Source organism: Leptonotus elevatus, chromosome 10 (assembly GCF_054856555.1).
Source record: "Leptonotus elevatus isolate MCC_2025b chromosome 10, RoL_Lele_1.0, whole genome shotgun sequence".
Lineage (NCBI taxonomy): Eukaryota > Metazoa > Chordata > Actinopteri > Syngnathiformes > Syngnathidae > Leptonotus > Leptonotus elevatus.
Window position 1 is genome coordinate 6619379 of NC_141248.1, and position 288358 is coordinate 6907736.

The following is a 288358-nucleotide window of genomic DNA, read 5'->3' on the forward strand; positions in this document are numbered from 1 at the left end:
TTTTTGTTAACAAGAGTATGAAAACCTAGACATCTTTTTTTTTAAGATTATTAAAATTTAGGGGCGTCAGGCGATTAAAATTAATAGCATGACTTCAATAGTATATATCACAAATTTGATATCTGTTCTAAATGTACAATAAAAAAAATCTAGGTTTTCATACTCTTGTTAACAAAAGTGGAAAAAAATGTTAAATTAATAAAAATAGTTCAAATGATTTTTTGACGTCTATAGCCGTCAATGGCAGTGAATGAGTTAAGCAGCAAAATCCAACCGTTTTTACCCATCTCAGGTGGCGGCCATGTTGCCACTTGCTGTCAACTTCAGATGACATCACAGCTGCTCAGTGCTCGGGCAACGACCAATCAAAGCTCACCTGTTTTCTGAAGCTGAGCTGTGATTGGTTGTTACTTGAGACCTGAGAAAAGTGTGATGTCTTTTTCACTTGCCAGCAAGTGGCAAAATGGCCGCCCCCTTGAGATGGATAAAAACTGCTGGATTTTGCTGCTTAACTCATATTCCACTAACGCAATATTAACCAAATTACCATATTTAGACCAGCATAGAACATATTATTCTTAGTATAAAAAAAAATGTGTGTGTGGGGGGGGGGGGTTGACTTCCCCTTTAAAGTACCATTCACTGTATTTTTAACAATGCCTTATAGAAGACATATGTTTGTTTGTTTTTACATTATGTATTTTGTACCTTAAAACAGTTCTAATGTGTCTTAATAACATTTGTGATGTGCTTTATTCAGAGTGCCCCGAGGATCAGGAATTATAACACACCAGTAGGTCTGGACTGCTGGCAGGCCAGTCTAGGACTTGCACACTTTTACGAGGAAACTACGCTGCTGGGACACGTGCAGAATGTGTGTTGCTGAAATAATCAGCGACATCCCAGAAATAGACGTTGCTTAAATGGCAGCATACGTTGCTCCAAAACCTGTTTGTAACTTTCAGCATTCTTGGTGCCTTCACAAATGTGCAATTAAGCTACCCAAGCCATGGGCACTGTCGCACCCCTAAACCATCACAGATGCTGGATTTTGGACTTTGTGCTAATAACAATCTAGTGGTCCAGTGGTTCCTCTCGAGCCCGTTGGATACGACGGCCATGATTTCCAAAAATGTTTCAAATGTGGACTCGTCAGACCATGATATCATGGACAATAAATGATTAAATTCCTTGCAAATTGTATGTTGAGAAACTGTTGGACTATTTGTTTATGAACAATTTTTTTAAGCTGTTCACCTGAGGAATGTTTGAAACAGGTGGGGGTTTTTTTTTAGCCTGACTGCTGTGTGTATTTTCAGTTCCTGGTGGTAAGTCCATTTTTTGTTCAACTGAACAGGCCCAGATTTCACACAGAATACATTTAGTGAGTAATATTAGACGAGATCATCAATATTTCAGTATACAGTCCGATATTCCTGTTGACATTTTTGTTTAATGATATGCCACGAGAGAAAAATATGTGCCCCGGCGCGATAAAGGGTGGGAAAGACCATGCTAGGTAATTGTAGCACAAAGCCACAATTGATCTATGCAGCATCAGCAAGATGAAAGCAGGCAGCCGGCTGCCGTGCTTGTCCTCCTCCCTTCATAATATCATCTTTCTCAGGCTGTTTATGCTATGATGTCGACAAGTGTGGACTGAAATATGGAGTTTGGCTCGAGTCCCAGGAGGGCACATGCTGTCGGAGTGATTTGCAAAGCATATAAGCAGCCTGTATCTTGTTGGGCTCCATAGACAAGGAACATATGTGCTTGTCAAGGCTCTTGTAATCGAACACATGGGCTGCAGGATGAACGGAGCTTCTCTCTGTGGCAGCAAGGATTTGTATTAAAACCCCTGTACCAATATTGGATATGCACACATATACTCATAATAGAATTCACAGTTCTTTTGCTGTTCTGTTTTCATGAAGACTGATGTACAGTGTTCGGTTGGCACTTCGTGGTCTAGTTATTGCAGATTCACTCGATCGCGGGTTTTCATTTGTGCCATTTATAACCCGGTTTCTAGTTGAGGTAAGCCATTTTAACATTATAAAGATAAGATTGAACCTGATTATTAAGCCGACGTTTTGTCGTGGTCCTCGTGCTGCCTGGGTGCGAAGCCCGCATCTGCTCACAGTTTATGCACGCAGCCTATAATCAGCAGCTTGGTATTTAGCCTACATTTTGTGTTTTTTTTAATGAAATGTATTAATTTGGGTGCAGTGATCATTTTGTCATAATTTTTGTCACAAAAACATTTTTTCAGACAAAAATTAAAGGAAAACTAAAATAGAAGCCATTCATTGAGACGATAACGATAACTAAAACTGACTGACAATTTCATCGATGCCTAAAACGAAAATGAAAACAACACAGTGATGAAAATTCGCACAATCCAATCAGAAGGAATGAAACGCAGGTGGGAGAAAATAACCACTCAGAAACTGTTCAGTGTTCACTGCACTTTATTTAATGGTCCAACATGTTTACATTCATTGTGCAGCTTTAAGATGAATCTTTAATTATTTTTTTATTTAGGTGAAAACTAAGTTATATTATTGTCAGCTCAACATGTTTCATTGAAACAATTAATAAATACACCGTTGTATTAAACGTGTCTTGCGTGTTAAACTACAGTTACAAATTGGTGTTATAATTTTCTATATAAAGGTTGAAATGTATGCTGAAAGAAAATATCGACTAAACTGTCAATTTAGTCAACTAAAATTGCTCTTTATTTTTCGTCTATTTTATGACTAAAACTTTCATTAATTTTAGTCAAAAGATTTTAACTTAAACTAAATAAAAATTTCTTGTCAAAATTAACCCTAGTTGGGTGCCGTGTAGGAGGGTTTGGAATGGCTTAATAGAGGTGTAAATATCCCCGCCCTCCCCCAAAAAATAAAATAAATTCTAAAAAAAATAATAATTTGGGCTTGGAACGTATCACCAGCAAAAAGTGAGGGAACACTGTGCATTGTGTAATTCATAGCTAACGTGCGCCTCTTACCTGGACCAAATGGTAACTATAGGGGTGTTAAAAAAAAAAAAAAAGTGTACACCGGAACATTTTTTTGATTTAAAAGATGTGATTGCATTGAATCAAACCGAATCGAATCGTTCTACTTTGAACTATAGCTATCGATACGCATTCAATCGTCTTTTATTGGAGAGATATCCTGGAAGTTCATTCAGAAGTAGGCCTATGTAAAGAAAAGAAAAAAAAGAAAAAGTAGTTACATCATACCCTCTCGAACTGAGCCGTAGCACAACAAATCCTGAATCGAACCGAATCAAGTCGTTCCACTTCTTGAGCGTTTATGTATCGAAAACTGTATCGAATCATCTTTTGCAGAGAGATGCGCATCCCTGGTAACTAGTTCATATTATTACAGTAGTAGTGATTTATTTTGTAATTTTTTTGTTTTTTTTAAATAAATAAATATCCAAAAATCCTATTTTATTCATCTTTGGAGAATGTGTCTATGTTACTATATATAAAATAGTCCATGCCATTCAAACATTTCTGTCTTTCCTACAAAATTTACAGCCCAGTCAAGTGGTCATCTTGTGAAGATATAATATAAAATCACAGTGTGCAACATGAACGATCTTACATGAAGTGGAGGAAATCTTCGAAATGGGATTGTCAGATCTGAGCTTTAAGCAACTGGAGCGGTCGCATCACAGTGGAAGACGCTGGCTTTGACTTCCTGCAAATTCTCTCATCAGCGCACGGCATCGATTTCATTAGTACCGCCTCCTCCTGGATCAATGACTCCCCGCTGTCCTGAGTGCTGCTAAACACGCTGGATTTCACCGCGCACACCTCATCATCGACATGCTTTTAATCTGCTGTTTGTCTCAATCATGGATGGATTGGACTCTGAATATGAGACAAGTGGAAGCACTGGCGACAGTACCACTAAAAACACACCAAAAATTTGCTTGGCTGGTCCAAGGTGTACTCCGCCTCTTACCTGCAGTCAAATGGGATTGATTGGATGGATGGATGCCCCATAGACACCTTTCATAGGGTTGGGGATTGAAGTAAATAATTGATTAGATAGGTAAAAACAGAAAGAAAAGAAAAAGTTCTGTCTACCTGTAAGATGTCTGGATATGACATTTGGCACCGACTGGCTGCAGGGATCATTTTCTGACCTTGATTTGCCCTTCATCTCCAAACGCAGCAACCCAATCACATCTTTTCTTATCCTCCCTTCTTTATCTGTCGACTTCCTGTCATTGTCCCGCTCACCTTCTGGCACTGCTGGCATGAGCGCTGTGCCCCCCCCCCCTCCCACCTCCAACTCCTACAAATTCATTAATACGATTTACATAAAGCCAACGTTCTCTCTTGCGCCAAGGAGGCCGCTCTAAAATAAGCAGCGTTGGTGACAGAGCCAATGCGTTATGTGTGGCAGAGAGCCGGGGGTGCTGGCGGGGCTGCCGGGTGGGGAGCGCCGAGGGTCCCCGGGGGCCCGCTGGCCTGGAAATGACACGGAGTGAGGGAAGAGCCCCCGTGGCCCAGAATCACTCATCTCATCTGCCGGGGAAGGGGAGGAAGGACAAAGACGCGATGGCCCACCGCAGGGCACAAACACAACCTCACTAGAATAGAACATTTAGTGGGTGATTTTTAAATACTGTATAGCTTTAGAGGGATTATGCTGGGCTGATATGGGTTTAGTGCCGTTTCAGGACCTTGAGGCTGCTTGATCCCTTTAGGGGTGCGGTGCCTTTATTCTTAGCTATCGCTACTGTCCAATGACAAGCACTTTATGCCATTTTAACTCATTCACTGCCATTGACGCCTATAAACGTCAAAAATTTGTTTGAACTATTTCTATTAGTTTAACATTTTTTTCCACTTTTGTTAACAACAGTATGAAAACCAAACCAACCAACCAAAAGATTACAAAAAATTAAGGACGTCAGGCGATTACATTTTTTTATTGTAATTAACGCATGACTTCAATAGTTAACTCACAATTAATCACAAATTGTATATCTGTTCTAAATGTACAATAATTTTTTTTCTAGGTTTCCATACTCTTGTTAACAAAGTGGAAAAAAATTAAATAAATACAAAAACTAATATGAATAAAAAAATTACGTCTATAGCCGTCAATGGCATTGAATGAGTTAACTATGATCGGATGCTGAATGGTGTTGAATGTACTCCTAAAACTGTTTACTTTTATGCTTACATTACATTTTATTTTGTTTGTTAAACTGCATGCTGGCCTTTGAACTGACAATTTTACAATCGTTGTTATTTCTCTGAGCCTCGTCTTGTTGAAGAAATAAGGTTGCTAAATTGGCCATAAGTCATTTAATTGTGCTTGTCTGTGTGAAAATATTCATGTTATTTCGCCTTGATACATATACACTGTCAAGTTTTAGGGAACCTACAAAAAAACAAAAATCTTACTATACATTCTCTATTCAAGACCAAAAAGACTGCTGAGAAAAATTATTGGCTTTTCCAGCGTCTAAGTTCAAAACGAAGGGTGATCGAGCCTTTTCAGTTTTAAGGCTTCTAAACTCTCAACAAGCCTCACAAACAATATTAGAAATGTGCAGTCTTTAACATCTTTTAAGTGGTTTTTAAAAACTCATTTTTTAAACTTGCTTTTACAGATTTTCCATTCCATTCATTTTATTGTATTATATTTTCATACATGTTTTCCTTTATTATATTAATCTTTCCTTTTCTATGTCCAATTTCCTTATGACTGTTCGATTGCTGTTACGTGTATATATATATTTTTTTGTAAACAAAACCAAACTTTGTGCTATATTGCTTGAAAGGTGCTATATAAATACATTTATTATTATTATTATTATTGTTATTATTATTATTATTGGGAGTACATCTATCCAGAAAGTTTCTATAACACAAGGTGTATAGTCTATATACGCTTTATTAAATAAATGTAAACGTTAAGGGGGGGGGGGGGGGGTTAACCAATCGTGTCAAAGCTTTACATCAAACATAGTGATCTAAATGAAAAGATCTAAAATTTTCACATTTATAAGAGACATTTTTCAATTGAAATTTAGTTTTGTTCATCTGTGAATAGTGCTTCGGTTGGGTTTTAATAGAATGCCAAGAAAAATAGTAGGGATGGGCGAGTACCTACCGTACCAGGCATCGGAATCGGTCCGATTCCAAGGCCTTATTTCAAGGTATTGGTTCTCGCAGCTGATCTCGCAGTATCGTTTTACAAGCACAGATATTAGAAAAATTGCCATTAATTTCATGCAGTTTTAAGGAAAAAATACTATAAATGAGTATGAGGCTATGAGCAACTGAACATGTAAAAAAGCAGAGCATTGCTTAATGACAAAAAATATATATATATCTATAAATTGTCACCAAAATTCACATGTTCATCTTGACTCATGTCCACTTTCAAACCTCTGAAAATATCAATATCATTTCCACACTGTGTTGGATTTAATGGGCATTAATCATTTCTCTCACCATATACTTGTGCTCATAAATTTACATGCTCTAGGGGGGGATTTATGTATACAAAAGTACTAGAGGTATTGATATTTGGTGACGGTATCGGTGACTACTCAAGTACTATTACTGGTGGTGGTCAAAAAAATAAAAATGGTATTGAATATTCAGAAAAATTAAAAAGTGAAGCTGATCAATGCATATTGAAAATTAAAATATTTAATAGCAGGATTCCCATCTGATTCCCATCTAGTGCAAATAAATCCCAATAATTATGATTTTGTTTCCCAAGGAACGTTAGATCATTCTAATAATATTCTAAATATAGATGTAAAACTGTAATTGGCCTGATATGGTTGTCATCAAACACCAACAATATGTACAATATTTTTTTTATTGTTGTTTCAGCATTTAAAAGATTAGCAATCAGAATGTCAAATTGCACACAAACTAATTATTGATTTTATTCCACCAGATCAAACTATTTTATCTTGCTGTATTTTGTACATACACTATATAGGCACAAAGCATGGTTGGTTACCTGGCCTCTGCATAAACAGGTGAACATTTACAGCCATAGAACATTTCACTTTTCTAGGAAGATTTTCTGTTAGTATGGTTTTTCTAGAAATCACCATACAAAAATACAGTCCAGTGTCAGACTGGACAAGGAAGGTATAAAAAGAGTCAAATATTTATATATTATCATTTTTTGATGTTGAAGTTTGTGTCGTTTGTTACCACCGGCCATTTGCCGAGCCGTGACATCACCCGCATCATGCGTACACTCCCAGCTACAGAAATGCCAAAACGTCAACATTTAAACACCCTGTGAACGTTTAAGCAAAGTGTGACCAAATATGTCCACAGTGGGAGAATTAGCTTGAAACATGCATGTAACGCCGCCCTCCCATTGTTTCGTCCTAATTACCGCCATGCAAATCAGATTGGCCGTTTATGCCAGGAATTTCATAACCTTACAGCAAGCAGTATTAATGACTCCTGTAAGATTGGTGTTGTAGCCTATTTAATATGCAAAAGGCATCCGGGCCATTACCAGCCTTGTGTTTCAGCTTCAGCGGTAATCAAATCTAAACGTTGACAATAACGCATTCCCTAATCAATATGGCATGGGAGGGATGCTTTGATGGTGGGATTTTAAATTAATCTGTCCCCCCTCGTGTGTGTCTTAATCTGTGTCAATATCTTGTTAGTGTCCCTCCCAAGCAACTCTATTAATTTATTTTTTTCTAATATGCTCATTGGCTCTCCTTTTTCAAAGCCCATCTTTTGTGTTGCACTTGTGGGATCAACAGTCATTATTATTATTAATATTCAAATTGTTGGCTTTATATTCTGTTTTTGTAATTATTACAAACATGCTGCCAAATTTGTGTCGGGCATACAGGAAGTTGTGTTAATAGTTTTAGTGAGGAGATACATAGAAAACTATGCAGGCAGGTCAAGGCAGCTCGTGGGTCCTAGTCAGACTTTCGTGTGGCACGGACTTTTTTCACGGTACTTTAAGCCCTTCCACACTTAACTATAGGTATGATTTGATCTTACCTTTGACACAGTTGCGATGTAGTTTCTTATAATATGAGTTATTTCAGTCGCTATATTTCTAACCCGGGAGTAAAATGCCTGGTTCAATCAAACTCCGCCTCTCCCTGTGGCAAGCTAGCAATAACTCTTTCATGCCCATTTAGAACAGTTAAGGTCGGCCGTAACCATGCCAAAACCACAACAACACACTAACGCTGCATAGTTTATGAAAAGTCTCTTGTTGCCTTCACGGTCCTTCCAGACCACGGGAAACCACTGAACCTGCGAATCACACGTAAGGATTGTGGGGCCTCATGTCCTCGAAACAAAGTTTTTATACAACAAAATACGTCTGACATATGACAATGAAGCTAACATTAGCTAAATCACCATTTAGCTAGCGGTTTGAATGACTTACATCTTTTGCCTCTCACTTTGGCTGTGTTTTTAGGAAAGCATTTTTCTATGGCTAACAAAAGTTAATTTGCATGATATAGGATACGTGCATGTGACCCATTAAAGACAACAAAATTTCACTCGAAAGTGTCTTCATCCATTAGATTAAGTGGAGTCAATTCCAATTCCAGCACAAGGTTGTTGAGTGAGTAAGTATGTACTACTTGAAGAGAGAATGTTGATGTTGCTTTACAAAGGAAGTCGGACTGCAACACCTCAAGTGTGATCCCAAAGAGGCTGAAGAGTGAGAAAGAAGGACGTGAAGTGAGAGATAGCGGATGGGATGATCGACAGCGTTAAAAAAAAATAAAAAAATAAAAACTTCACTTCATCAGTGGAGCAACACTGACCTCTTCTGGCGTTTTGCGTCATTCTCCTGCTGGCGAGAGAAGTTCAACTCACTGCCAGTGGCTTTCAAACGGCTTTCTTAAATCATTCGCCATTTGAGTGAGGGGGAATATCAATCAAACACGCTGAGGACTAGAAATAATGAGAAAAAAGAAACACAAAGCGCCGTGCCAATTACTGGCTCTGGTTCTACATTGCTTTTGTAAAAATGTAATCAATCACTTGCTCCTACTTAGACCACCCGCAATGTAGTGTACAGTTTAACACCCCACTGCCGAGGCTACTGAGTAAGGTCAGCAAAGACGAGGTCACACTGTTCTTAATGAAGTCGCTTCTGAGCACAATTTGGAAATGCAGAGAGAGATGACAGCAGGATTTTACTCATCCATATCCATAAAGACATTTGTCTTTCATTTCAGGACCCCCCCGGAGGAACTCCATTCTCTTCGAAAACCTTTCAGACAGGCACTGGGGATGCCACCCCACGCTAAGAAGTGTGCCCCAGGGATCCGAGCAGGCCGAGGCGAGCTTATTAATGCCTGCCGGCGGGCAGCGAGCGCGACGACAGCAAGTGCCAGAAAAGTGTGGGTATGTGTATGAGGATCATACATGCATGACAATTGCTGCAGGATGCAGTCAAATTGTGAATGTTTGCTTGCAAACATAAGCAAGGAAATGACTTGAAATGACAAAATGGTGACTCAAGCCTCTCAATTAGGGACCACAATACACAGAGGACTTGACTCTATTTGAGGTTGCCTGAATTCATTAAAAAAATATTTAAAAAAATAACACCATGCAGGTTTCCAAATGTTATGGACGAATATTCAAATCATAATTAAAATTTGGCTCACAGCTGCTGTAATAATAAACAGCAGGAGGCCAAATGGACGTTGATGCTAATGAATCTTTAACAAGATGCGAGGCCAACGTTAGATTTTACACAGATCTGATTGGCGGGGTCGGTATATATTTTGCATTTAATGCAAAATTGACGATTGGTTGTCATGTCATAATTTGCCGATCGATCAATGAGAAATTGATCGGATACGCAAAATTAGACATTACAGCAAACACAATCTCGTTCACTTCAGGAAAGTTCTGTGCTGCCATTTCTGAGGATACATTTGGATTTTGTCTTTTCTCCAATATTTTGTAATCTTTTTGTTCAGGTGTGTCCAGGTATCCCCCGCCCACCCCCTTTTTTTGTGTGTTTTGAATGTTTATCAGTATTTTAAGGATACATTTTAGTAGTATGAGTATTTTTCCCCACAATGCATTTCAGTGGATGTCATTTACAGTATATTGTTGCTGCTATGTGAAAAACACTTGTGTTAATTTTTTTCCTCCATTTTTTTTTTTAGGTTTTTGGGATGTCTGCATTCAGTTTCACCCCAAAAACATAAAAAAGAAAAAAAAGGACATAAGTGTTTTTCACATAGCAGCGACAATATGCACATTTTGCTATTCATGGTTCCTCAGATAGATTGATCCATCTCTCCGTATATTTGTGACTGTCTTTCTTTTAACCGGTTGATCGGCTCCAAAATCCTGATCATGTAAAGCCTAAACTACAACATTTGAAGTCAAGATGACTCCCTTCAGCAACATGGACTGGAAACATTTGTTTTGACTCCGGATTGAATTTACCTAGAGGAGATGCCATGCCAATGATCCTCCCATACCTTTGAACAATGCATTCTCTTGTTCAGTGTTTGTTGGCCTAGATAAAACTTACTTAATTCTTTTTTTACTAACCCCCTTGTTGTAGTGTGTCTTTGCACGGTTAATGTGGCAGCGTGCATCACATATGACCACCAAGGTAAAAGGCAACAATGATTCGTAGTTTAATGTCGGTGACCCACAGTTTGTAACTGCAATCAAAAATAATGACAAATCCAAACAGCTACCCGAGACTATTCCATGTGCGTGTTTGTGTGTGTTGATGTCTCAGTCATGCTCTGCTGTGGCTAAATGACGTCCTGGCATGCATGATGTTGCAGTGCAGTCATTCCTAGTTGCTGGCGTGAGTTAATGGCCTTGGCGCCCCACGCACACGGTTAAGTGATACACCCAGCTGGCTTAATGGTGCCCGCAGACCGGATCCAACAGATGCCACTCACTTGTGTTGGCCAAAGTCACCCAGCAATCAGCTGTCTAAGCACCTCCAAATCTCAACAAGCCAGCAAGGAGAGGAATGAACGCTCCTCTGGGTCAGGCCGGCACCACAGTGGCCACTTTTTGCTGCTCTTCCCAAGTCAATCATCTTTCTACCCTGCCCTCGAACTGGGAAACACTGGTGTGTGTCTGTGAACATGGGCGTGTGTGTGTGTGTGTGGTGCAGGCTGATGAACTCTGTGACATGACACCTCCGATGCGACCTTATTGCAGGCATTGCCATAGAGTTAGCTGCACGTGCCCTGCAACAGCTTCTTCTTTTTTTTTGCCTGCCAGAATCACAGAAACTAGAGAAAGGGGGAGAATGTGGAAAGAAAGAGAAGTTGCAAGGTCATTGTTTCAGATACCCAATTATACTGTTGTGTACAGAGAATAATTGACTTGCATGCAAAAAGGAAGATTAAAATGCAGCGCACAGTGTCGGTGATCTACAACAGTTACTATGACAATCAGAGAACAAAATAGTCTTGATGGGCTCATTTGAAAAGGAGGAGGTTGTTCTGGGTCGTTTCTCAATGTCACACTTAGCAAATGATCAATTCTCATTAAATGAAGCTACAATTTCATAAATTTTATATATATATATATATATAGGGGTGTCGGGCTGACTTTAATAATTTACTTATGATTAATCGTAAAAATCTGATATCTGTTCTAAATGTACAATAAAATATTTTTTCCCAAGTTATCATACTCTCGTTAACATGAAAGTGACAATAATATTCAACTAATAGAAATATGGCTGCATCTTTTAGTCATTGATACAGTAATTTCATAATTCATAAAATGTAGTTAAAATGAATGGTCATTTTTCTGCCACAAGATAGCATAATTGCATTTGTAAGACATTGGTTAAAACTCAGTGCATTTTTCTTTTCAAATTAAGAGCTATCTAATCTTTAACATGAAGTAACTTATGAAATTCTGCACATTTTTAAAATCATACAATACAACTTGACCCTGCAGTCTCCACAAATATATGCATTATTATTCAATTTATTAGTGCCCAGTACAGGTTTTCCAAGTAAGGGGCGCTCATTAATCGCACTTTTGTGGCGTTAGAGGAACTATAAATTAACTCAAAATTGTCCGCTCTGGTGTGAGGGTCAGCAGGACACGCGAGTCAGCACCTGTCCCTCTCATCTGTCTCATCCTCCATATGCTGGCCATTAAAATGAGGCACATGGACAGCAGTCTGGCACACCTAAGTCACCCTCGCCACATCTGTTGACAAAACCTTAAAGAGGGCGAGTATGACACGGGCAAGATAGTCAATGGGGAGAAGAAAGAGAAGGAGCAACTTCATTTACATACACTGAAAGCTCACTTGTCTCATTTCCCCGGAAACCACTCAGTTACATCCAGTCCTTGAAAATGTTAATTTTGGTAGTGCAATAAAATATGGACAAGAAGCTTACTTGGGATGATTTGCTTTATATAGTGCGAGTGGCGATTGTATGTGCATTTGTGATGAATGGGATTGAAAACTTTTTTTTTTAAGGGTGACATTTATTTCTGATATTTATCATTGTGGAATGCTCATATCACTGAGATGAAGACGAGACAAATATGCACTGACGGCATGCAAATTTAACGTGGGTGTGATTGCGCTGAATGAGTCTTTGACTGGTGTGTGACGTCCGTATTTTCTCTAGACGTCAGTAGTCTTTCCCTTCAAAAACATCGCTTATGTCAAAATGTAATTGTATTTAAGGTGCAGACGTGAAATGTTGGAAAGCCATCAGTTTTGATCTAGCAAGATGTAACGTCAGTCATGATTATGATAGCAGTCTAAAACTTGTTTCGAGTAAAGAAAACTGCCCACTTTTACCAACTGTATCTGCACATGCAGGGGCTTGTCTTTCCATGACAGCCCATCTGGCTCCTTCTCCTTACTGAGCTTCTGTTACCTGTGGTGGTCAGGAGGCAAAATATATATAGTTTATCAAGAAAAACTGCATTGCACTGCAATGTGTTTTTTGTTATACTGGTTGTATTAAAGCAAGTTTATAATAGCTAGCGGAATTTATTTGTCGAGACGCCATGACGGCTAATCAGCACAGCTGTACTTGACTGCAAGAAGCGGAGCTGTGACGTACATACATAAATAACCGAGTCTGGATGACAGATTTACATCCATAGGCGAGTGATCTGACATATTATTCAATAGCAACTGGTAGGTGCAAGGGACGTCACATCCGTCCTAACAGAAACCTCAGTGGAAGATGGCCACAGTATGGCCTGCTCTCACCTGTGTTCTGCAATAAACTAAATATTAACTAAAAATATTCCAAAATACTGCTTTTGATAGTATATTTTTTAGATGTTCAAATAATACTTTTTAAATCAACATCAGATTTTCAAAAAACAAACAAAAACACAAAAATTATCTTATTCATGTTTGCTCTCTGGTTTGGCAAGAGAGTGAAAGAATGGCGGAGAAAAATAAAGGGATTACAAAAAGAAAAATGACAAAGGAGAGGACTCATACAGTGCAGCGAATGAACAGGCCCGAGGCGTCAAACCCACTGAGCCAGTGTCTCACCTTACTTCAGGACTCTTGGAGAGGAAGTAAATGATGAGAGGGGGCATAATATTGTACTGCCCCGATGGGAGCGTGGAAGCATGCGGTGGCCCAGATTGCTGCAGAAATCTGACCTCAGCGCGGCGGGAGTGAGACTCAGTGAATTACCATGTCAGCTGCCCGATGCCCTGTCATGCCAGACCCCACGCATACACATAATAAACACACTCCATCACCTCGCTCGGCCCACTCACACTGCCCAAAGATAGCATATTAATTATAGATGTATGTTAAATTACTTTCATTACCTCCACTGCTCAGTGGTTGGGACAGTGACAGCGATGATGGATGGACAAGGATTTGCTACGCATCCCCCAAGTAGGAAACGTTCTCAATTACTTTCCCAAAACCCTTTGTTCTTTATTGTGTGTCAAATGTTAAGTGTAGCAACACTCACACCATTTGATAAGCGAAAGATCAGCATGTACAAAATTGGTAGTATGCGTGGAAGTTAGCCACAAAAACTGCGCTCAAACACTGTCATGCAAGACTTCATTAAGACAAGACATTAAGAATAGGTGTGTCCTTTTTCAACGCAAAACCCTTAACATCTATATGTGGTTAGTTACTAGCATTCCGAAGATATATGGCTCATTGATGGATAAGTTTGTCCGATGATGCCCATTTTATGAATGATCATGGAGTGCAACCAAAAAGAAAAGAAAAAAACGATTTGTGACTTTGATTTTTAAATACATTTACAGTCAGAAGTTTGTATCATCCACAAGATAGTCAAGAACCAAAGGGAGCAGCTAATCAGGTTTGTACTGTCTAACAACTATGTAAAATGTTTACCCTTTTAGCAACTGGTGGTCATCATGAGGTATGACCTGATCTCCCCCCTACAAATCTTTCATTATAATTTCACTTGTGTAGCTAGCTAGCTTGTTTTGCTTAGATGGCTAATTGCTAGCCTCATAACTTTGATTTAAGTTAACAATATGTCTTGCGAACAACCATCCTCTGGTGTGACCATATATATGTCCTAAATTGTAGAGAACAGTGTGTGTAGTTTTTTTTTTTTCTTTTTTTACATATTTGACCAATAACGCTGATTTTGAACCCCCAAAACGAAAAACACCCACATAATGCTTGTATCACACATGTAGGCCTAAAACAGTTGGGTCAAAAATAACCCAATTATGAGTCAAAAAATGGACAGATCCTCTACTTGGGTCAATTTGACCCAGCTTTGGGTCAACAATTGGGTGACCCAATTTTCTGGGGTAATTTATACCAAAAAAAAAAGTTAATTTTGTATAAATAAACTGAGGAAGTTCGATCAAGAAGAGGTTCTTGTGTCGATTTTAACCCAACTTTGGGTCCAAAATTGGGTCATTTTGTGTAGAACAACCCATAAAGTTCGGTCAGATCCTCTTTATGGGTCAATTTGACCGAACTTTTTGGGTTGATTTGTACCTTACAAAAAAAAAAAAAGGGGGGATATTTTTTTATACAACCCATAAAGTTGGGAGATCCTCTAATTGGGTTATTTTGACCCAACTTTCGGTCCAACTTTGGGTCATTTTGTATAAAACAACCCATAGAATTGAGTCAATTTGACCCATAAAATGGACTGGTCCATTTTTTATCCATAATTGCGTTACATTTGTGCTTGAAAGTTTACATAGTATGTAAACTGATGAGTGCACTGTATGGCAATGGTCATAAAATACTGTGGCAATTGTTTTTGATATTCTCAGAGGTTGAAGTTGACATGTGTAGAGACGTACAAGATGTACATTTTGGTGTGAGTCATTAAGCGACGTTTAGCTTTTGTACATTTACAGTTGTGCTCATTAGTTGACATACCACAAACAACTGTACTTTGGAGTGCGTCCAAAGTGAATTGTCAATTCCTAACGGGAAAAAAAAAAGATTGGTCAAAAATATATTTTTGATGAAACCAATGTAACAACACACGTACGCAGTTCGAGTATTTTTGTGTGTGTTATCACTCGGTGTGCTCCACAAGCAAACAAAAACGTCAAATCTTGACTTCAGCCCCAAAGGCCACGTAAGCGCGAGCGCATGTGTCACCGTGTGCCTGTAAGTTTGATCTCATCCCATCGAGGGGAAGCATTACATCGGCCGGTGCGTCTCGTGCTTGCTCAACACTCGAGGCCTATCTAATCTCTGTTGCTCTCCAAATCCCATTCAATTTCTTCTCCTGATAGATGCCAGTGCACTTTGAGCCCTGCGGGAGCACATTCCTTCTCTCGCTGCTTGTCTCAGACTAGCCGCTCGTGTAAAACCGCTCCCGATTCATCAGATCAGCCAGCAATTGTAAACAAGCCAGATTTGATTCTTGGAGATGCAAAGGTCAGGAGAAAGGCAGATGATCAACCTCTCGATGTGGTTTCACATCTCACAACACTGTTTGGCTTCAACAGAGGTTTATTTTAAAGCGGAAGTCAATTCAAAAAATGATTTGCCGCCACTAGCTTAAACACAGCATTCTGATTAATATTGCCTTCAGAGGTGTCATGTAACGAAGTAAAAATATTTTGTTACCTTACTTAAGTAGAAATTTTGAGTATCTCGTAGTGGTGCATTTTCTTCCTACTTTATACTTCTAACTGCTTACATTTTTACACAAATACTGTACTTGTCCTGTGTAGACTTTATGCCCACTGTACGTAATGGTAGTGGATAACGCTGTACTTTAGTGGGCCGCTAATATGCTGATTTGTGTGAGGCTCAACACAACTTGGCGCACCAGCCCAAAACATCCAGGCCTTGCTTCATTAGCTGCTCATGCCCTTAAGCTGCTGACATTTTCAAACTTGTTCCCAAGCCTCATAATTATGAAAAATTGGGCAAAGTCACTTGTACTGCAAAACTGGCGTTGATTTGAAGGCATTTTCATATACTTCACCCTTTGAAGATATGAACGTGGCTTCGTCTGGCGCAATTATATAGTGATGAGAGATAAGGGGAAAAAACAAGGTCCGCTATTTTTAGATGTTTCGTCAAGAAAATCGTCATCATGAACAAACCGTTTCAGAGGCAATCATTAGATACAGTATTTGAAACACTCAATGTCTGTAAAGACTCATTTTAATGTTGCCGCTTTGCAACCCGGTACATGCATTTAGTCAAATCCTTTTGGACGTACTGAAGGAATAATTCATTCAGTCTGGTTGTGAACAGAAACAAAAACGACAGTTACAACGTAGTGATTAAATGGCTTGATAATACAGAAGAATGCATTTGGCCAAAGAAAAGTCATCTACAAAAAAACATAATCGCAAATGACATGACTACACAATACGCCATATCTCCTGCTAGGTTTGGGTAACCTCAGACAATTGTTGATCATTCATCGTGATCCGCTCACACTTTTGTGCCACCAAAGCAGGACTAACACTATAAGAGCATGTATAAAATAAACATGTAAAGCAATTTGGACAACAATGAATTAGTAAATATTTCAAATACCCGTCACTTTCTTGTCAAGTAGATGGAACTCAACCTATAATAAATACATAGACATTTCTTATTAAATGAGATGTCAACCTTAAACATTTCTTGACAATAATATGTTATACGTGACCTCACTAGTCAAAACATCACATTCTGATTAATATCACATTTGTGGAATATGAGTTATGCCGCAAAATCCAACCGTTTTTATCCATCTCAGGGGACTTCCCCTTTAATGTACAGTATACAAAATTATGATCTAGTGTTGTTAAAAGCATTAAAACTATTAATCCAACATTCATTCATCAAAAAGACACGCTTGTAACAAAATAGCTTACTTGGCAAATACCGGCTAAATTGCGCCAGTTAGGAAGATTCTACACTTTAACAACCAAAGGTTTACATGCGTGTTGCTCAGGACCGTTAAAAAAAACCGTCATCAAGAGTGTGTGTTTTTTGGATTAGACTAGTGTGTTGTACCGATCACAACATCCAGCAGTTACGGTATATGACAAAGCACAGTACCTTTTAGCAGTATAAAGGAAAGCCACACATACAGTAGGTGAAAGGTAAAAACAAGAAAAGTTTGACCTATGAGCTGTTTCAAGTTATTCAATCTAAGCAGTACATTGGTCCACAAAAAATAAAAAATATTCTAGGCTTACCGAGCCTAGCACTGTAATAATGAGGTACAGCATTACATTGAAACAGAAAGCCTCAATTTACATCCCCGCTGTCTTTTACCTGTATTGGTACTTGAAAAAAAAAAAAAATTATTATGACTATTAGCTTTCATTGAAAATTCTTTTTTTTTTTAAATTGGGAAACGTAAACATAATTATGCCATTATTATGATTATGGCTGCCTACCAATTGCACAAACAGTGCAGTGGTATCGGCAAACTTGTGTTACAAGTGTAAACATTTGACTTCAATGATGCTTCACAGAAGCACAAGCATGGCCAGGTACCTGCAGCTAATTAAAAACAGTGGTAAGATTCATAACATTTTCACTTGTCTGACTCAATGGCCAAATGGCTCAGCAGATGTGACTGACGCACACATCCTCGTGTGCATCAAAGAGATGCAGACCAGAGAACTAAAAATGAATTGGAATTAATTGTATCCTTCAACACGTCGTTGGCTCATCTTTGCTCTCTTTTGTGCCAAAACTGCGATTGAGTGTATTTAGCATCTCAGCCTGGTCCTGCCCTACTACTTGTATGTTATTCGAGTTTGGTTGTGTACCCCTCTCTTTTTCCAGCATGTGATAGTTGTAAATGTTCATGATGAAAAGGAAAATCCCACCAGTGACAATCACGGCACCACACAGGAAGAAGAGGTACTTGTAGTCACCAAATTTATCCACCAGCGACCCTGTAAGGAGATAAGAAGGTGAGTGTTGAAATCATCATAACACACATTTTGAACGAACACACGAGCAGCACAACGCTAGATCTACCTGTATGAATTGATCAAAGTATGTGGCTGTACATATGCGTGTGTGTTTTTGAGAGAGAGACAGACAGACAGAGAGAGAGACAGACAGGGGCCACATAGGAAAAAACCCGTGGCAAACCTTGTCTGAGAAGGCAATTTTGTCAGCTGCCAGCAAAACGAATCAGAAAAGAGGCCCTAACAGCCACTCAGATCAAGGCCAAGTCTACAGGAAAAAGGACAAATGTGCTTTGGATTAGATTGAAGCCTCCAGATGTCCACAACTCCCTCACCTTCACACACGGCTCAATCGGCAGGTGTTTATCGTACTCACTTTCAGTGTGGACGGTGGTCGATCACGCTTTCCATGCCACCACATTGCAATCTTTCACTATTTCTAATAAATTATTGGTCGAAGACGTATAAATATGTTCCATTTTAAATATTACCATGCTTTTAGAGACTGATTTATACATTTATGTTTTGTATGCTACAGCATACAGAAGGCTTTGATTCAGCCTTCGAACTGAAGAGAACGCATGAGGCAATGGTAGTGATTACAAAAACAGCCAGCAGGTGCAGCAGAGTATAAGAAATCAGCCAGGGCCATGATGCCAAAAGCTGTTTCCCCCACCATTTTAAACAGATTTGTGAAAATGATGACACTTATCTATATTCTAATGCTAAACAGATACAAATGAAAGGGAGCGAAGGGGGTTGCTTCAGTGAAAATGGCTGGGATTGAATGAGTTAATTACAAAGTATATTGTGCGAGAGCATGTTTATGCTCCAAAAACTGTAGACCTCTCAACCACAGACCTGTACAAAACCCGAAACAAAAATGAATATATAACCTCAGACTCCTAGATTTACTCTTTATTACAACATCGATTAAGCGACATAACTGCTTTAAAAATCCAATGATTTCCGCCACCCTGACTGCCTGGTGGAAGGCACTAGAAATGACAAAAACCCAAGTGGAGCCCAGCGGGCTTTCTCCCCTATGGCATAACCCCGACTTTCAAATTAACAACCAATCGTTGTATTTGAATGTGTGGGAGCAGAAAGGAATTACACATCTCCGCCATCTCTTCTCAGATAATATGTTTATATCATATGCATCCTTGCTCCAAAAATATAAAATAAAAAACGGAAACTTTTTACATTATTTGCAAGTTAAAAGTATGATAAAGAAACAAATTCCAACACTCCAGGGTACGCTCCAACCGCCTGTTTTAGCTAAAGATATTACCAAGCTTTCTCCGACAACAACAAAAAATCCTCAAAAATATATAAGTTACTTTCATATACTGATAAAACGTCTTTACCCATCTCAAAATGGGAAACAGACTTGTCTATAGCTCCGGAATCTGTCTTTTGGATTCAAGTTTGTGAAAACGTTTTTAAAATGACAAAACACACAAATTTACAACTTATCCAATATAAAATTATTCACAGAACATACATTACTCAATATATGATGAAGAAAATGGGACTCTCAGACTCCGACATTTGTCTCCAGTGTTTACAAAACACTACAGACACTTATTTTCATGCTTTATGGTTATGTACTCCGGTTATGTGTTTCTGGACTAAAGTCTTAGAAAAACTTTCCGCTGTCTTGGACTGTAGGATACCGTTCTCTCCAAACTTGTGTTTGCTAGGTGACTTAACAACAATTGACTTACCACATAAACAATTTCAATCGATACTTGTAGCCCTTACTATCGCAAAAAAAACTATTCTTGTTAACTGGAAAAATAAACAAACTTTGAATATCGACCAATGGTCTAACCTCCTCATAAATCATATTTTAATGGAAAAAATATCTGCCTCAAATAAAAACCAAATGTCAAAATTGAAAGAAACATGGTCTACGTATATAGAATTTTTTAACCTAAACTTGGATTTTAATTCTGCCTGTTAGCGAGAGCCACAGCAGCGTTATAACTTGCATTGATGTTTCTGTATTAGGCAATTTGTAACTAATGGTTGTGTTTCTATAGTCAGGAACCCGGCTGCTGCCAGCGGGATCGAGCGGATTCACCTCCGATGGGCACCAGGGGTTGATATTCGGATTCACGGCATGCCAGTGGGTTAATTCTGTGGGTGCTGTCCACCCTGGCTGGGCGTGGGCGGGTCTGCCCCTCTGTTGGCTGCTGGGTGGCGGCTGCGTCTTGGCCGTTCCCTGGGTCTCTTGGGGGGTGCTGCGTTGCGGGGCTTTCCCTGGTGTCGGGGGCGGCGCCGTTCCGGCGCGGTCCGTCGCTCTGGGCCCGGCAACGCGGTTCGGGGCCTGTGGGCCGCCGGGGTGCCCGGTGGTTCCCTCTCCCCTCCCCCTTCCTCCCCCTTGCTGCCTCTCCCTCCTCGCCTCTCCCCGCCCGTCCTCCGCCTCCCTGTCCCCTCTCCCTCGTCACCCTTCCTCCTCCTCTCCCCCTCTCCTTGCGTCCCTGCCGCTGCCCCCTGCCCTTCTTGTCGTCCCCTTCCCCCCTCCCTTCCCCCTCCCCGGTACGCCTTCCTTCCCCTCCCTTCCCCCTCCCCGGTACGCCTTCCTTCCCCTCCCCTGGGCCGGGGGCTCCATCCATGGCCCGGGTCTCGGTGCTACGGGGGCCGGCGGGGGTGGCTGGGGTTTGGTGTCGTGCCCGCCCCGCTCCAGTGGGCGTCCTGGCACCTCGGGCGGGACCCAGTATCCGGGGGGCGAGCCCTATCGCCCCGCCGGACGGGTCCCATATGCCCGCCGGGGTCCTGGTGGTGTGGGTGGGGGCTTGGTGGGCCGGTGCGCCTCCTGCCCCCGCCCGGTTGGGGAGGGCCCCGCTGGTCACTCCTCTTAACTCACTACACTAGGTTTGCACAATACACTTTTATAGACATATAGGGCACATAACACACTTTGGGGGGTGGGGTAGGGTGGAAACACCGTCTTCACCCTACAACTCCCCTCCAATTTTAATACACCACACAACTTGTGGGGGGGGGGGGCTTGTGGGGGTGCCATCGGTTGGGGGCCGCAGTATAGAGCAGTGCTGCGGTCCCCTGTCCGTGTCCCCGCCCCCTATCTATTTTTTTTAATGCACCACATACACTCAGTAACATGCTTGGGTGGCGGGTGGATCGGAGCGTGGGAATATCATTTCCATCGGCTCCGGTTCACCTGCTCCTAATTTTAATGCACCACACACACACACTTGTATATACACTGGGTGGGGTCACATTCACGGTTTAGGGGTAGAGTTCGCCAGTCGGCGAGCTGGGTTAATTTTCACAAAGAACGCTGGGGTGACGACCGGGGCCTTCCCCCGCTGGGCCTGGGGTTCGGGGGTGTCGGCCGCCCTCCGGTGCCCCCATCTCCCCCTACTGCCCCCGGTGTTCCGTCCTTCCACACGGCGGGGGGTGGGGTGGGCGCGGCTGCCCTCTCCGCTCCGCTGTCCGGCCCCTCTTCGGCGCCGGTGCCTGGGTGCGGGTGGTCCCCGGGGGCTGGGGGTCGGGGGTTGGGGGGCTGCCGGTTGGTCGGGGTGGGGTCGGGGGGGGGGGGGGGGGGGCGGCTTTGTTGGGGGGGGCGGTGGTGTCTGGGGGATTGGGGGCGGCTGGGGCTGGGTGGCGGGGGTGGGGGGTCGTGGGGGGTGCGGGGGTTGGGGGCCGGTGGGGTGCCTGGTGGGCCTGCAGTGCCCCGTCCTGCTGCATTGGGCCGGGGGCGCGGGCCGTGTTGGGGCGGGGGGCGCTCCTGCTCCTGGGTTTGCTCTCCGGCCGGTGGCCCTGGCGGGGCCCGGGGGTCGTCCTTTGGCGCTGCCGCGGCCTGGGGGGCCCTGAGGTGTTGCGCTTGCTCTGTTCCGGCGGGGGTCGACGGCTCCCCTCTTTGGTGGAGATTTTCATGCATGCCAGATCCACCACACCAGCATCTACCGAAACTCAGACACAATCTGTTTCCTCCTCAGGTTATTGAATCGGTGGAGGCTGGTGTCTGCGTGTCTCACGCGGCTTCGTCTGTCCTTCCTTCCTTTTCTCGGTCTCTCCTTTGGTCTCTTGAGGCCTCCCTGATTTTATGTTTTTTGGATTTGTTGGGGTCTGGATGTTTCTTGGGCTGGGGAGGAGTTCTGGTGGGGGGTGTCTGGTCGGTGCTGGATTTCACCTTCCTTGGTTTTCTTTGGTCCCCTCGGGTCTCCTGGTGTTCGGTTTAGGTGAACGGTATGAGATTTTTTCTAATAGGTTTTCTGGTGAGCTAACAAATACACGCACGCACGCACATACACATACTCACCCACACACACACAAAAATATATATATATATATATAAAAAAAATAATAAAATAAAAAAATAATAAAAGAGCAATGATGATGACATTTCCGAATGAACAATACTGAGCTCTAAAAAAAAGAAAGAAAAAAAATGAATATATATTACGGGTATCCTAAAAATAAATAAATAAATAAATCGATGCGGGAATACATCGTTGCGTACCTCTTTACAATGGTGTCAGAATCGATATTGCTTTCCTTTAATTTTACTAACTTTTATTGTACAAAGATGCATTTTGTACAGTATATTTTTCTATAAATAGAATAGAAAACAAAGCACTTTATTGTCATTATACAGTGTACAACGGGATTGAGGTAAGCTACTTTTCAGTGCCATAAGTAGAAAAAAATATATAAAATAAAAATTTTAAACAAGGAATTAGGAGTATGTGCAATTGCAGAATTCACTATGTACAAGGTATTGCACAGGCCAGTAAATTGATTTGAAAAGGGAGTATCTTTCCAGGATAATAATTATGGGAATATACAGATACAGATATTGCACGAGGTAGAAAAGATTGACTATGTACAAGATATTGCACAGGCCGGTGAATACATTTGAAAGTATTTAACAAGTAACTCTACATTTGGAGCACCTTCAACCACCCGAAGGGAGGTTGTGCCATGTGATTGATAACTGTCATATGGTGGATGTACGCAAATGACCACCCTCATTAAAACGGGCTTTGTTTGGCAAGGCATTAATGGGGTCCATCTGGCATAGTCACCTTTAAACCTCCAGTTTAAATATGGCATAGGTACACTGACTTACAAGAGACTGAAAGGAGCATCATTAAACAGCTAAAGTTAATTAAACAGAATTACCTCACTAATACCTAATTGGATTGACCCAAAGGTTTGTGGGAACTGTAACAAGAAGAGTAGTTAGGGTAGCTGTAATGATTGTGCCCTCTGGAGGAGAAAAAAAGATCTGCAGCGAGGCACTTATTTACTCTTTTAAATGAGCGCCTCAGAACAGGGTCGCACCAGACAAACCCGGGGCCTGTAAATTTCCACCTCATTAAAACTCGCGTTGCCAGCAGAGTAGGTTTGTCAGCGGGCTGGCGTGTGCAGCTGATTAAGTTATGCAGCGTCAGTGCTTCTTCAAAGCCTTTTGTTTTGAATACCTCGCACAGAAATCTCTCATCAGTGGAGCCGACACCAACCAGTGCACTATGAGAGCATCAATTCATTATTAAGAGGTGTCAAAGGGAACAAAATTGCCTTATTTACATCATTGACGTTGCAGTAACAACTCCTGGGTTACCATGCAAATATCCCCTATGGGTTGAGAGCAGGACAGTTGAAATTATGCATTTGTTTACTAATGGAACAAATGGTTGGCAGCTGAACTGTCCCAAATAAGAAGTGCATTGTATTGTTTGATTTACAAACCCAATTCCCAAAAAGTTGGGACACTATACAAATTGTGAATAAACACTTAATGCAATTGTTGGAAGTGCCAAATTTCAATATTTTTTTTCAGAATAGAACATAGAGAACAGGCCAAAAGTTTAAACTGAGAAAATGTATCATTTTAAGGGAAAACTATGTTGATTTTAAATTCCATGGTGTCAACAAATCTCAAAAAAGTTGTGGCAAGGCCATTTTCACCACTGTGAGGCATTTCCTCTTCTTCTTACAACAGTCTGCAAACGTCTGGGGATCGAGGAGACAAGTTTCTCAAGTTTCGAAATAGGAATGCTGTTTCTTGTCTAACACGCGTCTCTCTAACTGTTCAACTGTCATGTTGTTCTCCAATCTGAATATACCTTTCTGCATTGACGATGCCTTTCCAGATGTGGAAGCTGCCCATGTCACACACACACACACACACACTCATGCAATTCTATACCATCACAGATGCAGACTTATAAACTGAGTGCTGATAACAACTTGGGTTGTCCTTGTCCTCTTTAGTCAGTATGATATAGCGCCCCAGTTTTCCACAAAGAACTTTGAATTGTGATTCGTCTGACCACAAAACAAGTTTCCACTTTGCCACACTATTTGAAATAACCCCTGGCCCAGAGAAACGCCTGCGCTTCTTGGTCTGCTTTAGAAATGGCTTCTTTGTACTGTCGAGTTTCATCTGGCAACGGCGGATTGTGTTCACCCACAATGTTTTCTGGAAGTATTGCTGAGCGCTTTCTGTGATTTCCCTTACAGTAAGCATTCCTGTTTGCGGTGCAGTGCCGTTTAAGGGCCCGAAGATCATGGGCATCCAGTATGATTTTTCGGCCTTGACCCTTACACACAGAGATTGTTCCAGATTCTCTGAATCTTTGGATGATGTTATGCACTGTAGATGATGATGACTTCAACCTTTTTGCAATTTTTCGCTGGTAAACACCTTTCTGATATTTCTCCACAACATTGGAGGAATTGGTGATTCTCTACCCATATTCGCTTCTGAGAGACACTGCCACTCCGAGGAGCTCTTTTTATACTCCAATCAAGTTGCCAATGGACCTCATTAGTGGTAACTGGTCTTCCAGCTGTTTTCTTTTTTTTTTTTTTATAAGTGCAATTGACTTTTCCAGCCTCTAACCTGTCCCAACTTTTTTGAGATTTGTTGGCACCATGAAATTTACAATCACATATTTTCCCCTTAAAATAATCCATTTTCTCAGTTTAAACTTTTGACCTGTCATCTATGTTCTATTCTGAACAAAATTTTGAAATTTGGCACATAATTGCATTCAGTTTTTATTCACAATTAGTATCCCAACTTTTTGGGAATTGGGTTTGTAGTTTAAATTTGTAATTATGTCGAAGAGACATGTTATATATACATTCTGTAAGTCGGCCACTCAGGATTTGAATTTCTTATTTGGAAAATATAGATTTTTTTTTTCCCATTCAACTTTGCTTCTGGGAGAGGGGCGGCTTGTTAGCATAAACTCACTAAGAGTCGCTATAACATACATATAGCAGTCACTGCCAAGTTAATTTCCCTTGAATAACATGAACCCGAGCATAATACGGCCCAGCTAGTGGCAAATGCTGGAACAGGCGTCAAATTCCACACTGTCAGTGTGATTAATGTGTTGTTGTTTTTTAACATCCTTAATTAGCGATCGAACATGATGATGTTGGTGACAACAGTTTGTGGTGGCAATTTAAACAAACTGGGCTTAAACTATCCAATTTGCAGTCGGAAAGACGAGTCAAGTCAGCCGCCATGACACCATGCGCTGCCACTAACAACTTCAAAATACAAGCTTACCAAGGCACTGGTGTCTGTGGATTTTTGTATTTGGGAAGATTTTATTTTTATTATTAAGTTGGCCTCATAATCAATGCACATGCGAGCTTTATTTTATTTTTTTTATCAAGGTATTACATAAATGTGTAACATCTGACATTAAATTGTAAATTGTTAGAATGAGTTACTTTTTTCTTTTTCACATTTAGGTATTGTTAAACGTCTATAAAATGTATATTATATGTGTAATGTTTATGAATCCATGTATACAGTACTGCGGGACAATTTTGGATTTTTCTAAATTTTAGATTTTAAATGACGGTATTCCACAGCACGTATGTTTTGAGAGATCACAGAGAATGATACAACTTATTATAAAATAACAATTAATCTTCTTCTTTTTTACTACAACTAATTGATCAGTGTTCATCTATTTATGTTATTGACGTATCCACCACATGACAGAAAGTATTTAATGGTACTTTTGTATTCAGCAGTTGCCATTCATATTATAATGAATAAGTCATGCCTTCTAAGGAGGAGATCAGCAGACCCAGATTTCATACCAAGTATAGTATATTTGTCAGTAGAATGAGGTGAGGTCATCATTGTTTTAGTACAGTTTAATACTGTATATGTTTTGTGATTTTTTTTTTTCTTTAATGGTTTGTCATGAGATTTAGAAGTGCAAAATGCAGTATGTGCCTTGATTCAATAAAGGTTGGGAAACACTGCAGGTTTACAAAACTGAGCCGTCTGAGGTTCTCAGGTCATCCAATTCCATGTTTGTTTGTCTGTTTGTTTGTTTGTTTGTTTGTTTGGGTTGTCGCATCACTCTCAAGGCACACATGAAACTGTGCCATCGTGTGAGAGATATGAACACAATTGTGTAACTTGAACCATGTAATTTATGTCCATCTTAACAGCAAGAGCCATGCGCATGCGCTTTGTTTTTTCTACACACCCGTATACAGAGGTGGCAACTCCAGGTCCAGAAAGTAAAAATCCTGCCACCGTTTGGCTTTAGCCCCATTTGTCAGCTAGCTAGCACAAGGGGCAAAAGCCAAACTTAGAGGTGGCAACTCCAGGTCCAAAAAGTAAAAACCCTGCCACATTTAGCTTTAGCCCCAGTTGTTAGCTAGCTGGCAGGGTATTTACTTTCTGGACCTAGATTTGCCACCTCTGCCCGTTTACAAACACATACACCTGGTAATGTCAATAATTATATCATGACTGTAAGCAGTATATTGTTACCTGCAATTGGTGGGCCCAGCAGCATGGGGACGCACTCAATGATGGTGACCAGTCCAACAGCACTCGGGAAGCGTTGATTTCCCATCAGATCCATCAGGCACTCAAAGATGAGGGCAAAAACCATGCCAAAGCCCACACCAAAAAATACAGCATAGACCACTAAGAAGGTGTAGTTTTGGATCAGAGGGCATAGTAAATGGCAGGTGCCGTTGAACACCATGGCAAAGCTGAAGAAGTACTGGACTCTCGGTCGGATCCACTTGGTGTTGGCAATCAGGCCGGTGCCAGGGCGAACAAACATGTCCACAAAACCCATAATGGAGAGCAGATACGCTGCTGAGTATTCGTCAACGCCGTGACTAACGGCGTAGGCTGAAAGGAACACAATGGGTGCGTAGGCACCAAAAATGAACATTATGTTCCCAACGAGGTAAATAAGAAAACCTCGATCTTTGAAAAAAGACCAATCTAAGATTTTCTTGACACGACTGCCAACGCTTTGCTTCAACTGCTTCACGTCACCGTTATTTGACTTCTCCTCCAAATGTTTCTGTAGTGCAGGAATTGAAGATTTACATGAAGCAATAGGTCTCATCAAGGCTCCAGCAACACAACAGTTGAGCATCAGAGCCCCAAGGATGAGAAGACTTCCTCTCCAGCCAAACTTGTCCAGTAGATATTGATTAAAAGGGGCCAAGAAGCACAAAAAAACGGGACTTCCTGCCATTGCTAGACCATTGGCTAAAGGACGCTTGGCCAGAAAATACTTGCTGATGATGGTAAGAGATGCATTCAGGTTGAAGGCAAGTCCACAGCCTGTGTGGAGACAAAGGGGGGAAATTCAACATTCTTCACCTGGAATCCAAAACATCATTCAAAACATTCTCATTGCTGCAACACCTAAGAAAGAATGTTTATAAATGTACTGGGTAAGTATGTAGAAACTACATTGATTCCGTAGGAAATTCAAGATTATTCTTAACCCCTTCAGACTCATAGATGGTTAGAGTGAACAATTGGACATGACATATTCGCGTGTCTAAGCCAATAAAACGCACAATTTGGATGATGTCAACACTTCTGGTTCATGATTGGATCTTAACTAACCAATCACAATCGCAAGTTGATTTGCATGATCTTCATGTTAAAAATGTTACATATAAGCTTGGTAAGTTTACAACACGTTACAACCAAATTATCCTGGCGTCCACAATAACAACGAAAAACATTAGATACCCCCCCCCCCAAAAAATAAATTAATGTTAAAATCAGCACACACAAAAAAATTGCCCAGCAGAAAAAAATGCGAGATTGAAGGGGCTTAAGAGAAAGTCAAAGTCAACCCAAAAATATTGTTTAAATAATGTTATTTTGTCAAAACATGGCATTCTGATTAATATTGCATTTGTGGAGTATGAATTAAGCAGCAAAACTTCTCAGGGGACGGTCAATTTTGCCACTTGCTGTGGAGTGAAAATGACATCATAGTTGCTAAGGGCTCAGGTAACAACCAATCACGGCTCAGCTTCAGAGCTCTGAGCAACTGTGATGTCATTTTCAGTCGAACATATTATTGTAAACACAGTATACACAGTTGTATGTATATCCGCATATAGTTAAAAGTGCCCCATTGCGTTTGTGTATGAGTAGAGGACGCATGTGCCCACTGGTATTAAACGCGGGACCAATTGCTTACACAGTTGTCCTTGCCAGGCTAATGAGCCACTAAAAGTGGTGGGAAGCCCCATGTGACAATCTTGGTCTGAGGTTGATTAGCAGAACAGTGGGCCGCTGTATGCCATGCTCTCCAGGACCTACGTGTAAAAAAAAATTTGTGCTTATTTACCATTCTGGTCCTGCTCCACTTTGAGCACATAACTTCCCCCTTGGTAGCTGCAACGGGCACTCTGAAGCCGCTCATAAACAAAAAGCTACCCAGTCAGAGGAAAACGATTAGGGAATGAGGTGAAACGATGTCAAGTACTTCAACAAACTTGAGAATGACCATCATGAAAGTCCCTAATATGAATAAATATGAAAAAATAAATACAATTTAAAAAGGACCAGAATACTGCACCTGCAATGACGCCGATGAATAAGTAGAGGTAAATGATGGAGTTCCCAAAGGAAGCAGCTACCATGGAGGCCGCACACATCAGGCCCCCCAGTATGACTATTGGGCGGCTTCCATAGCGATTGACCAACGCACTGCTCACTGGTCCTGTGAAATTATGAGAAGACAAAATTCCACTCAATGTCAACATGATCATCTTATTGATTAATGTAGCGCACTAGGTTAATAACAGAATATTTAACCATTAGAACAAATGGAATAGAAATTCTTCATTGTTGTACGGTGCAGAATGATACAACAAAATGAGGTTGCTAGCTACTACAGGTTTGTTTCAAAAATAAAAAGAACACCTTCCAAATTTAGGAACTATTTAAATTTGTGGAGAAATTGCATATGTCATTCAAGATTCAGGTCAGTGCAAAACCTCGCAATCTGTACAAAATTACTCTAAGGCTTAAAGGCTCAACTTCAAGATGTGAATTCCTATTGCCACTTGTATGAGAATATTACCATGCAGGTTTTGACGACTCCTGGAATAGATTCATTCATTTCCATTATGAGTATTTTCTCAGTGAAAAAAAGTTTGTCAAATACAAACAAATTGGAGGCGGACCTGTGGACTTTAACTGTGAAGTTTATGGTTGTCAAACCAGAAAAACTGGAAAACTGGAAAAATGCCATTTCCACAGTCACATTATAACTTCACTTATCATTTGACTCCCTGAGTCAGAGTTTTTCGGAAAAGGCTGTCAAGTTTCTCCCATGGGGGCGTTGATGAGAGACCGCAGTTTGCGGGACCTTCCGCTGATATATTTGCGCTGTCGCTTTCCGCCACTTGGTGACATTGTGAAGCCTTGCCAAGGACAATATGATGAAGCCCATTGCCTGAGCCTCAGATGAGGCAAATATTTCACCAGGTTGGCCTCTTTGAGTTGAGGTCGGGTATGGCAAAGACCTTTTCATTGGCTAACCTTGAACAAAGCTCCATGAATTCATGAAAAACCCGCGGAGTACACTTCAATTGTGACTTTAATTTTGCCATGTAATGAACTCCTATCAACACAAGGGGAGTATGAAAACAAAAAGTACTACTTTGCAAGTTTTTGCAGTTTGCCCATTTCACAACATCTTCTACATGCAAATGCATTGTTGTTTCAGTTGATTGTCAAAGAAAAATAGGGCCAAGAATAGTGAATGCGGATAGGTTCTGCGCTATACAATATTTAATTTGTATTACACTCATAATTTTTAAAACATATTTTCAGAGTTTCAGTAAAAAAAAAAAAAAGCAGTAAAGAAAAAAATCAATGGTTGGATGGATGGATGGATAGATAAGAGAGTCTCATTATTTTAAAGCAAATGGATGCAGTCAGTCATGTGAAGTCACTTATTGTATCAATTTGCTATGTCCCGAGGAGTTCACACGACAACCATTCCTTTCATTGTGGATAATTTTCACGTGACGAGTATGGTTAGTGGCCAGTTAAGGAAAGCAAAATAAATTATTTTCCTCATTCACTTTATTTTTTTGCTTCAGATAGGATTTAATTTCCCTTTCAGGGCTAAAGGACTATTTTTACTTTTAGTGATTGACTTCTTATTCGACTGCTTGTGGCAGTTTCGAGACACTAAGCAACAAAATGTTATGTTAAAAAAATGAGAGGCGTGAATTATGTGATGTGACTCATTACACAATACACTGTGCCTTTGTCATAAAAGTTCAAACTTGTTACTTACTCAGCGAGTTTAAGCTAGTGCAGTATGACTCTTAGCACAATGATAAAATGATAGCAATAGTTTTACTATGGCAACGGTTGACCGTGAAATAGATTTCTAGCTCTATTGTGAATTTTTTTTGCCAATGAAGGTCACTGAGCATCCTCAAATGGATCGTGTTACTTTGACATTAGAGTGTCCACTGTAAAGTAAACATCTTTTGGTTGACACTTAACAACTCAGTGTCAGTCATTTCACTGGACGCTTCACTTTAGCACTCTCTTGTTCGAAAGGATCACCAAAACAAACTGTATGAGATCATTAAAATCTGTTCAGCATAAATGATGTGTATGTGTATGTATGAATAATGATATCGGTAAGAAAAACCACAAGCATTAGGAGAGTACAGTTGAACCACAGTGTGGATGATATAATGCAATGGTTTGGTCATTCCTCTGGGGAAGCAAAGTCTGACAGGGTCAACTCACCTCCAGCATACATGGCTGCTAACATGATAGATGAGATCCATGCTATATCACTAAAGCTGGCTTCCAAGTCTGACTGGATATCCTTGAAGAAAATGGAGAGAGCTTTGGGCGTAGCGTAGGCAAAGCCGATGGAAATATGAGCCCCAATCACGACCATCCAACCCCAGCCACCATCTGGCGGTTTGAAGCCCTGCTCATTGGTTGGTGCAGGGGACATGTTCCTAATGAGAGTGGGAAAGCGCATGTTGTTCATTTCTAAATGTATGACAACTATTATTGTTTACAGTTTGTAGACTGTTGTAGAACTTTAGCATACTAACAAGACAGCTACCTGTTACTATTGTGTTGATGCCAAACAGTTCACAAGTTGATAAATGTGTGCTACTAGGACTACTAGAGAGTAGAGACATAAAAATACAAGTTAACATCTATTGTTTCACTAGTACGGGCTGTACAGACTCGTTGACTGACTCAGTTGATCGATCGACTTCACTACTTTGAAATAATGTTTAGAGCGTCACTCATCGACTAGTGACTGATTTCTACTGGTAGTTACTGTATGTGTATTTCGCTCCTATAATGGACCCAAGACGAGGACATGGCTAAGTTATGTAAACATTACCTGGCTGATGTCCCTGCAGCAATATCGCCAAGGAGAGGATTTTTTATTTTCGTAGGATCATGGTCTTGGGGTCTAAATGTTCAGTACTTGAGCGAGACAAAGTTCTGCAAACTGTTTCTCCTCCTGCGACTTTTTTTTTTTATAACTGAAAAAAGACATCAGTGACTAGTCGACGTTGATCGCATTTTTGCGATCACAAATATCATCTTAGGTGGCTTTTCATATGCCATATGTAAATGGCTCTTATGTTCCACACCATTTATGTGTGAACATAACCCACTTTGGGTACAGAAGTATATTTGACATAATTAGTCAGCATGTGACAGTGAAGTGACCAATCAATGGGAACTGTTACGTATCGTATTAATAGCACATGCAGGGGAACGATCTTGTCAGACTGAGCCTAGTTTAAACCGTACCAATTGTATAATGTATTAGTACTGTCGGTAGTTTTTTAAAAGTGTTTCCCAAAGCCCGAATTGATCATCAACGATTATCGCATCATCTCAGGAGAGTAAATATTTAACACTTAGTCTTATCGTAGTGGTAGAAAGCAAGGTAAAGAGAAATTTGCACTTTTAGACTGTTTTAGACAGCATTTTCGAGTAAAGAAAAAAAAAAGACGTCGGTTCGTGAGAAGCTTACCTTTTGTTAAGAGCCTTCACGACAGCCAAACCGAGTTAGCCAAACTTTCTTTATGCGGTCCTGCTCTGCTGGTCAGGTGTCACCCGGCGTGTAGTAGGCAGGCTTCCAGCTACCACGTGCTCCGCCTTTTTTCTTTTTCCAACCTCGGTGGATGACTACAGAACTCACTACTGTACACTGTAGTGTACACACACACGACGTACACATGTTAATAGAGATGTGCGGTGCCTTTGCAGTCCAGAGTACAAAATGAATTGACTTCTCTTCACTTTTAATTGTTTTATTTTCAAGTTATGTGCAACGCGAATTTCACAGTTGAGCTCAACCACCACTATAAACCATAACCCCAAGAGACAAACCAGCAAAGTGGAGAAAAGAAAAGTAAGAGGAATATAGTAAAGTAGCACCCGAATGCACACACACAGGTGATGAGATGAGCTTTGTATTGCAGCCCAGAGCCATGAACTCAACATACAATAGCATTCTTAGCTTGTTGTACTGTATAACTCATGACTGGCGTTTAAAATGTAGTTTATTGACCTGTGACGCTTATATTTGGTGAGACTGTACTGTACTACAGTGTGGGGGAGATCAATTCAAACGTCTTACTCGTGCAGGCAATCTCAGAGCAGGATTAATCTACCATAACTAAATAGCAAATAACATAAACAGGGAAAAGCCACTGAAGACAACAAAAAACATCTACTTTTCAAGTTATAAAAGAAACTGAAGTTTAAAAACTGTGCAAGTACGGCAAACCTATAGTACAGTATATTACACATAACAAAAACAATTGAAAATACAGTACTGTTTCAGTAGAAATCCTGAGAGTTCCCCATTGCTCGCTTACCAACTGTAAATTGCATGAATGAAGCTTTAACATCAACTCTGAACTGAGCCGCAAAAGTCAGCGCCTCAGGTATTAATTTCATGGTGTTTAATTTATATATGAATGCTTATTTGCATGTAATTTTATTTAGGATGATTGTAATAATGTAAGCTGAAGCTCTTTCAAAATATGGGCCACACTTGTGTAGTAGTGCAAAGATGACACAGAAACCAGCATGACAAAATTGGCAGTAATGTACTGAACATGTCACACGGGCTGAGAAACGCCACTTAATTATCACTTCTGTAAAAGATTGTCAAAAAAACAAAGAAACTAAAGCAGCACCAACTGTCAGTCCACTGGTGGTGGCATGTAAAAGACAAGTTCATGGCCTTTTTCAGAATGAGTCTGCATTTCAGGTCTGTTGAAGTGAGAGCGATTCAGTGCAATGCTGAGTTAAGACTTTTCAGATATTGTTCATCAGGAGGGAACCCTTTGAGTCTGACGCCTTTCCTTGTAGCCACAGGCACGTCGGCATCTCGAGTGATCTGCACTAAATTACACGTCACTTCAAGCCTGCACCCATACTCCAGTGGACGTAATGTGATTTCAATACCAGACAAGCACACAAAAATAATCAACGCACTTTCAATTAAGTCATATAAAGACATGTAGCCTAATCACAGTTCCAAGAATTATTGCTACAACAAAACTCTTTCCAACATCCAGATCAGTTATTACAAGACCTCAAATGCATGTTAGCATTTTTGGGGAAGGCTGTTTTAACCTTTTAAAACTGGTTTGAATGACACTCCAGATTAACCCATACAGAGCTCAATGCTGTTGCTTCAATAACACAAAATGTCCAGAAATGTCCTTCTTGTTCTCCTCCTATTGGAATAGCTCTGAAGTCTCTGAGGTAAGTCTGGTAGTCTGAACTTCCCACTTAGTGTTGACACAAAGTTCACTCTTGTCATTTCTCCAATGTGGAGAGGGAATATTTCAACATTACACATCACAAGTTGTCTTCATGTGTGACATAAAATGGACACCAACTGAAAATGGGCGGGAGGCGCGAGCCCCCCGTGCAACTGGAATCAAACAACAAAACGTGAAAATTGCTCAGAAGCCACACAGTGCAATGTTTGACACACTGACGCTTGTGGAGGATAGAGCAGGGGACACACAAATATCATATAAGTTTCAAAAACTACTACAAATCACAACTACACTTCAAAATAAGTCATCTATAAAAGGAGCGTCAGAGATTTGACTTAGAGGGAGGTGAGGGGGACGCACACAAACCTCAGAGCCAGCAAACTAATAATGAGCAATGCTATTCATATTACCCGTATGAATATATAGTTTATATATATATATATAAATATATATATATATATATATATATATAATTTTTACTTAATGCTGAGATGTAGCATTCATATCTCCAGAGTGCACACCATGTATACATGCTTTTGTAGAACCTCACTTATGTTTCGAAAACAAGTAACAGCATGGCTCAACAATAAGCAAAACAAGTTGAATAATTGCACTTATGATTCATTGTACGGTTTCCTAGAGCAAGCATCAGTGTGTGTAGTGGGTGGGGGGGGGGGAAAAAAATACTGCAATCTTTTAAAAGCACCCCGGTCTTGATCTTGTCAAACCAAAAAGTTCAACGGCTTTAAGACGTATCAAAAATGGTCTTTGTGGTGCAAACCCGAGGTAACACCAGGCACAAGGCAGGCAGGACCACACCACTCCTTCTGCCTCACAGATTCGGTTCATACAACAAGCCAAGCTGCATCAGAGGACCCTCTGGAGACACTGTGGATAGAGTTTGGCCACCACGCATTCAAAATGGCGACCCAAATCCCAGAGGCGGTCGGGCGTCTCGTAGACTTTGGTCCATGCGTCAGCCTCGTCGTCATACTGGTAAAGGGAGTTCTTGCGGCTGGTGCGAAACACGTGCTCTTCCACCATGACCTGCGTGGCCCGTACAAACAGGTGCAGTTTGCCTTGCAGCAACATGGCCTTGATGTACGGACTTGTGGCTTGGTCAAAGGGCAGATCCTTCTTACGGCTCCAGCTGTTCCTTTCTATGTCGTAGACTTCCACAGTGAATGTGCGCTGGTGATTCTTGCAGATGCCGGCGATGTAGTAAATGCAGTTCTTATAGAGGGCGGCCAGACCTTGGCTCCGAGGGACGCTCATCGGGGAAAGATGACTCCAGTAGTCCTTGCGAGGGTCAAAGCAGAAGAAATATTCACCTGTGGACAACCAAATGCAATTTTGAGTCTTTAGTTGTTTTGGTGGTCCCCGATTGTTAACCCACATTTGTTCAGTTCCACGTTATGACAACGTTTAATTTGTAAGATTTTTCATGTTCTGTTCATGTCTTATCATTAGCAAAAAAATATCTACAGTATACTTATTCTTTAACGCTTCAAATTTTTGTTTGCACTTCAAAAAATGAAATGTTGTTATCGTCAGTACCACCTAGTGTTCTTTTGTTGTTCATATTATAATCACTCCACAGCCAAAAGCGAGAGCTTAAAATTCTGAAATTAAAATGTAATTATTCTGTAGGGTCAGAATAAGGATCTCTACTTCATAAATTCAAATTTGCATTATTCATCTGCTCCATAAGAGTGCAGTAAACCACTAAACACGTCTTTTAGAAACTAAGATTACATGAAATTGTTACCTTGTCCAGAAAAAATTAGAAAGTAGAAAACATAACCACCCCCACCCCCCCCCCCCACCCCCAAAAAACGATATTTCAAGCCAATACTCATTTGCAGTAAAACAGCCACTTTGTTGAAATGCTACTAAGCATGTTTATTAAAACAACTTTTCAAATGTTCAACACTGAGGGTTTTTCTTTTAATTTAAAATATAAAGAATAGACAGCTTTGTTTAAAAATGAAAAAAAATTCCGGGCCGCTTCCCGGGCCATCACCATGTGTTGAACTAAATTAAAAACTAAGCAAATAATGTTTTCCAAATTATCAATATATATATTTTTTAAATAAAAATTGCAGGGAGTTCCCAGTGTCAGCATCATCTTTTATAAAGTGGACATTTAAATAAATACATAAATAAAAAGCTCCCTGTATCTGACTGAGTGACAAATGCATGCGAAATTGCGACGGTAGTGAATTTAGGGTTTTCGTCAGGGTTCCCAGACAGTGAAAAATTGTCTGAACATGTTCAAAATTTCTTTGCAACAAGTAAAAACTCAACTTCTTACAAATCCTAATGAAAAACTGAAATTCGCTATGTTCGCACATTTTGCCCTTCAGATTTGTAAAAAGACAGATGCAAATATTTGTGAAAAAGCCAAATATTGGCGCCGATAATCGGTCTATCCCTGACATTTGACAAGCTGAATAAGGAAGTTACTATTCAGACAAAATCCCCACTCTTACAGTTTCCTAACATTTGCATTGATACAGCTATAAAGGTTAAGAAAAACAGAAGTAGTAGTAGTGAGGTGGCCAGCACAGAGTCGAAGGCTAATGGTTTTGATTTGCTTCCCTTACATTAGCCGTTTGTGACTCTGTATTGTTTTTGCCATAAACTTCTTTACAGCAATGTTATATAAATAAAATTTACTTAATAATTTCTAATATCCATAATCCATTAAGAAATGCATGAAAATTGTCAGAATGTACTGTATACTGTATTCAGATTTATATGTAACTCTGTTGAGCAAGTCAATAAAGAGGAAATACAAAAAAATGTAGCAATAAGAAGTGTAAAGTTACATTTTCTCCACCCTCTCTTACATCGGAAGTGTGTTATTTAAAAGCAAGTCCAGGCAAGAGCAAATGTAAAATGTGACCAATGCTGCATTTTGAGTGTTGTGTACACAAAAAAGCCTTCCACTAAAACGGATTAACATACCTTGGAGGACATAAATTCGATCTCTGTACTCTACAGCGCTATGGAACTCCATGGCCATTGGCATTGCACTCACAGCCGACCAGCAGTTGTCCCTGGCATCATAGCACTCCACAGACTTTAATGCATTTCGACCATCGCCTTCATACACTCTGCCACCCAATGCATAGAGCTTCCCACAGCAGTGTACCAGCCGACAGCCAATTCTGGCTCGCAAAAGAGGTGCATGTGGTAGCCATCGATTTCCCGCATGTTCGTACTGCCAGAAGTCGCTTTCTGCACGATGGTCTATGGACACCTCACTGTTGCTTGGTCGGTAGCCCCCCGCGATGTAGATGTCATTTTCTGAGGACACCAGGATACCAACCTCTCGGAGATCGTTGGGTGGTTTGCACAGCTTGAACACTCTCCCTGTGGCTGTGTCTAAGCAAGGTACCGTCTGCTTCTTCCCTGAGTGTTTGTGAGCGGCATCGAAGCAGATGACCATCTCGGAAGCGGTCATTCCCAGGCGCTGGGGGCAACCATTGGTGCCAGTGAGGCGGGCTTTGGCCTCGACGGGGTCTTTAGACAGGGACAGGGCGCAAGCAAAGGGTGCAGGTATCCGACTGATGAAGGTATCATCCAGCAAAGGCAGACGAATGCACTGGGAAAACACCTCCGCCAGATGGGCCTCGCGGCCACTCAGATCGTGCTCCAGCCAGCGGATTATGCTCTCATAGACATGCTCTTCTTTCTCCACATTGAGGTCATCATTGTTCAAAATGCTGACCAGCTGCTCCTTGGTCATCTGGAGGAACTCTTGCTCTCTTGATACACACAGGAACTACCACAAACAAACAAAAATAACACAATTCAAAGCAGTTAACACTTGTCAGTTTCCAAAATTGTGATGGCGGACATGGTGGAACGGGATGGTGCATGAACAACAAAATAGATTACCTTAAGTTTTATTACAATTGTATAAAATAAAATGACACCATAGCCATGTTAAAAAATTAACATAGATACAGACGATGAGCAAACATTTTTCAAGCTACGACAAAAATGCGGACAGTGAGAGCCAAATGCAGCATTGGCATAGTGAATAAATAACAGCACTACATCTATAATTCACAGGCCAATCAGCGAGGTTAAACTGACCTTTTTGCGGATGTAGTCTTGTGAGCGTTCCTTCAGCTCCTGGTGCCCGTAGGCATCTGCAAACATGAAAACCCCTATACAGTTCTGGGGGTCCAGCCTGCTGATCATAAACTGGGCACACTGGTCCTGCAGGGCAGGTATCTGGAAAATGCTGGCAGCGGTGAACAGGGCCTGGACATTGGACTCGGAGAGCGTGACCCTGGACGTGTAGGCATAGTCTAAGACAAGGTGCATAGATTCCGATTCCACCCCAACAATTCGGACTTCCCGTTGGCTGCTCTCTGTAAGGCCACTCGTGAACATGGACCTAGTAAGCATGGGATGGGGAAGAGAGAAAAATCATCAATTGTCATATGCAAAGAGAACACTAAAATTCAAGCTCAACCTCGACTTTTATTGCTGCATACACTGGACTGCATCAAAAGAAAAACACGATTGTGGATACAAAGTAGCCAACATTTTAGCACAGTTTCGAACATAGAATTGAAACAGGATGATTCTTGCAAGACTTTGAAATCCGATGTTGAACTGCAACAGCAAATACCTGATTGCTATTTTGATTAAATAAAGCTGGAAAAAAAAATCGCGTTAGTGGCCGCATTTTTAACCAAGAATGCTTGACCACTACTAATATGTCTTAAACTCGCAACTTAAGCTAGGATGCATTTAACAGATTGTACACTGAGGCTACAACCCGTAGAGGATAAGTTAACCTTTAGCTGGTCCTCAAAAGCTCCTGATAAATGTTCACCTGTTTCAAATCCACTGGCTGAGGAGAGAAGCGAAGTCTAACAGAAAACAGTATGTTATATGAAACCTTTGGAGGTTCAGGTATTGTTCTTGGAATCTAGCTTAAAAGTTAGTAGTGTGCCGTGTTCCCTTTAAGTTGCAAGGCTGGGCCAGTGCGCTACCTAGTAGCCTGCTTTATTGTTTATTTGTTTATGCAGACCAGTGTTATCGATTACCTTACCCATACCTTACCTAAAATAGGGGCTAATTGCGGCAAGAACATTCCGGTGACATGAGAAGGTCTTGCCATGATCCACTTCTACGACAATGTCTGTGAGCTGAGCTTCATCATACAAAGCTTTGAGCTGCTGAAGGATATTGCAGGCATGTATGGCATCTACCCCGTTGTAGTTGCTTGGAGGTGTCCCATTCTGAACTTGTAACAGCTTCCCTACCTCTAAACACAGAAGAAGAAGAAACGTGAAAGATCAGCAGAACATCTTGTCAGAAATAAAACTTGAAATAATTCAATAGGTCAAATGTGAACTTCCAAAGCCAAGGATTGACAAAAGTTTATTTCAACTCACAAGATCGGGACCCAAACATCCTGATCATGTAAATCCTAGTTATAAACCTCGGTTTTAAACGATGGAAATATTAACATAAAAAGCACAGCAACAGATATAGTCAACTAAAACCCTCACAGGCATACATTCTTTATGAAAGACAAACAATGACTAAGAGTCAGTTGTAAAACTCTTCTTCGTGTGTCTGCCTGTCTGTGATATAGAGCCATCTGGTGGCCAACGTACGCACACCAGAGAAAATGTCATGTTGGGCTAGTATAAATCAATGATTTCTTCAAATGACGAAAAACAAAGTTTAATTTTGTATACTTAAAGTGCGTTATCTTGGAGAACATTGTGCATTACTCTTTGTCATTCACTCTTAGTTTGTCCAAACATACTTGTAGATTTCATAGCCAAAGGTAATAACTCCTGCACCCCTACGTGACATGACAATGTCGTCTGTCCAATTTTCGAGGGCATCCTTCTCTATAGCGAGTTTTTTGATAGGTGACTTGTCCAAACATGACAGTGAAATTAATTTCCTGTGTGCACTCACATACTGACATTAAAATAAAATATATCAATATCATAGAAAATCAACACCAATCAAGTCAGCATGCCTCGAATCAAAATAAGTCACGAGTTGTTAACTCCTAATTTCGGTGTTGTGAAGTCACAAGTGATCAACTAATGTCTTATGATAGTGGCATTTTTAAACAAACAAATGTACATTATTTCCTCAGGGATTGGGAAGAATTACTTTGAAATTAACATGATGGAAGAGACTGCACTCAACTTTAATCCATCTATCTGATTATAGAGGTTAACGCGAGTAACATATTTACTAATGCTCATTATCAAACTTCTGGGTCATGTAAGCCCAACCAATTAAGTATTAACTTTTAAATACAGTCTTTCCGCCCATTTTCTATTGTGTAGTTTTGATCATATCCTAAATTTGAAAAGTGAAAAATATTGCATATTTTATTGTTAGATTAAAAACAAAAGAGATAAAATGTCACTTTGTTTTTTGTCTGCCAATTGAAAATGGGGGGAAAGGAAAGGATACATGGGGATCAACTTTGGAAGTCCCATAAAACTAATCACATAGAACACTAACACATTCAAGTAAGCAATGTTAGAGTCTGCCTTATTGATTAAAAAAGTGACTGCAGAATTAAAGGAACTTATATATATATCCTGAAAAACAATCTTCACGTGTTTTGTAAAAGTAACCTTGATCTATTTAGGTTCTTATAGAAAAACACATTTTTAAATTCATAAGGAAAAAATCTTTTTGTATATGTTTTTTGCTAGTCATTTTTTGTCAGTCTTTTTGTAAAACGTTTCCAGATTGAAGACAACTAATTCGATGTATCAGCCAATAAACTATGGTTGGAGAGTTTTCCCTGCGGTAAGTCCCTCTGTAAACAAATTTGTTTCTTGTCACACGTGTAAAGGCACGTTGTCGAAATCCAAAGGGAAAACACTCTTATGATCTTTATGGAGGGGAATAAAACTTTCACAACAAACACCTCGTGTTGAGCAACGCTAGCTACTTGACAGGACAAAGAAAGAGTTGAAATGAGGGGATTGCAAAACACACAGCCGCAGACGGTAGCTAGCTCGCTAACTGAATTCACCGATGCCCTCAGCCGGTAGGAAGGAGGCTACCTAGGCTCAACTACAACTTTCCACATTGCCAATACACGTCACGTCGCGGGTGGTCTCAACCGCAAAGCTGTTGATTAAAAGGCATGCAAACGTTACCTGCTAAACTTTTAGCGGACGGCTACTCACGAAGCTAATGTTTAGCAAGCCATCCTCTCAAGCATTACCAGATCAAATTCGGTGATTAAAAACAAAAAAAACTTCAGGGGCTTTTAGTCCTAACCTAACTTTCTCTTCTACATAACAACATACGACGTGGTGTATCTGTCATTAGTAGTGATAAACGACACGACGGCCTAAACTTGCAAACCTTTGTCTGTGGTCACGAACAAGTGTTTACACAATCAGCTGTAGGTAGCAAGCTAACCGGCCGAAAGTTAGCCTCTGCTAACGTTAGCCGCAAAGCCAAGCTAGCGACAGCCAAACACTTTTGAGCAGTCATTTAGAGCTCGGCCTCCTTCAACAAGCACACAACATGTCACGTATAGCTACAATGTCAATGACAATGTGGCATACAAACATAAAACCACACAATCCGTCACTTCAACCGTGTTATTTACGTCTAGTTAGTACACAAAACGATGAAGATTTTTGCTAACCTGCACTGGCAGCCATTCTCTCCAGTCTGTCTCAGGGCAGACCGAAAAAAACGTCAGAGTGCACAGTGGAGCCACGGAAACAAGGAGGAGCCAATCAGAGGACGAAGCACCAATCTAACAGCCAATCATAATCTTTCTATCTAAAATAGGGCAAAAAAGTTTATTGGCTTAATGAGAACATGATATACATTGGTGCATTCGCCGGTGACAGTAAATTATTTATTATAAATCAAGAAGGTCAGTGCAACAGGGATTTAATTTGAAATTAATGAAACTAGTAACAAAAGTCATTTCATTTATTTTGACATTTAAGAGAAATCAAAGCATCAGCTTAACATTGAAACTATTATTCAGGCCTTTCATTGCAAAGGCGCTCACCAATGACAATTGACAATGATGTGTTGTACATCAAACCTATGTGATGTCTTTAAAAAAATACTTTCAAAATGTACATAAATAATCCACCCCATCCATCTTCTTTGTCTCTTATTCCTATTCCGGTCGCACCCTATGCCACCCCGCTGACTTTGGGCGAGGTACATTCTTGACTGGTTTGTTTGATTTCGGGGTTGGCTTGAGATGGTGGTTTGACAAAAAAAAAGTTTCATGACTATTTCCTTTGGGAGGCATGTTCATCAAAAAAGCAACAAGGTTAGAGATTTCCTTGCTGCGGCATGTCCAAAAGATTTGTTTCTATTTCACCGGCACTCATTTAAATTGGCTTGTGTGTAGGATTTGTTTATTTTTGCGCAGATTATTTGATATCACTGACAGTTTGAAACAATTGATCTCATTTGCAATTTACTGCAACGGCCAAGGATAATACAAATACTGATAGTACAGGCCTAAACAGTAAACAATATTCCAGAATATACATACAGCCTCTAAATCTATATATGTATCTATAGATGAACAAGACAAATAGTATATAGTTTAGATGCTGATGAGTAAAGTTGTGTCATTCATCTCTGTTTTCTGTTTCAGTGACGTAACATTCGCTCTGGGGCACAGACATTCTTACCCAAAATGACTCGTTGAATATTTGCAGTAGCTCCTGTGCAATACAAGATAGGACCAAAGTGGGGTGTGACATTCCAACGCCCTAACTCCAGGACGTCAACTGTCAACAGGTTGTTTCCTTTAAATGTCTCTGCACTATGTCTCTGAATATATATATTTTTAGTATGTACTGTCTCTCTATGCATGGAGCATTTCCACATTCTGTTCTGAATTCCTAATTCACTTGCTGTCTGCTGTAAATGCTATTTATTTATTTCAAATTTAAAAATACAGGATCTTAAAAGTATGGGAGTGGCTGGATAGAGGACAGATTAGGAACATGGAAAACCAGAAATGAAACGAATGGAAATTTGGTAATTGTTGGTTGACAGGGCAGTTTTCAGTTATCTTGACATGACACTAGCTTCACCGGTAACACCCTTTTGGTTACACCTCTTTGACAACACCTCTTCTTCTTCTTTGTCGTCGTCGTCACAGATTCCTTCATTATCACAAACACAATATCTTAATAATGAAATTATTTAAATAACGTAGATTAGTAATTTATTAACATTTAACAAATGAAAGTGTCCATGATAATCACAGTTGAAGTATATTGTATTTTTATACTATTATCATATTAATGCAAGATAAATTTTTCTTAATCTGATCATCATAAATTTGGTTGTAATAGGACATCTACAATATTTTCAGGTGAGAAGAGTGTGAACCTGCAGATAGCACCCTACACAAGTGTCCTTATCTGTGCTGTGCAGACTGAAAATGCACTAACGTCAAATGACAAAGAGAGAGACAAATAAAACTACAACTGCAATGTAAGCAAGCAATTTCACATTTTTCCCCTCCCTGATTTCTTCTCATTCCGCCACAGTGCAGCCTGTGAAATTGGGACCAACCTCTGCTGAATGAGACAGAGGGGCTTCCTTTGCTCGCATTTATTTGATGATAGATCTGCTTTCTGTCGCTCGGTGATACATCGAAACTGATCACCTGATACATTCTACCTGTCTGGCACAGAATTTTCTGGTCACAGCAATATGAGCAAGAGATTTATTGTTACAGTGTGCAATCCCAATGTACTGTTCAGTCTGCAATAGTGCAGGTATGGCGAACGCAAGTGGAATTAAAAAGAGGTGTCTCTTGAGAGCATACACCCACTGAGCAAGTAATGGGCATACGTAGAAAAGACGTCACATTTGGGTGCAGATCGCAATATCAGATTACGTAATTTCGTCAACGTCATTTAACGTAGATTAGTGACATACAGTATATATGTATATACCACACGCAGGATACTAACTCATTTCCACATATGCGTCGAAACGTAAACTTTCCAGTCCCCAAAAATAACAATGAAATACAAATTTGTATATATTTTTTTATTAACTAAAAAAAATTATTTAAAAAACACACAAATAATGGCGGTCATATGGACATAGGAATACGGTCCACGACCGGCCGACACGATATGGACATGATGTGGAGAGCCATTAGAAATCAGACGTTTAATGGGCATGAATTGGTGAGTGTGTGCTTTTTGCTTACACCAGGTCCAAGAGAGAAAACAGCTGCTCTGTTTTCCCCAAGGAAAATCTGCCATCATTCAGTTGGAGCAAAAGTTAAGGTGTCTATTTTGAAAAAAACAAATGCCTTTGTACCCAATTTAATTGGATTGTTTCATGTTTGATAAACAAAAGGGACAATATTCCTAATGTTTGTTTTACAAATATTTTGTCCCACTTTACCTGGACCCTCTTTTACAGTCTGAGAGTGAGACAACGGCAGAGGTTAAATGGGTTGTCCCAGCTTAGCAATGATGCAATGTATTGCAGAACCGAAGAAGACAAGACACCAAGATGAGATGCATGAAGAAGAGGAAGAAGGGGGTGTAATTGGAGTTTAAATGTGTGTTTTTGTCAGAGATGGAGGTAATGGGCTATTATATACCTCAAGGGACTTGGACAAGTATTCCTGCATATGTTATAAAAAGCCATTGGTTTCCCCATCCCGCCACTCACAAGGGGACAAATATGAGCATTACAGGAGGCTGCTTGTAATTACAGATTTGGAGGCCATCCCAATGTTTTATCCTAATCTTTAGCTCCGATGTTCTCTCACCATGGCCTTGCCTAAGGAGCTCAGGAGCAGATGGTATGAGTTCTCCCCACAGGAAACGTAATTTCCACACATTTCAGCATAGGAATTCAAAAGTGGCTAGCCTGAGCAACACACCTGTACTTGCGGATGGTTTCTGGTTTTGGATTGGAAGAAGAAATGGGAGCAGAAGAAGAACTAGAAAAAATAAGAACTGCAGTCATGACAACTATTGTGTGACGTAACTCTGCTGCCGCTGCTAGCATGAGAAATCTGTCACAACAAGGATTTACTATATAAAGCACTGAAACGCGCATTGACTGTCCAGGATTCTACTTTTGACCACAATGTGATGCGGAATTCTAGTTAAGGGAAGACATTTTAAACTAAAAAGGAAGACATTTCCATAGTTAGGGATGGATGTTTCATCCAACCAAAATCGTTAGCTGCTGTCAACAGGAACATTAGGATCTGATGTCTGAGAAGTTCCATTAATTTCCAAACGCAGCCTGTTTTAAAGCAATAGCACTATAGCAGCTTGTGTTTGAACTGTTTCCTTACCTGACTCACTGAGCTCTAGCACTCCATTTATGGGCCAATTAACCGAACGGCGCATTTGAGCAACCCTCCTAGTTTTCGAACATTGTGTGAGTGAAGCCATGGATAGGAGTAGGAGTGTATTTCCGAACACACCCATGATGAGGGAACGAGTCCAAGCTCTACTGTTCTTGATCTTGTTTTTGGTTTAAAAAAAATAAAAATAAAAAATAAAATAAAATAAAAAACATTTTCCTCAAAATTGTGACTTATACTTTATTTTTTTGTTCTTCATAATGTTGTTTTTTAAAAACTGGTACGTCTTATACTCCGGAGCAATGTGTAGTCCAAAAATTACGGTAGTCCTTATGATCAGTTAGTCAACCATAAACATTTCTTGACAACAACATGCTATATGTGACCTCACTAGTCTAAACATGTCTAAACATGACATTCTAATTAATATTACATTTGTGAAATGTGAGTTATGCAGGAAAATCCAGCCGTTTTTATGCATCTCAGGGGGCGGCCATTTTGCCACTTACTCTTGACTGAAGATGACATCACAATTGCTCAGGCTCAGGCAACGACCAATCACAGCTCACCTGTTTTTTGAAGCTGAGTTGTGATTGGTTGCCACCCGAAACCTGAGCAACTGTGATGTAATTTTCACTCAACACCAAGTGGCAAATTGGCCGCATTCTGATATTGATAAAAACGGCTGGATTTTTCTGCTTAACTCGGATTCCACTCAAGTAATATTAACCAAAATACTGTATTAGTTTTAGTGGGGCTGCATAGAACATATTATTGTCAATATTTTTTTGGGTTGGGTTGACTTCCCCTTTAAAATTGGTAGTAAGGAAACTGTTAACATAACTATTCGGGAGAAATGCTAGAAGTTTTATGTTTCTCCTGCCCTTCAAATTACAAAATCAAACAAACAAACAAGCAAGGTTGTACACCACCCGCTGTGTGCATTACTCATTTGCTCCCCATGTCCAGCTGATGGATTTTGTTGAATAAAATCTGCCCTTTTTTTAGGCTCCCACTAATTACTTAAGAGAGACAAAAAATGTGCACATACAGAGTTTTTCAATATCAAATCAACCTTCCGGATGCTTGCGCGCATGGATGAGCTTCTCGCTGCAGCAGGGTGATACAAGGAGATCGGGGGTATGAGCTGGGGAGGGGTCACAGCAGGAAGGTATTGGTTGCTAATGGTAAGACTGGATTAGAAGACTCCCCTGTTGTGTGCTAGCATGCAGCCATGTATGAATCCTCTCCGCCTGTCATCACTATTGAGGCAGTGGCGCAGGGAGATCTATCAGCAAATCTGAGTGCATGCAGAGAATTCTGGGGTCCCACCAAAAAGCACTGGGGTGGACTTCTTTTCTCCCCTCCTAGCCACTTTCCTTTTACATTATGTCATGCCCCAGGAGAGTATGCTCCATCTTGCCGATGCAATGTAACACACAGAGGCAATCATGCAGCCTCTTTGGCCTCGAGGGCTGCCTGCTAGGAGGAGCAAATGCAACTTTAGCACTTAATCAGCTCAGTCATACAGTCGATGCCACACCAGTCTACGGGTAGGACTTCTCACAATATGAAACAAGATATTTCACGGTATATATGCAGCCGTGTGCACATGTGCTCGGTTGAGGCCTTTTGCTCCATTTCTGCCCCATTTCATACCTTTCTGATTGAAGCCCATTAAATACGCTGCCTGTGCTTGCACGGCTATTCATCGCAGACAGGGAAAGAAAGATCCCAGTTGGACGCAGTGCTGCCCGCTGCCACCTGCTGAAACGATCGCATTCATGAATCCTATCTCCTTGCTGAGGAGTGAGCCATAATCAGAGGCATTGTCTTGCAAACAGCGCCGCATCTCAGAGGGAGATCATCCTGGATTTTGTGGATGCTTATTGATATTGTGTAGCACACATTAATGTTTCATGTTACACAGGCAAAGAGTTCATGGTTGATAGAAAGCAGATACAATACAGGCCTAATGTGTGCCCAAGGTAAGATGAATAAGGGAGAGAAAAACTGCGCCTGTGTGTGTGCATTATCAGAAGATCGATTGGCTGCGTGCATAGTCTCAGGGGAAGACATAGGAAGAGGACAAACAAGACCGCTCCCAATGGACCTGTCGGAACCAGCCTCAGGGAGGCCAAACTGCTTGGACGAGAGTAAAACTCTTTTCGACTGCAAGTGCCCTCACTTCACTGTGCTCGGACTCGACAAGCACATGTATTATTCACGGGTCCCACTGGGTGATTAATGGGAGGCCTCATTGGAAAAGTGTTGGAATATTCACTAGTGCTTATCTCTCTTAATCCGATGACCGCTGGCCAAGTCACTCAATAAGTGGGCAGGCTATAATAGCGCTCCTCAAACTGTAGGAGCAAGGTTGTTCAACCAATTTACAATCAATAAGGTACTTGATTTAATATTGGTGGTGATAGATGATGGCCTTTGAAATCACATTATTATCCCAAGTATTAAAATCAGTTTTTGTTTGGACACATTCAGAATTGAGTTTGGCAATGTGCATGTGTATGACGTGTAGTAGTGTACATGCTTTTATCAAGTTTTCACTGGTGTTCGGGTTTTTTCCCTACTCTGGGCCAAGATTATAATAATAAATTATAATTCAGTTAGTTTTAATTCATTTTCAGAGCAGGTTTTTATTTACTTTCAAAAAAATTTGTTTTTTGTTTCGCGTTGGTTAGTTTGAGTTTTGGGATTTTTTATGTTTTTTATTTATTTTATTTTTATAAATAGAGTAGTGGTCCACTGTAAGAAAAAAATAGGCCACTAAATATTGTGTGATAAAGTAAACTTAATTTTTTCAAACAAATATATATATATATATATTACATTCCATTGGGGCGAGTGGTGGGGTTAATGCAAGCAGACAGTGGGAGAATAAGGCTAGAACATTTTTGCTGACTAGTTTCACAAATGCCAGGGTAACCTTTTTTGTATCAGTGCAAATGGTATTTGGCAAGAGTGACAATATGGTGGCAGACAGTCGGTCAAAACTGAATTTGATCGGTGCACAGGCACAGATTCTACGCTCTGCAGTGGATGTCAGATGTATTTCATTTAAAAGTATGCGAACAGCGGGCACATACTCTCTGAATCTCATTTAATTATATTTTTTAAATCCTCCCACAGCTATGTTATCACAGAAATGATCGGGGGTGGAGAGACGGTCTCCAAATGCTTCCGCCATGTCAAGACTCTAGTGTGTGACTAGCGCAGTGCATTAGAAGGGGAAGTAGAGTCAAAAAATTGTCTTTGCAATATGTTTTATGTGCACCTACTAGTTAAACACGATATTCTGATTAATATTGTGTTTGTAGAACATGAATTAAACAGAAAAATCGACCTGTTTTTAATCTATCTCAAGGGCGGCCATTTTGTCTCGTGCATGCTGGCAACTGAAAATGACATCACAGTGCCAAAGGGCTCAACTTGCAAATATCACATGAACAGATGAGCCTTGGTGGCTGTTACCTTACATCTTAGGCTGTACAAGCAAAAATGGCTGAATTAAATGAAAACTAAAAATAAAAAATAAAAAAATATATAAAACTAAATTAATTTTTTAAAAAAATTGATATTTTTTTTCCTGCCTATTTCACATTCTAATCATCAGAATACTTCCTCTTGCTGAAGATTTTAAATGTCTATTCATTTCTGTCTATGGTATTGCGTGCAAAATAACTAAATAGAGTGTCCTGAAGTCCACATCTCCCAGCCTATTATCGCCATCCTCGCTCATCTTCTCCTCTACACGACACGTGTCTCCTATCTTCTTGTTTCATTTTGATCCTGATTATGTGTCATGTGTGCCCAACTCTCATTTTCTCTGCCCATCGTCTCACAGGCTCCCAACTTTTCCAACAACAGTACATTTTAATTCTCACCCTCCACACCATCTCCCCCTGTCTGACAGCAGGTGGCAAGGCCAAGATTGAAAACATACGCACACTCTCTCTCTCTCTCACACACACACACACACACAAAGAAATAAAACGACGGAATCATCTCACTTCTATGCTGGTCATGCCCATGTGTGTAGAAGTGGTTAAGCTTGTCAGGCAATTAATGTAGCTCCTTGTGGCGATGAGGAGCCTCTCTATTATAAACAAAGCCTATTCATGAGCTGGGAGATAACCCCTGTGCCTTCATTTGTATCAGGGGAAGAATAATTACCCCCGTGCAACTAATTTATCTCTGCAGCTACTGTGTGGTCGTGTGCTCTATCTGTTTAAGGAGCTAGCACTGCAATAGTTGCCATTCGCTAATACACGTTTCATTTCACTGCAAGCGCATAGATTGCAGTGAGAATTCCTCAATTTCCAAGAATATATTGTACTTTTGTATCACAAAGAGCATGACCCTTGGCTGTCGCCATCTCTTGGTGATGTTGCTAACGTTACAAAAAGTAACAATTACTAGCACATGTGTTTTGATCAAGAAGGGTTTTAAACAAACAAACAACATGGAGAGTGAAAACATTACTTGTAGTGGTTGTGGCAATTGGGAAGTTTAGAGATGTAATATGGAAATGTCTTTTGTTCATGTAGCAGGCATAATCATACATTAGCAGTGCTAATACGCTAATACACCCTAGATGTTTTGGATGTGTTCTCTCATTCAATTCTATCTGTAATAGGATATTAGTTAACAAGTCACGTGTTTAAATAGAACAAGTCAGTGGTAACGCGGTAGCAGCAGAGCTTCTTGGGAAGAGCAGCATTGCCATCTACCATCTGGAAAAAGAAATGCATGCACCCACAGGGGAAAACATATAAATCTCTAAAACAATGGAAAAACTGAGGGTAAATAAAAGATTAAAAATATGTTTCTGTGTGTTAGCTACTTAATGGAAAGTGATAAACAGAAGCGCATTAAGGTATCCCAAATCCAGGTGGGATTCTTGTGACTATTTGTGACACTCCCAAGATAATTGTTATGACAATTACTTGTCACACACGCTAACATATTAGTGGGGTTTGTGTCACATTTCTGGACACACCCAAACTTTTCCCTGAATCATCCATATTCTTGTTGGTTAGTGATATTCCGCTCCAAATTGTTTGCTTAATTTGTTCAAATTGATGATTTATTTTTAACCTCCACTCTTCTTCTATATTTGAAGAAAATATGAGGTTACAGAACAAAAGGCAGAATATATGATACATACATTGTACAGTTTATGTTCACTATAATCCTTTTTCCAAGTCCATAGCTGTTGATTTTCCTTTTTTTTCTAGTCCTGACTAGTTCTCCTGCTCTCACTTCCCTCCCTCCATCCTTTACTCTTCAGGGCTAACAGCCCTTGACAGCTGAAGATGAAATAGAAATTTTGATATCAAACACCTACAGAAAGGAGGGTTGACCTTTGATCAATGCGCCGTTTGATGTCGTGACATGAAATTTGCATTACAGGAGCCCGAGCAGCGAACGCTACCACAATGGACTAATGTCAGAAGGCTGTCAGGGAGCTGCGAAGGTCAAGGATCTATTAGAAAGGAACAAGCCCTCCAATCCCACACAAGAGCCCGCTACAGCATTTGATGTCCAGTACACAGGAATAAAATAGAAATTTGATCTCCACTTACAAAGCAGTCACACTGGAGCAATCGTTCAGTATTAGTCAATGTATGGCGGTGGATGGTGGAAGACAGGAGTGTTAGCAAAGTATAAATTAGGTCTAATATTGAATGGTTAACAGAAAGGAATTCACTCTAATGCTGTTGTTTCTACTGCAAATGTTTTTATTGCACTTAATGGAAGCACACTAAGGCCAAATGACTATTTAAATACAGTAGAACCTCTATGGTCAAACATGAACGGTTCACAGTGACAGTCTTAGGAAAGCTAGTTGGAACAAGTAGTGAGCTAATCTACTAGTTGCGGTATTACGGTATTCTACACTAAATTAAACTTCACTATATTGAAGATACTCACCAGAGAGACCCTTACGAAAAAGTAGTATACTTTAAGTACATATTATAGAATATACTTAAGTATTGACCTTTTGCAAGTGTGGTCACAGACCTCATGGGAACGCCCCCTACAGGACGCTGGACGGCAAAAGAGCCACTTGCTTGTATTGTAACCATTGAATCTCGTACAGCGTGAAGTCCTTTATCTAATCGATTATCTTATAAAACGGTCATATCTTGCTGTGCGGTCGTTTGTACAGACAGACAAAGGAGTAAACCAAATGTTGCTTTTTATCGCATACCAACTAATGAAGACAAATGACGTCGATTGATAGCAGCAATCAACAGAAAGGACTGGCAGCCCACAAAGTATTCACGGATTTGCAGCGATCATTTTTTGCGAGGTTAGTAGATAAATGTTTTAATTAGTAGATAAATGTTCGTGCATGCGGCACGACTGGTTAGCACGTCCGCCTCCCAGTGCAGAGGACGTGAGATCGAGTCCGGGCTTCGGCCTTCCTGGGCGGAGTTTGCATGTTCTCCCCGTGCTTGCGTGGGTTTTCTTCGGGTGCTCCGGTTTCCTCCCACATTCCAAAGACAAAGACATTGCGTGTTTCAAATCACATTAAGGAGCCAGATAGTTAGCGTCCACTTCAACTATACGCACACACATCTTAGTTTTAAAATGTACCTTCTTTTAAACTATTAAGTGCATTTGACTGTTTCATAATGGGGGATTTCGTCTTTGTACTTGGAGTTTAGTAACATAGTAACATAACATCATCATAGCGTTTCAATATAGAACGGACTGTGTAAAAATATGTCAATTAGCATGATAAACATGTTTTACCTTTGCATTACGAGGTATATTGTCCCCCGGTGTGATCGTACCATCTCGTCCCAGAGACCCAGCCAGCGACAAGCTTTTGAATCAGCCGGTGTAAGGAGAAGAGACGGCATTGACTACATAATGATATAGGTCGTGTGCTCTGAATTCCGTCAAAGTCGGCGATTTGATTAACTTGGTAAAAACAGCAGGCAACAGAAGGTAAGGGGTTGTTTTCAAACTAGCGATCTCCAACTAAAGTAAATATCGCGCTCTATGAGTCCCGACTAAATGTGCAACTTCGACCTACAGGCGAACTTCGGTTGAAGTAGTAGATTCCATGGCTCTATGGGCAATTATAACTTTTAATTTGTAAAATAGCAGTCGCTAAATCACTAAGTCGCTCCGGGTCCCGTCCTCTTCCATTCAACAATCATTTCCTTCCGCCATCCGTCATAGGGCAGTCACGTGGTCACGTGATGTCGGTGCAAATGGTCAATACCTACATTTATTTTTTGAGTGTACTTATTCTTGTATACTATAAGTAAACTCCTTGGGACTAAATTAGTCCTTTTTAGTACACTTAAAGGTATACTTAACTTAAGTATATTATAAAATACATTAATATTTATACTTAAGTATAATTTGTAGTATACTTATGTCCACAGTTTAGTTTACAGTAAAAAGTGCAGTGGTGAATTGACAGGGATCAAAACGGCAAACTCTAATACCAAATGTAGCAACCTAACCGCTAGGCTATCCAACCACATGGTGGCATGGGTTTTATAAATAAATTTAACCTATAATTTCGGTCCGTTACTCAAACAACGAGTGACTTCTAAGTATATACTCCAGTATGTAAACTTTTAGTATATGTTTCAGTATACTTACAAGTACACTTAACATTTACTTGGTACTTAAATATACTTCTTTTTGGTAAGGGGATGTAGCATGCTAAGCTACAATGAAATGTAATGAAGTAGCTAAACTACTTCAACACTACTTCAGTTGGGTTGGAACTTTTTTCAAAGGAAAATGAAATAATTAGGACATTTGGATACTTCTCCTTCTTTCCTGGAACTGCGGCTTAGACACTCTTTTTCTCTGGCAGTAAAAAAGGAAATCTAAACTCACCACCAGGTATGCTAACTTCCTCGCACACTATTCTCCAAGCCTTCTCTCTTCTGGCTCTCTCCCAATACTGATAGCTCGCTCTATCTGTATGTTGTCCATTGATCTGTGGACAGATGGATCAGTGGGTCGCTGAAGCTGTTTAATTATTCACACCGACACATCATTTTTCATACGACCAAAATAAACCAGTCACTCCGAGTGTCCATCTCTCATTCGGTCATCAGCTTGCAGCCTCATTACCTCCACAGAGTAGGAGAGGTGGGGTGGGGGAGAACAAATTGACAAAATGGGGGTGTGCATATTGGAATGCAAATGATCTCTTTTAACCATTGTGATGTGCATAAAATTATTTGAAATCATTTCAGCCAATATCATCATGTATTCAGTTCAAACATGTAAGACAGGCTCAACAGACAAGACAGTGGCTCTCGAGGACCAGGGTTCCCTACCCCTGGACTAAGCCCTGCTGGAAGCGGCTTTTCATCCATCAGTGTAATGGTCACTAACCGGGTCAAGTACCGACGGACCTCTCACTCCGTCACACTGCAAAAGGACAGAAAATTTAAGAAAAAAGTGAAGTCGTAAAAAAGTAAAATAAGAAAAATATTACTTCAAATAACCAAATTATTTGCCAACAGAACAAGAACATTCTCATTGAAACCATGACAACGTGTATCTAAACATTTGACTTGTGGGTCTACTCATAATTTTTTCTCACATTTTTCTGATTGCAGACAATAAAGATCCAAAACCGAGATGTCATTTTCTCTCACATTTCTGATTCAAGGCATATTAATGTATTCCAAACAATCTCCTGGGATGGAGAGTGGGAAAAAGAAAATATGTATCATATTACCTCACTCACCATATTTTCTGACAACTTTACGAGGCAAGGCTTAACAGGTCAGACGGTTTTAAGACTTTGCTGCCCTGATCGATAATTTTGTTCCTTGTAATTATCTCACCATTGCACTCATTAATTACACTTTCAAGGCTCATTTCTTGGCCACAGATGTCCATTCTGTGGGAGCGTCCAGCGGGTGAGAAGGTGGAGGGGGCTGATTAATACTCTGTCTCTCTGTCTAAAGTTGGCCACCATTCACAGAGGCTAAAATGCAAGAGTTCTGTCATATGAGACTACACCAAGTGAAATGAGCTGTTTGGTGGCCAAATCGATAAATTCCTCTGATGAGACAAGTTTGCGGAATGTGGAATAATTCACCAGAATGCAGGAGATCATGAACTCTACACAGGATTCAAAACCAAAATTTCAGAACTTTGAGGGAGATGTGCTCACCACATGTCTACCATATTTCATTATTTACAGTGCTAGGTCAGTCGTGATTACTAGGTACAGATCTGCAACAAATGAAATATCCTGAAACAACCTAAAAGGCAATGGAAGAAGGTACACGACAAAGAAAGTGTAGTCTGATGCCATCTGCTGTCTAGAAAATAATTTCAGACCATACAGTATTTGCTAAAGCTCTTCTCTCAGTAATTGAGGCAAATATTGCTGCATTTTGTAAACAACTCATGAGAGAACATGAAGAAGGTGATATCAAACTGTCACATGACAAATACGTCATTGTGGAAGGCTTAGAGATGCAGCTGCAATCTGTGATACAAACACAAGAGGTTAAGGCCAGGGAGACTGCCAATAAAAGGATTAGAGCTAATAAATTGAATTTAGGCAGATAATTTTCTGATTTTGTAGTGCTTGTTTTCATTATTATCCTTGTCGATGAATGCAGGTGTACATATTATAACATGAGTAAATTGTAAGTAATCTAATATATGTGCCTGCTTGATCATTACAAAAAAAATGGGCCTGCTTGAGATGTTCATTGTAATTTAAAAATATATATATTGTTATTATTTTGTGTGTGTGTGTGTGTGTGTGTGTGTGCGTGTGAGAAGGCAGATAAGCTTCTGCATTTCTCAAGTATTTATCACTTTTCAACAGCATTCTGTGGATTGTCTTGCTGAAGTACCATTTCTCTCCACAGGGGGGCAAACACTAACCATTATTTGCATACACGGTAATCTCTCGCTTGGAAGTACCGAACGATTGAATGTAAAATAAAAATATATAAAAAATATTATTAATAATAATAATAATAATAAAAGGCTACAATAGACACTGATTATGTGAAAGTTTAGTATACAAAATGTACGTTTTGGACGAGCAGTTTGAATATAATGCAGGCAAAAAAATAAATACTGTGATATCTGAGTGTAGCATTGTGAGTTCCACTAAAGAATTCATTGAATAACAATTGTGGCAGATTTATTTGTATGGCTTGAGTAAATTGAGCTGAGGCTTTAACTCATTTTCCCTCTCAAAAGCAAGCGTTTGCTTTTGCCTTGGAAATTAATTTTCCAGCCCAATAGACAAACTTGGCCGTTTCATTCCCCTTTCAGCCCTTTTTTCTTGCTTGAGGCAGGAAGCAAACACAGGAGGTTTTGTCCTTCACTGTGGTGCGGGCCCCCAGACCCCACCCCCCCCCACCCCCCCCCCCCCCCCTCCGCCTTCCCTCCACTTCTCCCGGCAAGTCAACTTGATGTTGGGAGATGAGACGGGAAACAGGTGTCACCCATGACCTTCAGTGTTCAAACGCCGCAGGCCTCACAGTGTGGGGTGCTCCAAAGAGGGTTGGCGGGCTGACCCCTCGCAAGCTACATTACCAGGGTCTTCTCTGCTCACCTTATCGCCATAGCAACATTGACAAATATTAAATAACCTCACACTCCCATTTTTGTCACTGGAGATTATTTCTGTCACAGCTGATTGTGTGTTTCACAGCAGTACTTCAATCGCAAGTTAGACTGCGTTTCTCTTGAGGTCACACCTCCACCTCACATAGATGACCCCAGGGACAAAGAAAGCAACACATAGTAATACTCTCTAAATCCCAGCCGGTGGCTTATGTGAAGCCGGAGACATTATGGAAGTCGGCTGCCGAGAGGGATAAACATGTCGGCGTCCTCAGAATGTCTCTCAGCGCCTCTGATGTCCTCATAAGAAAAAGATTAATTCCACAGATTATCAAGGTTGAATAGGCTAAATTACTTACTGTTAGTGATCGGAAGAAGTTGATGCCTTGTTCAAACGTGTTCAACGGGTGGCCAAATCGAGTTGAAGGACATGATGCACCTTTAAAAGATTAGGTGGAAGAGAGAACACTCTGCCAAAGTCAAACAACCAAATGCCAAGGTTAGAGTTACCTGACCTTCCATGCAGCATGAGACATACCGGAGTGTATCTTTTATATCAGATTGGATTTTATAAAGTTTGTCAGTTTTATGTAAAAAAATAAAAATAAATAAATAAAAAGTATCACTGTAAATGTCAATATATATAGGTCCATTATTGTATAACTATTTTAATTCAGGGATGGGCAACTGAATGCGGCCTATTACCACACTCTGAGTGGCCCATCGTTAATAATAAAAATGTTTTTTTTAAGTTTCAGAAAAAGCACTTTTTTTCTTTTTCTTTTTCCAAACCCAATGAATGACCTGGGAAAAATCATATCTGGGGGAAAAAAAGAAGAATAAATTATGTTGAAAGAAAAGAAAAAGATCTGCATATTGTTACTGTCCTGTGAAAAGCACTTATGTCCATAATTATTATTATTTTTTAAATACGTTTTGGGGATGTCTGCATTCTGTTTCATCCCATAAACGTAAAAATGTAAAAATAATACTACTAATAATAAATAAATGAATAAATTAATTATTATTATTTTTTTTTTAAAAGGACATAAGTGGGTTTTTTTCACAGGACAGCAACGATCTATGCAAATCTGCAGGTTCGGAACCTCGAGTATGCGACTGTAGGTTTAAGCTGTAATATCACCAAATACCACTGACATGTCTTGATTGCACTTACACTGGGTCTTATACTGCCTTAATTATACTACAACGTGAATCGGCCTAATATATATATTTTTTTTTCTCCCCCGCGGATTTGGAATGACCTGCAGGACAAACAAGTCACACATTATTAGAATTTTGAGTGTGTTGATTTTTGTGGGGGGGAAAATTGCACAAAAATTTCTTGTCCAGCAGTTTTGTGCCATCCTTGAATGGTAATCTTTAACTCTTTGTTGTTGGGTTAAAATAGTAGATCTTTTCTACATACATTTAAAAATGTATTATCAAAAATGAAATATATTAAGAGCATGTATTTTGTCCATACTTAAAATAGCATTTTTGTCATAAATCTGGTTAGGAAGTATATGGTCCTATGCGGGGGCCCCAGTAGCACTGCAGCCTCACAAGCCAGACTAATAATTGTGATTCACTCAGGAAAGTTCTTCCCATTATCAATCTGGAACTTCACTCTGCAGATGTGTTCGGGAAAGGCGGGGCATGCTGTACAATACTTTGAGCTGATTGGACGATGCGGCTTGTGCACGTTTCTTTTGACCAATCACGCCAATTCAATTGAGTAATGCTGTGAGAACAGAATTCATTGCAGCGCCACTTCCTGGTTTCGTTCCGCCCTAAACAACACCTGATTGGTGCGACCTAAGAAAGGTCGGTTGCCAACGTATCAGTGGGAGCAGTACAAGATGTATTCTCGTAGTATTTGTGAACAACTACCGCGAGAATTCAGCGTGCTGGCAAGATTAGCAGCACTGACGAAAAATTGTTGCACACTCTAGCATTTATTTTAATTTCTTCCGCAACTGTTTTTTATTTGCTATGTTTTAATATAGTGGGCCTTAAAATTTCTGTATTCCTTATTTATATAATAGTGTTTTGGCCATGAAACTAACTCTAACTTTGTTTAGTGTTACAATTAAATTTGATATTTATTACTTCCCTAAAACAAAAGTAGACATTCAAGAAAATTTGGTGACTCAGCCCTAATACTTCTAAAGGCAATACTGTGTTAGAGATTCCAAGTTATCCAAACAAGTGTAGGTCACAGCTCTGTAGTTTTAACTCTGCACATACTTTGCCCATACAACTCTTCAAGCATTTGTCTGGAAGTGTGCCTGTTTATGGACTAATGGTTATTTGGGTTGTGTGTCCACGGCATGACACTGAGAACCAACTGTTTGACACATGGAGGCCACAAAGACAGATGGTAACCAAATGCCTTTTATTGGTTGCCGTTACCACATGTGCGTCCCCATCACATCAGCTATCAATGTGCAAAGTCTCTCTCATTCTCTTTCGTGATCAGCTCTTGACCATTAACTTATCAGATCTAAATTGATGCTGTGATTCTTTCCAAGTGATGCATGACTTATGCATGTCATCTCTGTCAATACTGTATGCCCACACATGTACTCTCTACTGTATGTGTGCATGTATATACAGTCCAGCATTTCCGTGCATACATGCTGTGTGCACATACTGAAGATGGTTGCATGTGTGCGACCAAGTGTCATATTGCCTTACTATGAGCTGATACAGAGCCTGGAGCTACAAGTCACACCTGGTGTGTGAGAGCAGTTCACCAGCTGCTCATGACTGAGTATCAGATACACACACACACGCACGCACACACGCACACACGCGTGCGCGCGTTGCATGCTCACAACTGTATGTTTGTTCAGTTCATTCCTGACACATTTGCATGCACACTTAGGAGTTGTGCATTCACATTTGCCTGAGGGTGCCACGCGCAGCCTACAGCGCAGGAATGCATATTTGTAACACGGACAGAGGCACTGAATGCAGACAAAGTTGAGGAAATAAAGGACAAGAAGAGCCATTAATACATTAGGTGAACGTTTAACGAACGTTCAACGAACAATGACGAGAAATCAACATTCGCTAGCATTGCAAATGTTCGCTAGGGATGTAACGAGAACAGCAATATTGTGATATCGCGATATTAAAACTGCCGCACTATCGTTGCCGTCATGTCATGATATTAAAATTAGCACATCTATTTCAGCCCTTCTATATTTAAAATCCTAGCTAATGGGCAGATGAAGGGGAATGTAATATGCCTGTGAATCGAGTCAATATGTGGAGGAACTCAATGTGTGCATGCCTTAGCAAGTAAGTGCCACAAAATTAAGTGTTGTTGGATATTTTATGTTGTTTATGTGCATTGCTGTTATGTATAAAAGCACAATATTGTGTTTTTTTTCAGTAAGAGCTCTTTTTTTCTCTTTTTATTTTAGAAAATCGTGAGCTTTTTTAATATCGCCATCCTCCCCACAATATCGTGATAATTATCGTACCGTGAGGTTCATATCGTGATAATATTGTATTGCGCCATTTGGATATCGTTACATCCCTAATGTTCGCCCTGAAATTGGATACAGCCTTAAGCAACATATATAGCAACATGGTGAACTGCATTTTACATATCACAACTCACACCTGCACACCTTGCACACATACCAACTCGCTGCCTAGCTTTTTAGCCATACGTAGATATGAAATTACAAATAAAGCTACCGGTAATTATTATTGTAAGACAATACATTTCTATCGACATTAGTCACCAAATGACCGAGTCAACTCGAATGGGTTATTTAATGTACTTTTGCCCCAAAACACGTCATAGTTCAAAAATGAAAAATCCAGTTTGTGCCAAATGGTAAAAGGACTGCAATTATATAGCACGTTATTTTATCTCGATACTATGTTTACAAGGCCATTCATTCAAACGTATCAGAATGTAGCCTACATCGGCGCATTAACACAAAAAAAGGTCAACCTTTCTTTTTAGTTTAAAATAAGTTACTTTAACCTCCAGAATGCCTTAACGTACTCTGGCCAATGGCAGAACAAAGGAAGTTTTTTTCCTCTTTGGTGCAGTTTTGAATCCATCTACATTGCTAGTGTTACTAGCCTCAGCCTAGCTAGGCTAAACTAATTCATCTCTCTCTGACATCCCAAGTTTTCGTTTGTTGCTATCACGGCATTAGCCAGCCAAATATTCCCGTTCCTAGGACAGCGCGCGATGGTTTTGATGTATTTTCCTGATTGTCTCGACCAAAACGTACTGAACTGAGACCACTATGGAGAATTGAGTCACCGCTGTGGCTTGAAAGAGTGACCAGCACATTCTCCCAACACTGGCTAATCTAATCATTTGTATTACAGTAAAGGCAGGCAAGAGGTGAAGCTTAATGGATGCCAGAAGACTAACACTCAACAGATTAATTTGCCTTCAAACATGACAGCAGGCTTTCTCCTTTCATATAAACGTAAGTAATAATGAGATTAAGATACTGTATACCAGGGGTCATCTTAGGTAGCCCCCCCAAGGACCACATGAGTTGCCCGTATGCCTTTTCTAAAAATAGCTCATTGTGATTTTCACATAAATATCTTAATAATCACATATTGTAAAATGTGATTTGAGAAAGAAGTCTGTATCAAACTGGTAGCCCTTTACATTACCAGTACCCAAGAAGTAGCTCTCAGTTTCAAAAAGGCTGGTGACCACTGCTGTATACTATCAAGATGTTGTAGCAAATTACTGTAACATCATTAATCTTTCCAGATGTTGCAACAACCTTGACACGTGAAATGTCCTCCATGCTCTTACATAGTGACAAGTGATAGGAGGGTGAGGTAAAGGCAAGGAAACCATCATGCCTCCCTTCGGAGATGCACAAGACCCCATTATCCACCATCCTCCTTGTCTGGGTGGGGGCACATAATTGAACCTTTGTGCTGTGTGTGAATTCTTCGCCTGCACACTTTCCCAGAGTGCGTCCAGCTAGCAAACAGATGGGGTTTGTATGCAGAAAATGCACGCAGGCACATACAAACAAGCACTCAAAGTGCGTCCACGGGACATGTCACACACAACCCCCAGAAAAATTGCAGCACAATAACAAGAGAAGGACTTTCAAAGGGCCTTGCACCCGTGAACGCGTCGGTCTAAAACTCACAGGCTCTTGTGGTCAACTTGAATTGCGGGAAAAAAAACTGACACGAAAAGGAGAGAGCAACATTTGTTGTTTGGTTTTCTTCCAGCATTATTCAGATTATTCCTTAACATTGTGGCTAGTTGCATGGCAGGGAGGAAAGAACCGCATCTCCAAGGCAACCACAGGGCCTACAATTGTCTGATAGTCCTTTAGAGCTTGCAGCTGCAATGGCACTCGTCTGAAAGAGCCCTGTTTTGGCCATTGGCAATAATAGTGAAAAGTAGGGGCAAGAGGAGTGAGGAGCGGGCCTCCCTTTTCAAGCTTTTAAAAATAACAAAAGCATTTCTCCCCTTTTTGTCGTCTTCTCATCTCTGTTAAATTGGCAATCTTCCTGTGTCATTCACTATTTTTGCCTATTTTTTCCCTCAACTATTCAGCTTTGTAAGCCATATAAAATCAAAGACACATTGAGAAAGAGGCATTTATTTTCTCATTGACCCAGAATACAAATGGGAAAGTCTCATTCATCATTCTAGCATCTTATCTCATTCTCTCCAAACCAGGAAGTAGCCTGCTTCTAAATAACATACAGACAACAAAATAATTCTGAATAAATGCCATTAATTCCTATCTAATACCCCCACAATTTTAAAATAAGACAAATTGCTCAATCAAACTTGAAACTTTCAAGCTCTCCAACAAACACATTTCCCTCACTAAAAGGGATATGCCTCCTTTTTAGGCAGTACAAACTGGAGTGGAACAGAGCACTTTTGTAATTCAAAGCATACAAGTATGATGGGCTCTGGTAGGGGTTCCTTCCAAATCAATAGTCATGCTTTTTGGATGGAATGTAGCTGGAACATCTGCTGCCTGAGGTTGGACTAACAGGTGCCACAGAGCACCAAAGTGGCGTGAGAAAACGAAATCTTCCGGGGGCATGGCAGAGCCAGCTGCTCTTTGGCCATCTACGTGGGGGTGGTGGGTTGGTTGCACATTATTAAACCACCCAAAAAAAAATATGCATCAGACTTTTAAGCCTTGTTTTCTCCAAGCAGTTCACTTAAGCCCTGCAGAGTTGAGTTTTTGAAACCCTGATCTGGTTCGGGTTTCCACTGCGCAGTGGATAGCAAAGAGCATGATCATACAAGTGTTACCCAAACTCAACAAAGAAAACAAGGACGGCAATGGACAACATCCCTCATTTTATGCTCTATCTTCTCGGCATGTGTATGTTTCTGACAAGAAGAAGAGAAAAGTGTGCTTTGTTCCAAACCTCCTTATACGGGCTGTTCCGTCCTTGTACGACCGTTTCGTCGTCCCCATTGCTGGCAGTAAGTCAGATTTGTTTCCTTTATTGACAGAACTTCTGTAGGTGCAGCCGTGGCCATAAGGGTGTCGGGTTTTGTGACATAAATGAATCTCTGCTTTTTGCTCATAATGTGGTTCTGCTGTGTTCATCAAGCTCCAATTGTCAAACTCTAATTGGAGCAATTCCCAGTCAAGTGTGAAGCGGTTACGATGAGAATCAGCACCTCCAAATCGGAGGCAATGGTCCTCAGTGAAAAAAAGGTGGAGTGCTATTTGCAGATTGGGGATGAGATCCTACCCCAAGTGGAGGAGTTCAAACATCATCGGGTGTAGAGCTCATCCGCCTCTAGTTAGGATGCCTGCTGGAGGCCTCTCTGGTGAAGGCACGTGCTACCTGAAGAAAGCCCAGTGGACGACCCTGGACACGCTGGAGGAACTACATTAGGTTTGGTCTGGGAATGCCTCTGGATCTTTCCCATAAGAGCTGGATGAAGTGGCTGGTGAAAGGGAAGTCTGGACTTTCTTGCTAAAGCTGATGCCCCAAAAACCCCCAAACCTTTTTTTTTTGAGAGAGAGAGAGCTCAGTATTGTTTATTCGGTAATGTCATCATCATTGCTCTCTCTCTCTTTTCTTTTTCTTTTTTTGTATGTGCGTGAGTATATGCATGTGGGTGTGCATATGTACGTGTGTGTACTCATTAATTCACCTAAAACCTATTAAATATCCCATACCGTTGACCTAAACCGAATACTTCAGAATCCAGCTAGAGTTGTAAAGTTGTCAAGAGACCTGAGGAAGGATCAAAGAAAAGAAAGGAAAGTGAAATTCAGCACCGACCAGACATCACCTACTACCCACCGGGTTAACAACCAGAATCTTTCACCAACCCCAGAAACATCTCAATTCCAACAAATTAGGGAAACCTCAAGAGACTAACTAACTTCTAACTTTTTGAAGATTACAGATATTTTTCAAGGGGAACAAGTAATCAAAATTACACTTGACCCAGAATTGTTTGTTTCCAATTGGACTGTATTGACTGTCTGTTTAATTCTGCTGGTCCTGTCTATACGCAACTGCATGTTGAGAGTGCAACAGCCAGCGAACCTTATCATTTCAAGCCCTCACCACAGAAACCATCCATCCATCCATCCATTTTCGTAACCGCTTATCCTCACAAGGGTCGCGGGGGGCCCTAGAGCCTATCCCAGCTGGCTTTGGGTAGTAGGCAGGGTACACCCCGAACTGGGTGCCAGCCAATCGCAGGGCACACAGAGACCAACAACCATTCTCTTTCACAATCACACCTATGGACAATTTGGAGTGTTCAATTAACCTGCCATGCATGTCTTTGGAATGTGGGAGGAAACCGGAGTACCCGGAGGAAACCCACGCAAGCACAGGGAGAACATGCAAACTCCACCCAGGAAGGCCAAAGCCCGGACTCGATCTCACGTCCTCCGCACTGGGAGGCGGATGTGCTAACCAGTCATCCACCGTGCAGCCCCCACAGAAACCAGCCCTAAGGAATTAACGAATTTCCACACTTCAGTTCAAGTGGGCAGATTATCAAATCAAGAGACTGTGAGGTGTCTCTGAAATTAGACAGATTACAAAAATATAAAGTTCATATCAAGTTCTTAATAGCTGGATTTTCACATACATTACAATACTTTAGCAAGCTTAGACGTTTGAAAAGTGGTGTGATGTTTCACAGAGAGGGAATTGTAAAGTCCAGTTGTTGGCTTTGACAGCTTTAGGTAACAGCTGGTCTGTGCCCATGAGTGAGCGAGTGAGTGAGCGAGTGAGTGAGTGAGTGAGTGAGTGAGTGAGTGAGTGAGTGAGTGAGTGTATGGTTGATGCATACTTACCAAGTGTCCAAATCCCCATTATTTTATTTCTACCAACCTCTATCCATCAGTCATCTTTACCAAGACAGAGTACAACATTTGTCTTGTGTCTCAGAGATTGCAATAATAAGACATCACATTGACAGTTTTTTCCTCCTTTTTTCTCCATGTTGAGCTAAAATTTCTTACTGTTGTCACTCTGAAATCACTCCGCGAAGATATTGTCACATTGCTAATTGAAGACGAGCTGTGTTAAGTGCAGTGTGAAAAGGCCTTTAAGCAGCACATTGTGAAAATTGCTGCATTCTCCCTTCTACCAACATGCCAAAAAGGTTTTCTTATTACTTCACATCTGATCGGTTATCCAGTCACAACAATTAGCAAGGCTAATAAAAAATCAGACTCTATCCCTGCTGACCTTTTCCCTTTTTTGGTTATTCTGGCCCCCACAACAAGAAGAAATAATCAGTGAATTGAAAGGAGACTGTTAAAGCCTCTCTCAGGGTTGGGATATTATGTTACTGGCACATTTGGTTGTGAGTGGCCCATCTATGGAGAGAAAAAAGTGTTCTCTTTTATTGTGCGCTGCCAAGACAGATGACTTCTCACATTGAAAGTATCATGACCTGATGCCAGCACACTATCAGTACAGGCTGGTGACCTAAGTATGCCTGTGGGAGGTCAATCAGTGTTATCGTGTTTTCTGTCAACTCCTAGGTTAAAGAAGCAGTGAAAGCCTAGGATTTGATGATGCTATGTCCACCCAGATTATATTGCATTTAAAACTGATACATATCAGAGAGATGACTAAGGGGTGCTTTTCAGTATGGCTCAGAGTGTCACATCAATTGTTGACTTTGTAGCTTTATTTGTGTGCTGTAATCACCAAATCACTTGGAGTGAATGTTGACCATATAGTGTTACTGAATGTAGGCAGTGTTCACTTTGAAGAGGAGACCACTGTGTATCCTCCCTATTACCTTACCTCATCTATCACAGCACATAATCTGGACCTCTCCCGGGTGCTCACTTGCTGATAGCCAAAGGTTAAGACCATCAGCAACCTTAAATGGGGTCCTTAACAGCCAGGAGTCTATAGGGAGAAAAGACACAGTTGAGGAAGGAGAGACATTGGCACAATGCAATCAGTCCATTTCAGACCCCTGAGAAAACAGACTCCCTCTCTCCCATTGAATCTGTCCTAGGTGTAGACAATAATGCTACAGACTTCCCATATAGACACCTGGAGACACTGAGACCTTACTCATTCACACAATGTTTTGCTTTCTTTTAAGCTTACATTTCCTTACATAAAAAAAACGGATATGTTTAAAGGAGACCACCCTACTAGTTAGGCTGCATGAGTAGTTTGCATATGGGTGGGTGAAAGCCAGAAGACAGCTGGGGGGGAAAAAATGCCACACCTGTTTCTCACAGTCCCGCCATTAACCTTTGAGTAACAACCAGCGTGAGTTTTTTTTCTGTAGTGGTCCTTGGTCCTGAAGGGCGTGGACAGTGGTATTGTCACCCATTTAGAGGATGACAGGGACACGTGGCTCACCCTTTGGAATGCTTGTAGGGCTGAGTGTGAATGAAGGCACTGGGTTGGGTTGGGGTGGCAGGTGCTTTGACGGATGTGCTGCAGAGTGCCAAAGGAAAGAGTGAGGCAAGAATGACAAGAATGAAATTGATCAGTGCTGAATCTGATGCTATTGCTTTTCATGCTTACTAGTTGTTTTTTCTAGGCATAGGCAAAAAAATAAATATAGATGAATCGATATCAAATAAATTTTCCTTTTCATAGCCCGATATGTGTTCATAAATCCATAAATCAATTATTTGAGGAAATTTGATTCTAAGTGTTTTTTTTTGTATCTTGCTGTTTTCTTTAAATTTACTGTTTATGATATTTTAAAGTATTTTATTACATTTACGAAAGACATGACTTACTTTAAGAACATTCACAATTTTTTTTAATTTAGTTATAATTATTTAATTATGAAAACAATATTTTCATCTCATCCTTGCTGATGCCAATGTTTGTGTAACACATGCTACTTTAATGAACAAACAAACTAAATCATTTGACCAGTTACTCCCTCTGCATAATTTAAGTTTGCAATTTAATGTTTGTTGTGTTTTTATCATGTCCTTATATTATAAAATATATATATTTAAGAATAATTGTTGTTTCATAAATATATGTATGTCAATTGATAATGGGTTGAATCGAATCATATTGAACTCTTGTGAATTGAATTTGAATCGATTCAGGAAACTTATCGTATCAATAGCCAGACCTATTATCGGTGCCGCTACTGGTACTAGCGACGGTGGCCAACACCAGAATTGGCCACCCTCTTGTGGCAGTTTTATGACCAGGAACGAAAAATTAGAAGAACAGAAAATTGCCATTAATTACAGGCCATTTTAAATGTTATATTGGGACATATAAAGGTCTTTCTTTAAAATGATCTGTTACTTTTTTCTATATTATGTAGCAAAAGCACTAGTGGTATCAGTACTTGGTATTGGTGACTACTCTAGAGTTGTGTACTCGTGCTTGTATTGGTCTATCTCTATTTGTTTCCATCTTATAAAACGATCAAATCTCAATCAATCAAGATCTAAACCATCGGCGGCTTTGTCTCTCTCGAGTGTTTTTATATTGTTTTCACCACCTTAGGTTAAAAAAGTAACAAACCAATTTTGACAAAGTAAGGAATAGACAGAACAGATATCTGTTTTCAAAAATAAGCCGTCATCAGAAAAATAATTAAGTACAGATAACTTCAGAATTAACTCACAGTTACAAAGTATTTGTACTTAATTACTTCCTACCACTGAATGTGAGGGACAACCAAGCAAAATCAAAGACACAAAAACTGTCAAACTGTCCTTCGAGTGGCTGGTGACCAGTCCAGGGTGGACCCCATCTCTCACCCATTGTCAGCTGGGACTGGGATGCACTCTTCAACAACGTCAAAGTGCTGTCACTACTGCAGCAACAGGCATAAATATGACTGAGGTAGAATTTCACTTATTGCATGTAATTTATTGGCCCACCCAATCACTAGGATAGGAACCCTGTAGGTATTGCTGTTACACAGGAGAAACAGAATATTTTCTTGATTGATAACATTGGGTTGGGTCCATGTCCTGCCCTCTGTAGCTTACTTTTACTTAAACGTCCAACATTGCTTTGTGAATACAAATATACGTGTTATGTGTATCCGGGTCTTGTCAGCGTTTATTCGCAAAACCTGTTTCCATAGCCAAAATTTGCATTTTCCTTTTTTCGATACGCTTCAAAATCCACCCCCTCCAAGCGTAAAAACTATTTAGCAAATTTTGGGCCTTTTTTCAAATTTCTAGCGTTTCCATTCAGTTTTATTTTTGCATTTCTTGAAAATTTGAATAAAAATGGGTGGATGGAAACCCCACTAGTGTCGGTCTCGTCAAGTTTTATCACATCCACCTGTGCTTTTCGACTCTTTCCCTTGTATCATCCAATCAGCTTCCTCAGCCACGTGTGTCTTGTCCAGGTGTCCCTCGTCTCGTCAGTTGGCGTCTATTCATGTTGCATTCGAGGAAAGTGGGAAGTTGGACTTTACCGACATGGAACACCCCTTTGAACTTGTAGCTATAAGTAAATGGAAAAAGGACTCCCGACTTCATGACCAGCTTCAATCTGATGTCACTCGACAATGGCAAACCCTGTGGAGAAATAATACATAATTTTTTTAAGATTTTAAACAGATATTTATTTATATTCATGTATTCTTACTTTAATGTCATTGTTTTAAATAGGTTCACATAACTCAACGGGATTTGGACTGACTGTGTTAACCAGAACAACAAAAAATTTATCAGAAGCAGCCATCTTTTTTTATATTTGCCTCGAACGGTTTGAGGTCAGAAATGGGAGAATCCAAGTGGGATACTGTATATCCAACTTCCCACCGTCTTTGAATGCAGCATCAGTTCCCTGCTTTCGTTCTGTCTTTGTCATTTGTGTCAACAACCAATCACGGCTGAGCTTAAGAAAACAGTTGAGTTGTGATTGATTGTTACCTTAGCCCTGGCCTTAAAAAAAAAAAGAAACACTGGCAAAATTATATTTACTAACACCTTTGCATAGATTACATATGGTGCGACGTGCCGGATTTACACCAGTCACGAAGGCGGAGCCCCTCAACTCTACTCTGGTCGCACAGCGTGTTCCAAAACTAGAGCTGAGGTGAAGTAAGCACGACACAAGCAGTAAACATGAGCTGGGGAATGTCTGATAGAAGTTCAGAGGTTAGGAAGAAGCATGCCTTGGCAGGGACAGAGGGACATAGCCACCTGGTCATCTGGGTTAATTATAAATGAGGCGAGCCACAAGGGGGGAAGATGAGCTGGACAGCTGCCTCTTCAGACCCACATGTTAAAACACACACACACACACACACCCATACGCACCCCAGCACACACACACACCCACCCACACCCACCCACACACACACACACACACACCCACACACACCCACACACACACACACACACACACACACACACACACACACACACACCCCCACACACACACACACACACACACACACACACACACACACACACACACACACACACACCAGACTACAAACCATGTGCATTGTCCACTCCACTGAGCACCGGATCCCAGGGGCCCAACATGGCTGAAAAGTCCTTCAAAGCAGCCAGGTGGAACTAGGGAAAAGTTCAACAGAACAGACGCAAAACCCCTTAAAAATATTTTTCTTAGAACTTCCAACAGAAACAGAATATAGTGTTTCTTCCTTGGGTTAGTCTGCCGTAATTCTTCAGCATTCTTTCTGTCGATGAGGAAAAAAGCTTTGGTAAAATGTGCACAGGACATACAGTACGTAACAAATTCCATTTCTCACTAGTCCCAACACGATTGCAGTGATTATTTTGCAATGCATGTAGGGCAGTGTTTCTGAACCTGGGTTCGATTGAACCCCTAGGGGTTAGGTGAGTCAATCTCAGGGGTTCGGCAAAGGTCAAGACACACCGACTGATGCGCCCCGCTTCACCATCATTGACTGCAGGTGATCACACTGTAAGCTACTACAGGAAATTTCGAAGTCGTCTTTTGACTGTTGTGATTATACATCATTTGACTTCTTTATTATCGTGATTCCTTTATAGCCTAACTATGTCAAGCAAAAAAAGAAAATGGTCGGATGAATATGTGCAAAATTAATTCACATGAACAACGGAATATATTGGTGTTCCACAGGGTTCAATTCTGGGGGCTCTGCTGTTTTTATTGTATCTACTGCCACTGGGTTCCATCTTGAAAACAGCAGTGGTTGTTTTAAAGTGCTCTATAAATATATATATTGAGTTGAGTGACGGGAGTCAGCATCCTAACTGCATGATATGCCAAGTTGAACAATTCTAGTCCGGCACATCTAGCAAAACAAAAGAAACACCTCCTTAAGTTGCATAGAGATGGACAAGAACACCAAACTTTTTGCATTCAAGGTGAAGAAATCCAAATTCGATGAAAAAGCTACTCTCCCTGTTCATGTTGTTCACCAGTAAACCCTATACCAATGTCTTGAATTTGAAACTAATTAATTAAAATCACATTTGGGTTTCGTGAATGCGTATAGGAAACTGGTGGGGTTTAGTACCTCCAACAAGATTAAGAACCACTGATGTAGCGGAAGGACCGTTAATGCGGACATTAACAGTTTGTGTTCACTGCAGTACAATCAAAATTAAGCGTACAAATGTTCACAATTGGTTGTCCTCAAATCAAACAGCAATTTGTCATCACCTCCTTAGCGATGCCCTTGGGACTCTGACCTGAAAGATAGCGCTCTGTCTAATTGTGACATAAGCGTTTTTCCATGCACATGCAGAAATCTGAAACCCCACAGGTGGAACTGACGGAACCCCCCCCTCACCCCTCCACACAGATATTATATCATGACATACCTCACAGAAATTGACGTCAAATTGGCCCTAGCACATCCATAGAGAGTAAAAAGCAAAGCGACAAGAGTTTACAAATGGAGGTAAATGTCATGTTAAGCAACATGTTGAATTAAATTAGATTCCCAGAAAGTGAGATGGCAAGAAATTTGATCAGTTTGATCTGATACCACCAACTCTATGCCTCCCTCACAGGTTATGGAATGCGACATTGCACTGTTACACGAGTATCAGTCATATTCAGCACTCCCATTTAGACTTGATAATATTTCACTGGCTGAGTGGTGATGGGTGTAAAATGATGATGCAGGCTGATTATTTTGTGCTGATCCTGTCTAAAACTCAGCAGACTGTAGAATCACAGCAGCAAGCGACGTAAAATACTTCTCAGGTTTCCCTTCCAGATACAAGAGATCAGAACAGAACACATTTGACCTTTTGTAGAAGCATAGTCCAGAAGACAATGCTGACAAAAGGAAAACAGTTTCATGAAAGAACGTCCTTGTAGGTACTATAAGTGTCCTGTCACTGGAAAAGGCATTGTAGAAAAGGCGAATTTAATACTGCTAGAGATTCTTTTCGATTAGAAGAGCAATAAAGTTCTATATATTGTAGTCAAGGTTTCAAAAACTGGAGGATCAACAGAAAACATTCCCAAGGAACGAGGGATGTGCATCTCTGTAAAGTCACGTGAGGTATGGAATTTGGTTACAAATGCAGACACGACACGGGAGTTGGGAAACTAGTTGAGTCTTTATATACAAAATTACAAAGTAACAATAGCAAGCAGGGCTGGATTCAGATGGCCTCGAAGAAAATACTTGACTGAAAAACCTTGACTAAGAAATCTTGAGCTGGCTAGATGCAGAGAAAAACTCAGTTTAATCACCACGACCTACTGATGAAAGCATCATCCAGTATCGCTCACTAGGGCAATGCACAATTGTTTATGACAGAATAAATGCCTCTCGGATAAAATTAGAGACTAAGATAGCAACTGCATTGCAACAGACCACACTATTATCATAAGGAGAAAAGTAACTGCATAAAACCTGGCAAACTACAAGTGGCTAATACGGCTAAACACCATCATCACATTATCATCACAAGGGACATAATAACTGCATAAGCATAATGCACTAACATCGTAACACAATGATCCCATGACTCACCCCAAAACACAGTCACCTATGACCCTGTGAGTCTGACAACCCAAAACACAATCATTATATTCTCTCCACAAAAGACAATTTTATATGGTTTTCAATACGTGAATCAAAGACGGTTTGATTTGAAAGTGGAACGTTTTGATTCAGTTCGATCCAGTGGGATTATGATTTAATTCGATATGGTACAGCTCATTTCAAGCCAAACTATGGCATGACATGGGGACGCGACTGGATATAGCAGGCAGGATTTAGTTTATACTTGAGAAGTATAGCAACTGTTTGTAATCAGTAAATATAATTACTTTTTCACATTTGTTTACGCATTGTTTTTCGTATTTATATCCCGCCCCCGTAAAGGGGTTTTCGGTTGTCTTTGGAATTGACTACCGCTGCCAATGTTATGGAGGGGAATTATTTCTTGTGCATGCGCTAAAGGTACGAAATAGTCAAGGTCCGTGTGGTGTGTATTTACGTAATTTTTCTTCGCGACGTGCTGACGTCTGGGGCGACGCCACAGGGGGTAGGCGTCGGGCACATTTGACCGACGTCGGATTGGTGTATCTAGTTCCTTTTTTTTCATTTGAATGAACCTGTCAGTTTTACAAATTTTCCATTTACTTCTCTCCAATAAAAGACGAGTCAATACATATGTCAATATATTTCAAAGTGGAACGATGATTCTAATTGTTTTTTGTAACACTCTGCTTGGCATACATGTAGATGTTTGTTTCCTAAAATTATTAATATTTTATTTTTGCTCCTAATTTTGTATCATTTAGAATTCAACAATGAATTTTTTTAAAGAACAAGAAAATCAAGCAAAAGGATACACACCTAAATATCCAGACTTTGCTCAACTCCAAGGCTTTATGACGGCAGCAATTTTGAATACCCGTACCAATTGTGTGTGTTTTTGGCACTGGTTTTCATTTTATGTTTTACACAAGTTAGTTTGATTGTCAACGATCAGCTTTCGTGGGAGTTCTAGCCACAAAAAAGAGCACACTACACTCTGACACTTGTCATATCCCTTACCATTTCATTTCTAAACACACAATGACAGCTGCGAAAGAGCTGTCGTGAATCAGCCAGACAGCCATTTCCTCTCACAGGTATATCTGCCTTTGAGATATAGCAATGTCACCTGTCACTGAAGGAAGTCATTAGCCCTCCCTCAAGCACAAGACATTTGATTAGGAGAGTGTAGCATTTAAGCTCACAGAGAAAATGAAACGCTCTGCAGTTTCCCTGTCTTATTGTGGTTGGCACCCGCTGTCAGCAGCACACAGAAGCTGCCTTCACGTACAAGATGGATGCCAAATGTAAAAAGGAGGTCTTGAGAAATCTAGAAAAAAAAAATATCGATCGAGAAAATTTATATATATATATATATATATATATATATATATATATATATATATATATATATATATATATATATATATATATATATATATATATATATATATATATGGCGGCACGGTGGAGACTGGTTAGCACGTCCGCCTTTCAGTGCAAAGGACGTGAGATCGAGTCCGGGCTTCGGCCTTCCTGGGTGGAGTTTGCATGTTCTCCCCGTGCCTGTGTGGGTTTTCTCCGGGTACTACGGTTTCCTCCCACATTCCAAAGACATGCATGGCAGGTTAATTGAACACTCTAAAATTGTCCCTAGGTGTGATTGTGACTGAGGTTGTTCGTCCCTGTGTGCCCTGTGATTGTTTGTCAACCAGTTCAGGGTGTACCCCGCCTACTGCCCGAAGCTGGGATAGGCTCCAGCACCCTGCGACCCTAGTGAGGAATAAGCGGTAAAATAAAATGGATGGATGGATATGTGTGTGTGTGTATATATATATATATATATATATATATATATATATATATATATATATATATATATATATATATATATATATATATATAAATGGTTTTAGTTGTGCAGCATACAAAGTACTGCAAGGTGAACTAGTCCAATGAATGCCCTTTGACTCAGTTTATGTCCAAACCTTTGAATAGCCTCCTTCTTTGCAGCGCTCTTGCATAACTGACCCTGAACTTTAAAGACCCTGAGTTCAAAGTTGAAGTACCAGTTTGTACTACTCACAGTACATAGTATTTAATCATTCTATCATCAAACAACACAAAGATTTACTGCGTTTCTGTGTGAGACAAAGCCAACTGCTCTAAACTTGCTGTTTACAGCAGGTGGCTTCAGGCCCGTGTTGCCATCAGCATCCAGCCAAAGATAAATAAAGAAAAAGTGCCAATCAGCTGCAAGTTGAGACCATCTGTTGCTAGCAGCAATGGAGCAGAAACCAGGGTGGGTGACAACTACAAGTCCAGAGCAACGGAGGTGAAGTGGCAGCCGTGGGAGTGTTGAAGGAAGCACAGGGGATGAAATGGATCAGCACAACGTTGGATGCGGGATCGCATGGTGTTTGGCCAAGGCCTGAGGAAGTATCATATGTGACATATTCATATGTGACTTACTCGCGGGTGAGTCGGTGTGAGGCAATACTGACAGACACACAAAAGCAGGCCCGCACAGGGTCCAAAACACACATACCTAGGCTATGCTTGTTAAAAAAAATAAATAACAATACATTTCAAGTATTATTGCCTCATTATTGCATCCTCAAAAGTATTGATTGCGTATCCTTAACCTGTAGGAAAATATTAGTGGGCTACTAACCATTTGCAAACTACACTAAGGGCCCTATTTTTGTAGACATAAAAATGACACATCTTCATTTTTGCACTTGGGCAAGTCTAGTCTCCGGAAACTAATGATGGTAGCAGTGAAATTAATTCTGAAGTCTAACCAACCATTTTGTCCTCTGTAAAGAGCCTGATGCTACATTCACACCAAAACCGGAAAGACGATCTGGAACGCTTCCTTCGCTAGCGTTTCACCTCAGAGAGTTTTTTGGAACGATTGTCGCTCATTCATGCATTTGTGCACACCGGAGAGGAGGAGGCATGTCCCTTGGTGAACGACTGTAGAGCACTTTACGAGTCAACAAAAAGAGCACTGAAGACTACTTCCACTTCTTTCCTGGGCACTATTTTCTCCAGCAGCGAGAAGTTTTTGAGGTACGTGATAGCATTTCTGTTTTTTTAGTGGCAGCCGGCAGTTGCGCTAAATAACTTTGGCATGGATGATAAACAGTGCTGCTACCTCGGTACAGTTCAACAGAAAGTAAATACACTTACCAGCACTTGGTTGTCCGTGTTGTTGCGCTCGGGGTGACAACAGACAGGACGCTGTGTGTGACGTTGCCGGTGCTCGAAGCCGATTGGCTACCGTGAGGCGAAATGCGAAAAAAAAAGTTTAAAAAAAATTCAACTTTGGCGAGTGTGCGGATTTTCGTCACGAATGTGAGGATTTCGCTGTGCTGCACCGCGTCCCAGCGCTCCAAACGCTTCCTCCACGCCGCCCCACGCGATTGACTACAATGCAAACGCGCCACCGAAACGCCTCTCCCTGGTTTTGGTGCGAATGCAGCATTAGGGTGTGCTTCTGGTGGGAATTGTGGAATACATCGTGAGTATGCATTGTTTACATTTTTATATCCCGCCCCCGTAAGAGCGTTCCGGATGCCTTTTTCTAAAAATGAGAAATAGTGACTACCGCCGCTGATGGTATGGAGGGGATTAGTTCTGACTCAGCACACAAGGTACTTAATAATTGACCTTACCATGACACGCCCCTCCCCGCCCACTAACGACGACAAGAAGCCCCCTTTGACATTTACTGGTCAAGAGGAGCGAAAGTGCATACACAGTAATGGCAAAGTTATCAGATTTGTGATTTCTCGGTCAGGTATTTTCAGGACGCCGATATTTCTCTTCGAAGCAAGCAGAGGGTGCTTTAATTTCTTTAGTGAAAGTTATCTTCACTCCCTCACCATGCAATTTTACCCAAAAAACAAAGGAAATACACATCGCTGTCTGCTACTACATAAGTCAGAAAAAAACCTCACTCACTTCGACTGATTGTCAGCAAATCCTAAGTTTTGAATAAATGTATATTACCTCATAGTTTCAATGTTTTGTTGGCATTAATGGTAAATAGTAAGTCAACAAACGCGTGGACAGTTAGCTACTCGGAGCTATCGTTAGCCTTAGGCTAAAAACAATGGAGAACATTACCTTAGTGCAGACGTAATAGTTTCTGGTCCTTTTAGAGGGATTCAACTGGTCGTGTGCTCGTCCATAAAGTTTGATCCAGAGCAGACATTCTTCGTAATTGTTTGAGGGTTTAGGGAACGAAATAAACCGGACACGGTTATCTCTCTTACAAAAGCTGCGACTACAGTGTTTAACCATTTTTCTTGATTTTTTTCTTGCTTTTGGAAAACCACGCAATGCATCACCGGGAGCTAGATTGCTATGTTTGTCCACAGCAAAACTCACGTGCCGACGCAGACATGACCTCTTGCGTCTTGGTTTACTTGGTCATGCAGGCGTGGTTTACAGTAAAGTCAATTGCCATCGGTGCCTGTCTGTTGCAGTGTTTACCAAATATTAAATGTTATCTGCTTTAAATTAATTTAATAATGTGCACGTATCGAGTTGTTTAATACAATACCATGAAATAAAAGCGGGAATTCTGAACTCTTGTCTTATATTCATCCTTGGATCTGAGACCCAAATATCTTCAGTATACAACAAAAACAAAGGAACTGACTTTGTCATTCCAACACTTTTGGAGAACAAGTTTTTTTCATCATCGACGAATGTGTATGTGTATAACACAAACAGCAAACATTTGAGTGTTAAAACTGTAATGCTCCACCCAAATAAACCAAAGCATGTTAACTAATCTGCTGTTCCCATGCATGGAGCTGGGACCTCATAGTGTGCAAAACACAGTTTAATCCTTTTATCAAAACAAACCCATATGTTGGAAAGCGTAAGAGTTTAAAGCAAACTGATGATATGAAACAGACATCTTTTCGAAGACAACAAAAGCATTTGTCATAGAGTATTTTTCATTCTACACAGATAAAAGGATTTAATTAATCCCAAATGTCAGGCCATATGTATAAATCACCATCCAACTTCAGAAGAGATAAAAAGGCACCTTCTATTTTGCTGATATTTCTGTTCTTCCATCCTTCCATTTATCTTTCAGAGCCTGTTCTTCATATTAGTCCAATTAGCATGTGAAAATGTCACGGATGACACAAGTGAGATTTGCTCATGGCTCGTCGTTCTCCATTCCACTTTGAGCTGGCCCAACACTCATGACTGACAGCTCGACTCTCAATAATTCATCTGGCCTGGGCTGTGTGAAGGTCAGGAGATCATCTGTGAGGGATGTGGAGAAGAGGTAGAACTGTCATCAAATATTCATTAACAGGCTGTACTGTCAATACGCTCTCAAAATACCCAATCTCTTCCGCTAAACACACATTTGCTCTCAGGTTCTTCAACGGGATAACAATGCAATGTGGTAGAAGAAATGGATGGATGAGTTCAAAATCAGTGCAAATTGTTGTTATGAAATTTTACGGGAAGGTGTCTTGACTCTTTACCAACCCGGCCAAGCAGCTGGAGAGACTTTGCAATACCAATGACCTAATGCAAGTACACAGACATGCACGCACGCACACACGCGCGCGCGCACACCCACACCCACACGTACACACAGAGTAAATACACACGTCTTAATCCACAAAGTATTATGCTCAATTTACTGCTAGATATTAGCCAGGTGCTGCTGTTGTCTGCCGCAACATTAGTAATCGTAAACTGTAGCCTTTGGAAGCATCTGTATCAGCTTGATATGAGCAATGACTTATTGCCGTTGGTATGCCACAGACTTGACACAAATGGCCCAGCTGCTCCAATATAAAGCTTCTACGTGTAAATAAGGAATCTATTGATCTGTTAGATTGGTCAATTGGCTGTTCACAGCCCAGCGTTTCGTGTAATTGTGTGTGCATGTGTTGAATTAGTACTTTATCGCCAACAAAAATAGCGAAAGTCAGCAGAAAAAAAGTGATGATGTGTGGTTTATCGACAATAAATAAAAGTCCCCAACAAATTAATTTGCTTTCATAATGGGAGCTCAGGTGCACAACATAGGGGCTCCCATTAACTCCCATAGAACTTGAACCCTAAAAATACACTGAGAGAGAGAGAGAGTGAGAGAGAGAGAGAATCAGACAGAGACATAGACACAGAGAGAGAGAGACAGAGAGAGAGAGAGAGAGAAAGAGACAGAGACAGAGAGTGAGAGAGAGAGAAAGAGAGAGAGAGAGAGAGAGAGTTTGGAAATTCAAAGCATGTGTTTTTAACAATACAAAAGCAGTTGTAATATATTCATAATCGTTGTAATCGTCAGTGTTATCAAAACACTGATGTTGTGCATATGTTGCAGTTTGATCTTTGTTAAGGTATTTAGGTAATTGCTTGTGACAATTCTTACAGATTTTGTCCTGTATTTGATCAATATGTTACTTCTAAGAGACACTTCTAAAAATGCTTACAGTGACTATGTTCAGAAAAATGTTATGTAATTTTAAAAGATTTATTAATACAACAAAGTTTGTTAGCTGACCTGTCAGACCAATTGTTTTGCACTTTCATGTAGGGTGGACAGCAGATGTGTTTTCCATTATAGACATTACAACAATACAAACATTAATCTGCAAAAATGTCCAGTGATGGCTTAATTTGACATGCTGAACATTTTAGTCCATTTATGCATCTGGGAGAGACGAAATAGTCAACTTAACTAATCTGCTGCGGAATACAGCTTTGTTGTTTCATGTAACTACTGGGAGTAATTGCAAATGAGCTACTTTGACAGTGAAATTCTTACCAGGAACAGAATTCAACACCTGCTATGTTCAACCACTGATGTATCTCCAAGCAGAGGAGCTACAGTACATTTTGTTGATTGCAGACTCTTTGCACCAGCTAAAATAATTACAATATGAAGGTGATTTAAAGTATAGCAAGAACGTGCTTTGTAACATAAGTGATCCTGTACAAAAACTCTGGGCTTTTTCAAATAACGCTCTAAAGCACAGGTGTCAAACTCAAGGCCACTTCATTTTATGTGGCCTGCAGAAGCAAATATTGTGCTTACATGATTCTTGGTCAAATCTGCACCAAAATTTCAAAATGTTATATGGAGAAATAATAACTTTTGTTCTCAAGTTCCTTTTTCACAAAAACTTGAATAATAGTTGAACAAAGTAGGCCTATCAGTCGCATCATCCTTGGTCATCCATCTGTTGTTGTGTATATAATAATATGAGATTATGGTTTCACAGTCATAATGGCCCTCTGCGGGAAACCATAACTAGAATGTTGCCCGCGACAAAAATGACTTTGACACCATGACTGCTCTAAAGATTTGAGTGTATTTTTCCACAGGGCCGTGAAAATCAATATTTTAAAAGTATTAAAAGAATATTAAGGTATATTATGATAGCAGCGGTTAACATTTTGAAATATCAGGTTCAATTTAAAGTCACCAGTTCAGGTTTTATGCTCATATGCTGAAAATGTATTCAATGTGTGTCTTTTCACTATTAAAATCCAACTGTGGATTGGAGGCTTAGTTATTACTTCAGTTAGTAATACATTTAGTTTGCAAAAAATGTGATCTTAAAAGAGTTTATTATCTCATGAAATCTTGAAGCTCCATTCATGTGTCTAAAAGACGAAGCATGACAAATGACTGTGAGTTGTCTGAGGATATATGGAATATGTGAGCAGTTGTGTTGGAACTCAGGACGGAGCCACAGGTGTTAAACAGCTAAGCTCGAGCGGGGGACGATGTTATTGAACCAAGAAGGCTTCTCATACAACCCCCTCTGCAGAGCAACTCAAAGCTAAGAGGTCAAAGGCCACGGTGGGTGCAGTGGGAGGCAATGGAAGCCATTTGTATGGTTGTCCTGGCTCAACAGGTGAGCACTGGCTGGGGGGACCGGGCTTCTCAAAACATCTTAGCCGACAAAAACAAAACAACACCAACCATAGACTGAATACCAGGAATGTCCGCCACACACGGTCACTCACTCACCATACACGTCACAACAAGCCGTGTTTGCTGCTGTTCACACTACAATGTTTGTTTTGTAGCTTTGTGAGGGAAGATCGTCCAGTAAAAATGCTACAGCATGGGAGGAAAAGAAAGAGTGAAAAGCTTAATGTTTGTTTTCATTTGAATATCACAAGGTCAAAGTCCCCAACCCCCCGCCCCCTCCCCCTCCCCCTCCTCCTTTGTCTCTTCCAGAGCTACACCTGTGGAGGAATGGCCCACGACTGGTAGCATTGTGTTGAGTCCCGCCTGAGACTTCTCGTCACCTTCAACATGTTGCTGCACACATTCCTGCTCAATACAGACTTTTTGGATGTATTGCACGGTCACTAAAACTTTTTCTATAGATGCTCCACAGCTCATTCATATCATTTGAGTGAGCTCTTCAGTAAACTATTACTATTATGAAATGACTACAATATAGCATTTTTTTCCTTAAAATTACATGTAATTAATGGCAATTTTCTATTCTTCAAATTTTTCGTTTCTCGCTCCTGATTATATCCGATACCGATACCTGGTTTTGGTGCTCGCCCATCCCTAGATTTGATAATAGCACCAAGGAATGTATAGATCACCACTCCTAACCAAATAAATACCACTGGTTACTGTAATATTTGTGAAAAGCGACCCACAATGCTCTAAATAGCAGGTGCATGGTCAAGTGGGAATTTGTCACGTGTGGTGCCACTCCTTAGTATGGCTTGACCAATATAAAAAAATGTTTTAGGCCAAATGGCAGAAAAAAATACAACTCATCAGATCAATTTAAAATATATATATCGAATAAAATAACTACTTTTAATGCTTTCAACAACAATGACATAAATTACAGGCACAGCATAATTTTTAGCATAATGGTTGATTTAGGAACCTGCTTTGGACCCATGTCAAGTCAAGTCAACTTTATTTATATAGCACCTTATCATGTGAAGCAGGGGAAGAGGACCCTGGTCCTTGAGAGCCACTGCCCTGCCTGTCTTCCATGTCTCCCTCCACCAACACAGCTGAATTGATGAACAGGATTGTTATCAGGCTTCTACAGAGCTTGCTGATGAGCTGATAGTATGAGTCAGCTGTGTTGGAGGAGGTAGACATGGAAAACAGGCGGGACAGAGGCTCTCGAGGACCAGGGTTCCCTACCCCTGATGTAAAGAAACAACTCAAAGTGCTTTACACGTGAGGAAAAAAATAAAAAAACAAAAAACTCCCCACTCTCTCCACCACCCCCCCGACCTCTAGACACACAACTCAATAACATCTTACTCTCACACATAGTGTGTAAGTATAACAAACGGACTAATTGCCACACAAGTGAGGATGCGTCATCTTTGGGGGACGTCCACACCAGGAGCTATGCCCAGCCCCCAGCCGCAAGGACGCCACCCCAGGGAGGACTCCAGCCCAGGCAGAGGAAACCATCACCCTCCAAATATGGTGTCAACCCCACAGTGTGAACAGTCCCCAGTGAGAAACATTGGAGCTAAAACAGAGTAGGATAAAAAATAAATAACTCAGTTAAATAAAATTACCAAGTAAGAAATACATTTTAAAAAACGTAAAATCAGAATGAAAATAAAAATAAAACAATAAATGAGTGAAGTAAAATTAACAGGTAAAAAACGTGAAAAATATATATTAAAAACATGAGCCTGATTCAGATCCTGAAATGTCATTTAAGAAGCAATCATTTATAATGTTTCCTTTTAAAAATAAAAATAAAAGTGTTTGGTCAAGGTATTTTTGTGATCCTATGCTATTGTTATAATATTTCACATACAACAAGTATCTCCATCGATATTTATATTTTATTCTATCATTGTGGTAAGCAAATTTATGGTACTATTCATCACTACTATAGAGCTCAGCCAAGAACTATGGTGGCCTTTAAGGGTCTCGGCAAAAACAAAAAAAAGTTTATAATTACAATGATCAGACGGTATTCTGACAAACTGGGTTGATTTGAAAACGGTATGTAATAAATAATTGAGGTTTTGAGGAGTGAAAAATGGCTGAGTATGTTAAACAACATATCCTCTTGAGCTCTTTCTCAAAAAAGTGTTGTTGCTCTTAAGCGCATTGTACTGAATGTACTTTATAAACATCGCTAATTTTCACATTTGGCCCACAGTGTCTACCTAGCGGTGGCTTATTTATCTGTTTTGTGTGTGAGAGAGAGCAAGTAAGAATCTAATACAGCTAATTGGTTGGAAAGTTTTATATCGCACACATTTTCCAGGCTTAATGATACATGCACGTGAACCTGTATGAGCACATGTGCCATGGCCCCCATCCTGATGGGCCTGGTAAACAAGATAATTGATTAATTTAAAGATAAACGAGCAGCAGAAAGTAATGATGTCTTATTGAATGTCTGTGAATGGCTCTACAGCCTAGCCTTGTGAATGCACATCAGTGGTCTGAGTGTGCAAAAAGTGCATCTGAGCGGTAACTCGTGACATGATGGGGTAACATATGAAGCATAAGATTAAATAATCGATCCCAACATAACAGATAAAGATGAAGAGAAAGACAACTTGTTAATAACATTTGTGGCGCAAGATAGCTGGTGAGGGGAGAGAGTTGAAAGTGGCCTTAATGCTTTGCAGGTTGACAGCAAATAGAAAACAACTGACATGCACAAGTGTTGGCTAAATAAGAAAGCAACTGTGTTAAAAGAAAAAAGAGAGAGAATAAGACTGCAAAGAGATTTTCTAAAGATGCAAATTAAATATTTACAACTGAACTAGTTACATTTCTTTCATTACATAACACTGTGGTGAATAAAGATAATTATTTTTTACAATCAAAAATGGTTTCCTCCACCTTCTGCTATTCCGTGTCAAGGACAAATTGTGAACAAATTGTGACTGATTCCCATATAACTGCTTCAAAAATTATCGGCTTCTGACAGATTGCTTCTGTTTTGCTTCTGATTTACAAAGTAATAGTTCAACTAACTGTTTTGGTTCTGAACGGAGACATGGGATTCCACTGCTTTTCAGTGCAGGGGCAGATATTTTCTGGTGGGTCTTGACCACCCCAAAATCGTGTAAAATCTTAAACTATTTGCCTTATAGAAAACTGTCCAGGTAGCATTTTTTTTTTAAATCCCCTGTAATAAATAAACACAATGCAATTGCTTGATTGACTGATTTTGGATATATTGATGAATTAAAGTAAAAAAAAAAAAAAAAAAAAAAAAGGCCCTTGCATCCTTTGCTGTTTCTGCTTCCGCAGCAAAAAGTTTCAAAATTAACGTACTGAAAATTACCAACAATTGTTAATTGGCCTTTGCATGGTTTAAATGGAAAATGTGACGTAACATGTTCAGGTACTTTTATCTAACATCATTATCTGAGAGGGTTAATCAGATAAAATTATTATTTTTTTCAAAGTTATTTTTATTTGTTTATTTTTAAACCTGTTTTGTTCGGCTGCTAGGGAATGCAGAATGGATGATCTGTATCCCTTTGCTGTGTTGTATATTGCCGTTGTGGTCATTTGCATTATGATGGATATCTATTCAAACTTGCAGTCAGACAGTTTAAGAGTGGAGCTACATAAAAGAAGAAAAGAGAGGATAGGGAGAAGAAGTAAGTAAAGACAAGACACTAAAGTATACGAAAAAAGAAGTTTTTTATTAATACTACAATCAATGTCACATTGCATTGGAATTCTGTATGGGAAAGTAGTGCCAGACCCTGTGAGGGAAGGACAGGGCAATGTTTATGTGTCTTAACAACTACATTTCTCCTGATCCAGAAATTCTTATGACAATATGACAATTGGCAATAAAATGTTTTAAAAATTCCAATGCCACTATGGGCAACACAGACTTTAAAATATTCTGCTTATTAATCCCAACTAATCACGCAAACACAAGCATCCACACTCACAGAAATCAGATTGAAGGTGTGAGGGTTGTCAAAACAACTTAAACCTGGCACAAATCAAATGTGCTGCTGACGAAGGGCTGCTTTGCATTTCCACATTCCAGTCCAGCTGTAGGCCTACGCTCTGTTTCATTGTGATTGTTTAAAAAGTCATGTTGAAAGAAATATCTGAACATTTGATACATGATATGGAGACGCTGGGTTCTTGACAGGGTTAACATGTCTGTACAAGTTGTTTGGAAAATGTGGATTTTTTTTTTTTAAACTGGATTACATTACATGGATAATGCTTTTGGAGAGCAAGTGAGGTTTGCCTTTGTAAAACAGCTTACATGTATGTATAACAGGATTTTGTCTACTTAGTGCGGACTGCAATAATGAAAGAAATCCACAGTGAGTAGTATAATCTTCTTCAGGGCAATTAGATATATGACACAAAGTTGGCTATGTCACACTGACTCGTATTTGATGCCTCATATTACTGTCACCATAAAGTGAGTTTTTATTTTTAAGAAAAAAAAGAAGAAAAACAAAAAACAAAAAAAACACAAAAAAACAAAACAAAAAAAAGTGAGTTTTTATTTAACTCTGTAGAGTTATGAAATGGAAACAATATGTCTTATATAACGGTGGTCATCCCGCACAGACCAATCCTGTCCTCAAATATGTGTCAACCAGGACTGCTTGAGTGAGAGTTGAAAAGCTGAGGCCTCGACCACCGAGTGCAGCTCTGTAAAGGTGAATCTGCCCTTATTAGCTTCACTTCACTAATTAAACCGTCCATCACCCCTCGAGTCTGACCAAACCTGCGCTTCTCACTGACACGCACAAGTGATCCTCAAACATTGCATAAAACACTGACCAGATTCCATAAAATAGCCGTGCTCAAATTGACAATTCCGAGCTTACATCACAAGTCAAAATGGCGGTTTTACTCGGTGAAATGATGCTCTTCGCCCAATAAAAAACATTGGACTTTGGATCGTTGTAATTTGATTTGTGAGCATTATTTTTGATTTCAAAATGTGAATAAATATAATTTGACTGCTATAACAATCTGCCTGGTTTGTATGCTAGTCACAGGCAAAAGCAATACAATACGCCATTTGTTTTCACCGTGTAAATGGAGCAAATGTCAATGCTAAACTAGCATTAACACTGATTAGCACCGTTGGTAGCATTCATTCATAATCGAGTGTAACAATAGCACTAAATTTATTGGTTTTGATGAGTTATTAACATTGTTTTTCAGTTTCAATTTATATTTTAGCCGTTTTGGATTTAGTTATAGCTGTGTAGCTCAATGAATAGTATTGTATTCTTATCTGTCTCTTTCGCCTGAGAAGAAAAGGGCGACGGGTTTTTCTTCCACTGCTATCTAGAAGGGAGTATAGTCTAGTACCGGTCTCAGCCGGTCGGAAGAGACAGGCTGATGTATTATTGTTTTTCTCTAATCTGATTTGTATTCCTGGGAACTTGCTGAACTTGCTGATGGGAGGAGACTTTTCGTATTCACCCACTTTTCAATAAATAATGATGTGCAGCAGGAGGAGAGGACACACAATCTGAACAGAACACGGTTTGAGTGTCTTCAATTGTTGTCATCAGAAGCTTCTGTTATAATGATACCTTTGCAAAGGGACTTTTTCACCAGAATCTCACCATTCAGTTAATTGAACACGCAAAGAGTAGAATACAAATATTGTCGACTCTAACAAATGGTGATCCCGACGCTGAATTCTAACGGATGGTGGTATTTTGACGTAGAGCAAGCTGCGGCGTTCACGGACGGGCGGAACTTCTAGGCCTAAATAAATAAAGTACGGTAAGTGGAGACTTTTATCCACGTAGGGAGGTTCTGTCTGTTTGGGTCCGCTGCAACTGGTTTTCGTCTTCCAAATTGTCTAAATTTTAAATGAGATCTGTGTGAACAAGTTGTAGTTTGATGTCGTTATAGAGTTGGGATAATTCCTACGATATTGAACTAAACACGTCGTGGTGTGGTGCATTTTTAAGTGACGTAAATGCAGACCTAGAGAGATAAAGCTTTTTTTACACAGGATGAAGTAGTGTTTTTTTTGTTGTTGTTTTGTTTTGTTTTCGTCCCGCTACGAAGAATCCTTAGACCATAATATATATTGAATAAAAGGGTTGCCGGATGACGTAAGAAGTCTTTCTTCTGCTAAGGATCGCGAAGATTATGGTATGCGCTCTGCCTTTTTAGCAGTTTGGACGATTGGGGACTAGTATCATATTTGCTCATGACTCTTGGTGAGAACGTCCATTTACACGTAATATGTTTTTTGAAAAAGCGCCTGTTTGAAATTGAACAGTATTGAGGGGTCCAGGTTGATTACAGCGATAATTGGATTTTGTATCACTGTATTTGTAATCGAGAGATTACGTGAATTTATTTTAAATTTTGGCGCTCCTACTTTTGTAGTTTTGGGGTCAGGATTACCGTATGAATTCCTTTTGTTCTACGGTTTAATTCGATAGCGCGTGACAAGTTATTTTGAAAATGAGCGCCTTGCAAAAATTTTGCAATATATGGAGAACAGTTTAGCTCAGCGGGATTGGATAACCGCTGTGTATAAACGAGAGGTCACGTGATTCTTATGTGTGTCTATTGTGTGGCCATATGTGTTAACCTATTGAACTATTATACTAAAAGTGAGACGTCACTGTATTGATAAATATTAATACTACTTGCGTAGAATATAAACCGAAAGTAAAAAATAGCCTACAAACAAAATGGAGGGCGATTTCGACCCGGATACAGAATGGTTTGTATGAATGCGCTTCCGGTTCATAGTCGGGACTTGTACTTGGAGTCGTAGCCATGCGGAAATAAAAAACGTCGATGAAAAATGAAAAAACAAACTATGGATCGATTGTATGAAAAGCCGTCGCTGGACAAAATGGTACGAGGGACTTTTATATTTTCTTTGATAGATGCTGGTGCTAAAGTAACTTCCCCTTCGAAATAAGTTAACCCGTTTACTGAAATCACCGTACAAAACTGCGGTTCAAATGCCATAAGATTTGTAGACAACGAATTGATAGAATAAAACCGTTTATTATTTTATAATGACTAAAGGGTGTGTGCGTATGTATTTGAGTGTGTGACCTAGCTTCTAAAAGGTGGGGGCTATTATTGTGATTGTGAGTGAGAAATGTGCGTATATTGATTTTGTTTGTTTTTCTTCAATATCTTTAACTAAGTTTGGTGTTGTTTTTGTGTGAGATGAGACTGGTGTGATAGTGACGTTTGTTTTATTAATGGGAATGTGGTAAAATAGGTTTTGCGATGTATAGTGTTAAGATCCCCCCCCCCCCCCCCCCCTTTCTAGGTTAGAAGAAAAGGAGGGGGCTGTGGGTTAGAACATAATGTGTCCTCGTAATGGGACTTTTTCTTTTTTAGGTAAGAGAAGAATGATAAACAATAAAAAATAAGTAATAGTATTTGAAAGATATTGTTGAGTTTTTGTAGAAGAATATTAAATTAGTGTTTTATTTTTTTTTATTTTTTTTTTTAGTGACTGAGCCGGAAGTCTTTTACACTTTAATGATTGATGAAGATGGTTAATTTGTTAACTTTCCCTTTTCGGGACAAATGAATAAAGAATAATGATAAAATAATGGTATTTTGTTTGAGCTGTGTTGAGTTGACATAATTATGCCTACATCTGTACAGCTGTGGCTAGAAGTAAGATAGTTGAATAAGAAGTTATAAATGTTTTTGAAATTGACATAATGATAATGATTTTTAATATTTGTTTTTTCTCTGAGTGTGTCATTTCAGAAACTGATGTTTGAGTTCCAAGGCAGATGAGGGTTTGATGGCCTTCACTGATTACAAACTGCGAACGGGATGCGCCCCAGCTGCTGATACCTTGTATTTGCAAGTATTGGTAGTAGCTATTTTGAAGGGGTATTTAAAAAAAAAAAAAAAAAAAGGGCTGTTTTTTACGAAACATTTTTGAGAAAGCAGGAAGTGAACTGTCTTGCTATGATCCCATTTCCTCAGTCTGGCATTGTAGTGCATTGGATCAGCCGGGTGCATTCGTTGGTCGAGGTGAGTGCCTGGAAGGACCGAAAATGTATCATCGGGTCCACATTGCAGACAGCGTCTGAATGGATGTGGCAGAGATCAAAGGTCAAAAGCCGCAGAGCACAGTCTTCTCCTCCTGTGCCTAAAAAAACATGATGCTCAACTTCCACAATGCCCAGTGACTGTGTACAAGCCTCATTACAGAGATGTCTCCTCTCATTGCAAATACCTGATGAACTTTGTCTGACACAGCCCCGCCCTGAACATTGACTTTTGAAAGCTGGTGATCTGACCCTTCAATCGGTGAAATGCTGCACGGTATATGCAAGGCATTTTTAATGTGTTGAATGGGGAACTGTGATCTATAGCAAGGTATTTCAGGAAATTGAAAACGACATATGTGAATTTGAAATGAGGGATTGAGAACATTTATTTCAATCTATAGCCTACTAAATTTTTGCCTATATTTTTGGGAGAATCAGTTTCTGAATTGGTACAATGGGAATTTTATTAATATGATATGATACGATATACTTTTATTTTCCCCGTGAGGAACTTTTTTGGACTTCGTCCAGCTGCAGCTACAGTATAGAAAAATAATAGAATAAAATGAGTGGTAATAAGTAAAAAACTAACTAAGAAGTTTTCACAGTGGTATATATTATTAATATATATATTATCTAAGTATATGTTTTATATACATAATATTGAACCATGCATCTTATCGTACTGAGTTGATGCTATTTAATAAATAATAGCGAGTTTGATGGTTAATTTTAGATTTATTTTTATTTTTTTCACAGCACTGTGATTTATGAATCCCAGAAATATTTTTTTGTGCTGTGTTTTTTATGAGCCCCACTAATATGTAAAAGAGGTGAAGTTGATTAGCAGTTTAAATAATTTTTAGTTTGCTTAACTCTAGGAGAATTAGATTAATATGGTTACCTCTATTTTTTATGGCCCCAAAGTCATCATATATTAGTGTCTTACATTGTATCTGCTTGTGCTCATATTTCTTGTGTTTTGTAGCTCTTTCGTTTACCTCATAGCCTGATTTAGAGGGTTGTGTTATTTACGACGTCTTTTGAGTTATGAGGTCTCTATTTTATCCTCCCTTTATCTTGATGTGTTTGAAAAAATCAGTGGATCTTTGTCAAAATGAGGGAGTTTATGTTTAAGAAATTAACCAATGTAGACGAATTAGTAGATTAAAAAATGAAAAGGTTTTGAAGTGATAATCCACAGTTTGAATATGAAGAAATCTACCAGAGGAAATCGAGCGGAGCAAAGTAAGTGAAGCAAGCAAGGACAATAATGCATATTCGCCGGATGAAGGTAATTATATTATATTATATATTTTATTTTAGAAAAATGTAATGTTTGGAGCCCAGTGTTTGCAAAAGAGTATAGATAATATGAATATATGTGAGTTTTTTCCAGCATGTCACGATTCGATCGGTCGTGGGATTCTGGGAAGAGAATATATGATATGCTAGTAAAATGATTCCTTTCAGGATGGTGAAAGGCACAGTTATGCAAATTTAGAACAAATTTAGTCGTGGTAAAAAATTACCTATTATTGAACAAAACCTATTTGAAAAATAAATATTTACAAGCTCTGTCTTATATTAATGAATGAGCGAATGTCATTCAACTCAATCAAAGGCTGGGCTCTATTTTAATGTCACAAAAATAGATCTTTTCCTGTTCCAACAGCACAGGACCTACGGATCTTAACCAAATAACATTTATTAATCCCAACTAACAAAAACTATCAGGGTTTTTCCTCCAAATAAAATTTATGTGGGTTTATGAGAAGACTAAAAACATATTCCGCTCTCAGGTTGATAACGGAAAGGAGAGACGAAATTCCACAACTGGTCTACAAGGCTGCCGGCTATCTCATCAACTGATGATCATCAATCTTATCACCTCCGACCTGGGAGCCACGTCAGCTGACCCAGTGTTCGGTTCTGGAGCGGCCGTTTGGACATCGTTCTGACATCATTCAACGGATCAAGTCAAGTGCCTTTTCCTGGGCAATCATCACGAGAATCACATTTGCAGGCAATCTATTCTGGGGTTCTGCAAAAAGATGACAACGTCATCTTCTCATTCAACAAAGAACTTCATCACGAGATGGCTTCAAAGAACACATATTCGTCTGCCGATACATTGCGACACTTTTTAATGAACAACATTTTATGTTAAGCCTCACATATGCTATGCTTATTCCACTAAAAATCTTTTAAATGTATCAAATTGTTTTTTAATGTCATATGATTGCTAAACTACCTCCTCTCCTGCTAAAGGGATGTTTTAATGATAATTATTTCCACCACACAACCATTGAGAAAAAAACGTTTTAATGTGTTGAGCTCTCATGAGCTCAAATGAGGGAATGATGAGTTATTAACATTGTTTTTCAGTTTCAATTTATATTTTAGCCGTTTTGGATTTAGTTATAGCTGTGTAGCTCAATGAATAGTATTGTATTCTTATCTGTCTCTTTCGCCTGAGAAGAAAAGGGCGACGGGTTTTTCTTCCACTGCTATCTAGAAGGGAGTATAGTCTAGTACCGGTCTCAGCCAGTCGGAAGAGACAGGCTGATGTATTATTGTTTTTCTCTAATCTGATTTGTATTCCTGGGAACTTGCTGAACTTGCTGATGGGAGGAGACTTTTCGTATTCACCCACTTTTCAATAAATAATGATGTGCAGCAGGAGGAGAGGACACACAATCTGAACAGAACACGGTTTGAGTGTCTTCAATTGTTGTCATCAGAAGCTTCTGTTATAATGATACCTTTGCAAAGGGACTTTTTCACCAGAATCTCACCATTCAGTTAATTGAACACGCAAAGAGTAGAATACAAATATTGTCGACTCTAACAGTTTGAAGCTTTATTTTTGGGGAAATTACATTTCAAAGTAAAAAAGAAGTGATAAACGTACCTGTACAACAGAAATGTTGCTAATTCCGCATCGCTTCTGAATCTTAACATGTCTCAGCCTAGGTCTTTTCTCTCTGCTTCTGTTTGCTAGTATTATGCGCAGTTGTTAGCAAATGAGGGATGAGCTTTTATTTTTTATTTTTTCTCAAGAAAAGGAAATTCCAAAAATAGTTCCAAAAAAAGCTTTAAATTGTCAAGGAGTGAGGTTTACTTACTAGTTGGCATGCATTACATATAAACTGAAGATAAGAGTCATATCACCCCTACAGTAAATGTCCCATTAAAATCCATCCATCCAGTCGATGGATGATCCTCTTACATAATAAAACGGATGAAAAAGGTCGAGGGGAAAAGTTTAGTAGCACAACATTCCAGTGTATTTCATGCCTGCGGGTATTCTATGGCTACTGTAGGTTTAAGAGACAATATATTATAATCAGGCCATGGACCATAGAAACCTGCGAAACTAATACATTGCGCACTTCACCGGGATACTCTAATGGTCCTCTATGAGCTGAAGTTTGAGCAATTAAATCAAAATCAGTTTAATTCTGCAAAACTAAGTATGAAGTCTGACGTGCAAGGGTGCTCTGTACTGAAGTGGCACAAGACAAAATGTGAGATGATTAAGTTTTAGCCGAGGCAATCAATCTTCTCCCCTCACTAGTAGCCAGAATTTTGCACTCGACATCTCACTTCAACCCAGAGGTTAATTTCCTGCAATGCTCACGATTGAATCAACCTTGGTGCTTGACTTGGAACCTCCACACAGATGTTCAGACGCTAATCAGTGACACAAGTCAGATTTATTTATTTTTTAAATAAAGGGATACATGCAGCACATTCAAGGGTTTTTTGTATTATTTTGTTGATGTGTTTATGAAAAGTTTATTTTACTAAATGACAAAGTCTGTTGTCTATGTGGGATTAAAAAATGCCACTAAGAGAGAATTCTACTGTAGTTGCCTACCAAATTAGCATTACAATTTTTTTTAATGTAAAACTCTTACTATCACATAAAAAGATGACAAAAAAGACAAATACAAATTCAGAAATGTGACACACTGTTACGGCCCAAGTCTTCCTGATGTACCTGCAGGTAAAAAAAAAACAGCACAACAAATTGAGCACAGGTGTGCGTGTGTGTGGAGACGATCAAGCAGGTTTGACACGCAGAAGCACCCAACGGCAAAACTAATTGCCTTCTGCTGTCTGTGGTGCAAAAGGTTAAAGTGATCTGTCGGAATGAAACCATGACGGAGACGAAGAAGTACGACGTGAATGACAGTTTATCTCTGTCAATGGCTTTCATGACCTGAAATACATAACTTGGTGATGTTTACAACTAAGCTATCAGATGTAAAAATGGAGATGAACAAATCCGTTCATCTGTGCTTTGTTTATGCGAACAGTAAGTCACCTCAAAACCAGCAAGAAAGTTCACATTTCTGAGGGTTCTGTGACTTTTGCCAAATGCTACCAGATATATCATATGGAAGACATTGGCAATGTCTTGTGCAATACCAGATGTCAGAAATGTTGACTGCATGGCGAATGCCTGTCTAAATATGTTCTGTGTTGCTTTAAACATTTGTCAGGGTGCAAGGGAATGTTAATACAGCACACATGGTGGATTAATCTTTTGGGTGATAGTTTTAGTTTTAGTTTTAGTTTTATAGTGATGATGTGCCACTTCCTGCCTCTGATCAATTAATGCATGCTTCTAGTCATGGGTCAAGACATGATTTTGACATTAAATACTGTACATACTATGTGTCAAAGGCGAAGGTGCAATTTGACAAGTATATGTCTAATTGTTTTGTCTTAAATAAACATAGCGATCAATGGACTTTCAAAACGGAGTGATCCAACCATAGCTATTTGGAAATTACCGCTAAACAAACCGAGGAAAGCAGGCAGAAGCTGGGGGGAAAAAAGCTGCCTTTTAAGACAGACCGAAGCATTCTTGCCGTGTGTCTTGCTAATCGAGCTAAGTTAGAATAAACGGAAACACGCATGTTTCCTTTAGTCATTATACACAGTCAAAGAATGTTTGGCAATTTTGGATGATTAAAATATACTTAAAGTATCTTTTTGAAAGTTGGACAGTTTGTAAGGCACACACCATGCCACATTTTTGAAATACTAAATAATTAGTTATACACTACAGAAGCGTGGAACTGTCAATATGGACTTGATAAGAAGAACGCTGCAGACTGCCAGTCAACAATACGAAAGAAGGTTCAGGTATGTCAGCGAAGAGTGGCACTGCAACATGAGCAAGTGATACTCAACACTGTGGGATTGTCACAGGGAAAGTAAGAAGCCAAATGGCCGATATCTACCCATCCAAAAAATGGCAAGTCTCGCTCCAATATCTTAATATTGAGTAAGAGGAAACAGGCGATGAAAATATTTTTACTCGTCAACTACATTTCAGAGCCTGTACTTTTTACTTTTACTTGAGTAATTATTTGCGTGAATACTTTTACCAAAGTTATTTTTTACACAAGTAATTCTACTTTTATTCAAGTAACCTGTCAGTACTTTTCCCATCTTTGCCATCTCTGCCATAACATCGGAACGACATTACAAATACGTTCTTACGACTTTATAAATACGTTCAGATTACTTTACGCTTGAACATCTTTGCAGTATGTTTGCACAATATAGCCAATTCAAAACTGTTTACTCCACATTGGCAGTTCCACCGTTGTGTAATATACAGATATATCTTTGACTTATATTACTAGGATCTAGGGGTGTGAATTGCGTAGTAACTGGCGATTCGATCCATATCACGATTCATAGGTCACGATTCGATTCGATGCCGATTAATCCCGATACAAATCTATAAATTGATTATTGCTATTTTATTTCCTTTTTATTCAAATTTAGAAAATACTAATCAGTAAACTTGTACATGTACACTCTAAGATTTGTATGAAAATGTATTTATTTATCTGAAACTTCAGGCTCATAACTGAGCTACTGTGTTTAACAAACAGGTTGCCGTCTGTTTCATGTTTGAACAGCCCTGAAATAAAATATTAAGGCTTAATGTTCCATTAATAGAACATTCTCCCATGTTTAAAGTGTAAACCCTAACTAAAGTAAGATGTTTTGTTGAATATTTCCATCAAAAATTGCTGCTTAAAAATCTATTCGGCCACATTTCGAATCGATTCGAGAATTGTGCTTTGTAAGATCACGATATATTGCCGAATGGATTTTTTTTAACACCCCTACTAGGATCATTATAAAAACAGGATTAATATTACCGTACATCATTAACATCTAACAAGTAGAAGTTAATGTACACTTTTGGAAGCGATTGAGCGGAAGTGATCTGACAATTTCTTTGGTAACTTCAGTGATGGTAGCGGGACTGAATTCCTGTGCAATTGTAGCAAAGAATTTAACTTGTACTTTTAAACACATCCGGCATTCCAAGCAGTCCCTTGGGAAAAGATACACATATTCATACATCCACTCAGACCCCTCAGCACTCTTCTGTGGGTCTTAAGTGCGCATAACATGGCAGCCATTATCCTATTAGCAGCAGTAAAGACCTGAGGGCAAGAAGGGTGGGGGGTTAGAGGGGTGAAAAAGAAAACAAGGCATAAATACAAATGAAAAAAGGAACACTTCAGCACATCATATATTTAAGCGAAGATATAAAGTTTAGAGAAAATGATGTAGTCGAAAATGCTTTTGAAAAAAAAATATCAGCAATTTTTGAGCTTTTGCATTTGGACCTGCCACATGTATTTCAAGACTATTGTGCAAGGACAAGCGGCTATCGAAAGTGACACATCTGTTATCGTTACAGAATAAGCAGCGAAAGTATTAAAAAAACAGAACATTGTGTTCTATTTGAGAATGGGTGTCGGAGTCCCATGCAAAACAACAATGCACTTGTAACGCTGGCGGGCCGATCGGCCATGGATAGCGCAGCAGGTCAGCAAAAAAAAAAACGCAACAAAAGGATTGGCAGTCCATGATTTCACTTTATTAAGCCGAAAGAAAAACAATGGGCTCGGCGCCACCTCTCGTTACAATGACCGTAGCTTCCACGGCATCAAACGAAAACATTCACCACCCAAAAAAAAAGAAGTGCTACACATGCACACACAAAACAAAGAAGCGCCACCCTGTGGAGCGGTGCCACACTGCCGATTGTTACCAGCCAGTTTATTCGAAAGTTTGTTTCAGATTAAAGCAGTTGTGTTATTGCAGTCTGGCATGTACAGTAGGCTAGCTCTATTCACAGCATTTTCATTAGTTGTTAGGATCACTGTACCATTTTACAAACACGCAAAAAGTTGGTGTTTTTGTTGTTATGTAAATGAACCATAAAAAAACTTTCACTTTGAGCTTCAGCATGGCCTCATTGGCCCAAGGCTGCAAGTTCCCAGAGTCAATCTCGCCTTTGAACTGACCCAAACAATGGGCTCACCAACAGCTTCATTATAACATGCTAATTTCCATGATGATTGATTAAAGTAAGTTCCTTCTGTTCTCTGCCCCGCACCAACCCGTAAAGATGAATGCACAGTGAGGGCATAACAATATGTAATACTCTGGCTCCTTTGCTTCCCAGTACCTTGCCCATGCCCCGCATTTGTTTTTCTAACATTCCCTAAGTTCCGATCTTTGCTTACGCCCTCCTTATTCAGCTTTCCTGTTCAGGCTCTTTTCACAAGGTCTCTATTGAAGCCAGGGAAAAGGCTTAGCAGAAGCAGGTGGTCGCTCTTTTCTCCGAGGCAGGTATAGAGGGGGCCGGGATCTCTCTGCATGAGCGAGCCCCGCTCCTCCATCCCTCATTCAGCTCCGCTATAGCCTCCGCTATTCACAGACGCCCTATTTTGTCAGAAGCAAAGCAACACAGGGAAAAAGGAGGGATCGTCCATTCCCCCCTCCCAGCCCTTTGTATTGCACATCGCCATACAAGTGCTCCCAAAGCCTCTACTAACGAGCAAGCTTCAGTGAAGAGAGAAGCAGGTTTCTGGAAAAGAAGAGGTTTGATTAATATGGGCTCTTTTTTTCCCCACTGATGGAATGTCAGTCTTAGCCTGCTGTGTCGTTTTTTTTTGTACCTCCTTTAGACTATATAGCGGAGAAAATCCATGATTAAATAAAGCTTCCATTGAATGTGCCAGTGTGCATGCATCAAACTATGGTCTTATTCAATCATTGTAGTTATGAAAGTAAGCAAGGAAAGTAAGTGAATTAAACCTTCTTTTTTTTTTGTAATGTCTCAAATTTATAGTGTCTGGACGGCCATGGTCAGAACTCGCTATTTTCCTCACATTAACGAGTGAGTCCCGAATCAACTCGAATCAGTTCCCTGGTTAGATTTACATTGCAGGTCTTAATGCTCAATTCGTTTTTTTGTGTGTAATCGTTCACATTACATATTAATTGCGACCTCAGTCTATCTGCTGTGTGAACCATGTGCATTTGCAAAGTGACCCACATGCGCAGAAGAAGAGACGATGTCACTCATAACATTGTAATACGGAAGTAAATACGTATGGTCCAGCATGTCAGGGCCACGGACTTTTATAAGTCTGTCGTTGGGGCTCATCTTTTAATCATCTCATAGCTACATGTGGTGTGATGCGGGAGGAGGTAGAAATAATATTTTGGGAGAATGAGGTGAGTCTTTTCAATCTCCTCATTTCATGGAGACGTCTTCTAAAGATGACGTCACGTGATTGCCGTGAGCAATAAATGAAACGTCTGCGTGGCTAAATTACTAATATCCCCACAAATGTCAACTTCATGTTTCATATTTCAAGTGGGATTAAATCAAAAACAAATATAAAGTCACAACTGTTACTCAAAACAGCTTTGCAGAATCACGTAGGTCTCCAGAGTCTCCGTTTAGACTGACGTAAAAAACAACAACTGATACATTGCATTTGGGTAAAAAAAAAAAACAAGGTTGAATTTGCTTGCAGTGTCAATGTAGCTTTAGCGTACTTTTCCCAAAAAAACGCTTCATAGCCCAACAAATGAAAAATCGCATTTGATCCAAAATATTAAATGGTAATTCTAGTGCATTTATATAGCACTTTATCTTCTTTATCCGTTTACAAAGCCATATGCACTCACCTCATTCAAAAATAGCATGTTGACTACATAAACCGTTGACACAGCATTATCAACCCATAGTTTTCCAAGGTTTTCCTTTTCAGTTTAAAATAAGGATCTCATGCCATACCCTGGCAAACCCAGGATGTTGTTTTCTCTTTGGTCCCATTTTTAATCCATCCCCCTTATGTAATCCTAGCCTGTATCTTCGTCCTAGCTAGTGCTAAACTAGTTCATCTCTCAGGTCCAGCCAGCCTTCCATGTTTGCGAAACTTGCTTTCGCTTGTTGCTAGGACGTCATGAGAGGCAAACAGCAAGGCGTTAACTCTCCAACAGCGAGGCATTAATCAGCCAAATATTCCTGTTGCTTGGACGGCATTAGCCGGCCAAATATTCCCATGCACACACACAACTATTCCCGGGCGTCCGCTCAAATGTGGCGCATATATAGCTGCCGCACATGTGCAATCCCCACAAAGCAGGGAGACGGGACATCCTATCCAAACATTCTTTTCTTACGACAATATGCTAGCTTCTGACGCATTCTAACTCGAATGGGAACATTCTGAGTCAGATTTCGTTTCCAACAGCCAATGGGCTCTTTGCACAAATCCACTACTTCCTGAACTCGACAACTGAGGCCAGGCACACCTGGATTAACCAGTTTGTCCAATCATGAAAGGCAGGAAATGAAGGAGTGGTGCTGAGTTCAGGAAGTAGTGGATTTGTGCAGAGAGCCCATTCGATATTCAATTTGAGTCACCGCCGATTTGTGCGCAGCTCGAGGAAACAGACATGCACGTGTGCCATCAGTGAAGACAGTAATGTCTATGTAATATAGATAAAATTGCATATAATAAGTAATGTTGCGGGATAACATGCTAATAAAAATTCACAACACACTCCAGAATATGGCCCTCTGTGTGGTAAAAGGGTATCCAGTTACTTCAATTAAATGGAATTTTCCACCTGTGGCCTGCGGTGTGCTTTGGAGGTCTTAATTGAATTTGGACTAGCAAGCCACTCTGATTTAGCGGGGTAATAAAACCACACAGCAGATGTCTAAATGTGCTGTGACTTTGTGTAAACCAGGGGTCTACAACCTACCTGAAAGTGTTTTTTTTTTCTTTACAAAAAATACCTAAACATTTTCAAATATTGACCATATAATGTCCAAAAAGAAAGAGGAAAAGCAGAAAATTAACATAAAATTGCCAAAAATAGCAGAATGAAAATTTAAAAAGTTGCCGAAAAAAACAAAAAAAGCAATTATGAAAATTACCCTAAAATGTCAGAAAACTTTTTTTTTTTAAGGAAAGAAAAGAAAAGCAGAAAAGAAAATGTTTTAAAAGTAACTTTAAAATATCTAAAAACAAAAGACGAAATTCCCAAAATTACCATAAAGTGTCCACAAAATTGCCCCAAAAATAATAATAAAAAAATCTGCTAATTGATTTAAGAAAAGGCCGGAATGAAAATGTACAAAAAGTAGCCATGAAATGTCCAAAAACTAAAGAAGAAATCTTGAAAATTACCACAAAATGTCCACATCTCCCAAAATTTCAGAAAATTAATACCAATAAAGACTAGATAAAATGACAAAAATAGTTTTTTTTGTTATTTATTTGCCCTAAAATGGCTCTTTTGACAGTCAAGGCTGACCCCTGGTGTAAACCAACCATGTAATTTGAGGTCATAGGAACATCTAATTGTATTGAAGATCAATGTGAAACATTTGGAAATATAGTAGTTTGTTAATTGTAAGCATTCAGAATAAAACATCATGCTTGACTGGAATAATGAGAACTTGGGTGAGCGATTAGTCATTCATTTTATTATCAACATAAGTCCTACGTGAGCAAGTGAGAGAGACAAAGGCAGTGTGAGATCCTTTGGTAGTTCAAATGCATTTGCAGTAAAAACAGAGAAACAAAGCGTGCTGGCAGACAAAATGGTGTTTGGCTGCCACAGATGTACAACACAGAGGTCACCTTTTAAAGAGTGAAACAAGCACATTCCTCTCCTTACATGGAACAAAAACAGTTCCAGGCCATCGCTTCTTTTATGAAATATTCTATTGACAGGTCTTATTAAAACAAACACAGCCAAATACACAAAAGTTGCCCGTCCGTGTACAGCCTCACTGCTTCAACTTTGTCAGCACAGTGTTGATACAAGTAAACACCTGCTGAAAAGACATGGAAATTAACTGCCATTTTGGTCATACTTTCAACAATGCATACCTTCATTGCGGATGACACTGTGGCTTAAACTGTTAGCATAACAGACTGGGCGAACACCTCTACCCACACCCAACACGTGATAGAACAGGTCAGGTTAGGGATGTGGAATGGCGTGTCTCTCATCACTTGCCACCGGGCCACCGAGATACGAGTCTAACTTATGACAGAAACTTGGCACAGAGAAGCTTTCCTCATTCGACAAACACTGAGACGAAGGGCACATCTGAGCTCACACTTCCAGTTTTGAAAGACGTAAGATAATGACACTGTGAGAAGTCAAGCGAAAATGCGATGTTTAGACACCTGCAAATGCTACTGAGGTGTCAAACAGCCACAATAACAATCGTTTGTTGTAACTTCAAGACCATTTCTTGAAGCAAATCTGATGTGTTCAATGATCAGGAATCAATGGTTAGTTACGGTGTTTGCCTCAATGTACTTGCTTATGTGTGGAAAAAGTGGTTTTACGCAATATTATGAGCTCAATGTTAAATTCACCTTAGACCAGTGGTTCTTAACCTGGGTTCCATTGACCCTCGGGGGTTCGGTGAGTCAGTCTCAGGGGTTTGGCGGAGGTCAACTTGGTCAAGACGCACACCCGACTCAAATGGTTTATGAAGATACGCCCTCTTGTCCATAATTGGCCGCAGCTGATCACGCTACATTACTTGGCCTATTTGTCCTGCATTTGCAATTTGATACACTCAGTAGTTGACTTATGGTTGTTGTGATGGTGCATCGTGTGATTGATTTATTATTGTAATCCCTTGATACTAACTATGTCGAGCAAAAAAATAAAGTGGTGTGGTGTTCCACAGGGTTCAATTCTGGGGCCTCTGCTGTTTTCATTGTATATGCCAGCCATGGGTTCCATCTTAAGAAAACAGTAGTGGTTGTTTTAAAGTGCTCTATAAATATAGTGTTGAGTGACAGGAGTCAGCTTGAGCAGTTGACCAATCTAGTCCAGCACAACTAGCTATCTAGCAAAATTAAAGAAACACTTGCTGTGTTGAGATGGGGAATGCAAGAACACAAAACGTTCTGAGTTCAAGGTGAAGAGAGCCAAATTGGATGAAAAGGCTACTTGTATGGAGGTAAATATGGTGCAAAACTAACTTGTACAAAAAATTTGTACCTGTAGAAAAAAGTCTAAATTTGTATCTGTAAAAGTCGTGATTTGTATCTGTAAAAAAAATGTGTGCCTGTAAAAAAATTTTTTGTATCTGTAAAATAAATTTGTACCTGTAAAAAACAAATGTGTATGTGTAAAACAAATTTGTATCTGTAAAAGTCATGATTTGTATCTGTACAAAAAAATTTTTGTACCTGTACAAAAAGTACAAATTTGTATCTGTAAAAGTTGTGATTTGTACCTGTATAAATGACAACTTGTAGTCAAAGAATTCGCCACTAGGAGTCACAAGTGGTTTTTCTGCTGCTGTCCAGTGACGTGAGTTTTGCCCCATTTATCTCGCTACAAAAGGTGCAAAACTGATTCGTACTTGTAGAGCGCCGTGATTTGTACTCGTAGAAGAAGAGGGCGGGCTCTGGAGGATTTGGGCGGGCTAAAGCTCAACCTCATTGGTTGAGCGAACGATCGTGGGTTGAACTCAAATGACGCCCATAAATCCGCAATTCCAAACAGAGTAGCCACACTAGTTTACGCGTCATTTTGAAAGAAGAGGACGTCCCAGGCGTGAAAATTTCAACATGGTTCAATATACAAACACCGTGTGGAACAGTTTAAACGTTGGTTGACATGCAGAGCACTCCAAGTGGGCAGAAAGAAAGAAGTTTTAGTATGAAGGTAAGATTTATTGTACGAACATAGCTCGTAATCCGGTGCTAGCTAGCTAGCTCATCTCATGTTGTTGTCACGAAAACTGAACACATTGAAGTCACGATTTGTATTTCAAGATTTGAAGCCTACCAGTGTAAACATATGATCAATAGCTTGTACCTGTAAAAAAAAAAGAAAAGTGGACAGTACTCAGCTACTTGTATTTGACTAACATTATATTCAAGCATCTGTACTCTGTTAAGTTATTAACATTGTTTTTCAGTTTCAATTTATATTTTAGCCGTTTTGGATTTAGTTATAGCAGTATGGCTCAATGAATAGAATTGTATTATCTGTCTCACTCTCAGAAGAAGGGCAACGGGTTTTTACATTTGCTATCTTGAAGGGAGTCTGGTACCGGTCTCTGTCGGAAGAGGGGAGGCACAGGCTGATTATTGTTTTTCTCTAATCTGATTTATAGCTATGGGAACTTGCAGAAGGGAGGAGAGAGGAATTCTCTTGTATTTACTGAGTTGTAAACAAATGTATTGTGGGCTGATGGGAGGAGACTTTTCGTATTCACCCACTTTTCAATAAATAATGATGTGCCGGAGTAGACGACACACAATCTGACCAGAACACGATTTGAGTGTCGTCAGTTTTTGTCATCAGAAGCTTCTGTTTTAATGATACCTTTGCAAAGGGACTTCTTCACCAGAATCTCACCATTCAGTTAATTGAACACGCAAAGAGTACAATACTAATTATTGTTTACTCTAACAACTCTTACTATCATAATAAAATTAAAACAAAACGTTTTTACTGCGAGTGGATCTTTAAGCCGCTACAGGCATTTCAACCTCAACCCTTTATCCTCTGTATTTAATCATTTTATTTCAAATATTACAATTTATTGATAAATGTCAGTATTTTTGCAATGTATGCTTTGCAAACAGTTAAAATAAAAGGCTCTTACACTTTTAAACATACACATTTGCTTTCAACACTGAAGCCAAATAAAAAATAATGCAAATGGGAATGTTTATAAACAATGTCTGTGTCTATCAGTATTACCACTATTTCTGATATTAAGATGTGACAAAATCTTCGTTTTTTTTCTGGCTAACAAGATAAAGCTAAACATTTAACTGATTACGTATAATGTCAATGGCTGTGTTTTGATAATGACACAGCTAGGAAGCTATGATTATTTTTTATTGTATGAATGTGCTGACCCAACCATTCTATTCGCACAGATGCCAGCATGCAGTCAATCAAAACTACTTCTTGATCAATCGCTAGACGGTGGCACATGGTGTGACATCAAACCTGCTTCAAAGTGGCTGTGAAGTCCAACAAATGAGAATCCTTGATACACTGGTTACTGTTCTGAGAGAATTTGACTGCAAACACCTTTGGGAAAGTGAATAAATTATGCTTTCTAAATGTCTTCCAATTTTGAGTTTGAAATGTTGCAGGAGTACAATTTAATCCATATTGAGAGTTATTTGAAATAGTCAGATCAAATAACAACATGTATCATTCAATAAACAAGATTGTGCATCATTTGAAATGTTTTATTTGATGTCCAGAAGAGCCGTTTCTGCATCCATCCAAGACGAGAACAGTATTCTTCTCACAAACAGAACAAAAGTTATTGAAGGAGCTGTATGAGGAATTCAAGACTCACTAGATGTGTATTTCACATTAATCGTGTTATTAATTATTGATTTAATGTAAAGCACCTCGAATTGCCCTACATATTCATTCTTCACTGTTACATCTCAACAGTAGCCAAAAGCGATCATGACAGCAAGTCGGCAAGTAGCCTATAACAATATATATAAAAAATAAGACTAAATAGGTGTTGATATATGTTGCCCATTATTGTAGCCACCAGAAAAAAAGACTGACCACTGCCACAGGTGGGGGAGGGGACTACAGCCTGCTACATTCACATCAGCAGAAGATCTGCAAAATAATTTTCCATAATCCAGTTTGATGGAATACCCCCAGGTGTCATCTCCTGTCTCTTGGCTGCTTTCTGATGGAGTGGGTCATCCTTTTCACTGATGCTTCAGCAGTGTCTCCAGTAGTTGTCTCCACCCTTTGAGCAAACTTTTGAAATTTATGAGATTCTCATTTAATTAAAAATAAATAAACTAACATTTGACCTAGTTACTTTTATTAAAGTAGCTAGGTGACAGTGACACTGCTCACATCTTAGTGATACAGATAGACTAGCATTTCAAAAGCAGAATAGTCAATATTTAAATAAGAGTAATGTTACATTGGAAAATGTAACTCAAGTAGAAATTAAAAGCGCAGAAAAAATACTTGCACAAATATTTGAGTACTGTGAGTGATGAGTAAACTAAGAGTGTAAGAGCAAAATACTGACATTTATCAATAAATTGTAATATTTGAAATAAAATGATTAAATACAGAGGATAAAGGGTTGAGGTTGAAATACCTGTAGCGGCTTAAAGATCCACTCGCAGTAAAAACGTTTTGTTTTAATTTTATTATGATAGTAAGAGTACAGATGCTTGAATATAATGTTAGTCAAATACAAGTAGCTGAGTACTGTCCACTTTTCTTTCTTTTTTTTACAGGTACAAGCTATTGATCGTATGTTTACACTGGGAGGCTTCAAATCTTGAAATACAAATCGTGACTTCAATGTGTTCAGTTTTCGTGACAACAACATGAGATGAGCTAGCTAGCTAGTACCGGATTACGAGCTATGTTCGTACAATAAATCTTACCTTCATACTAAAACTTCTTTCTTTCTGCCCACTTGGAGTGCTCTGCATGTCAACCAACGTTTAAACTGTTCCACACGGTGTTTGTATATTGAACCATGTTGAAATTTTCACGCCTGGGACGTCCTCTTCTTTCAAAATGACGCGTAAACTAGTGTGGCTACTCTGTTTGGAATTGCGGGTTTATGGGCGTCATTTGAGTTCAACCCACGGTCGTTCGCTCAACCAATGAGGTTGAGCTTTAGCCCGCCCAAATCCTCCAGAGCCCGCCCTCTTCTTCTACGAGTACAAATCACGGCGCTCTACAAGTACAAATCAGTTTTGCACCTTTTGTAGCGAGATAAATGGGGCAAAACTTACGTCACTGGACAGCAGCAGAAAAACCACTTGTGACTCCTAGTGGCGACTTCTTTGACTACAAGTTGTCATTTCTACAGGTACAAATCACAACTTTTACAGATACAAATTTGTACTTTTTGTACAGGTACAAAAAAATTTTTGTACAGATACAAATCATAACTTTTACAGGTACAAATTTGTTTTTACAGATACAAATTTGTTTTACACATACACATTTTTTTTTTTACAGGTACAAATTTCTTTTACAGATACAATTTTTTTTTTACAGGCACACATTTTTTTTACAGATACAAATCACGACTTTTACAGATACAAATTTAGACTTTTTTCTACAGGTACAAATTTTTTGCACAAGTTAGTTTTGCACCATATTTACCTCCATATACTTGCCCTGTTCATTTTATATATCGGTATATATATGTCAATAAAGAAGGGTTTGGTAAATGTGCATAGAAAACTGGTGGGGTTCCGTACCTCCAACAAGGTTAAGATCCACTGCCTTGGACCTATAATACAGTGCAACCTCAGAGGTCTAACAGAAGCTATTTTGGGGCATTGCCCCAGGTGTTTTCTGGGAAGAAATTGATATAGAAGTAATAATAATATGACATAGGTGCAATATGCATGGGTATCCCATACTTTTAATTAGTTTTGTATAGTTTTGGATAGACTGCAGAGGCATATTTTCTGCTAGATTTTGGGCCCAACACCACATTCTACAACTTTATGAGTTATAGGTTCCGCTGTATAATTTCCCTCTTCCACCAAGTAAATGACTTCTAGTAATTATTGACATACTACGATTATTATTATTATTATCCATCCATCCATCTATTTTCTTAACCGCTTGTCCTCACAAGGGTCGCGGGGGGCGCTGGAGCCTATCCCAGCTGGCTTTGGGCAGGAGGCGGGGTACACCCTGAATTGGTTGCCAGCCAATCGCAGGACACACAGAGACAAACAACCATCCAGAATCAAAATCACACCTATGGACAACTTAGAGTGTTCAATTAACCTGCCATGCATGTCTTTGGAATGTGGGAGGAAACCAGAGTACCCGGTGAAAACCCACGCAAGCACGGGGAGAACATGCAAACTCCACCCAGGAAGGCCGAAGCCCGGACTCGATCTCACGTCCTCTGCACTGGGAGGCGGACGTGCTAACCAGTCAGTCACCGTGCCGCCTATTATTATTATTATTATTATTATTATTATTATTATTATTATTATTATTATTATTATTATTATTATTATTATTTGTGTATGAAATGAGAAAAAGAAGAAGAAAAAGAAGAAAGAAAGAAAGAAGGAGAATAGCCGAGATTCAAACCCAGAACGTCGAAGCTGTGTAGCAGACGTGCTCACCAGTTAGCACAAGTCACTGTGCTGTTTTGCATTGTATCCCAAAAGATTTTTTAGAAATGACATGGATACACTGTATGCGCTCTATACATTGTCCTTTTCGCTACATCTGCATTGCAGCTTAGCAGGGAGCGTGGTATTGCCTTTCTGCTTCCTATTAGCAAAGCATATCCACGCTCCTGCAACACCCGTTAGCCATGCAGGCCCAGTATGGCCAGTTGGCGGGCTTTCACGCCTCTCCATTTTATAGTTGATGAATCGCTGAAGCAGATGGTTTGTTATCTTTGAAGATTCCAGAAAGACAAGCATGATGAATCCCCCATAGGCCCCCGCGCACATCCATCAACCATCTACTCGACAATGTACACCTGAGTCGCATACACCCTTTTATGCCAGCTTTCCACTGGAGACTCGCCTGTGTTTAAGAATAGCATGTCTATTCCAGCTGTGAAAACACCAATATGGTTGGTGTCAAAAACTTCCAGAAAGAAAATGGACAAGGGCTCATCTGGTGCAGTCATTAACTCTTTTACAGGGCACTGTCATGGAAGACTCACATCCACTCGACTCATCAGTCACAATTTCACACAGCAACACAAAAGCCAGCGGAGTCCATGAGTGGAGAGGAACAAGTTATGGTAGCAGATGTTGTTAATGCATTCCTTTCCATGTAAATTCTTTGCAGGGCTCATGAAGGGTATACATCTGTAACAATCACTTCAAGACGGTGTCGTGTGAAATGTCGGAACTTTAAGGCAAATAAGTCACAATGTTGTATAATGCTACTGAATTATATAATGATTTTAAACTCAAAATTACTAAATGAGCAAGTTTTGTGGCACAGTTTGCATGGTCTATTTATGTATTTGTAGTACGTCGGCGAGCAGAGCTCTACAGTTGAAATACTGGTCAAATTTTTAACCTAGTGGCCTGCTAGATTAGTTTAGTTATTTGTGCGCTAAGATATTAAAAGCAGGTCACCCACCAAATAAATCACACTAACAGTTTCCTTAAAATAGGTCGCAAAGCACCTGATCCATCTGTTGTAAGTGCGTCAAAATATTGTGTCAAGCATATTTGGGACAACTGGGGTGGAGAGCTCATTGCGTGTTCCTTGCAAATGTGGAGGCAGTAGACAAGATATGTATTAAAAAAATAATACTTTTTTTTTAAACAATTAAAAAATTAAACAAATTTAAAAAATTTAAAAAAATTTAAAAAATGTAAAAAAATTAAAAAAAATTTAAAAATTTAAAAAAAACACCTTTGGTGTATTTATTTTAGTGCTCTAACATTAGAAACACATGAATGCATCATCACTTGTTTTCACAGTGCCTTTTATCACAAGCAATTTAGTTAAATGCACTGCAATTTGTTTTAGCTGCAGGGTTTTACACACTGTGTGAAAAACCTTACATCCTTAAACTGTGTTAGACAGACAGTATGTTGGAGTCACGTTCATTGTTTTAAGTTGTGAGTTTCAAAATTGGGCAGTAAATATCCAGACAATAAAGTTTCCAATTAATATAACTCACGAAAAAACGAAGAACTCACATCGTACAGGACCCAATTGGTGAAATAGTTTCCTCACTCTGCAATGTGGAATCTTGTCTTATTCTTTGGAAAAGGAACAAGGAACCATAGCACTGAAGGGCCTGCAGTGATGCAGGTGTGAATATCTGTGTGCCTGGCCTGCAAGAATGATTAATAGCAATGAAATGTGGGACTTCTACCAATACAAAACAATCACCCCGTCATTTATACAGTCAACCAACACAACATGTCAATGCCTGGTAAGAAGTTATGAAAAATATTTGTCGGAAAAGAGTCTAATAGGAAAACTGATTTATTGCAGATGTGCATTTCTGAGATGACATGATGGGGACAATTTGAAAATAAAAAATATGATTCTTGCTCAAATAGGAATTTGAATCCACTTTACTCACAAATACTTTCTTCATATTAAAACAAGACATCTTGCTATATGTTGGTATCTCAATACATAAGGACTGCCCCCCCCCCAAAAAAAAAACAGATGGTAAAAATAAGTGAGGGGGAAAAAAGTATGAATTAGGTGGACTGTGAACTAAAGCTAAAAGCTAAAAAGTAAAGAAAAATCTAAATAATAATCCAACATTATAATGGTGGCTCTGCTTTGTAGGTTTCTATAGCGAGTTTGTATGGAACTTCTAGATTTGTCAGAAGCATTTTTTCCCCTCTACTTTCTTTACAGATGGCTCCTCTTTTGTGGCAATGCCGAACCATAATGAATGATCACAGAAGTGATGTAGAACTGGATGTAGGGCTCCTTTGGCAGACCTTGATTTCTTGGTTGTCTCTTCTTTTCTTCAAATCTGTGGCGTTATCTTTGTTAGCGCTGCCTGGTTCATGTTCCTCCATGTCCAATACCTCTTTCTTTGTCTTTTTTTTTCACCTGCAGAGATCCAAAAAATGAACACCCTTATTATATTCCTGTATCTGTGTTTAAATGTGAATAATAGCAAAGGGTCCTAAGGAAAAACAAAAACAAACAAACAAGTACAGTTGCCAAAAAATCTTCAGCAAATTGAAGCGACAATGTGTAGAATTTAGTGCCAACTAATAGTAAATTAATAGAATGCAGCGACCTAAGTGCGAAGCGTATGCATTTTGAAGCATGTGCACCATGCTGCTTCAGAGAGACCGCACTTTGCAAGCCTACCACCAATGGATAATTCCGAGCATACATCACAAGTCAAAATGGCGGTCAATTTGGGGAAATTACACTCTCCAATCAATGAAAAGCTTTGGATCCTTGTAATTTGATTTGTGAGGATTATTTTGGTTTCAAAATGTGATGAAATTTCGTTTGACTACTGTAACAATCCGCCTGGTTTGTATGATAGTCACAGGCCAAGCAATACAATACGACGTTTGTTTTCAACATATAGAGGAAGCATTTGCATTGCGTTGCATTGGGGAAATATCAGAAATGCCTGGATGTTTGGAATAGTCAATTATGTTTGTAAAGTTCTTCTCCTTCAGGTACCTGTAGTAGAAAGATGACAGTGAAACATGTCAGTCTCCTTACCAATGTAGTATACTTAGCGATTACTCGACCTACGATTATATAAAAATTTGAGCAGTCAAACGATTATTTTTTTAATCAGATTAATCAAATCTTAGACTAATCATGATCATTAAAAAGGCTTTTTTATCAATATTTTAGCCCATCAACTTTGAAGAGCACCTGTTATGTGTTAATTATTTTTACATTTAACGTTATGAGGACGTCTTCAACATTTTTTGATACACTGCACATGCTCATAGTCTTTTTCTAATCAGTTAATTACTTGCGTAATTTAAAATGAATAAAATGGCCCCAATATTTTCATATGAACAAATATTCTGAATGTCATGTGCAAACATTGATAATGCTTTAATATAAACACATGCAATTATGTTTATTGCTAAAACACAACCTGTGCTACCTTTAAGGCAACCATCTAATGTCAAGATAAAGGTTCATCTGCGGTCAAAATTAATAGTGTGATTAATCTGCGTTGATACATGATTAATGCGATAATTTTTTGTGATTAATCAATGAGGTAACGCTTTAACTTTCACAGCACTAATTCAAATGCATGTTGATGTGATATAACTTATCTCTTTTTGTATATTATTGAAATTAGTAGTTGGTTTTCAAAATGATTGAATTATTAGTTCAAAACTAGGTGTTGCTAAATAATAATATACACTGTCACTTTAAGTACTTATATAGGATTGTTGTACCACCAAAGTGACATGATAAAACCACAGCTAACGTCCTCATTTTAAGCACTTGAGGATTTATTTATTTTACGGTCGCCTTAAATAAAAAAAAATGTAATCACATTTTAAACCGGTTTTGTGATTATGGCTTGTTGTAAACCGATTAGCTGGGCTGCGTTCGGCACTGGCGGCCCCTTTAAGAAAGAGCGAGAGTGAGTGCGAGGAGGCGGTATTTGAGGTTTCACACCCCGGGGTGGGAAACATGGGCGGGCCTTGACACCGCTGACTGACAGCAGCTCCAAACGCTGCAACTCGGCCGTGCATGGAGAACCGAAACTAACCAATGAGGGAAAGGTATTGCGCGTTCGTCATTTACAAACAGCCAATCGCAACGAGCCAAAGGAGGCTCCTGGAATCACTGTTGTGCTTCCAACGTGGGACTACACTAACCTACCAGAAAAAAAAAAGGAAAAGTAAGCCAGAGGACAAAACTCATGGTGGCGGTACACGGTCAAAAGGAGGGGGACTTTTTTTTATACGATTACTTGACTTGTTTAGGTTTTGTGACTACAGCCTGCAAATGATGTACCGCTAATCGGGTTCTCTATCGGAGTTTTAATGCCTTTTCAAAGTTGGATTTAAACAGTCGAGACTGAGATTGGAACGCTATGCTTCGCTCGTCTTGAAACCAACGCTGGAGTCATTTTACGGTGGAAAAAGTTTTTGGCTCACCTTTTACTCTGCGGTGGACATTAAACCACTTGGGGTGTAGGTCATTGTTAAAGCGACGTTAACTTTGCAACCTGTGTGGTTGCTTGTCATGTTTAGTGAACTGTGCCCTTTAAACGTCTTTTTGTTGTTGGACGTTTGCAAACATGTTGGATAAATTGGTGGGCATGCAGAGAATGTAGCGTGAAATGTTACACCAACGCTCAACAATTGTTGAATTGCGTCGAAAGTGCAATACTGTGACTTTTTTTTCTGACTGTGAATCACCTTTGATTCGAAGCGCGCGTCGGACACCGAGGAGAAAGTTGGACCTGTGTCCTAAATGACTTTACCCCCCATCTCACCACTTGTGGTTTTGGTGTCGAGTGGAATTTTTAAATGAAACTTTTATTATGCTTTAAAGTGCATCTGATCTTTTCGGGGCTGCACTAATATTCCAGTTTGCGGGTTCTTGGGGAGAACTCAGCAGCGGCGCTTTTTAAATCTGGATACAAAATGGCGGCGTCCCCAGGACGTTTTGGATATACTTCTCGTTGTGTTTTCTATTTATTTTTTACACTCGAACTTTTTATCAGTCATGGATTGAGTTCCGAGTTGCAGTGTGCCCAGAACTGTACCTGCAGTGAAGATTCAGTGGACTGCAGTAATCTGGAGCAGACTGCACCGCCTGTAGATCTGCCTGTCAGGACGGTTTCCTTGTAAGTGAATCACTTCATTCATCTTTTAGTGACTTAATTCCTCTCCAAATGTTTGATTATAACTTCTGTCTGATACTTGAAAAGCTTCCATTTTTTAAACCCTGTTTTATGCTTTCTGAGTGACTTTTGTATGAAGTTGCATGGTAAATTGAGGTTTCACCTGTGGCAAAGCACCTGTCACCCAAAACTAATTTATTAGACATCAGTACAACTTTACAAATTCTGCTGTCAACTTTTATTGTGTGAAGATGAATACGGTACAATAGTTTATTTCGTGTTTCATAAGAGGCAAAGGCAGTTAGGCCCATTGTCAGACCATATTTAGCACTGCTGGATTATTGTTCATTGCATCATCTCTAGATGTTGTTTTACATAGATCTTAAAGTGAACACGTCTGATAATGGCTGCAAATATCAGGGCATATACTGTAGTTTTTATATTGCATGGTCCACTCCTAACTACATACTTCACTGAGCAACCAGAGTAGCACTGTGCTCACGGGCTCTCATATTATTTTTTTGTATTACTTTTACTTATTAAATGTAACAGTGCCCATTCCTGTTTAACATTGGCGGTTATCACTCACAAGTTATTTTTTAACATTAAGCAGAATAACTTAAGGCATCTTTACCTTGTTGTTGTTGTAATTTACTCGTCAATTACCGTGATCATCAGGTGATAGATCAAAGACCTTATCCAGTGTTAGACACTTTGGGCTGGTGCAGCTGCGCTTGAGCGTTTATACTGGTGCATTGTGATTTATTTTTTTTGTCCATAGAAGCATCATCTTGCCTGTTTGGGAATTTGGCAGACTGCTCTGCAATAGGGTGGGCATTCTGGCATACCAAAGGCACTTGAGAATTTTGAACCATGTCTAAAAATTGGCGCAGGTAGTTTAAGATGATTCTGGTGAATTTGATCGGGGCACAGACAAACTGATTGTGCGCTATGCGGACATGTGTGTTGGATGTCATTGTATTTCGTTTATAAATATGACAATGGTGTGCATCAAACATTATTAGGGGGTGCGAGGGGTGTCCGGTTGTGGGTCACACACAGATGTGAACGATCAGGGTGCAGGGCGATCTCCAAGTGTCCACTTAACAGATCAGTGCTCTCCCTGGCCAACTTTACATCATCCGCCCGTGTAGGTCTGACAGCATCTTATAATTGTCTTTTGTGTTTTTCGACCTTTTGCATGGACTCCGGCAAATTTGTTTCCTCTTCCACCAGGCCAAGGACTGCACCTCTCACACGGCGATTTGATAGGGAATGGGAGGAGCCGCTGCGATTGGTGGCAAATTAAGTCGTCTGTGTTCACGCCCACAACGCTGCGCCAAGCTGCGTGCGTCTGTGAAAATACTAAAACCAAGTCAAGGCAGATTTAGACTGCATCTCGTGCTAGACTTTCATTAGGCATGAAAATAGAGCCCTATGCCCTCTTCGCACAGATGCAACTTTTTAAGTCCCCTTGAAAACGTGAATAACTGCAAATGTACTTTGGCCACTTCTACGCTCACACAGCCACTGCCACTAAAGAGCAATACTGCATGTGTTTATTGGTCATGTATGCAAACACTATCATGGTTGTCTTGGCAGAAGGTGCGCACTTTCTGTTGGGCAAGTGTCTCATCATAACAGCTGCGTTTGATTTGTGTAAAACTATGGTACTGATCCAGTTTAGGTGGTCTAACTTTTGCTAAGTTAATGCAAAATTAGTGTTTCAAAGCAGTAACTAAGCTGCATATTTTGCCACTTGAGAGTCAATCAGTTGTTGGCAGGCAACTCAGAGAACAACTCTGTTCCTGTAAGTCGTTGAACGAGGCCTCATTACACTAACTAACCACAAAAGGGTAATTTCAGGATTACAACAAGGAAGCATTTTTTATTTCCCAGAACATAGTCTCGGCAAATGACTGCAGGTTTTTTGTAGCATAGTAAAATGGGGGTATTACCATTATTACAATAATTATAGAGCCACATGTCACAATATCTGCAAAGTGCAAGACAAATTACTGTACTTGTAAGCTCAAACACGGTAAAAATAGTTGTTCTTTTACATATAGGTGGCTGATTAGACTAGAAATATTGCTAACATGTATGTTTGTTACACAAACAAGCTCATCAAATGTTTGCAAGCAACATGAAATAAACCAGCTCACTTCTTATAATAAATCAGTTAAGTTTAGTTACAGTAAACCCTACGAGACCAGTTTGATTCACCTTTGAATTGAATGCGCTAACAGTCATTGTACTCTTTTGTGTTGTGAGTTGATTCAGTTTGTGAATGCTATCGTATGACCTAATTTGTTATATATTGGACTATTTAACATTGTTATAGGATGATGGTGGATTAAGGAGAAACCAATCATCTTAAATATAGATTTCACAGTCTTTAGTGAGCAGAGTGAGTGAGTGAGTGTACGGTCCTGGAGATGTTGTGATTATGTTGATGCAGTCTCGTAAATTGGGACTACAGCAATTGTGGTGCGACAAAAGTGAGCTAAATGTTAATGGCTGTAAATTCAGAGGATCTGTGGTTATGTGGTGTGTGTACACGTCCACTTTTACAAGTGTGCATGGCTTCTAATGAACCAATATGTGGAGAAAAGGAGTCTTAATGCTGTGCAGTAGTCCAGATAATCTTGTTCTTTACAAAAAAAAGTGCATATCAAAAGAACGAAGGTCACTCCTCTGTCTTAAAATTCATCCATTCTTCTTTGTCACTTGTACTCTTTTTTGCCATCTTGAGGACTGCTCCCGGACATCTAACAAATGGCACAACCACTCTTGGTTGTTTGTTCGTTGCGTCCAGTTGATGCTGTAATGACATTCAAAGCAGGTTTCCTCTCACGGAGTCACATATTGTCTCCCAGGAGTGGTGCCTCATCTTATTTTCAGCCACAGTAATGTGCATAAAAAGCACTTTACCCACAACGCCACCAACATAATGGGATTTTTCAAATAAAAAAGAAAAAGCACAAGGATGATTAATTTTGACTGTGATTTTCTGTGATGGGCTAGCGATAAAGCAGATATGCAGTGTCTATCTGACTCGCCAGCATTTCAGGTCAGAAAGTACAGTCTTTTGTAGCATTTAATTGTACTTTTCAGTATTCACTACTACAGTATAGCAACAGCAGCTCAGAGAAAAGCTGGTCTAAAGCCAGCGGAAGCCGACCACTGAATGATCCTCTTTGTAAACCAGCATTTCCCAAGTGGTTTCCCAAGTTCCCTAATGTGCTTGGCATGCTATGCTGCTACTTGTCCCCTAACCATATCCCCAAACCTTACAGACTTATTGGTAAACAACGTCCTTAACAGTTGGCTTTGGCCTCTGGCCTCAGGAAATTGATTTGTGTTGGTGGTTTCCGGAGAGTGGCTGGTTGATGACTGTACGGCAGAGGGTGGAGCTCCAGATCACCTGCATGGTCTCTGGGAATATGAGGTGATAGTGGGGAGGACCGCGGGGACAGCTTTTTCAGCCTCCTGCATGCAAGTGTTTTGTCAACGTTGCGGTTCGCCACCAATCATGCCTTCAGGCTGGTCTCACTTGTTGGTGAAAGTCCTGCCAGTGGTTAGAAACCTCAGGTGATCTCATACATGTTGTGCTATTTGAATGCCATTTTGTCAGAAATGGCTTTGAACCCATCCCATCACATGCTTATTGGTTAACTTGGAACATTTGCTGTCAAGATCGGCAGACTGGACAACAGCTAAATGCAGACGTGCTTGATGAACATTTTAGCAGACACATAGCAACAACAGCAGCCCTCAGCAGGCTCATAACCCTTGTGGTTTCACGGCAATTTCACACTACGCCGCGTTGTAATCCTGTGGTATTGAGAGTGATTATATACCAAGTTTGTTTATTGCCATAGTTTCCCTTGCTGTGTGCCTTGCGTGTTCCCTGGCAGATATTTTAAAGTCACAGTTTGAACATCACAGAGGGTTCTGGGTGATGTTATACTTGGCATTGACTTTTATCAGCTGTTCTTCACTTTTTGTTTCCGTAGAGGTTATTTTGTGTGACGTTGCACTGTAAATCTAGTGGGCATTGCAATTATACTTATATGTAGAACACCAGCTTGGCGAAGGGTGGGGGCGGGGCTGTTAAGAGCAGCTATGGTACCGCTTGAGCGATACAGATAATGGCTAAAGCAAATATGAGAAAATGAATTGGACTCATCTGCAATGCACTTGTAAGGACAGTCAGACAGCTGCCGCCGCAAGTCATTCTGCAAGAATCTTGTCCATGGGATACACAGGCATTTTCTGAAGACACTTTTTTTTCCCCCTCTAGCCTAAAGTCTGTGTCTACATAGTAGATTGGTCACTGAATGATCTGTGAATTTCCTTCATGTGCTAGTTAGATGTTAGAAAAAAAATGTGACCTTGATTGACAGAGTTAAAGGTAATGTCAGAAATGTGCCTTCCTTTAGCCCAGAAATGTAAAAATGATATTGTCCAATGCCTTGGACGTTGAACACAAACTGAATACGAATGTAGTATGGCTAGCTTCAGTGTTATTCTCATCTAGATCTCGGATTGTTGAGGCCAGGCCACAAGGTCATGCTGTGCCTCTGGCTACTGCAGACCCTTTCACCCAAATTTCTCTGTTTGGACAGCATTGTCTATGTGCCAAAGCACCAGTGCACATGGCCGCAAGATGTGGCTCAACATCATGCCTGGGAAAACTTAAGAAACTAACTCGCTCTCCCAGTCTGAGTGATCTCAAAGGCTTGAGCAACTCATTTGCTGCGTTGTGTGGGGGCGAGGAGCATGTGTATTGCAAGTGGCTAACTATGCGCACCGTTTTAATACCATGTGTCTCAAAACAGAAAGCTCATTTCTTACTACCCCACACTGGACGGCTTATTCTGAAGAGGCACAATTAACTTCTCATCTTAAAAACTTCAGAGGAAAAGTAGTTCTTTACCCCTTCCAATTTGATGTCAAAAAAGATCAATATTTTCATGAATTAAAATCTTCATCTATTGTTAAGTGAGGAAGAAGTATTGGAAAATACTTAAATTAGCTTAAAGCTAATGTGCCCGACTCATTTGCTTGCAAAAACTTCCATCAAGCCTGTGAGCCCCTGACATCACCAAACCTTTGCGCCCTTCTTTTGTGCTTTTCCAGCCTATTTCAGTTGTTGTTAGTTAAGAGGAGGGCTACTCCACTTGTCTGCTTATCTGGACATTGTGTTTGTCAATCTAAAAGCTTATACTTCCTTTTTACCTTGATGAAATCTTTTGTTTTGCCATTTTCTTAAGGATCAGTATTTTTGTTCATGATGAAGGATTTCCTAATCACTTTTGTTGCAAATGATGGACAAAATGTTTCTGTGAATTTATGTGTTCATTTTGCTGTCACCATAATATGTTACATCAATAAGGATTAATGAACCTCGACTCAAGCATCTATATAAGACCAAGCTCTGACATTACCTCCACTGAGTTTCACAGATGGGCTTGTAGGTTAAGAATCTTCAGCAGATCGTTTTTATTTTTTCCCATCACTTCCATCAAGTTTAATGTTAGTCTCTTCAATCCATAAAATCTTGCCCTATGACTTTGGAGGCTTGAGTTTTTGCTTTTCGCAAATTCCAGCTTGGCGTTCATGATGTTCTTGCTAATGATCCTATGGTGTAGCCTCTTCTACTGGTGTGGCCTTTTTATTTTTTTATATATATTTTTTTACAGCTCTCGTAATGTTTCTCTCGTCAACTGCAGCTGTTTTCTTGCTCTACTCATTTAACATCTGTTACTTACAGTACAGGTCATTACAAAAGGTTTTATTTGCTGTGGACAATGTCTCTGATTGATTTTCCATCTTCTCTTAACTTCACAACTGCTAGTTTTTCTATCCATAGACAACTCACCGATTTTCATGTGGGGTACACCTCTGAGTACAGTACTTAAATTTTTTTCTTTAAAAAAAATAAAATTTAGTACAGTACTAATGCGGTCTTCATAGGTTTAACCCAAATCTTAAACTATTTATTGACATTCAGCATCATATCTTGTTAAAATAATCAATGTAATGCACCACACCTGGGCAACTAAACGCCTGCCATTTACATTTCTAACATCTTACATAAAAAGTGTTGATTGAAACAAAATCTATTTTATCTGTTTTTTCAATTGTCTATCAGAGTCAAATCTATATACAATACAAATATTGACTGTTCTTGCATATTTTGGCCTTTTAGGGGCAGTGTGGTGCCACACATCCATTGTGTATACACTAAAGAAGAACAGAAGAGTTGTGATTTAATTCTATTAAAATAAATAATTTTTCACAGATTAGGAAGAATTTGTGCCTTTGTGTAGTATTTATCTTACCCGTGGGTATGTGTTCCCACAGCATTTATGTGTGAATATTAGTTATTTCAAGGAAACACACACAGGAAGTCGATGTAAACTTCCCGTTAGCATTTGAATGGGATCCTCCATTAACTATAGCATTACCGCTAGGTTAGCAATGTTTTAAAAACAAAGCATGTTTTGTATTTAAATATACAGTGGATGTAATTATTATTGCTGCGTGTTTAGTTTTACAGTTAGCTCAAACTGGGGTGTCTGACACTTAAGGACAACAGAATAACATACACTACACACTTGCTCGTTGCCAATGCTACGCAAGCAAAACATTCAGGGTACTTTCACAGCGTCGGAAACTTTGTTTTTCTTCAATTACAATGTTTTAAGGGGAAAATAATCGGCCATTTGGCCCAATTGGCTGATTGTTTTGAACGATGTTTGAAGGGCAATAATCGGCTCATTATAATCGTTGGCCAATTAATCAGTCGGGCCCTAGTTTTGATTATACAAGTTGAAATCAAAGAGACTGTAATGCTGTCAGTGATGTTAAATCTGTAAATACGGTAGTTATAGCAGTTGAGCAGCTTTTCCGAAATGGTTCCCAAAATCCATGAGGGTGCCTATGTTATTTGAACGTGTTTTATTATGCTATACTCTGGTGGATATATTCATTTTAATGTATGAATTTTCCCATGTGTAGTTTGGACCCTACCATCCTGTTATGGTACTGTAATTGATTACGTCTTTGTATCCCCTTCCGTGAACACTGCTCAGTGTTTCAGAAATTCCCTAAATAATATTAAATATTTAATTTAATATCTAAAATATTTAAAATGTAAGAACCTTTATTAGTCCAGTTGGAGGAATTTGCATGGTTTGAGCAGCAACAGTTGATACCGTAAATATTGCACAAAATAGTAACCTGAAATATTGTATTATATTAACTATCCAACCAGCAATGTTATTTGTTATTTTTGCTGCTTGTTAATTTTGACGTTTGAGACCTGTTAAATTGAATAGACTTGCTTGCTTTACTACAGATTCAGTGTACTGTAATTTGTATGAAGTATAGAAAACTAAACTGAAACCCAGTTGTACTGCTACCTTTTGTGTACAACCTCACTGCAGTTGCCTGGCTATAAACCCGACCCAGATGACGGAGAGATTTGTGTGTGTTTGCTTGCTTTTGTAAGTATGGCTATCTGACACGCAGGTTATTATTTGATGAGTTTTATGATGCTATGAAATTGACCACATTTAAGGGCTTTTCTCTCCCTGTGGGGCTGAAAGAGGCTCCTCACTGATATCACTTAACACTCTGCATGAGCAAAGTTAAGACAGCATCTATGTATAATAGGAACAGGAAAAATAATGATGATGGATCGTTGTATGTCAAAAGCCTGTGCTCTTTTGCGTTCCTCCTCCCATACGCTGTCTGTGCTGACTTAACAAGCATCATGTCATGTTATGACATCATCCCTACACTCCCAGCTTTCCTCTAGTCCCTCAGCACCTATACATAGCACAGTTGTTAAAAAAAAAAGAAGCTTTTAAATGTGTTTTATATCTCAAATACAAATAAGCTACACAAGGTGCAGCCGCTGAGCTCCGTTTTTCTTTATTTTGGTTTATCAGACTGGCCTTCACTTCTTTTATCATTTTACTCTTGGAAAGATTTCTCAGTGGGCAAGTTTGACACTAATGTCTTCGATTAGCCACATATCCTTCCAGCCATTGGGCCACTTAAAATGACAAATTGTGACCTATACTGTGATATGAACTTGACTATAACTAACCGTCCGCACAAGTTATGAGTCACAAGTAATAACTTCAAGTTGTCTTCTGGCAGACTTATAGACATTAACTCCAAAGGTAGTCATAATCAATAAGCAGTTTTATTTATTTTTTTCTTTCATGTCCTTACAAGCTGCTGGAGTTTGTTGATGTGATTGTAATCACAAGATAAAGTTGCTGCAGTTTAAAGTTTAAAATTGAAACGAAACAGATGTATGTAAAATGTAAAAGACTTGAACGTATACATCTGATGTGTCAAAACTTGGTCATATGACAAAAATACTGAAATCTCTCAACAAATGGGACACTCTCCTATCTGCCTGTTTGTACAGGTAGTCCTCTAGTTACGAACATCCGAAGATATGAACAAAGGCTCACTGATGTGCATAAAAGCTGTAGTTTGCGTGCAAGTTAATATTTAAGTGCGCGCCACATCATACATTATGGTACAGTATTGTAATGTAGTGCCTCTCTCTGCCACAACCCCGCCGAGCAGCACCGCGCCATTTGCGCATTTCAACTACCTCTATGCGGCACAGCGTAGTAGCAAAAACGAACAATATCTCTTCAGCTTCGAAATCAATTTAATCTGACTCGGCGGTCGCCATCTTGACAATTCATGTGAACTACAGTTCGGAAATCATAATTTCCTGAGACCGTTACATCCAATACGTAATGCATTCCACTTTTAGCCTCACATGAACTCAACTCAATAACTCCTCCACCATCTATGTACAGTTACGCATATTTATTTTGTTTGTATTGCATTGTGCCGTGTAAACATGTAATGTACTGTGAGGAAAAGTGGTTCAGATAATGGATGATGTAATTAAATGTATGTTTTTTTCTAATTTATGTACTGTATAGAAAGGTCTATAATTTAATTTGTTTAATTTTTATTTTATTTTTTGCATTTTTTTTAATTTTATTTAAACAAATTGATCAAATATAATTTTGAAACAAAATTTAATGTGATTTGATTTACAAACAAATTTGACCTACAACCCATTGTGTTCGTAAGTTGAGGACTACCTGTATAAACTAGTCGTACCAAATAATTGACCAGTATTTGACGCACTCGAGAACCAAATTACTTTGCAGTCTGTGCTAGTCCCAGTATCTACTCCAGTCACAAATATGCATCCTTGCCCAGCTGGTTATATTGTATGGAACGACATGGAATCTCGTTTTCTCTCCCTTGAATCAGTCAGAAATTACTTCTAGGCATCTGAGCTCTGCACTGCAAATTCCTTAAGAAGCAATTGCTGGGCCACTATCTGGAAAGCATTAACCACGCTTAGTGCTGGATTCTCCCTTTTCACTCCTCAGTGGAGGAGGAAAAGAGGGAGGTAAACTACTGTTATCGCCATATTCTCATACAGTAGGTGTTAAATTGCCACAAACCTTATCTGATAGGCAAAATAATAAATCAGGCTGTATGAAGCAGAGATAAATACGCCTTGCTGAGTGAGTGTATGCCACAGTTGGCTGAGAAAAGGGTGCATGCTGGCATGCACACAAACAATGGGATGATTTTGTTTGTTTGTTACGGCCTTTAGCACGCGTGAAGCCACATTTTGTGTGTGTGTGTTTTCTAAATATTTACCTCAGAGGCAGCGGAAACCCCAAGCAAAGTTGGTGATTGTTTTTTTTTCTTTTTACACTTAGCTTCACCATAATGAGGTAATTGCCTCCTGTTGCAAGGGACGACAATTTCGAGATCTAAACCACAAAGGGAGCTGCTGCATTAAACAATCATAATAAAGACACACATGCACACCTCCCTGTCAGGCCTGTACCTCGAGGGTAGACACATGCTCAGCTATTACCTCGTCACCCTCTTAAACAAGTAGAAAGACACATGGAGGGAAGTGGTCATTATCTGTAAACAAGCCCAGGAGACATGAAAACAAAAATCTGTCAGAGAGAGAAAATAAATGCTTGATTTGTAATAAAAGATTGTTAAAAATCAAATGCACTGTATTGTTTGAAAAGAACAGTCAATACGTGTTTTTTTTTGGGGGGGGGGGGGTATTCAGGTTAAGATGAAAATTACTGTTTCTGAAACATTCAGGATAACACGTATACATGCATGAGCGAGTTACTTCCGTATGGTATTTGTTATCAATTGGAATTTTCCCAATCGGAACCGCGATGCATGAGACATCATTACGCATATGCAAGGTGGCACAAAAAAATGGGAACTTTTTAACAATCTAATCAAACTATGAGTGATGGAATAAAAATATTGCAGTCAAAGTAATTACAACCTTACAACATGCCATTTAAGAAACAATGGTGGAATTTTCATAAAAACAAAAACAAACGTCCTGTACATGGCGTCCTTCTGTACGAATGCATTCTTGAAATCTGCTGTTGAGATTCCTCATTGTTTGCTGCAACATTTCAGCTGGGATAGCTGAGATTCCACCATTGTTTCTTAAGTGGCATGTTTTAACTCTTTGACTGCCATAAACGTTATAAAACGTTTAGCATAAACCTAGGGAAGGGCGCCGAGGACGTTAAAAGACGTCCCCTATGTTTTTTTTTGTTTTTTTTCAAAAACGGGTGCAGGAAAGCCTTGGGCAGCTGTGCTGAAAGTATCAGGCAGATCTGATTAGTCAAAGACTCGTTTTGGCCCCTAGAGGGCAGCGATGACTCTCTTTGCACAAGGTTGGATGGGCCGCCCACCGTGGGCGTCAGTAGAAGACGTGAGGCGGAGCTAGAGTGTTGAGGAGATATGGCTGAATAAGCCCACAATGGCTGCCCAAGCAACCGGTTGCAAGCAGCTCACGCTTGAGCATTTTTTTCAAAGACGGAAAGCATCAATCAATACTAAAAAGCGCATTGATGTCAACGATGATGATGACAACGAGCTCTACGCCAAAGTTGGAAGCTTTGGCGTGACTGTTATGAACACGTAGTAAGCCTCACCGGCTTAGCGCGGCTAGCGCTGCTAAGGCCGGAAAACGCGGAGCTGCACAAGCGGACATTCGATCGGACAATGAAGAGTACCCCGAGTCCAATGCATATTCATCGGAGGAGCGGGTACAGTCTGATCACGGAGAAGACACTGTTTCTGGACTACGATGCCACCATGAATGGAGTGGATAAAATGGATCAGAACATCTCCTACCACCCGGTATAGCAACTGAAGGACACGGGGAAGCGAGACGTAACGAAACCGTAACGTAACCGTAGCATGATCCTGATATTAGACTTGATGACACACTGCAGTATATACTTGCTATTCCCCGGAAAAAAACGGCCTGCAAGAAAGTGGCGCACGCGAAGAGGCAATCTTGTGCAAATGCTGTTGCGTCTCTTTGCACGCAGGAGAGTGTTACAAAAAGAAAAACTGTCGTTGAAACATCCACATATTTGTAAATAGCACCACAGTTGCACACATTTGTAAATAGTTTGCCAAATTGTTGTCAAATTGTTACACTGTTGAATGTAAATAAACTTATTTTGCTATCAAAAAACACTTTTTCATTCTTGGTGGTAGTGTTTTATAGAAGTAAAGCACTATTTAGGTGTTTGTGGCATCATTCATGGACAAAAAGAAGTGTAAAATTCACTAGAATGCATGAAATAATATCGTTTCACTAAAAGCTTGATTTCTCCGTATTTTGGTCCAACACAGGCGAAATTGGGTCAAACTAACCATTTTCTATTGTTGATTACTAAAGAACGGAATAAGGTAGAAACAAACTCTTTTTTTCTGATGAAAGATGAAAGTCCAATCTTTCATTTGGTAGTACGTGTGTTTCCATAGTCCAAACAGAACATTTTCTGTGGACCTTGAAAATCAGTCAAAATGCTTAAATCGGCTGGCACTGGCGGCATCCCTTTTCTGAAAACGTCTGGCAGTCAAAGAGTTAAGGTTTCAATTACTATGAATAAAATATTTTTCTTCCATCACTCTTGGTTTTATTGGATTGTTTTTTTTGGGGGGGGAGGGTATCAACCTGTAGATTTCCGCTTCCTATTTCTTTCTTACTACCATCTATAAAAAACAAACAGTGGGGTGAAAAATCTAGGTGAGAGTAGTATCACATCTGTGAAATTATTTTAATTATTCTTTTAATTATTAGATTAGATTAGATTAATATATTTTTTCTAACGCACAATGACTATTGCACTTTTTATTTATTTATAACTACCTCCTTTTGCACCACCTCTATTAATGTCACAGACTCACCACACTACTAAATTAGTCTGCTTTCTCCACACTCCAAAAATGTGCTGCTGAGCTGCGTTTAAGTTTACCTCTGCTTGTGTATTTCCGGTGGGTTGCGTGCGTGTATATAGTATGTACACTGACATTTTCGCCATAGAGACAAAAAGTAACAAAACGCAGCGGAGAAATCAATGTATGCAAATTTGGCTTGTTTAGTGAGTGGTAAGGTAAGAGGGCTGCTACACATACAAGTAGTGCATGTACTCAAAAGACCAAGATTCCTTGGGAAGAGAACACGTGCAGAACACAAACCAAGTTTCCATTCAAAGGAGGTACATCAGTACATGTTAATATGACGACCAAATATTCACATTAGAAAAGGGGTAACCTAAGGGTCTAATTCATTGTTTGTGAATTTACATGGCCTTTCAAAACCTGAATATTGCAAATATTCGGGTTGTAAAAGTCTTATTGACTGTACTGGTATTTTCTATAAGAATTGAGTCACGTGCATTTAGTCTAATCCCAAATAACAGTAGAACATGTTTCCTATTTACCTCGTGGGACACGTTAAGGAATGTTGTGCATCAGGTAAAAGTGTCCCTGAACAAGAACTCATCTCGAAGCAAGCCTGCAAAACATTCCTGGTCAGTCTCTCACGTCTGGATAGAGGGATGGAGGTGGTGGGGGCTTGGGGAGTAGGCCGGGATCTGTGGATTCCCTTTGTCTCACCCAGCCTAACCCAACCAGCAAACACAAACATTGCTCTCACTCTCACTGCAGCCATCCCTCTGCCAACAGGCGGTGGGCCAGCAAAGCAGAAGTTGTGTGTGGCATACAGTATAAGTATAAATTGGACTTGCTTATGCGTGAAACTAATTAGATTAATTTGGCATGGGAAGCTTACTGTGAAATGCAGATGTTTGCCAGTAAATGCTCACATGACAGCTCCTCCTCCCCCTCTCATGTTGTCTGAGGTAACTATATTGCTGAACAAGTCACTCACCCACTGTATATCGAGTGCCACCTATTAAAAAAAATGTTTGACTCAAGTGCAAATTGATTGTGCATATAAGTGGCCTGATCGTTTTGTTGGCAGAGTGACCAAGGAGAGAGAGTTACTCTATTGATAGTATTGATTTTGACCTGCCGGATGATTTTACGCTTTGTTTTCAGTTTGAATTAACCATCGTAGCACATGGGGGTAGACTGAAAATGCCCTTGAATGAACCAAATAAAAATGCATCACTTGTTCGCCCTGGAAATGTAATTAAGCTTATTCTGCAAATTCATTATCACCTCCTGTTTTTCCAGAAATCTTGGCCACAGCAAGTTGACTGCCATCGGCGTAGAAGTCTTTGCCAACCTACCAAATTTACGAGAGTTGTAAGTATCCATACACATCAGACATTTGCAGTGTATATATGGAAAGCTGTTACAGCACAACTTATTTCTTGTGTTCACCTCAATGCTGCTTGAGTGCCTTGAAGAAATGTTCATGCCAAAAGTTTATTTGTTCCATACCTACTATAAGCACTAGCTGCTTTTGTCTCATCAACTTGTAACGTTTGTGGTTGGCACTTGGTAGCAGCTTCATCGTAGGTGTTACCTTGAACTAAGTCCGATTGAGAATAAGTGGTGGTTTTCTATATTAAGCCTCCCCTCTACCACCTGATACTGTAGCCAACGCTGGCCTTGTAAATATTTTATATGGCGAGAAGAGGACTTGGCTCAGTTTCACTCAGCGCCACAATACAAGACAAGTACACACTCATAGAAAATGGAAAGGCTTATACACATTCATGAGTGTGAGCCGATCACACGCTCCTCAACATATGCTGCTTCTGTTTTATTTTTAACTTCCCACATTTGAAATATTTTGATGATTTGATAGAATTTAATTTTAAAAAATCTACAGTAATTTCTGGACCATAAAGCGCACCTGACTATAAGCCGCGCTAGCTAAATTTGGGGACTACTCGTGTTTATTACACATATAAGCCGCACCCGACTGTAAGCCGCAGGTGTTTTAAGTTTACCAAACTGGGTTCCCACTGCTTTATTTTCCATAATGAGGGCGCAAATTGTCTTGCTCTCGTTTTGTCTCTCGTACTGTATTTGAGCTCACTTGGTTTGTTTTGCTCTGCCTGACGCTCTTGCGCTTCCTTTATAGTGCATCCCCTTGTGATCTGATGGATAAGCCGCACCTTTGTAATTGCAGCAGGGTCGAATGCAAGTGAAAAAAGTAGCGGCTTTATAGTTCAGAAATGACTGTTATGACAATTAGAATCTGGTTTTTCAAGTATTCTTCTCAATAACCTACTATTGTTATTTGTGACTTTTCAGGCGGCTGGACCATAATGAGCTGACCTCGATACCAGATTTAGGACAGGCAGCTTCCAAGATTGTAGCACTCTACCTGTGAGTATGGCCCCTCTTAAAACCTGTTGCCAGAATGATCTGCCTCTTCATTACTGTATTCTTAGGCCTCTGGCCTCTTTAAAATGCTCTTGAAATAGTGTCATGGCATCTGTCAAGGATGCAAATGCTTTTACATGTCCGTTTTAGAACAGTGTCAGTATCGGACAATCTGCAAAAGTAGAATGTTACAGGATCACAAAAAAATCAGTATGGTAACTAGATTTCCATTTGAGGTCTTTGGGTATCATTCTAAGATTTGAAAAATATCAGCCAGACATTTGTGTCATGTGAGCAGACCCCTTGCTTGGAACAAGTGTTGTGTAAAGTTCTAACTTGGTTCCCCCGAGTCGTGTATCTGTGCCTGTGGGGACTGCCTGCTTTGGCATCTCACTGGAGATTTGCTACCTTAAAAGGGAGGGGGAGAGTATGTGCTAATGCCTCACAGTCGATATGCAATTGAAATTACGATTGTAAAAAGGTTGTACTTTATATTTTACATTATGGGTTTTGGCAGTAGTTATTGCAAAATTCAGCCGGAATGCTTTGAAATGTAAAACTCACAGCCATGTTACAAAGGTCTAGAAGCATTGCGTAATAGTCTAATAACAGACATACTTTGCTAACTTGAGCCAGATTTGACTCAACTCTTACTATAATATGTTATTTAAATACACTTTCTTGAATTTCTACTTTTCAAGAATGCCCAATTGGTAAGGTTCGATTGAGGTTGCAACTAAACTGTTAACAGCCTTGACGCTGATATGATTAGCAGTAGTTCTAGCTGGATAGCAGACATAATCCATTTAGATTCACGGCAAACTTGCACTCTGAAACTAGTGATTGTTTTTCATTTGATGGGTTATCTGTCTTGTCTGACCATCGAACATTCCTATAACTCATTCAACCTGAAACAAAACCAATCCTTTTAGCTTGTCCTTTGCTAACAATGAGCCACACTTTTGATTTTCTTTACACCTTGCTAGAGTACGGGCCGCCTGCCTGATAGCCTGCAGCTGCTGGTTCCTGTAACAACTGGTGATTTGATCATCATATCGTTTCAGTGCTAAGCATTGCAAGAGTCACACCTTAGACTCTGTCTCTGTGCTTGCTTCTCAGAACTGATCCTGACACATTTTTGTGGTCAGTATTCTTGCAGAGATTTGAGGTTTGATCAAGCCCTCACAAGCAACAATTTGACGTTTTGTCAAAACTATTTTAAATGACATTTTTACACTTGTGCAGTTCCCCTCACAGATTTTGACGAGTTATTTGATGCACTTTGTTTTTTTTGTGATACAAAATATCTATCCATCCATCCCTCCATTCACTGCACCACTTATCCTCTCTGCAGAAAAACTTTATTTGCTCCACCCATTGAGTAACGCCCCTCCAAATAATCAGGGGGTCTTTTTTTGGCCTGCTTTAAAGCCTGTTGCCAGGGAAGGGCCCATGGGTCTGACAGGAGAAGAGGCTAGAGGGAGGGTTGAATATTTACAAAGCCACACAGCTGAAGTGAAGGCCCACTGAAGCACTTGCAGCTGCAGCTGTCCGTCATATAGCTTACAGTAAAATGGGTAACAGCGAGCCGGAGAGGAGGAGGATGAGGAAAGAATGGGGGTGGATGTGTCAGATCAGGATGACATCACCGTTAGGTGAAAAAGAAATAGTGTACCAATAGAGGACATTGTGAGAGGGTTTTGTTGGGAAACGGAAGTTTAAAAGAGAAATGAAAGTTGATGAAGTCTTCAGTTGCATCAAAGAGCCTTTGTACCGCTGTGCTATGTGGCGGACAGTGAGTTTCAGACCTGGGCCTTCAGTTGGCAAAGCGACTGAATCAGGTCTTAATAACACTATTACATTGCTAAATAATTTACAAAAATGTTATATAACTATGCTTGGCATTAAGGAGGAGACAGGCATTTCACATATTTTTACTTAAGCATATTTACCTTCTAATACATCATCCCTCAACCTCTACACCAGGGATAGACAACTGGCAGCCCCTGAGAGGTCTCTTGATTAATTAAAAAAATAAATATGTGGCCCTCTAGTAACGCTGAAGAAAAATTGGACCCCCTTCTATGATTTAAGTTGCCCATCCCCGCGGCACACTAAAATATAGCAGTCTCTAATGTAATAGTCATTAATTGTAGACTACATATGGCTCTGCAGAGGCCAAACATGACATTGGAATCTCTCTTCTAGCAGTGAAGGTGTCATTGACTTTGTAGCAACTGACCTTCTCCACTGCACACATCGTCTGCCATGTCAACCTCAAAAGGAGATTCTAATACAACTTGGGTGGGGAGATCATAATGGGCTGGTGGGTGATAAGATTTTCAATGGCCCTGGAAACTAAAGAATGGTCTTGTTAGTGTAAACTGCTGATGCGTTGCATGCATCAAAAGGAGTGTCAAAGAAACCTGGGCTCATGCTAATCAGATGGTTGATGGGCCATGTTGATGAGATTTGAAATTAAGAAGAATCAAGAGTGAATAAAGCTCCTCAACATCAAAGGCTCCAAGAGAGAACCAAGCACCTCTTTATCAGCCTTGTCACTGGCTGTATGATAATTATGGCCGCCAGTGTCGGCCAGTAAAGTTTTCATAAACGATGCTATTGTATGTCCCTACTTCAAACACGCAGAGCGCTCTCTCACGCACAGCTGGATTCTCGACCGTGGGAGGGATCAAGCTTGGGGTGGGGGCTTGAGTGGTGGAACTGGAACGAGCGAGAGAGGTCAATCTCTTCCACCAGTCTGAGGCTGATCTGTTTTTCCCAGTAGAGGTCACCAGCTGTTGACCCTCCCTCACTTCTTAACTATCCCCTATTTTTCTCCTCCCCCATTCCTTCCCCCATGCTCTGTGCTCAAAGTAGCCACTGTTTGTTACCCTGTCCTGTCCCATGTGTGTGTTGTGTTATTTGTGTTTGTGCGCTTGCACGGTTCATCCTTAACCATTTCTGCCTGTGTTTATTCAGGTGGGCTGGTGTGACCCCCTTATGCCCCCACCCCCATTCCCCAATAAATGACTGTGTGTGTCCATCTGCTAGCTAAAGGCTAGAAAGGAAGGAGGGACTGACCTTGTTTTGACAGTTAGACTGGTGGAACACCTGCTCTCTTTTGCTTTCTTTGGCTCTTTCAACACGTACAACCCTGCGAATATAACTAGTTGCAGACTACTGCTGAGCGTCGATCAAGTATGAAGATGGTTTGAATTAATGTCTCGCCTCTGGCCTTCCTGTGTGGAGTGTGCGGAGCCTCCCACGTTAGAAAATATGTGCGTTAGGTTAATTAGAGACAGTAGGTGTGACTGTGAATGGGTGCTATTTTATGTGCCCTGCGATTGGCTGGCGAACAGTCCAGGATGTACCCTGCCTCTCGCCTGAAGTCAGCTGTTACTGTGACCATAACAAGGCTGAAGATCTTAATTGAGTTTATTTCTATAGTCCAAGCGTGTCCTGGGTTTGAATACCAGATTATAGGTGCCAAATTGGTCAACTCAACATAACAGATTTGGAGTTCTCCGAAACAGTGCTTTTAAGGGGTGTAAATCTCTCCAATCAAGATGATTTGATACGCATCTCGATACATGGGGTGCGATCCAATACAAGAGCAATTCATTTTTCAAATGTAACGGTTCGATTCAGTAGGATTACGTTTCATTTTACTTCGATTCGGTGTAGCGGTGCAACGATTATTTGATTTCTCAACAACAATTAGTCAATTGTCAAATTAATTTACAATTATTTTGTTACTCCATTAATTGTTTGAATCCCTGTTTAATTTAAAATGATCTTAATCTCGTAATTTGCACATTTGCAAACATCTGCTATTATTTTGGCAAACAGTGAGCAACATTTTTGTATATGTAATGTTCCGACATGTTACAGACCAAATTAGTAACTATCTGTCTGTCATTTATAATGCTGTTTAACATGCTAATAAAATACTCCACTTGTAAATTATAACTACTAATGAATAGCTTTTTCAAAGTTCCATATATTGTACTAAATGTAAACTAATTATCTTTACATCTCAGTTACGTTTCATATATATTACGTTTACTCTTGTGAGACAGTGTCAGTTCCTGTATACTACCCATACATGCAGTGAATAAGTTGATGTATGCTTATTTTACAACTAAACATTTGTGCAGTGATTTCCATGAAAGCAAAATCATCCCGCATGGTTCAATTGGTGCAGTTAAAGTTTCAGTTTGTTAATTAAGATATCTGTTTTTGCATTTCCCAGACATCATAACAAAATCCGCAGTATTGAAGGCATACAAATCAGAAACTTTGTTTCCTTGGAAACCTTGGACCTGAGCAATAATGACATCACTGAACTCCGAGGACACTCCTTTCCTGCAGGCCTCCAGATTAGAGATTTGTAAGTATTTGTTGGATGTTGAAATACTCATTAAAATGCAGTTGTACAAGTAACATGTCGAGTTTCATTCTGTGGTAAGATAGCAGTTATTGTTTTTCAACCTATACAATGTTACGATATTCATAGTTCCTCCATTTGCAAGCATAATGGCAGTGTGCAATCTCACTGGAAAAATTAAATGTGGCCACTCTCGTATGTGTAGTGAGTGTGCAGCTGTGTTTGGTCGGTCTCAGGTACCTAAGCAACAACAGGATCAGCACATTAGAGCTGGGAGCGCTGGACCATCTCGGCTCCACTCTCCAGGTCCTGAGGTTGAGCAGAAACCGTGTCAGTCAGATTCCTGTGAGGGCCTTCCAGCTCCCGAGGCTCACCCAGCTGTGAGTACCTTTGGATTTACGTCAGTTTAAAAACACAATGTGTTTGTGCTCTGACATGGCTCTGTTTGGATCAGTCAGAACTATGGATGTCTCGGTTCGGTGAATACACTCAAGTGACAACCGATAGTAAAAAAACAACAACAAAAAACATGTTGACATCAAATAGAGATGATAGTTTTTTCAGACTCAATAAGTGTTCATTTGCATACACATTTGTTTCCACAGGTATTTAACATTCACACGCACTGCTTCTTGCCTCTCCTTTCAGCCAACTAGTTTCAGTCGACACTACGAGTCGAACAGCTTTTGAAAAACAGTTCAGTTCTACTGTTCCAGTTTCGTTAACCTTGTCGATTCATAGGCATGCACAAGTCTTTATCTCATGTTTTAGTGAGGTGGTGATGATAATAACGAACTTGCGATAAAGCTAACCACATAGTTAAGCTAACAGCTATTTCTACGGTGCTTTTCTGGTACTATATCATTGTTTTTGGTGAATGGGTGGATGCTTATGCAATATCGGTATCATTGCCAGGAATTTCAAGGGACTGGCAACCGGCACCAGATACTCGTTCTGAGCTCGACCAGCGTACTGAGTCTCTCAAGATCTCTTACAGCTCGTACATCAAATGCAATTTAATAAATAACATAGGCTCTTGTTTAGGAGAGTATTGATGAGATCACTTGGAAAACAGCCTTTGTTTAGTCCAGCTATCTCTTTTACATGAGAAAATCTCCAACACAAATATACGAAAAATAAAAGTAGGAAAAAATATAAAAATATGAATAATAAAACAATCTTCTTGTCCAATGCAGTTTGCAGTCCCAAAATGTACTTGGTGTGAAATCTGAGCTTGTTTAAAGGAACACAAAGCTGCTTATATTTGCAGGGAGCTATAATAATTTTTTTGCCTGTCACTATACAATGCTGGCATATATAAAAAGCAATATTTCTGATGATTACATTTAATATATAATAATAATAAAAACTGAGTAACAATAATAATGATGATGACAATGAGATGGGTGAACTTCTACTGAAAGCTTTTTTTTTTAGGAAAAACTTGAAAAATAAAACTTGAGTACTTTTAAGTGATGATCTACAAACTATTATTTGCATTGCTGTCTGCTAAAAATAAACGAAAATAAACTGCAAATTCTGCTTTTTGTACTTTTTGTTGTTACTTTTTTCTGTTATACCGAACCATGACCCCAAAACCGAGGTACGTACCGAAACGTGACTTCTGTAAACTGTTACACAGCCCTAGTCAGAATCAATGTCCAATATATTTTCTTTTCTTTTTTTACTACAGTTTTTGTAACTTTGAATTAATGTCTGATTTATGGGGTTTGGAGATATTCCAAAATGTTAGCCAAACTTCATTTTTTTGTCTCACTGAGGTTAAAGTATTGATCGTTAACGCCTCTAACCTAGACAGTAAAGGTGCTCTTGGAATTGAAGTCTAACCTGTTTTGGCTCCATCAGGTTCTACAGGTGCCTTTCGCAGGCAAGGAAATTGTGACAAAAAATATACACAAATAAATAGGCCAGGTTGTTTATAAATCCTTTTTTGTGAGAGCCCAGCCACACAGAAAACTGAAGGGGTGCTTCAGATATTGCATCCATAAAAGAGTGCAGAGCAATAAATGTTTGTTTGTTTGTTTTTTCTTCATAAAGCACTTTGCTTTTTTCTTGCTGAAGCCTAATGGTGGTTTTAGTGATTTAGTTATTTTGTTATTATTAAATTATTGTTAGTATCGTTAAAGGAATTCACTGGATGTGTTATGGTGTTTTTTCTTAATGGATGACATAGTCCATCTTTACATGCAGATGTGATTAAAACGATCTCTCTGTTTGGGGGATTTAAATAATATAAACTCGTTTCCCATACTTTCTGTTTGTGTGTGTCTGTCCAACCTGCAGTGAACTCAACAGGAATCGTATCCGTCAGGTTGAGGGTTTGACTTTCCAGGGCCTTTCCAGCCTGGAGGTGCTTAAGCTACAAAGGAATAGCATCAGCAAGTTGACTGATGGTGCTTTTTGGGATCTTGCCAAGATGAAAGTCCTGTACGTATGTGTGGGAAGACTTGAAACATAATCAATGCTTGAGTACCTAGCAAAATCTGAAATTTGTACTGTATGTAACCCAGAGTGACTTTTTCATACAAACACACGGGTAAACCTATCTCTCACTACTGTGAAAGTAAACATCTGATTGATAAATTTTGGAGCATTCCTCAATGTCTTTTGCAGGATTTTCAGGCTTACAATTGTGTCTTACCTATCATATTCTTTAGAATTGCAACCATATACAGTAGTTCACACTGCAACAGACATAACTGTCTTTTTACTCTTGAAATTTATAGTTATATATTTGCTGGCAGGATTCTGTTGTCATCAATCCACTTTGTCAAGATTGTTGAAATATCTGATTGATTGTTTCTAATCCAGACACCTGGACTACAACAGCCTGACTGAGGTGAACAGTGGCTCCTTGTATGGGCTGACTTCTCTTCAGCAGCTTTTCCTCAGTAACAACTCAATAACCCGCATCAATCCTGACGGGTGGAAGTTCTGCCAGAAGCTGAGGGAATTGTAAGTGCCAGCACTAAAATCAGTATGAAGTGCAGAATTAGAAAATACAATGATCAAATAATATTTATTAAAAAAAAAAAACGTATTGCTTAGTTTGTTTTTCTAATCATAATATTTCATTATTGTATTTTCCTATTCTGGCAGAAATTATTGCTTGAAATTATAGCTTGCATCTGACCCAAAATTAAGCAATTATTTATTATCAATACCACACAGTTACCTTCCAACGGAGCATATCTTTTTCTGCAAAGTGAATTTCTTCTACTTATTTTTTTCTTTTCATTTTTTTCTGGCAATCTACAGACCTTTATATTAGCCACACTCCACCAATATTATCTTCGTATTTTGTGTTAAATGAGATTGGGCTTTTATTCTCAATATGCTATACTATACCACAGATAATCCTGTTTATCCCATAATTAGACATGAGCTCAACAGCTTTGAAACGGTCTCATACAAGTTTTCTTGCTGTATTGTGCAGTGTGGGGGTGTTAGTTTTTTTCATTGCGTGTGTGTGTATGAGATCCGCTCGCTGTGTTGTGGTAATTACACTGAAGGATCACATTTGCCCCCATTGTCAACTGAAGGACAAGGTATTAGCTGAGAGCCTTCCCCTTTCTGTTGACATGACAGTCATTTCACTGTTGTAAAGTGCTTGGCTCAACTGAGGTGTTCCTAACTGCGAGGTAGCCCGGGGTTTCCGTGTTTGTTGATGTGTAACAGTTAGACAAGATTACGAGTTAGATGGCTTGGATGTAAGTTTGCTGTTCATATCTTAGGGCCATATCCTGTAAACATGTCTATGAATGATAGATTGCAACCTGGCTGTCCTCTTGGCGCTACACAAAACAGAAGTAACATAAGGTTTATTTGAGTTCTCGTCATCCTGTTGCTTGGTCTTTATCTGATATCTGTTATTGCATCCCTGATGGTGCATGCGGTGCTTTCAACAACAAGGCTCATAAGGGCCATAGGAAGGACAATAAAATGCTCAAACTTCCTTTGACAGCTATCAATACTAGGATGAGGTATATTTGTCTTTTATGTATTCAGCAATGTTCCCTTATGAGAGCTTTACAGATTCTACTTGAGACTTTTGCTTTACACTTTACCTGTGTGGCTAAAATAGGGGAAACATAGTGGATGGTTTGTTTAGGTTTTTACGTGAAAGACCATATAAACACCCTAAAAAATATATGCTCATATTCGGGTTTAAAAAAAATCTGAATAATACCCTGTGGGTTGCCCCCTTTTTAGCTTGAATATTGGGTCATATAAATGTTCATTGGGGTACCTTAATTAAAGGAAAGATTTGTTTGTGTTTGACGGACGCTCTATTCAAGGAATCTTGGTCTTTTGATAACAGGAACTACTTGAATGAGCGGCAGCCATCTTATGTCGTCACTCGCTAAGAAAGCCTATCTTGAAGACATTGCTTTCGCCATGTCTTTCACGTTATTTTCTGTCTATGGCGAAAATGCTACAGTGTGTGTTTATATACACACACGTATGCGTGTAGTGTACCGTATATAAGTCTGTGCGTCAAGCGCGCAACCCACCGGAAATACAAAGCAGAGGCAAGCACAGCAGCACACTTTTGAAGCAAGGACAAAATCGACTACTGTACTTTATTACTGTGATGACTGACTTGAATGTAATGTCTTTTATTGATCAAAGAAAGTAAGAAACGGAAATTATGTCTATATGTTTGATGACTTTGTCCCTACGTCGTGGTTTAGATGCGGTATTCAAATACATGTATGCGGTGATAACTGTATGCTGCTCACGCATGTTTGTAAACAAGTTGTCCCGAATGTTTCAGAAACCGTAATTATAGCCCGGATATTGACTGCATGTAAACGTATTGTTGTCTGTTATGGGAAAAGTTTCACAATGGAAGAACATAGGGTCAAGTAGGGCTGTGCAATGAATAAAAATTCAATTTAAATTATTACACTCCACAATTACAAAATAAGCGTAATATAAAATAAAAAAAAGAATATAAATACTAATTTTGAGTTGTTTAAATTTATACATGTGCATCTTTTTTAAATTTACTTTAAACAAATTACAAATACATTTTGTTTCATCCAAAGGGAACTGAACTTGCATAATAGTGTTTCCAAGAATTTATTATTTAATAATTTTATGTTTTGTACAACAACAAAAAAATCGTGATTTCAATTATTACCAAAATAATCGGGATTAATATTTTATTCATAATCGAGCAGCCCGAGGGTCAAGTAGCCAATAGACTGTCAGCGGGCCATGGAGCTTGAGTACAATAGTTGCCTTGCTACATGCTTTCTATCAGCTCCTTCCAGACTTTAAACAGAACATTTTTGGACCCCCTCCCCCAACCTTTCTTTTTGTAACTCGTCTGTCCTTGTTGTGCCTCACTCTTTCCCTCTCCAGGAATCTGTCGTATAACAACCTGACTCGTCTGGATGAAGGCAGTCTGGCTGTACTGGGGGATCTGCACACCCTCCGTCTGGGGCACAACTCAATAAGCCACATCGCTGAGGGAGCCTTCAGAGGCCTCAGGGCTGTACGCATCCTGTAAGTCTACCCCCCTCATCTGCCATTAGCAAGTTGAATTCACTCTCAACAACCCCCACATAACTGTGGTGCCCTCACGGATAATAAGGCTGTGATGTGCCGCAGGGGAGCAGTGAAAGCTGAGATGTTTTCATATTTGTTTAGCTCTGTGATTATGTGATGTTTAAGTTTGCAGTCCTCTACAGCTGATTTTAGGTGTTTGCATAATCAAAGTTTGCATTCAAGGGTTTCCGGACTCACCATTTGGCATGGTTTCCGCGGCAACTTTCTGGTCTTTCTTTCTTTGTTTCATTTGTCTGCTTTTGTTTTGGTTCTAAAGAACTCTTTGTCATTCACTTCCCTGCTTTTGGAACCCATGCAACAAGGTAGTTTTCCCTCGGATCCTTCTTTTGTTGAACACATTACAAATACAAAACAACACTTTACAGTGGTGACTAAACACAGTCTGGGTGTTAGAGCCAGGTATTGTTGTGCCCGTACATTCTCACTCTGCGCAATGGCATTTCTCTTTTTTTATTTTCATGCACACACATTTTATCTGTTCTTTTATCCTCCCTGTTCATCCCAGCTCTCTACTGTCTTTGAGGCAGACCTAATCTAATCAGTGGAGGGGAGAACGGCCATAGACTGAGCCCGAAAGTTAGCTGGGGGAGCTTTAATTGGGCCTGCTTTACTGGCTGAGCTGGCATTGCACCGGAGCCTGCAGTAGGGTGTGAAAGCTCCAAACAAGTCTGCATGTCCCCTTTTTTGGCCACGGGGGTTGTTGGCCCATCGTACAGCCTTCACCCGTCAACGCTCTACTCCCTCCTATCGTGGTCCCTTGCTCTTGAGCCCCCACCACCGGCCTTGCTTTAACAAGCCAACAACCATTCATATCCAGCCAGCCAGAAAGAGTAGGAAATTGGCAGCTCTAGTTTGACGGCCAGTGGGGGAGGAAAAGAACAAGGTGGGTGGAGTCTCAAAGCATGGGAAGGAGCAGTATTATGTTATTGTGAAGACGGTGATGGGTGGGTGTGGTTGTCCAGCAACCTCAAAGGGTCTTTCACCAGTTTGAAAGATGATTTAGTATAGAGGTGTTTGTTCCCTTGCCCTGACTGTATTGTGAGAGAAAGCAACTGAAAAACACTCAACAAGTGTTAAGGAACTCACCAAATCTACCCAAAAGAAGCTATTCTTCCACTAAATCTATTCTGCCTTTGCCTAGCCCTTGCTAAGCTTTGGTCTATAACCCCATCAAGACTTTTGGCTGTGGTGTACCTGCCGCTGACAGACAAACAGACCCAGTTGTCATGCCCAGTACAAAACACTCTGGTCTGGTTTCCAGACCCTGCGCACTGCCACGAATTATGCTTTACAAACGCCAACATGCACGCTCCTCTGCCTCGCTAAAGAAAGAATGCACTTGTTTGGCAGAGTAGAGCAGCAGAGGGGCTCTTTAGGCCAGGTGTGTGGGGGTGAGGCGGCAACCCATGACTTCAAAACTCTGCTTTGCCAAGGCTCTGAAAAGCTTCAGTGCTGGTGGACTCTGAACTTGTTCTCATCCTCCCTTTTTCCAATGTTTTCATCCTAACCCTCTTTTCTCTCATTCTCTGCAGGGAGCTGGACCATAACGACATCTCAGGCACAATAGAGGATACCAACGGGGCCTTCTCCGGATTGGATAGCCTCAGCAAGCTGTGAGTGTCTCTCATTTTTAATCCTCATTCTTCTCACTTATTTTTGTTAACAGTCCCCCTTGCCCTGGTACTCCCCAAAAAGTTGATAACAGCATTTACATTTTGCAATGCTTTCATCGCACACTTAAAATTGACAAGTTTGCCGTGGCACCCTGTCAGGACCTTACTTTTCACCTATTGAATCGGGCTTTCCTTTTTTCAAATACAATTGGCAAGAAGTTCAATGCGAAAAGTTGGGAAATTTGTTGAGAACTCCCCTGGGATTTAGAGTAGGTGGTGGCTTTAAGCAGTAATACCCAGTAATCAACCGACAGAATGAAAAGATGGTGTCCAGCCAAGATGGTTCCCAGTGTGTGAGCTGCTAAAGGAGAAAGAGCAAGAGAAAGGGCTTTTCTTCACACTGGCAGGGGTTCGCTCCCCAATAGGCTTAGTTCTATTTCTTCTCCATGCTTGCGCTCTACTTGCCCCTGCTTTCACGCTCTCTGTTGTTGGGAGCCGAGAGAGGGTGAAATTGTGGGCCGCATTCAGTCATCAAAATCAAACGCCTCACACGCCCCACACTCTGACCCCTACGTCTTTTGTCAAGTGTTGGCGTAAGTGGCTCACTGCATCCAAAGGCTGGTTGGTTAGCTGAGCCGTGGGAGGGAAAGGATGCAAAAAAAAGAGAAAGGCTTGGCGGCACATCAAAGTGTACGCACAGTCACGCCCAAACTTGCTGCATTATTTTATAATGCACTGCTAATTATAACTATACGTTCCTTCAAAATAATAGTTGCATGAATGACAAGTAGTTGACCTAATCTGGAGACAAGATGAGCTGTTTGTTTGTGGTGTGTGATTCTCTTCCTGCAAATTGAAGGCTGAGGAGTCAGAAGTAAAGGAAAGGTAAAGGAGGTGAAACTGCGGATTAGAACGCCAAATAAGAACAGCAACTGGCTCAGGCTCTCGACTGGTAGCTTGAATATACCCATGAACTCTGTGGGGTCACTGGCTCACTGCTAATATAATTCCAATAAAGATAAAAGTGAGTCTTTGAAGAGTAGGACAACACACTTTGACACACTCCCTCTCTCACCTTTCCTTTTGGCTAATCTCTAGACAGCTCACATTTCCAAATTTTCAATCCCCTGCCTCTTATCAGATTTAGCCTCGCTAATTGTGCTTCACTCTTCTTCCCAATCTCTCCCCAACCCTGCGCTCTTCATCTATTGACATCCTTCTTGTTTGGAATTGGCAGAACTCTATTTGGAAACAAGATCAAATCCGTGGCAAAGAAAGCCTTCGCTGGTTTAGACACCCTGGAACACCTGTGAGTATTCAACAAGGCTTTTTGTCTTCTTCACAATGAGGGGAGGTCATATAGTTTGGGAAGGGGGTGATTTTGCCTGCTGACTTCAATAGTTAAATGTATAGCAAGGATGTCTAACTCATTTTTGATGCTGGTCACATCGTAGTTATGGTTTCATCTTGGAGGGCTATGATGACTGTGCGACATTCAGAATTTCATAATTCAATTCATTGGATAAATTTGAAGTGGAATTAATTCCACAGCACAGTATATTGAATTGAATTTGAATCACAGGAAGTGGAATTGAATTCTATGCAATCACATATGTGACAAATGGGACTTGAACATATTTTTTTCTTCTAAAGGCAGTACAAAGCCTAAAATTAAGTTTACATTTTGTTAATAATGGAAAGCTTAGCAGCGTATCTTTAATTCAAAGTAATAAAATGAGACAATGTTTTTTGTAGTAATGATTTATTAAAGCATCTAATGGTCAACAGTTCCTCAAATGTTTTGTTTGTTTTTAAGGCAGCATCATTCTGTTCTAACGTCATGTCAAACAATTTCAAAGTTTTTACAGTTTTAATGATCTGTTTTATCTGAATAAGCTTTAAATGTTAATAAAAGCAATTACTACTGTACAATAAATTACTTACCGGTACTAATACTTACTATTTACTATAATTTATTGTGTACATTAAATCCTTACAATAGTATTTGTATGAAATTCATGTTGTAAAAAGGCTTTTATATTGAAAAGCTTCATTCTTAAATATGCTTTAATTTTGCCTGATGAATGTCTTTTGGATTTCAATTCTACTTCCTGCAATTTGAATTTAAATTGCAATGCTGCTTCATGTTTGCCACCCCAATTCAAATTCAATAATTTATTTTGAATTTATTTTCTCAAGTCATTTCTGAATTTCGTACAGTCCTGCTGTGAAATAATTGTATTGCCTAACCATATTATAAATACATAACAAATTGATAGTTTTGAATTCAGAAGCCATTGAAAATAGATTCTTCAACTTCTGTTCAATTTAAGAGGAGATTGGTAACAAAAAATTGCTTGCAGTATCTCCACATTTTCCAATATTTTGCCATTTTGGTGCAGTCTTAGCAAGAAACATGAAGTAGATGCACAAAATTAGCTTTAGCTGGCCCCTTAGAATGAGTGGTGGGCCAGTGCCATTGCAAGTACCCAGCTGCTTCTTTCTCGTTACACAACTTCAACTGTGACCTTTGGTTTCCTGCTAAACAGGAACAAAGTTGTAGAACATATGGCACGTTCAACGAGAGGATTGAGAATTCCCATAAGCTTTTTTCACAGCCATCTTCAGGCATACACACCTGGATTTGGTTGGATGTATCTTTTATGATGTGCATGATGACGATGAAGAATGTGTCTGAGAATTATTGTTGACTTGTTGCTCTATCCCCACAGGAACTTGGGTGCGAATGCTATCCGCTCTATCCAGCCTGATGCCTTAAGCAAGATGAAGAACCTTAAAACTCTGTGAGCACTTTGTCCACAAAAGATTTGAATGCATTTTACTTGCACACGCAATCAAATATCCCGTTCTTGCCGCTTCCCCGCAGTCTCATCCAGAGTGACAGCTTCTTGTGCGACTGCCAGCTCCGCTGGCTGCCCGAGTGGTTGGTGAGCCGCGGTGTACAGACTGATGTTAATGCCACATGTGCCCACCCTGACAGTCTTAAGGGTACCAGTGTATTTCAGGCTCCATCCAGCAGTTTTGTGTGCGGTGAGTAATATGTCTGTGTGCGTTCGTGCGTGTTTGTTAGCTCTGCAATAGCAGACATGCTCGAGGCTGTTTAACTTGTCTTTTTGAATTTGATATTCCTGTTTGCCCCGTGGCATTTGCTCCCAACACTTGGAAATATGTTTTTAGTTATCGTTTGAAAATGAAGAAGCTAAACTGTGTACCATATTTTCCGTACTATAACGCACACTTAAAATCATTTTAATTTTCTCAATTATCGACTGTGCCCATTATAATCTTGTGTGCCTTATGTATTCTGGTTGTGCGCACTGACCTTGAACCAATTTTTTATTTATTTTTGTGCAGTACTCCTAAAAAAATCTGTCAACTTTTTTTTTTGTATGTAGTAAATCCACATTTGTTCACGAAGAAAGTTAGGGATGTTGGCTTTTCAGTTTGTCGTCTTTCACCCTTTAAGGCCTGAAGCGCCTGGCAAAACGTGCCACTAAAATCTATGGGTGACTAGAATCACCCCAGTCAATGCCTATTTAATAATTGATATCTCAGTCCCCGTAGCAGATAGAAACATAATTCCCAAAACATTTGAGAGCTTACAGCTGTGGCTTTCACACAAAGCTTATTATTATAAACCTTCAATATATATTTTTTTAAATCAACAAACTTCACATAAAGAAATCCAATAAAACAGTGTGTTGGCTCGGGCCACGGTAATCATCGGTTTTAATAGGTGCGCCCAGAGTTCTATAGTAAAAATGTAACAACAGTGTAGCATCTGCGGATATATTTACCTTCAACACTGGGGCGCCGTTGTAATAAGCTCGGGGGAATCGAGTGGTTACTCGTCCTCCGTTCCGTTTCAAAGCTGTCAAAATCTTCAACATCATCATTATCTACAAATATATATTTTTACAATATATCACTGTCGACTGGTTCCACTGGTCTGAAGTCCTCGAGTGTCATCGTCTATCTCCGTCATTTTATTTTATAATTCCCGCAAATCTGCGTCAGCCATGAATGCTTGAATAAAATCTTAGGAAGTTCTATGAGCCCCACGTCACCCTCACGTGTATATTCTGATGCATTTCATTGGCTAAGAGACAGAGAATTTATCAAAACAAAACAAAATGAGGTATCCGTTTTCCCGGCTACATTTAATAGATTAAAAAAAATTTAAAAGAGCATTGTGGACTTGGTCACTTTTTTTACTCGCGACTACCACCTCTGGCCTAAAGCGTAACTGCAGGCTCTGTGTAGGGCTCTTGTACATTCCTCCCCTCACCCCCAAGAAAATTTGGCATATTTGGGGCGAACGAATGAAGGGAAATACAAGCTGATCGGCGCAGTCTTCGTTAAAAAAGTCATGGCTTTTTGTACTCATCTGGGCATTAGTGAATCATGCATGATGTAGAAAAAACTTTAATATGACCTTTTTGAACTGCACAAGGCACCTTTTAACATGAAATGTTTCACAAAGGTGTAACACACCTTATAATCCAGTGTGCATTATAGACGGAAACATACGGTAATACATTTGAGCAAAAAAGTTTCCACACCTTGCCAAATATGATCTCCCATGCCCTACATTAACATTTTTGCCTACATTTAACCTTGTTATATTCATTTGTAAACTCACTGTCCATTTGGTCTTCACTCTTCTGCCATCCTTCCTTCCGTTTCTCTTCATCTTTAGACGACTTTCCCAAACCCCAGATCACAGTTCAGCCAGAAACCAGTGTGGCGGTCCTTGGCAGCAACGTGCGTCTCACCTGCACGGCCGCCAGCAGCAGCTCCTCTCCTGTGACCTTCACGTGGCGTAAGGATCAGGAACTGCTTCAACACGCCGAGACGGAGAACTACGCCCACGTGCGCGCTCACCACCAAGACGCCACGGCCGATAGGACGAGTGGAGGCGGCAGCGGCGTGATGGAGTACACGACCATCCTGCACCTGCGGCATGTCACCTTTGCGCATGAGGGCCGTTACCAGTGCATCATCACCAACCACTTTGGCTCCACCTACTCCAGCAAAGCCCGACTCATTGTCAATGGTAAGGTTTTATTAGCGTGTTTGATAATACGGATGGAATTGTTTAGGGATGGACCAATTATCGATGGTGATATTTGGCATTTTGACAAATATTGGCATCTGCCTTTTTACGAATCTGAAAGCCGATAAATCTAGTATTTCACTGAGCGGTGAGGTGAATGTTTGCAGACCTAGCGAATTTAAGATTTTCATCAGGATTTCTAAAATGTTCACAGACAGTTTTTACTCGTTGCAAAGTCATTTTGAACATATTCAGACAATTTTTTACTCTCTGCGAAGATGTTTTGAAACCTTTTCCGAACCCTGACGAAAACCCCAAATTAGCACATTTGCATGCAATTGTCGCACATTGAGATAAAAAGAAATTTCATTTATGAATTTATTTAAATTTCTACTTTATCATGCTGACACTGGGGAACTCGCTACACTTTCTATTTTTGAAAATAAAATAAAGAAATTATGTTGAAATTTTAGAAAACTTTATTTACAGTAGAAAACTTCTGGCCACTATTTATTTGCTTAATTTTTAATTTAGCTTAACACATGCTCCCTGCAATTTTTGTTAGAATTTTTAAACAAAGTTGTCAATTCTTTATATGTTTAAAATTAAAAGAAAGTTTGTTCGTTTAATTTTTTACGCTAATATTTTCTCTTTTACTGCAAATGAATATTGCCTTGAAATATCGCCTATCAATCTCCTTGACTGCTAATAATCGGTATCGGCCTTGAAAAAAACCATATCGGTCTTATCACTAGAATTGTTGTTATTCTAATAGGATTTTTTTTAAACACATCAAGGCGGTGTAGCGAAAACATAGCCATTAGTTATCTGTTAATATGTGTGTGATCACATCACTTCCAGCAAATAAAACGCCTGTTGATGTTGCTCTTATCTGCTTTTCAATTGTTCCGGTTGACAGAGGCGCAATTGAGTTCAGTAGCCATGCTGAGTTTTTTTTCTCTTTCACCCAAACAAAAGCTTTCCCTCTCTTGGCTATTCATAACAAATTGATTTGACTCCATGACAGAAGCCATTTCTCTAACACTCCGCCACACTGTCTTCTAATAGAGAAGCTCCTTTTGGTGTCATGCGTTTGAAAGCTTCCATGCGTACGATGCCACCTCCATCCATTTTGACGGTCTGCTTTCTCCACAGTACTGCCATCTTTTGTGAAGACTCCCAGGGACAGCACCATCAGAACAGGCCACACCGCCAGGCTGGAGTGCGCCGCCGAGGGCCACCCGGCCCCGCAGATTGCCTGGCAGAAGGACGGCGGCACGGATTTCCCCGCCGCCCGCGAGCGCCGGATGCATGTCATGCCTGACGACGACGTGTTCTTCATCATGGACGTCAAGCCGGAAGACATGGGCGTGTACAGCTGCACGGCCAAAAACACGGCGGGGACCGTGTCTGCCAACGCTACACTCGCTGTACTAGGTACTGTAATTATCTCGACATTTGCTTCCGTTCATATATGCACAGCGAGGCTGTAAGTGAGTGTAAACCGATGTTGATCATTTTCCCACATCTCCAAAGGCAAGCGCTTGTAAATAACGCTGTTCTCTTGTGAAAGCTGTAGAATGGCCAGCTTTATATTTTTCTTTTCCTCAGCAGCTGTGGCCTTGCTGGGGGTCAGGGGCCAAAGGCCAGGGTTTGGGGTCAAAGGGGATTGTTGGGGGAGCAATAGCAACTCACAGAGGGATGTTTGTTAGACATTCCCAAACAACCCCCACCACTACACCTCCACGCTCTGTGGGAGCGAGCAGTCATGGCTGCTTCACTGCAGGCCTGATTGCGCGCACTTTATTGGCCGCTTTGCCTTGTTGCTTCAAACCAAACTCATCTTTGTCCTTAGTCTTCTCTTGTCGGGAACGAAACGAATAAACGCGGAATTGTTTTCATCAGGTTAAAAGAGGTCCGGGTGGTGCTTTTGCCGTTTGGAATGTACTTGAGGCCGTCGACTGAGGACTAAGCCGCACAACAAAGCGAAATATACAAGCGAGCGGCCAAGGAGCGGTGGGGGTCGGTGCTGAGGGGGTTCGGGCGGCCTTCCAGGGGCCCCTGTCTGGAAAGTTGTATCGGCGAGAAAAATGTGAGCCTCATATGAGCCTGGAAAGGAAAGGAGGAGCATGTGGGGCGGAGGGAAGGACGGTGGAGAAAATGAGCTGAAGTGGAGAGAGTGAGAGAAGATTGATAGTAGAGAGACGGACCACTGAAGTGGGTTAAGTGAGATCTCTTAATCTGTGTATGGCCCGCTGTGAGTGGAAGTTCTCAGTATGCGAACACACACACACACAGGTCAATGTGCTCCATTGACTGGTACGTATAGTTGCTGGGGAAACACTCAAATTATTGTTCTCCGGAGGCTTTTGTCCCTGGAGGAATCCTCTTAGTGCCAAATGAAAACGTATCCTTAACTAGGGATGATCGATACCACATTTGTTCAGACCGATACCGGTGCAAGTACTTCACTCTTAAGTAATCACTGATACCGAGTACCAATATATCATATATGCAATTGCAAAACGGGACAGAGGACTGAGTTTATTTTCATTATTTCACTGCCTTACATGACCCAGACGAATGTTAAAATATATCCGCTTGTTAGCCACTACAATCAGTCAGAACCATGGGGCAAATCATGTTTACAACACTGTTCTTTTCGTTCCTCTTTCAACCAGTGCACAACGACACTCGAGGAAATGTGTGTGTTTATCTCAGCGAAGGGGTGTGACCCCAGGTCGTCTGTACAGTGTCATGTCAATAGACCGAGTGAAAGGAAAACGTTCACAAACTGGTTCTGGCTGCAGCAAATGAATATCTTCCATTTTAGATGTAATGCATGCAGTGGCTTACAATGCATTTCAAACATGTTTGAAATAAGATAGTGTCAGGGTTACGGATGAGGGAGTAGTTAAATATAGTATTTATTTAGGGTGACCATATTCCCATTTCCCAAAACAAGAGGACACTTGCCCCAGCCTTGAAATTGTGGTACCAGTCGCAGTTACACAGTCGTCTTCACCTCCTTTAGTCACGCAATGCCAACCGGAAGTTTTCATGAATTTATAAAACCCCCGGACACCTGAATGTAAGAAAATAGTCTGTCCTCCCAAAAGAGAACATTTGGTCACCCTATTACACCCAATAGAGGTTGGAGAGTTTCTTTTGAGGAGAGAGTTAGTTTGTGGTGTGATGGGAAGCGGATTCCGGATAGCAGGGCGTGAACACAAGCAAGGTGGCACAGGCCAGATGACAAAATGCAAGTCAGGATAGATATTCGGAAAAAAATCTCTTGATCAAAAAAAGACTAGAGTGGCCGGATGTACAAACTTGTAGCGAAGCAGTGACAATCTGGCGGCGTGGTGGAGTCTGAGGCTGGCTTAAGTAGGGCTGTTGATTGAGATGGAAAACACCTGCCGGCCAAGGGACTCAGAAGTACACACACACACACACACACACACACACACACACACACACACACACACACACACACACACACACACACACACACACTCGGGGGCCCGAGGCCGTAGGCCTGACACTAGCATACCGTAAAATCCTTTGCGTAACACACACCTGTGTAAAATAAGCCGCCCTCCCCACATTCAACCTTAAACAGCCCTTTTTTTCCTCCTCTGTACTTGTGTACAATATGGTATATAAATATCTGATTTGCTTTATTATCAGAGAGAACAATATGAATGAATAAAAAAAAAAAGTCTAAATTCTTTTAAAACCAGGTTTAACCTATGCTCTTTTCGCATACCTATGATTCTCACAGTATTTGTAGTCATGCTTTCAAAAATCTTGTTCCTGTTTTTAGTTATTGTAGTAATCTTTTTTTATTCATTTATTTACTTTGTGTTAAAATCCCTTTAACTCTGTTTGTATCAGCTTTTAAACGTTGTACTTTTAATTTCAGCAGGAGCTCGGGGCCATTTGCGACCCGCCGTCCCATTTTTCAGCGGCCCCCGACATGACAAAAAATAAAATAAAATAATTGACACACCTTGCAAGGCAATAATTTGGTTTATATACTATAGAGGTTTTCTAAATATGCAAAGATGCAAATAAAGTATTAAACGCAATTACTCTTCAAAACAATGTAGTGGATAAAAGAAAATGGTTTCTTCCACTTTCTGACTAATTTATGACAATATCACATTGTGAAGTAAATGTTTCAAAATATTTCCATAATGTTTCAAAAATAGTCAGCTTACTTCATTATGCATATACATATATATATATTTTTTTTTATATATGGAGATGTGCTTCGACTGCTGTTCATTGCAATGGTCAAGTTGGGGACAGGGCTTCAAATTGTGTATTTAATTAATCAGAGTTGAATAATTTTATAAGTGGCGTTTTCATTCTTCCATTTTTCTGCATTCGGCCCGCAAACAGAAACGTTTGGTTGAGTTATGTAAAGTAGGGCTGTAATCGAAATTCAATTACAATTTCAATTATTACACTCCATAATTACAAAATTGACATAATTGTAAAAACAATTTTGGAGAGTTGTTTACATTTATATATTTGCACTTTTTTTTATTTTAAAATGACTCATTTAATAAATCTTGTTTGGACCAAAAGGAACTTGCATAATTATAGTGTTTCAAAGAAATGTATGTGTCTTAATATTTTTTTTACATGTTAAAACATTTTCTTCTTTTTGTACCAAAAACAAATTATTGTCCTAATCGTGATTTTAATTATCAAATTAATCGTGATTAATATTTTCTTCATAATTGAGCAGCCCTTATGTAGAGTATGAAATGCGCTACAAATCACTTTCTCATTAAGCCCCACGTTTACCTGTATGTTACCCCCAAACTTACATTTTGGGATCAGTGGACTTTACAGTAAATATTAAAGTCAAACTCCAGTCCTATACTTTTTTTTTCCCATTTCCAAAAAGATCGATTGGTCCACAGATTTCATCTGTCAAATTGTGACTACTAGACAGTTTGCAAAATGTGTTGGTGAACAAGTTAAGCATTCACACGATATTCCTTCCATCTTGCCTTGCAGAGACCCCCCACCTGGCGCAGGACCTTGAGGATCGCAACGTGGTCGTGGGGGACACGGTGGCCCTGCAGTGCAAAGCGCTGGGCAGCCCCCCGCCCCGCATCACGTGGCTGCACAACGACCAGCCGCTGCGGCCATCTGAGCGCCATCACTTCACCCCCGGCAACCAGCTGCTGGTCATCGGCGCCGCCACGCTGGAGGACGCCGGCCGCTACACCTGCCTCATGTCCAACACGCTGGGCACGGAGCGCGCCCACAGCCAGCTGCTGGTCACGCAGCGCCGCGGCCCCTGCGCCGCCGCCGCCGGCCTGAGCACGGTCACCGTCGGGATCGTCGTCATCGCCGTGGTGACGAGTATCGTCGTCACCTCTCTGGTGTGGGTGTGCATCATCTACCAGACCAGGAAAAAGAGCGAGGATTGCAGTGTCACCAACACGGGTGAGTTGGCGTCAACATTTCAAACTACATGAATGTGGTTCGACCCCCAGCCGTGTCTTTGTTGAGACCCCGCTGTGATGCTTGTGACTCGTTTTCCACCAGATGAGACGATTGTTCCGCCCGACGTGCCGAGCTACCTCTCCTCTCAGGGAACTTTGTCAGAGCGCCAGGATGTGTGCATCCGCGTAGAGGCCGCCAGTGGACCTCAGCCCAACGGACACATCGTCGACTCGACAGGTAGATGACTCGTCAGACCGCCATCTGACATTGTGGTGTGCAGTACTTACCATTAATAAGCCATGAAATGGATTTTTGACTAATATAGCTGTAAGTGGCATTACATGAGTGAAGCAATTCACTGCTATTACATTTCATTAGGGAGGTCAGAAAATTATTATTTTTTATTCGTAAATTAATCGCATGACTTCCATCATTAACTCACAATTAATCGCAAATTTGTTCTAAATGTACAATAAAATAATTTGTTTCTGTTTTCATACTAATGTTAACATAAAAGTGGGAAAAAAAATAATAGAAATATGGCAGCATCTTTTAGTCATTGATACCGTGGTTTTCTAATAATTCATAAAATTGAGTTGAAATTACAAAAATGTACTGTACTGTAAAAATTGAGTGTGATATTGATTTGTGTTGGTAATTTTTCTGCCACTAGATGGCATAATTGCATTTGTAAGACATTGGTGACAGCTCGGTGCATTTTTCTTTTCATATTAAGAGCTATCTAATCTTTAACATGAAGTAACTTGTGAAATTCTGCAAATTTTGTTAATTGTTAAATACAACTTGACTCTGCAGTCTCCATAAATATATGCATTATTATTCAATTTATTACGGCTAAACGTTGACATGCACATGTTTGCTGCGTTGTGACTGGAATTCCCCCAGGACCGGCTTTCCAAGTAAGAGGCCGTCATTAAAAATGAGTGGCGTTAAAGGAACTTTAAATGATCTAAAAAATAACGCCCTAATTTTGACATTTTTTATCAATTTCTTTTTATATTCATATTTTCCATTGTACATATTACATGCTATTCACCTCACCTTTAATTGAATCCAATTTATATAATAAGGTGTGCAGTTATTTTTGAATGGGAACGTTGATTGCATTGCCTCAGTCTTTGCATGCCTCGTTTCTGTCGTCTAAACAAGGCATTGTTTAGTTTGACCGTAGAAAACACACTTTGTAGAATGTTGTCAGTGGAAACATTAGCTGGCCTCCTCGATATCCTCACATCACACTTCTCTCAGTACTGAAAGGGCAACAAACCCACACTTTAGATCAGGAATAAATATAAAACAAGTGATTGATTAAAGGAGATTTTTCACTGTTAAAAACAATTACAAAGTCTCTTTAATAACATGGTTGTGACAGAATATGCCAAACAACCGGAGTCTTGTACTTCTTCCACCCATTAGGACAATATTACTCAATATTAGTGATGCACCATATTTATCAACCTGATATTGGGAGAAAACGACGCCACTTGTATTGGTCCAATATTGGAAAATTAGGCCGACATTGAAAGCTGCCTCAACTGCACGAACGTTGGCCTGGTTACGATCACTTTAATCCAAGCCGCCTGCTGCTGTGTGACCAAGGTTGGGGAATCCGGAAAGTAAAAACCCTGAAACCGTTTGGCTTCAGGTGGAGATGAGCTCGTTTGCCACTTGAGTAGGATGGGGCTCACCAACTCCGGTCTAGCATGTTATGCGCGTTTCCCTCCTCCAATGCACCTGATTCGAACGATCAGGATCATTATCAGGCTTTTGCAGAGTTTGCCGATGAGCTGATCATATCAATCAGGATACTGTGTCCTTTCGTATTTAACTTTAAAACAAGAGAGGACTTTTTAAGTACAAAAATGGGAAAAGAGCATCAACGGATTCATTTCACTTTAGATTTTGGCCTACATAAGCAACTTAAATAGTGAAGTTACTGGCAAAACATGATTTACGCGTGATGTCCTTTAATGTTAAATCACATTTCTAGAAATTTCCTTTTTTTTTCTTTGCCATGAAGAGATGAACATTTCTCACATGAAAATGTCTTTAACAGATTTGCATTTGAAATATATGATGTACAGAGACAGAATTCAACTGAAGCGGGAGCCAATTTTTAACACTAATAATGAACTTTAAGCACAAATATAAAGTTTAGCAATATAAAACTTGCAGACATTCTGGCTGTTTCTCAATAGAAAGCATTGGTGTCCAAACTACGGCCTGGGGGGCATTTGTGGCCCGCCACCCATTTGTCAGTGGCCTGAGACGTATACTAAAAAATGGCATTTGACACAGTTAAGATAAAATAAACAAAAGCAAAAATGTTTGGAGATTGTCAAAGTAAGAAAGGGGGAAGGGTGTGGGAAAAAAAACAGGTACCACTTTTACAAATAAATTGCTTTATGTGCCGTAGCATTTTTCTAGATATGCAAAAGCACAAATCAATTATTTGTACAATTCTTTAGGACGAAACGCAATTTCTCTTCATAACATTATGTGGCCTTTGCGTCCTTCTGCTTTTCTGTATGTGGCCCTCAAACGCCAACGTTTGCAAAGTGGTACGATCTTCCACGTGACATTTGATTTCCTCTCCAATTTCCTGCAGGTTTCGACGGTCCCGTCATGTACACGGACTGCATGGAGAGCAGCGATCACTACTCCAAAGACCCCGACTACCAGGTGCACGCCTTTGCCCCGGGTGGGCTGACCGAGTACCATCAGCAGCACCCGGCTCCTCCGCCCTACTCGCACTGCCACCCGGGAGATGGCACGGCACCCGTCTGCAACGGGATTGGCCAACTTTGCCACACGCGTGACGTGCTGCAAGCCGATCCGTGCGATAGAGAAGGTAAAGAAAGACCACGCGTGTTCTTCCATCCAGCACGCTGGAATTTGACATGCATGTGGAGGCAAATACTGTATCTTGGGTAGTCACCGTTGATTGATCGGCGCTGCCAAACTCTTTATTACTCGCTTCAACTTGTCCTGCTTGCTACTCAACCGCTCCAGCGGCGGTTGCAGATCACTGCCAGACAACCACGCAATCAAATCTCTTTTTTGTTTTGCTGACGCGTTCCTTTTTGTCGTCTCCCTTCAAGTGAGCAGAGCGGGAGGAACGCCGGCCACGTACACGCCGCAGGAGGATTCTTTTCATCCGCCGGTGAAGCTGGCGAGCCGAGGACATCTGGTCGGGGACTGTGAGCCTGAGCTCAGGCAGACTCTGCTGTCCAACGGGCACGCCGTAAGAGACGAGAGCGCCCCCTCCGAGGAGAGCCATCGACTGGCGGTGGACTCGCTGTAGCTGCATGGACCTTTTTATTTTTTTGTTGTCTTTCTTTGCACTGGGAAATGAACTGCTACCTCATATCGAGGCCAAGCGCTCCCGAGCCTCGAGGGGGGAATCCGGAGTTTGAAGGCGGAGCTTGTGTGGGTGGCGTCCCATCTGAGCGTATGTGCTGTACATAGTTTAAAAACCTTCTGTGGGGAGGTGACCAGTAAGAATTCTAGCTCCAAAAAATGTGACTTGCATTTGAAGCAAATACAGTGCAGTGAAAAAATGTCTACACTCTTCCCAAATGTGTACCTTTTTTTTTTTTTTTGCAGTTTCCCCACAATTTAATGTTTAGGATCATCGAATGCAAAAACAAGTAAATATACAATGCATTTTTTAAATGGGGATTGGATTTATTAAGGGAAAAAAACTATTTGTAATTGCACATCCACTGCAGTAGGTGGCAGTGGTGTTCTCATTGTCAGAGAATGCGCAGAATGAGCTCCTCCACTTTTAATAATTTTATAGACAAATTATACTATTTATTAGGGATGTTCGACACCACTTTACAAAAAAAAACAAATAGCAGTATGAGTACTCATAAAATACATTAAAAAAATTCCCCAAAATAATTGAGAAGCACTGTCTTAAGGTCATGAACTGATTGCCGAACATTCTTCTCCGATTTTCTGACAAAACGCAGACTTCATGGTTCCGTCAATCGCTGCAAGTCATCCAGGTCCTGAAGTCGTAAAGCAGCCCCAGATGATATGTTTCTGTAATGCTATGCAAAAAAGTACACATTTGAGAAGAGGGCAAATACTTTTTGACGGCACTGTAAATGTAGGGAACCATGTACAGTACGTGAACGTGCAGGGACATCAGACTGTACATAAGAGTTTTCTTATATATCTTTTACAAGAGTATTTGGATTTATGTGCATGACAAAGGAGTGATAGTATTTTTATTTTTATTCAAAAGACAAAAAAAAAACTGCCTTTTTCCAGCTTTTACCAACAGTCAGCTGTGGTGCCTTATTGCATGGTCAAAGAAAACAAGGTGTAATAATAATAATAGCATATATGAACTTTTACTGAGACACTGGTACACTATTGCAAACAAATCACTTGATTGCACTTGAATGTTTTCTTTCCTCTGAAGCGGTATCGCCCGTCACAGCCAAATGATTATTACTACTTTCACAATTTGTGGATGTTGTATGAAGGACAAGCTATGAAATGATGTCACTGTGTCTGCTCGGTGGAAGGGGGCTGCCAACGAAAGCACTTGTTTGCTCCCTTCGCAGGCAGCAGGAATGCAGTTTATTCTCAAACAAGAAGCTCGGTATCTTGAATTTAGGTCATCAGCGCACCAAAGGCTGAAGTGATGTCATCCGAACCGACGCTCAGCTCCGTAGCCCAAAAAAAGTGGCCACTGTTGTATTGTTGTTACTGCTGTAAAGTGAATCCACAAGCAACAGTCAAGATCTCAGCATCACTGCAGCTTTAAGGCAAATGCAAGTTGCACCCTTTATCTGAACTGTGAGCCGATCAGGGCGAGAGGACACGCGCGGCCCTGCACGGATGGCAGCGATAACCTGTTGCCATTGCAGTCAGTACAGTATAGCAGGTGAAAGGGACAAAACAACTAGAGGTGTAGTTTGTTAATTTATTAAAACACATTGAATGTCAGCGTTTAAAAAATGGTAATGTGTCTGCCATGGTATTGAAGTGTCTAATAAAATCCCATTTGGCTTTACAGACCTGATTCCTGCTCGTTTTTCTAAACACACTTTCAATCCCGTGTTCAAATTCGCAAGGCTGAGTCCTTCCAAGGCCGAATTTGTCGGCTGCATGACTTCATGTGGTGTCAAAATTATGGTAGATGCGTGTCGAGTAGAAAATTGCACGTGAACACCCCTCGTCCTATTTTCAACTGGACAACTGGGAATTAATTTTGATACCCGAGTTTCTTTTCAAGTTTCAACATGGCGGACAGTGCCGCAGGATTCGTTAACGGCAAGAAATATAAGGGCGTTGAATGTCCGCTAGCAGGTTGTTTTAGAATCTACACAATTTGCCACGGAGGAGGCGGGACTTCCGGGTTTTCACCCATCAACTTTGTTTCCGTTTCTGGTTTGCGACGTGTGGGCCGCGTCCCAGTACTCTAGCTTCCGCCTTTTTGCACCTCGGTTGCGCCTTCTCGTCGACGGGTGCGAGTGTGTAGTGTCTGTCTCAGTGTTTGAAGCATTTCAGATAGCTGAGATGCCCTCCCGCCGATGAGCGGGAGCGCGCGGTTGGGGGGGCGCAGGGGTGGGGGTGCGAGTGTTGGAACGCGGCCACTGGCCGGAAAACGGCGCTGATGTGTAAAACCCGGAAGTCCGTGGCATCTATTCCATTACATAGCATACACAATTCAATGTCCTGTCCTTTACAACTCATTATTTGCTTTAATTGTTCGGTTTTACGAGCAAAGAGTACATCAGCTGCTGTGTGTATTTTGTATTTTGCTATAACAACAAAAGCACATGTACAGAACTTGGTCGTAATTAGGAGTTTCCGAGTGGTAAGCTCCATCTTTCCCATAGCACGTGAAGGCAGGGTTACACATGAATGGACCATGTTAAGTACGTGCTGTGGAGTCGCGCTGGGGTGACGTCAAGCAGCCGACAAATTCGGCCTTCGGAGGACAAGCCTTGTGAATTTGGACACAGACAAGGTGTGTTTTGTTTTGAGTCACACGGCCGGCAGCCGAGTTGGCGTTTCGCACAGATCACATGTCCTGCTGCTTATGGAGGAGTCATCAATTCAAATGGAGCGTGCCCAGCAGACATGGAACCAAATACCTTGATCTTCAAAGCGCACACATGCATACGTAGCTGATTTTCCCAACAGGAATGTCTCCTGAAGCTCCAAAGACAGCAGACATTTTTGCCCTTATGCGGGCTGGTTAAAATATTAGCGGTGGAGTCAGAGCTGACTGGGGCTCAGTCAACGCTCATTTCTGATGGACGTTTGCCAGCGGAGGATGGAAGCGCCGCCGCCGCCGCCCGCCTCTACTAATCACACGCCAACCATTGTTGTCCAACAACCTGGTGACAAGCAGCAATGATGACAAACAAATCCACCTATGTGGCATTTGTCTCCCGTATGCGCCCCACAACTGGATTTATTGTGTTTTCAACATACTTTGCAATGGAGAGCACAACACAGACAAGAAACTAGCATACACTTTTGTATTGCCCGTTCTTTATTTATAATTGATAAAAGCAGATGTAGTAGTAGTAGAAAAGTAGATATAAAACACGATACATTAAAGACTGACTACAATAGCGAGAATAAAACCATGATTCACACACCCATTGCATTTTACTGCATCATAATTTACACACCACCCAAATGACAAATCGAAAATGTTCACGACTGACTAACTTTAGCTACATGTCAGTAGTTATCGGAAGCGCTAGAATCATCAGTGTTTCCCAACACTTATTGCGCCAAGGCCCATATTTTACAGGAAACTCTCTCGTCATCAAAAGTATAAATGAAATACAGTAATGATCTTGACACAATTTACTCAGAGTGAAATCTGTTTAACACAAAGCTGGCAAAAAATTAATAAATCAAATTTTGTTAAAGTGGTTAATTACATGGCTGTGGCACACCTTTGCTAGTTGGAAAGCATTGCCTAAGTTGATGAACTGTCTTAACCCCAAAATTTTGTTTATATGCTCAAGTCTAAATACGGTTCTCTGGTTAACATTGCATTTGTGGAATATGAATTAAGCGTCAAAATCCACCCGTTTTTATCCAGCTCAGGGAGCGGCCATTTTGCCACATGTTGCCGACTGGAAATCACAGTTGTGCAGGTAACGTCCAATCACGGCTCACTTGTTTTCGGAAGCTGAGCTGTGATTGGTTGTTACTAATAAAAACAAAGCTAGTGGTGGCCCAAGACTTTTTTACAGGACTGTACATTCAAAGTGGCTGGATTTACAATTTTACTCTTCTATTCCAAGTCAAACCAAAAAATATATAAAAATTCAAATTTAAAATTGGGCATAATTAGATATAACTTTGGCAGCTAATCTGCACCACAGCTCTGACAATTCATGTTTGGCACACAGTAAATACATTCAACATAACTGGAATACAGTTTCCAGTTTAAATTGGAATCAGACTAAATGTGATGTGTTTTTTTTTAATCCATCTGTTTAAATGTAAAACTTGATTACATCACAAGAAAAACAAACCTAACATCACTAGAATTTGGTTTGAAAATGTGTTTTTGCAAAACATAAAAACTCTCAAGTCTCAATAAATACAGGCACATGCTAATGACCAAACGTTTGGACATACTGGGCTGTTAGGTGAAATCACCCGATGATCCTAAAATGAAAATAAACTTTTACAGGGGAACTTGATTTGATCTCTAAATGTTTGATGTTTCAGACCGTTTTCGATGTCGTCGTGAACTGCTCCTTTATGTATGCATTAAAAAATGTGAAGAAAATCAAATTAACTCATTCATTGCCATTGACGGCTATAGACGTCAAAGATTCATTTGAACTATTTCTATTAGTTTAACATTTTTTATATAGTATGAAAACCTAGAAAAAAATATTGTACATTTAGAGCAGATATAAAATGTGTGATTAATCATGAGTTACCTATTGAAGTCATGCGATTAATTACAATTTAAAAAAATGTAATCGCCTGAAGCGACTTAAAGATTATTAAAAATTCGGGGAGTCAGGCGAATAAATTTTTTAATTGTAATTAATCGCATGACTTTACTAGTTAACTCACAATTAATCAAAAATTTTATATCTGTTCTAAATGTACAATAAAAAAATCTAGGTTTTCCTACTCTTGTTAACAAAAGTGGAAAAAAATATTTAACTAATAGAAATAGTTTAAATTAATTTTTGAACGTTTATAGCCGTCAATGGCAGTGAATGAATAAAAAAAGAAAGAAAACATTATTAAAAATTCGGGGAGTCAGGCGAATACAATTTTTAATCGTAATTAATTGCATGACTTTATTAGTTAACTCACAATTAATCACACATTTTATATCTGTTCTAAATGTACAATAAAAAAAATCTAGGTGTTCATACTAAATAAAAGAAAAAAAAAGTTAAATTTTCTTTTTTTTACGTCTATAGCCGTCAATGGCAGTGAATGAATTAAGCAGACCAAGTAAAACACTTGCTTCTTAAAAAGAAAACAACAACAATTTGCCAAGATTGTCATGTACATTTGTTGTTGTTAAAAAAACAAAAACAAAAACAAAACGAAACTCATTCATGATGCAGGGGAAGCGTCTGGTTGGGTACAACACGATTCTTGCTGACAGCGGTTCTTTGGAAGCTCTTGGCTGCGACGTGACGCCCTTTGACGGCTTATTGGGCTGGCTGACGGGGACGCTCCCGCACCAAGCGGTGCTTACGACAGGACTGTCCGGCGGACCTTCTCGTACGCTCCCAGGAAAATGAACCCGCCCACGCTGATGAAAGTCATCCTCGGTATGCTGCCTGCAAACAGCCTGTGAACAAAAGCAATTTTTGACTATACAGTACTACTATTAACATATATATATATATATATATATATTAGGGGTGTAAAATTACGGTGTTAATATAAAAATGTGTGTGTGTGTGCGTGTGTGGTATTGCTGAAACCCATCCCAGTTACCCACAGCTGTTTTAGGGATTAGGCTTCAACCTCCCCAACAAACTCACGACCACCCACCCCCTCCTCCTTTGCGTCTTTCTGTGCCGTTCCGATGGTGAGAGGCAGATTCACACATGTCCTTACACGGCTGCCACCCCCCCCCCCCCCCCACACACACAGCTGGCTTCAACTTTTAGGGGATTTCTCCTTCTCTCCATTCTCCTATTCTTGCTGTGTCGAGCATGTGCGTCCTCACTCACTCTTTTTTGCACTGCATTGAGTATTGTCGGATGCACAGATCACTTGTTGCAGGGTTATCATAGTTTTCTTTTTTTTGGGGGGGGGGGGTGGTTGGGTCGTGATAGTGCAAGCAAAGATAGAAAAAGCTAATCAAACGATGCAATGCAAGAAATTCAGCAAGAACAGAATTAATTGCAGCATCCATTCATCCAAGATAGCTTTGGCGCTTCCTGGTTTCATCCCAGCTGCATGTCCCGCCCACAATACTGCTTTGTGATTGGTGCGTTCAAAATGCGTATATGGATAGGTCACTGATCTGTATGTAACTGGATAGCCGATAGGCCAAGACTTTTAAAGGTGCGAGGCCGCCATATTACCACTCTCAAGAAACGTTTCTCAGCGCACGATCTGATACATTTACAGTATCGAAATTGGACAACATTTGAGACAGTACTTACCAGAAACAATTTTACATTTGTTAAACATAAACAAGAGGACTTCAGACATTTTACAACTTGCCTTAAATACATGTATAAATGATATGCTTAACTCATTCACTCCCAGCCATTTTCACTGAAGCAAGCCCCTTTGCTCCCGGCTGTTTTACTGGATTTTGACAGATTTTGCAAGGTCCTATTGCTATAAAAACATGCAACCTACCAAAAGACCGATTAGAGTCTCTTCTTTCACCAGGAAAAAAAAGTATATTCGTATCTGTTTCCGTTTTGCAGTAATTAGCATTAGAATATAGCTAAGTTTCATCATTATTCACATTCCTTTTGAAAACACGAGCAAAAAGAGCTTTTTTCCAACATGGCCCTGGTTGATCTCTTATACTTTGCTGACACCGGCTGGCTATTTTCTTGCAATAACTACCAATTCTTTAAGCAACCTCTTCAGCTGTTATCAAAGCCTTCTGTATGCTCGAGCATAAAAAAAACATAAAAAACGTATAAATAGGTTTTTGGGAGTGAATGACAAATTATTTTAAAAAATATATTTAAAAACGTATTTATACATTTTTGGGGTTGAATGAGATTTATACCTGTAATTCAACAAAATATGCCTCTTCCAAATAAAATTTTGGGGTTTAAGGAACTGAGCGATAAAAGAAAAAGGAGGTCTTGAAAGCAGCACATACCGTCCACTTGTTAAAAAAATAATGACCACCCTGCCAAAAACCAAACAAAGCCCAAAACAGAAAAATCACGTATCAGACAGTCGATAATGATCGATTGCAATCGACGATTTCCGCCCCAAACGTATCTCCATTTACTTTTCAATTGTTTACAGAAAGATGTGTCGTCCAATAAGCTTGTTAGTGCGGTTGCAGAGAACGTCAGCGGCTCCCTCCTCGCCTGAAGTCTCCGGGGCACGCCGCACACATGGAAGCACTTTGGAGCTTCACTGCACTGCAATTGCTCCCATTAACATAATTATGGCTTTAAAGCCTCAGCAATTTGTATCAGCCATGCCCGAGCGCAACCGCCAGCCCTTTGGCCCCGCGGTACAACGGCACCCCCTTCAGACTATGACACACTCGCCTTTGTCTCTTCTCATTCGCTCACTCTCACTTGACGTCTTTATTTGAATTCTGTTCTCTAAAAAATAAAAAAAAAGGAGAAAAAAAAGTGTGCATCAAGGGGTTCGTCACCTCCACATGACTGTTTGTTTACGAGTGCCGTTCTGGGAATGAGGTTTCTCCGTAGGGGCCGGCCAAACCTCAGCCCAACCCCACTGGATGCAAACATGAATGAATGTATGTAACGAAACACTCCGGGCTACTGTCAAACATAAAGCTGTAGAGGGACTTCAATTTGTGTCCATTAGATTCACACATTGAAGCCAACATAAACAATGTCACATTTGCTACATGCGCTTTTGACACAGCAAGTGGAAGAAGGGCACTTGAGTTTGATGCTGCGCTAAAAACAAACGCGCAGCAAGATGACATACAGTTTAAGCCTTTTACTTGCATAATTGTTGATGAAGTTCATTTGTTAAACGTCATTTGAGGGATGGGTTAATTAGCTATATGTCGCTTCTTCATATTATCAGTTTCAGTAGTGCGTATGCACAAATTTGTGCCGAACTAAAATTGATGTGTACTCTACGAACAAATTTGAATCTTCTCAGCCTCGGGCCATGCATATGCAAAAATAATGAACGGTTAAAAAAAAAAGATAAAAGAGTCAAACATGTACACAAAATGCACATTACAAAACATTTCCAGAAATGTACAGTTAACAAATAAATCAAAACTTCAAAGTAAACTTTACGCCGATCTGATTGGCTGGATTGGGATCAGACGATATTTAGCATTTTATGACTGTGATGTCTTAATTTGCCTGATCGATCAATGACGCCGTTGATCGGCTCCACGAAATAAGACATTACATGTTATATTTAATGTTTGTCAGCATATTATAAAGATTTTTTATTTTTTATTATTATTATTATTATTATTTTAATCGCCAGGCATTTCAACTGACATCAATTAGACCTGGGTTATCTATCACTATTCATGGGCTGGGGCCAGTCCCTATCCCCAGCGATATAAAAGCTTTTAAAATAGATATATTGCTCCATCTTCTGATCGAACAGGTGATCGGTTTATAATTTTTTTCAAACTCGTTGATCGCTAATCGGACAAAAAAAAATCCTGATTGTGTAAAGCCTATTTCAAAGGAAGATGTAACATATGTCTGACCGGAATGGCTTATATTATATGTTGTGCTACTTCCGACAATATTTTGATGATTTTTTTATCGACTACGAATTAATGTCTTTTTGCTGTGCTACATTCATTTTTTATGATCTATTTGAACTCATTCACTGCCATTGACGGTCATAGACGTCAAAAATTCATTTGAACTATTTGTATTAGTTTCACATTTTTCTCTCACTTTTATTAAAAAGAGTATGAAAACCTAGAAAACAAATTTTATTGTACATTTAGAACAGATATAAAATGTGTGATTAATCGTGAGTTAACTAGAGGTGTCATCCGATTAATTACAATTAAAAATTTTAATCTCCTGACGAGATGATTATTAAAAATTAAGGGCATCAGGCGATTACAATTTGTAATCATAATTAATCGCATGACTTCAATAGTTAACTCTCAATTAATTACAAATTTTATATCTGTTCTAAAAAAAATCCTAGGTTTTCATACCCTTGATTTTTTGACGTTTATAACCGTCAATGGCAGTGTATGAGTTAAAATGTGACCGAAGTGGTGTTTTCCTCCATTCGCCACTCTATGAGAAATTCTAGGTAATTCTGCTTTTCAACCACCAGAACCTCCCAACCCGAGAAATCGAGCGGGTGCTCACTCTAAGACGTCGTTACGTGAGGACCCGCCTTACACCGTTTTTTTTCTTTTCCAACAAACTTGACTTTTGACAGACGTTTTCCACTGTTGTCCTGATTACTTTGCCACATTTCTCTTAGTTGACTTAGACTATGCTCCAAAGTGGAAACACAAACTCGATCTGGTTTTACTAAATCAAACTCGGTAGTCATGTTAACGACCTCATGGTCCTTTTGTTCGACTGACAAAAGAAACACATCATAAAGCTTTCCAGTTGGCCTGCGTAATACCGTCATCAATAAGAGGACTTGGCAGAAAAAGCTTTTATACATCTCAATTTTCAGCTGTGGTTGTATATTCGCCCCCTTTTCATAACAAGGCCTCAATTTGACTTGAAACTTTCTTCCATGAGGGATGTCAAGTGAGATCAAGTCATGTCAGAGAGGATACTTGAAAGCAGTTTTGGACGGTATTTGCTCTTACAGACCGTCTTTGCACACTCACCCGGTAAGCCCTTGACTCTTCCACACGTCACAAAGCACCTGTGGGATGTTGCCGCTCGCTGTGCTTGACCCGGCCTGCAGAGAATGAGGCAGACAATAGAGGTGTGATGATGGATAAAAAGGTCTGCTTCACTTCCTGCTTCGTGTTTAGTCTTTCTCAGCTGAGCTTCCTTCACAACCCCCCCCCCCCCCCCCCCCCCCCACCACCTTCTCCTCCTGGACAGCTGTGTCAGCAGGTGACAACTCCAACACACGAACAGGCAAGCATTGAAAATCCCAGGCAGCCATTTGGCCAGACAAACTCTCGTGCACGCAAACTCAAAACACCTACAGTCTGGTGCTTCTTATTTACACAATAAAGCTTAGCCGGCCGGAGAGTTTGGGATCCATCACTGTAGGCTGGCAGGACGGGGGCCAGTGGGGTGAAGTCAGCACACATGGCAGTGAGACAGAAAGTCAGTCTGTGTGGCTCACCGAGCATGAAAGAAACAGTGGGAAGGCGTCTGCTGTGAATCTTGACAACCAGATCTGCTCCAACGAAAAGGTAGATTCTCACATTTCATCCATGTGAGAGGATACAAATACAAATACAAAAAAAAAAAAGTCTACTCCTCATGGATGTGGCAGCACGTCGTTTTGGATGCTACGGCCAAGGCTCGTGTGGCAAACATTTATTGAAAGCTACCAACAGCATGTGCTCTTCTTCTAAATGGGCCTGTTGTGAATTTGGTCATTTACGCATTAGAGAGCAGCAGGTTGTGCAAAAAGAACTGACACAATGGACAGTTGGACATTAAAAGGTTTACAGAAAGTCTAAATAAGATGACCTGTAACCGTCATAGTGCATTTTAGATTAGTTCTGACATTTAAGCCAAAATCAGAATATTGCTGTTTGTGAGTAGTGTATACAAATTATCCATTTTTTAAAATCATAATTAATCGCATGACTTCAATAGTTAACTCACCATTAATTGCAAATTTTATATGTTCTAAATGTACAATAAAACGTACAATAAAATATTTTTCTCTCTACGTTTTCATACTCTTGTTAACATAAAAGTGGGGAAAAAAAGTTAAACGAATTGAAATATGGCTGCTTTTAGCCATTGATACAGTAATTTCATAACAATTCATGAAATTAAGTTAAAATAAAAAAAGTACTGTACTGTAAAAAATGACTGTGATATTGATTTGTGTTGGTCATTTTTCTGCCACTAGATTTATTATTATTAACTCATTCACTCTCAACCATTTTCAGTGAAGCAACCCCCTTTGCTCCCAGCTGTTTTACTGGATTTTGACAGATTTTGCAAGGCCAACAGAATATTGTGTTCTATTGCTATAAAAACATGGAACCTACCAAAAGAAAGATTAGAGTCTCTTCTTTTATCAGGAAAAAAGGTATATTCGTATCTGTTTCCGTTTTGCAGCAATTAGCATTAGAATAAAGGTAACATTTATCATTATTCACTAATCTGTTTAGAGCTGTGGGTAGATAAGCTTTTTTTTGCAACATTTCCCTGATTGATCTCTTATACTCTGCTGCCACTTGCTGGCCGTTTTTGTAGTTACTATTGCTTCACCCGTTCTTTGCCGTTCAGAGGCTGCATCAAAGCCTTCTGTATACTCTAGCATAAAAAAACATTTTTAATTTAAGTTTTGGGGAGCAAATGAGTTAAATTTGGCTTCTAAAATGCTGGATTAGTGATAGCAAAATAGTTGGAGTGTGACAGCACGGTTTGCTTATGTGTGGGAAACCTAAAACACGACTAAGAATTGTGATGAAGTGCACACGCAAAGTTGCGATGCTGATGTGAAATTACAGCAGCTGCTATTCACATTGTTTACAGAACCGTCCATACTGATCTCCTTGCAGTAAATCCTTTTTTGAAAGAAATCAAGACTTTGTTGCCTTAATTCCAGTATCTCAATAGCTAGAACTGGGGGCGGAGGACCTGGAACGCCATGTTTGATCCAAGCAGCATCTGCAAATGTGTGAGTGTGTGCGTGGGCTCATGATAGTCTGAACGCACTACTTTAAATATACACAAGACACAGGGAGGGTAGCCAGACAGTCGGAGGAAGCCAAGGACCAGAGAGGAGGAGAAAAGTCCGAAAGAGGGGGCTGAGTGAGGGAAGCTACTAGAGTCAACGTGCGTCCAGGCGGAGAGGATGTCCTGCGAGGAGTTAACGCGTGGAACCTTCTGGTTCACCTCTCAGAGACAAGCGGCCTTGAGATGGACATTTTTCTGACACAGTCCACTCTGGTCCTCCCCTCTTAACACAAACCATGCACTCACAAACATGCCTTCCCAGCACGGGATGACGGATGCGTGTGTGTTTCTTCTGTGTCCTGGTTCTACCTCATTCAGTTTGCAGCCTGCGAGGCATCACCTGACAGGATTGTTTAAAAAGGGCCTGCGAGGGAATGAGAGAGAGAGAGAGCGAGAGCGAGAGCGAGAGCGAGAGCGAGAGCGAGAGCGAGAGCGAGAGAGAGAGAGAGAGAGAGAGAGAGAGAGAGAGAGAGAGAGAGAGAGAGAGAGAGAGAGAGCGAGAGCGAGAGCGAGAGCGAGAGCGAGAGCGAGAGCGAGAGAGAGAGAGAGAGAGAGAGAGAGAGAGAGAGAGAGAGAGAGAGAGAGAGAGAGAGAGAGAGAGAGAGAGAGAGAGAGAGAGAGAGAGAGAGAGAGAGGGAAAGAGCGAGAGAGCTTTGCATACCTTTGCGAGCATAATCCTAGTCTTGGCCACATCAAGAGGAGTAGTTACAAGTGCTGCCACCGCACCTACAGCGATACACAAATATTACTCAAGAGCCACATTAAAAGTGCAGCAGCGTTAAATCCAAAATAAGCATGGAAGGAGCCACCGCAGTTCCAGCAATATATTAAAGCAGCCATAAACAGTGAAACGTCGTCATGGTGTTCTTCAGGTGACAATATTATCCATTTGGGAGCACCATTATTAGGCCACAAAAAAACAGACACACTTTTAATCCAACTGACTCATTCCTCCCTTGAGCAACACATGCTGGCACATAATCAGGTGATGAGAAGTGGGAGTGTGTGCGTGGGATTGGAGTTGTGGCGGTAGTGGTAGCAGCAATATTATTATTTTTATTGTTAGTAGTAGTGATGTGGGGTTGATGTGACACACGCTGATTATAATTAGGGATGTTTGATGCCACTTTTTTTTTGCCAATGTTTTAAAGAAAGACCTTTTGTTTAGTTCTGACAAAAACGAGGGTTGTCTTGTTACAGCTTTTTCACTTCCGATACAATACCGATCCTGCAGCCGAGAGAACTCTCTGATACAATTAGTGATGGACAAATGTAGCTTCATGAAGCACTTCACTTGTGATATTTTTTGTACTCCTCTCGATGGCACTCTTTAAAATTTAATCGATTTTCATTGTACTAGCTTTTATATTTAAACCAAGAGCACCATCGAGACCAGTGGTTCTCAACTGCCGTCCACGAGTACCCCTATCCAGCCTGTTTTCCATGTCTCCCACAGCCAACACAGGTGTTTCAAACGATCAGCGAATCAGCCAGCTCTGCATGAAACCTGATAACGATTCTCAGCTGTGTTGGCTGAAGGAGACATGAAAAAATGCTGGATAGGGGTACTCGAGGACCAGGGTTGAGAAACAGTGATCTCGATTTAGTCTCTATTCACAATAATTGGAAGTGCACAATAATAATAATAAGCAAAAGCTCTGTTGCCTGCACTGCATTCAGCAGGAAAAATACAACATAATAATGCACTGGACAATAACAGTCTATTTATCTCAGTCGATGAAAGTAAGTATATCTGTGAAATACGTACATGCATGAAATACTGTCATAGAGAAAGTTATCATACCACCTAAATTGAGTGAGCAAATAAACGTATAATGTTGGTAAATGCACACTAATAATGCCCTTTAAGATTGAATATAAACATTATAAACATAAATAAACTTAAATAAATTGCTTCTTAATGGACAAATGAGACGATGCCCATGCATCTGATACAGTTCACTTTGAAAAGTGCTTTCTCAGTTATTGGTATCAGCCACCGTCATAGAACCGATACCTTAAAATAGTGCTGCTATCTGCCTGATACCGATGCCTGGTATCGGTACTTGTCCATCCCAAATTGTAATTTTATTTTCACAATTCCTTCTCCAGTGGATTCAACTTCAGCCTGCCCTCTTGCAATCTTCTTAGCAGTATTCAAAATGTTGGCTTTAACTAAAAAAAAGGTGCACATTAGACCCAAATCTGCTAATTGTGTAATCCCATCTTCGTCCTCTGGTGGGGTCAGCACGACTATTTTGGATGATAAAACACGCCTGTGTGAGCAGTTCAAGGCAAGGGGAGGCGTTTGAAACTGGAGGATCCCTGGTAGGAATGGTAGTTCTGTTGCAGGAAAGTATGTTTGTAACTTGTCCTTAATACCTTGTGATCAATTTTAGGAACGGCAAATACATATATTGTTATTTAATATTTTCCCATTATCCTGCTCTTACGTCAACAGAATGACGATTTATAACAAAAAGCAAAACACCGTAATTTGGGGGTTACTGGAAAAAGCTATGGATTAGGCATATATAATGCTCGTTGAAGATGTACTTTTCGGTCTTATTTCCTATTCCCTTGTTCATGTTGTTTTGAAGCAAACCCTCTCTTTAGTCTGTCTTTTGGAAACCACTTCAGACCCCAGAGCTCAGGAGGTCGACCAGCTGCATGGAGCCATTCCCCGGAACCAGCTCCTCTCATCTCCCCTGATACTCATCCAAGCTCAGACAGCACCATAAAGTCTGACGTGGTATGCTGTTCATTGGCTGACATTTTCCCTCCTGACAACAATGCAAATTCACCGTAGTGCACATTTCCAATTCAAAGCTGTTTGGTCTGGAATTGTTTTGTTTGTATTTTTCCTCCATTTGTCTCTCTGCCAAGCTTTTCAGCGGATTTGCTGTATGAGTGAGGGTGAGTTTTACCAGCAGAACTCATCTCGCACAAGGCTCGTCTCCATTGGCCTTCCAGCCACCTTTTCACCTATTCAAAAATCCCTCCCCTTCCACCTTTTCCCAAAGCAGCACCCATAATCCTCTGCACCTGCAAAAGCTCCGCACAGCGCAGCCTGCCAAGAGTGGAGCGTGTGACCTCGTCTCTGTGACCACTGAGTCTGCAAGAGAGAGCAAAGTGGAGAGGCGGGAGAGTTGATGAGAAAAAAAGATGATAACATGGGATAAATGGAAGAAGTAGGGAAGGGGCAAAGAGAGAAGTAGTTACTTGTGGGCAAAATGGCAGCCCCGAGATAGATAAAAATGGGTGTGTGTTTCTTCCTGCTTTTCTGCTACAAAACATTTTAGCAAGGCTGCTTTGCTAAATCCGGCACATCCCCGACATCCCCTAATCGAACCACAAGAGGACAAGGAAAAACTATAAAAAAATGAGAAACCTTGAGAAGGGACCGCAAATGTGGTCTTCTATGAGTCCTGATCTACTGTAGAAAGCACCCTTCAAACCTGGGACAACAGCTTGCTCATTAGGAGTGGACAAAAACACCTGTTGAGAGGTGCACAAGTCTCAATGAAAGTTATAAAATTGTTTGATTGCCGCAAGAAATTTGCACAACAAAATATTAAGTTATTGTATCATCAATTTTGTCCAGACCCGTTTCAAGTGTGATTTTTTCATAAAATGTGTATTTATTATTGTCAAACTCGTTACTTCTGTGACCAATGTGGGTTTTCCATAAACAAGGGTGTCCCAACAATTCTACGCATGTATATGGTTAGACTTGGGCGTGTACAGGGCGGGATCCACGAGCGGCCCGTGTGCTAACTAATCAAGGGAAAATGTCCTACAGGTGTGTGTACGCATGGTTTGATAGGTCTTTTTTTTTTTCTGTTGCTGTACGCCATTTTCAGCTTTTGTGCATATCGCCACTTCCCTGTGTTATGTCTATTAAGAATTTTTTATTATTATTATAATTTTTTTACATTTTTGGGATGTCTGCATTCAGTTTCATCCATAAATGTAAAAAATGACCAAAAAAATGGTCAGCAACGATATGTACACTTTTAGTAAGAATCCTCTGTTTGAAAAGTGAGTCCCCATGATTGTGTGAGGTCAACCTTTGTGCAAAATGCATGTGGACAGCTGTGCTACCTTGGGCACTGTGAGGTATGATTATGTGTCAGGGTGAGCAATGGAGCAATTACTGCTATTTTCTTTCGATATCCCGCCTCACCCTCTTCCTTCTGCAACGTTAATCTGTTGCATGTTATCTCCTCCTATTTCACACATGAGGCCTTTTCAAAGACCATGCATTCCCCCAAGTTTGCACACAAACAGGTAACCCACAAGTCTTACTGTGTTAAAGTAAAGGATGTGTCGTGTATTCTGTCAGATGGCAGCGTAAAAAGAATAGCTTTTCCACATCAAAAGACCTCATGCTGGTGTGGACTCCTTGCTCGTGGAGTCTCTCTGCCTCCACTTGGGTTCAAGAATAAATCAGTGTAAAAACTGGGAAACAGACTCTTTGACCTTTGAACCTTTGTGTGAGGGTCAGACTTCCCGCACAAAAACGGCTAGGTTTCTGTGCAAATCACCAACGCATTTGCACATTTCTATTAGTGGACCCACACATATTAGCGGTTTAGCTCTTGCGGAACCACCTATTCGCAGATGTTTTTGAGAACCTATCCCTTGTTATTTGTCGAACCCCCATCTTATCTATGTGTTATTGACTTATGAATATGCCAATGATGGCCATAGACGTCAAAGATCGATTTTAACTGGGCTGGCAGTGAATGAGGTATTGCCAATTCCCATCACCGTCTTATTTCTGACCCTCTCCAAACCCACTTCAGGCCCCAGGGCTCAGGAGGTCGCACAGCTGCAGGGAGCAATTCCCCGGAACCAGCTCATTTCCCTTGATACTCATCCAGACTGAGACAGCACCATAAAAGTTTGATCTGGTTTGCTGTTCATTGGCTGACATTTTCCCTCCTGACAATAATGCAAAATTGCTGTGGTGCAGATTTCCAATTGAATGCTGCTCAGTCTGGAATTGCTATCTTGCATTTTCTCTCCATTTGTGTCTCTGCCAACCTCTTCAGCAGATTTGCTGCGTGAGTCTATCTAGCCATCTTCCTGCGGTGTACCAATACTTTTGTCCATTGTCCTACTTACAAAGTGCACTGTTGCTTTTTTGTTCTACTGTGATTAGTCAAAGTGAGGCGCACCTGTGACATGAATCGCCTTCACCTTACGCCACTGGTTACTTACGGTAACATGGTAAGGTTTAAACATTTAAATGGCATGGTAAATGGCACTTCATTTATATAGCGCTTTTCCACCATACAAGGCCCTTAAAGCCCTTTACATTCGACTACTCATTCACCGACTGATGACGCAGCATCAAGAGTAACTGGGGGTTCAGTATCTTGCTCAAGGATACTTCGATGTGGTCACAATGGCATAGGATCAAACCTACAACCTTTGGGTTGGAAGACAACCACTCTACCGCGCCGGCCCAAATGAATATTTCGTATGCTTAAAGCTAATAGCCTTTTTATTTGACTATTTATGACTCGGGAAGCTTCTAATTAACAGATTAACACCTTAGCTGTTCACAATGAGTACTCCTGCAAGCCTCTGGCCAATAGTTTTCAGACTAGATTCGGGTTCGAATGTCCCACCCTCTGTCTGTGGATGTGACGCCCGCCATGCACGCATTGTGCACGTGCAGAAGGGAGTGCACAGTTTCATTCTTCGGCCAAACATGGCAATAACGATTCTCAATGTTGGCGGCATGGTGACTGAGTGGCTATTACATCTGTTTGGGTTTTGGGGTTTGAATCCTGGCTCTGGCCTTTGCATGTTCTCCCCTTCCTTGTGTGGCTTTTTCTTGAGATGCTCGGACTTCTTCTCAAATTCCAATTGCCTGTAGATGTGAATGATTGTTTGAGCCTCACGATTGGTTGGTGACCAGTTTTGGGTGTACTCCGCCAAAATCCTCTAAGATCCAGCTCACCCAAGACCCGAGAATATATGGTACAGAAGATGGATAGGATACTTTAATCATTTGGATGGCAGTTAAGAATCACTTTATTTAATGTTTGAGGGAAATTCTTCGATTTCAGAGACTGCAAGCATTTTTGTTCTGCTTGCTTAATGCAAAAGAGCGGTCGGTGTACTTACTGACAATATGATTTGCTTTCATCAAATACAAAGTCATAAATTCAAAGTCCATTAGGAGAAAATAAAAGGATAGTAGAAGTACAAGACATTGCAGTCATAGGTCCAGACGCCCCCAGAAAAAGAAGGCCATTACTGAGGGACAAAGACACACTTGTGGATACCAAAATCCAACTGTCAGAAATGAAGACACACACACACACACACACACACACACACACACACACACACACACACACACACACACACACACACACACACACACACACACACACACACACACACACACACACACACACACACACACACACACACACACACACACAGGATATTGCGCATATTAGCTGAGCCATTAGCCCCTAACATTGATGGAATGTTTGACTGTCCGCCTCCCGTGCCCCTTGAGACATGATGTCACCCCAACAAAACGCCGCCGTTTCAAAGAGAAACAGCTTTTAATGTGTCCAGAGCCATGCAATTAAAGGGGAGAGGGGCCAAGACATGGGTGAGAGAACGCATTAAAAAATAGAATTGAAAAAGAAAAGCCAAGGAGAGATAGACACGAGTGGATTCGCACAACACTTGAGATGATTTGTGAGTGATGATGATGGCGGGGAAGAACCCATTAAACCAAGACGAAACAATTCATCTTTGACCTGCTACTAAGGGTTTCTTTGCCGTAAATGTGTCAACTTTAACGTCACTACCATGTATTAATCACTGGACATCATTAAATTAAATGGTGATTGGGACTGGTCTTGCATTAGATGGATACAACAATGAGCAACATACTGTATGAGCAAAGCGAGGATGATGTACATACCTTTAAATATTCCCAAAGTGGAAACTGCACCAGAGAGAACGGAATCTGAAAAACACAACATTGGAATCTTGAACATCTGCAGTAGTATTCAAAATCCAAGAGGTTCATCTTTAATGTGTAAATCTGCAGCTGCCTGTGCCATTCTTTCCACCATTTTTTGTAGCTTTGCCCTCTCAACATGTTTGCATGCCTTTTCACTGCTGATGATTAATGAATGAGACGACCTGTGGTCTGGAAAGGTTGACCTCATATCGAAAGAGCCAACTTCAAATGAAGGATAGAAAGAGACCAGATTGATGTGTTGGGATTGAGTTTTGCCACAGGAAACAATTAATCAGTGCATACAGGAAATGTTCTATCTTTGGAGATGCCAAAGCTATGGGCATATCCCACATGAACATACGGCAGACGCACGTGTGCGCAACCTGCCATCATGCAGTAGACGGGTGGGCAAGTGAGACCGAAAAAGAAAAAAAAATCAGAGGGAGAGAAAAAAATTACATTGATTTGCTGCTATTAGTGTTTGATCACCGCAACAAGGGTATCATTCAACCATCTGCGCCCCTCATCCCAATCTGTTTCATCACACTACAACTACACAACTGTGTTTATGCCATTTAATGAGTTAATTAAACACTTGGTCCAAAGCGAGTTGACCTCATATAAACAGTCAATCTGGAGATAGTCAAACTAAACTCAAAGTGTATCTACAACATCTGCTCTCTAAGCGCACTGAGAAAAACTGCCAAGAGATTTGCAAATCATTTACAACTAATTGGAACTTTATTTGTCGTTGACAAAGTTTGTAGCTGAATTGGGATTTTACAGGCATAACAATGTCATTAGTTACTCCTAATAGGGCTGTTTCAGTACGACGCTTGCGATGAGAGTCAGACTGTTGCAAGTTCAGGAGCAGGTCAGTAAGTTTAGTGCGTTTGCTAAGTTAAACAAGAATGTCCCCACTCTAATCAGTAAAACAAATGTCTGTCTAGAGGAGTAGTTATTGCCTTCAGTTTAGGGAGTTTTGTGTTGTCTGTGTGTGTTTCTCGATAGGATTACGCTAAGTGACCAAACGTCCTCTTTTACATCCTGCCTGGAGGGTGGGGGTGGGGGTAATAAATTCCTGAAAATGTCCAAGTTTTCATTGTTTTTCAAGTGAGCAATTAACATGTATCAAAATTGACTGATGCTTTGCGGGACAAATGGGAAGCGTAGTGCACCGTGTTGTTATCGAAACTGGTAGAACGTGGACTGCCCCCAACGCGATCGCGAGGAGTGTAGTGGAAGTAGTGCTGTCACTTTTGAATATTTTTAGAATCGATTAATCTATCGATTATTCGATCGACTAATCAGATTCATTTAAATTTTGCATTAAAGTGTTTATTAACCAGTGATTGGTGTTTATGTCGTACTTCGTATTCGTATAGTGATTTAAAAAATTGGGGGGATTGATGTTCGGTTATTGTTTCCCAAAGTAAAAACAGATGTTTGCAAAGGTCTTATTATATTATTATTATTAAACACATAAGATAATCAGTCTTCTTTCATAAAGGACTACAGAAATCAGTCAACAATTACTGTTAATATGCTGAAATCAGAAGATTTAGACAATTTTAAATTAAAAATGGCTCCAAACAATAACTCAATTATTAAAATAGTTGTAAATTAATTTGATAATGATTACTTGTCGATTAATTGATTAATTTTGACAACTCTAAGGGGAAGAGAAAAAAATTGGGGTTTTCCATGTGCGTGTTATACATTAATAAAGAAAATATATATATACAGTATATAAAGGAAAAAAGTAGGTCTGCGCTCCCAAACCGGAGACATGATCGCAGCGTGGGTTTGATCCCCGTGTTGGATCGACGCCGCGGGATGTTGTTTGCTTGAAAAAAAGCTCTTGGAGCAAAAACGTTTGGGCTTGGGGCATTATGTCGTTATGTATTCATTTGTCAAGACTTCAAAAGAGAGTTATGTTTTTCATTTTATTTTGTACTCATACAGAAAATTGATAAGCAAAATATGATCACCCTAGTTAAAGCTATGCCACTCATTTCCATCAACTTTGTGGTTAGGTGTTGCATAAATGTTAATGCACATTAAAATTAAAATGTGGATGTGAGAAATTATGGAACTGTCGAACCTCCACCATAGAATGCAATGAATGTGGCACATTTCCTGCAAGAGCTCTACTGACTGATACTGATGTGATCCACAATGCTAGGATCAGTAACCAAGTTTATTTTTCTCTGAGACAGGTGTCAGTGGACTTCACACAGTCTCTATCAGTTACCCAATGTATCATTATTTAAACCAGTGTGTGTTTTTTCCTCTTAAATACAGTACACTTATGTCTTACATTAGAGAATGTACGATCTAGTTTTCTGTACATAAAGCGTAGCTGGCCCTGCTACAATAAGCACTAGAATCAGGCAGGCAGAAGAAAATTCTCTGCAGTCTTATTAGACGTCGGTCTGTTGGTGTCCAGCCAGCACAATATGAGGAATGAGAACTCCCCCCATTTTCCAGCTGTGAGCAGATGAGAGTAATCTTCTCAAAAGAATAAAAGTGCACCTGTCTTTTATTACCACCCCAAAGAGTTTTGCGACATTCCAAGCCAAAGAGACAGACAAAAAGAGAATAGAGAAACGGTTGCAATGATACACAGAAAGTGGAATTTGAATTCAGTATTATGAAATAAATTGTGATATAGAAGCCTAATACTACTAATTATAATGGCAAAAATAACTATAATAATAATGAATATTTAAAAAAAAATAATAACAATGGACAGTTGGGTTCTGCAATGGATTTGAAAAGACTGATCCACACCAGACACAGCCCAACACTTTGAATGCTGTGCAGATTATTCCTATTTTTTTAAAGAGTGGAAACCAACACACAAATGAAGGTGATGTTGAAACTGCAGGACTTTATACCAATGCCATAACACATTAACTTAAAACACTGCTTTAGAACAATGCATAACACAGACTTTTTTCTTTGGCTCAAATATATTTCAACATTTGATTGATTGATTTTTTCCCGTGATATCTGTCAATTATTAGAGAAACACAATTTTGCTTAGACCTCAACTACTATTGTCATCTTGCATTAGCAAGGAACATTCTTGTTTTGACAAAGACTAATATTTTACAGTTTGAAGATCAGACTCCCCTGAACCTCAACAGACACAGCTAAAATACTGAACTGGGTCCAAATCCTACGCAGTCGCTTGGCATGGACTACAACAAAAACAGATCATCTCTAAAAGTAGAGCAATTATATAGAGCTGCGTATATTCTGGCAAAAATCCTGTCAAAATAAGGCTCTGCATTTTGGCTACATAGTGAGAACTTTGTTCCAGGAGCTCAGCGGCATCTGCTCCCAAAGCCCTCAAACATCTGTGTTATCCGGCTGGCCTGCAGGGAGACGATTCCACGGCTGGGAAATAGAAGAAGGACTCGCCCACAAACCTGCCATCCTTCATCTGGGTATCTTACATTTTTGCATGCAAATCTTGTCTTTGCACTTGATCATACGTATTTCATCTGATGCGCGTGTGTGAGATGAAGCATTATACGAAGCTTGCTGACACATTTTGCAGCTGATCCGACGTGACAGCGCCACTTGCCCTTACTGTCAGGTTCTATATCATATACATAGAGATGTGGGCTGTGTCACTCTGCTGACACGGCTCCGGGTTGCGTGTTTGTGTGTACAAAGCGAAGTCGCCAACTGTATTAGTGGGGACTTTATTAGTATTCCGCGAGGCTTCGGCCTGTCACAGGTCCTTAAGCACTCAGCGGAGGGCAGAAAAACACATGTCAAAATATATTCCGCATGAGCCTGATTGGAGGACAAGCCAGTTGGCTGCAATTTGACAAACGACTTTTAATAGGTCATACTGCAGCATGTGCATACTGATGAGGTTTTAAGAGAGCGAGGCAAGATGATGGATGTTGAGACAGAAACAAGTTGACAAATGTATAAGAATGGGCGACCGTGCCAAAAGAGAGATGATATTCAACCTTTTTCTTTCCACAAATATCTCATGCTTAATTCTTTTAAACTAGTTGCTACCAGTGAAAATGCCTCAAAATTAAGAATGTGTAATTAAATGTTTTAACAAAGTCTCTCACTGTGTCTGATGCTCAGCAATAACGGTATGAAGACATTTTAACATTATAAATCGGCTTTACACGATAGAATATTTCAGCCAATGACGATCAGCAAGTTTGAAAAACCGATAACTAATCACAGATTTGATCAAAAAATGAAGTAAAATATCTATTTTAACAACTTTTATATTCAACTGCCGCCATTCGCATTGTATAGTGACTGGCCCGGAACCACGAATAGCGAAATCCCACGTATAATTAATACAAATTGAAATGGATTGGGGAAAAATAAATACAAATAAATAAACTCCCAAAAAAATCTACAAAAAAGACAAATATACATTTCATATAACATATTATGTATTATTCCACAGAACCGATCGATGACTTCATTGATGGATCATGCAAATTAAGACATTATCGCCAATTACCGATTTCGCATTAAATATTGGCCAATCCTAATCCAGTTGATCAGATAGATCGGTGTAAAGTCTAATTTTAAGGATGGGAAAATAAACTCAGCAGCCACAACATTAGGTACACCTGAAAACAATATGTAAAACAATTATCACATAACATAAAAAGTTAGCATAATGGTTAATTTGGTGTAAGTTTACATTCACTGCACTGAATTGGACTGAGAGATGTTTCCTCAAAATTACCTCAAAATATAAAACAAATGAACATCTTAAAATAAATGAGTATCATTACAACTGTATCATATTAGGAAATCTTTTTTTGTTTTTGTTTGACAGTACCAACCAAGCCAAACCGCAGCATTACTATCAATGAAGAGAAGTATAATTTGTGATACACAGCCCTTGAATTGGATGTCATTTTGTTCTGCAGGTAAATAAATACGTTGGTGTGACACTGACGATCACCAGTCACACTGCACCTAAGTGAAGAAAGTCAAACCTTGAAAACAGATCATGAACAAGTATGTGCTGAGTCTGTTCTACACTCGCCACCAGATGTGGAGCAAATGATTCATGAGCTGGAGAATGCAGCTGGATCCCATGTTAGTACTTGATACCCAATGACCACTGCAAATCCATCTGTCAAAATGTCCTAAAGCCCTTGGATTTGGAATCCACCACATGAATTATATAGCATGAAGAATTTCAAATTCAATTTATAAAATGAGCAAACACCACTTGATTTGAAACAATCTTGGATTGATTGAGAATTAAGATAACAGCTCTGCTGGTGCAGCACATTAAGGTGCATTAAGTAGTTTTCCAATTGCATCATGCTCTACCTTCTCCAAATTGGAGCTCTGACTTTATCCAATCCAACTTTTTCACAGAGGGATCAAATATGTCTGAGCACTCAGATAAAGCAGCTGTAAAACACTGTATGATGTTGTGTAATGTCAAAAAGATTGCTGGTGATTAATATGAATTGAGTACAAAAACAACATGCTAATTCTCAAATATTGATAACTATGAAAACTCCACTGACGTGTAGAAGAAACAGAAGATAAATGTTTTCTAAAAAAAAATCCAGATGGCAGTCACATGGAGAAGCCATTAGTGGCGGCCTTTGTCAAAAAGTTGAATGAATGTAGGTCATGAGAAGCACAATTCACATTAAAATCTGCATTTAATAATTGCTAATGCATGCATTTTGCAAAAAAAACATTATGCACACACACACACACACACACACACAAAATTGATATTTAAAGGCCTAAACACCCCCGTTCTAACTTCTCATACCAGGTTTTTGTAATTCCTAAACAAGAAATAATTCTTTAAAAAAATGATATATTGATGATGATGATTTATTTATATATATATATATATATATATATATATATATACACTTACTCATTTGCTCCAAAAACATATAAATATGTTCTATTTTAAATATTACCATGCTCCCAAAGACGTATTTATATGTTTTTAATGTTTGTTTGTTTTTTCCCTAGAGCATACAGAAGGCTTTGATGCAGCCTCTGAACTGAAGAGAATGCTTGAAGCAATTGTAGTTATTACAAAAAACGGCCAGCAGAGTAAAAGAGATCAACCAGGGCCATGTTGCAAAAAAAGCTTTCTCCCCCACTGTTTTGAACAGGTTTGTGAATAATTATTAAACTTAGCTTTATTCTAATGCTCATTGGTGCAAAACGGAAACAGATAGAAAGAAGAGACTCTAATCTTTCTTTTGGTAGGTTCCATGTCTTTATAGCAATAGAACACAATATTCTGTGGGCCTTGCAAAATCAGTCAAAATCCAGTAAAACAGCTGGGAGCGAAGGGGGTTGATTCAGTGAAAATGGCTGAGAATGAATGAATTAAGGAAGTATGACATCCATGAAACATTTTCCTCAAGCACCAAATTTCTCAATGCATCCATTGTTAAAGAGTGATCTCCCTCAGGTTAACAGCTGAGCTGCAGCCTATATAAGGTGACTTTAGCTAAGAGGAATGTGCAACTTTAGTGACAGGAACATCTTGTTGTTTAGAGACAGCCTTTACACCTTGAACGTAACGATGCCTTCTTTAAATAATCGCCTACGCCATTTTTTCAGGAAACACAAAAAATGGAACCATTTGCATCATGAGGAGATAATTTAGGCACAAAAAAAATTACTTAAAAGGGTGACGATAAGTGTCGTTTATGTTCTCTCTGATCTCCTGAAACAACTCTCACTTTGCTTCCGCTGGTCCATATTTAGTGTGGTACACATCATGTCACCAAATAGTGCAGTGACTACCTTTTAAATAAGCTGACTGACTGATTATAAGTTTGAAGACCCCTGGAATGCTAATTAGAAGACACACTTTGGTTAAACATGTCTCTATGGTCATATTGTTTTTTATTATGTATTTTTCTACAAGTACTATTGTTTTTATCCAGGTTTGTTTCATGAGATTGTTTTTTTATATATATATATAATTCTGTTGAACCACAATTCAAAAGCAATGCCTGATTTTCATTGTTTAATTTTCAATAAATATTTATTCATTATTATTATTATATATATTTTTTTAATTAATTATTACTTTTGTCAATGGTTATTTCTGTGCCTTGTGTAAGTTTGTCTTTCATTAACAGAGGGGTACCCCCATACCAACAATTTTGTCTATGGGTGTATACTGTATTTTCATATTCATAATGCATATAAAGCAAATAGCTTTGACTAGTGTTTTCTCTAAAACCAAATTTGTCATAGATAAATTAGAGGTCATCCCTCCTAAAGGATGAGCAAGGGGCCCTTTTATAACTTTTACAGTATCACTGTGAGGAGTGTTCAGCCTTAAGCAATTGGCAATCACTCATCTGTTCAACTCCCTTGCGCTGTACAAACTAGAATGTGTATGAATGCACTTGCTGAAGAATTCCACCTGACAGTTTTGAATGCCAAGGGCTGCACTCTGTGTGTGTGTGTGTGTGTGTGTGTGTGTGTGTGTGTGTGTGTGTGTGTGTGTGTGTGTGTGTGTGTGTGTGTGTGTGTGTGTGTGTGTGTGTGTGTGTGTGTGTGTGTGGTGTGTGTGTGTGTGTGTGTGTGTGTGTGTGTGTGTGTGTGTGCGCCTGCGTTTAAACAAGCCAAACTGGAGAAGTCGTTTAAGCAACGCATTCTCCCACAAGCCAATGAAACCACTGTCCCCAGTCGCCCCAAGCTGCTTCATCCTCGCAAATGTCAGTGAGGCAGCATTATTCACAACAAATTAGGACTTGTTTTAGGGTAAACGAGGAGACAAGGGAGCTAATTAAAAGAAGGTGAGGCGGCGGTGGGAGTGTTAGAAACAATGTGCCGGCAAATAATAAAAAAGGTAACTACATAAAATTGAGAGAAATACTTCCCTAAAACAGTATATAATGCAACTTTGTAGGTCAAACAAGAGAGAAAATTCATATTCAGCAACACACTTATTTTTATTGCAAATAAACCACCTGAAGTTCTTGTATGTGAGCCCAGGTGGCATCTGAACATCATTTGGTGGTATATTTCACATATGCTCATAAATCAACCAAATCAAAAGTACAAACCCAATTCCCAAAAAGTTGGCTCTATACACTATACAAATTGTGAATAAAAACTGAATGCAATTATGTGGAAGTGCCAAATTGTTATATTTTATTCAGAATAGAACACAGAGAACAGGTCAAAAGTTTAAACTGAGAAAATGTATAATTTTAAGGGAAAACTATGTTCTGCGCTTCTTGGTCTGCGTTAGAAATGGCTTCTTCTTTGTACTGTCGAGTTTCATCTGGCAACGGCGGCTGGCACGGTGGATTGTGTTCACCCACAATGTTTTCTGGAAGTATTGCTGAGCCCTTTCTGTGATTTCCCTTACAGTAAGCATTCCTGTTTGCGGTGCAGTGCCGTTTAAGGGCCCGAAGATCAAGGGCATCCAGTATGATTTTTCGGCCTTGACCCTTACACACAGAGATTGTTCCAGATTCTCTGAATCTTTGGATGATGTTATGCACTGTAGATGATGATGACTTCAAGCTTTTTGCAATTTTTCACTGGTAAACACCTTTCTGATATTTCTCCACTATCTTTCTGCGCAACATTGGAAGAATTGGTGATTCTCTACCCATCTTCGCTTGTGAGAAACACTGCCACTCCGAGAAGTTCTTTTTATACTCCAATCAAGTTGCCAATGGACCTCATTGGTGGCAACTGGTCTTCCAGCTGTTTTTATAAGTGCAATTGACTTTTCCAGCCTCTTATTGCAAGCTGTCCCAACTTTTTTGAGATTTGGCGGCACCATGAAATTTACAATCAACATCTTTTTCCCTTAAAATTATACATTTTCTCAGTTTAAACTTTTGACCTGTCATCTATGTTCTATTCTGAACAACATTTTGAAATTTGGCACTTCCACATAAATGCATTCAGTTTTTATTCGCAATTTGTATAGTGTCCCAACTTTTTGGGAATTGGGTTTGTATGTACTGTGTCAAGATTTTGTCACAAGCACCAAGATGGTATCAGTGGTAGCATGCGTAGTGAATGCAAGTCTGACGTGACACAGGAAGCCCGCAAGGTCAACCAATTAAGCTGCTGACAGGACGAGTGATATGAACATGCCTGAGGGTCTAGCAAAAACGTGTCCGAAAAGAGTAAATGAGATATTAGTACGGCTGATTGAGAGTTACCGGATAAAATAGAAATGCACCATTTCCACTAGCAATCTCACATGGTCTCAGAGGTGGGCGATTAATTTCTCAAAGCTGCCTTGTGGAATAACTCCAAACGGCCACATCAACGTGCTAACTCTGTTAAATCAGAATTTAATGTCTTCCTTTTTATAAAGCAGTAAATTGTACTGCACTTGTGCAGCCCAGGTATAGCTTGTTAAATAAATTACATATAATTATAGAATTAAAATTGTGACTTTCTCCCAAATCATTACCAGTGCAAAAAAAATAAGAAATAATAATAAGATTTTTGCCGTGGCAGTTGGCGTTGGCACTATTATTTAAAAATAAAAGGTTACTAGAATTGTCTGATAAATCATTGAATATATATTTTAGTTGGCAACACTGAAGGCAAGTAGCTGCTCTTGTTTGCTTGCACTGCTGACACACATGCATATCAAAATAAAAGCAGCGCATACTTGACGTTTTAGGTTGACTTCCTAATGGCTGCAGAGATGGGCCATATGTGGCCCACTGGCCCTACTTTTCCCATGTGTGCTTTAAGTCTACGTTCATGCATGAGGTCAGTGGGGCGGGGAAAAAATGAGCGCCAAACAACAACAAAATGAACAACAAACAGCAGACTTTGGTGCTCGTTTGAGAACCACACCAAGATTTGTATGTGCACGACTGAACTTAATAGTGTATTACAACAACGCTGACTCATATTTACAATTTTATATGTACTAATGGATGAAACAATGGAGCTTGGGACAAAAATTAAGGTCTTCAACGTCAATCCATCGATATTACTCCTTAAATGGCTTATCCCTTTTAACAATAGAGACAAGAGGGAAATTTACAAAGAAAAAGTTCCCATTCCCAACAGTCCAAAACCAGTAAAACCAGCCGTAGAAACTGTTGTTGACTGCACTTCTAGTGTTGATCCTTTTAGAGATTTATAATATTTTGAATTTTAACTGTAGATGCAAAACTGTGTCGGTGTATCTGAGAGTATTTGCATACAAGTTGGGTGGTATTTCATGGACACGTGACACGTGACAAAAGCACGGCACTACCTAAAAACTACAACTGTGTAAGCAAAAAAATAATAATCTAATGCAATTAACAAATGCCAATGAACAACATACATATATGGATGCTCTACATGCAATATTATCTCTGGGAGCAACGCTCACAGCAATGAAACAATCGTTTCAGCTAACCAATCACTGCCTGAGGGCCAACAGAAAAGTTGTTTTTGTGTGTGCGTGTGTGGTTTCATCACTCATGCACATCAAATCAAATGGGAATTGGATAAGCAATAAGCATATTCTGGAAACTACAGTACCCGGTGAGAGAAGTTGGCAGTGCAGTTTGAAATCTCTCTCTCTCTCTCTCTCTCTTTCTCTCTCTCTCTTTCTCACACACACACACACACACACAATCACACTCACACACAGGACCAGCGTCAGTCAAACAAAACCATGTATGGGCCTGATCAATCCGTTGCATGCCTAAACAAAGGCAATGCACAATGTAAGGTTGAATTACAGCTATGATTTTTTTTTTTTTTTAAAGAAACATGGAAAAAAACTGAATCAGTAAGGGAAAAAAAGCAATGAGGAAAGGTCTTGGCAAAGTACTTGACAATTGTGCACTATTTCGCTCAAAACCCAAACCTCAACTTGTCAGTGCTTAAAGAAATAGGGAAATTAATTGGTTTGAACTGCTAACATTTGCTGGGGTTGAGACAGATAATGTTCTTGCTGCGACTGACACATTATACTTCTTTCTTCCATTGGACATTAAGCAGTGACATCACAGCGTGCCCCTTGACTTTCAGGAGTTTTGTTCCAGATGCTGTGGGGTCGTTAGCGCCCCTGCGAGCAAGATGATGGTTGAAGCAGGGGTAAAAGGGGCAGGCCTATGGCTAGCGGAGGCGGGGTCAAGACAGAAGGATACGTCGGGTTGGCAGGGCAGGTGCTGCTTCTGAGGAGCCTTAGATGACTGCCTGGGAATAACACAATGAAACAAAAACAGGACAACCTTTTCCTCACAAATTCATGTGCTGGTGGAAAACGCCATTAAAGTTGTACAGTGTGCATATTAGAAAAATAGAGACAAGCAGCCCTGTTTGGGTGCAATTAAAAATATATATATTGAAAGGCAATTGGAATATTAAGCCTATTATTTCAAAAACAAAACAAACAGCCAAACAATTTAAGGTATCTGCCTTGTTTGTAGTGGTAGTTGTTCTACTGGACTGCACATTGTCCTACATGTCTACTAGGGGTGGGAATCTTTGAATGTCTCACGATTACATTCTATTCCGATTTTTGGGTCTGCGATTTTCGATTGAGAACAACTTTTGATTCAAAATTATTTGATTGGCAATGATTTTTGCTTCAATCTATAGATGTGCAAGGAATTGTAATGATCTACTCCAGTCTGACACGCTAATGCTAATTAGCGTGCTACTCGCGGCACTTTTATCACTCCACGGCTCCACGCTGGAAAAAAAAACTTTTATTGGAATAACGTGATCGTGACTTTTTCCTTCTACTCTCTAATGTGGCTACAACTTAACAGTATATTAGACTGCGTGGAACTACACTGCCCCTCAGTGGCCAAACCGGGTACAACACAAACAGCGCTCCACATAAAGGCACACACAGACAAAGGCAAGACAGTATCAAATAATTTAAATAAAATCGATTCTGGGACATTTAAAATCGATTCTGAATCGTGCTAAATGAGAATCGCGATTCTTATAAAAATAGCTTTTTTGGCACACCCCTAATGTCTACTAAATTTAAGTAGAACAGGCGTACTGTTCAAACATTATTTTTGCATATTGCTGTCGAGGGGATTATGGATCAACTTCAATCTGGTCTGCTGGCACTAAATACCAAACGATAAGGGCATATACCTGAAACTAATCTCTTTTGACATGACATCCAATCCACTCCTGGTCCTCCATTCTAAACAGACTTCCCACCAGTGAACACCCTCCACCGATCACAACTCTTTTGCTAGACATTATTAAAAACACATGCAGGGCGCCTGAGGTTTTCTGCATGGATTGACGCAACAAAAGTTGCGGGAAGAAAATATAGCCTCAAGATTCTAAACAAAAACATTGCCTGAATGTTAATATACCCAACAATCACGTGAACAAGTGGGAGGTTTGGTGCAAAAACAACAACAGAAGTATATATGCACCTCCCTCAAACCGAAAGAGGACAGATAGTAAGTAGCATGTCTGCTTTCCAAATGATATCCATAAATGATGAAGTGTGCTTTACATAATTGTGTCTGTAAGTGTGATCCATAGGTCTCAGGGGCAAAGCTTTCAAATGCATTATACAGAACAGTCATGCACTCATCCAGAGCCAAATCTGCACCATGCAGAGCGCACATGTGCGGGCCTGACACCACAGCAGCAAACTGCTGCACATCTGCCAACAAAACTCACCAGTAACACTGCTGTCCATCATTTGGTGGTTAAATAGGTTCTAAATGCAACCAAGGCAACCAAAAGGAACTGGATACATTATAATATGTACATTATAATATGTACTGTGGTCAAGTATCAGTGAAGGGGGAAATGTGGGACTAACATTCTAAACTCAACAACACTAATATGACAAGCGGCCCATCTATCAGTTATCCAGTGTTAAAATGTGTTAAAAATTAATTTTGCGAGTGGTGTAAGCAACATACATAACAAAGGTACCATTTTTCAAACTAAGCAAATCAACAATGATACTGATGTATGCTAAGGCTCAGGGATGGGAAGGCACTGACATTTGAGTCAGATTTACAAATTGAGTATATGACCCTAACAGAGTGTATTTGCCATTAAATTAGCAGTAGACTAAAATTAAAGGGATACTTAACTCATTAAACCATTTTTAGCAGTAAAAAGTTAATATTTTGTCCATAATTAATTTGATAACTTCATTATTTTTCATGTACCGTACAATTAATACCTTTAAAAACAATATTGTCCACTTGCTGTCAACTGAAGATGACATCACCTGTGCTGAGGAAGTAGGTGACGGCCAATCATGGCTGACCTGTTTTCTGGGTTTGGTCAGTAAACTGAGCCATGATTGGCACAGGTGATGTCATCTTCAGTCCACAGCAAGTGGCAAAATTAGTTTTTAAAGGTATTAATTGTTCATGAAAAATAATGATGTAATCACATTAATTATAGACAAAATATTATCCTCTTACTTTTGAAAATGGCTCAATGAGTCAAGTATCCTCTGAAACAGGTCAGGGCCGACAAGCTTTAACATTAAACCTGTTCAATATTTCCGACCAAAGATCTTTAAATGTAGTGGGAAACCTGACATCTCCAACGTTAATGAAACTGTGAGATGTGACATGAACGGAATGTAGTCAAACAAAGAAGTCCCCTGACTGATGAACAAGGAAGCGGTAGTAAATAAAACAAAATATGTCCTACCCATTCTTATTTCTGTATAGAAGTTAAAGCTAACAACGACCTAGCAACGGGAATATTTGGCCGGCAAATGGTGCGCTAGCAACAGACATAAGGGAGTTTGCAAACTTGGCCGCAAGATCTGAGAACCAAACTATCTTAGCGCTAGCAAGGATGCGGCCAGTAGCAATGTAGATTGATTTTAAATGGGATGGACGAGAAAAAAATCCTTTGCTCAACAGTTGACCAGGAGGAGGATTTGTGATACGTTTGAATTAGTTAGGTGACGAATATGGCTTTGGAAACATGATGAAGATAACGCGCTTCATCATTTTGAACCAGATTGGATTTTTCATTTGTTAGACTATGACGTGTTTTTCGGCAAAAGTACATTGTGTCACCCATTCGAGTTGAGTTGATCATGCGGTGGGCACCCATCACAATCAAGCCTAATATATAGTTTCTTGAGTTGAATACATTTTATTCATTTATTGTTAGTTCTGGCCAACACCACATGTAACGCTACTCTCGGCCTAGAAGTCCATTTAATGCACACAACAGTTTTATTTAAGCCATATTCTGCCACTTTTTGGCTTCTCTCAGGCCCAACTGGCCAAGGCAGACTTTAAAACCGACATTAAGGTGAGGATGAATACTCTTTCCTGTTGAATCTCATCTGATGAACAAGAATTGTGACTCAAAAAACAGCAGTCACACTCGAAATAACAAAACTGGATGTGTGTAGACATTCAAACATCTAATTTAGTGTGTGCAAAGAATGGCCGACACACCTTCATCATCATCGCAGATCACACAAAGGCACCCAACCACACTTTGTCAGGTCAAGTCATGTCAAGGACCTTATCTCCAAAAGTCAACAGGTCATCTTACCACTGAAAGTGCAAATAGATGAGGTAACACAGTAGCAGACAATAATTTTTAACCAACAATGCATGACATCCCTCCCTCCCCACTTCTTTGAAGCTCTATTTTCCATTACTGTCAATCTTTGGTAAACTTTTATGGCTTCAAAGCCATTTGATCAAATAATCAAAAACGGGAGGCGTAAACACAATAACAAGGTAGAGAATACAGGAAGACATGTTTATTTGTTAGCTGAATTGTCTTGCTGTGTCTAATAGTCCAACTTTATAGTGTGGAGTGACTGACTCAATAGTCAATCAACTGGGGCTCAAGGTGCCTCAGACTGTCAGTTTCACTTACAGCCACAGTCATTGTAACCACTACACCAATAAAACATCTAATAGCTCATCTCCAACTCATTACGCCATTTCAAATTGGTGCAGTTTATGTCAAATTGAACGTCACCTTACAGAGCCTTAGATGAGAAGCTGAGGGCACGTATTCATTGCAATGCTGATATTACAAACTCAAGTGTGATAGGGTAATGGAGAGATGAGAGAGGGAAAAAAGAGTGAGTGAGCCAAAATCAAACATACATATTTCTGGATAAAACTGAGCTTAGCCTGCCACCTACTGGTACAGCAAGGTGATACCCCCCAAAAATCAAATTTTTAATCACTCGTCTTGCCAAATGAGTGCAATTTCAGTGAGGATGTTTTTATATTTTCTTGTTTGTTTGCTAGCAGTACTATACAAAAACTAGTTAACCATTTTTCACAAAACTGTGGTGAAATGAAGCATAGGATGACATGATTTTTTTTTTTTATGATAACAATTCAACGTGTGCATCTGTGTAAGAAAATTTGGTACCAGCAGCGACGATATCATTGTTGGTATACTCACTGTCATTTATCACTTGCTGTTGTTTCAATGATCTATTTTCTTTTAGCTTTTGTTCTTGCACTCTCTCCTCTCCACCTTCTGCTCCCTCTTAGACTATAATTGTGAGGTGGCATTGTAAATAAATGTCAATAAAAAATGTATTTCAATAAATATATATATATATTATTATTTTTTCCTTTAATCTTTATCAATTATGAAAAATAAGCTAGTGGCACAACTACAATCTTAGCAAACTTTTTTTTGCGGTCACAACTCAAATGCTTTTCAACTCAACACACAAGTGGCAGTTTGTCACAAGTGACATATTGTGGTAAATTGAGTAACGTCTTGTTTACAAATAGCTGTTTATTGTTAACAACCACATAAATCTTTAGTCATCTGCCTATTTCTGAAAAAGTGTCTGTGAGCAAGATGCTCTACATAATTGACATAGGTAACAACAACTGCCAGACAGTTTCTCAGCCGACGACTTGACAACCATTTTAAACAACTTTGTAGAGTAAAAGAACCACTTTGACGCAGCGCTGAAGCATTTTCATTTCATAGCTAAAAGGTAAGCAGAGCTGCAGTTTTGGCACAGATGAGCATTGCCAACATTAGCTTCTGGTAATTATGGTTTAATAATGTTAATGTTCCGCTAAGTTGTCAGTAAGGTATTTATGTTTAGTGATGTCATGCACTCAAGCGCATAATTAATACTGATACCTGCTATCGGTGCTCGCCAATCCCTGATTTTGTATTGAAAAGACATCATGGACCAATAGTTTAACCTTGTTTGTGTGTACCATGATCTTAACGTGAGTTGTTGCTGTTTTGCGAACCAAATAGGACAACACATTCCAACTTCTGTAGCCCCATTCCCGTGCTCGACTCGATTGCATCATCCCCTAATGTGGTATCGTGCCCATCAAGAATGTCTTCTGAAGTAATGAATATATATCACAGGTAGGACCCCAATTAGTTGGCGGGCAAGAGAGGAAGGCGGCACGCCATAGTACATAAACAAACTTATCTTGACAGAGTCGCTTGGCCAAAGGCGGGAGATGGTGGTTTGCGAAGGGAGCAGAAAGAAAACGGATTACCTTCCCGACAAACGTCAAAGCCAATCACGGCACGGGACCCTTTGCTGTTGCTGCGCCACATATCCCTCCTGCCGCCGCTGCGATTCATCTGCCGGTGTTAGTATGCACGCAGGTCGTGCGGCAGGCTACAAATGTATTCATTTATTCTGAGTCCCTCCGAGAAATCACAGTGTCTTGTTGTCCTTTTTTCCCCCCAGCTGTCCAGATGGAATTTGCGTGAATAACATCAGTTTAGTGAGGCAGAAAATAAGTACAGGCTAGCACAGCGGAGAGGACTAGATTACGCCCTCTCCCACCTCCACACCAAAAAAGAAAGAAAGACAAGTGTCACCTTCATATACTTCTTTGTATCTCAGACTTCACCCTTATTTTTAGTCATACATAGCTTGAGGGGAAATCAACTTAAACATTTTACTGTACCATTTTTAGACTCAAGAAAATCATGAATCAAGCAACTAAATTTGTTGGATCAAATTATATTTCATTAGTTTGCATTTATAATGCAATACATGAGTTAATGTACTCCCAATGTAGGTTTAATGTCACAGTAATCAGATCAATCATTTTCATCGCAAATAAGAGACATCCAGATAAAACATTTCAAAAAAGTTTTGACAATTTAACAAACACGTTTTTGTTAATATTATTACAAAAGTTTAAATCTCCTAATTAAAAAGCAATTCGAACATTTTAAAACAAAATGATAGCAGTGAAAGGAGTCCTTATAGAGTGACAAATATTTGACTTCAATGTAAAAATAAGAAATAAATCAAATAAGAAATAATCCTACCTCTCTGAGAACTGTACTACCAAATCCTCTGTACAAGCCTCTGACACCCTGTTTGATCAGACAGAGAACATAAAAACATGACAAACATGATGGTGGTTGGACAATGGCATTCTGAATGAATAAACAATAACATTTTACAGGTTGATCTAAACTAGGGGTGCACCGATCAATCGCCTGGGATCGATATCGGCCCCGATTTCCTTAATTTTGGTGTATTTGTGATTGGCCATAAAATGTTCAATGCATGCTCAGGGCTAATCATCTGCCTAATTATCTGTTTGCAAATACTGCTAGAGGGAAGTAAAAAAGCAATGAGCAAGAAATGTTGTTTCTGTCAGTCAAAAAACCTTGACTGCATAAATGTTGAAAATCATTTAAAAAAATGTTTTGGAACGTTTTACTTACTTTTTTTTTTTTTAGGTATGCAGGTCAGTTTTTAAAATATTATTGTAATGGAGCAGAAACAGACAAAAAGACACAATTAAAGTTTCTCCACAGTTGTACCTCTTCCCTGAGTGCAACCACAAGCATGCGGTATGTGCTGGATGAAGGAGACGCTTGTGTCCTTTGCTTCACCACCTCTGTGGGTACCCGGATCAGACAAGCCACCTACAAGATGGAAGAACAAATTATTGTCAAACTCCTGTTTACTCAAAAATGATCTCAATTTATAAGCTTTGTAGAATGAGAGAAACACAAAGAATGATACATGAACAGATTTGCGCTTCTTGTTGATCTCAAACTGTATTTAAAGGCTCTTTAAATTGTACGCATTTACATTCAAATGAACTACATTTAACTTGGAGGACATGGCAATTGTTTGTGGATGTGTTTCCCCCAGTTTGCTCCAGTCAAAGGAGCAGTTACAAGCAAACTGGTGATTTCTCTGCCATATTTTAGCCAATTAACATGGCAGAACAAGCAGCAGACATGGCGCCTGAGCAACAGGTGAAAAGGTCACCAGGTGTACTGTGTCTGTATCGAAATAACATGCTCTACCATCAAGCACGCAGCTAAATTGGGACGACCACACTTCACGGCCTATGGTTCAACGCCTTCACCATATGCCAGAAGCAAAGATGGGCAAGAATATTCCAGCTTCATATTGTAAATCACATCAGCCCAAAGGCTGGCAAAGCTGCCCACCTGGCGACTAGATTTCCCACTTATCCCGTATCTAAGAGAGACCCATTGATGGGCAGCCTCCCTGCTGTGGCTCCAGTCCGTCGAACAGATGCCAGACTGACAATGTCACTTTTGTCACTCCCACCGCTACACAGAGGAAAGAGTGCGCAAGGAGTTGCAATAACAATGAATTGTCACCCTTTTCACTTCATCTCCTCACTTAGCTTCAAGCCCTAACAAAAGTTTGAGGAGATGGTCCCTTGAGGATATTGCTCTTAAACCCTATGTGGGGGTAAAGGCTATAACAACAGCTGTTAGAGGACACCGTCAGCCAGACAAAAAGGTGACTTGAGAACAAGTCAGTGATTATAAGGGAAGAACTGACGTGATGAGCGTGCAACCGTAAACAACACTTAACAGCTGTTGCGTGACAACTGTCTCAAATCCAAATGTAATTCATTCATTGTTTGGTTAATGTGTCTTTGCATACCATCAGGTGAGCTTGACCATATTGGCAGTCAGGTCAGGTGTTGTCTAATTTCACCACGGAGCAACAGCACCACCAAGTGGATAAATATCCACATGCCAGCCGTTCTGATGTCAACTGCATTCATCTTAAAGCTCTCATTTACACTCTTCACTTTGGTCAACTAACCATTCATAATACATTGCATGCCGTGTTTTCCCGAAACCAATTCTCCCTAGAATCAAAGTAAGGTGGCTTAATAGAAATAAATTGTCCATGACAAGCAATTGCTGATAAAATTGGACGGGGTGCCTGCGGTTGAGATGCCTTTTCTTCTCCTGTTACTGCAGAGGTGAAGTAAAAAATTGCCAAGAATGAGATCAAATAGATTTGGGACACTTTTTATTTGGGGGTTGTTTAGGGGCACCTAGGGGAGTCTAGGGTAGATTACGCAATTTACTAAAGACTATCTTAGATCACTGAAAACTAATGCAAATGGAGGAAACACTGTAACAGTGATAAACCAGGCAAGAATGAGGCTGACAGTTCACTTATTAGAGATGAGGAAGAAGGTCACAGTTTTCCCAGATTCCCACTAGTGTGGCTGGGGCAATGTGGCAAATTGTCCAATTTCCCTTTATTGGTCCCAAAAATATTATTCATTTACTACAAATAATATGTCATTGTTCAGTGACAAGTTGAATGGTCATTCTCTCAGAAGAAAGTACATAGTGACTTTTTTTCCAGATTGTCCTGATCCGTTCGACATGATCGAAAATTGAGGCTGATCATATGATTTTCAGATGATCATAGAGGCTGAAAAAGATTAGATTTTTACGTTTTCATAGTCAAAAATATCATATTTGTGTTCTTTACTTGATTTGAACCACTGCTGATTCGCAGCCATATAAAAATATATCATCTTGGGATAATTTTATTTTAAAATCGAAATAACATAATGAGATAATTGGGACCATTAGACATGGTCGCCTTTTTCTTCTTCACTGCATTTCATTGCAGAGGTATTGATCGGTATTGGCAATCGGGTGAATTGGACTCGGACTTACAGCCCTACATTTTTTGTTTGTTGTTTTACTTTTTTGGGGTGGTGTAATGTGATATATTTCTAATGTAAAATATGTGTCCATGAGTTAATAAAAGTTGTGAAACAAACAACGACCTTAAACTACCAAATTGTCACGCTATATCAATAAGAAGCTCAACCTGCATGTGATTGTATACCTTTCACTTACAGTCTGCTGAGGTTTTGCACAAATTAAATTTCCAATGCAGGGCACAAAGAAGGTGAAGTGACAGTCAATCTGGGTCAAACAACTGTACGACATGGGAAACTGAAATACTGTAGACTTGGAACATTATCAATATCAACATTATCGACCATTTTGACACAGAGAAACAGGGGAAAAGGTAACCATGTCTTAAAGCAAATTACTGTACAGTATATATAGTTAAAGTAAAAAAAAAAGGCAGAATATAGACTTTAAAGGGCAACATATGTTCATTTGTGGGGAAAATTGACTGCTTTCTGAAAAAACCCACTCCATTTGGACATTAATTATCTTGACCTTTCTGAGCCTCATACATTAAATCCATAAGGTATACAGTCACAAAAAAATTGACAAATAAGATGGGAGGATGAGCAGAAACAAAACAGGCCATGAAGAAAAAGCCAAGGTATAAGGACACACCACGTCTCCCAACTTTGAAACAACAACCAATAAATCACAGAGCGCAGTGCTGCTCCGAGGCAGGCATGGATTATTTCTCAGTGCCAACTTCAAGTAGCTGCCAGTTTTACCACCGACGACTCCGCACTATATTTTCCTGTACACCCTCCCACAGATGTGAGGTAAAAGAAAGGGTACGGTGGGGTGTGTGGAGGGGCGTAAGGATGCCAGAGAAGGCCGCCGCCTGCCTTTGACAAATGAGCTTTCACACCAGACGTCGAGCGAATGGGAATGAAGATAAATCTGATCTAATGGCTGGATAACAGCCTGCTAGAGCCTGACAGCCACCATCATCTTACACATTCTTTATGGGAGCGTCCCACCGTCACTGTCGCACAAACACCCACACAATGCAGGTTGGTGAAGGGGGGGGGGGGGGATTCTGTCACTGTTTACTGTTTTAATCCCTGAAAGATTCTTTCAATGACATCTTCTGAGAGAGCCTACACAAATACAGTACACGTACACGCTTTAGTTTACATGTTAGACCAACAAACAGGTTACTATGGAAATTATTATCACAGTTATTAGACAGAATTAATGAATGGTATCAAAGTGTAACAATAACCAGTCAAATGGTTGAACTTGCTGAAGTAAGAAATGAGAAGGTGTGTTCAACTGTTACTGATCGTAACTTTAAAATATTATTATTATTATTATTAATATTAAAATAAATCACAACCCGTGTGCCATGTGCCATGAGAGACCATCAAGGGTGCCGCTGAAATGTATCAGTTTTGTTAAATGAATATTTGTTGGGCAAATATTATTTATTAATAACATACACTATATGTCTTAGTTTATCTGTGTATGCCAGACAGAGTGAAAGACAGACCAATTAAATGTTACAATAAACCTATATATATCTGGTGCTACAGGCTGGGTGAATTTTTTTTTTGAATAGTTGATATCGAATCCTGTTTTTTTTTTCTTCGAGCCTGATATCAATTCATAAAACCATTAATCGATTATTTTTAATCTATTTTCCCCATAAATTTATAAGAAAATAGAATTTTAAAGGCCAAGGGGTTTTTTTGTATTTGTTTTTCTGTTTTCTTGACATTTACTGTTCACATTAATTTAAAAGTATTTTCTTACATTTATGAAAGACCTGACTAATTAAACTTTAAGACAATTCCAAATCTTCTTACTTTATATTTACAATTATTCTTAAGTGATTATAACACTAAATCATTTAACCAGTTACTTCCTCTACTGCAAAATTTTATTTGGAATTTAATGTTTGTCGAGTTTTCATTATGTCCATGATATTTAAGAAAACGTGATGTTCCATAATTAATCAATATTGGATTGAAGTGAAGTGAATCGTATTAGGGGGAAAAATGAAATTGAATCAAACTGAATGCTTGTGAATCAAAATTGAATCGTTTGAGGAAATTAGAATCCAGCCTAGTATTTATACTAGGGATGGGCAAGTACTGATACCAAGTATCGGTATCAGGCTGTTGCCCGGTCTTATTTCAAGGTATTGGTACTGGTGACGGTGGACGAGCTTGAGTTTTACCATCAGGAACTAGAAATCAGGAGAATAGAAAATTTATATTCATTTCATGCAATTTTCAGGAAAAGCATTTTGGGATATACAGTACAGTCATTGTTGAGACCATCATTATTTCCTTTTCGAGTGATGGTGTGCCGTGAGATTTGTTTTGGGGAAAATGGTAGTCTTGGCTCAATAAAGGTTGGGAAAGACTGGATCATCAAGGATCATCTTGAGAATATACATACACAGCAAAGGCGGACTGTTTTTTTTATTTTTATAATTGCTTCTTTATATAAATCTATCTAGCAGAAATCAAATAGCGACTCTGTATCATTATTAAAGGAAAGATTTTGCATTTGTGACTTTTTAAATGCACTAATGTCAGAGTTCATCTGTCTACTACTGTACGTCCTATATTGGGTGGTCATTTAGCTTGACAAAATCTGTTTTGATTGTAATTAAATCAACGTGCATCATATAATTGGCAGGAGCAACATGTTTCAACCTCAGGAAGAAATATAGAATATTTACTAACTATGTCATTATAATGACATTTTTTAAATATAATTTACTTACCGTAAAAAAAAAGAGAAGTATTACACAAAACTCTCATAAGCATTTTACATTTTGATTTTCTTCAACTGATCATTTGCCTCACACAGTTGTTCCACTAACACTTTAATGACTGCTTTCATCACATCCACACCAGCTCAAGCTCATCGAGCTATCACACTTATAACAGACGTTCAGTGCAATAACTTTAAAAACAGACCAATAATGAAGACTCTAGAGACAATATGTGGCTGTGATTACATCATAGGGCCAACATTTAGTTAGACCTTAGATACAACTAAGCGGTAAGGTAGTCTTTTCACTGCCAAGCCCGAAGATTACTCTCTTTGAAGAGAACGCGTGCAAAAGCCAGACTCTAGTGGGATACAGAAACTGCTCTGCTCCACATTGAGGATTTGAATCTTTGATGTGCTCAAATCCAGAACAGCGGGAAATGGGTTAACGCTAGTAACAAACTCGGCCTCACCCTTCACACTTATCTGGCTTTAGCCACGAACAAAAAAGTTGAAACCAAGTGCAATTTTTTTTTTAAGTGATCCTCCACTCCTGCAGTGATGACTCTGTTATAATGACACTTCTGCCTGAATTTGCACTAATGTGAGAGTCAACAGTGTGAGAGTCTCACCACAGGGATGCAGACCCACAGAGAATAGCCGCATTTCATAAACATGCAAAACTTGGGTAAATTACATCAATCTAAAAGCCATGAATACAGAAAACCCCGTACTGTGGTATAGCAGGGGGGCATCCCCTTTTCTGTACCCCCTATCCCTCTACATCTACGCTTCATGCCAATATGAATACCAGTGGCCCACTGAGTATGACTGGGAGAGGATGGGCGGAGGAAATTTCACTGCTCCACGATTTCAGTCACCGGAGAGTCTGGGAGCCTCTGAACTGGCACAGTAAAATTAGTCAATGAGATCTTTTTTACCCAGCAGGGGACGTAAATACATGGCCCAGATAGAGCCTGTTCAACGCGCCCAGTTGGACCCTATGGCCTATAGCCACACAAATACCAAGTAAAGGACAAATACATCAGGGGGGGAGAAGAAAGGCGGCAGAGTCACACTTACCATTTCACCCAAGGAGGCCGCGAGCATGTGTGTGACTGAAACCATTGACCGTTCTTTTAGCACACCAGCAGAAGCAAGGAGGGACTTTGCAGAGTCGTAGGTGACAAAAAAGGCAGCCGCTGAAAGCAAGAAAAGCAATGCAGACCTTTGAGACAAATGGTCAACATCAATAACGTTATTCAGTTTGTCTCACTAGTACAGGGGTGGCCAAGTTCGGTCCTCGAGAGCCACTATCCAGCGTGTTTTCCATGTTTCTCTCCACTAACACACCTGTTTCATGATAAAGATTGTTATCAGGCTTCTGTAAAACTTGCTGATGAGGGAGACATGGAAAACAGGCAGGATAGTGACACCCCTGCACTAGTACTACCTGTGAATGAGACAGGAGTGTGTTTGTGTGATTTGCAATTGCAGAAAAAAACAAAAAATTTAACTGCTTGTCGCATCAGGCTACGTTACCTGTACAGTATTAAGTAATATTGTTCAGTTTAACTCCTGAAAATCATCATCTATTACAGGTTGAGTGGACACCGGCATATCCGCGATTTGACAACCGCAGATTGTGTGATTTTTGTTTTCCTTTTTTTTTTTCAGTATTCTTTAAAATATTTGTTTTAATATTTTGGGGTTGTTGTTTTGTTTTGTTTTGCCCACCCACAACAACGGACAACACATATTGATTGTTTATCAGCGTTTTATGAAAATATTTTTTGTTAAAAAAATGAATAAATAAAATGAAAATTTGATATTCACATGTTGGCCACTGTACTGTATATTTTTTTCCTCAACAAGTCCTCCAACAATAAATGGCCATATTGGTCGTTTTACCATGCACACTAATACAACCAAGTGTTACATATTGTAGTTTAGTTTAGTATTGTATCTGCCATGTTAAATAGCAAAAAAATTGTTAAAAAGACACGAACCAGGGTCGTCTAGTCTTACTGAGATAACGGAGCTGTTATTACTTTACTGTTTTTTAGCGTTAACATGACAATGTCAATTCATCGTCACCGGGACTAATGGTTGAGGTTAGGAAGAGGCTGAGGTTGTAGTATGTTTGAAGTTACAAAACATGTAGTCAACACTGAAACAATTACTGCCCAGTTAGCTCAGTCAGATAGACGTTTGTCTTCCTACAAAACGACCCGGGTTTGAATCCCGGTAACTACACTTATGGTTAACTTGACTATTTTTCCGCTATTTACATGGCCGACAGGGGTCGCTAAACTACAATACGTAACACTTGGTCATAATTTGGCACATTTCAAAACAACCTACACGGTTGTATCGTGTTGGAGGACTGTCCCCCTTTCTTATGTGGCTGATACATTCAGTGGGTTAATTTCTTATTTTTTCACCCTTTGTGGATGATGACATGATGTTAAAAAGATGTCTTCATTGTCTTTGAAAGACAGTTTAAAAACACAAGACACACACATAAAATTGACATTTGGATACTGACAATATAACAGACACATGAGAACCATGACTTGAATGGATATCACACATTGAAAATGAAATGACATATTTGATTACTACAATAACAATTTGCAGGCTGCAAAGTTGACTGCAGATCCTGAGCTATTAAATGAATAGGAAAACAATTCATCGCATGGTCAAGTTTTAGTAAATGCCCAGAAGCAAGAGTGATCTCTCACTTGTCAACAGAACAAAACAGTACTTGCTGTAATCATCATGACTGTCTTACCACTAGGAAACGAGCCGATTGCAGCAGAAGGGACCCCTGCATAGATGCTCCTGAAGCCCCCGGCCCTGAAGAAGCCTTGCTGGCTCTGCAGTCTGGTCTTAATGGTGTCCAGCGGGAAAAGGGTAAGATCCACGCACATCCCTGCACACCCTCCAGCCTGTAAAACATAAGCACTGTTAAGGCTACATTTACGTGATGTTCCCGGCGGCCACAGCAGCCTCATTTTTGCAAACTGCACTGTGGGATTTTGCCCATATTTTCACTATATTCGAGTCTTGCTAAGTTTCTGCATGGTCTGTCACGGTGTTCGTGACAGGCTGTGGCAGGAAAGGGCTGCCTGACCAGTCACACTCTAATGTGGTCCCTCATATTTATTTTATTTCGTCAAGGTCTTTCTACAGCTGAAACATGGATGTGGAATAAATCATTGAGTCAGTATCAGCACTGGGTACCACAATACTGCCGCTCAAAAATGGTTGATAATGTTAAATTTTATGTCAACAACTAATCCACTAAGTTCTAAGTTTTAATACACCCTACTGACAAGGTCTCTCATCCGCACTGTGACTGTTGTGGTAAATTTATGGACAGTTTCAAAATAACCTCGCCAGTCACCCAAGGCAATCACAGCCTGCCCATCCCCCCACGTTGTCTCACGGCCATTCCGTTTTGTCAAAGGTAGCCTGAAACAGGGCAGCTGTGGCCGCCTGAAACATGATATGAATGAAGCTTAAGATATAACACCGCAACAGACACACTAACAAAAGTCACACAGGAATTCGCTCTGCTTATAGCGGATTAATGATTGATTGAATAATTAATTAATTGACTGGTAAATGGCACTTCGTTTATATAGCGCTAAAATGAACTGTTGTGTCTTATTTACCTTTCTAATATTTTAGCAGGATATGCTTGTCACTCGTCACTTTTCCAAAAAGAGTCGCTAGTCTACTAATTCATTAAACTTAGCATAATAGCGTGCTAGCATACACCCGCGTTGCACTTGCAGTGCAGGGCTTCAGGGCGCGGATTGTCTTTTTGGAATGAGAATGGATCGCGCCCTCAAAACACACAAAAAACTGGATTCTCAGCATACTGTACTCTATTTAAATTGTGTCCCTCTTCCTTCAAGTAACAAATATTTGAGAGAAAACAGAAAATGTACTAAGATGATGATGATGATGATAATTATATTAATAATAATAACAATAATAATAAATTAGTAGTAGCAGTAGTACCTTTAAGACATGTTTTTATTGATAGGCAAGTATTATTTGACAATCATAACAATATCACAAATAGTAAACAACAAAATAATACAATTAAATTAAAAGCTTTTATAATTGATTACCTGTACATATGTCAAATTGTGTGCAATCTCAGTAGCTGTATAACGTCAAACCAAATTTAACATAATTGTTATCCAGTTTATGGTTTAATTTTACCATGAAAAATCCTAAATCATTTGTTAAAGTCCACATGTTACACGTCTCTCAGTTTTTTATTTTACATTATAGTGATTTTTTTTTAAATCCCAAATTATTATTGGCCGTTCTTATCGTGTATCTTGTAATTAACAATACATAAAATGTAAGTGTTTATCATTTATGGTAAATTTGATCCTACAATTGTGGTATTGTTAATCCCGAAATTGTTCTTCAAATTATTAATTATGCAGTTGACGCCAGTACTAAGAACGTCCAAAGATACCTGGACTTTAAACCGCTCTAAAACAGTCAAATTTGTCCTGTCAGTCTGCAGTAAGACTCGGTTCAATGACGATAGGCGGGTAAAGTAATTAAAGTTTAATTGAATACTGTCAAAATTAAAAGTCCAGAGCAATTCATACCACAAGGGATGCGATGAACTCTCGTCTCTCCATAATCCGCTTTCAATGCTTCCTATCGTCCGCCTCACAAACAAGAAGTGTATTAACATAAATAATATCATGTTTGACAGAGCACCGAGGAACTAAACACGCCCGTGAAGGGCGCCGCCATGTTGAGGAAAAGTCTTCCGTGTTAGATGATGACGTAGTCATCACATGACAACAAAAAACAAGAACTCCAGGAAGTGAGTCTCCTCGGATACAATCACTGTGGTGGAAGAACATATTTCAAATCGTTACTTTACCCCCCAAAAAATAAAATTAAATAAAAAAATTAAAAATTAAAAATTAAATACAATAAAATAAATAAATAAAAAATATATATATATATATAAAACAGCGCAAGTATATATTTGATATTCTTGTTTCTGGATAGAGTCGAGCAGCCTGGCGTGTGAAGGGGTAAGATGCTAGTGGCTTGATCTCTTCTAGTCCTCATTATCATCAGGTTGACAAATTGGCCAAAAATTATGAATTATCATTCTTTTCTCTATTGAAATGACATATAATTTGAAACTGAACCCTGAACACTAGAAAACGTTTTAATTTATATGTCCAGGCTCCAGCTGGAAATGTTAATATTTATGTTTATACCCTAGATTTCTGAGAATAAATACAATAGAGTCCTATAATAAATAATTTTATAAAGTGCTTCTATGACCTAGTTTAGCTCAAGTCACTTACCAGTCCACAGATTCCTGTTTCTTATTTATTCGTGATGCTGTTGCATAAATGTGTACAAGTAAATGTGTTCTTTTCCAATGACATGCCGACTCTGTTATTTATGGGCTACTGTCAGCCTGGCAGTGTCTCCTATTAGGCAAGAGCAGGCAAAGGGCCGCCACCTCCTTATTCAGCCCGGACCCAATGATGTCTGGGCTGAATGCACCCAGTTTGAAACTCCGTGCCCTTCATCCATCTTGTTCAAGTAGGTCTCGGAGGGAATCCCTTCGAATGTGAGCCTCAGCTGGATTTGGACTTGGATGCTGCTTCATTCTCCTGACGTATAATAAGCCTGAGGAAGGCGAGACAGCATCACTTACAATCTCCTCCTCACCCTTTTATTGTCTGTATAAAGCAAAGAGTTGGATATGGATGCTGTGTGGACTATTTTCTTTATCATCAAGATTACGTTACTGGGCATTGATTTTTAGAATATTTTATGTTTTTAGAAATTCAATACAGAGGGCACCCAAAGGGGTAGCCGTGCCACTGAATAGGACTGTTGTAAAAGGGCTGCTTATTCACAGCCGCACACAACAACAACAATTGTCGATATCCTCCGCTCAAGAATGTCACGACTGAAACATTGCAAATAGTTCAAAATGGGTTAACACGACGCAAATTGAACACTAAATGATTGAGAAAATGGATGGATGGATTTTACAACGACATACTGTATTATTCATTTACAAGAATTTACTGGACACTTTAGTTTCCAGGCCTGTAAATTAGAATACAAGAAACAGTTGTAAACTAGATTACACGAATTGCTATAAAAGTAAATACAGTACGTAACAAATTTTACAAGAATTAGCTGGCAGCTTTTTTGCCAGTTATTTCTTGTAAATTTTACAGTCAGTTCATTAGTGTGTTTTAGCAAAGACCAATGAATATTAAGTCTTTTAGAGGTACTTTTTCCTTTTGTGACCCGTTTCACGTCATGCAAGTTAACAATTCTTATTTGCAGGTATTCTGAAGCTCTTTTGTGAAAGAAATGACTCACATGGGGCAATGCTTGTTGTGAATAGAAAACTCAAAACCGGTGTGTGATTATATTGGTGTAGGCCAGCTTTAACCAATACGCCCAATCTTGTTACATTGATTAGACTCTAGGCTGACTCATGAATCACATTAGCTCTCAGTCATTCCACTTACACATTACACACATTACATATTTTTTCCACCCCACACGTGTGTCCAATAAAATCATGGCAACAAATAACTTGGTATTGCTATAAGCAGTCTGTTGGTTTAGCCTATTTGTGACAAAGTTGAAGATCAGATCACAATTTATCACCAATGTAGGCTTATGACCGATCAGTTCACATACTTTTATTTGCAGCTGTATCTCCAAAATTAAATAAAAAGGTTGCCTGCACAAGAGAAGGTGTGTTCCGTTACCCCTGTGTAAGGTTAATGAGAAGCACCCGGTGTCTGTGCAGATTTGCAGAAAGCACCATTGATCTTGACCCAGTCATAGTACGATCTCAGAAATAAAAAGGAGTGAACAAGAGGGGAACTGATTCACTGTAAGCCACAAGTCAGCAAAGGGCAATTCTAGCCCTCAGGCCGTCTTTGAAAAACTGAAGGGCAAAGCATGGTGGATTAAGCCACAATGTGGGGAGGGAGAAAGCCTAGCAGCCAAACCGCAAGTGTTATTGTGGTAACACCGAGCGCACGGGTTGACAGCTTGCCCTTTATTTTTTATTGGCAAGCATGGCAGTGTCTGTGAGGATAAACTATTGAGTCAAAAGTTCATATGACTTGCATGGCAAAGTGTTTGCTTCTCTAGTCTTTACACCGATGGGTGTGGAACTGAAGAAATGCTTGTGAATTCAGTGATTAAAAGGGAAGTCAACCCCCCAAAAATCTTTACAATAATATGTTGTATTTGCCCCCACTAGTGCACATATGGCATTGGGATTAATGTTGTTTGTGGGATACGAGTTAAAAAAAGCAGCAAAATCCACCTGTTTTTATCCATCCCAGTGCTCGGCCATTTTGCCACTTGCTATTGACTGGAAACGACATTGCAATGCCAAAGGTTGCGGGTAACGACCAGAGCTGGGCTCTTCCGTTAATCGTCAATTCCCCGTCAATGATGACGCTCACCACACAATGATATAAAGCCTCGTAAAAATACACGGACTGAGCACCAAATGAAGCAGGTTGAGTAGAAACGGTCCCTCTAGTTACGTGAATTTTTGCAAGGCTCTGTGTCATAAAAAATTCATGGAAAATACAGAAGCACTCGGCGAAAGGGTATGCATCGTCATCGACGGGAATTGACGATAAACGTAAGTGCCTAACTGTGGCAACAACCAATCATGGATCACCTGTTTTTTGGGTTTGGTCAAGTAACATTCACAAGTGATTGGTTGTAACCTGAGCCCTGAGCAACTGTGATGTAATTTTCGGTCGACAAGTGGCAAAATGGCCGCCTTCTGAGATTGATCAAAACGTATGGACTTTGCTGCTTAACTCATATTCTACGATTGCAATATTAACCAGAATACCATATTTAGAGTACTGGGTACTACATAGAAGAACATATGATTGTCAAGAAATGTATTGTGGCAAAATGGCCGCAAAATGGCCGCCGCCTGAAATAGCTAAAAACATTAATTTTTATTCCACAAACACAACATTAATCAGAATACTGTGTTAAAATTAGTGGGCTTGCATAGAACTTGTAATTGTTAAGAACATTTTGGGGTTAACATCCACTTTAAGAGCCACAGTATTTTTGCCCTTACAATGTACTGTAGTTCTAAATGAAGTCTGGCTCTGCCCTTGAGTGTGTGCCATTTCAAACATTGCAGATTGCTTATAAATATACGTATTAAAATTAGGTAGCTGAGTTGCCTTTTTAGACAACCATGTGGATCAATGCTAAAAAAAAATTATAATTATTTTTTACATATACCGGCAAGCACCATCTGTAATGGCAGTTATGTGTGATTTCTCATCTTGATTCTGACACAGTGATATTATTCATGAGACAGTGTGGCCGAGCAGTGTGGCAGACTTGGGTCGAACGAAACTGCTGCTCATTAGGCAGTCTACATTTGCATCATTAGGCCGCCACAACAGCAGGAGCAGGCACAGATGCAACTAAGCGCCTTTCAAATAAATCTTTGTTTTTGCTCTCAGGATGATGGGCTACAAGGATCGGGGACAGGGAGGGAGACCAGAAGGGAGTGGCGAGAAGATTCTCAAAAGGAGAGGAAGGTGACAGCTAGAAAGGAGAAAGGGAAAAGAGGCAAGGAGGTAAAGGAGAAGAGAAAGGTTAGAAAGAAAGATTAGAATAAAAGAACATTCATTATAAATTCACTGAATCGACAAGCTGTCAGGCTGCCATGCTGTCTATGGAGCACACAAACACAATTGGAAAAATGACTGTGCCTCCATCACGCCACCCAAAACTTGCATTAATCACCTGTGGTTGCATTTAACATCATTGTGCTCCATAGTATATGAACAATCCATAAAAACCTAAAATCATGTCATAATCCTTTCATCCCATTCTCCCTCTTGCTTCCCCCACCAGTTCAACACTTTTGGGCCATCAGTGAAATATGAGCTGCCTGTAGCATATTGATCCTACGCTCCGAAGATGGATTGATCACAGACAAGACAAAGCAATCGTGATGCATCCTTGTTCTGCTGGAGAAGCCGTTCCAATGGTTTCAATGCTTGTTATTGATTCCTTGAATGGATTCGGCCATGATGCAAACAGTGGGATTTTGTGCTCTGTGCTATTGCGTTTTCACATCCACCAGGTGAGCTGAGGGAATGCCTGTCAGCCGCACCTTTGTCTTCCCATCCATTCATTCTCTGTACCGCTTATCATCATTAGAGTAATCTGGAGCCTATCCCAGGTGAAATAGTCGTCAGCCAATTGCAAGCATAGTAGCTTTTAACTGACTGGGAAGTGTGTAATAAAACCCATGTCTATGTTGCATTGTGTCCTGACCCAAAGAGAGTAGTCATTCTGCTTTTGTTTCCTTGAAAATTATTTAAAATAAATTGTCAGACGGACACACGATCAGGAATGCAAGGTGGTCTCCAATTGCACACGTCACGTGCGTGGCCAACTATGTCATCTTGTTGCCATCCAAGCAACGTTTTTTTCATGGACGCGTTTGGCCAAACCACATTCTGAACATTCTGTTACAAAGGCATGGCTTTGTAGTAAAAGGGTGCGAGTACTATATTGGCATGCCTGCAGTCCAGACCTGTCCCCCATGTTAAATGGAAAACGGAGACCCCGGACAGCCGAAGGTGTACATCAAGCAAGAATGGGAAAGAATTCCACCTACAAAGCTTCAACAATTAGTGTCCTCGTACAGTTCCCAAATGTTTATTGACTGTTGTTAAAAGAAACGGTAATGTAACACAGTGGTAAACATGACCCTGTCACAGCTTTTTTGGAACGTGCTGCAGTCATAAAATTCTAAGTGATTATGTGTTTAAAAACAATAAGGTTTATCAGTTTGAACATTAAATAGCTTCTCTTTGTAGTGTATTCAATTACATATAGGTTGAACATGATTTGCAAATCATTGTATTCTGTTTTTATTACTGATCATAACACAAATGTGGCAAAACTATTATGGAATATTGAAATGTTTTGATGAAGGAGCATCATAGTCAAAGTTTCGCAGGCAAGTCTTTCTTTTTAAGGCAACACTCCAAAACTTCAGTCTGTGGTGAATCATGAATATTTTTTTTTTGTTACGAGGTCAGTGAACAAGTAGTTTCATCTTTGCTGGCAGCCATTTTTAAGCCATTCAATAACACTGGTTCCCTGTCTCTGTCAAATTGAGAACTCTTAAGTGGCTTTTCTGACAAAAACAGATTCACAGCGTGGATCGATTTAAGCCATGAACATTTAATAGAAAACGAGGAGCAGGGTAGAATTCCCATGTATGCGTGTTTTTGAGCATGCGTGTCCATATATGAACTAACCCCTTGGAGGCATCTCCCCCAACCAACATTTCTCTCTGGTTCAATGAAGACCGAGGAGCTCCATCACAGTAAAATATGCACAAACATGCTCGGCAATCTTGTCCTATCTGGTCTGAACGTGTCGTCTAATAGAATTATGGATCTGTTCTTGTATGGTCTGTGGCACAGTGACATTTGATTTCATGAGCTGATACAGTGGCCCCAATCCAACGTGTGTGACACATTGTGACACTTTCAGTCACAAGAGAACTCTTGACAAATTGTCAACATGTAAGTGAGAAATGTTTTAACACTGCTGGGAATAACTTACCGATGAGACAAACCACAGCAGGAAAAAAGAGCGTTCTTCCATCCATGTTCCCCTTTGGTGTCAGAAAACTTTGAGTGTGAGCCAAACTGTGATAGTGAATAGCTCTACACCTTACGATAGACAATGAATATGATTCTGAAACATAAATGTTACATCAGATTGTCCTCTGCTTGCGACTGATGACCTTTCAAATAGCAAAGAGTGAGCACTGAGGGAGAAGCTAACCTTTCAAATTTAAATAACATCTGGATAACTAAGGCTGTTTTGCTGCAGTGTCACAGTGTCACCCAGTGGTTGAATGGTGCATCACACTAGTATGTTACAGACTTGGAGTGGCTCCCAAACTTTTAATTGGCTTTGTGTATCCTCTGAACTATTTTTTCATGGCATGGGTACGCCCTCACTCATACTTGCTGATGATTCTCCAAAAGAAGAATGTAACACCTGATTATAAAATGAACATTATTTTGTTTCCTTCATTTGAATTTGGGCAGTCTTCTTGTCAAGTCAAATTAAATATCAAATAAATGTTTCCTTGAAAATATTAAAATAACATAAAAGGGGGGAAAATAATCACTATAAAGAATAAACCTGTCTTTGTTGTATGTCACTCTGAAAACAAATACCACAAGGAGCGCTTCGAATAAGTCCCCTTTAAACAGGCATGTTTGTGATTTTTGTGCGGCTGTGCCACATATGATTGATCTGGGAAATAAATTATCACATGTTTGCATGTACCTCCTGCAATGTGCTTGCATACCCCTACCCTAATTGAGACACACTCCTATAGAAGACTGCAGTTATGCTACTTAAATGATTGTGTTGAAGATAATTCAGTGTAATAATAACCAGCCAGTTTACTTGAGCTGAATGTGAATGAGACAGCTTTGTAAAGTCAGAATGTACAATTCCATTTGCCTTGCATGCATAATTGATATGTTTCACATTTATCAGCTGTCATGTCACACGTATAGTCCAATTTTTTTTCAGCATGTGGGACTGTTTCCATCAAGCACCTCGTCAAAAGAAAGCCTTATGGGACTAGCATATTTGATTGTGTGATAATAACCAATTAATGTGCTAATTTCACAATTCATCTCTCCAATAATTGCTGCCATCAATATCAAGTGAATTGAGAGTGTGTCACCCTCATTTGCAGAAACATAGCTCAGGATTTTCTTAACGCCTTGCATGGTTATGATTAATACAGGATGAACAGAAAACACGAAAACAAAAAGGACAATGCAACAGCATGAAGGGGAGTAAATATAGTATCCAGACATTGGACTGCACTTTGTTTGACAATAAAGTGTTTTAATTTTAAATACAGCTATTTCATTTTCATTGTAACAATGGAAAACAAGAACGTGCATGTTAAGATGTCATTATTAAAAACTAAATCTATGTGTATTGTTTAACATTATCTTTGTTTCGAAACAGTCTTCACATCATTGGTTGAATAGGACCAGCTTTCTATATCACAGAGCGGGGAGCGGACCCCAGTTCAAGACCATCAACCCCAGACACACAGCTGCAGTGTCTTTTAGCAAGATACAGATACCCCAAAGTACAAGTAAAGTAACCCTGCTCCAGTGGGTGCCACTGACAGTGCGTATTTGTTGTGATGGCTCAAATTCAGAGGTCAAATTTCATGCGTACATCACAAAAAAGAGGATCTTCATTAAATGTATGTAATTAAATATAAATGTTACTCTCGAATGTCAGCATCTTATATACTTACGAGCATCAGGCGCCCTCTTGTTTTAGGATATTTAGGATGTATTATAATATTAGCAATAGAAAATTGCCATTAATTTCATGCACATCCTTATATAATATATGCTAAGAATGATGGTTACAAAGTTGACAGAGTTCAGAATTGACAATTCTGAGCCTATATGCAACAAGTCTTACTCGGTGAAATGACCCTCTCCGTTCATTAAAAAAGCATCGCAATTTGGGTCATTGTAATTGGATTTGTGAGGATTATTTTGATTTTAAAATGTGATGAAATGTTATTTGTCTACTATAACAATCTACTTGGTTTGTATGCTAGTCAAAGGCAAAGGCAATACAACACGCCATTTGTTTTCACCGTGTAAAGGAAGCGTTTGCATTGCGCTGCATTGCGGAAATATCAGAAATGCCCAGATGTCTGGAATTGTAAATAGTTGCAGGGTGATACTTTTGCTAAAACATTGACTTTGCCTAATAACTAGAGTCAAGTCATTTATAGGCCTATATCACTTAATCACAAAATAGTCTCAAAGGGCTTCTTCACACACCCAGTTGACAAATATTAACGACATCCCCTGATCTTAACCACAAGAGGGCAAGGGAAAACTCCAAAAAACACATCTGGGGAAAAATAAGAAACCTTGAGAAAAGACCACATGTGGGATGACCAGACTGCAATAGATGCAATTAAGAGCATTAAAAACAGCATTAACTTTGTCTAACATTAGCCTCAAGGCTGGCAAGCGATTAGATTAAGAATGATGGGAGTAAACTGACATTCCGGTGTCAAAGAGGGGGAAAATCATGACAAAAGCAGCCCAATTGTATTTATGTGTATATTAGGCAACAAGAGAAAACCCTTATAAATCCAAAAATGTAATTTGTATCTTAAAAAAAACATTTTGCAAGACATTTCGGCATAAAAAGTTTGAAAAAATATTACTTTACAATGTTTTTTTCATTATTAACTTTTTGATAATGATAACACTCAATAATTCAAATATCCATATCAGTAACATTAAATTTCAAAAATAGAAATTCTGTTGGATATGTACGACGCCGTATTAGCGCCACGTAAAAATGTTTTTTAGAGGGCGGGGGCAATATTCCGAGAAAAAACTCGCAAATGTGCCACTTTATAAAGTGGCACATTTGCGAGTTTATAAAGTGGCAAATTATTTTTTTCTCGGAATATTGTCCCCGCCCTCTAAATATATATATATATTTATACGTGGCCCTAATACGCCGTCGTAAATATGTATACACTGCTACTGACTCAATTATTACAACAACCCATTTGTATTTTTTTTTATTACAAGCCCTGGCATATTGAAACACTCCAGGCCCATTGGGGGCGATAGTGAGTCGCGTGTCCTGTCGATGGTCAGGTCAGCCATCTGGCGCAGTCAGCTAGCTTCAGCAGGATTTGGGAAAATGGAGGCACGACCGAAGAATGAGCGAGGGCACATCCCTATCTCTGCAGTGTAGGTGGGTAAAATATCGTGGGTTTTTACTTTAATCGCCTTCGTGAATATCTGTTGCATGCATTCTATTCATCAACAACCTCACTAGTTGCACGATTTTCCCCCAGTCGACGCCTACTGCGGTAACGTCATGCAAGGTTGTACGTGCTTACTTGTTCTCGACAAACAACTCACGATTTAATCACTGAGTAGGTTTTAATATTGCTAGTGAACGAGCTTGGTCCCCAAATGTATCTCTAGTGAGGCGTATATGCTCATCGAAATGGCTCGTACGGTACCCTATTAGCTAGCTAGCTGATGCTCGTGTTGGGCGGTCGCTTTCGAAAGCTAACATTTCTTTAACAGCACTGCCATTTTAACGACAATCAAGTGCAACTTTAAAAACAAACAAATACAACTAACAAAAAATGTAGCGATTGAAGTTATGTTAATAGCACGGCGACTTACAGCATGTTCAGCTCGGTTCGTTTTTTTGCATTAAACAACGCGGTGTCGTGTTAGCTAACGCGATTAGCAAATGAGGCTTTGCGGCCATTACATGGTGATGTGTGGAGCCTACGCATGACCCTGTTGCGCCAATATCCGTTAAGAGTGAATTATATTCGAAAGTGTTTGACATTTTACGTGATCCTTCTTGCTGTGGTGCGACATTACAGGCCCCTGGATTGTGTTTGTTCAGGGCCGCGTATAGCCCCGCTAAAGTAATGACGTAACGACATCAGCTAGTATACTACCGCTGCTAACGACTCTCTTGACATGTTTACACATTAAAAGGTCGTCATTACCACTTTTTTTCCCTAGCTTGTCAGTAGTAATGATGCTCATATTGTGCGGTACTGTATCGCCATTTTGGCCCGTCCTCCCATTTTGTGAACATTACACCCAGTCACGTGGCACGGTGAGGCGCCACAGGCGCGGATTCGGTGGGGTTTTAGCAACATCGCCATGCACAAGATACTATATGCTTCTAAAGGACCTTTCCGTGCTATGATGCTCTTTAATTGCTTCTCGATGACCAAAATCATCACGACTTTGTTGGAATCAAAATAGCACATTGAATTTTCAACTGCTGTAATTGGAAAAGGTTGGAAATGCCTTCATATTATTTCAGTCTAACATTGATTGGCATATTGTTGCATATACATTTTAGTTGAGGCCCTTTGACTCTTGAAATCATAAAAAAAACGTATATGCTAATGAGTTACAGAGTGCTCTTATCCTAAGTTTGTTTTTTTCCCTTTCTGGCAGATCATCAAATCCTGATGATTGTAGTTGAGAAGCCGTTTGTTTTATTGAGGAATTGAAGGTAGTTTTCAGAAAACTAGTCAATTTTATTTTTTTTAGACTTAAAACCTTAATTTCAGTAGGGTGACCTTAAATGTATAATTATATAGTATTCTACTTAGAGTTGAAGCATATTAAAATTAATGTGTTAAATTTTAAACATATTGCAGTGTGAGCAGTATTTTTAAACACCTTATCTGATTTAAATTGACACATTCTTGTATATCTTTTTAATTGTTGCATTAGGCAGAATAAAAGACTCAGAATACAAAAATCTTGCCACTTGCATAATACTCAGGTGGCAGGCTTTTTCCCCCCAAGACTTATGACATGATTTGTCTAGATTGCAGCAATGAAATAAATAGATTGAAACTTAACTTCTCCCTTTTACCAGTTTCTTTAAATTTCCCATTTTTAACTAAATAGAAATGTGCTTTTTTTAAATACTGCGTTATCCAGGGTTCCTGTGCATCCTTAAAAGGCCCTGAGTGCAGGAATAAAAAAAACAAGGCCTCAATTGGCATAGAAATGTCTTTCATCAATCTTTCAAAAGTCTTACAAATTATAACACGTGATAAGTAGGATTTTATTGTAAATAGTCTAAACTCTCTAAATTAATATTCATAAAACATATTTAAATGATTGACTCTTGTGATAACATCATGCAATCAGTATAGCGGAACCCAAAAATTAAGTGCAGATGCGCATCGTTTATGGACTCGAGCAAGTTTTGAAACCATGCGACATTGGGAAGTTGGTCTTAAATTTTGTTTCAAATGGAATATCTTAAAGTCTTGAATTTAACTTGGCCTTTACCTTTAGGAATCAAGTTATCCTTTTGTGAATTCTGAAGGCTTGCAGTGATTTGCAAGACGATGAAGGATTGCTGAAACTGGCCCTCTTTTTACAACATTTTCCTCATATTAGCGTTTGATGTTTCAAATTTTCATAAGTTTGGCAAGCATAAAGCAAATGTTAAAATTTCTCGATTTCCTTAGTGGGCATCTGCTATACCTCTTTTGCACTTCTTTGGTGACTCTGTTGTGCTCTTCTCCTAACTAGCGATTCAGTTTCAAAGTATTGATTGACTCCACCCATGGAGGAGAATGTGAGCCCTGAGCTCTCTCTAGCTCATGAGCCTGAAAAAAGCCAAGACCATATGGATGGCTGCTCTCAAGGTACCTTGAATGAGCTTGTTTTTCCCATTAATGAAGGCTGGGGCTATGGTGTGATGCTATATCAAATTCACCTTAGACCGCTTTAGTTGGGTGAAAATTAAAGGCACACAAGAAAGAAACCAAGTTGAGCACATCTGTAGTTTATGAAAATTAGATTTTTTTTAAAATTTTTATTCTGGTTGCTTCTTTAAAATGTAGTTAGTCCTGTGATTAATTTTACCTTTAGCTTTCTGTGATGTGTGTACTCTACAGGTGATGGAGAAGAGCGGTCCAGTGAAGAAAATCAAACTTTATCACCCGAAAGTGAAAAGGTGGCAGAGGAGACAAAAGAGAAACTAGACCAATCTTCCAAAGCCAACAGCGAATTGAAGAAAACGTGGGCATTCCGTCGGTCCACCGTTGCTCAAAGAGAGATGCCAGTGGAAGCAGCGACAGACAACCAAGAGAGCCGCTATCCTGTACGCCGTAGTGGCAGACAGTCAAAGCGTACCGACAAATTGGAGGAATTCCTCTCCACAACGAAAAGAGTGGTGAGAAAGAGCGCGCCCCCAACCCTGGAAAGTGGAGATCCTCCTTCACAAACCCCAACTGATGCAGAAACTGCCTCAGAAGCCAGCTTTGATGGTAACGCAGACACAAAGACAGTGGAGGACAAGCCTGAGCCGCCTGACAGGAAAACTAGAAGTAGCACGAGGCAGCAAACTCGAAGGTCAACTAAGCTTGGCAGGTGGACAAGGCAAAGCGAAAGCGCCACACTCAAAGATGAAGGAAGTTCTGAGAATGAGGACAGCGGAGATGGTGCTGAGCTGCCGAGCAAAGATATAGAGAAATCAGGCAAAGGGACTGTTGTCTCGAAGATGGATGACGGAAATGCTAATAAGGAACAACACCAGCCCGAGCTGGATCTAGAGAAAAAAGATGAGGAAAAGAAGCAAAATATTAAAGGGGAAGCTCTGGAGGAGGAGGAAGAAGAAGAGGAGGAGGAGGAGGACGACGAAAACGATGATGATGATGACGACGACGATGATGATGAGACCACAGAAAAACCTGCATTGTTGGCAAAGCGTGGTCCAATTAGAACATACATCAATAAAAAAAGAGCCACAAATGTCACCAGTACCCCTGCCAAGGCACTGACTCCTGTGCAAGCTGTTGGCAAGCCTCAGGAAGAGGACGACAGTGATGACGACGGTTCTTCCTCATCTTCGTCAAGCAGTGATTCTGATGGAGGATATGACCCCAATGCACTTTATTGCATCTGTCGCCAGAAACACAACAAAAGGTTTGTTTTGAATGCTTTATTGGGTGGCAATTCTAGCATTGTTTTAACTATTCCAAATGTAAATATATTAAATAAGTGGTTCTGTAGAAATGAATAAAATCCAGATGTTAAAAAAAATAGCTGTGTGAAAGAATTATAAGCTGAACAGCAGTTGTTCCCTTGACAACTTGAAATCTCAGCGGGTTTGTTATTGATGACAAAATATTAAGAATACACAATCCTAGGTCTGGAAAATTTCAAATGAATTGTATCAGCATTTCAGTTCACGGGTTTGTATTTATTTTTTGTAGCCTTTCACAGACACGCCTGCTTATTTGTGTTTTGTTAGTTTTTCCCCAGATTTAAGTTTTATTTTTTTATGGCAGTTATAAGGGAGCGTCAATTACATATGGATTTTTGCTGTTTGCAGTTGGGCTTGATCCCTGTCCCATGGGAATAGCGGTGGTCCACTGTACACTCATTTACACCCCGTCTTAAATTCTGCATTCTTTCATCATCATCCCCCCAAACCAAACATTAATAGTTTATAAAATAATAGGTGATGAGTCTGAGGACACATCTTTTCATGTTAAATTTAAAATTGCTGGCCTAAGCCTACTATAATCCAAATTTGGTCAATGAATTTATATTTATAACATTAGCAGCCAGGTCCATTATTTTGGTGAGTTTTTCATCTGTTTTTATCATCCATGCGTCCATTCATTTTCTTCGACTTAGCGGGGTTGGTTTGCAGGGCAGCAGCCTAAGCAGGGAAGCTCAGACTTCCATCACCCCAGCCATTCTGTCCAGCTCGGGGGTATTCTTGATTTGTTCCCAGGTGAGCTGGTCAGCAAGCCCTGGGTTGGCATGCTCATGCATTTTCTGAAGGAAGTATAATTTTTGTATTTGTAGAACTCATAACGACAAAACATTAGTGACTCAAGGATTTGAATTTAGGTTTATTTTCCAGCAACACTTCTAGCGCAACAAGCTGCAAACCCACACAAATGAAACGACACATTTGCAGAAGTTTCAATGAGAAGCTTCCACCTTGCAGCACTTTCAGGGGAGGCAGAACATGAGCAGAGAGATGGGGTGTGGGCCAGAGGCACTTTAATTTGACTGGAACTTTGGTTGAACGCATTTCCAAACGGTTTATCCCAGACCATTAGCATTTCTGAGCATCAGCTTGTATGAAACAAATCATACAAGAAGTACTATAACTTAATGATATTTTATGACAGTCGGATATGAACATACACAATCATTGATGTTAAGAAGCAGGAATAATAAGGGAATTCCGACTAGGTTATCATTACAAATGTCCTTGCTCACTAGGTTCATGATCTGCTGTGACCGCTGCGAGGAATGGTTCCATGGAGACTGTGTGGGCATAACAGAGGCTCGTGGGCGTCTGATGGAGAGAAATGGCGAGGATTACATCTGCCCTAACTGCACAGCCAAAAAAAGCCAGGTGATCAGGCCTGCCACCTCCATGCTGTCTCTGGGCATAGACATTGCGAAGACCAAAGCTGCCATTGATCTTCCACTTCGCGCTTCTGCCACTATTCCTGACCTGAGTCCCGCGGCAACTTTAGTGGCGGCAGCACAGCTACCCTCAACATCTTCCGGGACAGACGAGAAAGGAGTGGATGACATCGGGATAAAAGGCAGGATCGAGAAAGCCACAAATCCTACAGGAAAAAAGAAGATAAAAATCTTTCAGCCGGTAGGTCCTTACAAGTAAACCAAATGTTTTTGTTTTGTTTTTTTAAACGATAATTCAAGGCTTTAAAATGTGACATGTTAAACAAAATGTCCTGGTATCGATATAAAGTGCATAAATCTATATTGTGTTATGCATGTTGCATGCTTTCAAAAGATTTAAAGTTGTTGTGAATAATGGTGGGAATGAGAATACTCTGCAATTATGAATGAGATTTTTAACATGGCTTCTAACACATGTCACTTCCCTGACAATACCCTGCTCATTAGTAGCTATTGTGTACTGGTTTGAAGCAGACTGTACAGCAGGCAACACCACCAAATGATGACCAGAAGGGGGCGCCTGTGCCAGTAAAGCCAGTAAAGCCAGTAAAGCCAGCGTGTCCAACACCAGAGCCAAAAGCAGCACCAGAGATGGAGCAGGAGAAGGTGGCTTCGAACGTGGAGGTGAAAACAACGGGGGCGGAAGAAGCTGAAAAGTCAGTGGAACAGGAGGATGTGTCTCTTCCTAAATGCATCGGTCCCGGCTGCGAGAACAACGCCCAGCCAGATTCCGTGTACTGTGGGAATGACTGCATCCTGAGACATGCTGCTGCTACTATGAAGTCATTCACTGACGTCAAAGAGCCTAAGAGCAAATCTCAGAAATCTACATCTGCATCAAAGGTAATTTGGACTACCTTAAATCGCGAAAAGATGTGTGCAGGTCAGCTTGTCGAAGTGAATAGATTTATAATCAAGGTGTCTTTGTTGACCATCAAGCGTCACCCTGTTGCTCAACAGTTAACTTGTGTTCAATGATGTCATCACCAAGATGGCTGCTCCGCTCCTAAGTTTATTTTATTTAATGACACATTTTCTTATTTTTGTGTACATGAACTATAAAGTCATATCACATATCTTTAGCATGAATATGACTTGTACTGGTGCAACTTTCTTTATCTAGTCTTTGTTGTATGTTTTGGTATTGTTTCATATTGTCTATATGACTAAATGCCTTTAACAGAAACACTTTGTGATGAAGAATGTGCTTTGATCGTAAGAATTATGATTACTAGTGAGTGCGCAACATACATTGTTCAGTGTTCACACTGCCCTTTTGTTCATTTTGGGTCACCGGTAATCTGTTAGTAAAAGTTCACACCTTGAATTGTAATCGAGCTGGTGTGTAGTGCACACACTGTCTGCCTTTTTGAACCACCTCCAACTAAAATGATCCATACTGTTGGTATTTATATCAAGTGGTTCTGTTCCTTGCTTCAATTGTGAGGCTAATTAATGAACATATCATGTGCATATGCAGCATTTCATAAACAGAACAAAAGGATGGCTGTCCAATTGTCTTTTGCTGTTCATCTAGTACAGTTAATTTGACAATGTGAACAAAATAATATACATACAATATGTATAACATATTAATTCATACAATGATTTATGACCATTCTGCCCTAGAAGCTTTAAAGTTTAATCTATTTGTATTTAAAAATACCTACTCAATTTATTGAGCACTTAAAAATATGCTCAAACAATATAAAGTAGGAGCGTTCAAAACTACTCTTTTTTTTCAGACCGTAGCAGCGCAAGTACTCAAATCTTCACTGATACCAAGTACCGATACCACTAGTGCTTTTGATACATAACATTTCCCCCTAAAAACAATGACAGATAATTTTAAAGAAATACTTAAATATCCCATATCATTAAAATGGCATGAAATAAATGGCCATTTTCTGTTCTAATTTCTAGTTCGGATTCATAAAACGGCCACAAGAGGGCAGCTGATACTGCTATCGGCCACCGTTGCAAGTACAGAGACCTTAAAATTAGGCTGATATCGCCATTGGCACCGATACCTATATCTGGTATCGGTACTCCCCCATCCCTATTATAAACTGCGATTGGTTGCTGACAAGTTCCGGTTGTAACCTGCCTTTCTGCCAAAGTCAAATGTGATGGGATGCAGCTTACTTGCAATTCAAATGAGGGTGAACAGTATAGCAGACAGGTGGTTAAATATACTAATATCACTGTGCAGAATTGGGAGAATGAGTCGCGTACAAATGCACACTAAATGTTTGTGCATGGCCTTGCAATCATACCTAAAAATGCTGTTTTGGCAAACTGCCTTGCATTGGCCTTATGTAATTACACCGTGGTGAATGAGACTGCTGATTCACCAGATAATTCATTAGATTGACTCGAGTAAAGGAGGATTACATGAAGGGATTGTCCTGTTACCTGTTTTAGCAAGTGCCCAGCCCCCCCCCCCCCCCCTCCTTTCAAGGTGCTGTCACTAAACTACCTTAATGTGCATCTCTTTGATCCGTTCAGAGGGGAGCTGCGCGTCGGACGAGGTCCCAGAAGGACAGCAGGTCGGACTCTGAGAGCGATGAAGGAGATGACGACTACGTTCCTGATGAGGATGATGAAGACACACACGCTGTGGAGCAGCCACCCCCGCCTGCCACTGCGTCCTGGTGCAGCGACCATAATTACATTGCAGTACCACCAGAAAAGACTACATCCATATCAACCACAGTGTTAAACAAAAAGTGTATGTATCTCTTTGAGGGTCTTCTTGTTAAAATAGTTGATTTTATTCCTAACAGTGGTTTCTTTCATGCTAGCATAACCTAAAACAGGACATTTAGGAGGTTTTCTGTGTTAGATGAAATCATGACTTGTTAAGTGTGATTTTGATGACGTGCCTCTGGATGGAATAGTGGCAGCTGCTGAAAAGGTAAGTGTGTGATCGGACTTTTCAACAATTCAACAAGCACTGGAAAGATGCTGAACATTAGAATAATTCAAAAGCTATAGAGGTCATATCAGTAGCTTATCAGGAATGGCCAAGTTTGCACAAAAAAAAAAATCCCTGGTAGTATGGTTAGTGGCATCCTTAAATGGGCTGATGCGTGAAAGCATCAGGCAGTGAACATAATTGTCTTGCTAAATTGCCCTTTGGGATTAGAAGGATCTGTCAATCTGGTTGTTAGCCAAATAAGGACGCTTTGGCCTCTGATGAGCCATTTTGGTATCCCTGTTTCAGAAAAAAAAGAATACTGGGATATCTGTTGCAAGTTCAGACACTGGGGGCAGCGTGGTTTAGTGGTAGAGTGGTCGGCTCGCAACCCAGAGGTTGTGGGTTCGATCCCATGCCATTGTGACCACGTCGAAGTATCCTTGAGCAAGATACTGAACCCCCCTCCTGATGCTACCTCATTAGTAGCTGAATGAGTAGTCAAATGTAACGCGCTTTGAGGGTCTTACAAGGTGGAAAAGCACCATATAATCAAAGTACCATTCACCATTACTAAATTTTTACAGTTTATGGTTAGGTTTTGGATAAGATCGGTGTGTACGTGTAGGGTCTTTTGAAATGACCACTCAATTTGTAAGTCTGCTCCATGGGGGCCATCACTTAAGCAGGTAATTTCTCCAGCAGGTCTGTCTTGGAACTTTTAGTTACCACTACCTCTGCCCACCGACCTGTTATGTAATGCATTAACCTGTTACATCAACAAAGTTGAATTACTGTCCCTTAGGTTAAGGTGACTTTTTTTTTCTTTCAACGCAAAATCATGCATTTTTTATAGTAGGAAACTTGTCTTAAAATAAAAGATGATGTTACAGATTTTTGGATCCCTTCATTGATTGAGTTTCTGAGCAGTGTTGGCTTGCTATTGGAAATCTTCAAGGTCAACAACATAAGCATTTACCGGTACGTGTGGTACAAAGAAAAGGCTCTGGCGGAGATTGTGCAGACGATGTCCCAGATGGCAAGCAGGCGAAACAAAAATCTACCAGGTGTTTCTATCCCGAGTGGCGAAAAGAAAGAAGAGAGGCTGAAAAGAAGTTCAGAGCTGAGACTGGAAGAATGAAGCTGTGATTTACCTGCACAACAGGTTTCAACCGAGGCTCCCTACAGGAGTGCGTTACGACATGAGTGAGAGTGTTCTACACCTCAGTGTGTTATGTTCTCTTTGATGTCAGTGAGGACGTGACAGGCTATGTTACTGCATGATCATTTGGGGCTCTTTGAAGTCATTTTGCCCCACTGTCACAGTTTTGGACAAATGTTGCATGTGTGTCTGGGGGGAAAAATGTGATCACTGGTTTACTTGGCTTTCAGTTTCCTTTTGTAGTGCAAACTTAACCATGTTGCTGAATCACTGGACACTTGTGACATATAGTCTATGTATAAAAAAAAAGTGAGGAAAATTTGTAAGTTTGTGTTTGCTTGTCATCATAGGCATAATAGGATGGTTTTAGATGTCACCCGAGCACCCCCGACCTTAAATTTTTTTTTTTTTACTTTGGTAGTCTTTATTTTATGCCAATTCAAACTTCAGCTCCTCTGTAGCTGCATGGTGTAATGTAGGTTGAGTATATTTTACATGGTGAATTTAGAGTCTTATTTGCTTACTATTCACAAGTTTACTTAAAACTCAGGTTGGATAATCTGGTCATGCGCTAACCAATGCTGCTCAGTCACTGAAAATGAAATCTACATGTCAGGCAAGATGTACAGCATGACTGCTGTGACCACTATTCTGACCCCTAAAATCCTATGTGGTTATAATTATTTAAATTATGCAATCAAAGTACTGATAATTATTCATATTGGTACTAAATTACTAAAGGGTAAAATTGTACTTGAGGTTTGAGTGCGCTCATCAGCCAAATGATTGATGCCACAGTCATTTATCAATATTGTGATTGGTAGCACATTTTAAAGTGTTTTTCTTTTATTTTGTGTGCAGCCCCACCCAAAGAAGAGAAGCAGAAAAAGAAACAGGTCGCAGCTCGTGTTAAACCTTCCTCCGATGCCAAGACCCCTGCCAAAGTGAAGAAGACCATCACCACCCGGGCATCCAAGGTGTCTCCAAAGGGCAAGAAGTCGTCCTCTCATTCCAGCAGCTCCAAGGCACCCAAGAGATCTTCCACCCCTCCCAGTAAATCTTCCGCAAAGTCCAAGAAACTGCGGGCGACAACTCCCCCGCCCCCATCCCCTTACCCGCCAGGCCCGATCCATGTCACGGGAGCACTAAGAGTCACGAAGACCAATTTCACCATTCCAAAGAAGCAACCTCAACAAAAAGAGTCTCCGTCCCAACATCAACCCTCGTCATCATCAAGAGTTCCATCATCGCCGGTGTCTTCAGCTCCCCCCAGTCACTCTTCATCCCCAAGGTCTCACCATCCAGCAGCATCCTCGGCAGCCTCTGCACCCCCTATGCCACCGCCCCCCAACCACCAGATGAGACAGAACATCCGACGCTCTCTGACAGATATCCTCTACAAGAGGTGCGAGTCCTTACAATATATATTTTTTCATGCTTAGTGTAGCATTTATTGAAATAGAACATCTCTTGTACTTCTTGCTGCTAGGGTGAGTGACAGCGATGATCTGAAAATGACGGAGAGCGAGGTCGCGCGGCTAGCTGTTGGCATTGAAAAAGAGATGTTTAACCTCTGCCTCAGCACTGATAGCAAGTACAAAAACAAGTACCGGTCGCTCATGTTCAATCTCAAGGACCCGAAAAACAAAGTAAATCATTAGATTATAATTTCCTCTCAAAAAATATTTGACTTTTCTGATTTTGGATGGAGTAGATAAACGAGTGGGCTGTGTTTCAGGGCCTGTTCTACAGGGTGATTGGAGGTGAGGTTACGCCTTTCCGACTGGTAAGGCTGAGTGCTGAAGAAATGATTTCCAAGGAGATGTCTGAGTGGAAGAAACCTGATCCACTCCAGGTAAATATTTCTTGACCTTCAAACTACAATATGTTAGTGAATGATGTTTTGACTTTTTGAAGAGATGTGTTAAATTACGTTATTACCCATAGGCCCAGTCCTCGGGTGGAAGGACCCATTCAGGTCATTCCAAAACGAGCAATAGGTATGACTCTCATAGCATGGACGTGGAGGATGCCCCACCCCCATCAGATGCAGATGTATGTATCTCTGCCACAACTTCATCTTCTCGCATGGCTTCTGCTGTAGTAAGTGCTGGCACACTGTCTTTCTACTGCTTTCCACGCTTTTTCTTCACTTATGCAAGTTAATACAGTAACCTAGGTAATAGTCCCCTTTATCTTTTTGGTTTTCCTCTTAACTTTATTATTCTTGCTTTAAAAAAAAAAAAAACACTCATCCTACTTACGCCTACTGCATTGAATCGTGGCTGTCCAGAAAGTTTTTATGGTTCTTTGTAAGATTTGACATCAACCTATTGTATTCCCTCAGGACCAAGATGAGCCCAGCCTTACTGCTTCAGCTGCACCTCAGCCATCTGCTACTGAGGGGGCCAGTAGTGTGCCAGATATTTTCAGTAGCATGCTCAAAGACACAACATTGGAACATAAGACTCACCTGTTTGACCTCAACTGTAAAATATGCACAGGTAAATTGGTCGGGTCAGAAAGGGGTGTTTATTTATCTGATTATCTATTACACTGTATTCTTGAACAAATCAAGTATTACTGTAAGGATAAGCAGTACAGAAAATAAATGAATGGATGGGTGGTTACATTTATGTCAACAAATTTTGTTGATTTTTAAATTTAGAATATTGTTGTCTCCGAATTGTAACGTTTCACTATTTCCACGTTATTGTTGAATTATACTAAAACAATTGGAATTCCAAAGTCCGGCATTTTGCTTGAATACATTAATGGCCGTTAATGAAACAATGCTAAAACTAGAGATTACAAATGAGAATAATTTTAATAAACCTACTAGCTAAAATGTGTGTTGTTTTACTCCTCTTGATATACTTGACCACAGCTAAATTCCAGAAGCTGCGTCTTGACATCTTTTTTTATTCAAAACCGTGTGCTAACAATGCAGGCATCAAAGCATGAATGAGCATGTAATGATTAATATGTACTGTACACCCACTGAATGACATCACAACCAATTATGATGTACTGCACAACTAATCCTGTTAATAATGTTGATAGTTAGGACGGTCAGACTACAGTGATGGATATAATATTAATATAAATGTGTGAATGCTGAAACAGCTTTTACTCTTACGTTGTTTCTAACCTTTATTTTTATGCTTATAGCATTTTATTCCTCTCACTTTTTTCATGTTTAAAAACTCCCACATCTGATTTACACCGTTCAAATTTAAACTTGCTTCAAAAATTCACACCATGGGAATATATCTTCTGATTCCACATTACTTAACAGTTTTCGCACAGTTTAACATTTTCCCCATTCATTTTCAATGAGGCAGACAGTAAACTTTTTCTAAGTGACACTTTCCACGCCCGCTTCCATGCATACAACTTATCATTACCAGCTGTCTGATACTGCTTGGTGGCGCAGTTGGTAAAGTGTATTGTCCAGTAACCAGGAGGTCATTGGTTTGAATCCCACCTCAGAATGTACATTGCAAATGTACCCATGGCCATTATGCTAAGTGCTTACTCAACTGACTCATATCAGGAAATGCATTATAATTTCACTGAAATGATTAAATGCATGTGTTAGCTTTCAGCATTAGATTACAATTTTCAATAGAAATAGGCCATAAGCCATCATTTTCAACAAGTCAGTTCACAGGTAAAACACTCACTTGGCATTGCGCAGGCATTCCAGTGTGTGGGTTCAAATCTCGGATTACATTTTTATTCCAACTTGAATTTCTGAACTAGTCATTGTCTAATATTTAACATCCATTTTATTAAATTTCATTTAGCATAGTTCTTTATATATATGAATCCATATTTTCAACTATTACACTTGATTATTCAATACAATTACATACAATGTCACAGATACCTCCATATCCACAATAGTGCAGTGGTAAAAGCACATGACCGGCATGTGGAGGCAAAGGTCAGGGTTTGCTTTCTGCTTGGAGTGCATTTTCGTGCATCTTCTGTTTCATGTAATAATCATTGTCCAATTATTTAAACCTGCTCTATGTAACACTTTTGCCCCAAAATGTATTTACAATAACCTTTTTATTTGACCAATTATGACAACATTATAAACCCACTAAACCTCCATTAGTTTTTAATGACACATTCACTAGCATTCAGCAAGACATTCTTCAATACCATTTCGCAACATTTCAATGATGACAGCATGTCCACTGTGACTTAGTGGTTAGTGCTGCAGAGCATGGACCAGTAAATATGGTTCGAATCCCACCTTAGACTGTAAGCAGTTCGTTTTCTTTTTTCCCCCATTTATCAATCATCTACAATTGATATTTGCAACTATCACACAATTTATCTTTCAATTTATTTTGTATGCATTCCACATGCATTCAAATATTAGCTTTCAGCAATCACACGCAATTTCTCTAGAAATTGCACTTTGTCCTTGAGAGCCGCCGTCCTGCATGTTTTTGATGTCTCCCTCGAACACAGCTGAGAGGCTCCTGCAGAACGTAATTATGAGCTGATGATTTGAAACACCTGGGTTGGAGGCAGGAGACACCGAAAACATGCAGGAATGCGGCTCTCTAGGACCGAACGTGCCTATCCCTGGTCTAGTAGTACTAGCTGTTGCTTCCCCTACAGTATTACAACAACAACAACAACCGACACTGCTTCCATCTAATGTCTTTCTCACGTTTCCATTTAGGTCAGAAGACAGAAGATGAGCTCGCGACAAAAAAAACCAAACACACAAAGAAATACGACCCATCCAAACAAGAGTTGCACTCAGCCAGTGCTGTCAGCCAACCACAAGTGGCCACAGCCTACCAGCAGCTCATCCCTCCACCATACCAGGCTGGCTTAGAAGCAGCTGTTCTGGAGTCACAGCCACAACTTTACCAAGAGGACCCTAACAATCTGGCCCCACCTGTGCAAACCCCCATCATCCCGACTGTTTCCTCTGTCAGCATCACACGCAGAGACCCACGCATGGCCAGACACGGCTCCGGTGTTACCGTCACTTACACTGCTCCAGAAAAACTCATAAATGCCATGACAGAGTTACTGCCAGCTTCTATAATTGCTCCTTTGGATGTTGGAGCGAAGGCACCCCTTCCTATGCCCCCTGCTCCTCCATCATTGGCTTTGTCCAAACCATCTAAAACAAGGTACTTGTGCGAATTAAAATATATTTCAGATAAATTAATTTCACTAACTAACTTGTTTTACATGTGTGTGTCAAGAACTGATTAACTCAAACATATCAATACTTTGTTGGTTAATTTAAGAATGTTTAGCACCCTGTCCAATGGTTTTAAAGCTGCCTGACCTGGTTTCTGTATCCTGATTGATAATTTAGTATCTCATCTCAGAAAATAAAGGTTTGTCATTTTAAACTAACATTGAATTTCTTTTATTTTTCCAGTACTTCTGAACCTCCTCCTGAGGGGGAGACTGCAATCTTCCTCCATGGGCAAGAGAGGATTTGGAAAGGGTTCATCAACATGCAGTCTGTGGCCAAGTTTGTAACTAAAGCTTACTTGGTTTCAGGCTCTTTTGAGTATCTAAAAGAGGTAAGTAAACTTGTGCGTTCTCGCACGCGTGCGTGTGTGTGTGTGTGTTAAGTTTTAAAAACTCTTATTGTCTGGTCAATATTATGCAGGATTTGCCAGACACTATTCATGTCGGAGGACGCATCTCTCCAAACACAGTGTGGGACTATGTTGGGAAGTTGAAAACCTCATTGTCCAAGGTTAGTTTGTGTAAATGTTTAATTGTAGCAATATTATTTTTTAATGTGGTTGATTGACCTTTTCACTCTTGACCACAGGAGCTGTGTCTGATCCGATTCCAGCCAGCCACAGAGGAAGAGGAAGTAGCTTACGTGTCTCTCTTCTGCTACTTCAGCAGCAGGAAAAGATTTGGTGTGGTAGCTAACAGCAACCGCCGGATCAAGGACCTTTATCTAATCCCTCTGAGTTCAAAGGACCCATTACCATCCAAACTCTTGCCATTTGATGGACCAGGTATGCTTTTACAGAGAGGCTCAACTGGAGTTTTTTTTTACGTGTCTCAACATGTTGACATGATTCATACAAATAATATGAATGGAATGGAATGACTGACTTCATTGAACTTGTCGTATAATTGCATGTTGCCTGAGAGACCTCAACCAATGGAACTTTGTCTCATTGAAACAATTATTTGTGGCCACAAACAACTTTAGTGTTTGTATTGTGTATTTGAATATGTGTATTGCTTCATGCATTTCATGCATTATTTCATGCATTTCTTGCTGTTTTGGACACTGGAGGGCAATCTTAGGTTTGTTAATACGCTTGTTCATTATTTTTGCAGGACTTGAGCCAGCCCGGCCGAACCTTCTGCTAGGGCTATTGATCTGCCAGAAAGATCGAAAGCGTCCTGGTGTTCCATTGGAAACTGATGAGAAACGATCTAAGATGCAAATTAAAGATATTGATGACACTGGTCTTCCAAAGCCACCTCTCACAGTCAAAGTGGAGCGAAGCATACGCCAAAGTTTGGAAATTCCCTTCAGTACTACTCCTCCAGGGTCGCCTTCTGCCAGCTCCTCTGGGACACCAAATGTTGCTGTGACCACCTCATCTGCCTTTTCTCTTCTGTCATCTGTTAAAGCACCTGTTACAACCTCTGTCACAGATGTGGAATCCCCATCCTCATCCATCTCTGTCCCTGCTGCCGCAGCAACTGCCACTCCTCTTCAGACCATCCTCAACACTCTTTTTGGGAAGAAGAAGCATGACTCTGAAGCTTCCAACTCGCCATCTGATCAGGGTGCAGAATCTTCCATCCCACACTCTACAATGCTAGATCCTATTGTGCAGCAATTTGCACAGATTTCAAAAGAGAAGCAGATAGAGGAGGATGAAGATGACCGGCCATATGACCCAGAGGAAGAGTATGACCCAAGTATGGGTTACAGTGTGCCTAATAAACCGGTTGAGGTAGTAAATAAACCTGAAGTGGTACCAAATGAAGGTGATGATATTGCGTATGACCCTGAAGATGACTCAATATTTGATGAAGTCAAAACGACTGCATTAGATGAAAGTGGAAAGTCTTCATGTGACGATATAACAGATTCTGAAAAATTCCTGGCTAGCCTTAAACAGAAAGGAAATCAAACACTCCAAAAACAGGAAGAAGGTGAGTGTATGCCATCCACTGCCTCAACTGAGGCTTCACAGACTCCTCCAAACATTTTGGGCAGTAGTCAGTTACTGCAGCTCGGTAAAAAAGTGGAAGAGCTTGTGAAATATTCATCGTCTACACCCACGATCAACCAGAGGAGAGATCCTCGGCAGAGCCGAGAATCTCGCCAGGTGGCAGATAGCACAACAAAAACAACAGATGAACCGCTTGATAAAGAAGAGTTGTCATCCGAATCCAATGGCTCTTCACCACCGCAGCAGTCAATACACGAGCCACAGTTGCCTTCTGTTGGTCACCTTCTGGACTCCTCACAAGAACCAGAAAGACCATTACCCATGGAGGAAGAGAAATCTGAGAAACTGCCTTTTATGGAGACTGAAAAGGAAGAAGTTTCAATTCCTTTATTAGGAGAGACTTTGGATCCTGATCCGGAGTACGACTATATTGAGGAAAAAGAAGTGAAAATGAGAGAAGAGCAAGCTGAGACGGTCCAGGCTGAAATAGAAAAAGACAAATACAGTGTTTGGTCAAATGCAAGTATTTTCAAAAGTAGTGAGGATTCCGAATATGATGACAATAGCCAAGACACAGCAATTTGTAGCTCCTACAATGAGCCACCAAACTCCTCAATAATTACTTCCACTATCCCTGTTCTCGGTGACACTCATTCGCATCATTCGCGACATCACATGGCACAATTAGACTTTGACATTGACTATAGACAACGAAATGACATCCCCCCACAATCTAATTTTCTCCCACCTCAACCAATGCACGGACAGAGTCCCATAATGAGGCCTCCACCGATGTCAGTTCCACCCCCCATTCAAGGTCTTTCTTCAATGTCTGTTCCACAGTCAATGCAAGGACCCCCGCCAGCTATCCATGGTCCTCCCTCAGTACTTGGTCCTCCAGTTCAAGCTGACACCCGTCCATATGGCCTTCCCCCAACTCCATTCCCCCCCTATCAAAACCAATGGCCACGCACCCAAGTACCACCACCACCACCACCGCAGCAGCCACTCTCAAGACCGCCACCTCAGAACCTTATCCCACCCAGAGTACCACCACCACTTTTCCCACCAATTGGCCAGAGAGGTCCTCCACCTCAAATTTTCGATCCTATTATCCCCCCTCAGCATAGTAGCCAACAAGGCCCGCCTCCAGGTTTCCCCCTACCACCTACATTTGATGGACAAAATCAGCTGCCTCCTCCAAGATTTACCAGTCCACCTCCGCCATTTAATTTTCCTGGAAACAGAGGTCCTCCTCCACAGTTTACAGGACCACCACCGGGACATTATGATAACAGGCTTCCTCCTCCGTCCCACTTCTCAGGGCCAAGGGGTCCTCTACCGTCTCAGTATGGTGACCATACAAATCAATCGCCAATTCAAATCCAACCCCAATTGATAGACCAAAATCGTGACTCTAGGGAGCAGTATAGCAAAGATAGTCGCTCATTCACACATGTGGACCAACATCAAAATCATCCTCAGAATATTTTCAAAGACAGCCCCGGGAGATCTTACCGGGGTCTTCCACCTAGCCAGTATGATGAGTCAAGAGGCCGACCTTCTAATGTGGAGATTAGCGGACAACACATCAATCCACATAACAAGTTTGTGCTTCCTAGGCTACACTCACCACCACATCGAGGAGCTTTGAATGAGCACATAGCTCCTCCTCCTCTACAGGAAAATAGAGACAAGTTTGGGGTTCCCAGGCTACACTCACCACCACATCGAGGAGCTTTGAATGAGCACATAGCTTCTCTTCCTCTACAGGACAATCGAGACAAGTTTGTGGTTCCCAGGTTACACTCACCACCCCATCGAGGAGCTCTGAATGAGCACATAGCTCTTCTTCCTTTTCAGGAAAATAGAGACAAGTTTGGGGTTCCCAGGCTACACTCACCACCACATCGAGGAGCTTTGAATGAGCACATTGCTCTTCTTCAGGAGAATAGATCAATAAGAGATCAGACTCAGCCTTTTGGTGGCTCTGAACGTTACCGCTTTGATAGGTTTTCAGATGAGGCAAGACCTGTTCGTCACACTGGCCCTCTACTACCGACCCCCACAGAGCCTCCTATTGGTCCTCAAAGTCGCATAGGAGCTCACAGTCCTGATATGCGACGAGATGACTACTGGCGCCGACATTCCCCTGAAGTCATGAGGAGAACCAGCACCAATCGAGAGGACTCAGAACCGCGAAGCACAGAACTCTTCAGTCACTTTGAAGTAGGGCTCAGAGAACAAGCTTCTGGTTCCTCTCAATTAGAAGAAAGACTCAAGGAGCTCTCTGGTGAATCCATAAGAGACAGAGACCTCCGGGACATCCCTGCCCATGTGAGATCATTGTGGGAGAGGAGTCAGGGCAAGCGATGGAGCAGCAGAGAACCAGAGTGGGACAGAATCCGAGAGCGGGACAGAAGCCGCGAGCGGGACAGAAGCCGCGAGCGAGACAGAAGCCGAGAGCGCGACAGAAGCCGAGAGCGCGACAGAAGCCGAGAGCGCGACAGAAGCCGAGATCGCGACATTGATAAGGATTCTAGCAGAGAACGGGAGCGCAGCAAAGGGAAAGAGAGCGAGAAACACAAGGAGGCAGAGGTGGCGCGACACAAGGATCAAGATACAGACAAGAGGAGAGACCGTGACAGAGAAAGGGAAAAGGACAGAGCCAGAGACAGAGAGTCGGACAGAAGGGATTATGATCGCGAAAGAGGAAGAAACCGTGATAAAGAGCGAGAACGGGACCGTGAGCGAGAAAAGAGACGTGACAGGTCCCGAAGTAGAGACCGTGACCGGGATCGAGGTAAAGACAGAGACAAAGAAAAGGACAGTGACAAAGAAAGGGAGAGGGACAGAGACAAAGATGGGGATAGAGAGAGAGACCGGGAGAGGGACAGAGATAGAGACAAAGATAAAGACAGAGACCGTGACAGAGGTAGGGACAAAGATAGAGATGGAGAGAAAGATAGAAGCAGAGATAAAGACCAAGATAGAGAAAGAGACAGAGAAGCAGAGAAAGATAAAGACAGAGAAAGAGAGAAAGATAGAGTTCGGGATAAAGACAGACCCCGTGACAGAGACCGAGACAAAGACCGAGACAAAGATCGAGACAAAGACCGAGACAAAGACCGAGACAAAGACCGGGACAAAGACAGAGGCAGAGAAAAAGACAGAGACCGGGAGAAAGACAGAGACCGGGAGAAAGACAGAGACCGGGAGAAAGACAGAGACCGGGAGAAAGACAGAGACCGAGAGAAAGACAGAGACCGAGAGAAAGACAGAGACCGAGAGAAAGAGCGTGAAAGAGACCGTGGCAGGGACCGCCAGGAGTCAAGCAGAGTAAGGGAAAGAAGAGAAGATAAAAATAGCAAAAATGAAAAATCCAAGGAGAAAGACAATGATAAAAAGTCGTCCTAGTGTGTTTCAACTACACTAGTTAACCTTGGAGAGACATATTTTATAACCACTGAAAATTATTGTTGTGAATGACAATGGCAGTATTTCATTTCTCTTGCAGCGTTTGTCATTTCTGTTGTTGAAGTTAAGAACATTTACAAAACATAACTGAAGAACATTTAAGTTACTTTCTTTGGGGTGTGGAATATGTCTACTGAGTCAAACCCAATTTAAGAAAGAATTCTGTGTCAAATCACACAACAAATGTAAATATGAATGTATTAGTGTACATAATGTTTTTGTTTTTTTTAAATACTTTTCTAAGTAGGCAAAATAAAGCCATATACTCTGGATGGATTATCTGGGGGGATGCTTAGAACTGTGGCTATTGAACAGATAAAAGGTTCCATTTATCTACACTACAGTACCTAATCAATCATTTGTTTCAACTGAATTAAACATCTTTGATCACACACAGATTTGGCTTTGTAATTTTTAACCAACTGTTACCACAATTAATCAATTATCAGTAAATGTGTTCACGACCCATCTAGTAGGAAAGGCTGACTTAATCATAGGCTACGACGTCCTAAGCATTCATATTTGCCAACATGCTTCATCACTGATTGCAAATAAACATGGTGTAAGAATGAACCAACATAAAAGCAATGTATATGAGCGGTAGCTTGTCATGGTTTGCGGTTACTTCCCGCTCAAAAAATTGCATGGGAAGTCAGTGAGTAAACCGCATCTAATAAAAGTTATGCAAAGGAGAAAAGGACTTAAAATATAAATATCCCAACCCTAATTTCTTGAGAAGGGTTCTTTTTTTTTTTTTTTTCTTTAAAAATAAATAAATACAACAGCTCCTCAACATATACATTGACAGTATGCATGTTTCAGGAGTAAACCAGCTCCCCAGTTCACGGGGGGAATTAACAAAAATCGACCTTGGACTTGTTTTTGAATTTTTCTTTTAAATGAAACACACAAATAAAATATGTTAACAGACATTAACCTAATACATATTGATTGTTTTTTTGTTTTTTTACTATACTTGTCTGTACTATGTTATAAAAAAACATTACATACACATCAAAAAAAGAATTGTGTAGTGTTACTAGTAGGCTTACAAAGTGTGGTCTCTCTGAGGTATCATTACGTTTTACTAGTTCAACACTAGATGTCGCTAAATTGACAATTACGAGCTTACATCACAAGTCCAAATAGCGATCAAACCCGTGAAAGGAAGAGATTGGAGAGGAAGCTCTCAGCTCATTGAAATTTGCATTGGTCTTAAGATCGTTTTAATTTGATTTGTGAGGATTATTTTGATTTCAAAATGTGATGAGATTTGATTTGACTATAACAATATGCCTGGTTCGTATGCTAGTCACGAGCAAAAGCAATACAATATCCAATTAGTTTTTTCACTGTGTATAGGAAGCATTTGCATTGTGGAAATATCAGAAATGCCTGGATGTCAATAATACACACTGTACCTTTACCGTTATAAACTGAGCTCAACTTTATACAGCAGTATAAAAGCTCAATTTCCAATAGTTAAGATTTGTGTATTTGTTCTTTCATAGCACAATAGAGCAAATAAAGGCATATTGTTTTATGACAAACATAAAATTGACTTAATACAGTGGTGCATACTTCAGCCAGGAGGGAAGGGCCTCTTAAGTTTAAAAATATGTCAATATATTTTATACTGTATTTATAGTGTCAGCAATTTATGTTTGCACAATATTGCTGTTTTTCTATTTTGAGTTATAAATTAGGGCCAACATCATATCCTACTATTTTATTTAGTTTTTTTTATCAATGAATCCAGCTTTGCTAAATCGCCATGCAACCTGATATTTCATGTAATGTGTCAATAAAACAGTCACTATATGACTGTATTTTAGCAATTTATTGACAATACATTGTATTAAAGAATCAAAACAAATGGAAACAAATAAACGGTCAATATTTTGTCACCTGGAAATAAACAAATATAATATAATGCAAATACTTACATTGTTCAGAGTCTTTGGTTTGTTGCTTTGGCTGAGGTGCTAATGTTCCTGACCAAATCAAAATGTTCCTAACAAAATAACCAGAATGTTCCTGAGAGGTGATGATACCTGCAAAAACCTAAATTATTTTTCACACCCTATGAAAGGGCATCAAAGATTAATTTGATATATATTTTGTAATACATCTATGCCAAACTAAAGACTTTTGATCAACTTTAATAACAGATTTTAATATGAGTTGTAATCAAAATATTCCAGGTTATCTGTGTGCCCCTAAAATCAAGCTAATGCACACATCTTTTCATGTAGCGTTCCAATCGTTCCTACGATTTGGAGTCAAAGTTTGTCGACCAAATAGCTTGTATCTTCTGTGGGCACCACACAAATTTGTCTTTCTGGTCGTAAATCAAATACGCAAACGTGATGAGTTTCCTGCGTTCATTCCTAAAGAGGACAGAAAACCCAAAGTAGTTGAGGACGCTGTGTGTGACGTTTTGGAGTTCTCTTTGGACCAGCGTCTCATTGAGGAAGAAAGCGACCAGCAGCGCTAGATAGTGACGGTAGCCCAGAACCCCCAAACACTTCAATATTCTGGTGATGCGTAAGTTGTTATGGGTGTGCCTGAAGAAATAATACGCTCAATTAGCAATTGGTTATGGACAGCAATAATACCAGCCATTATATGCACCATAATAATCTGTGTAAAAATGGCATCATGTTTATTTGCAGTAACTCGTTTTCTGTGCGTCGAACTGCATTTGGATGGATTGGATGGAGTCTCGAGTGCAGCTTGTGGACATTCTGCTCTTAATGTCTTTCTTCCTGTGCAAGACAAACAGATGCTTGCGTTGTCCTGCAGAACCAACATTGCAGACATGACAGCAGTCACCAAACCGCAAGGTGCTCTTTCTATTTCATTCATTTGAATCATCAAAGTGATTGATGATAATTGCACTCACTGGCAAATGGGTAATATGAAGATCTGTCCGTGTGTTTTTTTTGTTAACTTTTGATTGGCAGGCTACTGTATGGATGGTACAAAACATTTGTTGTGGGAGGAATCACTTTTTAATGTGCAAATGTTCAGGCTCTTGTGGCCTGTTGAATTTCACAAGTGAGTCACATGCATTTGAATTCCTCTCCACAAGCAACATACTGCATTCTGTAAAGCTCAGTATGGAGCGCTACAGCAGTCTGGCGGCTCTGATGTGAACCCAATTAGTTGAAACTCCAACAGATGCCACTGAAAATTCCAGGGAGCCTCCACAAATAACATGCACAGACACACATCCCTCTCACGTGGTGTGATGTTAACGAGGAGGGCTTGGTGGGTCACTCAGCGACCAAGTGTGCTTGACAAAGGTCAGTGCCGCCACGAGCTAATGCTTGATTTCAACAGAGTACTTTAGGCCAGCACATTGTAAACACTACGTGCATAACACTTTACAAGGTCAATTGTAATATCAAGACTGACTGACCTTATTCCTAGGTCCCATCATGAGCCTTTGGGCTAATTATGGGCACGGCTTCCTGTATGAACCGCAACCAGCGTTTTGCTTGCATGGTAACTGGTAGGCTACATTGCTCTTTTTTTTTTTTAGCAACAGGTTCAACTTCTGGTTGCTAGTACTCGTACAACCGTCGACAAATTCCCAAGATGTCCAAAACATTTTTAATCAGAGCCCTTAGGAATAAGATGATTAACTGTAATCTGGATGTGTGTTTGGTTCAGATTTTATAATGGATGTACTGTTACGTTTTGCTTTTGAACCCTGAGAAAACTGAGATGCTGATTTCTGGTCCTGCTGGACAAAGGCACGTCTTTAAGGACACCAATTTGATTAATGTACCATAACCAAAGTGACTCAGCAAAAAATGTTGGCATTTTATTTGACTGAACATTCTATCTTTCGATGCACATCAAGTATATTACCAGCTATGCTTTTCATCTGTGCAATATTGTTAAAATACAGCGATGTGACACTCATGCGTTTGCTACATCTCACCTCAACTATTGTAATGTGCTGCTTTCTGGTCTTTTCATGCAAGTTAGTACAAATTACTGCAGTAAAAAGTTTGATGAGCATGAGAAAATTTGACCCCATTCAGGGACAGTGTTAAAATAGTTTGGGATTTGTATTTATAGTTAGTTTTTCTTTTGTTTCTTTAAATTTGGTTAGTTTTAATTCATTTTTAGAGCAGGCTTGTTAATTTTAATTTTTCAAAAATGCTTAATTCTAAGTTCATTATTTAAATTTGTTTTAGTATTAGTTAGTTTTATTTAAAAAAAATATGGCGGATTTGTCAAGTGTGTGTAGGGCATTTTTTTCCATTTTATTTTATTTTTTAAAAAGGTCACTAAATATTGTGTATTACAGTACACATAAATTCTCAAATGACAGTTTGACCATCCTTCTGTATGGATGTATAGCAATACCAAAATGAATACGTAAATGAAAGGACGCACGAAAGCTCACGTATCATGAATGGACATTTTGCTATAATTATTAAGTTAAGTTTTATAGATGTAAAATCTAATTTCAGTAGTTTTTTGATGTTGTTTATAAGAATTTTTCTTATACATGAAAAAAAAAATACAAGGGCTATATAATTTCACAGACAGCCACAAGAGGGCACTGTAGACTTATAATGCGATTTATACTCTAGTGTGACTTAAATATGCTTTTTCTACTTAATTATGCATTTTTGGCCTAGTGTGATTTATACTCCAGAGCGATTTATAGTCCAGAAAATACGGGTATTTTATTGCTTATGGTGCATTGTGCCGTTTAAAAAGGTAACGTTAAAGTTTTTTCTACATCATGCATGCCCACCAATGCCCAGATGAGTACGAAGAGCCCTGACTGTTTTACTCTGACTGCTCAGCTTTTATCTTCCCTTTATAGTAGTGTGCACACTCCACAGTTTCTTTGGGGAACAGAGGGGCGGAGTTTTTCTTAACTCATTTGAAGTCATGTCTTTTGTTTGTCAACTGACACCGATGCTGCAGTTACGCTTTGGGCCAGAGGTGGCAGTCGTGAGTAAAAAAAAGTCACAAACTGCACAAAGATCCTTTAAATTAGACCACACCTTTAAAGGCTCAGTGTGTAGAATTTTTTCGATTTTTCAATGTTCATTCATTTTTATAACCCACAATTTATTTCAATAATATGCATAAAATAAAAATCTCATCAACATACATTTCTTTTTACATAATTGTAGGTCTATGAATAATCACTATTATTATATTACCGGTACATAAGTTGCACCGCACCTTACAGGAGGCTGACATGCTTCGCTGCCATCTTTCTGCTACGGATACCCGAAGGAGAAGAACTTTGCGAATTGGTGGTAGGCTTGCCAAGTGTGGTCTCTCTGGCCCATTCAAAATGCACACGTTCCCAACTAAGGTCGTTGCATTCTATTAGTTCACCACTAAATGGCACTAAATTCTACACACTGTCCCTTTAAACCTTTAAATTAGACCGCACCAACTTTGCAAATATTCAGCACCATAAGATTAAGACCATTGATTACATTAATATTTTTGACAATTTTAAATAAATATTTGCGAATTCAATACACATGATCAAAAAGCATAAATGTATGTGTGCCTTGTGCATTCCTCTGACACTCGTCACGTTCCACAGCCTCGATGAGAGGATCAACACTTAAGTCCGATTTTTCTTGCGCCGAGCCAAGCAGAGCCTGGTTTTCAGGTTTCTCTCTGTAAGCACGGAGAATCCTCTACATCTGACAGGGAGTCCAAAGAATGCCACGATGGCCTCAGCAACTTGAATCTGCCCATAGAAGTGGGCAGCAGCCGCGTCAACCTCCCCCTGTGCTGTGGCCTGGACATTAAGAACAGCCCATCTCAGCCCCCGCTGTGAGCAGGAGGGTGGCCACAGCAATCCTGTTGTTTATAACTCCATTTCCTACAAAGTAGAGCAAGCCTCCGACTGCTTCTGCATCATGTCGTCACAGAATTCCTCCAGCAGCATGCCTCTCTCCTAGGGCACTAATCAAATGTTTCCACAAAGGCAATATTTTTGTTGAACATTTTAAAAACATTAAATCATGCAATACTCACCACAACTCTCTCAATGTGCAACCAAATGGCAACAACAATCCTTGTTAAGATCCAATACAAAAGTTGTCTGTACAAAGATGGCAATATTCAAATTTTTATTGACATGCTCACTAATAATATGCTAATCGGGTTGATTATCTGTATGTACTATTTAAAAAAAGTTTAAAATTATACATTGATTTGAATACATAAAAGGTGTTCCAGACCTTCACACACTGCTTCTGCAAGGCTGACACTACAGCACAACAATTCTGGACTACAGATAGCATATGGAAATTTAACCACTATGCTTTTTTCAGTGCTTGCTTTCCCTTTTCATAGCCTGTTATTATTTCATTCATGTGTAGCTAACGCTGACCTTGCACTGATGGGTGAACTGGAGTTTTGCAAAACATTCTATTACTAATGGAGTCGTGCACTAACAACCTGCTGTGGCAGGGCTTTAATTGGTCACGTTTTTTCCTTTTTTTATATTTTTTATTTTTTTAAACCTTGGCCATTTTTACCACTAGAGAGCAGCATTGTTGTATGCAAGATTTGAGCAACGTGGATGTGACACATGTTTTAGGATGCTAAGTGAGACATATAGCATAAGTGAACCAAAAACATTCTCTATCCATCTATCTATCTATCTATCTATCTATCTATCTATCTATCTATCTATCTATCTATCTATCTGTCTGTCTGTCCGTCCGGACGTTTGCAGTGCTGGAGAAATGCAATAAATCATATTGAGGGAGGGGTGTGCTAAATATTTTGACCCTCCTAAATAGCTAACTGATATAACCAAGATACAGTATTAGAAACAGGGAGCACACAGTATAATGCAATGAATTTAGCACTGCCAGCTACAAGCAAAACCTTAAGCATATTTTCTAAATGCAACCTGCCTATCAAGTCATCATTACTGTCTTTTAAAAGCATTTCTTCGCCAAAATGCATCATTCGTATTGGATGTCATTAGCTGCCAGGTGGATTATGGCTAATGGCTAAGTTCTTGTTGGAAAAATAAATGACATTAAATTGAAGCTGGTCTGTCTTTTCCTTTTATTCCTGCCTCAGACACCCGTTGGACCGTGTGGCCCGAAGCGATATGTCAATGCATCCGCCATATTGGATGCAGCCTCTGTAGTAACCATTAAATCGGGAAAAAAATTAGTAAATTAGTTAGAAGGCCATAATACAATCAAAAGCAATGGTTTGGCATTAATCCAAGGAGTTCTGTCTTGATCATACATCTCCACGGAGCAAGTGAATGAGGCATCTTCACAAATTGCTTCACTTTGCCACATCCAATATGGCTGTGGCATCGACATAGTTAACATGACTTATATGTACTGTAAATACTCACTATGGTAATACTTGCCAACGATTGTCACCAAGGGCACCATTGAAGACTATTTACTGCATTTTGGGCCTGCTTAAATGGAAAACATCCCGGATACTATCCATCAATCATCCATCCATCCATCCATCCATCCATCCATCCATCCATCCATCCATCCATCCATCCATCCATCCATCCATCCATCCATCCATCCATCCATCTATCTTCTGAAGCGCTTAGCCCCACGAGGGTCATGGGCGTGCAGGAGCCTATCCCAGCTGTCTTCAGGCCGTTGGCAGCAGGGATGAAACGATAACGGCAATATCGTGATATCGCGATATTAAAACTGCCACAATATCGTTGTCGTTACATCACAATATTTAAAGCAGCACAGCTGGTAAAAAAGTCAGGTTGATTTCCGTTTGTGCAGTTCTAGCACTCTCTGGTGACTAGTTTTTTAGTGCCGTTTAATTTTCATAAGGCCCTTCTATTTTTAAAATCCACGCTAATGGTCAGATGAAGGGGAACGTAATATGCTTGTGAATATAGTCAATATGTGGAGGAACTCAATGAGTAGTAAGTGCCTCAATTTTAAGTGTTATTAGCGATTGTAGGTGGTTTTATATGCATTTATGTTATGCGCAAAAGCACAATATTGTTTAAAAAAATGTTTTAGTATGAGCTCTTTAAAAAACAATTTTTATAATATAATTATCGTTTGGATATCATTACATCCCTAGTAGGCGGGCAGCACCCTGAACTGGTTGCCAGTTAATCGCAGGTCACACACAGATGAGTAACCATACACACTCACAATCACACTTAGGGACAATTCAGAATGTTCAATTTCGGAATGCGGGAGGAAACCAGAGTACCCGGAGAAAACCCACCCAGGCATGGGGAGAACATGCAACCTCTACCCAGGAAGGCCAAAGCCCATATTCGATCTCATGACCTCAGCACTGGGAAGATTATTATCTTTTAAAAGCATAACAATTTACCATGCAACTCTATAGATTGCACTGCAACTTGTCATAATGTTCAGTTTACCGTCCTTGGCCAATGGCCACCATGAGATTTGGTGTTTAGCAATACTGTAATGACCATCCATAATAGTCACAATAGTACAAGTAGGAGACAACCAGAAGCATAACAAATAAATAATGGGACAGCTTATTTATGCAAAAATGACAATTATTCAGTGTATATTCTTTCATGCTCCCATTATTAATATAGAATGTAGCCTTAATTAATGTAACTGCGCTTGTTTATCTCCTATTACTTACTGTTTTGCTGTGACGAAAGGTCCTAAAAATGACAAAACAAGTGTTGACCAAGTACCACAGCAGTTGTTAAAGTGAGTTTGAGTCAACAGAAATGGATAATATGCAGAGTGTACCTTATGCGGCTCATAATGAGCCTCATTATAGATTGTGATCTGCAGGTGGCGGTAATGGTCTGTTAGTTTTGTTTTCAAAGGTTCATGAACATGCCCATTTTCGATACCGTGTGTTTTTGTGAGAGTTGCGAGTGAGCTGAAGCCTACCCCAGCTGACTTTTGGCAAAAGGTACCCTGGACTGGTTGTCCGTCAATCACATAGAGTCTTATAAACGTAACATGGATATTTTTGGGGATGTGGGAGGAAGTTGGAGTTTAAGGACAAAACCCACGCAGGGACATGGAGAGTCAGATCAGATTCGAACTCAGGTCAGGTGTGAGGTGAGGCAAATGTGCTAACCACAACCACTGTGGTGAGAAATCATCAATAACCTCTAGATATACACACCTATTGTACTACAATGCCCATTGGGGAACCCCCCCCCCCAACAACAAACAATAATATTTTAGTGATAGCTGCTTTTAAATTGTGCCATAGAATTCCATCTTTCCAGCAGCATGCATGCTTATTATTTAATGCACCACCATCATTCATAGCTGAGCGGGTCAATAAATAATTGATTAGTTAGTTAGATATTTCTCTTTGTGAACACATTCAGTCATTACTGTCCGCTGCTGGAGGGTCTTTGATGTGCCGTCACACAGCCAGGAATGCAAGATTCAATTAGTAGCAAGTAGTCAGTTCAAACAGAGGGCAACAAATACTTTCAAAAGGGTAATTATTATTGACCTGGCAGGAAAATGGATAGGGAGGGTTGTAATAGAAGCAATGTGAATATTTATTTTTCTATTTTACAAATCAAGCCAAACCTGCATGTTTGATTTTTGGAAAATATTTAACTTGTGCATTCACAGTCTTTCCAGATCCAGAGTGACTTGGAGAATGTTGATGCTGATCCAAATAAGAAATTAAGCAAGTTTCTTTTTCAATTCAGATTAATCAAACAGGATAAAATCAAGATTTACTGAACACTTTTGGGAAAACTGTCCGTAATAGAAGTTCGTCAGGAAGGTAATTGCTCATTACTTTTCATTTGCAGCCAATTTGCTGCATGTGTGGAACAGATTTAAAAAGTCTGTTCATTCTCTGCGCTTGTCCTAGTTTGTGTGAGACAGATGCCCTGTTTGAATAATTGCACTTTGAGCGCAGGGCCGATCCAGGGCATAGGCAAACTAGGCGGTTGCCTAGGGCGGCATCTAGTGGAGGGGGCGCCAAGTTGCAGGGCAAAAAAAAAAGAGATACAAATATTTCCCCCCTTCAGGTTTTCTAAAATAAAATATGTAAATGACCCTGCTATTATTTTTGTTTTTGCATTTTTGTATTGCAGAATTGCATTGTTTTATTGTGCTATTATAATATGGTTGATACTTTTATTTTGAAGGATACAGGAAAAGGTCTCATAAACTGGTAGGAGCTGACGTAAGTAACCAACGTACTTAGTAGCACGGTCTTGCAAGTGCAGAGAAGACGTGTGCGTGCCACAGGAAATCAGAGAAAACTGAAGTTTACAACTAATTCAGTGAACGATTCTTTTGCACCTGGCTGAGAAGGGAACGAGGTTCGTATTGGAGCAATGTTTCATTGTTTAACTGATGTTGCTATCTTTCATGTTCATTGTGTAATTTACTGCAGAGTAAAATGTTACCGTTTTTGTCCACTGGAGTGTGCTAACGCTCCTTGGTAAATATTTAGCAATGCTTTTGCTCAAGATTCAGTTTTATTGACTAAGAATCTGTATTTCTGTATGGTTTATTTTTGTTTTAAGGTATTTATAAAGGCAACAGGCAAGGTTAAAATGTTTATTTACAATATAAATTGTACTCAAGAGACTGTCAAGGCTATAAAAGGTAATAATTTAAGGCAATTCATTTATAGTATATGGTAGGGTGATCAAATGTGTCTTCTTTTGGGAGGACATACCATTTTCTTACGTCCTGTTGGGGCGTTCAGGGGTTTTATAAATTCATGAAAATGTCCGGTTGGCATTGCGTGACTAATAGGAAGCACACTGTGGAACTACGACTGGTACCACAATTTCAAGGCCGGCGCAAGTGTCCTCTTTTTTTGGAAATGAGAATATGGTCACCCTAGTATATGGCTTAAATACGGTAAAAGGATACACAAAACATACCGTTTGAGTTATTAATAGCAATTTTTGTTTATTGCCATTGTAGCGCTTACAGTGTGTTCACACAAAGGAAGGTTTAATAAAAATTGTGAACCATCAGTTGGCGAGACCAGCTTTATTTCAACCAAGGATGCTACAAAATGTTATAGAGCATATATATTTGATTTATTTTACATTATTACATTACATTATTTATAAATGTTATATTATACCATTGTTATATTATATGAGATCATGACCTGGCACCCTCAAGTTTAGTGGATAACGACAAGGAGACAATTTGGTATTTTAATCACCTGAGCGTACAAGAATCCACAATCAAACCTCCTTATGTTCATTGTCATTATCGCCCAACAACCAGTCCAGGAAGTACTTCGGCTTTACTTAATGCCAGCTCGGAGAGGATCTTTCATCCTGCAACCCTGAACAGGATAATTGTTCCGAAAAAAAGATGAATAGGTTTTGCACTGTTGCCCCAGTTCTCGAGTTTGGCCCTTTAATAAGGGTCCTCTTTCCAGCCTCTTCATGAAGTCCAAAAACATGTACAGTGTGTGAGGTTCACTGAAGACTGTAAATGTGGTGTGAAAACTAGTGTTAATGGGTGTCTGTTTACCACATTTAGTCATTTGGCCCAGGTTTCACCTCTCTGTGACCCTGGAGAGAGAAAACTGTAGGTAAGTAAGTAAGTAAGTAAGCAAGTAAGTAAGTAAGTAAGTAAGTAAGTAAGTAAGTAAGTAAGTAAGTAAGTAAGTAAGTAAGTAAGTAAGCAAGCAAATAAATAAATAAATAAATAAATAAATAAATAAATAAATAAATAAATACAATTGAGATGAGATGGTATTCTGGTAGATGACTTTTCATCTGTCCAGGTATACTCCACCGTTTGTCAATTTTGATCAAGCTCTGTATATCTGAACGTGGTTTGACTTTTGTCTCTCTTCTTAATCGTGCATGAATTTATTACTGTAACGACCAGAACACTAGAAGCTTAAATAAGACGACTGTTAATCATCAAAAGTGATAAAAGAGCTTGTTTGTATGGTAAGTTCTGATCTGATGTCAGAGGTGTTAAATCCAGGTCCAGAAAGTAAAAACCCGGCCACAGTTTGGCTTTAGCCCCTAATGCTAACTAGCTAGCTCCCTAGCAGGTAAACAAGCACCATGGGAGCTAGCTCTAATTTGTCATTTGATGATACACGAGTGCCTTGTTTGTTTATGTATAATTGCCCCCCCCCCCCCCCCCCCCCCAAATAAAATAAAACAGCTAGCTAGCACCTGGGGCTAAAGCTAAACTGTGGGATGGTTTTACTTTCTGGACCTGGATTTACCACCTCTGTCTGATGTGAATATTTACTTAAAAAATAATAGTATTTATCACACAAATCAGCCTAATGGCAGCATGCTAAGCCAAATGGTTAGCTGGCACAGAAAAACAAAACAACAAACAAGAGCCACACAACCCTCACATGTTTCTTTCTTTTTTTTCTTTTTTTTACATGTACAGTAGCATATGCATTAAAAAACTGTTGAATCTATAGAATCAATGAACTCCCACACGAAGCAAAAACCTTTGAAACCTGACAAAAGATGCTTGGTTGAAGCTTATTTATTTATTTACTTATTTTATTGTATTTTTATTTGCCCCTTCAAATAAAATAGACTTAGGTCTATTTAAGCCCTCTTCGTATATATGAAATGAGAGCCAATCTTAATTCACCTACCTGCAAACATTCTAATCAAATATGCTGTCCGCTTTTGTGTTCATTATTTTGGTCATCATTTTATTGCAAGGGGAGCAAACAGTCAGCTGTCAACTTGAATTAAAAAGGACAATTTCACTTTTTATTTTATTTTTATTTTTTTAAAGCATAACATGCATGAGGCTTTTCCATTCCCTTCCTCACATGTACGAGAATTTTGCCAGCAACAGACAAGATATCCTCGATGCACACAGCCTTGAGTTCAAGAAGCGCCACCGAATCGGAGCAAGGAATGTCAGAAAGAAAGGTGGAAGAGGTTGCGGTTCCCGTTCTCCTTTGCTCATATATCTGTGGCCGTGAGGCAAGGCTGTGGCCAGTGGCAGATTAATGACTGTGAAGGTGTCTTCATTGGGTGTATGGGCACCTGTGGTAAACGGCAGGCTGTAAAAAGTGTGACAGTAAGGAGTAAAGTGGAGCTGAGGAGGGGGGGGATTAAATTAATGGTTCACATGAGCAAACTGCAAAAGATGTTAAAGTTGAGTATGACGCATTATAAAGAACTATGTCATGATAGAATGTGTTGTACTAAATGTATGACTCCCCACTGAGAGAGCACTGTTTCAGAAAGTTGTCTTTGAATACGAATGAATGAGATAAGGACATGGAGCCAAACACAAACACAGAGCCATCAATTCTGTCGGATAAGAAATCCATCCTTAAAAAAAAAAAATCTTTAGATGTACTGTCCACGGAAAAAAGGAAACAGGGACAAATAGTTCCCAGTAGAGAAATGAAACTCAATTTATTCATAGTCCTTTAGCTCAGAACTGTGAAGATTGACAACCGAGTGATTTGCCACAACTGTTAATCTCCTAAAATGAGCAAGCAGTCAGATCTTAGCTCCAGCACCCACACTAAATAATTCACTACTCTACTGTGCTTCAGTTTCATTCCATTTATAACTTTTTACCCCCTGTCAGCTATAAGGATTCGAGTCATTGTCATTGTATCATGTACCACTTTGTTCTGCTCAAAGCCTGCACTGAATACGTGGTAACACAGCAAAGAATTGAAAGAAAATGAAAATCACCTCTTCTGCCTTCTAATAACAGACAAGTACGGCATGCATCACAACTGTGAAATATTAAGCATCTCTGCATTCATACGAATGCAAATGCATATGATGAATACTATATTTTATATAAATATACATATATACTTATATGGAGAGGGAGAGAGACATTCGTTAGAGTGGTCGTAGCACAATAATAATAAAACATAATCTGCAGACTCAAATGTTGTGATGTGACGGGAGCCTGCATTTGTTTACATGGTAACTGTTTAGCGTGAGTGCACGTTTGACCGTTACGCAGTTAAACCATGTGTAAACACCAATTGACGCATCTTAAAAGAAAATGTTTATAGAGTCCATAAACGAAATGATACCTGATGCTCTTTTGACAACGCTCTGAATCTTTTTATGGTACCCCATGTAAATCTTCTTCTGGTGATTTGAAGTAAAGCAAACATACGTTTGTTGATCTCGGGGCTTTTTTCTTCCCATTTGTTAGTTCAAATGGCAACAGTGTAATACGTTGCCAAGCTACGCAAGACATTTTGAAATGCTATGCTATCGTTCAGAAAAAGGAAGCAAGTACATTTACAAGTACAAGTGGCCCTCCAGAAAGATATTAATACATAGATCCTTACGTGGCTGCCATGGAGAGAAACTCTTATGATGGTCTTAAAAGGTACTGTAGCTAAATGTATGATGTTTGTAACAATCCATCTGTCCATCCATCCACCCATCCATCCATCCATCCATTATCCGAAGGGACAATTTATAGGTTGGCTTCTCCAATTCTGGACCACACGGGCCGGAGTCCTGCAGGTTTTAGATTTCAGCTCATCAGCAACCTCTGCAGAAGCCTGATAACAATTGTAATCTTTAAAATCAGGTGTACGTTCTCTGCACTTTGAGAAGTACCTGAATGCTCAAGAGATATTTTTGGAAGTGCAGAAGCTGTGACCAGTTAAAACATTTGTCCAAAAAATTAACTATCCAATTTGATCATGACGGCAAATAGGGTGCACTTATAAAGTGCTTTATCTACACCATATGTTTGTTATTTAAATAATTTTACAAGCCTCACTTTTTGGAAAACATCGGAGTGGACCAAAACTGTTCTGGTATACAAACGACATGCTAATGCAGCTGCATCAACCAAAGTTAGGGTGACCATATTCCCATTTCCCCCCAAAAAGAGGACACTTGCCCTGGCTTTGAAATTGTGGTACCAGTCACAGTTACACAGTGTGCTTCACCTCCTATTAGTCACACAATGCCAACCAGACATTTTCATGAATTTATAAAACTCACGGACACCCAAACAGGACATAAGAAAATGGTTTGTCACATTTGGTCAGCCGACCATATACTATAAATAAATTGCCTTAAATGATTACCTTTATAGCCTTGACAATCTCTTGAGTAGAATTTATATTGTAAATAAACATTTTAACCTTGCCTGTTGCCTTTATAATTACCTTAAAACAAAAATAAATCATACAGAAATACAGATTCTTAATCAATAAAAAAGAATCTTGAGCAATAGCATTGCTAAATATTTACCAAGGAGCGTTAGCACTCTCCAGTGGACGAAAACGGTAATGTTTTACTATGCAGTAAATTAAACTAGTTGGTTTGGTCACCCTAACCTAAGTAAAGGTTTTCCTTTTTAGTTCATAAAACTTAGTCTAAACTCCAAGAACCCTCGCTACACACTACACACACTCAATGTCAAAACCCAGGGTGAGTTTTTGCTTTTGGTAAAGTTTTAAATCCATCCGTGCCCTCCATCCCTGTTGTGTCTGTCGTACTAGCTAGCTATAGTGCTAAGGATTAAGCTAGCCTAGGATGGTTTATCTCTAGGGTGGCCACTTCCATAAGGTCAAAAAAGAGGACATATTTTAAAAAATTGTTCCCTCACTATAACACGGGTCACTTTTTTTTGGTGCAATTTTGAATGCATTTTTTTTTTTTTTACAGTAATGCACCTATTATATAAAATGTATGAAGGTTTGAACATTGAGAATGTTAAAATAAGAGAGAAATGTGAGAAAATGTAAATGCCTCGATGACAAAAGTGTATAAACTGTGTGGTGAGGGGTTTTAAATCCTTAAAACATTTATAATAAATGAAAAATATAAAGCTATAAACTTCGCAGATTTGATTTATTGTGAGTATTTTTTGGACTGTACATCAGACTCGCGGTGCATTTTTCATCAACAATAAAGTTTTGCATGGTTTATATATCATGTGTGTGCAACTAAATAGTAAAAAATATCAATAAAAAGTAAAACTTCTTTTTGATAACTTATTTCGTTTACAGTACCATGTTTTTAACCCATTAAAGCTCGTGACCGCCCTTCTACCGTTAAAGCCGTTAAAGCCGGGAGCGCTCCAGCGCTCTTCTCCCTTTAATGGGTTAAACCACTAAGCAGTGACATGCTTCTGTAAAAGTGCAACGTGCCACAAAACATAACTTATTTTGAAATGCAAATATTAAGTAAAAAATGTCTTCAATGATGACGCACCTGCTGCTCGCCTCTTGCTTTTAAGCTTCGCCATCCCCGCGTGATGCTCTGACTGCAAAGTGTGCAGAAACCGTGAAACCAGACTCGACTGCTTTTGGCCAGGAAGTTGTGCTCGTCCATTAAATGTTGAAAGATGTCCGGCGTTTTGGCATTTTTGCTACCGCTGTTTTTTTTTTTTTTGCTTGGTAGCGGGCTACAGTCAAAGAACACGGGGATGAAATGACGTAATCAGATAGCCACACGTGGAGCTTTGTTTCCATTTATTGAACCAATGATATACGAGATTTTCTCACTCTTGGCCAGTACCAGATCAGTTGACAGTCTGGCGGTCCAACCCTTCGTGCTAGGACAGAAGCCAACAGCAAAGTAACAACAAAAGCGTTGATACATGGGCAACTGATTGCTTAACAGTTAACATAATGCTCACGCAAACATTTCCGGGTATTGAACGTCACACGACGCTGTGTGCTCCCTTCATACGTACATACATCACATGTGTTGCCATTCAAACATTCCTGTGACACTAGTACATATGTGACAATAGTGATCACCAGTTCGTGCTCAACCCTAATATATATAAATATACAGTACAGGCCGAAATTTTGGACACACCTTCTCATTCAATACTATGCTTTATTTTCATGACTATGTACATTGTAGATTCTCGCTGTAGGCATCGAACACATGTGGAGTTATGTACTTAACAAAAGAAGGTGAAAATAATAAAATAAATACATAAATAAATAGGCCCCTTTTCTCAGTTTACTTTTTTGCACATTCTTGGCATTCTCTCGATGAGCTTCAAAAGGTAGTCACCTGAAAGGGTTTGCCAACAGTTTTTAAGGAGGTCCCAGATGTAAGAATGCCCAGAGTATGAAAAAAAAGTAACCAGAGCAAAGGATGGCTGTGTTGAAGAATCTATCATATAAAACCTGTTTTCGGTGATTTTGCCTTTTTTTTTTCAGTACATAACTCTACATCAAAGAAGAAAGTGTGTCCAAACTTTTGGCTTTTACTGTACATACTCTCAAACTACATGTATTGGACCTCATTAGATAAGGTTGGTATACTTAATGTTGTGGCTACAGAGTGGGAGTAACAAAAAATAACCTCCAGTCAGGCAAAATCATTAATATTGAACAATCACTTTAACGTTTGCCGCAACACAATTTTTGCCAGGCAACATTTGAAAAATAATTTATTTATCATTCTCTGATATAATGATTTTTATATTCCATTGAGTGTCTTTGCTGGTCTGCTGAGCAGGAAGCAGACGTTTCCATCAGCAGAGCGGCGCCTGGCATTCATCATCAAAGGTCTACGCAGGAAAGCGAAAGCTTATGCTGATCAGCATCTGCTTGGTATGTCAACGGTGCGAACATCTTCTTCATCCTGCCCACACTGTTATTTATCATTGGCATACGGGCTCGCTACTCACTCGTTAGGTACACAAAGATAAAACTACTGCGGCGCAATTAGGACTCCCTTCATTTTGGGTAATTGCATTCAGATTGTATTGAAAGTGCTTGAATGAGGTGTTAACCCAATCTCAGCTGGTTTATACTGATTTTAGAAAAATAAAACCCTGTCAGTAAAAATCTCAGCAACACTATCATTTGTTTGAAGGGTTTGTGACAATGGTACTCAAAGGAGAGATATTAACAGCAAAAGTGTGGTAAAAGAAAAAAGTCAATCGCTACCATGATTCCATGTCATAATGCCTCATACATGCTATAATTAATTATAGACTCTAAGTAAAAAGTAAAAATAAAAATAAAATAAAAAATTATGTGTGTCAATATTCATGCATTTTACAGCAATCCATGATATATTTTCAGTGTGGTCCAATGAAAAGCATATACAATCAAATGACAGCAAAGTAAATATACAAAAAGGAGACATTGCTTGCAGATCTACTTTAAAAGTCTCACTAAAATCTTTCGGTGCAATCCCCTTTTCGGCACTAACTCTCATCCATTGATTACTTTTGAAAGGTTAACTGTGCAGGTTAATAGTCACTTTAGATATTGCTGTCGTTTTTACAACACTGCTCTTTTTTTTTTTTATTCTAATGCTGGGGGAGCAGGTGTGTGGCATGTATTTGTAAGCAACCATTTTGTATATGTGATTTGTAGATGAGATTTTCTGGGGTAAAACACCCGCAATCATTTTATTCTCTGTGTTTTGATTGTGTGACACTGGTGCCACATGGGAATTGGTGAAGCAACATTTCATTTGCGGGTTTCTTTTTTCTGCATTTCACTGCCTGCTTGCAAAATTCTTCACCCTTGAGGGAATTGTGCTCAGTTTTGACTGCAAAGTTAGGAGGATGTCTGATTATGGGTAGATTCAAGCCGGATGACTTGACGGCTCAGCCAACAAATACCCCGGAAAAGTCAAATAAGAACTGAGAGCGCTGTTTTTTTTTTTACAGAAACACACAAAGACAAAATGAAGACACTTTTGTGTCATGTTCAGATGCTTGCGCAGGGACTAACTGGACCTGTTCCTGACATCCCCTTAACGGCACACTGCTCAGGCGCGCCGTTGTGCCTTGCCCATTGTACCAATTTATAGTAATTATGTTTTTTTTATAGATATATTTTTAAACAGAAAGTATAGATTGAGCATTTTAATGTGTTTTGTAATTCTTTCAGTGCAATTGACGTGAATTATCATCAACGGGAAACCTAACAAGGAGCGCCAGCGACGGCAATTGTCGTCAACTAAGATTTTATGGAAATGGCCGGAGAAAATTCTTGGCCAGCTCTGGTTTGATAGAAATAGAACATTAACTATGGCCGACAGATGGCAGAATTGGGTATCTTTTGAATCAAATCACCGTGTATCAATGGAATGCAGAAACTCAACATGGCAGATCTGTAGACATTCGACTGTTTCAAGCAGCTTGTAATTGATCAACGTGTTTGTCAAGGTAAATCTACTACAAATAGTATCACAAAAGAGAGAAAAGATGACGAATATTATTTAAGTTTAGAAGTCGAAGCAATGACGAAATGTCTAAAATTTGTGATTTGGGTGAAACCAACCTATGTTCTATGGCTAATTAAAAAAAAAAGAAGAAAAAAAAAAGAGATATGGTAGAAACAAAGACGAGAGTGTATCTTGAACATGTTTGTGGTTCGAACTTCTGACTTATTAAGGTAGAGTGTCATTTCGTCAAACCAAACCAAGGAATTCTGTTAATGGCAAAACATGCAATTGATGTTCTTGTTAGTAGGTTTCAAGGTGCCGAGTGAAGGTTTTATTTCTGCAGTGTGAAGAAAGACGGCTTTATGGTTTACAGCAATGCGCCGGGTGAGAATGAGAATTGCAGATAACGTTGGTGAATAATTCAAGAACAGGTACTGTATGTGGACGGATATTTATGTATTTCCTGAATACGCTAGAGGGACTCAATGAAGACGCCTTGAACGTCATTGGAAACATCACATTTTATAAGAACTCTTTTGGTATTGTGCAACTGCTGTGTATAGGTGATGAATTCCTTAATTGATAAACATTTGAGCACTTTGAGAACTCATAAAGAACTGCTGTTAAATAAAAAGACGTATGACCTTGCTCTTACTTTCTTGAAAAGATCGCTTTGTGCCTTTGATGGAATTAATTAGTTGCAGGGAAGTATCGAGACACGATTTCACTCAGATTGATGTGGATGGTTGTCAGAAAAAATAAAATAAAATAATATGTATAATAAAAAGAAGTGGCCCCCATGCATGGATACAGATATTAACAATTACCTGATTCACAAGGACGAGCAAAACCTGTTAACAAGACTTGCTCATGACTACAAAGAAGGTGATGTCATTTAGAAATGCTCATAAATCTAGTTTATAGTCAGTGTTGGAGTATCGGAATACATGTATTTAGAATATGTAAAGTTACTCTTTTATTTGAGCGTATTTAGAATACAGTTACTTTCTTAAAAACAAAGGAATACATTGTGGTACTCAAACATTAAACTCGAGACTTAAATTGCATAACAATATGATCAGGAAGCACCGAACAGCATATGTTACAAAACATTTTTGGAGACAGTATTCAGTATTCTGTAGCTGATTACAATTTCAAAGTATTCTCTCCAACACTGTTTATAGTACAGGCTCATCATGTTAGTAAAAAAATAAAAAATAATCCCAAAAGAAATAAAAACGCACAGGTCTTGAATTTATATTATTGTACTTGCTCTTTACATATTACATATAAATATAATTTGTATATGTTTTAATTTCCAGGCAAAGCATTCAGCTATTTTGCTTTGCAAAATGCTTGGGTGAAGGAAATCTTCTACCATGAAGTTTCGAAAGATTCCCATATATGCTTCTTAAAATGTTGGGATTCAGTGTTGGCTTTGGAAAGGAGATGGAAGGTGCACCATCAACAAAATGCATGGAGCATACACGGTTGTTCTTGTTTGGAGCCCACTTTTTGCCTTTTTTGATGTTCTTCCTGTTCATCTGAAAAAATATATATAAATAACTAAAATGATAAATAAAATGAAAGGTGAAGACCCAATAAAAATTAGGCTGTCTACACATTGCAGTTCATTTGCAAACATCTACTTACACTTATTGCTGGCTCAGAAATTGATATGCTGTATTTAGATATGGCATAGTTACAAATTAGCAACTACTAGTATCTGATCTTTAAACGTACTCATTTAATCCTTTCAGCACGACGTTCTGTCTGGAGGTTTTCTTTTAGTAGGAAATGAGTATGTAAAGGTGGGTTGCAGATACAACGTGATGTTACTTTATTGCATTCGTGAATATGGCAAACTTCCTTCATCCAACCTTCACTGGAAACAAATCCGATTTACTGCCAGCAATGTGGACCAAACTCGGTACTCCCAAAGCACCCCCCACAGAACTCCCCAGAGACAGAGTTGAGCGCCTTCTCTAAGTCCACAAAACACATCAACGCCTTCTTAAAATAATTGCCCATTTTTCTTTAGATTTTTCAGCAAACACACAAAAAAGAAACATTTGCGTCATAAGATTTAGGCATAAAAAAAGAAAAGAAAAAAAAAGACTTAGACCATTATTTTTATTTGACGACATGTAAGTCTTGCACCCTCGAGGACCCTGTTGAGGGTGTAGAGCTGATCGACTGTTCCACGGCATGGATGAAAACCACACTGCTCCCCCTGAATCTGAGATTTCACTTCCCGACAGACTCTCCTCTCCAGCACCCCTCAATAGACCTTACCAGGGAGGCTGAGGAGCGTGATCCCTCTGTAGTTGGAACACACCCTCCGGTCCCCCTTCTTAAAAAGGAGGACCACCATCCGGGTCTGCCAATCCACAGGCACTATCCCCGATATCCACATGATGTTGTAGAGCCAAATACAATTTAATGAAAACAATTTTGGATTTAGCTTGCAAATGTTGGTCAGTGCTGCTGATGGTGGTTGAATATATGAAATATGGAAAATATGGAATCATGTAATTAAAAATAATTCTAAAAAAACTGATCATCCAAAATATTTTTTAAAAGATAAAAATATTGTTATTGATAAAATTACAGAAATAGCTAATACATTTAATGAATTATTTGTCAATGTTGGTAATGACCTACTGAAAGAAATTTCTGAACCAAGAAATAATTATGAATTAGATAAATATATAAAAAATACTCCAACAATATGTTTCTCAGCGCAGTAAATGAAACTGAAGTTTTAAATGTTGAAAAATGCAAAAAAAAAAAAAAAAGTCCACTGATTACAAAAGCATAATCGAACATGTACAACCATTCACATATATCTGTAATTTGTCATTTAAAGCTGGTATCTTTCCATCAAAAATGAAAACCACTTAAGTCATTCCTATTTATAAAAACGGAGATAGACATTTATTCACTAACTATAGACCAATATCACAATTGCCACAGTTCTCAAAAATTTTAGAGAAACTTTTTTCACATAGACTGGACACTTTTATAACAAGCTCTTAAGTGAAAATCAATATGGATTTAGAAAAAAAACGGTCAACCTCAATGGCAGTTATGGAACTTATAGAAGCTATAGTTACAAGTATAAATAATAAATAATTTATTATTGGGATTTCTATAGATTTAAAAAAAGCATTTGATAATATAGATGTATAAGAGCAAAGTACAACAACAATATTTAAATCAGGTATAAGTCAGTACAAATGTAGAAAATAAAGTGCAATTAAAAATGTACGTGTAAGCCTTTGTGCTGATTTGGATATCTGGAAAATAGCTTATCAACTAAATGTACAATGCTGTTTTTGTGTAAGTTTGTTATTTTATTTTGTAAGGGGGTAGGACTCAATTATTATTATTATTATTATTATTATTTTTTTTTTACTTCTTCCTACTCCCTTTTGAACATGTAAGCTGTGCTCAATGATGATTATGTGTGTAAAAAAAAACACCTTTTCTTTTAAATATTTTTATTTTAATTGCAATATTTCTGTTTCTGGTTTATATGTTTCATAAACAAACACACAAGCAAGAAAGCCTTGCTGGGCCTGATGGCTCATCACAGTTTAAGACTTTAGCACACTAATGGCTACCTTTTAAAACAAAACGATTTCTTTATTATCATACAGTAATGACTAAATGTTGAAATTGAATAAAACAACACTGGAAGAAGCTATCAAAGCATCATCACTCCGAAGAAAAGAGATGCACAACAACAAGAACAACAAGAAATATGGCTCTTGTTTAAATCCGTGGGCAAAAGGTGATTTTTGTAACTGCAGGTTGATGTGTGTGTGCATGATTTTGTGTTTTGAATGTGTCCTGCCTAAAGCTAACTTGGCTCTGTGGGGCTATGTATCCCTTGGAGAGGTGATTAAACAAAGAACTGGGAGGCCTACGTCTGCTTGTGTTGGAGTCAAGCTGAATACGCATGTTCTTGTGGCGCTTCACGTGACCCCCGCACCCTACATGGGCCTACACACTCAAACTGTGAACTGAAAATGAAGACACTAGGGACCAAAATAAATAAATAAATACATAATCGCAAAGTCCTTTTTTTTTTATTTTCTTCTACCCAAATTCATATAATCATGTATGTTTATGAATACAGCTTGTAGTTAGCTGCTCTGCTCACAGGACCAAATGATGTGTAATTGATTTATATTCATATTCAGACATCAGTTCTCCTTGCTATCAATAGAGAATCTTTCCAAAATCTTCTCCTTTGGATTCCAATAGAAGGTCATCTGATCAGAGCTTTTTTTAAATGTTATTTTATATATTTTTTTGCACCATGCTCCAGATTCCGAGCCAATAAAAAACGATAGCTCTTGTGAGGACATGGTCTCACCCCCCACTCAAATGAAAACCCAATATCACCTTTTGAAAACAAGTCACGAGTCGTGCAAAGGCAGCCTGCTTTCGTCACACTTTGAAGCTCGTTCCAGTGTGAAGTTAGTTGTTTTGAGTTCACAGGGTTTTTCGAGACTTCCACCTCCTGTAATTGTGATGCGCTTGATGGCGTCTGCTACTGAAAGATACTACGTCAATTATTTTGTTCATGTGGGTCTGATGGTGCAAAGGAATGTTGACAGTCATTAAAATAATTAGGTTTTGTTTTTGTTTCTGCAATCAGACGACAAGCAGACACGATTCTCTGGTAATTGTCTTTTGATTTCAGAGATGTGGAGTAGGCTTGTTTAGTCCAGCTGTCAGATGCAGGCCCTTGAAAATTGGATGTCGTCACATTAAAAAGTCCCATTAAAGTGAGATTCAAATTTAAACTGCGCACTTCACACATTATAAACTGTAAATGAATGCTAATTGTTTGCGTGTATATTTTTAACAGTTCTCCTCACAGTAGAAACAACAACCCCAAAACAAAACAATACATTTATGCATAGCCTACATGTCACTCACTTTACTAACAAATAACCATTAGCCAAACAGGTAATACAGTTTTACTAGTTATATTGAACTGAACAACATTGCACAAGGTAACTTATGAGAGAAGAGAATTTTAGGTTCATTTAATATGAGGAGATGAAACAAGTAGAGGAAAAGAGAAAGCAGAATTCTAAATACTAATAAGTACTAAGCACAGTGGAACACTGCTATTCACGGGGGTTTCAGACGGCGAAAAATAAATGAACAACATTATATTAGAACATCTGAAAATTGAGACTGGTGTGTGGAGAGACAGTTTTCTTAGCACTGTCAAGTTGCCCTCAAGCACATTTTGACATCTTTCCCTCCCTCTGTGCGATGTGCAAAATTTGAGTGTGTGTTAGGCGTTCGACAAAAAATATCCAGCAGAGTGAAAATCTGATTTCTCTCAGGATTGATTTAGTATAATACATGCAAAATAGAGCTGCCTTGGGGATGTTGTGTAAAATGTTTGTATTTAGATGACGTTGTAGCTGATAAGTGGGTGGATTTAAAATCTGTCCAGAAGAAGACCCTGGGTTCTACCGTTGGCCAGTGTATGAAGTCAGTTATTTTAAACTAAAAATAAAACAAATTCCATTGGTTGACGTGGCTGCTGGCTGGTATGTTTTCAAAAAAGTGAATATGAGGATTAGCTTTGGACAACATATGGTGTAAACTTGTAAAAAAAATACTGAAGTCGTTATCATAACATTAAATGTCGAAAGAATTAACACACAACAGGTGCTCTTTAAATTTGGCAGTCAAAAAATTATGGTACAAAAAGGCTTTTTAATTAAGCTTAATCGTGATTAATCAAATTTCTTAAATGTGATTAATCTGATTAAAAAATGTAATCGTTTGACAGCTCTAATATATATATATATATATATATATATATATATATATATATATATATATATATTAGGGGTGTGAATTGCATAGTACCTGGCGATTTGATTCGTATCACGATTCATAGGTCATGATTCGATTTGATAGCGATTAATCCCGATACGAATCTATAAATTAATTATTGCGATTTAAAAAAAACCTAAAATTTAGAAAATACAAAGCAGTAAACATGTACATGTACGCTGTAAGATTTGTATGAAAATTCATTTATTTATCTGAAAATTCAGGCTTATAAGTGAGCCACTGCATTTAACAAACGGATTGCAGTCTGTTTCATGTCTGAACAGCACTGAAATAAAATATTAAGGCTTAATGTTCCATTAATATAACATTCTTCCATGCTTAAGGTCTGAATCCCAACCCTAAGTAAGACGTTTTGTTGAATATTCCCATAAAAAAATTGATGTTTAAAAATCGATTCGGCCGCATATTGAATCGATTCAAGAATTGCGTGCTGTAATATCGCGATATATTGCCGAATCGATGTTTTCTAACACCCCTAATATATTTATAATATATATATATATATATATATATATATATATAAAATATATATATAATATATATATATATATATATATATATATATATATATATATATATATATATATATATATATATATATATATATATATATATATATATATATATATATATATATATGTACGGAGAGTGTAATAGAGTGATGTAACTTGAAAATATTTGTATTTGACATCATACTGTGAAAGCAGCTTGAGTCTCTGATAGCAGTGCGCAATGCTTTCCAAAAATCAAATGTCCACAGTCAGCCTTAAATAAAGTGCTGACAATTTCCTATAAAATGCACATAAACACACACTCACAAAGAAGTGCAAAGTAAGCTCTAACATGAAATTGGAACAGCGGGTCTCACGATAGCAGCTTCCAAAATGTTTGTATTGGACATGAATCTAAAAAAAACAAAACATTACAATAACAACATGCCTGCAATTTTGCAAACAACAGCAGGAGTGTCATCTTTAAACGCCTCGTGGCCACGCAATGATAGATTGCTGCTATATAGAAAGAACTGTTTTCTTAATATAGGATGGATATGTTGTGATGGTAAATAGCCTCAAAAGGAGCAACCACTGTGGTTTGTTGTTTCTAATGTGAGGGTGCTGCAATGTAAGAGTGAACAATAACCCCACTGTAACTTGCAGACATGGAAATGCTGCTGCTGCACTACCTGGTGACGAATGATGCGTCTGAAGTATTTCAAAAGGAGCATGGCGCTGCATCTCACTCTACAAGGCGCTGTTTCAACATCCAGCCAAGCATGTGTACAACCAGCCAACACAATTTAAGGTCTGAATCCCCCCCAAACCCATGTCGCAATTGTCTGATGATGAAGTGGCTCAGTACGGCTCATCGGACGAACACGCACGACTTTGGAAAATGAGCAGTGTTCTTTTTGATCTATCAAATGTTGGCTTAAATCTGCTTTATGGCGGAATTTGCCCCAAAATATATTTTTATTTGTCCATTTACGACTCGAACATCTTCTAATAAGCAGATTAACACTTTAGCTGTACGCTTGCAAGCCTCTGGTCGATGGATTTGGGTTCGAATCTCCCACCCTTTGTCTGTGGATGTGACGTCATGCATTCAGGGCCAAATCCACGTAGAATACGCTGCGTCTCCTGACAGCGCCAAAAATGGCTCCACATCTGCACCCGCAGCTTGCTCCCTGTTAACGATAAGGATATTGCACTAATGACACGCCCACAAAGTTTGAGAGCTGGGAGCAAATTTGTGCCTGATTTACTACACATGGCAATAGATTTGCGCCAAGAACACGGCAGTATAGTAACAGTTGCGAGAAAGATGACATTATCACAAAGTGAGCTTGGACCGAGGAGATGCAAAAGCGTTTTCCTCATTTAGTGCCATTAAGCTGTCGTGAACGGAGAGGACGACGCTATTCATTCGTTCATTGAATGTCCTTAAAATACAAATTATTGGTGCGATCGTTTAAAAAATATTTTCAGAGGGTGACGTGGGCATACAGTATGCATTTGTCACATGAAGAAAATGATCGTAAAATGTCCTCCTCCCCACCGCAATCGCTGCGTCAAGTGTTGTAAACCAAAATAGCAAACTTCTGCCGGAATTTCAGCCTCCCAACAGTAAATATTCTCATATTTCTATGAAAGCACTTTTCATCTTTGTGTTGCATAAAAATAAAATGTTTGCAAACGTCTGATTTTACTTTGGAAAACAATGATCAACATTTTGGCATTTTTAACAGACCAAAGCAACACCGGTTAACAATTTTGGGGGAAATGTTTTAATTTTTTTGCTGACTAAAACTAAAATTGGCATACAGATTCCAAAATTGCTGTAAATGTATTTCCCTAGCATGTAAGTTTTAACAGATTAGTTAATTGTAACCCTAATATATGTAAGAAGGTCACTTTGAGGTTATTAAATACTTGTAATAGACTTTACTAAGACTGTAATGGGTCAAATGTTGCTGAAATGGAATAGAATATTTGTTGTTTTTCGTTACTTTTTCACCATAAAGTTTAGGAACATTAAGACAGTTTCATCCACTCACATCCTATAACCTCACTCTTCTGGACTCTACAATGTATGCTCAATTTATTCCATTAGATTTTGTAGCATTTACAAAACATTTCAATACGACAATAATGTGTTTTATATAACTGGAATTAAATGAAAAATGACACAACTTCTAAATCAATACAAATACAATTTGTATTGTATTTGATCCTAAATGGATCCAAACAAAATGAAAAATCCGGTATTGTCTTTATGTTGTCAGCACCAATAAAACCCCAGTGGCTAATGCAGGTCTTCAAAGGCAACTGACTGAATGAATTTGTCCTGTGAAAAAGAGCAATAATCCTTTTTAATCAACTCTCAGATCTGGAGGGCCAAAAGTAAGAGTAAAATTGTTCCTCCAAAGAATGATGGATGAAAAAAAAATGAGACTCTGTTTAACCCTGGGCCTGTAGGAATAAACCCCCCCAACCACCTGCCCACCAAACACACACACTTCCATCACCCCTGAATTAATTCACAGTGAAACCAAACAATTCCAACACCCCTTCAGTGGGAACAACACTTAAAGGTACCAAAACACAAATTGGAGCCTCAGCTGAAGATAACAGGCCGCCTGAGTGGCAAAGAGCTTCAGGGTTTGTTTTTGAACTATTTGCATTACTCATAGCTGCAGTTAAAGCGAGGTTATGCCCACTTTAATTATGCATGCTGGATTTTAATTAATGCAGCTCTTTGTCTTTGCTGGAATGTTTTTCTATTTTAGTTTCACAGTGCATCCTTATCTACTTGTGTGCAAATGGAGTTATGAAAAGTGTGTAATGTGTAAACACAAGAGCGCCTATTGAGACAATGCTTCTAAATGTGTCTTCTGGGACTGCGGCTGCAAAATAAAGGGGAGAATATGAATAAAAACAGGATGAAACATTTACAGATAATACTTCTACTGATATGGTAATAATGAGTTTAAAAGGCCTCTTTAGCAAATGTCAGTTTTAGGTTAACTTATGCGCTAAAAACTCACTTTGCTTGCTTCATTCAGAATGAAAATAATCCTTGATGTATTTTTGTCATATTATCTCTTTGGTTGGCTGCAACATGCAAATGAGGCAGATATTGTGTAACATGCTCTAAAATGTCTTCTATGTTTAATGCGTGTTTACGTACATCAAAAACATACCTGAAGTTCTGAGAACCACTTACCATATGGAGTAAGGCCTGGCACACATTGAGGAGTGGCTGAACATGGGGGCGGAGCTAAATGTCTGCCACATGGATTCGCTTTTTTTTCCTTTCTTTTCTATTTCCTTGGCAGGATAAATAATGTGCCACTTTATGATGTCACACATTTTTTCCTTATCTTTTTATTATTATTTCTTTTTACACTTTACTGAACATCGACAATTACAAACTCTCAACTTTAAAGTAGCACTAAGGAACTTTTCAACCTTAATTAAATATTTTCCTAACTTTTCTGATGAAACATCGACTTAAAACTAGTTGAATGGTACCTTAGCCATGGCCTGATGGTTTCTGTATCATTTTTACTCGCACTAAGCAACTTTGAGGGGGATGGCATACGTCACTTTCCCCTTTACACATTTGTTACAAAAACAGAAGTCAATTTGAATGTCGTTGCATGAAAAAATGACACAATAAGTTTGCCCTCATGGGAAATGTGGTCTTCCTTTAGGCATAACAATACCTCTTTTGTCACATGGCGCCGCCATAATCAACATAAACGGAAAGTTCCTTAGTGTTATTTTAAGTGCCTTCTATTGACTGACCCAAAACCAAATATTAACCTCAGTAAATCCAGGGAGTGCACCTTCAGCTGGAGACATGTGGTACTGCACCCATCACACTCATTTTGATGTGACCGCAACTTTTGAGCCCAGTGGCTCGACCAGGGGTGTGAAACTCACTTTTGGTTAGGCCCATATCATTTATGGTTATGACGTGAACCCAAATACATGTATGAATTGATCACCCCATATTACTTATACACAACACATTGGTGAATAACTAGTTTTGAGATAAGAGGCCAGTAAAAAAACGTTTGTTCAAATGTTATTGTATTTATCTTAACTCTTTTACTTTATCCAAAAAGACAACCCCTAGAGTGCCAGCCGATTTTGAGCATTTTTACTCATCTTTCAAGGCAATTTTATTATTATTATTATTATTAGTATTATTATTATTATTATTATTATTATTATTATTATCATTATTATTATTATAATTATTATTAATTATTAATTATTGTGTGCTATGACTACGTAAACATGCTATAAGATACCATATGAACGATTGGATTTCATTCTCTCATTAGAAAAAATTATTATTCCATTCTTTAGTAATCACCATTTTAAAATAGGTCATTTGAGTGACATTGAGCTATAATGGAAAAAATAAGGAGAAAACAAGCTTTTTGTGAAAATATACATTTTCTGCACAACAGTCACTTTGACACTAATATTAGCTATGTGAATTCGATTTAATGTGACAAACGCTTTGATCATTGGCGACATCCTTGAAAACGTATTACCTCATATCCGCCATGTTGTCATGACATTTGATCAACGGGATACCATTGAAAAGAGGTACAATGCTGCCATCTGCTGGCCATAGTTAGTCTGTGTTTTATTTTTATTTTTTGTCAGCTCACTCATGAAACCAGAGTTGCCCAAGACGTTGCGCTGCCTATTGGAAAAAAACACAAAAACAAAACGTGATTGACGTCAATTAACGTTATTGGCAGGAAAAGAGTTATAAGAGGTGACTAGTAACAAAAATATCTCAACATTTCTAAACGTGAAGTCATGAAGTCGTTGAACATTAACGGGTCGGATGTCAATTCCCACATTTTCAAGGCCACTCAACCTGCTGGGCATTCTTCCGAGGGTCTACCACTGTCATGACTCTGTTTTAGGTTGGGTCATGGGGTTCGAGTGTTGTTATGTTGCTGTATTTGTTTGGACGATGATGATGATGTTGTTTGTTATGCAGTTGCTATGTCCCTTGTGATTGTCACACTTAGTTCCTGTATTTAGGGCCTGTATTTGTGACTCTTATTTTGTCATATATGCTTTTATTTTGTTATACAGAAATGTGCATTGACCTAGCAAGAGTTTTTAAAAAATGAAGACTCCGGGCCTTGTCTGCGTTTGGGTGCTAATTTGGTACCTCACACAGCAACGACCCTCTGTTGACTCTGAATGGACGTCAAAATGGCTGTTTACGACCGCTTCCGTCAAAAGTTTAGCTCCACCCACATTTAGTCCAACCCCAATCTGTGGACTGCAGTCAGAGCGACTCGTGAACATGCTAATGCATTTTGTAATATGTTATTCACAAATGCCTTCTCAATCGGTCTCATTTAGATGGTGCACATTTTCTGACAACACAATTTCACAGCTCACAGATTTATCTCATCTTTTTTTTTTTTTTTTGCGCAAATGATATTAAAACTGCATTTTGTCCTCAGTGTTTATAAGTAGAGTGTTTAGTGTTTTTGGAAGTACGTTGAAGGAGCATCGGTCATTTTCAGAGTTTTTCAGTTTAGCCATCAAATCTTTTCCTTTATTGGTCTCATAAGTGTCTGTAAATCCATCAAATGTATTGCTCGTAGTGCCTCAAATATTTACTGATTTGAGTGAAATTAGGACTTGGCGACAGTCGGCTGGGACAAGAAGGAGAGACTGAGTGGTTGTGCTTTACTCCTTCTCATCTTGGCAGGGAGGTTGAGTGTTTGAACAGGGAGTGTCGAGGCCGGGCCCAAACCTTCAGGGGGTATCTTTGAGATTAAAGTGCCCCGATCTTGTGCTCTCACATCACATTCAATATTATCGAGAGGGGATTTCATTTACTCACACTGAAAGACAGGGTAACTGAGAGTCGCGGAGAAGAGTGAACTGTCAAGAAGGCTTTGTAGGACCTGAAAGCCGTTGAAGTCTCTGAGGCGGGGAGCCTGCGGTTTGCTGCAAGATGGCATACCAAGAGGCACAAAAGTGAATATGTATAGTGCCTTGTATTAATCATTTTCCCTTTTCGACAAATATGCATTGTGAGACAGATGGAGAACAGAAATTGTACCCATGAGCGTGTTCAGGCTATTGCACAAGCGTATGGACTTTGAAATATGAATGCAGACTGACTAAGAAAATGTGCAGCATATCTTATGACAGCAGGACGATGCACACATTATAACAATGTGTCTGTGACACAATTTAATGCGTTGTAGGAAATAATATCATATACACGCCAATATAAACAGTTCTTCGAATCAATACATATTAACAAAGTATATCATGATTTTTGAATTACGAGCCAAAAACCTTCAATCGGGTCACCTGTTTGAAAGCAAAATTAAACAGAAAAAAAGAAAGCAAAATCAAACCTCATTTGAGATGTCCAAAAGTAGGGCTGGATATCGATTCTGATTTCTTCAATCGATTCAAATTCGATTGACAAGAGTCCAGTTCGATTCAATTTCTATTTTTTACTATTCGATTCGATTCACTTCACTTCAATCCAAAATCGATTGGTTGTGGACCATTAAATCTTAAATGTCAAGGACATGATAAAAAGTGAAAAACTCCATAAATATAAAATTCCCAAAGTAAATTTTAAAATACACCTTTATTTATACACCTTTAAGATAAGACAATATATCTTATCTTAAAAGGTGATAAGATAAGATATCTTAAAGGTGTATAAATAAAGGTGTATCTTAAAATGTACTTTGGAATTTTATATTTGTGGAGCTTTTCACTTGTATTATCACTTAAGTGTCACACGAACATTGACAGGATGAGATGAAAATATTTTTATAATTCTAATTCAATGATTGTAAATATAAATTAATTTAAAATATTCTGAATTTTCTAAAGATGCAATAAGTCAGGTCTTTCATAAATGTAAGAAGATAATTTTCAATTCATATCAACAGTAATTTCAAGAAAATTAACAATAAAAAAAAATCGGCTTTAAAAAAAAATTCTTAAGAATTTATGGGAAAAAGAGATATTAAAATACTTGATTCATGGTTTTATGAATCGATATCAGGTTTGAAAAGGATATCAATTATTCGATTTTTTTTAAAAACCCAGCCCAATGGTTTGTGGTTCCCGTGTTGTTGTTTTTTTAGTGGCTTTTTAGTTGCCGACACTAATTTTAGTTTGACCCTCCTCACTTGCCATATTCTGACGTGCCAGCGTCCTCGGACCACCTTGTACATATTTTGCAGACGTCCAATCACAGTACACAATACCGAAAAAAACCCAAAAAACCCTGCAGCTTCACTTTAGAAAATGTGCATGACTTTTGCACGCCAACATTGATGTATTTGTCGTGTATCAGCCTGCGTACCAAACATTATTATATACACCGCTGTTTCTTTGTATTTTTAATGTCTTAGTGATGAACAACTCAACGTAAGTATTTCAAAAACAAAATTAGCTATGTTGATTAACTATAATTAAGGAAAGTTTTTTTAATTGAGATCGAAAAAGAACTTGAATGCGTCGACAAAGATCAAATAGTAACTTTGGTGACGTCTTTGCTGCATTTACTGTATGTATATGTGTCATCCATGTCATAATGTCATGTCATCAATGTTATAACTCAAGTCATTGGTGCTTTTTTTTTTTTTATGTTTTGTGGTTTGGGAACAGAAAGCATGTCACACAATGCCATCACTGAGCCCCCCCAAAGACAAGGTGGTGAGATTAAACAGTTTATTAAAGTTGAACAGTACAGCACAGGCATTTGCAGTCCATATTTGACGTTGCGCAAGCAATCCTAAATTGACTCAAAGTCATCGTAAATGTGAGTCCTTTTTAAACAAGCTAGAAATGTGTATAATCATACGGTACTTGGTTGAAATTTAATGGTTTGTTCCACTCATTCATGCCACTGACAAGATAACTGACTGGAGGCCCATTGGTAAATGATACTTCACGTATACTGTACAGTGCTTTTTCACCTTAAAAGCCCCTCGAAGCACTTTTCATTTGGACTACTTATTCACCTACGGATGATGCATCAGGTGCAACTGGAGGTTTTAGTATCTTGCTTGAAGATACTTGGACACAGTCACAATGGCCTGGGATTGAACCCACAACCTCGGGGAGGCGTAGAGAGAGGATTTTAGCATTAAGTCCATTTCTGTTAATGTGCTTTCCATACTATGCAAAGCATTCCATTAGTAAAAAAATAAAAATAAAAAAAAAATCCTAAAAATAAGTCTAAGGTCCATTAATGTTATTTTTAGTATTCGCTATATGGGTCTATTTACTCCAGCAAATAACTATTAAACCTATTTCACACTGCATTTATTAGGACACGGTGTGCTAACGTCAAACCTATTCATTGTGTATGTGGTGAGGGGCAGGGACCACGGAATGGAGCGTTGCAGGGTGGCGCAGCGTGGCAAGAATACTTTTTACTTGCTGGTAAGCTTCCACATCAGCACTTCTAAATAGGGGCAAATTTGCATTGCAGTGCAGTGTGAAAAGAAACGAGTTGGTTTACAGTATGTTTGTTTTATAAATGCATTCCATTCTTCTACTGTTGTGGCTCAACATTAACTTTTTTTTTTTTTACGGATTTGATGGTTAACTTTTGATCGCAAATGTTTCAGACTTCTCTTTTATACAAATGGGAACAACGGAATTGTATTCAAATGTATAAAACAGAGATATTTCTCATTCCTAGCCAGGAGCTCAGCACCCCTAAACCTCTGATCCTAAAAAAATGCCCATTTCGGATAGCACCGAACGTGCTGCACATCTAAAGTGAAATATCATTAGTATGGTCAGCTATGATATTATAACTTGTGCTTGAAAAGTGGCTTGTCCATACTACACAAAACTCCGTTTTTTCTATGAGGCAGCAATATTAAAACAAAAACAAAAAACAATCCAGTGAGCATGAAAGTGGCACTTAATACATTCATAAGTACAACATCACTATCTTTATGATGTTCTTTTCCTGATGGCTTTTTTTAGTGTTGGTGTCAGATATCACTGGCACCAACTTGTGTTCTTCACAGGCACATAAATGAAGAGCTTTGCCGCCAAAGGGCCTGCCTACTAATGATACACTCTCTTAATTAGATAAAGCAGCTCTTCCTAATTTGCACTCTGCCTCACGAGTACAGTAGAATGAGGCCCGCAAATGGATACTCAGTGCCAAAGCAGCAATTTAGTTCGGCCGTGTGTTTTCTGCCCGGACACTAAACAACCCAAATTCGATGCATTATTTTGTTGTGAAGGACTAAACAATAATAATGAAACATTGCAATAATGAGAAACGGTTTCATATAAAACTGCAACTTTTTGTGTGCGTGGAGGGCAATTACATATTTTTTTTTTTTCTAATCCTCTTTTGGCATTATCTCCCTAGAATCATAAATAATTGCCTCTACCCAATGCTGAAGTGGAGATGTGGCTAATAGAGAAGCTTATTAGCGAGTGAGCCTGCGATCTGTGAATTGTAGGGATGCAACAGTATAGTAAATATTGCAGTACAGTACCTCAGTTTCCAAATTCTCTCAATAATGCTGTGGGAACTCACAGGATCAGTACATCAGTGGTCCCCAACCGCCGGTCCCCATTTGGTAGCCCATTTGTTACAGAGTTGCACAGATATTTATTTGTAAAAAATGTGGTAGTCGATACTTCCTACCCGCTGGTCCATTGGTTTGAGTCTGGTACAGTGATATAGCCGAAAGGCCCATTTATGTCGACTTAATCAATCACATGTCTATTTTCTTTGTACTTAATTGACTGTATTTCTGGGAAGGTGACCGGGTTTAATTCAAGACTGGTCACGTGACTCTGAAATTATTGATCATGCTGCAGCAGTGTAAAACCAAATCGAGCTGTAGGCAGCCACTTTTGAGGCTCATACAAAAAAGACACAAAGAGAAGCCATCAAATATACTCAAAATGACATTTTGAGCAGATTGAAGCACAGATGTGAGGATCTCATTTTCAGATTGTACTTCACACTATGTTTGAAGGAGAACTAGTGTACATTTTCTTTCAGTTCCCAGCTGTCTATCGGTAATGTCTACAACACCATCGAGCGTTTGCTGATTAGGGTTGTAGCCTGTCCAAGAAGGCTGGGTACACCTTAATCTAGTAGACAGCCAATCACAGGGCACTATAGAGCCACCAGTCACACTTACAGTATGGTCAATTTTGGAGGCCCTATTTTTGTGCCCAGTGCAAGTCTAAGTGCAGTCTAACTGTGCACATGGGTGAAAATTTTCGTAGATGTGCGCCGTTGTGGGACTGCCTTAATTCCTGACCATTCAAAGCGGCTCCCCCCATTCTCTTGAAATTCAGAGTCACCATGCATACGGAAAATTATGACGGAAAACTAAGTTGCGTGAGTGCATTTATGTGTTTTATGTCCTTAGTAGAAAAGTGTCACCCTCATCTGAAATGCAATCCAATTGAGGATCATGACTAATTTAGTTAACAACAAAAACACATGTAAGAAGATTTCCCTCTGATGTTTGGCACTTCAAGGTATTAAAATGTAATGAGAGACTAGATGTAAGATTTTTAAGCGTTAGGCCATTGACTTCAATATTCTACTGGAGGGGCGGACTGGCCGTTGGGAATTTCGGGAGTTTCCCAAACGGCCGACGCCCAATTTTCGGCCGCTGCCCCCCTCCCCCCTATGGATAAATATTTAGCAGTGCGTGGCCGCCACCAGCGATGAACGGCGAATAAGTCTATGGCTGAGAAAACAGCGCCACCTCAATTATAAATAGTGAACGTGGCCGTGTGTTTAAATGTTTTTGTATTATTATTATTATTATTATTATTATTATTATTATTATTATTATTATTATTATTTTCTTTTTCTGGAGATTATTTTTTTTGTATTATGTTGTGGGTTAATTTTTTAAATAATTATTTTGTACATAATTATTTATTACACGTTTAATCATTATTTTCTATATTAGTATTATTTGAATGTGTTCAAAGGACACCCTCGAAAATGAGATGATGCATCTCAAGGAGACATCGTTTAAAGCACAGGTGTCAAACCACCATCATTTTATACGGCCCACAAAGACAAATGATACAGTATGTGTCGACTTCATGTTTCTTGCTAATATATTGACATTGCAACTTATCTTCACATTTTATAACCTTTTTTTTTTTTTTACAATTTCGCTTTTAAAATAAATTGAGTAATAGTTAAACTATGACTAATGTGAGGCGATTATATATTTATTTGTATTCACAGTCATAATTGCCCTCTGAGGAAAACATAATTAGGATGTAGCCCGCAACAAAAATGAGTTTGACACCCCTGCTAAAGCAATAAACCAAAATCGCCAATTATTTCTCGTGTACTAATAAACTAAATAATCCCCATATACACATCTTTGACCTTCCAACAAATACCGTTATTGATAGGAAAGAAACACATGTTGGTGAAGGTCCCGATGAGCGGGGCACTTAAAACGAATCCTCCATCCAAGACAAGACATCTCCAAACAAATGCCACTGGAGTTGGTCTTTCTTGAATTAAATTTGTTTCCAGTAGTCCAGCCAAGCGCTGACAGACTACATACGAACATGGGAAGATAATAATAAGGAAAGGTCTCACAGCTGACATTTTGAAAACGCTTGTTATTGCCACACAAGATTGAATTATTGCCCATGCCGCTGTAGAGACCTGTGAGCAGAGGCTGGAAAGAGGTCAGAATGTCAACAATGTGTCATAATTACAGGCGTGAGCAAAGAAAATAAATAAGACAGAAAACTGTTAGAGCGGAGAAGATGATTGGTAACATCAGTAAGGAACCTCGGTGAGCGTTGATGTCAGACAATCCACAACAGGATCATAAATGTAATCAGTGTTTAGAGTTTGGTGGGACGACGACTCCTTCAGGATCCATTTGAAGACACGAGTTAGCATACTGCTGGTACTTTAAAGAACATAAATCCCATTTATTGGGGTTATGCAAAGAGGAGTCATTTATCATCATTTATATTATGATGCACATCTGAATTGATTTTCTCAAATGGGATTTAGTTCCTATGGAAGTGTATCACATTCACTTGAAATAAGATTATTATTATTTTTTTCTGACTAATGTTTCTTGGGGAGCTTTGTTTATTGTGTAATTTAAAAAATAAATAAATCTGTTTTTAAAAATATTTTTTCTCTTTTACTCTCTTTTTCTGTTATTAAAAAATATTCAGAAAAACAAGAACAAAAAGTGTTCAGAAAAACAGGAGGGGAAATTACTCCCCCCCAAAAAAGGCAGAAAGACAAAGCACTAGTTTCCGTTTTCCTGAGAATTTATTTATTTATTTATTTATTTTTAACCTCTGAACTTTAAGTGACTTGATGCAGACTCGCTAATGGCGGACACTTCCCCACATGCAATACATGTAGAAACTTAGCTGTTAGCTTAATAAAATCATGCCGATCGATTGACATGTTCGTATACTTACATGCTCCATAAAACGATAAACAGTATACAGTAAAAAAAATAAAAATGCATAAAACATGTTATTAATTACGGTACATGCCTGACCTTAACTGAGCCAGTAAGTCATATATAGTTGAAGGTAAAGTGGCGGGAAAGTGTCCACCATTAGAGAGTCTGCAAAAAGTCACAGTTCAGAGGTTAAAAAACAAAAAAAACACACACACAAAAAAAAAAACACACACACACAAAAAAACCAACCTCAGAAAAACATACGCTGGAGCTCTTTTTTTCAGAATATTTTTTCCCTGTTTTTTAAAATAATTTGTTCCCCTTTTCTGAATATTTACCCCCCCCACCCCTGTTTTTTGGAATATTTTTTTTTATGACAGAAAACAAATCAGTAAAACAGAAAAAAAACCATTCAGAAAAACTAAAACTAAAAATATACAAAAAAACCAAAGACCCCCCCCACCCCGTGAATGTAAATTGCAAAACGCTTCCGTAAATTCCACTTGCTTTTTTGAATTTCTGTGCACCTCATCCCTCACTCCTACCTTTTCTTCTCCTGTCACCAGCACCGTGTCCATATCTATTACATGGCTCCCCACGCCTGTGATGAATGTGATTGTCAGCAAGTCTCCATGATCAAATTATTTTAGAGGTCATTGCGGTAAAGGGATTTGACTTTGGTCAACACAAGATCATATCATATACCATGCGTACATGAGATTAAGAGCAGAAAGAACATGTCTTGCTGGCTATAATTATGGTTGGCAATTTATCTTTCCTTTCTAACTATGGACCACGCATGACATTAGAGGAGTAATAATTGGCATACGTCATACAGATAGACATAAATGAAAAAACGAAAAAAAACATTTCATGGAAGATTGTAAGGGTTCTTTCTCCAACATCGAAAGGGTTTGCAGGCAAGACGCTGTCAGTGGATGATCAGGTGTAATTGTACAGTCCCAGTGTGACTTGGTTGACAGATTGTGAGCTTACTGAAGGGCTCCCATCGGTCGATGCAGAGTTGCATCAGTGCTTCCACATGTCCACCTCGAATCATCATGCTGTCAGGTAAATTCAGGACACACTCAACCAAAAATGTCAACATTGTTTTTTTTTTCTTTTTTTTCCCATTAACACAATTAGGTTTCGGTGTTTCTTTATATTTAGTATACTTCATATCTTATCATATCTATGTCCATGTCCTTATATATCTATGTCACATCTAGCTGCTTAGTATATTCATAGTCCGAGCGAATGTTAAGTCTTATGGTTTCACATACATATATGTCGGATCTGCTCATATAACAATAGCTAAGGGACTTGAAGCATTAAAGATCTTCGAATATCAACCTTTTTATGCTAATAGGAAAAAAGGAAGCAAGGAAGAAAACTTAAGTGAGACTCCAACTGCGCTGTAAATTTGACATTTTCTTTGAAGCAATTCCTCTAATTAACATTTCTGTCTTGCCTTTGAAGCCATGTTTCCATGTGAACAATGTTTTCTAATCCCTGCTGGACCATTTTGTTGCCATATCGCTCATGGATTGTTCGTCTGTTATTGGCTATTATGTCAATCCTGGCAGAGAAGTGCGGAACACAGATTGGAGAAATGAATAAAGTGAAATATTTTAGATTCGAAACTTTCTTGGATGGTCTTGGGAGGGTTAGCGGTGCGGTTGTCAGGACTGGATCTAAAGGCCTTGAGCAAGGTTGGAACCAAAGCCAAGCACAATGAAATCCAGTTTGTGCAGAACTGATACAGATTGGAAAAGAGACTGAGGTCGGAGGAAGCAATGAATGACATGCAAGTCGGGCTGCGAAGTCTTCTCCTGGGCAGAGCTGAGCAAGAGAACAAAAGTTTAAAGCAGAATAATGATTGATTGCTGACGGCCGCTGGCCTGACTCCCACGCTCCAGACTCCACTTCTGAAATTAAACCCAACACATTGGATGGGAGCAAGTAAAGGTCCAGACTAGCGGAGTATACTAGAAAGTGTAATTACTGGGTTAGCTGAAAAGCAGCGCCATGCGGCTCCGTCTCAAAGGTGGCAGTGAAAAGAAATCCGAACCTTGTTGCTTTCCACTTGAATTTAGACAGAATGTGATCTTTTCTGATGAGTTGACGATATTCACACAGTGAGATCAAACAGAGTTTTGAAATGGGAGTTGCGTTTTTAGAAGCTAACACACTTTAACAAAGTCGTAGCAACCTATGTTGAACTCTCTTCTTAGTCTGGTATTTCTGTAATAATTCAGTAAGTGGAAAGCAAAATAAGCAGTGGATGTTCAAGATGAAAAGTAAAAGCAAAGTTTTCGCTGTTGTGGTGACGCGCGGTTTACCATTATTGAACAATTGATCATTCGTTTGGTCTAAACATGACAACAAAAGCTGCTATAACTTGGCCTCAATAATCGTATCTTGAAAAAATTTCTCAGATTTTATGAGATATCTACAAACTCATTTTTCATTAGGGTCGTAGCGCCACCTACTGGTAAAAGGAAATATGTTTTATTCTTCCATTCTTTCCTGCGAGAGGGTTAACCAGATCGACCTCATATTTGCTTGGAAGAGTGTTTAGGCCTTCATTGATGTTGAAAATGAAAACGTTAGTGCATTTTTGAAATATCCCGTTGCTGTGGCAACACGCCGTTCGCCAAGGAAACATGAAAAGTCATGAAACTTACACACACACATCAGGCTTGACATCAATTAATTCTTATATAATCTGGTATTAATATAATAATTAAAAACTGGAATGCAAATAATTTACTGCTGCTGCTGCTCCCACCTCGCTCAATGCCGACTGATAACACAGCTGATCTTAAGGGCTGTCTGTTTTTCCTCGTGATCACTTATCTAATTCATGCTCAAGGACAGTTCTGTAATAAAAGTATAAACTTCCATCGAGGGCATTGTGTGCGCGGGAACAGTTTCTGCCCCCCGACATCAAGGCCTCTGTCATACTTTTTGAAGTGAAATAAACATTCACAAATGAATAATTGATTTTATATGCATTATTTGGGGTGAAGGACTCGGGAATATGCATGTTTTGAGTTCTTCAAAGACATACCTAATGCATAAGTAATGTTTTACACTTTCAAGTGTAAAGTCCCTATTTTGCCTCGGGTACTCGATTTTCTCTGTTTGCTTCAGCGTCTTTTTATACACAAACACAATAAATTAAAGAAAACTGCAAGGAGATGATTACAGGATATACTCAAATCAATCAATTTGCAACCGCCAGTATAATGTGACTATAACGTGTTGTAAACTTACCAAGCTTATATGCAACATTTTTAACATGAACATCATGCAAATCAAATTGCGATTGGATCTTAACTAACCAATCACAATCATGAACCAGAAGTGTCATCCTAAATATGCATTTTATTGGTTTAGACACGCAAATATGTCATGTCCACTGCAACCATCTATGGGTCTGAAGGGGTTAAGGATACTATCGTATAGAAGATGTGGTTAAACCTCTGACCTATATTTTTAATCTGTCACTTTCAACTGGAAAAATTCTGGCAATGGTTATAATTTTATATAAATCTGGTGGAAAAAAAGTTATTGTTTCAAATTATAGATTAATGTCTTTGCTTACTTTTTTTTTATTCTGGAGAAATTATTTGTGATCAGAATGGAGAGCTTTATTGAAAAACATAGCATCTTAAGTGACCATCAGTATATGGTTTTAGAACAAATCAGTCAACAGGATTAGCTCACATGAAATTCAAGTACCTACTGCAATAGACAATACATTCTATACAATAGGATTTTTTCATCTAAAAAAATCATTTTATTTGATAGATCATGAATTATTATTGCATTAATTGTATAAATATTCTGTCAGAGGTGTAGCTCATTCCTGGTTCTGTTCCTATTTGAGTGATAGATGGCAATATGCGTCTTGTGATAAAATATATTCTGTGTCTTTAAAGGTAACATGGAGGGTTCCACAAGGATCTGTTCTTGGGCCAAAATTATTTATTCTGTATCTGAATGGTTTGGTGTCTAAATCTGTTAATTGCATTCTTTTTATAGAGGACACACTTGAATGATTTGGTCACCACTGTTTAATGTGGAATTAAATTGTTAACAAACAAACAAACTAATAATTTTAAAATGTGGTTTTATTTGTATAAGTTCTTTATCATGCAAATAAAACAACATTTATATTTGGTACCCGTAATATAGATTCAGCAGTGAAATTGAAAATAGTGAAATTGAAAATAGATAGATGATACAGAAATTGAAATGAATGAATGAAATTCTTAGGTGTCATTTTGCACCATAAATTGAAATGGAAAATAAAATGCATATAAATTATGTCAGATCAAAAATAGTAAAATCAATTGCCATTATATATAAGGTGAAGGATCTGTTGAACCAACATGCTTTGTATATTTTGTACTATTCTTTTGTTATTCCTTATATAACATACACTGTAAAAAACAACAAAAAAAAGCAAAAAAAAAACGTTTTCCGGCAGAAGGGGTGCCAGAAAAATGCTGTGAAATAACAGCAAATTACTTTCTCGTAAAAAAAAAAAAAACGGTAATCCCAACACATCAATATATATTCTACAAAAGAGAGCTGTAAGGATAATAACAAAGTCAAATTGTAAAGAACTATCAAATGATCTATCTATGAAGTTAAGAGCTTTAACATTTTGGGAATTTGATAAATTATAAAATAGCAGTGACAATGTATAAATTATATTATAAACATCCTAGTCATATAGAAAATATGTTAAAGAAAAAATAATGTAGATATGACCTCTGAGGGAAGCAAAATTTGGACAGAATAAAATTCAAGATTAAAATAAAAGATCAATGTATTTATTTAAGTGATAAAGATTTGAAAGGGTGTCAGACAATTTTTAAGATTAAATAATTGTTTTGAAGTAAAATTATTGAAAAATGTGAGAATGAAGGTCATGTTGTTTTTTGTTTTGTTAATATGTTATTATTTAGATGTGATGTTTGAGTTAATTGTTTTGAATGGCTCGAAATATAAAAAGTTTAAGTGTAAATAAGCATGAGCTTCGGTCTGTGTGTGTTTTTTTTATGACAGATCTGTGTGTTGTTGTTTTTAAAATGACTGATCAAAATAAAATGTTATTCATTCATTCATTTATCTACATAACCATTAGCCCATGTGTACCACTCTCTGTGCTCCACTAAGATCATGTGTAGTTATTCCACGCCAACGGCATCATGTGATTGCATAATAGCTTTCAGGCCTCTTGCAGCCTAAGCCAGTCTCTAGCTTTGGGATCGTGATAATGGAAATGTAATTCTGTTGAAGAGATTAGATTCAGGCCACTTGACCCTGCAGCAAAGCTTAGCTCTCGCCTTTGCACATCTGTTTGGACATTAATTGGCTCGAGTGATTCGGGTGTCCTTCTTGGAATTGAACTCAGCTGAGGGGGAAAAGAAGACAAATTTGTGAGGTCTTCAATAAATCAATGTAATGCTTCTGGGGAGAATTATGGGAGGCCATCAAGTACATAAAGGAAGGCACATGAGTGATTTTACATTCTGTATGCTGTCCAAACATTTGAGGCCAACAACAATAAATCTGTCAATAATTAGTCATATGACTAACCACATTTTCCCCTAAATCAGAATCCACATTACAATCATGCCTTTAGAAATCAAAACTCTGCTTCGTTTGTCCTTCCTTCCTTTCCTCAGTCTCTCATTTGGTCTCTTGAGGTCTCCCTGATTTGTTTGAATTTAGATGTTTCTGGGGTTGGTGAAGAACTCTGTTTGTTGGCCCGGTGGGTGGTGTCTGGTTGGTGATGGATTTCACTTTCCTTTGTTTTCTTTGGTCCTTCCTCGGGTCTCCTGATGGCGGTTTAGGTGAACGGTATGGGATTTTTAAAATAGGTTTTTGGTGAACTAACGAATACACACACACTCGCACGCACGCACCCCCAAACGCACACACGCACTTACACATACACACATACACATTCACACCCACATACAAAAAAAAGAAAAAGAAAAAGAAAAAAAAGAGCAATGATGATGACATTACCGAATGAACAATACTGAGCTCTTTATAAAAAAAAATAGAAAAAAATTAAGAAAAAAAATTAAGAAAAAAAAGAAGAAAAAAAAGGGAAAAAAAGAAAACAAAACTTTATTTAGTCGTCTGTTTTAATCCTCAAACTTGTTACTTTATAGCGGGTGTGGTGGGGACATCTTGCAACGCTAATATTGTGCAGACAATAGAAATACTGTGAACAAACATGAGAGGACTATACGCAGGTTTAAAGGTCGGCATTACATGATTATAATGATAACTCAGGATACGATATGAACATGAGCCACCATGTCACTATAATTCTGCAAAGATCAATATACGTCAAGAGAACACTGTACAGTATCTACAGATGTGATGGTATTGATGTAGCAGGAGGAGATGAAAAACATTAAAGGCAAAAGTAATTATCTATTTTTTTATTTTTATGATTTTTTTTTTTACAGTTGCCGTAATGTACATCGATGGTGGAATTACTGTAGGACCAGTGAATCAGTTGTTTTATAGAAGTGACGTGAATTGATAACATATTGTGAGACTAAGTACATCAGTATATTAAGGTATTGACGTTGTTGCTCAACCCTAATCGACACTGAGGATTTATTTTTAGTAGCAGAAGACTTTGCTTCCTCCCTCACCTTCCAGCCGCAGTACTTTGTGTTCTGGGACAGATTTACAAATCAAACACTGAAGGTAAAGAGCACAGTTATACATGGTAAAGGGCTGTAAAATCAATGCCAAGTCCCTAAGAGCACAATGACACGTGTGTGTGTGTGTGTGTGTGTGTGTGTGTGTGTGTGTGTGTGTGTGTGTGTGTGCTTGTGTCTTGGGACTGCTGAACAAATACTTCTGATTGGCCTGTGTGTGTTAACACTGCACGGGCACTGGCTTGGGTCTCATTCAGTTGGCGCCATTCCTCTGGGACTGAGTCGAACTATATATGGTTAATTATTTTTCTTACAATGAAGCAGAGCTTGAGTAAACCTGAGCATTCAAGCATGAATGATACGAGTTCAATGGCTGATTCAAGCAACAAGGGACACAAGTGTTACTGAGGCTGTCAGTCACTTTTGATAACTGTATTGACAGCAAGTTTCTCATTACGCAATAATGAGGTACAGCAGAAAAAAAAATAAGACTCCCACCAACATGATACAGCAAACTCTAAAAACTACTAGCTACAGCTACAATGTAACTAATAACCGAACCTGCAGCTAAATGCGCATCGTGATGGTGATGATGCAGGCACTGTGGCCAACTATGGATGCTTGTAATCCTGAAGTCTTGTGTATGTATGGTCTGATCATAAATGTGACTGTGAGAAGGCTATGTGTGTGTGTGTGTGTGTGTGTGTATGATGTTAAATAATAACTGGCTGCAACATTACTAATTCACATGAACAAGCACTATCTTAGCTGTGCACATGAATGGCTATGAACACACACACGTGCTAAACATGAGCTAACTACTCAAAAGTATAATGCAAGTAACAAAATTACATCACTGAACATTTATTGTGGCCGACTACGGCCGTGGAAGTCACGTAATGGCAGCGCCCATTGAGAGCATATTGTCCCAACTGACGGCAGACATGACGTGCAAAGAGGGACAAAACGTGCAAATTAGCACTCTATACTTTAGTGCACTTCTCTAATAATGCCTAACATACATAAGAGAACACATTTATGTAGTTAAACGGTGTTAAAGAAACTTATAGTTATGTGTCGAACTTCAACGCAACGAGCTGTCAATCAAATCAGCGTTGAAGCTTAAGGCACAACAGTGCGACAAATAAACACGATACGAAGTAAACTAAAACACTATTTGGTGTACTGTGTATTCCCTTTTGGTCAAAGAAACACACGATCACCACAGCTCACAACACATCTTGTCATGGTGGCATCCACAATAACAATAACCGCTGCGCAACAAGTGATGGAAATGGACCCAGAATGCATCGCGCGCATCATGAGAGGGGTGAATACAATGACATCACTATTCTTAACAAGAAAATAGACAAATAAAATAATGATGACTATTAATATATGGAATCTTTCTAACAACAATCCTGTTGAATCATTTGAACAGCAAGTACCACCCACGTGATGATGTGGAAAGTAAGAAAATGTGAGCGGAGTTTGCACAGCCTGCCATGTAAACATTAGCATAGTAGGAGCAGAGGACGACCGCAGGGCGTGTGCTGCCGGACGAGGAGCAGATGACGGCCGCAGGGCGTGCGCCGCCGGACGAGGAGCAGAGGACGGCCGCAGGGCTTGCGCCGCCGGACAAGATGCAGAGGACGGCCGCAGGGCTTGAGGCCACAGAGGCAGAGGCGAAGAGACTTGGTACGGCAGCGGCAGAGGCGAGGAGGCCCGGGGCTGCAGCGGCACAGGCGGGCACAGGCGAAGAGGCCAGCGGCTGCAGCGGCGCAGGCGAAGAAGCCAGGGGCTGCAGCGGCACAGGCGACAAGGCCAGGGGCTGCAGCGGCACAGGCGGGTACAGGCGATGAGGCCAGGGACTGCAGCGGCGCAAGCGAAGAAGCCAGGGGCTGCAGCGGCACAGGCGGGCACAGGCGATGAGGCCAGGGACTGCAGCGGCGCAAGCGAAGAAGCCAGGGGCTGCAGCGGCACAGGCGGGCACAGGCGATGAGGCCAGGGACTGCAGCGGCGCAAGCGAAGAAGCCAGGGGCTGCAGCGGCACAGGCGAGGAGGCCAGGAGCTGCAGCGGCACAGGCGGGCACAGGCGAAGAGGCCAGGGGCTGCAACGGCGCAGGCGAAGAGGCCAGGGGCTGCAGCGGCACAGGCGAAGAGGCCAGGGGCTGCAGCGGCGCAGGCGAAGAAGCCAGGGGCTGCAGCGGCACAGGCGAGGAGGCCAGGGGCTGCAGCGGCACAGACGGGCACAGGCAATGAGGCCAGGGACTGCAGCGGCGCAAGCGAAGAAGCCAGGGGCTGCAGCGGCACAGGCGAGGAGGCCAGGGGCTGCAGCGGCACAGGCGGGCACAGGCGGGCACAGGCGAAGAGGCCAGGGGCTGCAACGGCGCAGGCGAAGAGGCCAGGGGCTGCAGCGGCACAAGCGAAGAGGCCAGGGGCTGCAGCGGCACAGGCGAGGAGGCCAGGGGCTGCAGCGGCACAGGCGGGCACAGGCGGGCACAGGCGAAGAGGCCAGGGGCTGCAACGGCGCAGGCGAAGAGGCCAGGGGCTGCAGCGGCACAGGCGAAGAGGCCAGGGGCTGCAGCGGCGCAGGCGAAGAAGCCAGGGGCTGCAGCGGCACAGGCGAGGAGGCCAGGGGCTGCAGCGGCTCAGGCGGGCACAGGCGATGAGGCCAGGGACTGCAGCGGCGCAAGCGAAGAAGCCAGGGGCTGCAGCGGCACAGGCGAGGAGGCCAGGGGCTGCAGCGGCACAGGCGGGCACAGGCGAAGAGGCTAGGGGCTGCAACGGCGCAGGCGAAGAAGCCAGGGGCTGCAGCGGCACAGGCGAATAGGCCAGGGACTGCAGCAGCACAGGCGAAGAGGCCAGGGGCTGCAGCGGCGCAGGCGAAGAAGCCAGGGGCTGCAGCGGCACAGGCGAGGAGGCCAGGGGCTGCAGCGGCTCAGGCAGGCACAGGCGATGAGGCCAGGGACTGCAGCGGCGCAAGCGAAGAAGCCAGGGGCTGCAGCGGCACAGGCGAAGAGGCCGGGGGATGCAGCTTGTCTCTCCGTTGCCTAGTCTTTCGCTTCCTTTGAGCTGAGGCTTGTGCTTGGCGTGGCGGTGCTTGGCTTGGCGGTGCTTTGCTTGGTGGCGCTTGGCTTGGCGGCAGCTGGGTGGACGTGACTGAGGCAGACTTGGCTGAGGCAGACTTGGCTGAGGCAGACTTGAGAGCAGAAACCGGGGGCACATCAGCCTGCCACCATGGGGAGTGAGGAGCAACAGGGATACTAGAAACCGAGGATACAGAGACTGAAAGAACATGATGAGAAGAAACGGGATGAGGTGAGGAACCAGGTGATGTGGGGACGAAGTATTGATGTGGCGGTAACGTGGGGCTATGAGGTGCATAAGATGGGGACCGGAGTGATGAACATGGCGGGGACCGAGGTGACGGGGAGTGACGTGACATGGAGTTAAAATTATCCGCAATAGAAAACCGTAACGAAAACATGTAAGGGTCAAGAGTGCTGGTGAAAAAATCCAAATCAGTGTCTAAATCGGAACTGGACTCAGTAAGTGCATTAACCAAAACAGAGCCTTCTTGATCATCATCTGTGAAGTCTGAGTCTGTGTCTATGAAACAATGGGGTGACAAAATGGTGTCATAGGGCAGGGACTTAAGTAAACTAAGGAGATCGGGTGAATGGGGAACAGAGGACAAGGCGGAACCAGCCAGAGAAAAATAACTTACATGGAAGGAATGGGATTGGGTGGCAGGTTGACGGTGCTTTCGAGCCGACCGGCGGCGTGCCGGTCCGCGACGGGTGCTTCCCGCTGGATCTTGACCATTTTTTATGTTTGAAGCTAAATGCTCTAACCCAGGTTTTTTAAAACCCCCAAATAAGAGCATATTCAGGTTTTGCGGGTGCTTGCATGGCCTTTCAAAACCTGAATATTGACAATAAACGGGTTCTAAAAGGGTTACTATGTAAACATACTCAACAGTTTTATTTAGAATCTGAAAGTTGTCAGCCATGGAATATGACAATAACACAGAACCCCCCCACACCAATAAATCACAAAATCGCAGAAAAATTATTTGTTGCGGTCTATATATATACTGTATATATATATATATATATATATATATATATATATATATATATATATATATATATACACCTCGATCAAATCCACAAAAATTGCGTTAACCCTCCTGCACCACCATTTAGACCTACTTTTTACAAGTCTAAAATCGAGTCTATTTTTTTGTCACCAAATTGTGAGCTTTGCTGAATGCCCAGTGAGGTACAAAACGGTAAGTAAAGATGCAACCGTTTTTTTCCGCCGAGCGCACTGGCACCAGTCTACAAAAATAGGGGCCCATAACTCTAATTTACAAGGAATGTGGTCGACTGCACTTACTACCTTCACAAGTACAACTTCATGAAAAATGCCTAAATGATAGCTGGGACAGAAAATACTTTCACACATGATGGATGACTTCATTAAGTCCATGGTTGAGGATATATTCTGATAAACAATGTGAAAGAATATGCAATCCAAGATGCCCATGCTGACGACCCAGTTGAGCATTCCTGCTATTGTCCTAATGAGGCCTCGTTGGCTGTGTCTTATTCTTGTTACTTGTGCTTATAATGAGGGTCAGGCTGCGAGGCCAGTCAGCTCTGATCCCTCTTAGAAGGAACTAGCAAAAGGAAAGGAAGACAAAAACTGGAGAGAAAGGTTTTATATTCAGATGCTAGCCGTGTCTTTTGGTGTCGAAATAGGATACCCCGAATACATCTAGAGGATTCTCTTTGATTTTGTCTTATATCAGCAATTAACTGTGAAGCGGCTGATACTCGAGAAGCCAAAGTTAATTAACATTCACACATACATTGGTTGGTTACACAACATCAGTTCAGCACAGACACTGTTGTCTACTTTCAGCTCAGATTTCTTTACCCTTCAGCGATAATAGAAGCAGGCAAAAAGCAAAAATCAATGAAGAGAAATTTACCATTAAAAGGTCCCTTGTGGCTGAAACAAGGAAACATATATAAAGAGATGAAATTACTGTGCTTAGTAGCACAAGATCTCCAATTCCACTGCGTAGTTTGTTGAGGTCACTTGGAATTAAGTAGGCCAAATAACTAATGAGTGTGTTGAAGTGTAAAATTATGGAATATGATCAAAGAGAGCAAGTGCTAGATGATGACTCATGATAATTAACATATTGTAGGAACTCTGGGCAATTAAAAAAATAAAATAAAAGGGAGGCTTATCGGCTGATCAAACATTGATTTATTTTGGAGTTGTAAGGCATATCATTTTATCAGTTGACTCCCTCTGAGTCATATTATATATTTATTTTTTCTATTTTGTACTTTGTTTGGAAGAAAATAGCATTTTTATGACCGGCAACAATTGTTGCCAGTGGTCACACAGCTTGTCACTATAGTGAAATGTAATCAAATAATAATAATAATAATAATAATAATAATAATAATAATAATGGTATACTACAATAATCAAAAAATAATATAGTCATAATAAATAAAGAAAAAGGTGGAGGGGGTGAGGAGTGTAAAACAAACAAACAAAAAACATAAAACGGCACATGGTTACCAATGGATATGATCGTCCCAAGAAGGTAGCTAATGATAATGGTTCAAACTGCAAACCTTGGTTCCCCTGTATAAAATTCAAAACAATAAACAATTTGAACTGGTTCCTTTATTCATAAATAACATTTGAAACAGCACAGAAATGCAATGCATATGATAACCTACATAACCATATTCTCAAATATCCATATACTCAAAACCTCAAAAGGTCCTCGAGGGCCGGTAATCCTGCAGGTTTTGGATGTTTCTCTTCTCCAACACAGCTGAAGCTCATCAGCAAGCTCTGCATGAGCCTGTTAACGATCCTGTTGATTAGAACAGGTGCGTTGGAGCAGGGAAACATCCAAAACCATGCTTTACTAAGCAACGCAAGTTTACGTGACATATAGGAAGAACAGATTGTTGCCGGGGCCTCGCAAAACAGCTTCCAACCCAGGGCGGGCACAGCTGACTGCCAGGGCGGGCCCGGCCCCCTAATGCCCGCCCATGGCACCGGGTCCGATGTTAGCTAACATAGAAAGATCACTTAGCGTCTAGCAAGAAAATAATAAAAGTATCAAAATCTAAAGACACAGTACCTATGATTTTATTTAGCTAAGAAGAGTAGCAATTGTACATCAATCTATAAAATTTAAACAGTAAGTTATGAGCAATCCTGTAAACAGTGTTTTCCTTTAGTTAGTGACAAGCTGTGTGCCCACTGGCAACTTTTGTTGCCACTCACAGGCACTCATAGGTCCATGAACAAACAAATATTTATTCCACATAATTTTTTGGGGGGGAGGGTTACTCTTGAGACTTCAATGATTGAATAATTATGAATATATTTGTGGGTAAATCATAAGACATTTATGAAAGTTACCTTTTTCCTAGAGGATTTGCATTAGCCATGTCTTCAGCCAGAAGGAACAGGAAGCAGATGATGTCATGTGACAGGATGTGCTTGGAAACATTTTATAAACCAAACCCTTTGTCTAAGTTGTCTACTAGTATATAAGTGGAAAAGGTTGCATTAACAGTTTTCAAGATCGAGTCAAATTACTGAACAAAAGATACTGATTAGTGACTATCTACTGCAAGGTATGTTTTTTTGTCCTAGTGGCATGAGTTTTTGATGACCTTGATTAATGTTGTCAGACCTTTGGACCACCGAGGTCCTTAGTGAAAGCTTTTACAATGTCACTTGATCCTGGGGACACCTAAAGTAGACGAGACATGAGGTAGGTCCTGTGGTTTTGCAAAGGATTATCCATATGGCTTATCCAGAGCAGGATTGCAGGGGGGTTGAGGAGCCTTTCCCTGATGACACTGGGTGAGAGGCAGGGTAAATCCAAGACTGATCAATATAGGGCTGGGGGTTGTTCTACCCGTCGTCTTATCTATCTACCTACCAATCAAATCTGTAACTGAGAAGTCATTTTTTGTCATACCATACACAGTGAGGATTTTATGAGATAAATTGAGCACGTATATCCACAACCTTGCTCAACACACTCGTAATACAAACAGGATAAAGTCTATCTAAAAAGCACAATGACACAATTCAAAACAACACTTTTTATTTAGGTTTGCTGCTTGTATTGGGCTACTGTGTTGAGCAAGATTCTGCGTAGTTGTGCATTTTATTTCATGAACCCATAACTGTGGATGATAAGAGAAACAATGACTTCTCAGCCATGTTGTTTCCCTGCTGTCATCATCTCCAAATAATGAAGAAATGAGAATATTTAAGAATGTTTTGTCTGTGGGATTCCATTCCAGGGCAGTCACATTGATGACGTTTCCATGATTGGAAATGGCAGTGGTAATTTCAGTGATAACAGCAACACGTTTCCCCCCCCTCGACTATCATAATCCAGGAGATTTCTGAGCAAGCAAGAGCAAGGATAGAGAGAGATCGAAATTGAGAGAGGGGTAAGCCTTAGAGGAAAGTGAATCTTGGAAGAAGGATGTTTCAGCCAGCAAATCCTGATGTCCCCTCTTTAAGTAGGGAAATAAAATGGGAGAAGTGAGGAGGGGAGGATTGCCCCTCAGGCGTGGCTCTACCATGTTCTTATCACCAGCAGCAGCCTGTGGCTGAAGGGCAGCAAACAAATCGGAAATGGGTGGTTTTGAGACAACAACAAGCAGCACAGATGACAAGCTGCGGTTACCCCTTAGATGCTTTAATCACTCTCGAGCAGCTCTACGAATTGTCTATGATACACCGACCACAATCCATGTTGTATTCTTTTAAGCTATCATTATTGGGCGAATACATGAAATGTAGAATTTCAGTTAACTGTACTTTGCTGTCAGTGTTACATGGGAAAACACTTGCAATTGTGAACTGTTGAATTTTTGAAGAACAAGAAGTTAGAACCCGAACACAGGCAAGACACGGATGTTGTAAAACAGAGATTCTTTATAGACAAAAGTATAAAGTAACAACAGAGAGCAGGGCTGGATGCAGATGGCCTCAAAGTAAACACTTGATGGAGAAACCTTGACAAATGAGAGAAAACCTCTGCTAAGAAGCCTCGGCTAAAGAAGCTCGACGTACTAGTTCTCATTCAGTAACTGTCGCAATGCACAATTCTATATGACAGAATAAAGGCTTATATGGTAATATAAGAATGACTAGACACACTAAGAGTGACTAATACAGAACCATAGCAACTGCATAGCAACTGACAACAGTATAATCATAAGGGACATAGTAACTGCATAGCAACTACAAAATAAGAGTGATTAGACTAACTAAGAGTGGCTAATACGTTATATATATTGGTATTGATTCTGTGTGTTTGCAAAATTATACAATTGTTTTATATAACCTCTTTCAATAGTCCACTTGGGAACCTATTGAATTTTAAATTGTAGTTTATTTTCCCCTTGTAACTACCGTTGATTATTTTATTTGTTACTTTGTATGTTTAAAAAAAAAAGTATTTAACTGTGTCACGTGTAAGGAAAGACCTCAGGAAGACTATGATGGCTAAAGGGGATCCTAATAAATAAACAAATGAACAAAATCCTCTATAAATGACATAGCAACAACTACAAATAACATCACAAGGGACATAGAAACTGACATCAACATCATAATACAATGGCCCAACCCCAAAACAGTCAGTTTATTGGTTCATATGTGTAATGTAATAGATGAAATTTTCTCTTGATACCAGACCTATTTTTTTCCCTTTGATTTGAACACAGCTGCAGCTGAGTTTATTTAAATTGATTTTTCGGACTTCTGTCATGGAGATTTTGCTGCACCCTCTCAATAAAAGCCTTTTTCTGAGGCATAAAAAATTCTAATCAATTCCAACTGGGACGTGATCTTTACTTATTTTTCTGGTGTTTGAATCTTAAACAAATCGATCATGTTCACATAGTCAATTATTTTTGGACTATCCCAAAACATGGCCGTGCGACTTCCCATCGGCTTTGTGCTGGAGGCTCCCATATGGAGTTGAGCAGCAGTATGGCTTGCTTCGAATCAGGATGCAACAGTCGTTTTTCTCAGCTTTGTCCATTTTGTCGGAGCAGATTATAGGTTTGCGAGAAGGATTGGCTGAGAGGGAAAAGGATAGCTTTCACTTTCTTGCTGTTGCTCTCTCAGCCACTTCATTTCCCCTGCGATAGAAGTCCAAAGTGATCCTGCTGATCTCAGTCTGAGCCACTTGCTATCCCTTGTACAGAGCCTGGACCTTTATACTGTGTAACACTTGTTTTCAGCCAGAATACTCACCAGATGGACAGCAGGTTAGCCCACAAGCATCAAGAAAGCCCTGAGTCAGTGTAATAGACTAATAGAGGAGCATCAGTAACAAAAAAGGTCCTGAAAGCAGGGTATCGTCTTTTATATTGAGCATGTGTTCAGAATATATTTAAATCACAAATCAACTTCTCATTGTCAGCGGGTGGAATTAAATTAGATGCTGGCCTAATGAGAGTGGTTCAGTAAATTCAGCGGAGATCAGTAATGTTAGGAAAGTATTGTTGAGATATTTCATTTTCACCGTACTACAGAAGCCTGTTAAGCATCTCACTTACACTGTAACAGAATCAAAACTGTATGATCACAGTTAATTGAGGGCAGACAAGCAATGCTATGCAGTGGACATCAAGATTTCATTGAAGCATAGAGCAGCTCCAGAGAATAGATTCACCAACATCTATGGAGACCCAGACATGACAAGGGAATTTGTTTGTGGTGACAAAATATAGAAATGGCATGCACACAGAATAATAATAATAATAATAATAATAATAATAACAATAATAATAATAATAATAATAATAATAACAATAACAACAATAATAATAATAATAACAATAATAATAATAATAATAATAATAATAATAATAATAATAATAATAATAATAATAATAATAATAATAATAATAATAATAATAATGTTGCCAGCCGCCGTGTGCACTCCCTTCCCCCGGCGCCGAATGGGGTTTGACACATGTCTGTCGTCCATCCCCGAGTTGACGAATAGTCCGTCCCTGATTTCAGCTATACACAAAGCACATAGTGCAAAGTATATAGTAAAGTGTGTTTCTTTAAGGTGTTTTAAAATCTTGTTCCAGTCTGCACGCCACTGATAGCGAGTATAGAAATATTTAAGAAGTCATTTACAAATTAAAAATAGATTTTGGGCCATTGGAACCAGTCTGTTTTCCATTTTTTGGGGTGGGTGTCGGTTTCTATTTCTTTATACAACACCAGCATGAGAGAATTTTCATCCAATGTTCTTGCAATGAGCTGACCAATTTGAAACGCATCTGTCCAATTACACCTAACAACCCCAAGATAATGAACTCACTTCCCTCTAGTTTCCGTTGCATGAGTATCGATTTCAGCAGTTTAGCAGCCAGTCTAATGTTACTCCTGCTAGATTTTCTATGCAGAGGTACTTCATAAGTGCGAGCAAATGTGTGATGTCTGGATGGACTTTTCATTTACATTAAGAGACTTTGTTGAAAGTTTGACATGAACAGAAGTTCCTCTGCAATGCAAAGTCGGTCCAAACTTCGGCATTGTCAGACCACGTCATAATAGTAGCGCAGGGATTTTGGTAAATTTGAACAAGGGACAGGCAGATTCAGACATGGGCATGGATATCATCTATAAGTGAGTGTGACACATTTAGAAAAAATGAGAGCCGTCGCTTTAATTGACTGTGTTCATGCTCACAACTGCGCAAATGGACCTTTTTTAAATACGCCGTTTTACACGTATCTGCGAAATTACCAGCATCCATCTGCGGAGATTTATGCTTCACGTCTCACGTCTTGCATGTCATGAAAGTAGAGTCTCACGTCTTTAAAAAGGGAACTTTTTACCAGTAATTGTCACAACAATGGATGAACAAAAGTTCCTTCATTGCCTTCAATACTTGTACTCACTGACTGATAAAGAAAAACCGATAGAGGTTTTCATCACTGGAGTGCCCTTATGCACATAACAGCTCTCCACAGCCAATTCTACTGAAAATCAATTAGCATCCCTCAGAATGAGCTGTGGCCAATTCCCATGGATATGTTTATTCATTCTCGCCAAATGAGATTACAAAACAACAGAGTGACCCTGAAAATACCATGACAAATTAATTTCTTGATGCGTGTAAAGTATGTGTTGCCAATATGACCAGCATATAAGTGGTCTGTGTGCACAGAAATTCTCCCGTGATGGATGGGAGAAAACATTTTCATTGTAGTATCATTGCAACTGCACGTCATTCAATAATCTGTCTTCGAGAAATTCTCCCGCTGATTGCCGTTCCACTCTTGCTAACTCAAAGACATTAAGGAATGTTACTTCAGTCTAGTCAATAATAATTTACCTAGAATTCAGTAAGAAGGTCGGCATTGACCAGCATTCTATAAACAATTTAATTCTCTGCTTCATGTTATTAGTATAGGATTATTGCATTTTGACAATAGCCTTTTCTCTTTTTGCAATATTTCAGATGACAATTTGGCAAATTTTTGATTTAAAAAAACTATCCTTTTGGTCAGTCTACTCGTTTAGGTTTCATTTTTATGAAATATTGAGCAATCTAAAGTGTTGAAAATGGCTTGCGCTCTTTAATGAGCCAATGTTAATGGTTGAGCAAATGGGCCATTTTTGGGGTCTCCTGAAAAGTGACGATTTCGGAGGTACAAGTTTTGGCCCAACGGCAGTAATATATATATATATATATATATATATATATATATATATATATATAGTGGTGCAACGATTATTTGATTACTCAACAATTAGTCAAATGTCAAAACAATTTACAATTATTTTGTTGTTTGTTGTTTAGAATTGTTTTTTAGTTTAATTTAAAATGATCCAAATCTTGTAATTTGCACATTTGCAAACATCTGCTTTTATTTTGGAAAAGAGTGAGCAACATTTTTGCATATGTAATGTTCTGACATCTGACAGACCAAATTAGTAACTATCAGTCTTTTAAAATGTTGTTTTAACATGCATCTGCCTAATAAAATACTACAATCATAATTTGTAACTACTCTATCTTTTTCAAAGTGCCATTTTTCTAAATGTAAACTAATTAACTTAAAACAGTTATATCTCAGTTATTTATACTATTATTTTAAGTGTTTACTCTTGTGAGTTCCTGTACATTATCCATACAAGCGGTGAATAAGTTAATGTATACTTAATGCTTATCAAGGTTCTTCTTGAGAAAAAATAGCTGAACTTGATCATTACGATGATGTCACCTGTCATATTCCATTATTAGTAATGAGGGCTGGCACTTCATTGCTGTCTTCAACTCAACACATGCTTATGTTTTGAGTCTTTGACAATAAACCGGGTTATTAAGGTCGTTATTACCGTTCCTCTGGTCGAGTTGTGGGTGTTTCAGTTGGAAGAAGTCCTCTCCTCTCTCCGTGCGGTTGAACACCGGCTCCATGCCATCTAATCAAGCGTGTACGGTACATCTGCCGCACTCGCGGTTGACAGTCTTTGTACATGGCGACACTTTTTTCCAGTATTCCATTGTTCATATAAAATAAACATCTCCTCCATTCTTTGGACATTAAATTTGCCGGATTTGTGAATCTTGTCCGCGTCTTCATTCAGCTTCCCTCCTTCCTAAACTCAATGCTATCTGACGTCACATAACTGCAACAAGTCTCGCGTGACTTTTTTTCCACACCCAACGCTCAAACAAACACAGTCTACCGGGTGAAGTCTCGCGTGACTTAGAGTCAAGGAAATGCAATTTCAACAGCTCGCTTGTGAATAATATTCTCATTCATCCAGGATATTTCAGTGTTATGGCATTGAATCGATCGCAACTGTTTTGGTTGTTTTTTAAAGCAGTTTTGAGCAGCTGTATCAGCAACATAAAACCAATCTATAACGCCATCGGCCGGTTCAAGCTATTTTTAGACCGATTCATCAGTCTGCGTGCCGGCGCACTCGCAACGTTTAGCTCAAATAGTTTTTTGTTACACCCCTAATATATATATATATATATATATATATATATCTTTAGACCGCAACTAAATCCTTTTCTGCAATTTTGTGATTTATTGGTGTGTTTTCTTCTTCTTCTGTGTTTGTGTTCATATTCCACGGCTGACAACTTCCAGATTCTAAATAAAACTATTGAAAATGTTTACATGCAGTCAGTAACCCTTTTAAAACCCGTTTATTGTCAATATTCAGGTTTTGAAAGGCCATGCAAGCACCCGCAAAACCTGAATATGCTCTTATATATATGTGTTAACATTTCTTCCCACTTTTATGTTAACGAGAGTATGAAAATTTTGAAAAAAATATTGTACACTTTATTATAAATTATGATATATATTGAGATATAAAACGTGCGAATAACTACGATAAAATTTTTTAATTGACTGACACCTCTAATATATGTATATATATATATAACATTTCATTATCTTTTATGTCAAGAAATTCTTTTAGCTTTTTCGTCAAGTCACAAATTATCAAAACAACAAGTTCAAATCGCAATGACCCCATCTCTGGTAAATGTCGTACAGACATACCAGTTGATGCTGTATACATGTTTTTCTTCACCGGAAGACATCTTGAGTCTCATTTTTGTGCAAAACTGCAGAAGTACTGGCCATGTACCCAGTGCATGTTCCTACTCTGAGTCACCAAATTACTTTCTGTTCGTAAAACGACCCCAGCTGTATGCAAACGAACCAGATACCACAAATCCATCAGCTTCTCAAGATTATGGTGCAAAAGCGCCAGAGAGAACCAGAAGAGGGCCACAGATCAAGTCCTACTTCATTGGACACCAATTTCAAATCACTCACAGTGATATACTTAGCTGCAGGGCCAGTCCAGAGGCCAGTGTAATGAGATTCCTACTGCTTCAACCAGCGAGTGCTGACATCCTCACTACATCCCCAAACTGACTTACTCATCTCATTTATTTCCCAAATGCACAGAATGTCCAATCTCCATGATAGATAATATGAGGAGGATATAACGCATTCGTGAACAGTTGAGTGGGTGTCCAAGAAAATTTACAAAACATTCAGTGCGCCACATAACCTGAGAGTTAGCACTGATTTTTTTTATATACAGAATGATTTAAAACAAACAAACAAAAAATACTCTGCATCTACCTGGCAATAAATAGTAGATTAATTGACAAATTTTCCAAAAGGAAATATAGTACTTGTCAAAAAGTTTATGTGTATGCCAGGCTCAGCTATTGCTAAAATGATGACTTTTGTAGTAGAGTGCATCTGTCATAAAACACATTTATTATACATTTTAAAGGGTCTGCAATGTTTTTTCAGGGAGAGAGCTATTTCGACACAATTAAAAATATCAAGTTGTAATGAAATCTCACCAATTTTATTGTAATTGATGCATGCCATTCACATCTCAGGTTAGTCAACGGGAGGTTCTTGTTGGAAGGCCCCTGGAATATTTGTCATCTGTGGGATTATCTACATGGCAGTTACTTCATTATAGAAGCATTAAGACTGAGAACTGCTTTTCTTGGCAATGAGTTGGTTATGGAGGTAAATTTGGTGCAAAACTAACTTGTGCAAAAAATTTGTACCTGTAGAAAAAAGTCTAAATTTGTATCTGTAAAAGTCGTGATTTGTATCTGTAAAAAAAATGTGTGCCTGTAAAAAAACAATTTGTGTCTGTAAAAGAAATTTGTACCTGTAAAAAAAAAATGTGTATGTGTAAAACAAATTTGTATCTGTAAAAACAAATTTGTACCTGTAAAAGTCATGATTTGTATCTGTACAAAAAAAAATTTGTACCTGTACAAAAAGTATAAATTTGTATCTGTAAAAGTTGCGATTTGTACCTGTAGAAATGACAACTTGTAGTCAAAGAAGTCGCCACTAGGAGTCACAAGTGGTTTTTCTGCTGCTGTTCAGTGACGTGAGTTCTGCCCCATTTGTCGCGCTACGAATGGAGCAAAACTAATTTGTACTTGTAGAGCGCCTGATTTGTACTTGTAAAGAAGGGGGCGGGCTCTGGTGAATGAAGGGTTGTTTTGACCAATCAAGTGAGAAGGATTTGAGCGGATTGGAGCGCAACCTCATTGGTTTAGCGAACGACGGTGGCGGGACTCGCGGAAGGATACAAGCAGGACACATCGTCGCCAACCAACATACATATTAAGAATACTTCTTAATATGTATGTTGAGGAAGAATACGTCAGTATTCTTAATATGTATGTTGAGGAAGAATACTTCAGTCGACTGAAGTATTCTTAATATGTATGTTGGTTGGCGACGATGTGTCCTGCTTGTATCCTTCCGCGAGTCCCGCCACCGTCGTTCGCTAAACCAATGAGGTTGCGCTCCAATCCGCTCAAATCCTTCTCACTTGATTGGTCAAAACAACCCTTCATTCACCAGAGCCCGCCCCCTTCTTTACAAGTACAAATCAGGCGCTCTACAAGTACAAATTAGTTTTGCTCCATTCGTAGCGCGACAAATGGGGCAGAACTCACGTCACTGAACAGCAGCAGAAAAACCACTTGTGACTCCTAGTGGCGACTTCTTTGACTACAAGTTGTCATTTCTACAGGTACAAATCGCAACTTTTACAGATACAAATTTATACTTTTTGTACAGGTACAAATTTTTTTTTGTACAGATACAAATCATGACTTTTACAGGTACAAATTTGTTTTTACAGATACAAATTTGTTTTACACATACACATTTTTTTTTTACAGGTACAAATTTCTTTTACAGACACAAATTGTTTTTTTACAGGCACACATTTTTTTTACAGATACAAATCACGACTTTTACAGATACAAATTTAGACTTTTTTCTACAGGTACAAATTTTTTGCACAAGTTAGTTTTGCACCAAATTTACCTCCATAGTTGGTGGCCCACTATTTCCTCTTATGACCATGAAAATAAGGGCCTGCGGCTGGCCGGCTACCAATCTAGGTTGTTGCCCTTTGCCCAAGCAGCTGGGATAGGCTACGGCTAATCTGTGACTTTAATTTGTTAGAAAATAGAAATGGATAGATGGATGAATGGATGGCAATAAGGAAAGGTTTCATCCTACAGGAAAAAAGTCACAACTAATATTTGAACACTGACTTATGTAAACAATTCAATTAGTGCAACATAATTATTATTATTTTTCACTTCAAATACATTTTTTTTTTTTAAACTAGTAATTATATATGGGGGGCGGGGGGTGGGGGGGTTGGACTCCCCTGGGTTAGATGGAGTAAAAACTATAAATAATAGTTAATAGTTAATAATAAACTGAAAGTTATTTGATTGAACTAATTTTAATTATAGACAATGGGATAATTGGTTTGCAACAGTTTATAAAATTAGTAATATGAAGTTGCACCAAATGAATTACTTGCATGAGTCATCTTGTTTTTGTAGTGTAGTTGTGTAGATGTCTCTAGTGTTGAATACCAATTATTGATTAATTATCTGATTAATTAAAACAAATGCATAATTTGCGCAAGGGACCCATGAGTAAAAAAGAAATAAATGCAAAGGATCAATACTAGCTCTTTGGTATCGATACCGTACCGATACTCACTTTAGTATCGATTCTATCGATACATGGATCGATTTGCACAGCCCTAATCATCAGAGAGAGCAAGCCATTTTCAACACTTAAGATTGCTCAATATTTTGTAAAAATAACACCCAACACACATGTGGACTGACCAATACTGGAAAAAAATTGAAATGTACCAAATCGTAACTTATGAGGTTTCAGCCCGATGCCAGCGATATATTCATGTGTGTCTGTGTGTGTGTATATGTGCATGCATGTGTGCGTGATTACTGAGACCTGCTGTGAGCACCCAAATGCACCCAGAGGGGTGGCAGGGGACAGCTGGCAGCGATGGACGAGAGCGGAGGCTGCCAAGCAGCATTAGTCACACCCATTACTCGCGCACTCTGCGCTGGCACACACAAAAGTGACTGTGCCCCTCACATCCACATTGCACAAAATTCTCATTAACAATTTCACGGCAAGAAAGGATGGGGGAGCAATTAGAGATGGGCTCAAGATGCTTGGAAGAACGAGATGAAGGATCATCATCATCATCAGTACCATAATCATCAGTCCTTGGCACAGTTACGCGCTCAGACATTTGTGTGACTTCCCGCGGGTCTTCTTGCCTAAAATAACAAAACGCGAGTAAACTCCGTCTAATCTATCCAGACAGTCTGAGAAGTCGGGGAAAGTGTTTCCAAGGTTTTGGCCAGCCTCTTCCACCTTGCGGTGCC

At 39.6% G+C, this 288358-nt stretch overlaps 5 protein-coding genes across 11 annotated transcripts; 2 read left to right on the forward strand and 3 right to left on the reverse strand.

The window, feature by feature from the left end:
• Nucleotides 1-16634: 16634 nt before the first annotated feature.
• LOC147166875 (monocarboxylate transporter 2-like) lies at nt 16635-32850 on the reverse strand. 2 transcript variants are annotated; one of them, XM_086087312.1, is made up of 5 exons: nt 32752-32850; nt 31485-31705; nt 29284-29427; nt 27207-28022; nt 16635-18394 (listed from the first exon to the last, which is right to left on the reverse strand). In XM_086087312.1, exons 2-5 carry the CDS (start codon nt 31699-31701, stop codon nt 18147-18149), a joined length of 1425 nt encoding a protein of 474 aa, XP_085943438.1. In that variant the 5' UTR covers nt 31702-31705; nt 32752-32850; the 3' UTR covers nt 16635-18146. The 2 variants fall into 2 exon arrangements, with proteins under 2 accessions (XP_085943438.1, XP_085943439.1); XM_086087313.1 differs by lacking the exon at nt 32752-32850 and adding an exon at nt 32107-32225.
• Nucleotides 32851-33821: 971 nt separating this feature from the next.
• Nucleotides 33822-42245, reverse strand: kbtbd8 (kelch repeat and BTB (POZ) domain containing 8). Of its 2 annotated transcripts, none has more exons than XM_086087310.1 (5): nt 42195-42245; nt 39608-39812; nt 38627-38933; nt 37490-38309; nt 33822-35850 (listed from the first exon to the last, which is right to left on the reverse strand). In XM_086087310.1, exons 1-5 carry the CDS (start codon nt 42208-42210, stop codon nt 35387-35389), a joined length of 1812 nt encoding a protein of 603 aa, XP_085943436.1. In that variant the 5' UTR covers nt 42211-42245; the 3' UTR covers nt 33822-35386. The 2 variants fall into 2 exon arrangements, with proteins under 2 accessions (XP_085943436.1, XP_085943437.1); XM_086087311.1 differs by lacking the exon at nt 42195-42245 and adding an exon at nt 41695-41890.
• A 67475-nt stretch (nt 42246-109720) lies between these two features.
• On the forward strand, nt 109721-152621 carry lrig1 (leucine-rich repeats and immunoglobulin-like domains 1). Its single transcript, XM_086087377.1, has 18 exons — nt 109721-110698; nt 124316-124387; nt 125348-125422; nt 129675-129812; nt 130046-130189; nt 132114-132257; nt 132642-132785; nt 135201-135344; nt 136940-137020; nt 138258-138329; nt 139753-139824; nt 139908-140071; nt 141741-142097; nt 143253-143534; nt 147132-147566; nt 147669-147803; nt 150196-150438; nt 150689-152621. The coding sequence occupies exons 1-18, from the start codon at nt 110496-110498 to the stop codon at nt 150889-150891; spliced, it is 3108 nt and encodes a 1035-aa protein (XP_085943503.1). The 5' UTR covers nt 109721-110495; the 3' UTR covers nt 150892-152621.
• Nucleotides 152622-156165: 3544 nt separating this feature from the next.
• slc25a26 (solute carrier family 25 member 26) lies at nt 156166-197135 on the reverse strand. Of its 2 annotated transcripts, XM_086088094.1 has the most exons (10): nt 196979-197135; nt 195130-195286; nt 193419-193537; nt 187431-187535; nt 186927-186974; nt 169611-169655; nt 165695-165764; nt 163311-163375; nt 160597-160670; nt 156166-156408 (listed from the first exon to the last, which is right to left on the reverse strand). In XM_086088094.1, the coding sequence occupies exons 1-10, from the start codon at nt 197009-197011 to the stop codon at nt 156309-156311; spliced, it is 816 nt and encodes a 271-aa protein (XP_085944220.1). In that variant the 5' UTR covers nt 197012-197135; the 3' UTR covers nt 156166-156308. The 2 variants fall into 2 exon arrangements, with proteins under 2 accessions (XP_085944220.1, XP_085944222.1); XM_086088096.1 differs by lacking the exons at nt 163311-163375; nt 165695-165764.
• An 8996-nt stretch (nt 197136-206131) lies between these two features.
• Nucleotides 206132-226669, forward strand: LOC147166879 (uncharacterized). 4 transcript variants are annotated; one of them, XM_086086598.1, is made up of 16 exons: nt 206150-206246; nt 208589-208704; nt 208957-209986; nt 211304-211694; nt 211985-212356; nt 214022-214244; nt 216454-216997; nt 217082-217241; nt 217331-217447; nt 217540-217695; nt 217940-218096; nt 220298-220760; nt 221018-221165; nt 221255-221344; nt 221423-221618; nt 221950-226669. In XM_086086598.1, exons 2-16 carry the CDS (start codon nt 208623-208625, stop codon nt 226215-226217), a joined length of 8397 nt encoding a protein of 2798 aa, XP_085942724.1. In that variant the 5' UTR covers nt 206150-206246; nt 208589-208622; the 3' UTR covers nt 226218-226669. The 4 variants fall into 4 exon arrangements, with proteins under 4 accessions (XP_085942727.1, XP_085942724.1, XP_085942726.1 ...); XM_086086600.1 differs by having other exon boundaries at nt 217540-217647; XM_086086599.1 differs by having other exon boundaries at nt 211988-212356.
• The last annotated feature ends 61689 nt before the right edge of the window (nt 226670-288358 follow it).

What these genes read in the sequence shown, in the direction of transcription:
- LOC147166879 (XM_086086598.1), top strand. Translation starts at nt 208,623, where the DNA reads ATGGAGGAGAATGTGAGCCCTGAGCTCTCTCTAGCTCATGAGCCTGAA. An exon ending in CAACTGTAAAATATGCACAG is followed by an intron (nt 218,097 to 220,297) that starts GTAAATTGGTCG and finishes GTTTCCATTTAG; the next exon opens with GTCAGAAGACAGAAGATGAG. An exon ending in CTTGCCATTTGATGGACCAG is followed by an intron (nt 221,619 to 221,949) that starts GTATGCTTTTAC and finishes TTATTTTTGCAG; the next exon opens with GACTTGAGCCAGCCCGGCCG.
- kbtbd8 (XM_086087310.1), bottom strand. An exon ending in AAGACTACATCCGCAAAAAG is followed by an intron (nt 38,310 to 38,626) that starts GTCAGTTTAACC and finishes TGTTTGTGGTAG; the next exon opens with TTCCTGTGTGTATCAAGAGA. An exon ending in TCGAATTTATGTCCTCCAAG is followed by an intron (nt 35,851 to 37,489) that starts GTATGTTAATCC and finishes GGTTGTCCACAG; the next exon opens with GTGAATATTTCTTCTGCTTT.
- LOC147166875 (XM_086087312.1), bottom strand. Translation starts at nt 31,701, where the DNA reads ATGTCCCCTGCACCAACCAATGAGCAGGGCTTCAAACCGCCAGATGGT. An exon ending in AGCAGCCATGTATGCTGGAG is followed by an intron (nt 29,428 to 31,484) that starts GTGAGTTGACCC and finishes ATAATTTCACAG; the next exon opens with GACCAGTGAGCAGTGCGTTG. An exon ending in GCTGGGCCCACCAATTGCAG is followed by an intron (nt 18,395 to 27,206) that starts GTAACAATATAC and finishes ATCTCCTTACAG; the next exon opens with GGTCGCTGGTGGATAAATTT.
- lrig1 (XM_086087377.1), top strand. Translation starts at nt 110,496, where the DNA reads ATGGCGGCGTCCCCAGGACGTTTTGGATATACTTCTCGTTGTGTTTTC. An exon ending in TTGGATAGCCTCAGCAAGCT is followed by an intron (nt 137,021 to 138,257) that starts GTGAGTGTCTCT and finishes TGGAATTGGCAG; the next exon opens with AACTCTATTTGGAAACAAGA. An exon ending in TTAGACACCCTGGAACACCT is followed by an intron (nt 138,330 to 139,752) that starts GTGAGTATTCAA and finishes CTATCCCCACAG; the next exon opens with GAACTTGGGTGCGAATGCTA.
- slc25a26 (XM_086088094.1), bottom strand. Translation starts at nt 197,011, where the DNA reads ATGGAGAGACGAGAGTTCATCGCATCCCTTGTG. An exon ending in CACTTTGGGAATATTTAAAG is followed by an intron (nt 165,765 to 169,610) that starts GTATGTACATCA and finishes TCTCTCTTGCAG; the next exon opens with ACTCAGTGGTCACAGAGACG. An exon ending in CTAGGATTATGCTCGCAAAG is followed by an intron (nt 160,671 to 163,310) that starts GTATGCAAAGCT and finishes CATTCTCTGCAG; the next exon opens with GCCGGGTCAAGCACAGCGAG.